The sequence below is a fragment of the Gobio gobio genome (genome assembly GCF_949357685.1).
Source record: "Gobio gobio genome assembly, chromosome: 13".
Taxonomy (NCBI): Eukaryota; Metazoa; Chordata; class Actinopteri; order Cypriniformes; family Gobionidae; genus Gobio; species Gobio gobio.
In genome coordinates, this window is record NC_137106.1 from 22,698,433 (window position 1) to 22,986,790 (window position 288,358).

The 288,358-nt window shown below is 40.9% G+C and overlaps 2 protein-coding genes across 2 annotated transcripts; one reads left to right on the forward strand and one right to left on the reverse strand.

Moving 5' to 3' along the window:
• Positions 1-34,102: 34,102 nt before the first annotated feature.
• crim1 (cysteine rich transmembrane BMP regulator 1 (chordin-like)) lies at positions 34,103-166,438 on the reverse strand. The gene is made up of 17 exons (XM_079832987.1): positions 165,518-166,438; positions 151,170-151,343; positions 93,795-94,037; positions 92,558-92,678; positions 90,598-90,719; positions 72,922-73,104; positions 71,195-71,392; positions 54,871-54,999; positions 53,594-53,750; positions 50,003-50,124; positions 45,601-45,813; positions 45,297-45,512; positions 43,287-43,508; positions 42,993-43,181; positions 41,223-41,339; positions 38,337-38,524; positions 34,103-37,521 (listed from the first exon to the last, which is right to left on the reverse strand). The coding sequence occupies exons 1-17, from the start codon at positions 165,828-165,830 to the stop codon at positions 37,345-37,347; spliced, it is 3,084 nt and encodes a 1,027-aa protein (XP_079689113.1). The 5' UTR covers positions 165,831-166,438; the 3' UTR covers positions 34,103-37,344.
• Positions 166,439-199,985: 33,547 nt separating this feature from the next.
• On the forward strand, positions 199,986-251,180 carry LOC307135809 (proton-coupled folate transporter). The gene is made up of 7 exons (XM_079832488.1): positions 199,986-200,281; positions 204,291-205,038; positions 205,916-206,013; positions 212,620-212,758; positions 214,822-214,905; positions 223,910-224,066; positions 250,906-251,180. The coding sequence occupies exons 1-7, from the start codon at positions 200,165-200,167 to the stop codon at positions 250,955-250,957; spliced, it is 1,395 nt and encodes a 464-aa protein (XP_079688614.1). The 5' UTR covers positions 199,986-200,164; the 3' UTR covers positions 250,958-251,180.
• Positions 251,181-288,358: the final 37,178 nt, after the last annotated feature.

Here is a 288,358-nt window from a genome sequence, read left to right on the forward strand (position 1 = left end):
GCTGTCCGTTCGGACCAGGGCATGGTGGTGCTTTATGTACGGAAGGAAAGATCTTAGAGATAGCGTGACCGCTTTCATCTCTAGACAGTTTATGTAAAGGCTCCTCTCCGAGTCTGACCAGAGACCGGAGACTGGCCTGCCCTCATGAAGGGCTCCCCAACCTAGGTTGGATGCATCTGTCGAGATAACTTTCCACTTCGTAACAGTGCCCAAACTCACACCCGTCTGGTACCAGACGGGATTTTTCCAAGGAGCCAGAGCCAACACACAGCTGTGGTCTACCTTGATTTGCAATCGGCCCGAGAGCCATGCGTGAGCTGGAACGCGGCGATTCAGCCAGTGCTGTAGGGGGCGCATGTGCAACAGACCCAGTCTGAGAACTAGCGCCGCCGAGGCCATGAGACCCAGCATCCTCTGAAAGTGTTTGAGAGGAATGTGTGCACCGGACCTGAGGGAAACCGCTCGGTTCTGAACAGAGAGCGCGCGCTGTGACGTCAGTCGCACGCTCATCTGCAGTGAGTCCAATACTGTTCCCAGAAACGAAACTTTCTGTGTGGGAGACAATAAACTCTTTGCCACGTTGATTCTGAGTCCCAAGCATTCTAAATGGTTGAGAAGCCAAGATCTGTGGTTTAACAACTGTATCTCTGACTGAGCTATTCTGAGCCAGTCGTCGAGATAATTGAGAATTCTCATTCCCCGAAGCCTCAGCGGGGTTAGCGCCGCTTCCATGCACTTTGTGCGGGGAGTCAGAGATAGACCAAAATTGTAGCACCTTGTATTGGTAAACTTTCCCCTCGAAGGCGAATCTCAAGAATGGCCTGTAATGAGGGGCTATTTGTATGTGGAAAAAGGCATCCTTTAGATCCACAGTGAAAACCCAATCACCCGGGCGGATGTGCGCGAGGATTTGTTTCATTCTCAACATTCTGAACGGGCGCTTCATAAGGGCTTTGTTCAGATGTCTGAAATCTAGAATGGCCTGAGACCACCACCCTTCTTTTGGCACAAGGAAGTAGCGACTGTAAAAGCCTGACTCGCTCTGTGAGGGGTGCACGGTTTCCACCGCTCCCTTAATTTAACAGTTTGATATTTCGGTTCGAAGCACGTGACTCATGTCGCTTCTCACCGCTGTCTCTACCACAGTGCGAAAGCACGGTGGTCTGTGAGCGAACTGTAGCGAGTAACCTTGTTATCGAAGCCAAAGGTTAAGGTCACTGAATAACAGGGACCTGTTAGCCCGGATGCATTGTGCTAGTAGCACTTGTGAGAGGCGGCGTGCACTGAATGGTGACGCACGCCTTATTGGGTCGCCTTGGAAGTGGCGCTTACCAAGGGGATTGTGTTTGTGTACAGAAGAGCACGTTGCTCACGGGCTCATAAATAGTAAATAGGGAAATAGTGTTCCCAGCCGCCTGAGTGCAGGGGGCCGGAGAACGCAGAATAGCGGCGAACGCTTTGTGTTGCCGGGGAAATGGTGCATGTGTACAGGCGAGCGCGTTTGTTTGCGGGCTCGTCGATTGTACGGATTAGTCCACGTGCACGTTAGCGGCAGGGCTAATGGATAGCGCGTGCTCTGCAGGCGCGGGTCTACCTAGCCACTAGAAAAGCTCTGATTCATTGTAATAATGTGTGGTGGCGTGCACTGAATAATGGGCGCCACTACATTAGAGTATTCGCGGCGTACGCCAGCGAGCGAATTCACAGAGGTAAACGCATAACAGCGTCAATGTGCAACTGAGCATGTTTGGCCACAGGCTAGTTATTGCAATGTTACATCTCCAGTCACCTGAACTAAGGGAACTGGGAGAATATCAGGTTTATTGAGTGATTTGTGGCACTGAATTAACAGTGCTTATGCAGGAGTGCACACTATGTAGTGGACACATTACCTACAGTGTTGAACCACTCCAGCCGCCTGAATAGGGGAACTGGGAGAAGTGATATTTGAGGGAAAAAAGGCTCAAGCTTGGCAGCCATTTTATGACATCGTTATGCTCTAGACGGAGAGCGCGTGTTATGACGCGCTCTAGTCAGCGAACGCGCGCTGTGCAGAGAGCGCGCGCTGCCATATAAGGCTGTTTACCTTTGGCAGCAAGCGCGCGCTGCAGCGAGAACGGCTGTGACGTAAGCGCGTTCTTGGTATATCCAGCAGCCTGAGTTCGCATGCCTCTCCTCTAGCATTCTCTGCCCGCGGCATATCAGGGCGGCGGGGCGAGAGAGAAGGAAGGGTGAGGAGAGCCCCGTATGCCCGCGGAGCCATTAGCACGGCGGGAATAACATTCTCTGTCCACGGCCATTTAGAGCGGCGGAGGAGAGAGAGGGAGGCGCGTGGAGAGCTCCATATGTCCGCGGCGTCATCAGCGCAGCGAGGATATAACCTTCTCGATCCGTGGCGCGTTTCAGCGCGACGGAATGAGAGGAAGGGAGAGCTCTGTATGTCCGCAGCGGGGATATAACGTTCTCTGTCCACGGCCATTTTAGAGCGGTGGGGATGAGAGAGGAAGGAGTGAAACTCTGTATGCCCGCGGCGTCATCAGTGTGGCGGGGAAAACCTTCTCCGTCTGCAGCGCTTCTCAGCGCGACGGAACGAGAGAAAGGGAGAGCTCCGTATGCCCGCGGCGCCATAGAGCGGCGGGGGGTATCACATTCTCTGTCCGCGGCGCATTAGCGCAACGGAACGAGAGAAGAGGAGCGCTCCGTCTGTCCTCGGCTTTATTTGAAGCGGCGGAGGACCAATGTTCTCTGTTCGCGGCGTAAACACGCGGCGGGCACGAGAGAAGAGAGGTGGAGAGCTAGAAGCTCTTAGAAGTGGCGTTGGCAGCAACGCACACATCATATACACACATATACATAGTATAAAGGATATTTTAACGCCGGATGGCTCAGCTGGAACAGCAGGCGGCTGAAGGCGGAGACCAGGTTGGAATCCGTCGTCCTCAGGGCTGCAGGGAATTCCGCTGGGTGCGTGTCGACGGCGGGCTTCGATTCCGGAGCTCAACGATTGCAAGTCGCTGAAGAAGAATTAATCTGACTAACCTTGCGAGAGTGGGTCTTATATACCATTGGCTATGCAAATTCTGTTGCCCCTTGTGGCGGGAATTTGGAAGGACCTGATTGGTCCGTCCCGCCCCACGGTCTCGCCATAGGTTGCTGCAGTTACAGCGGCACAGCCAATCAGCACGCAGCTGCTTCCTGCTGAGAGTTGTGCAGCTGCACTGCGTGTACATGGTATTTTTGGATAAAAATTTGCTTCAATATCTCGAGGAAAGGAATTCCCCCATAGCGTTTTAGCAAAACGCAATACGAGAGTACTCTCGTAAGGGAACTGTTATGCATTTGTAAGCTTCACTTGCAACAGCCCTTCCGGTTATCAACATGCACCTCGATTATAAAACCGTACAAATCTCTATGGATCTGTACAATGGTAAATGCCATCTGACGTCCTCTGAAATCAATCAAGTCTTCCTTATAGCATGCATAAATGATAAAGATTAACATCATATGTCAGTGTGGCCCCCTACAGTACAGATCATTCTCTTGACCTTTCAGCAAAAAATTTAACAAACACTGACTGTAATGGCAAATGTTCCAAGCACGTTTTAATAAGCTGTAATTGTTGCATACAGTAGGTACATCACACAGATATTTTACAGTGAAGGGAAATGTTAAAATTCTATTGTCGTGCACCCTCAATGAGAGTTCAAAGTGTTATTATTATTGTTATTAAAGTAAATAGGTTTAAAGTAATACGTCTCAAATGTATGTAATGACAAATGTTGCCAGCAAGTTACAATAAGCTTAAATGTTGCAGGTACTTCAGCCAAATATTTTACAGTAAAGCAATAAAGACTAAATAATAATAATGTCTTTCAAATTACATATTAAAATTCATCATTGTTTATTCACCATCATATTATTGTTATAATTATTATTATCGTCAAAGTGTTCTTAATTTAATAGCAAAAAGCTTAATACAAATAAAAATCTTCAAAACATATCCTTCTGTGTTCCTCATAAAAATAACAGCTTATGGGTGAGTAGGCTACATCCCTTGTGAAAATTAACCATGGTTTTTACTACAGTAACCATGGTTTAACTATGTTTTATGTAGTAAACCGATAGTAACTACAAATTAAACCATGGTTTTACCACAGTAACCATGGTTAACTATTGTCACTATTAATTGTCCCTGTTCTGATATTTTACAAATAAATGACAGAATTTTCATTTTATTTAAGAGTGAACTGTTCCTTTAAATGATACTGTACAAGCTGAAGTGCAGTTGAACTGCTTTGTAGTAAGTCATCATCCCTGATGATTCCCTGCTTGAGGACAATCATGTGATATAGTGTGGAAAACACGAGAGCCAAACTGGGAGTGCTGACTTAATATCCCGTCACTGCCTTCACATCCCATCAACTTCATACTCTATCATTACTACTTCATTTTGTTTGAAGTGCCATTCATATGACTGTTCAGAACAAAAATGCAGTTGACACTTCAGAATCAGCATCTTTTACAGCGGAGCAGAACTGAAATTGTTTCGCAGCTCTCTGACGCCACTCAGTGGTCTGACTGCGTAACTACATTTATTATAGACCGCCAGCATCTTCTCTGTAGGTGTTTTGGTGATTTATCACTACGGATAGCAAAAAGGTCCTCGACCAACTACCACAGACATTCTACAGACGAGTGACATAGCAATTCAAATAGGGTGATATGAAACATTTGTCCTTGTTAGACGTTACAGGCTATTTAGGCTACTATAGTAGCTAGCTAGTAACTATAAATAAGGCATAATTACATGTAACGAACTCTAAATCAAACCCTAATCCTACCCTAACCCTATAGTAGTCTAAGTAGGCACTGTAATAAAGTGTAACCAAAACATTAAACTATTATGCTTCATTGAAAAATTTTGACTTACATGGACTTACATGGTTCCCTTTCGAGAGTACTCTCGTATTGCGTAAGTTTGTTTAGCTATACAAGCTGTGTATGTGTTCGCCGCTGCAACACACACACACACACACACACACACACACACACACACACACACACACACACACACACACACACACACTTACCAAAGTTGTTTCAAATGCCTCGTATACCCTGTCAGAGGCCCTCTCTTCGGTGGGGATCGTCATACTTAGGCCGTGACCACGCTGAAACTGCACTCTCTAATGCTGCGTTCACACCAAACGCGAATAGAGCGTCAAAATTATGGCAAGCCAAAGTGTTCATATACGCTTGGACGGCGTCTGATTACACACTGACACGTCAAAAGCGTGCGATTTGACAGCAAAACGCGCGTCCTCGACGCGTGATTTACCATAAAAACGCGCGTTTTTAACGCGCGCTTTGGGGTCACAGAAAACGCGCGTTTCCGACGCGTGTTTTTATATCAAAGCGCGCGTCCTTGACGCGTGATTTGCTATTTAATAAAACACGCGTTTCCGACGCGCGTTTTCCGTTACCCAAAAGCGCACGTTAAAAACGCGTCGAGGACGCGCGTTTTGCCGTCAAATCGCACGCTTTTGACGTGTTCAAACCAAACAGGCAGTGCACACTTGTGTTTGAATCTAAACAGACTAAAGAACGTGCTCTTTCCTTGGTGTTCTCAAAATTGCATACTCACTTTTTAGGGCACACCTCTTATAAAGTAAAGTTACATATTTTTGACCATATTTTTAAGTAATTATACACTATTTACCACGATATGGCCATTATAAGAATTAAATCAGTATCAACAAAATCCACTTACACTGTAATTACAATTGCCTAAATAATGTAGCCTAATGAGATTTTTAGATTTATGTTCTAAATATAATATTTTAAATATAGAAATACGAAATGTTGGGGGAAATGTAATTATTACAGGCCTATGAAACTGTAAAACTGCCAGTATAGTTGGCGGCGTAATGGATTCTAGAATCATTCAACTAATTCGTTGTAACCGACTGTTCAAAAACGGTGAATTATTCGAGAACGAAACATTGAGAGATGCAACCGTTCTGCTTTATTTGAATCTATTTTTGTTGGAAAAATAGGGCAAAAACTGTTAGGGCAAAAACATTGACTATAATGGTAAAGACTTATTGTTTATTGAACTGTTGTATACAATTTATATCGCATTTTGCAATCATGCTGATAGCCTACTCTGGAAAACAGCACTCTTGCTCGTATGATATTGCTTTACTCATATAACGGTCAAGTAAATCTGAGCATGTTCAACAAAATAATAGTCCTCCATAGCACCGCTTCTTAAACTGTACAGGGCAGGTCCTAGATTGGGCTTTCTTCTGTGCAACTTAACGCTTCACAGAAAAACGTATATAATGAATATGAAATATTAATCAGCACCTGTTTTTTTAGATGGGTGGAGTTAAATCTGTGTGGTGAAGCTGCACTAAACAGCGCAGAGCAGGTGTAACAGACCAATGTTCAGTCAATACGCAGCAGTCATAACTTTTCTTTACAATAAGCTCATATTTGGACAAGGATTGGTCATTGCAAATACTGTCATGCAGATCGACAGAGGCTGGGAACCGATGGTGAATTTAAATTTTACTGTAACTATAATCATAGCCGCGAGCGAGATGATTGACAGGACGAGCGGAGGCACAAGCGCAAAACCACTTTTGTTAATAAAAAAACAAAAAAACAAAATCACAAACCACAAACGGAGGGTTCCCCGTTTTAAAGGGGAATTTCCAAATACATGTTATTTATTTGTTATAATTCGGGTAGCCAATAGTTATTTTATGTCATCCGTATTATTCGTTTTTCTTTCTTTCTTTTTTTTTTTTTTTTTTACAAAAGTTTAATATAGCTAGCCTACGCATTTTTTTTTATTGCACTATTTTATTGTTGTTGTATTTTCATTAAAAATAGGCTAATAACGAACAAAAAATAAACATTTGTTTGAAAGTAATTAAACAGGAAATACTCGCAAGACTGAGTGCTATTTTCCAGAGTAGGCTATCAGCACGATTGCAAAATGCAATATTAATGTTATAGAACAGTTCAATAAACAATAAGTTGTCTTTTTTTTTTTTTTTTTTTACAGTTTTGCTCTATTTTTCCAACAAAATTAGATTCAAACAAAGCAGAACGGTTGCATCTCTCAGCAATGTTTCGTTCTCGAATAATTCACCGTTTTTGAACAGTCGGTTACAACGAATTAGTTGAATGATTCTAGAATCCATTACGCCCCCAACTATACTGGCAGTTTTACAGTTTCATAGGCCTGTAATAATTACATTTCCCCCAACATTTCATATTTCTATATTTAAAATATTTAGAACATAAATCTAAAAATTTCATTACATTATTTAGGCAATTGTAATTAGTGTAAGTGGATTTTCCACTTACACTAATTTACCACGATATGGCCATTATAAGGGTCATTCCTGGGATTCGGTAATATTTCAGTCCCCTAGATTTTTGAAAGTGGTGGTTCACCAAAATTAAATGTTAAAAGCTTTTCACAATACTTTGGTATGTCCTTTATAATGAATACAAATAATTGCATTTAAATAATTTTTATCATTAAAAAAAATCTTATTTATGTCTTACAGCAAGCATTTTGTCATGTCCCTGAGGTTCTTCGCTGAATTTGTGCTTGTAAAAATATGCAGTGTCTATAATTTTCAGCAATAATGCAAGCATTTTTTCTTTTTTTTTCTTTTCAAAAGCAAAGAACACAAATTCAAGATATTTGATAAAAAAACAACTTATAAAGTTACGTCCCTCAGTCTGAACTCAACCCCGTCACACCAACCATTCTCCGCCAATAATAATTTAGACTTCACCCATATGTGACATCATTCACAGGAAGTTGCATCATTCAGCTCTCTTTAACAGCTTGGTGCAGAAGAAGGTGAGTGATATCACACTTTTTATTCATTTTTTTTTTAGGTGTTTTATAGTCAGGGAGGGTACTGTCAAGCTTAACAACTCAACATCACATACATTTAAGATGGAAAATTATGACTTTTCTAAATGTTATTTTAATCCATAAAAATCTAAAATATACTTATTTAATTGGCTGCCATGTGGCCCACTCTTCTACACCACATTAAGAGCAGTGGCCATTTTGAGCAAAAAAACTCAACCCCATCACACTCAACCCCGTCACATTTGTCATTGTTTCGGGGTTGTAAACTTTGTGACAGGGTTGAGTTATTCACTTAATTTAATCAATTATTTCAATTTAAAAATGTAATTTCAATAAATATATTATTACCAAAATCATAACTCATATTTTTGTTATAGATAAAATATTTGATGTAATGTTTCCACTTAAACTTCAATGGGCATCCTAGTCAGAAATGGCACCCACATCAACAGCAGACAGGCAAAGGCAGTTTCGTGCACGCAGAGATGCTGACCCAGAAAAAAGCTGGGGCTGGATGCCATAGTGCAGACGTGGCCGAGGCTGCGTCTGTACGCTTTCCCCCCGATCGCTCTCCTGGAGAGGGTCCGTCAACAAGGGGTCAGCCTGCTCTTGGTGGCACCTCGTTGGCCGACTCGAGTTTGTTTTCGGACATCATAGCTCTGCTGGCGGGTCCCCTCTCAGGAGGGATCTTCTATCTCAGGCGGGGGGCCCTGAGGGGCCAGACACCTAGAGGCCGGCCTGTCGGCAGATGTGATTGAGACCTTGCTCAGCTCCAGGGCTCCGTCTGCAAGGAGACTTAAATGGAATGTTTTCTGCGTTTGGTGTAGAGAGCGTGAGGTGGACCCAGTTAACTGCCCAGTGGCTTCAGTGCTGGAGTTCCTCCAAAATCGCTTCTCTGCGGGTCTAACCCCGTCCAAACTCAAGGTGTACGTGGCTGCCATTGGGGCTTTCCACACTCCTGTGAGTGATGGGCCTTTGGGTAGGCACCATCTGGTTGTACGGTTCCTCTGTGGGGCTCGGAGGATGAGGCCTGCGGCTCGTTCTGGCGGTGGTACTTGAAGGTTCGGCTGAGGCCCCCTTTGAGCCACTGGAGTCGGCTGAGGCAAAGAACCTGACCCTTAAGGTGGCCTTTCTCCTGGCTATCACTTCTCTGAGGAGAGTGGGGGACCTCCAGGCCTTGGCGGTGACGCTGACTTGCCTGGGGTTTGCCATCTTGGCAATCTTGCATCCTAAGGCGGGCTACGTGCCCAAAGTGCCATTTAGTGTGGCCAGGTCATTGGTTCTTCAGGCTTTCCATCCTCCACCTCACGTGACAGCGGAAGAAGGGAGACTTCACCTGCTCTGCCTGGTTAGAGCTCTTAAAATATATTTGGAGATGTCTGCGCAGTGGAGGAAATCAGAACAGCTGTTAGTGTGCTTTGGTTCACCCAAGAAAGGGCTGCCTGCTTCGACTCAGACAATCAGTAACTGGATTGTCCAGGCTATAGCCACGGCTTATCAGGTGCGCAATTTGCCTTCACCGATGGCCGTGAGGGCTCATTCCACCAGGAGCATGGCCTCCTCAGTGGTCCTCCTTTCTGGAGTCCCGATGCAGGAGATCTGCGAGGCGGCTGGGTGGGCCACCCCGCACACTTTCATTAGATTTTACAGCTTGCATCTCCCTGCGACGCCCGGCGCTACACTCTAAAAAAAAAAGGCTCGTAATCATAGGGGAACCTTTTTTAGTGCTATATAGCACCAATTTTGGTGCTTCAGTGGTTCTTCAGCGGTTCTTCAGAGGTGCTATATAGCACCTTAGTCAAAGAACCGCTGAAGAACCACTGAAGCACCAAAAATGGTGCTATATAGCACTAAAAAAGGTTCCCCTATGATTACGAGCCAAGAACTATTTTTGGTGCCATATAGAACCTTTTTTTTTTTTAGAGTGTAGGGTGCTCCAGTCCTAGTTGTGCCTGGTCTCCAGTGCGAGTTCCCTCGAAAGGGAACAGCTCGGGTTATGTCTATAACCCTTGTTCCCTGAGTCTCGTCGCCACACCTCGTCACGCCTGGAGCGCATGCTTCATCGCGATAACTGACATTACAATGTGCCAGCCCCCCTTATGTAGCTTCCGGTATGCCGTCACATACTACGTCATGACGCAACACCAATCAGGATTGGAATAGTTTCATTCATACTTCAGATACGCTATTGCTAAGGGAGCGTCCCCAAATTCGTCGTTCCGACGCAGTGCTCATTCCCTTTCTCAGGGAACAAGGGTTATAGTCATAACCCGAGCCGTTTTCTTTGTTTAAATTCTCACTGCAGTTTAGATATAAAGTAAAAACTAAATATGACTGTCTTTATTACATGGTTGCCTAAAATAAAATAGTGTTTTGTTTGAGTCTCAAAGAGGGATTTTCGTAATAAACAAATACAAATTAAAAGTAGGCCAGTGTGTCCTTTCAACCCTGTTACAGTATTTAACCCCATCACAGCATTCTCAACCCTGTCACATTAATATTTTTGGAAAATAAAATAAGGAAGACAATTAAAAATTAAAGCATTTCTTGCTGATTACCACCCGACATGTTAAGGGCTAACACAGTAAAATTGTGGTTTTAGTGAAACATCTAAATTTTTTTCTTACTAAAATAAAGAGACCACAGACAAACAATTTGGATATTTGTAACTTCCATCACATACAAATGTGAAAATGATCATAAATGTTACATTTGAAGTCATTGAATTGGTATGAGGGACACATGAGCAGTAGGTAGATGATGATTTTATAACAAGTTTTGTATAAAATCCTGTTTAAACTAATTCAATTTTGTCCGTTACGGGGTTGAGAATAAAAGGTGTACACATCTGAAAAAAACTCAAAATAATAAAAAGTCTTTAATGCCTGAGATGGGAAAATATGATTTTTTGAAGGTTTGATATGTGCCTAATAATGTGGGGTATTTAGAAATGTAATCATATGTAGTACAAGTTGAAATATTACCGAATCCCAGGAATGACCCATAAGAATTAAATGTAATTCTTATAATGGCCATATCGTGGTAAATAGTGTATAATTACTTAAAAAGATGGTCAACAATATATGTAACTATACTTTATAAGAGGTGTGCCCTAAAAAGTGAGCATGCAATTTTGAGAACACCAAGGAAAGAGCACGTTCTTTAGTCTGTTTAGATACTTCAAACACAAGTTTGCCTGTTTGGTTTACCTGTTTACACGTCAAAAACGTGCGATTTGACAGCAAAACGCGCGTCCTCGACGCATGATTTACCATAAAAACGCGCGTTTTTAACGCGCGCTTTGGGGTCACAGAAAACGCGCGTTTCCGACGCGTGTTTTTATGTCAAAGCGCGCGTCCTTGATGCGTGATTTTCTATTTTAAAAAACACGCGTTTCCGACGCGCGTTTTCCGTTACCCCAAAGCGCACGTTAAAAACGCACGTTTTTATGGTAAATCACGCGTCGAGGACGCCGTTTTGCTGTCAAATCGGAGTAAAAACTTGTGTTTGAAGTATCCAAAAGACAAAATAACGTGCTCTTTCCTTGGTGTTCTCAAATTGCATACTCACTTTTTAGGGCACACCTCTTATAAAGTAAAGTTGCATATTGTTGACCATTTTTTTTAGTAATAATACACATTATTTACCACGATACACATATGGCTATTATAAGAATAAAATCAGTATCAACAAAATCCGTCTTACCATTTATCAAAATCCACTTACACTGTAATTACAATTGCCTAAATAATGTAATGAGATTTTTAGATTTATGTTCTAAATATTTTAAATATAGAAATATGAAATGTTGGGGGAAATGTAATTATTACAGGCCTATGAAACTGTAAAACTGCCAGTATAGTTGGCGGCGTAATGGATTCTAGAATCATTCAACTAATTCGTTGTAACCGATTGTTCAAAAACGGTGAATTATTCTAGAACCGAAACATTGCTGAGAGATGCAACTCTTCTGCTTTGTTTTAATCTATTTTTGTTGGAAAAATAGAGCAAAACTGTAAAAAAAAAAAAGACAACTTATTGTTTATTGAACTGTTGTATAACATTAATATTGCATTTTGCAATCGTGCTGATAGCCTACTCTGGAAAATAGCACTCAGTCTTGCGAGTATTTCCTGTTTAATTACTTCAAACAAATGTTTATTTTTTTGTTCGTTATTAGCCTATTGAAAATACAACAACAATAAAATAGTGCAATAAAAAAAAAATGCGTAGGCTAGCTATATTAAACTTTTGTAAAAAAAAAAAAAAAAGAAAAAAAAGAAAGAAAGAAAAACGAATAATACGGATGACATAAAATAACTATTGGCTACCCGAATTATAACAAATAAATAACATGTATTTGGAAATTCCCCTTTAAAACGGGGAACCCTCCGTTTGTGTTTTGTGATTTTGTTTTTTTGTTTTTTTATTAACAAAAGTGGTTTTGCTTGTGCCTCCGCTCGTCCTGTCAATCATCTCGCTCGCGGCTATGATTATAGTTACAGTAAAATTTAAATTCACCATCGGTTCCCAGCCTCTGTCGATCTGCATGACAGTATTTGCAATGACCAATCCTTGTCCAAATATGAGCTTATTGTAAAGAAAAGTTATGACTGCTGCGTATTGACTGAACATTGGTCTGTTACACCTGCTCTGCGCTGTTTAGTGCAGCTTCACCACACAGATTTAACTCCACCCATCTAAAAAAACAGGTGCTGATTAATATTTCATATTCATTATATACGTTTTTCTGTGAAGCGTTAAGTTGCACAGAAGAAAGCCCAATCTAGGACCTGCCCTGTACAGTTTAAGAAGCGGTGCTATGGAGGACTATTATTTTGTTGAACATGCTCAGATTTACTTGACCGTTATATGAGTAAAGCAATATCATACGAGCAAGAGTGCTGTTTTCCAGAGTAGGCTATCAGCATGATTGCAAAATGCGATATAAATTTTATACAACAGTTCAATAAACAATAAGTCTTTACCATTATAGTCAATGTTTTTGCCCTAACAGTTTTTGCCCTATTTTTCCAACAAAAATAGATTCAAATAAAGCAGAACGGTTGCATCTCTCAATGTTTCGTTCTCGAATAATTCACCGTTTTTGAACAGTCGGTTACAACGAATTAGTTGAATGATTCTAGAATCCATTACGCCGCCAACTATACTGGCAGTTTTACAGTTTCATAGGCCTGTAATAATTACATTTCCCCCAACATTTCGTTTTTCTATATTTAAAATATTATATTTAGAACATAAATCTAAAAATCTCATTAGGCTACATTATTTAGGCAATTGTAATTACAGTGTAAGTGGATTTTGTTGATACTGATTTAATTCTTATAATGGCCATATCTGGTAAATAGTGTATAATTACTTAAAAAGATGGTCAAAAATATGTAACTTTACTTTATAAGAGGTGTGCCCTAAAAAGTGAGTATGCAATTTTGAGAACACCAAGGAAAGAGCACGTTCTTTAGTCTGTTTAGATTCAAACACAAGTGTGCACTGCCTGTTTGGTTTACCTGTTTACACGTCAAAAGCGTGCGATTTGACGGCAAAACGCGCGTCCTCGACGCGTGATTTACCATAAAAACACGCGTTTTTAACGTGCGCTTTTGGGTAACGGAAAACGCGCGTCGGAAACGCGTGTTTTATTAAATAGCAAATCACGCGTCAAGGACGCGCGCTTTGATATAAAAACACGCGTCGGAAACGCGCGTTTTCTTGGCCCCAAAGCGCACGTTAAAAACGCGCGTTTTTATGGTAAATCACGCGTCAAGGACGCGCGCTTTGATATAAAAACACGCGTCGGAAACGCGCGTTTTCTGTGACCCCAAAGCGCGCGTTAAAAACGCGCGATTTTATGGTAAATCACGCGTCGAGGACGCGCGTTTTGCTGTCAAATCGCACGCTTTTGACGTGTCAGTGTGCAATCAGACGCCCGTCCAAGCGTATATGAACACTTTGGCTTGCCATACAAAATCGCGCCTACCGCGTCTAGTTTCACGCGCGAACATTTTGAATGCATTCGCGCGTCCGCAGCGAGTTGGACGCGCGTAGAAATCGAGCGCTGGAAGCGAAATTGACGCGCACTCCAGGAGAAATATGTCTTAAAACACCTCTGCCTCTTTTCATTTTCATAAAAAATATATAATAAGCATTAATAGCCACACAAATGTGGTCCAGGCAACTCCTACATTATCTTCACAGCATGTATATTTAAATATCCTTAAAAAAATAAAGTTATGAAACTTCTCTTTGCCCTCAGTCAAAACGATTTGGCAGACAACAAAGTATAGATTCATGACACCAAAGATCGCCCGTTAGATCTACACAAGATGCACCACTACAGAGACATCAGAGCCAGCGGCAAACGGCAGAAGTACTAGCCGAGGAAGGGCTGCTCTCGCCGGGGTTATGAGCGGTGATTGCCTGGATCTCACAACTCCAAAAACACAAGATTATTTTTTTTAAATATGCGCTCTCTTTATAAAACGTTAGGTTACTTACGTAACCCCGGTTCTCTGAGAACAGAGCGAGGTATCTCACATATGGGAACGCCCCCAGGCGTGATAGACTATGGAAGCACCAATTACACCACGTCTGTCCGAAGGATGGACCAATCACAGCTCATACAAGGAGCCCACCCTCTTCCTATATATATTGCTGTGATCCCCGAAAACGGCATTCTAAACATGCTCTTCCCCCGTTTAATGCGAGTAGGGAAGCTTGGTGAGATACCTCGCTCTGTTCTCAGAGAACCGGGGTTACGTAAGTAACCTAACGTTCTCTTTCAAACATAGCTCGGTATCTCACATATGGGAATGATATAGCCAACTCCCGAAACGCATGCTTTCCGAAGCCGCCGAACAGACCCGGCAAGAACGAAAGATAACCTTTCAATTCTTCAATGAGCCACATTAAGAACTGCATGAGCCATTGAAGGCGCAGTGACATCCAGATGGTAAAATCTGATAAATGTATGAGGGGAAGCCTAGCTTGCCGCTGCACAAATATCTCCTACCGAAATCCCCTTGAACAAAGCCCAAGAAGTAGCCATACCTCTTGTAGAATGAGCCTTTAAGCCCGCTGGGGAATTATAGCCCATAGACGTATAAGCCAATTCAATCGCCTCCACCATCCAGTGGGAAAGGCGCTGTGAGGAGATCGGTTTACCCTTACATTGAGTGGCCCATGAAACGAATAACTGATCATTCTTCCTGAACGATCGTGTCCTGTCAACATAATAGCGTAATGCTCGTACAGGACACAAGGTGTGCAATTTCCGCTCGTTCTCCGAAGAAAAAGGAGGGGGGTAAAAGGCACGTAACTCCAAAGCAGAGCAGTTATAAGCTGAATCGCTGACTTTGGGAACGAAGGCCGGGTTAGGCAGCAGCGTAACCTTGCTGTCATCCGGACTAAAATTCAAACATGTTCGATGAACTGACAAGGCATGCAATTCACCCACTCGTTTAGCTGAGACTAAAGCAAGTAGTAAAATTGTTTTTAGAGATAGGAGCTTAATATCCACACTCTCCAGAGGTTCAAATGGAGCCAGAGTTAAAGCATTCAGAACCATGGACAAATCCCATGACGGGACCAGGCGTTTAGATACTGGTCTCAGACGCTTCACTCCCTTCATAAAACGGCATATTAGAGGGTGCCGTCCCACTGAAGCTCCATCGAAGCCTACATGACAAGCTGAAATAGCTGCCAGGTAAACTTTAATTGTAGAAAACGCTCTCCCATTGTTCATTAAATTTTGTAAAAAACAAAGTACATCACTCACCGTGCACTGAAAAGGAATAACTCCTTTGCGCGTACACCATTCCTCGAACACACGCCATTTAAGGTCGTACAGTGAGCGCGTTGATGGAGCTCTCGCGCTCTGGATAGTGTTTATAACCTCCTGCGGAAGCCCGAGTGCGTTTAAATTTAACCCTTCACGGGCCAGACCCAAAGATTGACTCGTTCTGGGTAAGGGTGAAATATCTGCCCCCCCCCCCCCCGCCTGTGACAGCAGGTCCCGGCGCAGCGGGAGCGGCCAGGGCTCGCCCTGGAGGAGCTGGACAATCTCTGCCAGCCACAGCCTCCCCGACCAACGGGGCGCTATCAAAAGGAGAGATAATCCGTTTTCTCTTACTCTTTCCAGGGTGGGAGAAATCAGACTCAGCGGTGGGAAGGCGTATAGCAACACGTTCGGCCATGGGTGTGCCAGCGCATCCACACCCAAAGGCGCATTTTCGTCCCTGAGAGAGAAATACAGCGGACACTTTGTGTTTGCCTGCGAGGCGAAGAGATCTACGGCGGCCTTGCCGTACATCTCCCAGATCTGATCCATCACCTGCGGGTGAAGCACCCATTCTCCGTACAACGGGTTTCCCCTTGAAAGCAGATCCGCCCCCACATTCAGGACTCCTGGTACGTGCGTGGCGCGCAGCGAGCTTAAGTGCGCCGCGCCCCAGACAATCAATTTGCGCGCTAGATTGTGCAATTGCAACGAACGCGTTCCCCCTTGGCGATTGATATAAGCCACCACCGTCATGTTGTCTGTCCTGACCAGAACATGAAACCCTTCCAAGAATGGGAGAAAATGTTTCAGGGCCAGAAAGACTGCCATCAACTCCAACATATTTATGTGAAGCTTGCGAAGCTGGGGCGTCCAGCGGCCGTTTACCGACCTGCCCTGGAAAACAGCTCCCCAGCCCAACAGGGATGCATCCGTTGTCACTACTTTTCTCAGCAACACGCTCCCCAAGGAAACCCCTGTCTGGAATAAATAGGGATCTCTCCCCTGATGAAGAGCCATAACGCAATCCAAGTGTATTCCCACTCGGCGCGCAAGGTGCTGATGATGACACAAACGCTTCGCTGCCACCCATCGCTGGAAGTCTCTCATTTTTAACAAGCCTAGCGGGACCACGGATAGCGACGAAGCCATCATGCCCAAAAGGCGGAGACAGGTCCTGAACGATACCAGGTTTCCCTTGCGAAACTGGGCAAGGCACTGATAAAACGTCATGATCCTCCTTTCCGAGAGCATGGCGCAATAAGCCACAGAGTCTATTCATAAGCCCAAGTATTCTATCTCCTGGGATGGAATCAGCTGGCTTTTGGCCTCGTTGATTCTGAATCCCAGATTCGATAGATGAGATGTGAGCATCTCTGTGTCCCGCTCCGCGCGCTCCCGCGAGTGAGCGCATATCAGATAATCATCCAGATAAGCCGATATTCTGAGCCCCTTGTGTCTCAACGGTGATAACGCTGTCTCTATGCACCTGCTGAACATTCGGGGGGCAAGACTTAACCCAAATAGAAGGGCAACAAATTCGTACGCTTCGCTCCGAAAGGAAAACCTGAGATATTTCCTGTGCGCAGGATAGATGCTTATATGAAAGTAAGCATCCTTGAGATCTACCGCGGTGAACCAATCGTCCCTGCGGATAGCGCATGAGAGTTGTGACAGTGAGCATCCTGAATTTGTACTTCCTCAAGTGTTTGTTTAGAACACGTAGGTCCATTATCGGGCGCAAACCCCCGTCTTTCTTTGGAATTAGAAAATAACGGGAGTAAAAGCCTTTTTGAGTTTCCCCCTCTGGAACCCGTCTTATAGCTCTTTTCTCTAAGAGGGAGGATATTTCCTCTTCCAACACACGCGCTGAATCCCCATTTGCTACAGATGCTATGACCCCGTTGAACAGGGGTGGTTTTACAGCAAACTGAAGCCTGTAACCTTTGGTTACCGTCGTGAGGACCCACGGGTGCGCAGAACACTGTCTCCAAGCCTCTTGGCAAAGAGCCAACGGGTTCAGCTGAACCGAATCCATAGATGGGGTTAAGGCGCCATCTAGTGGACCGAGAGAAAAACGGCCAGGCTCTGTGAAGCTCAGAGACCGCTTTATTTCTGGGTTCATTGCTGTTATTTCGTTTTTGTTTTTCTGCGCCTTCGGCAGTGAGCCTGGATGCGACAGAGAATTTTTTATTATTTTTAAACCCAGGGGCTGAAGTGCTTTGTGACAATGCACTTGAGAACTTGTGCTTGTACCCAACAGACTACCTACTGGTGGTTGAGTGTTTTGCACTCGACGGAACCTTGTGTGTCGAGGGGAAGCTGAACTGGCCTGACCACAACTTGGAACCATTTTCTCGTCCAAACTCCACATCCTCCGCTTCTTCGCGGGTGGGGGAACAGATATGGCGGACTCGGGAGGGGACATCACAGAGAACCCTAGGTGCTGTCCGTCCCTCCCATGCAGAAATTGCGTCCTAGGTATCCCTCCTCTTTTTGTAGGACGGGATGGCAGACTTTGACTTTGCGGCTGTCGCCGCGAATGACTGCTTTGCCCACGGTTTAGCGTTTGAAGCAGCGGGGGGACGAGCCGCCTGCTCCGTGCTCTGGGGTTTCGCGGGCCTGGATGCATTCAAAAACCTCCTGTTCTGCGCCGGAGGAACAGGACGCGGGGGAACAGGAGGACGCGGTGCTCTCTTGCGTGGCAGGCATATGTCGAACGCCTCACCCTCCTTCTCCTGAAGGTCGCACCGCTGTCTCATCGCTGCAACGGCCGTGCCAAACAGCCCACTAGCATCCATTGGAGCATCGAGAAAATCTAACTTCTCTTTGTCTCCGATGCTCGAGAGATTTAGCCATAGCGATCTCTAGCCTGCGACAGCAAGAGCCATAGTACGGCCGCAGCTTTGCACCGCGCCACGTGAGGTGCGCAAATTGAGATCCGTTATGTTGCAGATCTCCTCCCAGACAGCCGGGTTTGGATTTCCGGCGTCCAGCTGAGTGCCCAGCTCCTCCAACAACTCGGCTTGATAGGCTGTCAACAATGAAGTGACATTAAGTGCCCGCACTGCCAGTCCAGAGGATTTATATATTTTTTGGTACATGGAAACGGTGAAGCGTTCCATTTTTCCCGGGAGGGAGGGACTGGCAGATGAGAGAGTGGTCCGCCTGTTTGGATGCAGGTGGTGGGCCACTGACTGCTCGACCGTGGGGGGGTTAGAAAGCCCTAGCCCTTCCATTTCACTCACATCGAGTGACGAGTAACCCATGACGGGCACCCGGTGAGAAAAGGGCATGTCCCATGATCGCTTCATCTCCGCTACACACGCTGGCAACGCGGGAAGAAGTTGTTTCGCCGGTGGAAGGCGAGCAGGGAGCCTTTTCCCGTCATAGATATCCCGTTTAACTCCTGGATCCCCAGGAGTTACGGGCCAATCGATGCCAAGCTTGGTCGCTGCACGTTTGCAAACTTCCACTCGGTCGCAGTCTACGACCGTTGACGCCATGTCGCCGCTTAGCGCGCTCACTGGCCTCGAGCGCGAAGAGGCCTCTTTCTCCGCTGCGGTCTTGGACACCTTCGACATGGTGAGTAAATGAAGTTTAGCTCGCCTTAACGCGTTAGCTACAATAAGAAAATGACTCAGTAACGAGTAGAAATCCACAACAGATTTAGTCTGCACTGCGTTCGGCAACGTCTACCTTGACGGTACGTTTGGAAACTGAAGCAGGACAGGTGCTAAAGGAAAGTCTTCATGGGGAAGAGAACAAGAATGCCGTTTTCGGGGATCACAGCAATATATATATAGGGAGAGGGTGGGCTCCTTGTATGAGCTGTGATTGGTCCATCCTTCGGACAGACGTGGTGTAATTGGTGCTTCCATAGTCTATCACGCCTGGGGGCGTTCCCATATGTGAGATACCGAGCTATGTTTGAAAGAGAACCACATATTTAAGCTTTAAACAACCATATTCTCACCTGAAAAAGTCTTAAAACTACATTTTGTGACACAATAGTACTATTTTTAATTTATGCAGGGTTTCTCATCACGTCATTTTACCATGTGACAGCAGCAAGCAAGCTCCTGATTGGTTAACGCGGCGCGAATTGACGCCAAAGTTAAATTTTTTGAACTCGGGCGTCAGACGCGAATTCGCTTCAAACGCGTGAATGCTTAACAGCACCATTCGCGTGTAACGCGCGTATCGCGCAAGACGCTCAATTCGCGTCCAATTCACGTCATTCGTGCGAACTGGACGCACGAATGAGGCGGATTCAACGCGCCTTTCCATTGACTTAACATTGAAATCACTCGCGCCAGACGCTCTATTCGCGTTTGGTGTGAACGCAGCATAATGGTGCGTTCACACCGGACGCGATTCGCGCAAGTGATTTACATGCTTAGTCAATGCAGAGACGCAAAATGGCATTCTGCGGCGCGATTCGCGCGAATGAGGCGGCGCGAATGATGCGAATTGAGCGTTTTGAACGCGCAAAGTTGAAAAATCGGAACTTTGGCGGATATTCGCGCCGCGTAAACCAATCAGGAGCTTGCTCTAGTAGTGACAATAATGAGGAGAAAATCTGTATATTAATATCTGGTTCAGACAATATGATTATCACTGTGATAACATTAAATGACATGAAACACAACCCAGTCTCTTTTTGTTAAATGCAAATTTATGCATGATCAATACAAAAGTATAAGTAAAAGGTATATAAGCAACATGAAATAAAGCAAACAATTCAGTCAAACATTCAAAGTCAGTGCTAGTAGGCTAACGTTACAACTGTAACGTACAGTTAAAGCCTAAAAATAAAAAAGTAATGAAACTTCACTTTGCCCTCAGCCTAAACGATTTGTCAGGGAACAAATTATAGATCCATGAGATCAAAGATCGCCCGTTACAATACGAATTATAGCTCGAGACACACCACAGAGACATCAGAGCCAGCAGCAGATGTCAGATGGACTAGCCGAGGAAAGGTTGCCCTCGCCGGCATTCACGAGCGCTGAGCGCCGCTGATTCGCTGGATCTCACAACTCCGAAAACGCCAGATAAAATGTTCAAATAGGCACTCTTTATATAAATAAACCACAGATTTGAGCATTAAACAACTACATTATCGACTGAAAAAGTCTTAAAACTACGTTTTGTCACAAATTAACAGTAGATTTTAACAAAAAAAGACGTGTAAACACAGCCCATGTCAGCCATTTCTCAACGAGACGAGCCGGCTGGCAGAAGCCCCTCCCATGACGCGAATTCGCGTCTGTTGTGCAGTGAATGTCACGTGCAATTCGCGCAAATTTCCACCTTCGCGCGATCAGCGCAAATTATTCGCATCAATCGCGTCCGGTGTGAACGCCACATAAGGGTTGCTGCCCGGAGTTTGACGAAATGACGCTGTCGACCCTGCTGGCTCAACTCAGCTTCAATGAGGACGCCGTTCCCTCCGCTCTCCCTCTTCTCTCGTTCGGGCCACGCAGAAAGAAGCGCCGCGGACAGAGAATGGCAGAGCAGACGAGCGAGCCTACGTCGGAGCTCTCCCCTTGTGTCTTGCTCTCAGAATCCTCTTTGGAATAACACCGCCCAGCGCCATTTCAGCTCGTCTCAAATCCTTGGCTTCTTCAGCGCTCTCGTCACTCGACGGCGCAAAGGGAAAAGGTTATGAGAATCGTGTATGCGCCCCATCCAGCACTCGTTAAAACCCTGCTCACCGGCTCGTGCATTGCGGTCAGGCCACTTATGCATCAAAGTGAACCACGGCTGTATCAAAGCCCTGGTTCCTTGGAAGGCAGCCGACTGGTACCAGTCTGGCGTGAGTATGGGCACAGTCTCAAAATGGAAAGTGATCTTGACAGATGCATCCGACCTAGGTTGGGGTGCCATCCACGAAGGCAGGCCCATCTCCGGCCTTTGGTTAAGCTCAGAGAGGCGGCTGCACATAGACTGTCTAGAGATGAGAGTGGACAATCTGTCACTAAAAGCTTTCCTCCCATACATAAAAGGTCACCACAATCTAGTTCGAACGGACATGTAAGTGGTATCCTATATAAATGGCCAGAGTGGACACATCATGGATAAAAGCCTCCTTTTATGGACTCAGCACAACCTGCCCTCGCTAAGGGGAGCGAATGTGCCAGGCATTCTGAACCAGGGCCCGGATATGCTATCCAGAGACAAAATTCCCCCAGGGGAATGGTCTCTTCACCCACAAACGGTTCAGTTAATTGGAGCCTCTTCGGCAGAGCAGAGGTCGATCTCTTTGCCTTAGAAGACAATGCTCATTGCCCAACATATTTTTCCAAAAGCAAGGATGCGCTGACCCACTGTCCCAGCCGCCCGCTGTACGCATTGCCTCCAGTCGCGATGTTACCTCAGGTCATCAAACGGATCAGGGAGAGAAAGTGTGCAGTGCTTCCTCTTTGGAAGAACCAACTATGGTTCTCCGAGTTGACTCAGTTGTTAGAAATACTCCAATGGCCGATACCGCTGAGGAGAGAGCTCCTCACGCAGGCGAAGGGGACGATCTGGCATCCCCGTCCAGACTTGTGGGCCCTTCATGTATGACCCATCAAAGGATGCCCAGGAACCTCCCAAAAGGGGTGCTGAATACTATTTCTGAAGCTATAGCGCCCTCAACCAGGTAGCTTTACATTCTAAAATGGTCAGGGTTCTCAAACTGATGTACAGAGTGGAACCTGGACCCACACTCATGTGGAGTGGCAGAAGTGCTCCCCTTTCTTCAAGAGCTTTTGGACGTGGGTCACTCCCCTTCCATATGTGGCAGCCATAGCAACGTTTCACGCTCATGTGGCCGGACAGGGAAAGGCAGTGAGAGGCAGTGAAAGATGCCCCATTTGAGCCACTTTGAGCACCTTTCGCTCAAAACTGCTTTCTTGCTTGCAATAGCGTCAGTCAAGCTAGTTGGCGATTTACATGTGCTCTCGGTTAGCGCTTCCTGTCTTGAATTTGGGCCTAACGACTCCAGAGTTGTCCTCAGACCAAGACACAGGTGTGTACCCAAAGTGCTCTCCACTCCGTTCAGAGCACAGATCATTTCGCTATCAGCTCTTCCCTCGTCTGAGGACGAAAGAGATGCAAATTTACTTGGTGTTTTGATCTAAAATTCCATATAAACAAACGTATAACACATTTGCAATAATTATAGGCCCGACTCTATCCGGTCTAGTTTTTATCTACATGATATGACAGGAATATTCATTCCCTACATATACCCTTATATGAGGCTCACCACTTGTTGGCCTCTTTTTGAGACTCATAACTTTTACTCTTCTATGGGCCTCGGGCTCTCGTCCCAGGCCATAGTATGGGGCAAAGTTTTTTAAGCACGCACAGCGTTTTAAAGTGGGTTCCCATAGCGTAAGCTAAACTTACGCAATACAAGAGTACTCTCGAAAGGGAACGTTTTGGTTACTAACGTAACCTCGGTTCCCTGAGAGAAGGGAACGAGTATTGCGTAACCCGCGCTGTTATTGTGCTTAAATCAGGGGATCGCTTCAGTCGATTTAACCTGAATGCTATGGCATAGTATGGGCTTTTATAGCTTAGCCATGCAAATCTATTCAGTAGTTGACGTGCTTTGGGCGCGAAGGGACCCGATTGGTTCGCACGCCTCAGCCGCCTCGCCATAGGTTTGTGCAGTTGCCACAGCACAGCCAATCAGTGCGCTAGTAAGCTATGCTTGGGTCTGCTGTGCAGCTGCACTGCATTTTACATATATAAAATTATAAGGATAATATAAGGATAAAGGAGTTTTCCCATAGTAAGCCAAATTTACGCAATGCTCGTTTAGCGTATGTGTTGTGATTATTGGTCAAATGCCCACCTCAAGCAGCAAAGCTTTCTATCACAATGATAAAATAGGCTATATATTGTATGCCACGCCATGTTTAGGCCTATCGCTAAATAAATTTACCTGGAGCATTGTTACGACCCTGCGTTCCACTTGTTCGCCTGCTGGGGGCGCTATGTTAATGAGAGCGCAGGAGAGTGTACACACCTGTTCCCTATTTTCCACCTAATGAAGGAGAGGATAAAGCCTTGGCCTTCATCATTCTACTTTGCTTCGTCCAGGGGATTGACACCCTCTGGAGAAGTCATTTTTGGAGATACCTTTTGTTTACAACCCATACCCACCTTTTCTCTTCCCCATTGGGATTATGATTTTTCCCCTTTGATTTTGAACCCTAGACTTTGTTATATTAATTTATCTGAATATTGAAGAGTAATAAAAACTTGCAAGTCATTCAGTGTACTTGTATCCTTTATGTACGGTCGAAAACGAGCTGGCCGTAACATAAATTGGGTGTCTCGTCCGCGATCCTATGGGGGTAGGAAACGTTGGTAAGTATGGGTTGTATGTGTGTATGTTTTTGTGAATGATTGCCTTTTATAAATGAGAACTCTGCTTAGTTAGAGTGTTTCCAGCTGGATTGTGAATACAATCTTTCCGACGGAGCACTGTTTGTTGTTTTGTTGTTATTTTGCCTTTCTTGTTTTTGGAGGTTATCCTGGGTGGAGATTCACTCTCTGTAGGGGGTACGCTTCCGGACCTTCAGTCTGACTGATTGTCGCGGAGCTCAGCGTTTAATGCCGCCCCGAGCCCGGTACATCTCTGAAGACCAGGTAGGGTTTAGTTAGTGTTTTTCTGAGTTAGGAGCGGGAGTTCTCATATTGTAAACGGTAAATCCATTCAACAAATAAGTAAAGGTAAATCATTGTGTTCGTGTGTATAGTGCAGTTTAATCTCGCGTTTACACTGTGTTTTGACTTGTGGGAAGTCTTCGGAAGTTTTTGTGAATGAACATGGGTTGCGTAATACGGTGACGTAGTTCATTTTTGAAGCAGTGGCTTATGGGAGTTGTATTTCGGGTAAACAGCGTCTCACGTGTGGTAGTTTCGTTTGTGTTATTGTGCGTATACATATACGAACAAAATGTCTTCGGTGGTCGAAGATTTCTTTGCGTGTCCGTCAGAAGCTTTGCTTGAGAGTTGTACAAAGGAGCAGTTAGTGCAAATCGCCGAACGCTTCAGTGTTGATCTTACTTCTCAAGAAAAGAGGCTGAAGGAAACTATCGTGACTATTTTGAAGCGATCACTTGTTGATAGGGGAGTTATAGAGGTAAGCACTGAGTTAATTACTCCTAGTGAATCGTTTGTGTCTACTCCTGCTGAGGTTTATAGTGAAAGTGAGACAAAATTTCCAGAATTATCTTTGCAAGAGAAGCAATTGTGTTTAGAGGCCGCGAAAGTTCGTGCTGAACGTGACGATCACGCTATGAAAGAGCGAGCGGTAGAAAGAGAATTTGAAGGGAGAAAATTAGATCATCAGTTAGCCATGCGAAAAATGGAGCTTGAGCTTGAGATTGAGAGGGAACGTGATGAGAGAGCATTTCAGATAGAGAAGGATCGAGAGGAGAGAGCATTTCAGATAGAGAAGGATCGAGAGGAGAGAGCGTTTCAGATTAAAAAGTTGGAGTTGGAACTAGAAGCAAAGACAGCGCAAGCGAATGTGCCTACTGTTCCACACCCGCGTGCGAATGCAGGTGAACCTGTGTTTGATGTTCACAGAAATATGAGATTAGTTCCGCCATTTTCTGAAAAGGAAGTGGATAAATATTTCTATCACTTTGAACGTGTTGCTTTATCCATGAAATGGCCGAAAAGCTTTTGGACTTTATTGTTACAGTGTGTGTTCACAGGTAAAGCTCAGGAAGTTTATTCTGCACTCTCACTGGAACAGAGTGGTGAGTATGATGTGGTGAAATCTGCTGTGTTACATGCATATGAACTCGTGCCTGAGGCATATCGACAAAAATTTAGGAGTTTGAGTAAAACAGATGAATGTACTCATGTTGAATTTGCAAGAGGAAAAGAGAACTTATTTGATCGTTGGTGCACTTCAATGAAAGTTACAACTAAAGAGCAGTTAAGAGAATTAGTACTCTTAGAGGAGTTTAAACATTGTGTTCCTCATGCTGTAGCTACGCATCTCACCGAACACAAGGTGAATACACTTTCTGAAGCTGCTATCATGGCTGATGAATTTGTGTTAACCCATCGTGGGTCATTCAGTTCAGTCGGTCTTAAAACCAACGATATGAGTAGGTCTAAGTTTTGCTTTCAGCCTAAGATGAAGTCTCCTGTGATGAGTAGGAATATTAAGGCGACAGTTGCTGAACATGTTAGTAAGCCTGCACTCTCACGAGACCTGGTTTGCTTTTATTGTAAAAAGCCTGGTCATAAAATATCTGACTGTCTAATTCTCAAGAAGAAAGAGAGATTGTCGAAACCTGTTGCTTTAGTTTCTACTTCACCATTTATTGTTGACACTCGTGATGAGAAAGATTGTCATTTATCTAGTGCTGGTGATAAATCTATTGATCAGTGTATAGCTTCCTCCGTTGATTATACACCTTTTATCACTGAGGGAAATGTGTCATTGCCTGGTTCAAACGAAACGGTGCCAGTGCGTCTTCTTCGAGATACGGGAGCCGCACAGTCGTTTCTCCTAGAAGGAATTTTGCCTTTAACTTCTGAAACCGCTACTGGAACTCATGTACTAGTGCGAGGTTTTGAGATGGGGTTTGTTGAAGTGCCTTTGCATCAAATCCATCTTTCCTCTGCCATTGTCTCTGGTGATGTAGTAGTTGGTGTTCGTTCTGCACTTCCAGTCCCTGGGATTACATTTATTCTAGGAAATGATTTAGCTGGTGGGAATGTTTGGGGACGGAGTGGTGTGGCAGCTCCGCCCATAATAGCATCTACACCCAGGAAATTTGATGTTGGCTCTTGTAGAGAATTTCCTGATTTGTTTCCAGCTTGTGCAGTTACTCGATCCATGGCTAAACCCCTGTCTGAACATCAAGTTGAAGTTCCACTGCATGACACTTTCTTTTACAATGTTAATACAGGTAAGCCAGGATCTGATGAGTATATATGTCCTAAGCAAAGAGACCTGAAATCCTGCTCTTCGTTGTCTTTTGATCAGAAAGATTCAACAGTGCTGCAAAATGAATCTGCTGATACGTCTGAGGTTCTGTCCACTCCTGAGAAAACCAATGTTGATCTCCCTGATGTTGATGACTGTTCTCTAACTTCTTTGTTACAGATCTCTCGAGAGGATTTAATTAGAGCTCAACAGAGCGATGACACTCTTGGACCTTTATTTTCTGCAGCTGGGTCTAAGAAGTGTTCTGGTCCTCTGTCCTCTTCGTACTTTCTTGATGATGGTCTGCTTTGTCGGACAGTGGTCCTGCATAAAGATGTTTCTCTGGAACCTAAAACTCAGATTGTGCTTCCTTTTACAGTGAGAGACTCTGTGTTGCATTTGGCTCATCAAGGACTTGCTGGTCATACCGGAGTTCGTAAAACGTATGATCGAGTTTTGCGACAGTTCTATTGGCCTAAGGTAAAACGAGATGTGGCAAAACATATTCGATCTTGTCATACATGCCAGATCACCGGTAAGCCAAATCAAAAAGTACCTGTTGCTCCATTGCAGCCTATTTCTGTCGTCTCCACACCTTTCGAGCATTTGATAGTTGACTGTGTTGGTCCTTTGCCCCGTTCTAAGACTGGTCACCAATACCTTTTAACCGTCATGTGCCAGACTACTCGTTATCCTTCTGCTTATCCGCTAAGGTCCATCACTACTAAATCTGTCTTGAAGGCCCTCACTAATTTCATGTCGACCTTTGGAATTCCCAAAGTTATTCAGTCCGATCAGGGTTCGAACTTCATGTCAAAACAGTTCTCAAAAGCCCTGCGTCAACTTCGAGTAAACCACAATATTTCCAGTGCCTATCATCCGCAGAGTCAAGGAGTTCTTGAGAGGTTTCACCAAACTCTGAAGTCCCTTTTGAGGTCATATTGTGTGGAACTCGATGCGGATTGGGAAGAAGGTCTGCCATGGATGTTATTAGCGATACGTGAGGTAATCCAAGAAAGTCTTGGGTTTAGCCCAAATGAATTAGTGTTCGGACATGTAGTGCGAGGACCTACGGCTGTGTTAGCTGATGAGTGGCGAACGTCTAAACCTTCTGAAAATATTTCAGATTATGTGAGTGGATTCCGGCGTAGATTGTATGAGGCACGAGCTCTCGCTAAAAAGAAGTTGAGTAAATCTCAAATAAAAATGCAACAACATTTTGACAGAAAAGCTAAGCTGAGGGAGTTTCAGGTGGGTGATCAAGTATTGGCTTTGCTGCCTCTACCTGCCAACCCATTTCAGGCTAAATTTTCAGGCCCCTACAGTGTAGCTAAACGTCTTTCCGATAATAACTATCTGTTGAATACTCCTGACCGGAGGAAAAAAGTACAAGTTTGTCACAGTAACCTGTTGAAATTGTATACAGCTCCTGTTCGTTCCGTTACTGTTAATGTGGTAAACTCTTGTGACTCTTTTTCAGAATCGTCTCCTCTCTTTCACAGCACGAGTGGGGATTCTTTAGAGAATGCTGATGAGGATGAGAGTTTCCTTTCTCGAGAAAAGGTCGACGGGCGATTTAAAAACTCTGAGATTCTTCTTAACCTGTCCTCTCATCTTTCTTATTTGACTGAGAAAGAGAGAAGTGATGTCACTGAGTTGGTGATGTCATTTCCCTCTCTTTTCCTTGACGTTCCCGGTCGCACTTCTGTCATCGAACATGATATCGACGTAGGAACCTCATGTCCATTTAAACAGAACGCCTATCGAGTCAATCCTCTTAAAAGAGATTTGCTGAAACAAGAGGTGAACTATCTGCTTGCTCATAATCTGGCTGAATCTAGTTTCAGTTCATGGAGTTCCCCTTGTGTTTTAGTAAATAAACCTGATGGCTCATATCGATTCTGCACAGATTATCGAAAACTTAACTCTGTGACAAAGCCGGACTGTTTCCCTTTACCTCGAATTGATGACTGCGTCGATCATGTTGGCTCTGCCCGATACGTCAGCAAATTCGACCTCTTAAAGGGGTATTGGCAGGTGCCCTTGACTAGTCGCGCGAAGGAATTATCTGCCTTCGTTACGCCTGATGCCTTCCTGCAGTATACGGTGATGCCTTTCGGAGTTCGAAATGCACCCGCGACGTTCCAGCGACTCGTAAACCGTATACTGTATGGAATGTCAGGATGTGAGGCATATCTTGACGACGTCGTGCTGTATAGTTCCTCCTGGTTTGAGCATCTTAACCAGATTAAGGAACTCTTTTCTCGTTTAGAAAAGGCTAATCTCACGGTTAATCTCGCCAAGTCTGAGTTTGCGAAGGCAACCGTTACCTATTTGGGCAAGGTAGTGGGAAATGGTTGTGTAAAGCCCATTGAGACCAAGGTAGAAGCCATTTGTAACTTTCCAGTTCCCACCACTCGTCGTGAATTGCGACGATTCCTCGGCATGGTGGGATATTATCGGAGCTTTTGTGAAAATTTTGCCAGTGTAGTCTCGCCTCTCACCGATTTATTGAGTCCGAAGTTCTCTTTTCAGTGGTCTGAGACATGTCAGCAGGCTTTCGAAAATTGTAAGGCTTTGCTGGCATGTGCCCCTGTTTTAACAGCTCCAAATTTTGAGAAGTCTTTTAGTCTTGCAATTGATGCGAGTGCTTGCGGTGCGGGCGCTGTTCTCTTGCAGGAGGATTTGAACCGGGTTCCACATCCCGTAAGTTACTTTTCAAAGAAATTTAATCGGCATCAACAGGTTTATTCCACTATTGAGAAGGAAGCTCTTGCCCTAGTGTTGGCCGTACAACATTTTGAGGTATATCTAGGGTCAATTGCTGCACCGATTGTCATTTATACGGATCACAATCCTTTGGTCTTCTTAAATCGGATGAGGAATCGAAATCAGCGACTTATGCGATGGAGTCTAATTTTACAACCTTTCCATCTTGAGATTCAACACATCCGGGGAAAAGATAACGTTATCGCTGACACACTTTCTAGAGCGTAACATTTCTGCGTTGCCTGTTCTTTTTTTTCCTTTGCATCTCTAGGGCCCAGAGGTGTTGAAGATTTGAAAAGACGACGTTTCTCTGGATCCCCAGAACTTTTCTTTGTATTTGTTCTTGGAAGTGTTTTAACTGTCTTTTCTTTGTTGTTTAGATTCGTGGTCGAATCTTTTTTGAGGAGGGAGGTGTTACGACCCTGCGTTCCACTTGTTCGCCTGCTGGGGGCGCTATGTTAATGAGAGCGCAGGAGAGTGTACACACCTGTTCCCTATTTTCCACCTAATGAAGGAGAGGATAAAGCCTTGGCCTTCACCATTCTACTTTGCTTCGTCCAGGGGATTGACACCCTCTGGAGAAGTCATTTTTGGAGATACCTTTTGTTTACAACCCATACCCACCTTTTCTCTTCCCCATTGGGATTATGATTTTTCCCCTTTGATTTTGAACCCTAGACTTTGTTATATTAATTTATCTGAATATTGAAGAGTAATAAAAACTTGCAAGTCATTCAGTGTACTTGTATCCTTTATGTACGGTCGAAAACGAGCTGGCCGTAACAAGCATGAACATGTTTGATGCATGTTAATGTTTTATTAAAGGTGTTAAAGGAAAATTCTGTCATCTTTTACTCACCCGCTGTATATTCAAACCCTTTCTTCAGTGAAAAACAACGTTGAGTTTGAGCTGTCAAACTTAAAAAGCACGCAGACATATAATAGAAGCAGTTGTGTGTTATTTTCCAAGTCTTCTGAATCCATGCGATAGTTTTATGAGGTAAACAAACCAGTGGATTGATTCACTATTTTGCACTAATTTTCGTCAATCCGAATGAATCCAATCAGATTTCAGATGTTACATTTTCTGTTTATATGAAACCTAAACTTTTGCATTACTATTCACTTTTTTTTATCAACATAAAGTGATGTCAACATAGGCATAGCCATTTTTAAGTATTATCATTGAATTTTTTTTTTTTAATGAATGTCAAAAAAACTTACATGAACAATGTATAAATAGGCCTAACCTTTTTATGCTAATGTTTTGAAAACATTATTAAATACCAGATAACTTTTAAACACGTTCTATTAACGTTAGACTCCTGGAAAAATGTTTGCTCATAACTTTGAGAGAACCTCGCCAGAATGTTAACAAAAGTATGGAGAAGGTTCCCTGTTAGCTGGGTTGGTTGCATCCGTAGCTTATTCAAGGATCAGATCTGTCTGGAGAATAAATTATTAGACAGTACCAACAAATTCACTGAAAAAAGATTAGACTTTTTGAGAATTGAGTCTTTCACAAATCGCTCATTGCTATTCAGAAAACTTGTTTTTTTCCTCTCCAGCAGTGACTGTATGATTTTGAGATCCATCTTTTCACACTGAGGACAATTGAGGGACTCAAACACAACTATTAAAAAGATTCAAACATTCACTGATGCTCCAGAAGGAAACACAATGCATTAATTATGAAGAACATTGGGCAGTTTAACTGCTCAGGACAACAACCCGGACAAACAAGTGACTCAAGAATAACCATCACAAAAACAGTCGTGGATCATCGAGGTAAAGATACACGGAATTAAGAATCAATGGTTCATAAACGTTTGAACAGGGTCATTTATATATATTCAGCTATTTTCTTTTTTAAGTCTTGTGGACTATACTGTATGTAAACATATTTTATGTAAAATATCTTATTCAGGACAGTACTAAATAAAAACTAACATGCAATATATATAACAAAAGCTGTCTAGTATACAATACAATGCACAGATCATAAAACACAACTGTGCGTCTTCATAAAAACATGACGACTCAATTGTTTAAAAAGTATTTATTGTGCTGCAAAGAAACAAAATAATACAAGAAACTGGAAAAAAAATCTGCTGTGCTACAGGAATTCTGAGTCAACTTTTCATCTACCCTTTTTATAAATCTGCAGTTTCATGACCCATGTTGACAGTATTTTTTATTTTTTTTACATGAACATTAAACACCAGTAGTATACAAACTCTAGAAGGGTTGATATTTCATGTAGAAAGAAAGAATGAGAGGGTGGGGAGGGGACACAGGGACACATTTCTAGAAGCTTCCTGGGCTTCAATTTCTTGGAACAAATAAACTTGCTTAGCATCCTTTTAAAAAATGAAGAATTGTGTACTCTCCAAAGAGCCCACGGGAAAAAAAGAACAAATGGACACTCTATGAACTCTGAAACGCTCTTTGAGAGATCGGCACAAAGCAAACATTTGTGATTTGAGCTGCATCTTCCGCTAAGTTCAGTTTTTCTGCTCAACAATAAATTATTAAGGTCATAGACAATATATTACATCTCTAATTCTTACTCTCTCAAAACCTTTTTTGCATTTTTTTATTCAATTTTTTTTGTAAGTTTTGGCGAGTGACACTCAAGTATTTACAACAATACTTAGAGAATGCACAAAAAAAAAGAAAAAGAAAGACTCCACCCTTTAAGACCCAAATAAATGTGCAGGTCTGCCCGAATCAAATCTAGTCATTGGTGTTCGTCAGTTTTCATCCATGAACTCAAGCACAGTGTGTTCAGAGGCAATGAGGAGGAAATGTTGTTTAGTGTGTGGAAATTGCATTTCAACTTGAAAGTGGGCTATGCACAGATTTCACATTGCTCATTAAATATGGATGCCATCTTGCTGAAAAGCTGTTGAGTTTATTTTTGTAAAGGTGGTTGGGTCCTCCAGAGCAATGCTCTCTCCAGCGATCCATTAATAACTCTTGTTTACCATCTCTCTGATGCTTTTTGATTGGCCGTGACTGAAAGACAGGACTACCAATCAATTGTTTCACTTCCACAAAACAGAAACGTGGTAAAGAATAAACAGGAGTGAAGGTCCAGATCTATTTAGCCTTAAATCATCAAGAGCAAGTGCTTGTTTGTGAGTTAAAACTCTTAAAGTGAATTATATTGTGAACACATGGCTAAATATTTATTACAGGATTGAATGTTAAAGTTCTGAAACAAACGTATCATTGGGAGACATATCTGGGTCATATTTAAGCCCAACATCAAAAAAAAAGAAAAAAAGAAAATAAAACCACAAACTACTTTTTTTTTCTTTCTTTTTTTTGCATTGGGACATTATTTTCATGGCAATTAAAGGGTTTAAAATTAAATTCTGTCCTTAATTACTCACCCTCAGGTCATTCCAAAATTGTAACAATTTCGTTCATCTTTGGAACATAAATGAAGATCTTTTTAATGAAATCTGAGAGCTTTCTGTCCCTCCATTGACAGCTACGCAACTACCACTTTCAAGCCCCAGAAAGGTAAAAGACATCATAAAAGTAATCCTTGTGACCCAATCTAACCTTTACAAAATATGAATCTGCAATACGCGTTCACAAGAGCACCGCGACACGTGCGTGTTGTGTTGACGCTAGAGCAGACATTGTGCAAACGCGCGTCAGAGATGAATATTTTGTAAATAAAGTGGTAAATTATGTTGTTTTTTGTTGCTTAAAACACCCGCGTCTCTTCATAAAATGTAGGTTAAACCACTGGAGTCACATTGTTTACTTTTATGATGTCTTTACTACCTTTCTGTGGCTTGAAAGTGTCAGTTGCGTAGCTGTCAATGGAGGGACAGAAAGCTCTCAGATTTCATCAAAAATATCTTCATTTGTGTGAAGAAGATGAACGAAAGATAAACGAAAGTCTTATGTGTTTGGAACGACATTAGGGGGAGAAATGAATGACGGAATTTGCACATTTTCTATCAGAAAATGTATTTCCTATTCCTGTAATGAGAAAAATTGATGAAATATTATTTATATATTAATAAAGTAAAATATTTCATGCCAGTATTTGCTGCACTGCTTTCTGGTTTAAAAAAAATGCCATAAAAATAATATCACAATGCAAAACAGGCTTCATTTTCTTTATTAAAAAAAACATTTCTCTCTCTCTCTATCTTTGCATTTGATTTAGGGGTGAAATGTGATTTGGAAGTATTTTCGTGAGATTCACGATTATCGCTGCACAGGGTCCCACAAGGGCTTAGAAAAAGTAAAAAAGAAGGGCAACTCGATTCTATTAAAAAGATTAGTTAGAAAACAAACCAAAACAAGAAAGAAACACATAGGTTACTTTTCTGTCTCTATTACAAAAGTGCCAAGTTGTATAGCTCTACAAACAATATCACATAAAGATAAAGATACAACCAAGACAAACCATCACAAATCAACAGCCCCGCCCACTCTCCCTCCCACTGCCCCTCCCCTCGCCCCGCCCCCTCACTTCAACAGCTTATGTCCATCAAACATTCCAGTAGTTCTGACACCTGAAGGGACTCATGACAGGAAACAATGAAACTAGAGCTTCATCGTTCAGCTGTCAGATCACAATGACACTGCTTCACTTACAGAAACAAAGGCTTTGTTCACACCGCAAACAAATTATTTTTTATTTTTTCCAAATTTGATCTATAAAATTGGCTGCCCACACTGTGTGAAAATTAGATTTCTTGTGATTTTATATTTCACACTACAAAAATGATTTTGAGCTGAATAAGCCAAATAATCGGATTTTCAAATCGGACCTGTCAAAGCCAGAGTGACTCTCATGGGCCCCAAAACGTTCAACTGAGCAAAGCTCTACGAGAAAACAGGAGGGGGAAAAACAATCACACAAAAATAAGAATAGAATGAGATGTTTGTCTTTCTTTCTGTATCATCATCATCTGTGCTTATTTTCCACCAAACAAACGCCAAACAAGAAAGGCAGTGGAATGCCTGTCCTCATCAGTTTGCCATTATATAAATCTCTCGTTTTGCTCAATCATAAATACATTCATTAGGAAAATGAACTAAGAACCGTACAGATGAGGAGAAGTCATGTGTGCGTACATGCGCGTTTGTGTGCGCGCACTCATACGTACATGCGCAAACACATATACATACACACATACATATATACTCACGTAATATTTCAGGTCTTTTCATTCTAGCATTAATATGTACATAAATGTTCCTATAATAGCTTTGGATTTATTAAGCCAAATTTGTTCTCAGCTAGAAAACCAGAACACAAAGGTGCTTCAGTAATGTTTCGAAGCTTCCAGAAAAGGAGGCAGTTTCGTGAACAGTACAAATAAAGAAAATGGAAAACATTTATCCAAAAACAGTATACGTTTGTCTCAAAACCCCTACCAAAAATCATTTGATCAGATTCCTTGGACCTCATTCATAAAACACTGGCAATTTTCTTTTCAAATTTTTGTTGTTTCGTGTAAAATCATTCGTAGAACCATAAATTGTCGACAATTTGCAACTTTTTGTGTAAATTCTTCTTAGAACTACCAGTATTGTATTGATCAATCATTTGTAAGATAATTCATACATAGTTTTCAGACAATTTAGTAGCTCTGCCATGAGAATAGAAATACACTGCTTTGTGAATCTTTGAAACAACTTGTGATTCGGAGTGTGTATCAATGTTTGCAAAAAAAAAAATCCTTCATACATTTTTGGTAACTTAGAATTGTGTAAATAGTTTGCAGAAATACTAGTATTTAGCAGTCATTCACATGTCCATTCGTATGTAAACTGCTGACAGTTCAGAATCTTTTGTGAAACCGTTCGTTTGTATATCGAGCGTCGACGATTTACAACTTTTTCGTGTAAAATATTCACAGAACTAGCAGTATTTATGTCACTCTTAGGTAAATTGCCATCCAATTACATTTTTTTGTGTATTCGTCATTTTTCCGCTTACATCTCAAATATAAAATGGTGTAAGAGGGGTTTTGTTGAACAATTTACACAAACATGACTTCATTTTTGAAACGTACTCAAGAATGTTTGGTAATGCTTTAGAATACAGTCTGCAAAGTACTGCGCAAGTAAATGAATGTACAGCGTACCTTTTGGTAATTATAGTGTACTTATAAAGTATGTATGTGTAGGTATAAGGGAACAATATGTAAAGTTTGGGGAATAACAACCAGGAAAATTAACAATTAACTTCGTCCCCTTCTGGCAGTCCACATACACCAGCTGGTTATTGAGACACGTGGTCTATACTGCAGATAGGATCAAGGATCATCAAAAGCGGTTGTTAAGAAAAGTGCTAAGTTGATTTTTTTGTTTATCTAGTGGTCTAAAAGAGATTTAAGTCAAATGAATGAATGAATTAAGTCAAATGCGCCTTTTACCACAGTGCGCCGTTGTACCCTATAAATAATTTGTTAATTTTCCTGGTTGTTACCCCTTTATTCCCCAAACTTTACATACTGTTCCCCAATACCTACACATACATACTTTATAGGTACAGTATAATTACTGAAAGGTACGCTGTGAATTTGTTTAACTTATGCAGTACTATGCAGGCTGTATTCTAAAGCGTTACCGTTAATGATTTTACAGATGATTTACAGAAAAAATCCGCTCTGCTCGCATTTTTAGGAATAAGGCCATTTGATTCTATGTTTTCTTGGTAAATGTTTCTTAAAAGACGTGAACGATCCTCACTACAGGTTTTCATTCCTACAAAATGAGGTTTACAGAATCAAAGCAAAAAAAAAGCGGCACTTGTAAAGCATAGCCTCAAATCCAAAACCACTATCTCTATGTTCTTGCATCTCGTGACACAATCCTCAGATTCGTTTCAGGAAAATATATATTTTCTAGGAGTGTCATTTTGCCCTAAGTTGTGGGAGAAAGAGCAAATGGTGTTTGTATGATTAAATGAGAAAATGCTCATACATGTAGGCAGAATTACAACATAGAGACCCCACACATCCATTAACAGGAAGAACTCATGTCCACAGAGCAGCTTACTCTGTTTTCCTCCTTTTGTCTTTAAAAGAGTAAAAGAGAAAAAAAAACAATGGCCAAACTCACCCACAGCACTGGGGAAATCTTACAGTAGCATTTCCTACAAAAAAAGCATCTGTTGCAACAACAACAGATTTTTTTCTTTTGCCTGATTTTCCCTCTTTTTTTTTTTACCTCTACCCATCTCTTTGCTGTGCTCCATAGAAAGTCCAGCGTCTCCTCTGTCTCTGAGAAGTGGATGTCCCTCCTCGGCCTCTCGCCGCATCTAGACGCATCAGGTACCGCAGACAGAGAAGCTTTGGTTCAGCGATAAGTGTTCACACAAGCACTTGTGTCAAAAAATTATCACTCCTAAAATAATTTCTCTCTTTTCCAACAAAAAAGTAGGAATGCAGGAAAAATATTGTTGAAAACAAACAAACAAAAAACATCCCAGTTGTCCTAATCCCAAAGATGTACATTTGACTTCACGATTACCTTCAACTTGTGCCTGAACATCCACAAAATCTCACGCTCACACAAAAAGATGCTCACCAATCATACCTTTGATTCACAAAAATATTCTGGAAGAGTCCTCTCCAATTTAACACTCACACTACGTAATGGTTCGCTTACATAGGTGTGGCTTCCATTTCCTGGTGAGACTTTTGGGTGTCGACGTGTGATATATTTTTTCGATTTGCCTGGAGTGACTTATGTGACTATTATATTTGTTATTCTGCATCAGGGTCTCTTCTCTGCCCACTTGGTTTGGTGGCTTTGTCCATCTCTACAATTTTATAGTAGGTGTCCATGTGCCGCAAAGGTTTGGCAGCTGAACACGGGCTCAGTCTCTCTCTTTCTCGTTCACTCACTCTCTCTCGCTCTCTCTCCTGTTTCTCACGCGGTCTGGTAGAAGTTGTCAGCTTGCAGGTTGTTGTGTTTCTGCATGCTGTAGTAACCACTGTATCTTGAGTCGGGATCCGCAATGCGGAGCATGCGTTGGGAGCTGTCCACCTGGACCTTCGTCCCCTTCTGGCAGTCCACATACACCAGCTGGTTATTGAGACACGTGGTCTATACAGCAGATATGACAGGACAAAGAACAAAGTGAGTCTTGGACCACAAATACAATTTTCTCATACATATGGAACTTACGGTTGGAATACACTGCATGACTTTTGCCCAGATTTGCAGTCTCATGCATTTGACGCTAGATGACAGATTTGATAGAAAATTGCTTGGTGTATGATGGGCGCAGACTCAAATTTTTATGATTCCATCCAGTTGGAGGATATCAAACATGCCGATTTTAGAACACATTATTTTCCTTTGCCTATAGCAACGAGGCACATGTTTCTGTGTGAGTTTGTTGTTTTCTACTTGAAAGTCTGGTAGTGTGAGATCCTCAGTCACGTAGTGTATGTGATTTATTCAGATTACCAAACACTGAAAATCTGAAAGTCATGTAGTGTATTCCAGCCTCAAGCAACATTTTGGGAATGGAAATAAAGTTGGGAAGAAAAAACAAATACATAAAATAAATATTTTTTTGAATAATGAAATATAATACACACACGCATGCACGCACGACGCACGCACACACACACAAAACTAAAGTATTAAAAAAGTAAAATGACAAAAGCACAAAATTACTAAAACTCATGGTAAAATTTCAATAAATTCTTAAAATTTAAATATAAAAGCTCATTTAAAATATTAAAATATACTATAATAGTACATAAATAATACTAAACTAAGACTAAAAAACTAAGGATATATCTACAATTCTCTCACTCCATAAGGCCTATATAAACCTTCAAACTGTTTAGTACTCTAAGTCAAACTGTGATTGTATCCATGTAGTGAACTGTGATGAATAGCCAATGCACCTTATTGGGTGTGCGGTAGCAAGGCATAGGAATCCACTGCTTCCGCTGGTTGACCAACAGCAGGGTGGCGATAGTGAGCATCATCATTAGGATAGGCAGTGCCACCCAGGCCCAGTGCAGACCAGCATCCTCGCTGCGCATTGGCGTCTTTCCATCTAGGTAGGGCATCTGCAGACTTCCGAAGTCACCTGAAACAACCCACAATGCACCTGTTAGCATATTTGGCACCTGTCAGCAGTGACTCATTAAGCATCGACTCACTAGGGGGATGTAGAACAATTCAGAAATCAATCCATATGAAATGCAAATAATGCCATGTGAAATGCAAATATGGCTTGATTGTAAAAGCTGGTAATGTCAGACATCCATATCAGCAATTAAGGCAAATGCCAGAGTCTCGATAGACAGACTCCCACTCACATCAGCCTTAACTAAAGAAACACGGGAAATCAAGAAGAAATTACAGATTGCTATCGGAGAAAATCAAAAGAAACAAACAGCCAGCTTTGTGAAACTCTTGACAGGGACGTTAGATTGAAATTACTTAAAAAGTCACAGAATTCTTGCAAATTCCATAGCACAAGTACATGAAACCGTTCAAAAGAATGAAATTAGGAGACAACATAGTTAGTTACTCTGTAAACTTAACTCTTTCCCTGCATTTAAAAAAAAAAAAGTGGCCCAGCCAGCACCAGCCTTTTTTATAATTTTCACAAAGAAATTTCATTGCCCCCAGAATATTTTGTGGTATGAACATACAATATATCAAAAGAAAGAACAGAGCCTCTGCCTTTAAAAAAAAAGAACCATTTTATTCTAGATTCATGCATTCTTTTTTATCAACAGTTGAATGTGGGTAAGTTTCATAATTTGAACAAAAAGCTGTTTTTGTCAAAGGCTTTGTCTGGGTCGGATTCAGACCGATAATCAAAACATAGATGGAGTAGATTGAGTTCTATTGCTTGTTTCTGCTTCTTTTTTACCTTTGTTGGAGATTCTGTACTCTTACAGAAGATCCGTAATAGCGCCTACTAACCCTACTGTATAACAGTGAGAACATGGATTGATGAAAAATTCAGTCAATGGCGGGGAAGTGTTGTTTCATAAATGACGGAAAATTCCATCAAAGGTGGGAAAAGAGTTAAACTTAGGTCTGTAACTGAGTATCTTAAGTAAAACAGCTTAACTACTGTATAGCTAAGTAACTTTTTAAACAAGATTCTCTTCAAAACTACAACCAGATTGAACCAGAAATATTGACCATAGAAGAAGACCGTTTACACTAAAGCTAGCAATAGCACCCCTTGAGACAACTCTGAGATACACATTGCATTATGAATTGAAACCCGTGCCATCTATATAACTGGTATGTACCGGACTGAATCTGAACGAAGCTGGTTTGTATCATACCAAGAATACAGACTACGGGCCCTATCTTGCACCCAGCGCAATTGACTTTGTACACCGACGCATGTGTCATTCCTATTTTGCACCCGCGCAAAGCGCGCTTTTCCCTCCACAGAATCACGTCGCTAAACTAGTGAATGAACTTGCGCTCCCTGGGCGGTTCAGCGCAAAAAAGGAGGCGTGTTCCGGCGCAAACAATCCCTGGTGCTATTTTGCTGTTCCATTAAACAATTGCGCCACTGACCAGAAAAAACCTAGTCTAAAGTCAGTGGCGCGTTGCGCGTTGTTCATTATGCTATTTTAAGGGCGCATGCTTGACCATAATGTATAGCGTGCACATTCTGCACAACGCGCATACACTTTGCTCATGTAACCTACACAGATGAAACAGTTATTTTTGCAAATCATAAATTGTTACACTAAAAAAATATTAACACATGAGATGACGGAAATCATTGTGGTGTGCCACGAAGATGTGAAAAAATAGGCATAAATCTAGCTTACAAATGATTCAGGCTAATTGTAATAATTAAGGATAAGACCTGTTTGCCCAATAGTGGCAAGACATATATGTATATAAGGACATCTGACAAATTGGTTTGTCCGTCAAGAACCAGGAAAAAAAATCGACTGAAAAACTGAAAAAACTGAAAGACTGAAAAAAAAAAGACTGTGAAATCACCTTTACCATAATGTACAACATTACAACTTCACTTCTCTGTCTTTCACTGCTCTTACAAGAGCATCAGTCTCCTCGGCTGTGAACCGCTCCTGGCGTGCGCCTGGTAAATACGCCATAATAATAGCAATCCATAATGGAACTTGCGCACCTGCTTTTAAAGGGAATGTTGGATGACGCTCGGATTGGTTTATTCACGTTACGCCCAAACCACACCTATGAATAATGAAGCTACTTCAGACCAACCCATTTTAGATTTGCGCCGGGCGCAAGAGCCATTTATCCCGCCGGGAAAATAGCAACAGCGCCGAGACCCGCCCACAAAGTTACTTGCGCTTCGCGCGTTGACACTTGCGTTTCAGATCGTTAAAATAGGGCCCTACTGCTGTTATTACTGTAACTGTTATTTAGAGTTAAATAATGCTTGTGTAGTTGGGTTAGGTGGCTTTAGTTTTACTGTGAATTTGTTAAGTAAATTGTGTTTTGTATTTATTTATATTTATATATTAAAGTATACTTTAAACTTGTAATAAATTGTTCAATTTAAATAATAAAAAAAATAAATAATTAAAAAGCCATTCTTTAATCTCATCCACCTCGTTCCACCAAAAACAAACAAACGATACCCAACCCTAGTTAAGACTGTCGGATAAATCACGTCATTTTGAACAATTCACAAAAATAATTGGCTCATTTGCTCATGAATCAGACTACACTGGTTGTGCTGTGTGTATTTTTTTGAGTATCGAACAAAGACAAAGATTTGCTGTCTATATCTAATTTTGCACTCTCATACGAACCTCTGAACTGTGGCATTATTTCGTTTTCGCTATGAGTCGGCCAGGCTGGTTGATGTCTTTGCTTGTCTCCTCGTTGGTCTGTCTTCTCGATGGGCACGTTTGTGGGAGCGTAACTCTCTGTAATTAGAACAACAGAGACATGAGCACACAAAGAAAGAAACAAAGAGAGAAGACTGTGTTACAGAGAAACACACACACACACACACACACACACACACGTTTGTTTTTGTGAAATGTGAGGACATTCCATAGGCGTAATGGTTTTTATACCGTACAAACCGTATTTTCTATCCCCTTACACTGCCCCTGCCCCTAAACCTACCCATCACCGGAGACTTTCTGTGAAAAAAAACCTCATTCTGTATGATTTATAAGCATTTTGAAAAGTGAAGACATGGGGAACGTCCTCATATTTCACCCTCTTTTTGTAATACCTATGTCATACCCATGTCATTATACACGTGTGTCCTGATATTTCACAAAAACATGCCCACACACACACACATAATACAAATCTTAACTACATTAAGAGGAGTTGAGAAGTGCCCACTCAGAACAAACAAGAATGGGGTGAGTGTGAAACTGGGGGCCGCGGGCTAATTAAAAGCTCATCTTTAGAGCTGTGTGTCTTTGAGTGGGAAAGCACCAAAGGGTGAGTGATTACCCAGAGTGCACACGACACACTCTCAACCCCCTCACTGATCCAGAGCCAAGTGACACAGCAATAAAGAGGGCCGTGATCAATGACATTATCTCCTAAATGCAAAGAGAGCTAATTTAGCCTCTGTCCAACTTCGACTTAATCAATTCTTTTAAATGATTAATCTCAACGAGTCCGTATTCAGACGAAAGACCCATTCAATTAGAGAGAAGGTTCTAAGTAAACACTGCTTTATGAGAGCCAAAGAGAGGGAGAGAGTCTGTGAGATTAAGAGAGAGCATAAAAAAGAGAGGGAAACGTGTGACAGAACTACAGAGAGCAAAACTGCAGGGTACTTGGATCAGAGATACTGCCATTTATTCTAGTCACTGTGAAGTAGCTTCCATCTAATTTATGCGGGTAAAAACGTGCAAACAATTTGCGAATAAAACAGCATTTAACTCCAGTATTGTAGAATGAAAAAGTGGGGAATAATGTAGGGCGGGGCTTGATTTTATCCATCAGGATTTGATTGAATAGTAAAAAGTGATTTTATTGGTTAAACTTATTTGCCCCGCCCCTGTGGCCTTGAATATGTCATCAGAACAGTCACAGCAGTTGAATCTGATCCGGTAAATGGTTCTTTCAGGCACAAAATTCTTTGCAGCAATTTCCTTCTTTGGAGGTAACCATTGCTAATTCAAGAACACAAAGATTTGAAGCACTTCTTCCCTACTTTAATAGCAATCGGTCTGCTCTTATAACCCACTCAGAATGATAGAACAGAGTGATTCTACCTCAACAGTATACTTGTTCACACTTTCTCATGTGCTGATGATATGATTAATGAAACGATGTTATCTCATCATTTTGTGCCAGGGTGAAAAAACAGTAACATTTGGGTTTTTCGTGATAAAGTTCAGTTTTTGGCAAATCAAGCTTTTTGCAATTATTTAAAATGCATGTGACCTAGAAACAATGTGAATCAACACCACAACAGCTGAAGCAGCAAACTTTGCGAAACACAACATTGATGTCTGTTAACCATGCAGATTCACTTTCCCTCAGTCTGTTCTATCCTGATCATCTGATCTAATCTCTATCTGAACACACAGGGCATAAATCCTGACCTGGACACATGGGGCAGCAGCTGCCCTCCACAGTGACCGGCTGATGGCAGGGTAAGGCGGGACAGCTGACAGTTGAGCAGAGGGTCTGGCCTTGCAGGCAGTAGCAGTGAGTGCAGCTGTCAATGTCCCATCGCTCCTCATCCATGTACGTCTTCCCGTTGAAATGACACACGGCCCTCGGCGTGGCATCTGGTGAAGAGGTGGGAGAAACACTCAGTCATAACCGTGTCATAAACACCAACATATGATCAAAAGGCAGCTAAACTAGGCGGTGTGATCTTCAGCTGTGCATACCTAGACAGTATGGGCAACACTGGCCCTTTCTGAGCACAGGCTGGGCGCAGTTAACCGGTGGACACGACTCTGAGAAGCAGCTGATGGCTCCGTCTAGACACACACAGCTAGAGCAGACGTTAGGCTTCCAGGATTCAGCGGCCAAGAAGATATCACCATCCTCATTCCTGCAGTAGCTGGGCATGCTGTCATTACTGGGCGTTTGAGGGGTGACTGGATCGTCTGAAGAGAGACATATAAATGGATTTATTTATGGTTTTCTATTTAAATATATATTCAAATACAGTTTATTCTGTAACACTTTATAATACTGTTCCGTCATTAATGAATAACTACACAGGAACAAATGAGCAATGCAGTATTAACACTTAACTAACAAGAAACTCCAATTAACCAATTAGTAAGTAATCGTGCTCAGTTGAATGAGGTAGTTCACTATTATTTAATCAATAACTACTATTTTTTTCACTACTAAAAACTACTATATACAGATTCATAATTAACACGAATAATGCATAATATATAATTAATTCTAAAGTGAAGGTCATAGTAACCCACTATTAATGACTCAAGTATTACCAAATCCTTTAGAAGTAATTACTAAATATTTAACATAAGAGTTTATTAACCACTTCAGCTCTGCAGCATATTTAGATTTTTTTAGAGAATAGGGCATATCTGAATTTAAAAGAGTGCCCTACCCACATACATTGGAGTAAATTGATAAAAATTGTCTCATTTTACACAAAACACTCTAAATTTTAACACAGTGGTGGAATATTGCATATATTGTATTGTATTTATTCACAATTTTATGATAAACATATATAACAAGTCATATTTTGATTTATATTTTAATTAATTTGTTATTTGAAAATCTATAATTTTTTATCTGTTTGGTCTATAACCCTTCAGAAAGTTTCTGTGGATTCCACTAGGTGTCAGTAAACAGGGGAATTTTTTTTTTCTTGATATCTCCTTCCAAAAAAAAGTTATTGAGATTAATCTGTGCAAACTATCTAATAACTCCTGCTCATCTCCATTGATTTTCCATAGCCGCTAGGAAATCGAAAAGAAGGCTCCGCCTCGTCAACTTTGTAAAGGGAGATCTCGGGCTCTGATTGGTCTAGAAGCATGATCGACATGTCTATAGAAAGCTGAGATAATCAGCTTTTTTGACGTAAGACGCAATACGTGATGACGTCATCAAAAATCGCGGCTAACAAAGACGATCAAAACTAAGGATAATAAGAGTATTTGTCTGCACCACATGTTTTGATCTGGACATGCATGCATGCTCACAGACATGTGAAAATGGTCTCATTTTGAAGAAAACAACCTAAGGAACGAGCTGATATAGCATTTGATGCTATTAGCTCCACAACACGTTATTGATCCGAACAGGAATTTGACTTTTCTATCTTCGTGATTCTTTTGATAATAACTTTACTGTAAAGTTTTGGATCGGTGAAATAAACTGCACAGCGATATTCTTGAGGTTAAGAGCTTTCATTTGACATATGACTTGTCTATTTTTGGTGAGATTGTGTGATATAAACATTAAATTGAATATTATTCATACGATTTTCTCAAGGGGGGGTCATTGCGAGGGGGGTCAAATTCAGACCGTATTATCTTTTTCTATGTAAGATAAATGCAAAAGTGATTGGGTTATCAAGAAAGCTGAGGTTCTAATCTTTCAAACGATACCATATATGTCTAGTTTTGTGCTGTACAACTTATAGATATTTTCAATGATTATGATGATGCAATTTTGGACCCACGGGTGGGTCGGTGAGGGGGTGCAGAGCTGAAGTTAAAGGTGTCAAATGTGTCATACCTCTAAAAGTCCTCACAATGGTGAATCTTTAAAAAAAACGATGCCCGTAATTCTACTTATACAAGTTCCAAATATCACAGCTACTTTGACTTCTCATGTGACCTTGTTTTTTAGTTAGAGCAGGTCTGACAATCTTTTTTCAAATGTAAAGGTTTTTGTTGACAGCATACCTGGACAGTGAGGGCAGCAGGAATCCTGCGTTCTGATTGGACTGTGGCAGAGCAGGGGTGGGCACACCTCCGTCTCACAGAGCACACGGCCGCTGTGGCAGGTGCACTGAGTGCAGGAGTCAATGTTCCACGTCTCTCCCTCCACAAAGTACTCTCCACCCGGGGCCAAACACACGGATGCCTCACTTAGCTCTGGCTTATGGGAACTGGACTCTTCTGAGAGAGATAATCAATATTTTAAAATGTAAAAAGCATCTTTGAGTATCTACTGAGATTGTAAGTGTGTTTTGCATGGTTGACTTACCTGGGCAGGTGGGGCAACAGTGGCCGGGACGGATGGTGGGGTTATCACAGGGGGGCACCGGGCAAGAAATAAGGGCACACATCTCTCTCCCAGCATGGCAGTAACAGTCCCTGCATCCGTCGTGCCAACTCTGCCCGTTCTCGTGCCTGCGGCCGTCCATAGAAAGGCAGGAACCCAATTTCACTACTGGAGCCACAGACGACGAACTCTGATCTGCACAAGTGAATGAACAATAAACACATCAGCTGACTTTCTGCCTTCATAGAGGTTACAAAAATACTGTTGCAGTACCACGATGGTCAGGTGGTGCTTTGAATGAATCAGTACATACTGAATGAGTCAGCCTTTCATAAAGTGTGTAATATAGCTGTTTGCGAATGTAAATGTCTACAAAGTTTCAAAGATCAAAGTGAGCGATTAATGGAGTTATTGTCTCCCAAAAGAGAGAACCGATTCTGAACTGTAATTTCAGTCTTACTGCGCAAATATATGTAGCAAATTTGCTTCATGCCAGCTGGTCTTCATTGGCTGCCAGTGAACGCGTCTACTTTCTTTGACCCACCCTAAAACACTGTAGTTTAGTTGGTGTTGTCGACATGTGGAGAAAATGTGTGTGATGCGAGAGAAAATTCACTTTGCATGTACTTCCAATGGATGAGGATTCGGGCTCAAATTTGTACGATAAAAAGCCCTTATTACTGTTCGTATCACTGTGTATCAAGTGCAGAGGAAGACATCAGAGCTGAAATTTAGATACGGTAATGGGCGTTTCGTTTCCAACACACACTGTAAGCGGAAGAACAATCACAACAGACTGGGCCATCTGACCAATTAGAGCATAATATACTTTAATGTATATTATGAGAAAATGAAAGGGTTTTTGATCTTTAATGCATGTTAACGTATTGTAGGAGACCTGCAAAACAAAATTAGGAACCTTTAAAATAGCATAATACTCATTTTGGCACTCGTATACCATATGTGCATGGCATTCCGAAGTATGTTTTTCTATTAATTTTCTTTCTGTGTTTTTAAAAGGATTTTAATTAAACATAATTACATTTTATTGACAGTATATTTATTGAATAAAAATAAATAAAATAATTGTATTAATCAAAACAAACAGAATCACTGTGGAGTGAATTATTGACCACTGAGAGCGAGAAACCTTTGAAATTCAATTGACTTTTAACCCAAACACTATTGCTGATGCATTTACAAAGTCAGCCTATTGTATGTCATAATATTTAGCATATTGTTAAATTCATAGTAATTTTTAACTCTTTGATTTTAAGGACATTTTTGTTTACGTTTCTGCGTCATGTAAACAAAACTGTTACTAAGTTGCCACTTGATGCCCCATGTAAAATCTGGCTTGAGAACATCTACTTTGCAGTGAAATAATATCATAATTAAAACGCTTTTGGAGGAGGTTGTATTTAGAGTCAGGTCCTGATGTATTATTTGGCATAGTGAGACGGGAAAGCCAGAGGATTCCCTGAATAATTTTTACATTTATATTCCAGACATTTAACCTCTTCAGTGAAACATTCACTGGCTGCTCCACAAACAGCGTGAAATGACAAAATATGCAAGCGATGCTTCGCACGCCCCAAACCCCACAGCACAAAACATTCTCAAATCTCATTCTATCTGCCAAGAGCGTCACCTCTCACTGCCTCTCTATAACAGCGGCACAGCTCCAGCCAGGCCCCAGTCAATATCACAGAACCATTTCACATTGATTAAAATCCTGTCTGGGTGATATGTGGAGGATGCACGCTTTCAAAAATTCAACGTGAGCGAGATTAAAAAAGGGTATTTTTCCTCACTCTCTCGTCTCATTAAACGGACCGAGCTTGTGAATATTTCACATGCCAGCTTCATTATTGAAGATGAATCAAACGAAAACACAAGAGCCATATGAATAATGAAGGGGTGTGAGTAATGTGGGCCTGGCTTTTGTATATACAACAGGTGGCCCTCAAAATAAATGGAAAATATGGGGAAGGGGGATGAGTCATGCTGGAGACCCTGGTCCCCGTGTATACGAGGCACAGCAGTGCTCTGTGTGCACATGGCTCACACTTAAAAATTACAGGAATAACACCTCAGCAGATCGATTCAGCTGCATGGGGCAAATGCACTGTAGCACTAGATCACCTCTGGCCATGAAAAAAGAACTTACATTTTTAAATATACATGACTGTTACATTTTTTTATTTGCACTTTAAACTTGTTTTTTTTTTTAAATGGAAAAAAGATTCTTATCCATGTTGGTTGTCTAAATCAAGGGCATCAAAGCTTATTTTCCCTAAAATGCCAAGGACAGGACATTTTCAAAAACGAATTTGCCAACCCAGAAAATTCAACTCATTTACATAAAAAATATAGGCAATGTAGTTTGCTCTACTAGATTTAAGCAATAATACAGTGATTTGACCTAGAATGAGGGGTGCTCATGTGTCTGAAAAAATAAAATTGAAATAATAATTGCATGGCCTCGAGTGGCTTATTGTGTATGACAAAAGTCAGTCTGTAATAAATGATTATAATTATTAATGATATTAAACAATTTCGCCAACAAGTAATTCATTAACTACAACTATAATATTTTTTAAATACAGCTGAAAAAATATATAAATATTAGATGAAATACTTAAATAGAAAAATTGCCTTTGCAACTTACCGACATAAAATAACAACAATTATTATAACTGAAGTAAAAATAAATAAAAGCTAAATAGAAATATGAAACCCCCGTAATACTTAAACAAACTAAAATTAAAATAAAACCTGAAAATATAAAAATGAAAGCTACATTAGTAAATACTATAATAGTATATAAATAATAGTAAAATAATACTGGTTCATTTGCTAATTAGTGAGTGAGTGCAAGCAACGTAACAACTTGGTGCATTAAAATATAATTAAAATTATGTGCATTTACAGGAGTGCATTTATCTTAAAATGATTTTTTAATTCACCCAAAAATGAAAATTCTGTCATTAATTACTCACCCTCATGTCGTTGGACACCCGTAAGACCTCCGTTCATATTCGGAACACAAATGAAGATATTTTAGTTGAAAGCTGATGGCTGAGAAAGGCTTCAGACAGGCCTCCATTGGCATTCAGTACATTGACACTTCCAAGATCCATGAAAGGCACTTAAAACGTCGTTACAAAGTCTATCTCACCACAGTGACTCTACAATAAGTTTACGATGCGACGACAATAGTTTTTGTTCGCAAAAAAAAATCAAAATAACACCTTTAACCAACTTGTTCTCGACTTCCGTGTGTGTCTCCACGACGCATGCGCGAGAATATGACGTAGCGCCGGCGTTCGGGAATCCATGAAATACACACTTTAACCCCATTTTGAGAACTACGCAGAGACCTAAAGCACGATCAATGTAGAATCCAACAGCTTAGACACGCGCGTCTTCCTCTGCTCGTAAACAAATCGCTTCTGGGTCATATGTCCGAACGCCGGATCTGCGTCATATTCTCGCGCATGCGTCGTGGAGGCACACACGGAAGTCGAGAACAAGTTGGTTAAAGGTGTTACTTTGATTTTTTTTTGCGCACAAAAACTATTGTCGTCGCATCGTAAAATTATTGTAGAGCCACTGTGGTGAGATAGACTTTGTAACAACGTTTTAAGTGCCTTTCATGGATCTTGGAAGTGTCAATGTACTGAATGCCAATGGAGGCCTGTCTGAAGCCTTTCTCAGCCATCAGCTTTCAACTAAAATATCTTCATTTGTGTTCCGAATATGAACGGAGGTCTTACGGGTGTCCAACGACATGAGGGTGAGTAATTAATGACAGAATTTTCATTTTTGGGTGAACTAACCCTTTAACAAGTTTTAAATGTGGCTCATCCAATCAGATTTAAAGGGATAGTTCACCCAAAAATGAAAATTATCCCATAATTACCCCCCCCCCCTTCAAGCCGTATATCATCCATCCATCATTAAAGTAATCCTTACGGCTCCATGGGGTTAATAAAGGCCTTCTGAAGTGAAGCGATGCATTTTTGTAAAAAAAAGAATTGTTAGAAGATTTATAACTTTATAAACTATAATCGCTTCCATTAACCGAATGCAAGTCTAGATCTGGTGGAAGAGTGACCTTTATTGGAGCCATATGGATTACTTTTATGATGTATGGATGCACTTTTTTGGGCTTCAAAAAGTTACTATTTACTCCCATTATAAAGCTTGGAAGAACCAGGATATTTTTTAATATAACTCCAATTGTGTTTGACTGAAAGAAGAAAGTCATATACACCTGGCTTGAGGGTGAACTATCCCTTTAAGGTTTGGAACTATCATTCATACTGTAACAAATAACACAAAATCAATGCTTTCAAATATAAATTATACATTTGCTTACCTCTACACTGACAAATCAGACAGCCCAACTCATCATGCTGGAAGCCCATTGGACAGGCCTTGTCACATGGCAGCTCAGGGCATTTCTTACAACGGCAGGTGTCACAACCATGTTTGTTTTTACTGATAAGAGAACATGAGAACAAGAAAGCTTAAGAGAAAAAAGTAATAAAATAATACATAAATAGTATAATATACAATAGTGTATAGTATAACAATAATACTTTTGAAAATCAATTTGATAAATGATGTATGTGCAAATGATGTAGAAAGTCTAAGGGGTATTTCACACACAATGTGTTTTTTGCATTCCACTCTCCTACTTTTCCATCGTTTTTCTATGTAAACATGCACCAAATGGACATATAGTATTTGAACGCTGCGCTTGCGTCTTTTGTAGCGTCTCGCACATGACACGGCAATCTGTTAAAAAAATGCTTCTCGAAACCTTGTTTTATTTTCCCATTTCCCTGCTCGCATCTTGCATTTTTCAAAGCAATAAAAGGTTCTGTCTGACTGAGATTACCACATTTTTATTTATGGATTGCTGGATCCACACCACTAGGTGTCAGCATTGGTTCAAAATGGCTGTCATATTGGCCAGCGCAACATACACAAATATGACTGAGCGCACCTTTAAAATAACTCTTCAAGACATATGGACTTCATAAAGAGTCAGCACACACTCTCAACACACTTTGTCATTGGCACATCAAAGCTTGGCATTATACACCAGGTGCCAAAGACACGGTCCAATGTCACCCGTTAACACCGGAACAGAGAGCGAGAAGGAAAGAGAGAGCGAGAGAGAGAGAGAGAGAGAGAGAGAGAGAGAGAGAGAAAAGAGAGTCTTTGTTGACCTTACTTAAAGTCCTGTCAGCAGATGGCACATTAAAGACAACTAACCAAAACAACCAATCAAAATGATTCCAAGGCACCTTCCTTGGAGAACAAATTCTTCCAAGCGTACTGGCCTGAGCCACAACTGCCCATCACACACACACACACACACACACACACACACACATGCTTGTCCCCATCTTTCATCCCCCTATCTGCTCTTATCGGATGAATAATAGGGCTGAGAAGCAGCCATGTGCAGTGCGTATTTGGTTTGGTGATAAGGAGCTATCAGGTATGATGTCAGCAATGGGGAATATCAATATTCTTTGTGCAAGAGGAGGAAGTCTGTGCTAAGCTGCATGCATTATTCAGGCCGTGAGCTTGATCCTCAGCCATAACTTTGAGGGGGCATAAATAGATATCTAAAATTAGAATCTGAGATGCAAGCATTTGCACTTGTGTGCTCATTCATGACTGCAGAATTGAGGGGGAGAAGAGACAAAGATGGGCCAAGGGCCGGACTCTGATAAATAAAGACACCTGAGGGAATGAATCTCAGATAGGAGACTATAGAGGTGCTGCTGCCTTATTCTCTGCACTTGTCATAATGGTCTTAATGATATATATATTTTTTAATGAATATTACACCTAATAATATTACACCTCATTTTTTAGCAATGTTGCCGTCAATGGGCAACCCGGTGAGACACAGGGCCCATGACCGATCTAAAGTATCCAGAAAGAAATGTGTTGCCCATTCTCAATGGGAAAGTGCCCAAGCAACATCGCTCAAAAAAGTTGCCCTGTGTATCTTCACCATAAGGGGGAATGGGATTGGCTCAACATGCAGGCCAAATTCAAACCTGCAATTCCCATATAAGCACCATGTGAGTGCAACATGTCAGGAACATGTGTGCTAACCACTAGATCACAGCTCCAACTAGAGACAGGTTGTGCTCAACATCAACTGTGTTGTGATAAAGAACAGGTAATAAAAATCAATTGCTAGATAGCTCTGCTCACAGTGGAATCTCATTGATCCCAAACCCCACTCCATATTGATGTATATTAAACATTAAATATGTTGTGGAACATTTTGCTTTCAAATCCTTGTTGGTCAAAACTTGTTGCGTTGGACCTGGCCTGGGGTGTATTTCCTGTACAACGGCTTAACTCGCTGCTTAACCACCATAGTATGATGCAGCATTGGAGAAATTAACTAGATAGTCGCAGCTGTTTTCCGAGTAACTCAGTAACTCAAGTGCCATTCGTCGTCATTGGTTCAACAATGCAGAACTGTTGTTAATGACGTCCAGTGTTTTTGCTGTAAATAACGAACATGGTGTTATTGCTATTTTTGCTTTCTGTTTTTTTGCTTTAGTTCCAGAAATTTGATTCTATTGCAGGTTCCCACTTACATCATACTATGGGTTCTGCACATTCTCACATGCACACTTTTTAAACAATGCCACTAATTCTCTTGACAAACTAAAGATGTATGAAATACACACTTTAACCCCATTTTGAGAACTACGCAGAGACCTAAAGCACGATCAATGTAGAATCCAACAGCTTAGACACGCGCGTCTTCCTCTGCCCGTAAACAAATCGCTTCTGGGTCATATGTCCGAACGCCGGATCTGCGTCATATTCTATTTAATATGTATGTAAATAGAATGAAAGATATAGACTACTACATATTAGCTTGGAACTATGGTTTTGTTGAACTATAGTTTGTCGCTATCCATAGAACTTGTGACCATAGATGACCAGCGATGCTTTTGGGAAACATGGTATTATGTGATTGTGTGTATGTTTTTTTTTTTTTTTACAACATCCTCAAACATTATATACTAAAAAAACATTTACCAAAAGATGACAGTCATTGGAGTCATCTAGCGTTTTGAACACGTCATTGAGTGGTGGTGCTCATACGTTTTTTTGGAGTTTAAATGCAGCTCGCAACAGTTCCCAATCCTTTTCCCTGTCTTTCTCTTCACTATCATATGAATAGAAAGCACGGAACAAACAACCCCCTGACAGTCAGACATCCGTCACTGAAAGAAGTCGCACATACTTTCTTGCACTTTTCTCTTCTTTTCTCATCTCCATTCGTCACAAGGTGTCTCTTTAACCTGCCGACTGCACAGCTCCACAAAAGTTTTTACAAATTGGCTCAGCGATCTGCCTGCATAATTGGAGCAGTTTTTTTGCAGACGTGGAACAGCAGTGTTTATTCGCAGTGGTGTCAAGACATGGTGTTGTGTAGATTAGGTGTTCAGCTTCGCTATCGCAGCTCATCCTTTACGAGCCGCAATCAGAGACGCTGATCTGAGCCGGCCCTAATTAGCTGTCAGCTCTAAACTTGCAGTCGGGCACAAACAAGCAAAGCATAGCGTAGGGGATCATTTTGTCATTCACAATTTCTCCAGACCGTTTTAGGAACAGTGTGGGATTCTCTTCAGCTTGTGACAACTAATGACTGCTGCCTTTCCTTGACAGTTTAAAATGAAAGATAACAATGGTCTGGGATTTATTATCTCCACTTCACTAAGGTAATAATATAGTTAATATTATTACCTCAGTGAAGTGTAGATACAGGAAGAAGTATTCGTATACTAGTCCTTAAATCTAAAAATAGAGCTTTATGTTTTTTTCATGAAGTTAGCAGACATTTGACCACTTGTTGTACAACTAACAACTACATTTCTTGTTGTTAACCCTGTGCATCAGATTATTGTTTTCTTACATGTAGCCGAATGGGCATTCCTTGGCACAGGCTACAGCTTTGCACTTCTTGTGACGTGGGCGACACTGGCAAACATCACAGCCGTGAATGTCAGTCTGGAATCCAAAAGGGCATTTTAGAGTGCAACTGGCAATTAGACCACTGCACAACTCTTCTCCTGAAGGTTAGAAGAAAAACACAGCAGAGACCAATTAACTACAGCTTTAGACATTAATTACACTTCAGTATACATGCTTTAAGATTGACACACACATGAGAAAGACAACGTACATTAATAGAAAAAGAAAAATTGAAATGCCCTGTGTGCACTAAACATTAAAATGTTATATAATATAATATTTAAAAAAAATTATATTTTATACTTTGAGAAGCAACCAACTATTATATTATATTAATTATATTATATTATACTATATTATATTATATTATATTATATTATATTATATTATATTATATTATATTATATTATATTATATTATATTATATTATATTATATTATATTATATTATATTATATTATATCTTGACTTAAATACATTTTATTATATTATATTATATCTTGACTTAAATACATTTAATTTCTTAAATAATAATATTTTTTTTTTTAAATCACAACAAAAATGTTTATGAATTTGCAAATTAAAGCCAAAATTATTAGAACACTTGGCATCTGGGAGTTGTCTTATTGGGCCTGGATTTATTTTCCAAGAACATGGGATAACATTAGTGTTGAAGTTCTCAGAGGAAATATATTGACACTATGCCAGAGAGATGTGCTGCTGTAATTGCTGCAAACTGTGCAAAGGTGGACATAACAAATATTAAAGTTAAGAGTGGATAAAAACAGTATGACTCACTTCATCTGATATTTGATGGTCATTAACATTATGAAATCAAATCATGTTTTGGAGGCAAGAAAAGGTCATTATTTCGTTCTATTAATCATTAGTTCTAATAATTTTGTTTATAATTTATGTATATATATAATCTTATAATAGAATATTTGTAATCCAGAACAAGGCTTGTGGTCTTACCCTAAATCAATAAAATCAGCATTATTATCTTTTTCCTCTGACATTTGTCTGACTTAGATTCCCCCAGTCTGTCTTAGCATAAAAACAATCCTTTAATCCATCTGCCCTTCAGTGTATATCCTCATAAACATCTCTGCTAAAGCCAGTCAGTGTCTGGAGAGAAAACTGCTAAAGACCGCCTGACAGCATCTGTATGGGGTGAGGAAGATGAAGCACTTCTCCAGTGACGTCACAGCTCACTTACGTGTCTTGCAGCTGCATGTCCTGCAGCCGCTGGAGTCCAGCCGGAAGCCGTACGGGCAGCTCTTGTCCACCAGCGTGCAGTTGTCTAGTGAGCCGCAGGCAGGGGGCGCCATCGTGATGTAGGTGGGCTCTGGAAAGCAAAAAAATTCCCCCAGAGGATATGAGTCACTCTTGACTAAGCCAGATAGTTAAACAGACAGGGCAAAAATATGGGAATTGTAGGGGCTCAAACGGGACTATGCATATGAGTCATGGGAGTCAAACAATTTTCCACAGACTTTCTTTTAGTTTCAGTTAAAAGGATAGCTCACACATAAACAAAATTACTGCCATCATTTATCATCTTGCCTCATTCTCATGTTGGTTTGTGGAACGTAGAAGAATAGATATTTTTGAAGAATATCATGACAATTTTTTTTAAATATAATAAAACCAGTTATTTTAGTACTATTATAGTATGTTAAATCAACTTTTATTTTTTTATTTTTCATTTTCATTTCAGTAATTTTGTCTTTTTTATACATTTTTTATTATATTAAATTTGTAAATTCATATTTTTAATAATATTAGCTTATATTTCAGATTTATTTCAATTATAAAAAAAATATTTGTATTAGTTTTCGTCAATAAATCATCATTTCTTCTTCCACAACATGTTTTTGTCTTACCCTGATTCACTATGGTAGGCCTATCATATTATATTTTTAGACCTGACGGGATGGTTTTCACATCACTTGACGTGTGTGTCTCGTCAAATCTGTAAATAGAGAAGTTGCTCTGGCTACTTTTATGCGTGCATGGTGTGGGAGTGGAATAGGTTAGTTGTCACAAAGAGCAAAAAAGTTTGACATGGAGCAGCTAAATCTCCAACTTCCGGTGAATTGGCCATTAAAAAAAAAAAAACGCTGAACAGAGGAGAGTCCGCTGGCAAAAAAAGAAAGGAGCTCGTAATAAAACAAGAATCAACATTGGCTTGGCTTTTCGGAGATGGCGAGAACTGTGGGATTTGAAATGTCGTAAAAAGGTTTTTATTACTCGACAGGTGAGTAAGGTATTTTATTGGACAGATAAATTCCCATAGGTAGCTCTCTAACAGAGTTCATTGTAAAGTATTATATACTCATATTCATTCGCACAGTCACACAGGGACGAAGCAAAACCAAAACTACATTCTTACATGCAGTTTTGTTTTTTAACTGCTAGAAGACCAAATGTTACATTGTGTACATTTAATAATAATAACAACAACACCTCAAAAATGTATTTTGTGTGAGCAATCCCTTGTAAAATAAACAACAAATCTTATCTCTGTTTGCTTATAGTGTCATCTCAGTCTAATAAAAATCCCACATGGTTATAATTGATTAGACTGAATCGTTTATCACATTACAGAGCTGTTTAATATAAAAGCTTGAAGTATTTTGATGACACATAAACAATTTTTCCATTTAGGTTATGGCACCTCTGACATTATTCTATTTGATATCAATCCTTCCTATCGAAAGTTTGATCACATTCTGAAAAAGATGGGAAACAATCCAGTCAGATGGACAGATGTAAAGAAAGAGAGATGATAGATAAAGTTGTCAAAGTCTAAAATGGATAAAGGCCTTCATGACTACACATACAGTTGATGGCAGCAGTCCAAAAACGAGCCATCATCAATGGAAATTGACTTTTTCATAGCGCGACGAGAATCTATAATTCGCCACTCCTGTAAAACCTGAATGCTTGTAGTACATGCTGAAATTACTGACTGAATTGATTGGTTTGTGCCTGTCAAATAGATCATCCAATCAGCTTCTCTCTTGGTTCTTTTCTGTTCTTTGTATGCAGTGCTGTTCCGCTTTAGGAAAACAATTTCATGTTGAAGTATACAAGCAAACACGAGTATTTTCGACCAACAAAAAAAGATCCATCTTAAAGGGACAGTTCACACAAAAATGTACTTTACACAAAGATTTTGCAGTGTGTGCTCTCTTTGAAAACTGAAATATATGGAGACAGTTTGGCCGTGTATTATGCTAATTAGTAACTGCAGGCACACGCTTCCTCATAAAGAATAATCGGGAATCATTAGCATTAGAACGAGGATGAGAACGAATGTATAAGCGTGTGCTACTTGTCCGCAATTATTAGTGAAGCAGACCCACTGTGCTTTGTTTATGCTCATTAAGCTGCTCTTTTAAACAGCATGCTGTCTCTGGTGGGCTGACCCTACACCGCACGGCTGGTGGGAGACACTGTGGTGGAGAGAGACAGACTTGTGTCAGGATTTACAAATGAGTCAAGACACGGACATCTTTTGATTTGCTTGAACCACACATGGAGAAGAGACACATGAGCTCACAGTGGGCAAAAGAGAGTGCCGTCATTGCATTAATAATTAGTTTCTCAGTTCAATACCTTCAGTTGTCATGGCCTGAATTTTGGGAGTCAATTCTGTATTAGAGCTCAACAGTGTCCTTTTTATCGTATGGAAAAGGGAAAACGGTAATACTTTATTTCGATGGTCCAATTTCGACATTTCTATTAACTATAAGTAACTATAAGTAACATGTCAACTAACTTTGAATAAAGCATTAATAGATTGTCTGCTTATTCTTCTTCGTTGGCACGTTTACAGATGGTTCAGAATGCAGCAGCCAGACTGTTAACTAGTGTAAAATAAAAACGTGATCATATCACTCCAATCTTAGCTCCTCTTCACTGGCTTCCTGTTTATTTTAGAATTAAATTAAACATTTTGCTGATTGTTTTTTTTTGTTGCTGAAAGCTCTTAACGGACAAGCCCCATCTTACATCTCCGATCTTGTTCATTTTAATTCAGCTCCTAAGTCCCTCAGATCTGCCAATAAAGCTCTCTTATATGTCCCATGGTCACGACTTCAAATGAAAGGTGACAGAGCCTTCGCAGTTGCTGCTCCACGATTATGGAATCAGTTGCCACCTGACATTAAAGGTAGGGTAGGTAAGAATGATCTAAAACACTTTTGTCCAAATTTGTTTAAACTTTCTTTATATGTCAATACATAATTAAAATGTAAGTACTCTGAAAAAGAGAATATAAAAATCGAGTGACTCTAGACTTTTTAATCTGCAATAAACACCGCTCATTATTTTCGTCCGGGATGAAACAAGTGATTGGCTTGGGCGACTGTCACTCTCTCTCGCTACCATGGCTACCACCCCTTTTGCTACAGGATCTGCCCACATGCGCGCACCCCAGTGTTGCCAAGTCGGGCTACTTCAACACTGTTGCCGCGGACTGTTTTTCATGTCCGCGGGTTGAAGCGACCCCAATTATGTGATATTTTGCCCCGGGATTTACGAATTTTAGCAGGCAGCCCTACCAAAAAGACCCCCCAAATGCAATTTTTACTGGAGAAACACGATTGGGCTTGTTTTGGGCTAGTTTTGAGCAGCAATTGGGCGGATTTTGTTGTGAAAACCTGGCAACCCTGGCGCACCCGTTTGATTTGAGGAGTTCAAGAGGCTGTATTTCTGCTGGACAGGTAATCTTTCATTTTGATTATACATTTCTTTGGTTTATGTTTTCATGAAGCATGTATCACTAGCACACGTAGCTGCCTAATATAGCTAACATAACATTACTTAGCATAAAGTTACAATGTTATACACTTAGCGAGCCATTAGTAGAGATGATACATACTCAATATGCTTAGCTCAAGTTGATCGCTGTCGTGTTGAATTTCGCAAAATGTAACTTTTGTAAAAGCTAGTACACCGCATCCAGGAACTTTTTTTAGAACTAAGATAGCTTTGGCTACTACCCTCTGTCTAAACTCTTCTACCATGTTCACCGGGAACTTTACCCGCACGTTTATTTCGGCCCTTGGTTTGTTTTTATATTCTCTACCTATGTTTACTGATGTTTTTATCTTGTATCTGTGTGTGTAGTAGACACTGTGTTGTGTGTGTATTTTAAACTTTACCAGTATTGTTATTCCAGCTTGATAGTGAGTAATAAAAGACATCTTATTTGTTTATATTCATAATGATAAAGTTAAATTTTTTATTACATGTGATTCTGACATGATGTCACTACATGCACTTATTCTCCGCTCGTCTCAGGTAAATAATGCGTCTTTCAGCTGACGGTCGGCGTATCGCGTTCATGTGTTTTGGGGGCGTGGCTTTGGAAAGAGCCCAGAAGGGAGAAGGTGGAGTGAATGGAAATAATGAGCTGTCTTTAAAACAGTCGTGAGAGGTCTACAGACACTCAATTCTTATACTTTCTTTTTCAGAGTACTTAAATTTTAATTATGTATTGATATATAAAGAAAGTTTAAACAAATTTGGAAAAAAAGTTTTTTAACCAAATCTTACCTACCCTAACTTTAAGAGTGCTCCTTCTGTTTCTGTTTTTAAATCTAGACGTTTTAGCCTTTCCTGCTAATTAAATTATGGATTAGTAACTGTGTTCTTGTTTTTCTTATTTTGATTATTCTTTAAAAAAAAAAATTTTTTAATTGTATTTTAAGATTGTTTTGTACAGCACTTTGGTCAGTGTAAGCTGTATTTAAATGTGCTCTATAAATACAATTTACTTACTTACTTATTGTCTGCTTTATTTTAATGGTCCCCCAACAGACATTCTATTGACTAAAAGTAACTTTGCAACTACATGTCAGCTTATTCCAACCCGTTCTCACTCTCAAGGCGTCAAAATCTGAAGCATGGTCAAGTGCCTTCCGCGTCACAATGAAGACGCTAAAGGTAACCATATGTGTCATTTTTCGACGCGCAGGGTGCTCCATTCATTTCAATGAGAAACATTTCCGGGGCCAAACGATTGATTTGTGTGAAGGAAATCCCCAAAAGCGATCAGCGTCTCCATCCGCCAAAGATCATGCACACATCAAATTTCGAAAATTGCCACCCGTTACGTCAGATTTCATAGTGAAATTGCATTGGCTCTCGTATGTCTTGTGACCAATTACGTCATTACGTCAGCTTTGATTGTAAAATGTCACTGGCTCTCGTGTGTCTTGTGACCGATTGCGTCATGCAAAAGAGTCGTGTGTATAATTTGAATGAGATATGAATGAGTGCGTTAACGGAGCGGCGGGATCATCATCTCAGCGATTAAAACATTAAGATCAACTCTCTTCTTTACATAAAGATATCGTAAGACTTCAGAACACTTGGAATGCAACATGAGTTAATAGTTTTATACTGTTTTTGGTCAGTTTTTGCAATAAATACCTGTGACCCTGCGCGTCGATATTGTGACCCCTAGGGGTGACTTTAGAGTCTTCATTGTAACGCGGAAGGCACTTGCCATGCTTCGGATTTTGATGCCTTGGGAGTGAGAATGGGTTGCTTATTCTACCAACCCAAACCCTGACACCTAACCCTAACCTAACAGTCCACTAACAGTCTACTACAGTCTACTAATGCTCTAATGAGAGTTAGTTGACATGTAATTGCAAAGTTACTAATAGTTAGTAGAATGTCTAAAGTGGACCATCAAAATAAAGTGTAACCCAAGAAACTTTTACTTTTGTGTTTCATGGAAAAAAGGAAAATCAGATGGGTTTGAAATCAAATAAGGGTAAACGACAGAATTTTCATTTCATGCTGAACTATCCCTTTAATACATTCAAAACAGCATTTTTGTGGTCATAACAGTATTTCCTGCACTGTTACTTAATCTACAGCGCCAAGGCAAAAGAAGTTAGTATGCTAAGAGTTACCAGAGTTGTGGTCTGAATTGAATGTGAAGGAAAAAAAAAACTGCACTGCAAAATAAAGCCATAACACATCTTTCTACTGCGTATATTCACTAGATAGAACCAAAAAACAAACATTCAGCATGACTAGTCTAATCTGATTTACCAACAAATGACTCGCAGTCTCGCACAAAAAGACTCACAAACAAACAAGACAAATCCTTCATACACTCACTGAATACATTCAGGCATGTTTGAATAAAAATAAACCAACGGTTTGATTTGCGAAACTTAAATCAGTATCATTACTGGCTGACTGTTCATATAATACTGTGTAGTTAAAGATACACAGCTGGAGCCTTTTTGTGTAAAATATTTGATTAAACATTACATTAAATATATACCAATAAATGTACACTATACTGTTCAAAAGTTCATTATTTTAATAGTTATATTCAGCAAGGATACATTAATTTGATCTAAAATGTACTATAATCCACTATAATGAACTTTGCAACTACATGTTAACTTGTCTACTAACCCAAACCCTGATGCCTAACCCTAACCTAACAGCCCACTACAGTCTACTAATATACTACTACTTATAGTTAGTAGAATGCAGTGGCGAGCGGTGGCTTCTTTAACCAGTTGCTAGATGGTGCGTCATGTCAAAAAAGCGCCCGATGCAGATACGTTGGATGGGTTTATTATTAGCAAGAAGCTCGCATTCGCTCTAAACGGAGTGCTAGCTACTCAGTTGCTTACTCTCATGACTCTCATGAGCAACACAGCTAAAAGTATTCCTAATATGTTAGACCTTTTATTGAAAGTAGACATTCACATGTTGAAACATGCCTTCACAAGACCCTGTATGAGCTGTGATTGTGATGTTTTGAGTAGTGGGAGGTGCGAAGCGCTTTCATTTGCAAATTATGCTGTATCTTTTGTCATTCTACCAGGTGCTACTAGTGTTGCAGAAACTATACTTCTCCTTTAAATGGTATGGCGCATCAGCTTAGGACACTCAAAAGTCTCGGATCTAAATCAGAGACGACAATTAAGGAAAACCATGGCAGGTGTCAATTTAAATGTATGCCGGATTTAGTTTAGTTCATTTTGTATCAAATACTTCAAATAGTTTGTGGACAGAGTATGAATTGACAGCGGATTTGTGTATGAAATCCCCCCATATGCCAGCAAACCAATGAGAACGTGGGACAATGAGGATGATACATAACAACAGCTCTGTAACTGGCAGATTTGAAGAAAATTAATTTTGGCAAATATTTACATTTTACATACGTATTACCAGAATTTTATCATGTAAGCTTTATGGTACACCTCAGACAAGGACGACGAATGATTAAAAGTGGCCACTTTTCTCTCCCCAATTTGTCTCAAATGTAAAGACATACACTTATTCAATTAAAACAAGATCTCAACGATAAATAGAAACCTGAGGCGAAAAAAAAAACTGCATTCCTTTTTCCTATTCATTAAATCGCGCCATTTCATTAACACTACAGTAACATTTGAAGCCATGTCGGCATTAGTGCCTCTTTTTGTTTCTTCCGGCCCCACAACAAACAGATCATGCTCATATTCAAAGACTGCTAGACATAAACAAGTGAATTGAAATGAAGGCACATATTTGAACATATTTAATATGAAATAATACCAGTGTAAAATGCTACTGGCTGTGGGTTTTGCTTCAAAACATGATGTGCGATCTTTGGGGGTTGAACCCAACCTGACAGCTTTCATTTGCTTAATTACACATGCTGCGTCTGGTACAATAACTTGCTTCTGACAGGGAGAGGGTGTCACCTTGAGGAAATTAGGTCTTCTAACAAATAATAATTAGGAAATAAAAATGCACTGAGTGCAGGGCAGCTGGCAAATGAGCTAAATTAAGCTGTCCTGGGACCAGGGGGATAGAGTCAGGGCTGTGTCCAACAGGGCCCAGAGGACAGTGGTAGGACTGAGGCGGGACACGGACACACACCAGCAGCGATGGAATGGTTTCAGTGCCAAAAGACACCACTGGAGTGGGTACATCTGTTCACAAAAGCGGACAAACACACCAGTTCTTGTGCACCAGATATAAGCTGTGTGTCATCTGGGTTTTAAATACAGTGGTAACACTTCAGTTTAGGGTCCAATTCTCACTATTAACTTGTTGCTTATTAACATGCAAATTACTAGGATATTGGTTGTTTATTAGTACTTGATAAAGCACATATTAATGCCTACTTCTGTACCTTTTTCTACATACCTTAATTCTACCCAATACCTAAACTTAACAACTACTAACTACACTTTAAAAAATGCTGGGTTAAAAACAACCCAAGTTGGGTTGAAAATGGACTAACCCAGCAATTGGTTTGTTTTAACCCAGCGATTAGGTTGTTTTAAGCAAACATTTAACCCAACTGCTGAGTTAAAACGACCCAATTGCTGGGTTAAAACAACCCATTCACTTGGTTAAAACACACCCAATTGCTTATAGTCCATTTTCAACCCAACTTGGATTGTTTTTAACCCTGCATTTTTTTAGAGTGTATTAACAAGCAGTAATTATGAGTTTATTGAGGCACATTTCATTGTTAATAGTTAGTTAATAGTGAGAATTGGGCCCTAATCTAAGGTGTGACCAATATTACTTAACTGTCACTATGTTTACTGCTAAGAGAATATGGGCTTCACTCCTGTAGCACATTCATACAGTTAGTATTTGAGACGCTACTGTAAATTGCGATTTGAATGCAATTTGAGACTCACACCTGTAAGTAAATGTGGGGTTACACTTCATTTCAATGGTCCACCTTTGGACCCACTTTATATTAGGTGGCCTTAACTACTATGTACTAACATTTTAATTAATAATTTGATACAATGCACTTATTGTGTACATACATGTTTTTACATTGTACTTACATTTAACCTGCATGTAATTACATCTGTAATTCATTTCTGTAGTTACATTTATAATTATAGGCTACTGTTGACACTTCCCTTACACCTAACCCAACTCTTAAACTTACCCATACCACCACACCTGTCCCTAACCCTACACGTATCCCACCTCAATATCAGCAAAGTTTTTTTGCAATACAATTTGAACACAGTAAGTACATTGTACTTATTTTTTGATGTAAGTAAATAGTAGTTAAGGCCACCTAATATAAAGTGGGGCCCTTTATTTTAATGGTCCCCCAACAGAGGTTCTATTGACTAAAAGTAACTTCCAACTACATGTCAATTTAGTCTACTAACCCAAACCCTAATACCTAACCCTAACCTAACAGTGAGTCTACTAATAATCTAATAGTAATACTGAGAGTTAGTTGACATGTAGTTGCAAATTTACATATAGTTACCAGAATATCTAAAGAGGACCATCGAAATAAAGTGTAAACAAATGCGGTTTTCAATCCCCAAAGCTGACAGTGTGAACGTAGCCATATTGCAATGATTTTAATAATGCCCTTTTCATTTTATATTTTCAAAGCCAGTGCCAGTAGAATGAATAATCACTCAAAAATAAATGGAAGTCCCAGTTTTCTGAAAGAAAAAGACAAACTGAAAATGAATTTTCAGCAGCCAGTACTCCAGTATTAAGTGTCACATGATCCTTCAGATATGCAGCATATCTGAAACATTTCTGTATCAAGATACACACACACACACACACACACACACACACACACACACACACACACACACACACACACACACACACACACACACACACACACACACACACACACACACACACACACACACACACACACACACACACACACACACACACACACACACACACACACACACACACACACACACACACACACACACACACACACACACACACACACACACACACACACACACACACACACACACACAGAGAGAGAGAGAAATGTGGAAATAGCTCTGGAATGTGTTCATCACATTCCCAAACAGCTGCATGTAACATGCCACATGCAAATGCGAGGTGCAGCGAGAGCAGAGTTCTCTAGACCTTGCCAACAGGTATGGCTATTTAGGACCTCTATCGAGGGGGATATCAGGCATCATTACAGCTGCCTTTTATTTCCCCATTTCCCATCTTTTAATAGGGCCACATATGGCTCTGCTGAATGCATACGGCCATTTGTCTGCTTTACCCGACAAGAAAAAAAAAAAAATCATCGAATGGAGTAACACTCCTATCTTTATTTTTGATTGCAGTACTGCTATCACAAGGCTGCCAACACTTCGGCTCTGATAGCAGGAGACAACAGGCTTTGTTATGGATGGAACCATCAAGGTAACAAAAAAAGAACTCTGTCATGGGCACAATAAATTTGTTGTTCTGCATTGCATAGGAACCATTGAATATATTCAGTGACTACTGTATCTGTGACAGAATTAATTAATTCAAGTTAAAAATTAGTTGCATCCTATAGACATCATCTGTGACAGAAAACGTCTCATTTTGTAAAAAAACACTGTTAAAAATAATATGATCAATAAATTGACAACATAACTCATCAAAATAAGTTAAGCAATTTTTCAACTTTAAATTTTTTTTAAAGTCAGTTAATGCAATTTCAGTTGCAATGACTTAAACATCCAAGTTGATTGTACTTAAAAATTTAAGGCTTTCTTTTCATTTTTTTTGGCTTAATCTTTGAAAATATGAGCAAAATACATAAATCTTACACATTAACATAAGACTAGTGTCACAAAATCATTTATTAACCTTGCTTATGCCTTATATCTAATACAAAAAGTTATAACCAATCTTTCAACTCCTTCAATAGCTATGTAAACACGATAAACCCTGTAAGTGTAGCATGATAAAGACGAAAGGGATCATTTACATAGACACAAATCCATAGCTATAGCACTGGTATAGACATCCATTTACATTAAACTGCAGTCCCACCATTCAAAGAATGATTTTGAGAACTTGATAGGTCAAATAACTCAAATAACATTTGTACTGAAGAATTTTTACTGTGCTTCAACAAAAGCTGCATATTTCCATAGTGAAAACTTTCCATAAATAGCAAAAAAAAAAAATATATATTTTTATCAAATTGTGTTCTTTAGTTATTGCAAACTGCTTTGAAAACAGCACTGCTGCTGTTGAAAGAGCTTAACTTGTATTGAATCTGGAATATCTATTTAAATCTGATTTTTTTGGGGGTTAAAAATGATCCAAAATCAATTTGAGGAAGTACACAACAAGCCAGTATTCAAAACTATCTCCTTATCTTAGCCCCGTTCACAATGGTTAGCTTGTAATAACGTGTTATAATTAGAGTGATATGGTGGATTTCCGCGGGAAATTCAAGCATGTCTTTGCGTCATTGCGTCACGTCTGTATACATAAAGATAGAGTCCGGCTAGAAGGCTATCGCATGTGAGGAGCAGATCATTTATAGCCTTTTCTCACAGCAGCTGGAGTAATTAAACTTAGCATTTTGATGGCGGATTGTAATCCAGAAAGGCCCAAATGACATAATCAGTGACAGCTGGAGATTTACTTGTGGTCAAAAGCAAAATAATAGACTGTACGGAATCTACAGGTAATGCTAATACACATAATACACATAGTCATGCAATGCTAAGGCTGTTAACATGAACAATTTGAGAACAAAGTATAACAATAATAATAATTTGCATGGTTTGATGTTATATGAGCGATTAGTAGATTTAATCACCGTTGGCAGCACGATTTATTGTAATGTTTTGTTCCCAAAAGTGGCAGACATTACTTACTTGTTCAGATGGCATTTTCCAGTGAAAATTCTTATTTAGGTTATACTCCAAGACGTATAATCTGTGATTCTGAATTACAATATCTACACTGGTGCGGTGACTGACAGCAAGCCACACAAACTCCTCAAAACATTAGATTCATCCGCGCTGAGGAGCCGCCGATGCACAACTCACGTACAGATGATAACTCCGCAAATTAATGCAATTGCAGGTTTCAAACAGAGATGGCGACACAGAGGCAAAACTTACGGATTGCAGCTTTAAAGAGCTTACATTACACCGCAGCCGGGGAGAATAGATGCCCAAATATCAACCCTTTAGAACTACTGCTGCTCCCTACACTGACATTTAGCTGATGCTTTTATCCAGAGCAACAGTATACAATATTTATTACAGTGAAAATAGACCTGGAGCAACATAGGGCCTTGCTCAAGGGCTCAATGCTAACAGTTAATGATTGGCTCCTTGCTGGATTCAAACCTGCAACTTTCTGGATGCCATTCCAGATTCAGGAAACACAACAAAAGTTGAATAAAATGAGATATGATCTCAAACGATATATTCCAAGTCTTCTGAAGCCACATGATAGGTTTCTGTGATAGTAAAGACTGTGACACTAACATATATCACTCTGTTCAGCTTAGTGAACCAGTACACAAGAAGACGAATGGAGGTCATGAAAACAAAGAGCGAAGCAACTTATCAGACATATTCAAAGAACCTACATTACAAACCCGTCTGTGGTGATCAAAATTGGTAAGAATATGTTAAGCAAGCATGGCTTTGTTTACAGTTTGTATGCGCAGTCCTAGCGCTTCTGGTTTCCCTTTTTGAATGAGGAATACAGACTACTGCCACCTGCTGGTATGGAGAGTTATTTTTTTCTCTTACACAGATGCAGAACATACATGCAAGTTGGTCATTGGCTGTAGTCTTTACAGTGTGTTCAACATGAGGCGACACCACAGTCAACCTTTGTTGCCATTAGTTCTTTGATGTTGCTTTGGTGTGTCATGGCCTTTAAAGATTATAAATTAATTTCAGTTATTTAAATGTTGGTCTGTTCGTCACACAAAGGAATTTTATGACTTCAGAAGACTTCAGAAATATGGCGCACAAGATATATGAGACCACTTTTATGGTGCTCTTTTGGTCATTTTTGGAGCTTGACAGCTTAAACTCACTTCCACTGTATGGAAAAGCTAAGAGATCATGGAAAATAACAGTTTTTTTGTGCAGTGCTAGAAAGAGTAAAAATGGCCATGGATGGCTTTTATGTTTTGAGACAATCTGTTAAACTTAATTTTTTTTGTGCTCCATGGAAGAATACCATATCCATTTCAATGACACGAGTGTGAGAGCAAAATACGGAGTGATGAATTCATATGAAGCACTAAGCGGTTAGTCACCTTGCCGTCACAGAGGGAGGATTTCAAAACCGTTTGAATATTTTCACATTCATGTAGTCTATCTGTGCTTAACCTTTCACTGCAGTCCGCAATGATGAGCAGGGACACGTGCTGCCTTTGATCTACCTCTGCACTGCCCGGAGAAAGAGCGAGAGAATTCAAATAAAGAGAGAGCTCTGTATTTGAGATGTGGTTAGAGATGCATCGGCGGTATTGTGTGTATAGAACTTTGTATGGAAAGCCATAGTGCACTACCCCCTCACTTTACCTCAGTACCGAAGTGAGTACTCTCCACGGTCAGGCAGACCCATCTAAACCTCTAATTGCTTCACAGGCCGAAAGGCGTATAAAAGATTAATTGAAAAGGGGTGAATGTGAGCATGCTGCTCTGTGGAGGTCTGCAGACATGCTGCTGTCACACTCTGTCTATCCACTGCTTTCTCCCTCTCACCCTTGACCAGCTCAAACAACCTCAAGCTCTTACGGGCCACTAATCAGACACTTTGCATACCGAATCATATTTATTTATTTTCTAATGATGTGAATGGTGCAAAACGAATGCCACAATGTGCCACAATGTTAGGGTATTGTTCACTATGCAGTTGCTGAGTGAGTAAATAAATAATAATAATGATTATATATATATATATATATATATATATATATATATATATATATATATATATATATATATATATATAATGTATGTGTGATCATGTATTTTGCTTGAATATATTTTATAGAAAATATATATTATTATTATTATTATATTTGAGATTATTCAAAGATTATTCATAACAACTGTAAGATAAACCTGACATTAGAATATTAAAACTAACATAATAAAGTGTCTATTCTGAGCAAATAATTAAATGTTAAACACTTAATGATCGTAGGTTGAGGGTTTAAACATACTAAAGCTAATGGCAACAAATGAAAAAAATGCCCTTTTTGAAATTTTAAAATGGTTTTGAAATAAATGCAAATTGCAAAGTCTTTGGAATTTTTCAAAAGATTTATCACACAGCATGTGAAAAATCGCAACTCAGAATGCTTAGAAACTGCTTCTCAAAAAGCCACACAATTTGAGGCATCACTCATGTCTGCAACACATTTGTTGACATTCATAACCCCAAGTGTGAGCCATAGTATGGCTTGCCTTCACTATTAGCAAGCACCACTATGAGACGAAACACTCTAGGCGTTTTTTTCTCTCTATATACTGAGCCAGAGCAAGAGAAGGATGCTTCATTTGCTCGGATCTTTAATTGGAAGGAGGTTGAAGGTGCAGAGGGTAGATGAGACAGACAGGAATCCTATTACCCCCAGTGTGACTCAATTCCACTGGAACGGCATTGATCATAATCAACACGACAGTTGGTGGAGTCTCGCCCCCACAGCCACCCAAAAAAAAAAAAAAAAAGATGTTGTTTAGTATGGTTTTTCATAACCTCCTCCACACATATTGTCAGTCTGGCATTTAGGATGGCTTGATAAGATTGTTAATCGCTCTGAACAAGCTATCCTTTCCCGGTCCCAAATCTGTAAGTAACGAGGGGAGAAAAGAACATCATGTAGCTTTGTGATTTGAAAATCTAGACGGCAAACAGAGACGTGAGAAAATCTATATTCTCCAGCTTTATTCGAAAGGATGATGTCATCGGTCGACACACAGCCAATCCTGGGAGAAATTCATTATCCAACATACCTGCCACTCATCTATCACTAGCTTGCTTCTTCCCATGTGTAAAATAACCTTTATAAACCCTCTCTACAAGAATGTAGTCCACGCCCAGGCAAACCGACCTGCATTTCTGCATACCGAAGTGTGCGTCCATACCTCGCGGTGCTTAATCAAAGCTTATGATGAGATACAAAACGATGCAAAGCTCTTGCTCGCAACAAACACTGAGCGAAAAAACCCAGCCATCTGCAGAGGGAGTGGAAGTCCCAGGGGTAGCCGCTACAGATTTGTGAGCAGTATGAAAAATACACTGGCAGGCGGGATATGATATTCCACTGCTGGTGAGGGTAGGGAGCAAGGTCTAGTGGAGGGAAATCCACAGGAAGGGTTTTGGTGACAGTAAAGGAGACACAACGCGTATAGACCTGAGGTATGAGACGATCGGATGTTTAGGTTGTGCTGGAAGTGGGTTGCTGGCGGATCCAGGTATGCACCTGCCTGCCCTGCTCTCAGTCTAGTAGATTATTCACACATACAGTATGTGACTGGAATGGAAACTCACATTCAGAGTACTAGAGAACATTGAAAGGAAATGGAGAAAGTGCTCGCATGCACACACACAGACACAGAAGTCCAATTCATTTTAGCGACTCTGTCATTTCAGTGAAGCAGTTCAAAAAAACTACTGTGATTTCCTCATCGTTTTGTAGACAAATAAGTACATATTGAGATGGTCAATATTCAATCTTCAAGTCTCAGTCCTTTACCTGGATTCAACTTAATCAGGTCTGGACTCAGACTCAAATGAGTTATAACAGTGAATTAATGTTCATATTTAGTGTTCTATGATTGTTGCCTGGCTCATTAGAGAGGACTTGATTTGGACTGATAAGGAACATTACAACAATCTAGTGAGGACCTACAGTGCAACACTAGCAAGAAAGACATACAGTATAAATTGCATAGTAAGGCATTTACAGCCACTCAGAACACATTGGCAACTGCCTAGCCATACCTTAGCAACCACTCTAGCATTGAAGAACATACACCATTTGCAAGCATTGGGTTGGTAGTATAGTGAGGACAAGAAAAACGCACATTTTATTTAGAAAATGTAATAGAAAATGTAACACTAGAACACATGGGTCCTGGAGGGCCACTGTCCTGCAGAGTGTAGCTCCAACCAGCTCTAAAACACCTGCCTGGAACACGGGTATTTTCAAAATTGCAGCCTTTTCTATGTGGTTTAGCCATTCATCCACACGCAAACGCAGTATCTGGACACTGAAACCAAACTTTTTTGAAAACTGCCAGGATGAACATTTTTAGAAACTCCGGTTGCAGTGGTGTCATGTGTTGAATCGTCACTCGCAGTGATTTCCTCATCGTTTTGTAGACAAATAAGTACATATTGTAAGTACATTAATAAGTACATATTTTTTCCATCCTCCATTTTTTTTAAACAGAGGGAAAAACTCAGTTTATAAAAATACCCGTGTACATGTAGGCCTAAACTGTAGCTTCGCCATGGCAGTAGTTGACATGAAAGTGAAACTGACCATATAGAGATGGATAACTATAGAAAAGTTTACAGTGGCTATTGTGATAAATGTGATCCATTCTAAAACTGCACCATGATTGTGACACATTTCACAATGACACATAACTAGAAACATTTCTGTTCATGTACTTGCATAGAGTTTCAGGTCCAAGAGCGATACAACACAACTCCAACCCACATCCATAAAGTGCATGTGTTCTTACCCTCACACACGGGGCAGCACTCTCCGGGAACGGTGACAGGATTGAGGCAGCTGTGGCCGCAGGCAGCCGCCACACAGCGGGCGTCTCCACTCACACACTGGCAGAAGGTGCAGTCATCCTCACGCCAATGGTCTCCGTGAGCCAAAATATGCCCATTCACATAGCAGCCGGCTAAATTGAGTACAGGGTAGATGGGATCTATACGGAAGAAGTTAAGAGAACAGAAAGACATTGAATGATATCTGCCACACATCAGTACTGACATCCTGTATAGTGCACCCTTAAGCTGTTTCAGAACATGGCAGATGTAGGACATAGCAGATGGTTCCTGACCACCGTTTGGTTGGTTTGTTGCTGGTTCAAGATGGTCTACAAGCTTGCACCAACTAATAACCAGCTTGGACCAGCAAATTACCAATTTAGATCATCTAATGACTAACTCGAACCATCTAATGACCAGCTTGGACTAATATGGATCAACTAATTACCAGGCTGGACTAGCTAATACCCAGCATAGACTAGCTAATGACCAGATTTCTAATGTGACCGCAGCTTAAGACAGTGGTTCTCAACTAGGGGGGCTCAGCAAACATCCAAGGGGGCCCCAAAATGACTTAAAATAAAGTGAAACAAGCATTAAAATAAGCTAAAACAACAAAAAAAGGTATTTATTTTAGATTCACTCTGCCTAATTGTAAAAGTGTGATTTCTAGACCTAAAAAAGTAACGTAAATTAATAAAAACTCCACGGCCATTTTATTTATGCCAAAATCTAAAATATTTTATTAGACAGAAATTGTGAGTTCTAAATATTTTTTTAAAATCCTTGTACATCATGAACAACTAGAAATGTCATGAAGCCTTTGAATTTTGTTGTGGACAATGGGGACCCTTGAAGTCAAAATGGTTAATGATTAAGTTGTTTATTCAAATTTGTCTCCTTCATTAGCCACGGCTGCCTAGGAGTTCGCATATGGATTCATACAGGCTTATATTTACTGTGAGCCGTCTAACTTCAGTTGGCCGATTTCATTACAATTCATCGCAGTAAAACTCTCAAGAGGAAAGCTACAGGGGACTGGGGAGTTTCGCTTTAATTAACTACATTACAGCAAAATCATTCGCAAACTAATTTCAACATGACCACAATCTGATAAATATAACATGAGCAGAAAATGTTGCAAGGTAATTCCAAGCCGTAATGTATTGGACAACAGAACCTACCCACAAGAGAAGCATAGCAATCGAAATTACATGCTCCCTGGCAGCCTATTACAGGTTGTCTACAAAATAAAACAATGAACAGTTTCCCTGAACTAATTAGCTCTGGATGCTCATTGAATTGGTAGAATACAAGCACACAAAGAATTTATCCCACAAATTTAACGTCCAATCGTCAGAATCTTCCCCATCAAATAATGTAAAAATGCACAATATCTTCAGAGAAGTTAAAAAACTAGTCATGTCATAATTGCTTTAGAATCTAGTTTTGAACCTGGATGACATAGTTCATTAAAATTCATAAAAATCTCCTCAATTATAGGCAGAGCATCAACAGCAAATGCAAAACAGGCCCTTAGGCACAAGGCAAATGCTAAAGACAGCTTGTATCATTTGGAGAAAGGTGCACATATATGCCTGCTTACACTCTTATCAAACAGTATATGAAGAACAGGAATATTTTCTTGTATATGAGGTTTCCTGAGCTAATGCAAGGGCCATCTAACCTTCACAGACCGGACAACACTCTCCGTCAGGGACGTAGTAGCGCTCGCAGTGAAGGACGCCACACTGGGCCGTAAAACACACGGAAACTCCACCCTGACAGCGGCAGAAACGACAGGCGTCCATCCTGAACATGTCCCCATCATGGTACTCTACTCCGTTGAAAGTGCAGGCCGGCTTTGTCTCTGCAAAACACAGTAATCAGGGCGCAGTGCATTAGAGGTTGTCGCGTATATGACTGACAGAACAACAAAACAAACAATGTCTTGATGACAGGGCTAAGAAGAATAGTTAGTTATGGGTTACGCAGGGACCTAAACGTTGTGCATTTGTGACCGAGAGAGCTTTTAGCAGCCATGGCAACCTCTAGATACCAAATTCCCCTTTCAGCTCATGCATTACAATACCTACAATTGTTGGAATGGTCCTTTTTATGCTGCAAAATGAAGTCTCTTTACATATATTTACACTTTGATGACTTAAGTTTATGTCGGATTTGAATATATTTGATAAAATAACTATGGTGGCTGTGAAAGAGTACTCCAATCAAAGAATTATCACTGAACTGCTAAAATTCCTGTTCTTATTCAATATCTTTGTCTTGACTAAAAATTATAATTATTAAATTGTGACTAATATCTCGTAGTTAACACCAGTTGACACTGTGGCAAACAAGGCGGGGGCGAGAGCAGTGGGAATGGAACGAGTTGTTGTTTTATTGTTGTTTATATGTCAGCTGTCCGTGAGGGGCTGCCGCTTTACTTTAGTTTATTTTGTGTTAATTTAATTGTCTATTTTGTGAATCAGTTGCGTTGATCGTTTGCCGGTTCGCACTTCCATCTTCCCTGAACTATGAACATTGTTACAAACACATTCAGTTCCTTTTACAAGAAAGAAAATTAAATAATACCTCTAGAATACAACAGAAATGCAAACACAAAAGTCAATGCAAATCTATAATAAACAGTGTTGGTGTAACGCATTACAAGTAATCAGTGATCAGATTACTTTTTTCAAGTAACTAGTAAAGTACTCCATTACTTTTAAATTTACAAAAAAAAATTCTGAGTACATTTTTTTTTTTAAATAAGCAACACAAGTTACAATTAGTGCAGAGGTGTTGTGTGCACTGTGTGAACATGATGTTATTGTAGTTCTAGACTAAATGTGAACGTTCATTTACTCATTTCACTTGCACAAAAATAGATTCAGTATTCCTCAAAATGAGTAAAAACAGCAAACGCCTTAGTTACGTATGTAACCCTCGTTCCCTGAAGGAGGGAACGGAGACGTTACGTCAATGACTGACGTAATGAGATCCCCTTACGTCAGACATCTATGTAACGTTAAAAGTTTTAGTAAAGAGAAAATGTATAATTTAATTATTATAAATATTGTGTAAATACACTCGCAGCACGCGCGTCATCATTCCCCACAATCGCGCTACATTACCACTATACTTCCGCTAAACAGTATCTATGTTTACCCAGCCACAATTATATCAGTTCTGAGAACTTCAGAAATGTGAAAAGTGTCCATTAAATAGTTGTAAGTATTTTTTTTTTTTAAATAATAACAATATTAGTAATGCAATATTGTAATCCATTACTTTTAAACGAATGAGGCATTTATCTAGCGCTTTACTCTGTACTAATGTATACCCAAAGCACTTTACAATCATATCAAGGGGTCTTCCCTCAACCACCACCAGTGTGCACATCCTGTGCACATTATTAGTAAGGAGAAGTAACTTTCCCCAACACTGTTAATAAATAGTAACCTTAGGTAATAATCTGATATTTTGCTTGTTGAGCTTTGATGATGATTAAATTGTATCATAGAACTACTGGAAATTACATCACTTTTGCTAAACATCCCATGCGAGTTTGATATATAAATAAAGTACCCATAAAGTGTGTTTTTTCCAAGCGGCAACCTCCCGCAGTTTCTCTTATAGCCAATACGAAAGTGACTTAAACTGCAATTCATCGACTGGCCACTAGGGACAGGTTCCAGAAGGGAGCAGAATCTCATTGAGTCCCATGTTAAAATGCCCGACTTTACAGCAGAAAAACACATGTTTACAGCACGGTACAAATTGTGGTTTTGGTCTATACGGCTAATTTTGCCCTTCATGACAACTGTGAGGGGGGTGAATTTTTTTATAACTCATTCGTTTACATTATATAAAGCTTTAAAGTCCTGCATAATTAAGGGTGTGGCCACTTTGAGTGACAGGTGGATAGCCATTTATCTGCTGTCTGTTAGTCATCGCGTCACCTCAGCTCCACTCACGTCCCACCTCTTTGCCCATTTTCTATTATCCGGGAGTGATGCGCGCTGACGCGCTGACAAGATGGCAACGGCCAGCTCGTCCCTACTTTGCGCTTCAAAACGGCTCTTCAGAATCCTATGGGTGACGTCACGGACACTACGTCCATATTTTTTTACAGTCTTAGGGGTTTTTCAAACAAGGTAAAGAAGCGCATTTTTGAATCAGTCTTTCTTGTGAATATATTTTTAGTCTTTAAATTAGATGAACATCTTGTTTTGAACAATATTGGAAAGTGTTATTTGTGTAAGTAATATTTGATTAATTTAATAACTAATCTTAATGTTTTTTTTTTTTCAAACAGTAACATAGTTATTCTTAGGTTATAACACCAAAACATGTTTGATTCAGGAAACGTGTGCCACTTCCTCTCCTTGTGCTTATGTTTAATCATGCCATCCCGTCCTTGAAGACACGTCTGATCACAACATATTTGACGGACATGAGACGTCTAAAGGATCCCTCAGCCTATGACAAACAGAGGCCTTGGAACATTCCATACAAACCTTTCAAAAGAAAGAGTGACCGAATATCAAAGCAATCCATTAACGGCGGAATTCTTAGAAACCACGGAGCCAAAAAAAAGCACCCAAAGCCAAGTGGGAACTGATCTCTGCATGCTTGACTGTTGAAATATCAGCCAAATATGGTGCACAGGGTTTTTAATTTCAGTGAATAATTTTGTCAATCAGTAGAGGCTCAACGAATTACCCAATAATCTGGTGTGCCAACCCTGTGAGGTTGTCACACTAGACAGGCTTTACAGAGGACTGTGCGAATTTGCTCAGTTTTCTAATCAAAGCATTTTTTGTTCTGTCTGCCTGGGTCTATCGCTCTCTTCTGGGTGACTGCTATCACTGCTGAGAGTGGCAACTAATTGGAAGGAACTGCTTAAAAATCAATGTATAAAAAAACTAAAAGAATTTTTTAAAAAAGTAATAAAAGAAATAACCCCCTGCCATTAGACAGCAGTAAAGGAATTGAATGCTAAAAGGAGTCGTACAGTTGGAGTACAGATGTCTGTTAAAGGACAGTTCTCTATGGGTGAACTATGTCAAGTGTCTTGCGTTAACAGGTGTCATCTGTGTTGTATGATCATAATGATACAGTATGCCAGAAGGATAAGCAGAAGATTCAGAGCTGAAATAGTGGATGTTATAGGTTTAAATCTGTATCACACACTTTTCAGAAATACAAGGCACTGGATGTGTGCTATCTGGGCAATTAGCTGAGGAATAGTAGGTTATCAAGAGGTCATTAGCTTTTAGTGTGAAATACAAGATGAGAGATTACAACAGATTTGCAAAGATTTCTTTTTAATCTGTTTATGTAAATGAACCTGTTACAAAAATAATTAACTTGAGTCTTTGCAAATGATGAATCGGTTAAAAAATGTATGTACTAGTTGTTTTTGATGTACCAGTTGTGTTGAGCCCTTTTGTAAGGTGCATATGTTAAAAAAAGATTCAGCAATTATTTTGAATCCTTGTGAGTGGTGAATCGGATCAAAAAATTATGAATGATTCTTTTGGATTTTTCTGAACAGTTAACTGGCTCAAAAAACGATCCAACAATTTTTTATGCAAATGGTGAATTGGTTCCGAAATGATTCACTGAACAGAGATTTGTTTGACTCATCAAGTCTTTTAATTGCTTTCAAATTTAGTGGACATTTATTTGTTCAACTTCAATACTAATTGGGGGTTCTCATTCATTTGTGGCAAATTAATACTTGCTGAATTAAATATTCAAAAAGATTTTGCTTCATTAAACAGCTTTGGTACAGTTAGCTACTTTGTAGTGTAGGCTACTTTCTTAAGGTTACAGCACCGCACTGTAATTTAAAACGATAGTTCACCTCAAAATGACAATTCTGTCAAGAAAGAAAAGCCCAAATAGGTTTGGAACAACATGAGGGTGAGTAATGATGACAAACTTAAAAGAATGAAAGGATTTTTGGGTAAACTACCCCTTTAAGTACTTATAGCTTGTAGATCAGGAAGCTATGCAGTTTAAAAGTAGTCCCCTTTACTATCAATTCCCTAACCAGTTCTCTACACTAACCAATTCTACCCATATCCTGCAAATTCCCTTTCCCTCAACCCATATTATTCTTAACATTATTCATAACTCAATTAAACATCCTATCCTGTCCATTCCCTACCCTATTTTCCCTATCCTACCTATCCCCTACCTAATTACCTATTTACAAACAGTAACATTAACAAAATCTGAAAACTGAAGTTCACATTAATATAATCTATGCGTGCACTAAAGGTAAACAGGATTGGCTTGATCTCCGCAACGAAGGGGCTCACGCTTGAGACTCAACTCAAGCTCTAAATCACCCCTCTGGACCTAATTATGGAAATAAATATGGAGTTGGGGTGGTGAAAAGAGTGAAACTGCCGCATATATATACTTTGCTTTGCATTGTGATTTCAAGGGAATATGAACACGCTCCCACTCATTTTGTGAGAAGTTCCATTTGTAACTCCATTCTGGAATGTAGCATCTTGTGTTTTATGCTACTAACTGTAATAAACATTTATCATTTATCTTAATGACTAATGACCAAATGCTTCTAATGTGCTTCATCCCACTGGCGCAGTGGTGTGACCACAACCAGGTGACGCAGTGGCTGAGGTAAATAATTAGTGGAGGTGTGAGTAATCGCTACGTCAGCATCTTGACCTTCCCAGATGTTCAGTGCAATTGCCTCACCCAAATGGATCTAATTCTAAAAAAAATGACACAAGTGGCCACATCTCAGATTCAGTGTCTTTTAGAGGTGACTAGGACATGATAAGTGCAAAGTATATCCCGTTTCTCTGTTTTGTCTCATTGAATGTCAGTGTTTATGTAAAACCACTACTTTCAACTCCTGCTGCATCTCATTAGTTTTAAAGATAAAACCTGACTCAAGCCCTCTGGATGTAACACAAGATTTGTAGGAGAACAGATAGCATGCTCTCCTGCATTTGTTTTGCTGGCTGTTATGACCTCACCAAAGGAAAAAAAAAAACCTGCAGAGAAATTTCAAAAGGGAGAATGTGGCTTTCCTGACGCATTTCCGTTTTTGAAGGACAAGCCATAAGTGCCGGTTTGTAAACAGCTGGCTGAGGCTCATGGAGAGCTGGTGTCTGCTCTAGGGCTTATCCCTCTCTCACCACAGTAGGACAAGCTGGTTGTTGAACAAATATGCTAAGTTTGTCAGGCTTGAGCTGGTGGCTCCATTTCTCAGCCCACTGGCTGCCTTGATTTGGGACTTTACCCATCACAAAGGATTATACAACTAGAGCAAATTCCTTCATAGTTTTATGGAAAAGTTTTTGATTTGGACTTATTCCGGAATCCTCTGGCATTAGGGATTGGGTGTTGTGTAGGGAGAACAAACTTGAAATGAATTCTGTTTAATATTTGGAAGTTCATCCCAGAGCTGTAATCCTCTAAAGACTCTGTCAGGGAAGAAAATGCTGAATCAAAGTCATGGTCCACTTTTTGAAAGAACTTTAAAGATTCTCGCATGGAATGTCCCTCATTTCTGCATGTTCTTCACTGCCGAACAGCTAAACTGTTAGTTGGAGAGATGTTCAGACAAAGCAGAACGATGCAGGAGTTGTATTAGCCCAAGAAATGCTGGATTACTAAAAAGTTAAGGAGTTTAGTACCATTTCATTCTAAAAAAATATGTTCTATATGGCACCAAAAATGGTTCTTGGCTCGTAATCATAGGGGAACCTTTTTTAGTGCTATATAGCATCAATTTTGGTGCTTCAGTGGTGCTTCAGCAGTTCTTCAGAGGTGCTATATAGCACCTTAGTCAAAGAACCAGTGAAGAACCGCTGAAGAACCACTGAAGCACCACTGAAGCACCAAAATAGCAATGTTGATCGCTGACTGCAGCAGATTTAATTAAATTTGACAGAAAAACCCCGGAAAAAACACCTTTTAAACCGACCATACAATTGCAGCCGTCTCGAGTGACAGTATTTTGGTCATAGAGTGTCAAAGGTGTATCAGTATTTCTCTCTCTGCAATCTGCTTGTTAGATTATAGGAACTACAAAAAAAAACCAACAACGATTTGACCGTTTCTTGTATTCTAGCCTTAGCGCATTTTACACTAGCCTATTTCACTTCTAGCCGTGAAGGAATCTTTGTATGGTGGGAGCACAAAATTACACAGAAACTTCTATTTATTTCCATTTCCAATTGTTCAAAAAGTATAATAAAAATAAAATTTGCATACACAACATTGGCGTAACTTTGTTTTAAAAATCATGTTTGATGTGATAGTTTTATCTACTATAATACATAATGTTGTTAGTCCCGAGATTCTTCATGTTAGTGAATAAATACAATGATCCGCAATTAGTGTTTGTCAGTTCTAATGGTCTGGTGGTAGAATGCAAGAGGTTCTGGGTTCTAAACTGCCCTTGAATCATTTATTTATTCATTTTTTCTCATTAAAACCAAAGATTTTCATCAGTAATATATATCAAGTGCACGAGACACGTTTCTGTGAATTTTGTTTTGTGATTTCAATAGAACAAATAGAAAGTCTCAGCAACGATTAGCGATAGATTGAAACACTCGTTTGTGCACGAGCCACCGCCACTGATAACAGCAGAAATGAGCACTCAGCATGATTTCAAAAACAACTCATTCCAGCGCCTCTTATTTAACTCTGCTAGTCAACTAGATATGTTTAATTTGTATTAGATACATTTGTACCACAAGATATTTCAAAAAGTGGTGGGGACAATATCGACTCTGGCAAAAATATTACACCTATGATACACAAAGACTTGAATACTCTGATGTACATGTTCTAAATTGCTGAGTTAAAAAACATTAAATAATGGAAGTAATACTATAGTAATACCAATTATCAAGTAGTTCTGCTAGATAAATTATGTATAAAAAATATTAAGAAATATATAAAAAAATATTTGATTAATTTTCTGCCAAGTCATGTGGTACAACCAACGTGCACAAATATCCAGGGAAAACACTGTTTTTACGATTGAACCAAATGCTTGCAGAATGTAGTATAAATTTACCATGTTTACTTTTTTTATTCCCTAGATGTTCCACCAGATATCAGTGCAGAACATGCAAATAAAATCTGTGGATTCTTTATGGATCATATTTTAAAAATGTAAAGCATTGTATACAAGAATCATCTAATATAAAATCTTCCGGAGAGCAGATTCTTGCTCTCGTCTTGAAACACCACACCTCAGTGTAAATTAGTTGAAGAGATCGGTAACCATGGAAACACTACCCTGAGACGCCAAAGCCTAGTTTTCTCTGCCTCAAGACCGATTCAACAGGTCCCTTTCCCTCCGAGGCCTTGAGGCCAACAGTTGTTAACTGGCCCCACCTGAATTGTTAAAGTGCATGATGGCACTAGCAGGGTCTGGACGGAATGAGGTAAGTGACAGAAGTCAACTATGTAATCTATATGACTGCCCAACCTTTCACACATCTGTATGGATACAAATTAAGAATGGCTACTATGTGTTCTCATATGACTTTCTGAAAATAGAGATATAGAATCTCTCACACACACACACACACACACACATGTTTGTTTTTGTGAAATGTGAGGACTTTCCATAGGCGTAATGGTTTTTATACCGTACAAACCGTATTTTCTATCCCCTTACACTGCCCCTGCCCCTAAACCTAACCCTCACAGGAGACTGTGCAATTTACTTTCTGTGAAAAAAAACTTGTTCTGTGTGATTTATAAGCATTTTGAAAAGTGAGGACATGGGGAACGTCCTCATATTTCACCCTCTTTTTGTAATACCTGTGTCATACCCATGTCATTATACACATTTGTGTCCTGATATTTCACAAAAACATGCCCACACACACACACAGTCTTTCTTATTACACAAAGGCCATCTGAAACAGGAGCAAAAAGAACCCATTTATATTTAACTCTAAGAGTTTGATAGGATTGTGAAGAGGCAATAAGGCCTAATGAAATTCTCCTTGTGGAAATTAAAACACCTCCATATCTCACAGTTTGCAAACAGAGCTTCGAAGTGCAACCTAAAATAACAACGTCTATTATTGTTCTAAAGCTGCTAACCTTAACGTGGAGAATTTACATAATCTCCCACCTCCAGTCGCAAACTTATACTAGATTCCTCCCGCTTGAGGTCATGGTTAAACACGGACCGGTGTGCCCTAAATGTTACGTAGCAGAAGAATCCCAGCCGGTCTTTCAACGCCAAGCGAGGCGCCACACACTGAGTCTCGTCAGGTCTTTAAAGGAGCCGTAGTGTATACTTGAGCAGCATTTTATATTTCCCCCTGAAGCCCACTTATATTTTTAGTTAAGGTTTCATGCACCAAAAACAGCTATAATTTAGTTTTATATGGCCATTTTCCTCCTCCTTTCTGACCTTTAGAATTAAAAGTGCTTTGGAATTCTACACATAAATTGTTCCTAATACATGATAGATATTGAAATGGGTGTCTTGAGCAATTGTGCCGTCTCTGCAAACATCAAAACAAGGGTCAAGAGGGCAGACTAAGCTTTTTGGCCAGAAAACTAGCCAATCAGAAATGTGTTTTGGGATTGCTGACCAATCTTTGGATGCTGAAATCTTTTGGTATGACATGTCTGTGGAGGGTTTTGGGTAAAGGGTGTGTGGTTGGAAAGCTAACAAAACGGCTGTACTTTTAAACAAGTTGTTTTTGCAACTGTACATTTAAGATTTCTTTATGCAAATTATCTCTGTCTGTTATTAATGGTTAACCACTTTGCATGTGAAATGAGACCTAGTTTGCAATGCGACACATTCAGAGGCCAAATTGCTGAATACTGAGTAAGGGTTAGCATGTGAATTTGTAAATATGCAAATGCTTCTGGCGTCAGCACCATTGATAATTTCAATGATCCACTGCAGCTAATAGTTTCGGTAAAAGATACAAGCAGGAGATTTGCATCATACTTAGAGAGTATGGACCCGTTTGAAATATATGTGCAGAGTAGCTAACTAAAAACAATGATAGTATTACAGTAATTTAGCTGTTTTCAAAATAGTGTAACTTTAGTAATAAGCTACTTTTTCCAAACAAGAAGCAATGTAAGGTTACACATTTTTTTTTGCGCGTGTATAGCCTTGCAACTGAGCGGGCTTAGGTAAAAATCAAACATTTGCAACGTCTGACCCAATCCCATGAGAAAACGCAACTATTTTAAGGTGGTGATTTTGTATGAATTCATACAATATATGATTCATACTGAAACTTAAAATTTTTAGAAAAGCATAAGCTTGAAGGTCTACCCCTAAGCCTAACCGTCAAAGGAAGTAAGAAGTTAGTATTGGATATAGGAAACAGATGAATGAGTTTGTACAAATTAATACGAATTAGCCACTAATATAACATAAAAAAGTTAAGAGTTGTCATGAGACTGTAGTGCTGGAAGGCCTGATTCATTTTAGTGAATGAGTTTGTTTGGATTGTTAAAAACAAACTAGTTTAAAAGGCAATTCACTTATCCATTCAATAGTTTTTTGTTTACTTGTAGAAGCTTGTAGCATAGCTACTTTTCATAGCCTAACTGCAGTTGAACTACTATAAAGTAGCTTGTCGCTTAGCGAACTACCGTTTAAAGAACCCCTTTAAAAACATACTGTCCATATTCTGTTGTGAAAGATCTAAGGTGCGACCAACATCACGTACTGTCTAACTACATTTGATAAGGAACAAAGTTTGCAACAGGCTAAAATTATGTTCTATATAGTATAAATGTATGTAGCATAAATGAGTATGTGTCACATCGTCCGGAGTGACTGCAGTTATGCCCGATGAGTGGTCAAAAAAAGCATTGGTTTTCCGCATAAATGACACACAAAACCCATCTAAAATTAGAAAAGAGCTTTGCGATTGACTGTACAAATAGTTTTGACAAGAAATATGTGGTATATTTTTACAGACTGCTAAAAGCTACAGAAAAGAGAAGCAAATAGATCGCTGAAATTCACAGAAACAACTGGACTCCAGGCAGTGATGGATTTGCAGTTATCATTTTGTGTCAATATTTTGGGTAAAATCATATCCTATATATTGTATTGTTATATATTGTATTGACAACTCATCAATTCAATGTTTACCATTTTATATTCTGCATAACTGGATGTTTTTAAATAAACACTGACAAAAACTATACAAGTTTTAGGGCTGGACGAGTCGATATGACGATATACCATTGATATAAGTGATCACCCGGATTTAGACCTGTATTGTATTTATATAAAGCTTTCACAGGCAAATTTGCTTTACGTATTTCCCTGGCATCAAAATCAGGCACATTTGTCAGGAAACACGATTCCTGGATGCATGTCCATATCTATGGATCACTAGATATTTGGTAAGTTGTAAGGAACACTATCGAGTACAATCTTTAGTTTAAACTGATAGAATTGTTCATTTTACTCTGGTTTTCGCAGTTTTCCCTATCAAATCCAGTCATGCTGCAGGCTCTTTTGCCACTCAGTCCGGCTGAGAGGACGTGTCCTGGCAGGAAAGTGTCAAACAAAAAAATGTTTTACATGCTAGGTAACTAAGTAAGCATATTCTGATGCAAGGCTAGTCTCACACTAAGAAAAGTTAAGAAAACTATCTGAACCTCGAAGGAAAAATAGAATTTAAAGGCTGAGGAGATTGCAGTTATTATCCTCTCAGATGCTTGAGATGTTTTTATTCTGTTTTAGGCAGGAGAACGCCTCTCTAGAAGGACTCAATCCAGCATTTCTTTTTTCTTCCTGTCCTACAGTCCAACAGGAGCTGCCTCCCGGTGTTTTTCAGCCCTCCCTCATGCTGCAGGCTAGCTTGTTTTGGCTGCAGCTGCTGAGAGGCAGACTAAATAATGTGATAACGTGCCGCTCCACAGTTGCGCCTTGTGCTGCCAAGACCCGCCACTGCTCTGGACATGCAAATCACTACAACCGCAAACACCTGCAAATCAAGGCTAAGTTGTCAAGAAACAAAACAAAACAAAAAAAGACAGCGCTTTTGTGTGCATGTTTTCCCATTTTTTATCTGTGGAAGATAGCGACCGCTGTGTTGGAGCAGACATAAATAAGAGGCGAGTATAAAAAGGAGAGAATAGTGCCTACGGGGCCTGTCAATCATCACAGGCTTCATAGCGCACATGTTATGTGAATGGCCCCTCTGTGACTCCTATTCTACCCCTATCTTAAAATCACTTTCCTCTTCCAATGACGCTTTCTCTGAAAAGCGAAAAAGAGACGGCAGTGCTCTTTTATCCTTCTCAATGTTATGTTTACACTAGCAGTTAAACTAAATGTTATGTCACACATACTGGCTGAGCCTATTATAATCTCTCGAAAGAATGAGTAGCTGTTTAAGCATTTTACTTCAGATTGACATGTGTCCTAATCCTTGCTTGTCCTATGAAAGAGTGTGCATTGTTCTTCCGTAGGTCATTTGAGGCAGAACAACATGCTATGTGTACAGAGCTAATCCTAATGTTAACCGCTTAAGCATCGACAGCACAGCCAAGCTTCTCCAGAACACTTTCTCATTGACAAGAAGAGGATTTAAATCAGCGCTCATAACCTTTCTTACATCGCCCTTCTATCCCTAAGTTGAACAGCTAGTGCAAACCGCCAATCAGGCCCTTCTCCATGACAACCGCTCCCTGGGTAAACATTAGCGTAATGATGGGGCTCATAGCAGTGAGGCTGTATGAAAGGGGACTGACAGGTGCGCCAGTTCATGTGTAGAGATGCACAAAGCTAATTATGGGACTAAAAATATCGCTAATGACAAACCAAATCTACCAAGCACAAGCGTGGAGGAGAGGCTCCTGTTTCGCTGCAGTCAAACAACATGTTTGCAAATTCACTTGTTGCTCAACACATTCTAATTTTATGGAGAAAACTGTTGCTGTTGACAATGCGAAAAAAGCTGTACATTTAATGAGTAAACAAACAGTGCCAAACATATATGAATGTCTGTTCATTTAAATATGCAAGTTCTGGAGTAGCACAACAACAACAAAAACCTTATCCTTGAAATTTCTTGGTGTGGTCAAAGTCAGTTCATGCTTTAAAACCTTCGGAAAGGAATTGCGATTAGCTCAGGGTGGGAACATTCTAGATTAGACGCACACATACACCCACTAATCAGACATTCTTCTTATCTACTCTCCGAAAGAGTGACATCACTGTCTGAGAGAGAAATGTGGTGCACAAACACTGTCTGAGAATGCTCACTCCCTTGCCATCCCAAACACAAGTCTTTGGAAGTGTGTGCGGGCACCCTGGAGAGTGAGTGAGAGTGAGTGAGAGACTAGCAGAGAAAGATGGCATTCTGTCTGTCTGACATCTGCTGTTGTTAGAATCATCAAGCCGTGAATTTGTTCAGAAGTGGCATGGATGATCGACTCAAATATTCATCGGAATCTTCAAAACTACTTTTTGTAGATAACGTTTCCTGTATTTGCACTACCCTGCTGGGGAAAGAAAAAACTGATTAAAGGTAGGTTAGAGGATTTCGGAGAAGCTAGCAATAGCAAGCTAGCTTTGAAAGTAGCTCCCACCCTCCATTCAGAGCGCTTTCCAAAGCCATGTCTCCACCAAAATCGTATGTTTGGATACATTTTTTTTTCCTGAGACATGCACAGAAGATTTTCTAATATTTAGATCACTTCTATTATTGATTGCTATCAGGATGTGAAGAGAGTTTCAACTAATTATAAACGTGTTAATGAAAATATTGACTTACACTAGCTTTAAGGTGGTCAAGATGGTTTTAGGAATAATTATAAAGGAAAGACAAAAACTTAAAAGTAGTTTGACGATTTACATTCTATTAAACATTAAAAATGGTGGCTTTAATTATTTGTTATTTTTAATACTTACAGGTACTGTATCTCTACCAGTTCTGGCTTCAATTTCATACTTGGTAAAGAGATTTCATTAAAGAAATATGTTTTAAAAATATTTTGATTATATGTGTATATGTGATACATTTGAGGATTATTTAATTGACAAATTTTACAAATATAATTATAAATGATGTTTAACTTTGATTAATCACAAAAACTGTGCAATTAATTAATAAAAATGTTTAATTAATTAACAGCCCTAAATTAACCCTCTGGTGCTCTTTGTTTAGGGGTTGCATTGGTTGACTTCCCGGTCATAAGTGACCGGGCACATAAAAATTAAACTTCCTCCACCTCAGTAAAACCAATGCAATTTATTTTTCTTCAATAATATTTTTTCTTTTTACTGTTGTATTTTGAGATGATTTGATGGTATTTTTTTATATTTATGCAATAATTATGGTCTATTTTTGCCATTGAAAATGATATATAAAAAATATATATTACAGATTAAAATAGAGACTAGGCCTTCAAAAAATATATATTTTTTTGATGGCAGATTAGCACCATCTTTTGGAATGATTTAAGAAATCATGCAACCATTGGTGTAATCACTAGAAGTCTCTAATGAGAGGCTTGAGAATTCCCTAGTTCTCTTTTGAACACATTTAATGATTTTTTTTTGATGGATTTGAATATATATTAAAAAAATCTCAAAGACTTTTTATTATAAAGTTTTAGATATTTTTTTTGTTAGAAATATTGATTTTTTTCTGTGCATTTGTGTTTTTGCAGATTTCCCATTAATTTCCTATGGAAGAGCACAAGTGGGAGTAATTTTTTTACGACCACGTAGCATGCTCAATTTTTTGTGTGTGTTTACATACCTAATGCTAGAAGTTTCATATCATGCAAGTTTCATATCATTCTGATGAAGCTGTGATTTTTAAAAATTCAAAATGTGGATAGGTTCAGTTTTTCATAGGTGTGTGTGTGTGTGTATAAGTGTGTATAAGTGTGCGTGTGTGAGTGATGTGTCAATATCACACTCTTGATGTTTTAGAGTGTCCCCCCTTTACTGCTGTGTACTTTTTTTCAGCATCGTGGCCGATTTGTAGATTGTACACACAAATATTCGGAGAATTTTTGTGTTTTTGCCGATTTCCCATTCATTTCCTATGGTCGTCATTTATGACTGAAGAAAATGAACGCTACTTTTTTTTTTTTACGACCAATTAGCATGCTCGAATCATGACCCCAATTTTTTTGTGTGTTTACATACCTAATGCTAGAAAAGTCACCAAGTTTCATATCATTCCGATGAAGATATCAAATGGCCGAAGAGCACCAGAGGGTTAAAAAAAACGTGTTATCTTGTTATCTGATGTGCTTTTTCATGTCGGCTTATTATTATGGTTTTTCAATTTACATGTCAGTCATATTGTCTATTTCTGTCTAAAAAGGTGGTTATTTGTCTGAATAAGCTGCAATGTGGTCAAGAGTTTATGCTGACAGTCAAAAGTCTGGCTACACAAGACTAATCTAGATCATCTTGGACCAGCTAATGGCCAGTTTGGAACAGCAGAGTTTCCAGCAGGGTAAAGTCCATGAGGTGCCAATGTGACAAAACCTATAGGGAAAAACTTCAAATAAACACAATATAAGCTGAATTTAATAAGACTCGAATCCTCATTAAGGAATGCCGCATTGAATAAATCTTATCACACATTACAGAGAACACAAGTGAAAGACGCCGGCTCCGTTTTCCAATTAAAGATTCATAGAGACAGTTTCCAGCAGCCCAGCAATATGTAAATCAAACGAAAGGAACAGTTCATAAAATGAGAAGTTTTGAAAAATATACCGGCCACTCGTTATCTTTCAGTATAATGAAAGTAAATGAGAACTTGGGCTGTCATGCTTTAAAATATGACTTTTATATTGGAAGTCTTATAAAGTCATACGATAGCTTTGAGGGAAGAAAAAGGCTAGAAAATATAATTATTCACTAAATAACTCTCTTTGGCACGTTCATCCTTGGTGATCATGAGAACGGTATTCATTTGAAAGATTTGTTCATGAATCAGACTCATTTCCCTGATTCAGTGAACTGTCACTTAATAATCAAGATTATCAGTGAATTACAGTCAAAGACTTCAGAATAAGGGTGTCACAATATACGCTGTATTGACTATAATCGTGATATTTAAAAAATGAAATATCATTATCGTGTTAATTAGGGTGCTAGTCCTGAAACGGGAAATGTTACATTAACCTGTTAACTGCTGGCTCCTTTCTGCGTTTTATTGCATTTACATCCCTCAGGGTTTTTAGTCCAAAAGTGTGCTCATTCGGATAAAATCGTATGGATTATCATATATCTACTTACAATATTTTTAGAGAGCAGTATTATGATGTGATGTGAGCATTATGGAACACTAAACTCTCACATGTAATTTGTGTTTCATTCATACTCGACACCGGAGAGGCACACAAAGCCCACAAGTGAGACTCATGGTAGTAATAAAACTTATGGGGCCCTATTTTAATGATCTGAGCTCATGGTCTGAAGCGCATGGCGCAGGTGCATTTAGGCCGTGTCCGAATCCACTTTTGGTAGTTTAATGACAGAAAAAAAAAACGTTGCCGCGGCAGACGTTTTCGGTCGTTTTCAGTTGCCTCAGAATAGCAACGCGCCAATGCTCCTGAACATCAGCCTCGTTTTCAGACCAGCACGCCCATGGGCAAACAGATGGGCTCGAGTGCATTTGCTACAATGTGGCGCTGGACATGAAAAATATCGCAATGCATCGTTGTTGTGAATTCTTTTGGTCACGATAGTGAAAAAATCTGATATCGTGACAATCCTAATTTGAAATATAGCATGTGATTCTTATGGGAATTGTTTGTGTTCCACAGATGAAACAATGGAAAAGAGATTTCAGCATTGGTTGATGTGACCACTTGTGGTTTTCTCTCACCCGTCTGCAGTGCATTCATCTGTTGTGTCAATTTGTTCATGTCATGACAGTCTTGAGAAGGTCACTCATCTAATGACGTCCGTGTGATCTCTTTTGAATATTAATCAGTTTCTGTCCATCCAAGGGGATGAGTTCATTTTCTCTTTCTGCCGCTCCTTCGCGTTCTCCCCCACCCCTCTCATCTGTGGAATATTAGATCAGCCTTTACACTGTACACAGCCACCGGTGGCCAGATGTTCAATTAGCCTGTATTTCTGTTCAGAGCTTTGATGCTCCCCGCGCTGCTCTTCGGCCTCAGCACTTTGTTCTCAAATCAGCCTGCGGCTAATTTCACCACCCGCTGTGAAGACGACACACAACCTGGCACCTCACACCACACCGCTATTTTGTGCTTGCTTGTTTATATACATTCATGCATGGAAGGAAGGTGACTCCCTAAATGACGAATATGGAAAAGCAAGTCCTTGGGTCACACTATCTTTCCCTTTGTTGCTTCATCTTTCATGTATTGTGTGCCCTAGGCCTGGTTATAGGGTGAAGCAGGAAGGATATAAACAACTAGAGGGAAAGTGGGATTGTTTTCATGGGTCCCTTTATTCAAAGAGCCACTCTTGAGCTTTTGTGTTTGGATGGAGCCTTGATTCTGTTGTCTTCCTCTTGGCGGTTGTCTATCCGCGAATATGGAAAAGGCCCAATGTGCGACATACGGCCTGGTGCACGCTGATGTTTTCAGCTTTGATTTGGTGCTGATTTCCTGTGGCTTCCATCCACCTGTCCCCTGCAGTCTCTTCATCTGAGAGAGTTCTCCACCACCTGCACACAGCTCTGCCCACAGCGACTGTGGGGTTAAGCTCTCGCTTTCTGTCCCAACTCTCAGCGCAGGTTTTATTAGTCAGTGAGCACTGTGTAGTGTGTGTGTTTATGTTTTTGTATGGCTGTGCACAAGCGGTACTAGCCAGTGCTTTCCAAAAGTGGAGAATCGCAGATGTCACTTATGAATGGCAATTTTTTTATCAGTTAAACACGTAACGCGTTTTTTTCTGTCATCATTTGGCTAGCGTTACATTATATGATTATGCTCTTATTCAGGCAAATGCTTTTAAACCATTCAAGCAAGACAAGTCAAAAGAGAACACACTATATGACACAGAGATAATACACAAATAGACGTGCCAGTATCGTTGGGGAAAAATAATAAGCTATGATTTTCTAGGGTTTATTAAAGCCATTAAATATAAAAAAGCCCCCCCCCCCACCCCCCAGCAATTAAAATTAAAAGCACGGAATAGCTTTGAACTAAAGGGGAGTAACACAAGTAGTAAAAGTGTGTATTTCCTGTAGCTGTGTATGTTTTGGGGATAATTTTCTGCTGAGGCCGGTCACTATGGCAGCAGCGACAGGGTTCTGCCCACTGGCTAGACGACCTTCCCAATGCACCAACACATAAACACTAATTAAGACACACAGAAAACAGAACCTACCGTTGACACACTCAAGCACATCGCAGCACCTCCCAGGTGTTCCGTCACCACGGGACACAACCTTAGGTGAAGTCCCTGCTGAGCACTGTGGGAAGGTACAGAGGCCAGGCAAACACTCACATCTGAGTAGAAGAGAGAAAGAGAGAGAGAGAGAGAGAGAGAGAGAGAGAGAGAGAGAGAGAGAGAGATGCTAGTGGGGGGCCTGTCATACCTAATACATAACAACAAAACACTCTCTCCTGACACTCTGATGTTATTAACTTTCAGTGCTGAAATAATCCAATCTTAATACGTTGGGACTTGAGAAAAAGTGGTAAAATAGGGAAAATTTGATGTCTAACCTAGACTGACATGTTTAACAGTCTAACTTGGATTGTGAGTGAGAGAAAGGTGTGCCTAACCTGGACTGTATGGGTATAATAGATGTTACTGTGCAACCAGGACTGTGTATGTCAAGACAGGTCTAACATTGTTGATTGTTCATGCAACATTTCAAAACTGTTGATGATAATATACACAAGAAAGCCAAAGGCTTATTTCCATTGTGGTCCTCTATGTTTACAAAAAGGAAGAACAGATCATTAATGGAGAGAAATTACCATTAAATTCAACATCACAATACATCACCTTTAAATGAATGATAAAAAAAGCCTTTCCTTTCTAAAAACACTTTCAACCTTTATCTGCTTTATAGAACAAGGTAAATCGTTCCAGGCTATAGCACTAGCATATAAAAAAAATAATTAATCCCCATTAAACTCTTACATCTACAAGGATAAATATCAGTGCTAGAAGATCATTAGTAGAATGACTATGCACATTTCTCAGTACATAATGCTCTGCCAGGTACCTTGGGACACTTTTATCTATTATTTTAAACGCCAAAAATTACCCTTCGAAAATGAAACATGTAACATTTCACCTGGATTGTGAGGATTATATTATTATTGTGAGCAAAACACAAGTGTAACGGCTTAATCTAGATTGTGAGAATGAGATCTTTTTTTTTCCTTGTTTCAAGAAATATCTGCGTACACACGAGAGCCTGAAAACGGCTCAAAACGATGTAGTATACATGCAGGCCAGTATGTGGCACTGTAATTCTGCCACAGATATACACTAAAAACGGAGAAGAAGAGTTGTGGCTAGAAGGGGTACGGCAACAGTCGGAGGTGAGGTAAAATCTCACAATAAAGTAACAATAAATAAATTTGCTACTTACCAGATGTGTTTTATTAACGCATACACCTACCCCAACCCTAAACATACCCTTACAATAATGCAAATACAGTAATTAAACAACGCAGTATTGATGTGCGCATGCCCAGTGCCCGTAGTTGTATTCCTTCAAGTCTTCCCCGCGCAGGACGTGGTGTGATGACATCACCGTTTCACAAAATATACGGATTGGCTGTACACATGAAACCGTAAGGGTGTCGTTTTCAGATTTATCCACTTTAGGACCCGGTTTCAAAAAATAGCGGTTTCAGTCTCCCAAAACGCCGGATCCGTGTGGACGAAACGCCAATACGATAAAAAATGTATACGTATACAGTGAAACGCGTCTCCGTGTGGACGGGCCCTAAGTTTTACAGTCTAACTTGGACTGTAAGCATTAGATGTGTAACAACTAATTGGGATTGTGAACAGGTGTGACGGTCTAACTGGGACTGTGAGAGTGAGACAGGTGAAACACATTGCCTGAATTGTGTCAAACAGTCTAACTTGGATTGTAAGCATAAGGCAGGTGTAACGTCTTTTCTGGATTGTGAGCACTAGACAGGTGTAACTTCTAACTTCAATTGTCACTAACCCACATTGTGAACACCAGACAGATGTAACAGTCTAACATGGATTGTGAGTGGGAGATGTAACAAAAACCATACCAAAAAGGCCAAACCTGAATTGAGTATGAGACATGCCTCGACTGTGTGTGTGTGAGATAGGTGTAACATCTTACCTGGTAGGGAGGGTGCAGCAGCCATCTGCTGTCAGTCTGACCTGAGTCTCATAGCTGTCTGCCGGACATTGGACAGGCTTCACTGGTGGACATTCTACAGTGCTGCAGTCTACACTGAACACTGAACACAAAACAAGAGATAAAACATTTATCACTCCTCATCAAAGCTTCTAATGAACACACCTCATCAAACTCTCCTCCAAGCATATGATTTACCTGTTATATCTCACCATAGACTTCATCACATACTGTTTACAGTGCAGTAAACAGTGCAGTGCGGTTATCATCTAATGTAGGTTTAATGATACACACATATATATATATATATATAGGAATAGAAGAGAAAAAACAAACATAAAAAGCATTTGCTGCATCCACCAATGACAGTGTCAGAGGCATGTTATTATAACATTTTTATGGCATCCTAAAAATAATGTGCACTGATGAATTGTGCCCAATAAGACCCCCAAAGACGTGTCCTATCTACTAAACTGCCTCTTGAACAGAAACACATATATTTTAGATATTTTCAACAGCCCATGTCTTTAGCATGTCTCAAATGCTTTGGCAAACTTCCAAATCACGAAATCATTCTCTGTAGTGTATAGTGTTATTTTTTATGTTGTGTATTGAAGCCAATCGGCTATCTATGCTCAAGACTGCCATATTGCAGCAAAATATAGCATGACAGAAGAAGATATATTAAAATTAAGATACTATGACAGCATCTTGAGATAACCTGCAAAGAATTCAAATCTATCACTATCAGGTTTCTGCTGTGGATCCCCAAGACTCCACAACAATCCATCTATTACTCTAGCAGGAACATTTTTTTTTTGATGTTGCAGGAAAAGTTGACACGGCTTGTTTTAAAAAATAAATAAAAAATAGCTTATATATTAGAAAGACCATTATAGAGGGATAGTCTCCCACAAATGAAAATAATTCTGTCATCATATCCTCACCCTCATGCAATTCCAAATATGCATGTTGTTTGTTTTTCTCTTAGAATAATCTTTACACAGTTCCTGCCATACAATGATAGTGATCAGGGATGTCAAAAATGGACATGAGGGATATAATTTTGGTTTGTTTTTGTTTTGGCTAAAATATTCCTTTATACCGTGCTGGTGGAGACAGGTTTGTACTGGTTTGGTTGATGTTCACCAGCAAATCACGGGGTATGAAAATGTGATCAAGAAAAGTCACAACACAACTAAATATTGGATTTCTTTACCTGGTTTGCATTCGTAGAGATCACAGCACTCGCCGGGTTTGCCGGAGCTCTTGGATACCAGGATGTTGAGGTGCCCGGGCTGGCAAACTTTCCTAAGACATCCGGCTGGGCTACACACACAGCGGCTGGGCAGGGGGCAACATTCACCTGGTGGAGCGTAGCCCTCGATTAATATGGAGTCCTCAGGGCAGCGTGGAGAAAACTGCACCTCACACCTCGCCTTAGAGCAGTCTGGTCTTTCCTCTACAGAGAAAAAAAGCACAAGTTTTGTCATTTATGATGTTCAGAATAGTTATTATTTTCCTGTGAATGAAAACGGGAAAGTAAATGAAACAGAGTTACTCAAAAGTAACCTTATTAGATACTGCAACATGGTTTAAATTGAATTGTAAGAGTGATTGTTAGATTCTCACTGATGTAAGTGACTTGTGCAATTCAAATCAAAAACCAAAACCAAACCTATTAAAGATAACATCTGTCTCACCACATATTTTAACTCAAAACTCCATGTGGCGATACATATGTGGAGCATTCCTCGCATTAAGATTCCAAAACGAAAACACAAGGTATTTATCTTCATGTTTTTTTTTTGTGACAGGTACCGTTTCACCATGAGACAGACTAGTTTGTCATTTATATGGGCTGTGACACATTGACATGCTGTTTTTCACAAATACGCAAGGGAATATCATCTAAATAACCACATTGTCATGGGTAGGAAAAAAACTTTAACTTGCAAAAGTTTAATTGCCATATGTATGTAGTTAGAGGTTGGTAAAAATCGTTTAATGTGTTTGAAAAAAGTCTCTTTTGTTTAACAAAGCTGCATTTATTTGATCAAAAATACAGTAAAAACAGTCATATTGTGAACAATTGTGTACAAAATAAAATATCTATTTTCTATTTTAATATTTTTTAGAAAGTAATTTATTCCTGTGATGGCAAAACGGAATTTTCAGCATCGTTACTCCAGTCTTCAGTGTCACATGATCCATCAGGAATTATTTGAATATGCTGATTTGCTTCTCAAGAAACATTTCTTATTAATTTCAATGCTAAAAAACATTTGTGTTGCTTAATATTTTTGGTAGAAAATTTCCTTTATCAATTTACTTTCCTAAATCAATTTACCTGGCAATAGCATGTGTCATAAAAAGTAAATATTCTTCCTAAAAGACATTTTAAATGTTGGGCTGTCTGACATTTCACTACCTTGAGCAGGCAGAACGATAAGCAGCAGCTTCACTCCCTTATTCTGAACCGAATATTGACCATGCATGTCAAAGTCTGGCGTTTTATGAACACACTCAATTTGACCTTCCTTCATTCAAGGCATGATTGCTTTTATTCATTCATTACAAGGGAACAACAAGCTAACAAAGGAGAAAGGCAGAAAAAATTGAAAAGGTGCATGGGAGAGACATAAAAAGGACCACAGAAAAGACAACTCATGCTGATGTGAATGTGAATGAATGGCAAATGTCAGCAGGAGAGAAATGGCTGGCATCCTGTAATGCTCCTGTTGCTTGTTTTCTTTCTGATGATAACACTTGGCAGAGGGGTGTGTAGCAACACTAGAAGCAGCAATGTTAAAACACAGGCAGCAGTATTAATACAGCCACCCCATCTGACTGTGTAAATTGAGTAGACTGATCTGGGTCATATTGTGGCTTTTCAATCAATATACTGTATGCGGTTTTAAACGGATAGTTCTAGTTAGTTGTTCTAATGCTGTATGCCCTTCTTTCTTTTATGGACCACAAAAGGAGAATTAAAAAAAAAAAAATCCTGCTTGTGCTCGTCCATAATTTCAGTGAATAGCGACCAACATCAAGCTTATTAAAAAAAAATCACAGAATGATCCCATGCGACACGTGCCATGTATTCCAAGTGTTGGGGGAATGTGATAGAAAAGTGTACTTTTATTCACTGAGATAAATATCTCTGGACCAGAACTCCGTTTGTCTGATGACAGTCAGAATGACAGTTAACAGATGTGAATGCGATAACTTACAATGAACACAGCGTAAATATTCACCTCAGAGAAGAATGTACATGGGTTGTATTTTGTAATCAGTGTTGGGGGTAACTCATTACAAGTAGTTACGAGTTACGTAATAAGATTACTTTTTCAAGCAACTAGCAAAGAAACATATTACTTTTAAATTTGCAACAAAATATCCGAATTACTTTTTTTTAAAAGTAATGCAAGTTAATTTGTTTTCATATTTATTGACTGACACCTCTCCTGTCCCTATGTTGAGAGACCTGTAAAGCCAAAAGTATACTTTCGTTTTTTTACGCATACGCAGTCTTGCAAAGTATACATTTCCTTTGACTCGTACGTCTACACAGGCGTTCGTTTTGAGCAATCTCTCACCACGAGTTACAGCCCATGCAAATACTGCACAAAAAATTCAATACGCATGTGCAAACGGTTACAAAAATCCAGCGGTGCGCATTCAGTCTGCGCGTACTCTTCTGATGACGAAATTCGTGTCGCGCACTATACGCTGACCCTCAAGTATGCGTAAAAATTTAAGTATACTTTAGCCTGAAACATGATGGTTATTGTTGGCTAAATGTGAGCAGGCATCTCACTTGAATGAAACATTGAAAATATTACGCAAACCTGCAATTATTAACATGTTAGATAATACAAATATACTTGTATTTAATCTCACTTTAATAACCAATATCTTTGCTGCTGACATTCGATGATCCAATTCAAGCATACCAATAAGCAAAAATGACTTTAGATAAACATCACATTTGTGTTTATTTTTTTTATTGCTAAAGGAGGAGTGTTGAATTCTCAGCGCATGGTGCAGGTGCACTTAGAGCGTGTCCAAATCCACTTTTGCTAGTTTAACGACGGAAAAAATGGTCGGCGCACCAGGCGCATGGTCCAAAAGGGTTGTACCCAGTCTCTTAATGAGTACATAGGTGTATTTTGGGCGTAACGTGCATTAAAACAATCTCATCTCCCATTCCCTTTAAAAATGAGTTGCGTTTTCACCATGGTGGATTCGCTATTTAAAAGGCGGAATTTGCAAGCGGAAAGACTAAATGCTTCTCCAGAGAGGAATCCTTTTATTTTTAATATAAAAAAAAATAAGTGTGCTGCTGCGCGTCCCTGTGTGTGTAATAAGCAGAGTGTACGCGGTTGTGCACCCACCTATAGGCTCACTTTACTAATGCGCCCTTTAAATAAAAACACTGCGCTATTGACTTAAGACAATTTGTTTGTTTAACTTTATTGTCTGTTCAGTTTTCCTGGACAGAAATTCATCGTTGACACTGGCAATACTATACATCCAAACTATCTCATAATAAAACACATTTGTCCCCATAAAAAACAAACACATAGGCCAAGTAAATACCAAACCATTACATATAACACATGCATTCTCTCATATGCGCAAAAGCACCTACCCGTATAAATATACCTCAATACCTTAATTAAGAATTTGGTTTAACACAGTCACCGCCAAAGGAACAAACGATCTTTTGTATATATTATTTTTAGCCAGCGGTACGTGCAGCCTGTGCCCCAAAGGGAGGGCCTCAAAGCAGACATGGAGCAGATGAGTTTGGTCAAAATAATGCTGGCCAATGGCACAGTTGATTTCCGTTGCCTCAAAATAGTAATGCGCCAACAATGCATCACATTGCGCCGGGTGTATGATTGGGCCCTTAATCCACTATGTGTTTTTTACAGGCGAAACTCACAAACGTGCACGTCGTGTAGCAGTGCAGAGAAGACCAAAGGCCAAGGTCAAGAATTTTGCTAAATAATACACAAAATTCAACACCCCAGAACACATTCCGTGATTCTATGAGTGAGTCAACCTCAAGAAAAACACCCGTTTTGAAGCTTGAATGTTCAAGTCTGCATAGAATAGAAAAGAAAAAAGAGCAACCTTCACAGCACTCTTCAGAATTTCTCTTATGTTCCATGGAAGAAAGAAAGTCACACATATTTGGAACAAAAGGATACGTAAATAATGATGATTTTAATTTTCAGGTGAACTATCTCTTTAAAAGATGTCAAGAGCCCTTCCCTCAGAAATACAAGTATATAATGATCAAACAATTGTGCTGAACTGATGAATAGCAAGGGGAAAAAATGCACTGCAGGGCAAAACCAAAGACTTTGTTGACTGAGGTTACATACGTAAGCATTACTCTGACACTGATTAATTAACTAGCTAAACTTATTAAAGGCGATGTACTCCAGCCATTAAGCCCACTGTTACCGCTTTGTTTGATCTTGTATGAAAATCATATGTGATGTATGAAATGCATGTCTTACAAAGAGGCTATGGCCTATTATTGCCTTTTGATGTGTTATGATGTGTTAGGAGATGAGAGTCCTCCATAGAGGTACTCTTCTTTTGAGAGAGAGAGAGAGAGAGAGAGAGGGTGTAATTACCTCAAATGATAGACAGAGAGTGAACATAATGCTTGTAAATTCACAATAAGAGCAGTGAAGATAGATACCTCTTTAAAATGGTCCTCATATTTAAGCACTGTGTTTATGTGTCATTATACAAGCGCCCAGGCCTGTTGTTCTCACCAAGGATTTAAAGACAATTATGACGGCCTTATTTTCTGTTTGCTGGCAAATGGCACTTGAATGGGAAATGACTTAATACATGAAGATGTGATGGGTGAAAATGAGACAAGTGTGAATAAGTAACATGGTGAAGTGTCGAATGAAGCCACATAACAGTCAGCAAATGAGACAGAATATCACAACACCCTACAGTGATGGATATGACATTTAGTTAATGTATTAGAACAACGCTTTTATGGAAAGGGACTTACAATACATTCAAAGTATTTTTTTTATTAGTGCAGTATATGTGCTGCCTAGGAATCGAACCCATGACCTCAGCGTGACCTTAACGTTTCTAGTGCAATGCCCTACCAGTTGAGCTACAGAATTTTGTGCTTTCCAAGTGGATATGATTTTATAGGGGATAAAATTGTAAGAGTTCATTTAAAGTTCATATTTTTATATGGGTCTCAAGTTGCCGTTTAAACATTTTCTGAGAAACAACCACAAATGAAAGCTCCTCCATCCCCTTTCATCATTTGTACATCCTCTCTGCTAAAACCATCCTAGCATTCTCAAAATATTCAACAATTCCCAACACATCAACAAATCTATCCTACAGCTTTAGCAATATGTGTTTCCCTCTCTCTCTCTCTCTCTCTCTCTCTCTCTCTCTCTCTCTCTCTCTCTCTCTCTCTCTCTCTCTCTCTCTCTCTCTCTCTCTCTCTCTCTCTCTCTCTCTCTCTCTCTCCCTCTCTCTCCCTCTCCCTCTCCCTCTCCCTCTCCCTCTCTCTCTCTCTCTCAAGAGTGCGCTGCTTTAGATAAACAGCCTTTAATTTGCTCTAATACTCAGAGCACAGCCCAGCCTTGTGGTGTACTATACATACATCTAATCTGGGAATATTTTTCACCCCAAAAGGATTGTGGGGAAAAAAAGGATTGTGCACCAATTGACTTCCCCTTAACGGTGTGCTGAAAACATTTAATAACTCAATATAACTACAAAATACACGGTTATCAAGACTCACATATACTGACTACGGTAAATATGCAAAATTAACTAGTTGTGGGTTGCCTTAAAGGGTTAGTTCACCTAAAAATGAAAATTAGCCAATGATTTATTTACCCTCAAGTCATCCTAGGTGTATATGACATTCTTCTTTCAGACGATGAACGTAATTGGTGTGCAATGTCGTCAGGCGTAGCGTAAGCATTTTAAACTTCGAGAGGCACTACACTTTTTCCGTACGTTGAATACGGAAGGCAATCGGCCAGAAGCTAGATAATTTACTTTATAAAATGTTAAATATGAATATATTTCCTACACAAACACATCGATTCGCTTCAAAAGGCCTTTATTAACCCCCCAGAGCCATGTGGAGCAGTTATATGATGGATAGATGCACTTTTATGGACTCAACAATAAACAACGCAACAATACACGGCCCTTATAATGCTTGGATTAGCCAGGACTTTTTTAATATAACTCAGATTTTATTCATCTGAAAGAAGAATGTCATATATACCTAGGATGGCTTGAGGGTGAGTAAATTTTTGGGTGAACTAACCCTTTAACTAGTATAGTTAGACTGGTTTTGGTTCACTTTTCACTGACCGGATGTGTTTCTTTGTCAGTCAAACATCTGTCTGAATGTGTAGGCTGTAGAGCTGGAAGTTGGAACACCACACACCAATATTATAAAAATATATATATTTAATTATTAAAAATAGTCATTATGTTATATGTAACAATATGTAATAACCAATAAATTATGGAGGACTAAGAATGTCATAAATAAATATTTCATCAAAAGCATCAAAAATAAATAAATAAATAAAAATAATGTTTAATATTGCACTCACAATCCCCCATAATAATAATACAATAAAATAAATAGTTTTAAACTATACAACATTTTTATAAACATTATAAAAAACAGTATGAATATAGATATTCTTTTTGAGGTTTGCTAAATATTACATTAAACAGTAGCCAATATACACTGTCATTGTTTGGATGCTAAAGAGTCTACGACTGAATCATTATTGCAGCGATTTAGCATGTTATATGTTTGGCAACAGTTATTCAGAATTTATTCTTTAACAATCATGTAGGAAGACACATCATGGTCATATTCCAGGATGACAATGTCAATTATTCAATGTCAAAATTCAAGATTCAAGGCTTAAATTGTGATCGAATGGATGGAAGGAAGAATGAAGAATCATTTTTACACATGAATTGGCACCTCTGAGTCCAGAGTCCCTTTAATTCATTGAAAGTCTTTGGGATGTGCTGAAATAGACTTTACAGAATGCTTGGCTCTTGCATTGTCAACACAAGATCTTGACCAAATTTTTATGCACCTCTTAATGGAAATAAATGTCGAGGTGCATCAATTTGGTCAATATATTGTATTGAGATCTAGTGTACAGTATACTCGTGTACAGCAATAACCGATATGGATAAATTAAAAGCCTAAAATTGACAAATAACCAACAGAGTACCAATATATTTTGTAAAGAAATAAAACTGCACATAAAAACACCAAATTTAAGAAAATATATTAGAATAAATCTAGATAAACTAGTCAACCTTACTGACTGCCAGGTTGTTGGACCCTGACTTATTGGCCATCACAACCCATCCATTGGCAGTACTATACTGCTTTCTGGGCCATAGCCATAATGGTTCTTATTACAGTTTTTCTCGATTGCTAAGACACATTTCTTGAAAGCTGCTCTCCTTTTTTCTAAACTGTGAACACAAAACCCAATTTTCAAGCTACATTCACAAAACCTCAGACTCTTCTTGCAAAACCAAACTTTCACCTCAAAACAGTTCAATCTGTGCTCAAAACTGAACTATGTTGTCAAATCGCGCCCCGCGTCAATCAAAATAAAAAACACTACTGAACAGTCACTAAACACTACGTAGAAAAATAGAAAACGCAATGCTCAGGACATGAAGCTGGCGAAATAAATGTTTATTGTTCACTGTAGGCTAAATGCATGTTGCAAAACAAAAAGAAAAAAACCTGTTCATTTAGCACTTGTACAAAAAGACAAAACAGAAATCTTATGCATTTGCCACTTGTGTACAGTAAGCCCATGTGAAAATAAAGTACAAAAATATACATGGAATACTTGGCCTACGAACAGTTAGACCAACCCTCCATTACAATACTACAGTATATGGTACAGTGATGTACTGAAACATATATTTACTTACAGTATACTGTGGTACAGTATATAGTATGTCATACAGTAATTGCTGTCAACATTTACATACTGTACTATAATGTCAAAAAAAGGTAATTACCTGTTCTCTTGGACACAGTGGACACAGTGAATCTACTGATGTTTGGTTGTACCCTTTGTCCAGCCTCCCTCATGCTCATACCATGGACAAGAACATGGTCAATTACAGTAGCTCTAATTTCATCAGGAATTACTGTTCTTTGTCTTCGCTGATCACCTCGACCACCTTGACCTCCTCTCACACGAACTCTTCCTCTCAGATTTCTATCCATTGTAGGGCCTCACAAACCAGTGCTCTCTGAACTGGCTTACTGTATATGTTCCCTCACATCATTAGCCACAAGTGTGATCAATTTTGAGTTGTTGTGTTCAAGTGGTGACATCTGTGCTTTAATTGTGTTTGACTTTTGTCACCTGTGCTCACCATTTTGTAGCACGGGTGCATCACAATGAAAATGTGTTGGCAAGTTGTGTCTAAACAGGTGAAAAGTGCTTATGGTTTTGCCAAAAGAGTGATTGATTCAATCAGTGGGTTCAGGCAACTGAGCATTTGGTTCAGACAATAGGGTTTAGTGTTTTAGCAATTGAGAAAAACTGTAATTGTATCCTGGTGAAAAAAGGCGAGAAAAACACTTCTTCACAGTGTGTCCCCTCCTCCACTATATGACAAGGGGTACTGCTCAGTTCCTTTTTCATGTTTTTTTTTCACGGCCTTTGCTGTGATTTCTCGTTGGACAATGACAGCTGTTCACCACTGATCGCATGGACGTGGTTGCCAGGCATCTGCTGCTGAGACGGAAACAGATTGTTACATATAAATTCAATCTGGGAGCAGCCTCGACCCTTGGGCTTATCATACTTCCACCTCCTGAGATGCGACAGAACACACCTCTCATCTCCGGCCTCTCACCATAACGATGTCCAGAAACACCTGGTACAGTGCGAGCGCACAAAAAGATGGTAATGTCCATTTAGCAGCAGGTAATCTGCAGTTCACATCTATGACTAAAACATCAGGAAATTAATTTTAAACATGAATTATTGTGCGAAAATACGGAGTGCAGGATTTCGACCGATAAAAAGACCCACCGTGCATAATTATTGCCTTTAGAAAAGCTGTTCTTCAATGTACAATTAATCAAATCAGCCGTCATTGATGGAGACGGGACTCTGGCTGAGAGCAGCAGGTTGGCTTGGCACTGTAAAGTCATTTCTTGTTATGCCATAGAATAAGTCCTACGGACCCAGGGAGACAAGGGAGAAAGTGGCAGAGAAAAGAAGTCCATGGAGATTTAGAAAACCCAACAAACTGCAGTTAAACAAGCAGAGAGCTCCTACCAAGTAACTGTCTTCAAAATGGATCAGACGTAGAAGAGCTTCAATGGGTGCAGGAGGTGCCAAACATATATAAAATTATATGTAAAAACAACAAATTTTAAAAATGACCTAGCACTTTAAAAACACTGCTCTGGACACATCACTAGATCCACCTTTAATGACTACATAATTGCTTTTAAAACACCATTTCTGTGCTCATGCAAGAGCATGACGATACTGTTTGACAGCCCTCACACACTGTTAAATGTCATGTTTTTTCTCTGGTTTGGAGAATGAATCTCAATTTGTGATGACTTCAGTCCTGTTGTAAATCTCTATTATTCTCTGCCTACATCACAAATGAGTCAGCTAATCAAAACCCACAAGAACGTTACGTTACAGGATTACATGAAATTAAAAACAAATATTTTAAAATCCATCCGTCATGACATGATAAAAAAATATATAACATGGATGCTGCTGGATTTATAGCGCTCATGATCACTATTTGCAGTTCAATGCTTTGTTAAATTTAGAATTTTATATAATCTAAAATATGCTATATATATATATATAAAATATCCAACATTTAGTACAAACCAAATTATGTAAAAATATGTTATAAGGGACTGTTTGAATCTGTCAGTTCACTCTGTCTTTCAAACAGTGGACGTGCAGTGATGAGTGATATTGATAAAATGTATATTTTATATGCTACCATTCCAAAGTTGACAGTAAAGATGCTTATAATGTTACAGAGGATTTTTTAAATCATTTTTTAAATAATTGAATCATTAAAGTTCTGTTTCCACAGAAATATTAAGCAGCACAACTGTTTTCAACTGTGATAATAATATAAAATGTTTCTGGAGCACAAAATTAGCATATTAGAATAATTTCTGAAGTGACATTCAGATGCTGAAAATTCAGCTTTGCAATCACAGAATTGAAAAAAAAAATATATTAGCAATTTTAGCCTTGCAGAGAATATAAATACACTTATATATATATATATAATGTATGTTATTTATGTAATTTATTTTAGCATGCCTGAAATGCTGTCTTGGTCTTCATGTTCTTCCAGAAATGTATCTATCCATTTTGTAAAGTATTATGAATGTGAGCGCTCAGGAAATTAGCTAAATAAGCATGTAATGAAAATGAATATGAATTTATGCAATACCTGGAGCTTGTACCAAACACACATAGTACATTTCGAAAGGAAAAGTTCCATCTCTGAATCATCGAGCTAAAAACCACAAAAAGCGTTTCAATTTATACCATGTATAAATAAATTAAGAACATCAGTCAAACTCTGATTTACCATCCCACATGTCAGCGATCCATTTAAATGCAAAGCGACAGAGAGAGGTTTGATGAAATGTAAATAAGGAAGGTGAAAGATCAGCCTTCCCAGCCTAAGGCAAACAAGAATGAGGAAAGATTTGAGACGGTTCGTGTTTTTCTTCACTGATGGAAGCTGCTCTGAAAGAACCTAGGCACATCTGTACACAGCGTGCAGTTAAAGCACATTAACACCAGAGTGAGTTTAACTCTGTTCCAGAACCCAGTGAGCTGAATACATAGACATTTTAAGGCACTGGTTCTCGACTATTTCACTCCAATATTCTAAGGCCCTTCTGGAAGTTTTGCTGAGGCCCTCTAGTGGGTCCCGGCATTCTGGTTGAGAACGACTGTTTTAAGCTACGCTGTGTTCGAAATCGCCCCCTATACCCTTAAATGTGGTGTCCGAAACCATAGTGGACATTATCTAGTGCATTCATTCAATCCCATAATGCACCGCAATAATGCGTTGATGTACTCATTAAACAGATGTACACTCTACAGCTAGAGAATGCCCATAATGCTCTGTGAGGGTTGAGCCGAATGTATTCGCGCGTCTCACCCAAGCCTGCCGCACTCGTGTTAAAAACTGAAGCCGATGGGTCTCGATCACCCCCAGGTGTTTGGTCCCAGTATAGCTCATAACCACCACCCCTCTGTGTATTCGAATGGATGCGAGATAAATTAAACAATCAAATTACACTTCATATAATTTTTTCCCAAAGTAGGTTTCTGTCATTTAAGGCAGTTTTTATCACACTGATTCAATTTCAAATAAGTTCGGTTTTAGTTAAAGTAGTTATTTGATGCTATAAAATGGGGGGTGTGAGGTTATGATTGACAGCTGAGATTGACGGCTTCTCTGAGTGAAGTTGTCACTGAGGCACTAACAGACTTTTTTCGGGATTTTCGGGAGGAGATCGAAGTACATTTCCATAACTGTTTATGCCACATTGACATAATTAATTGTTCTGCAAGAGTGTGGGCAGGCTTTTGATATCGCGTCTCTACTTCCTGCTCTCTACTGCGCAGACTCGTCCCAAATTTGTGCAAGATGATAGCACCATATTCGGACCTCTGGCGGCTTCACTTTTCTTCAGCGGAAGAGAATCAAGTCGTGTCGTCCATAAAATGGCACCCACAGCTGAAACATCTATTCATCCATGGTCCAATGTGGGTACAGCATAATATCATACAGGTATGAATTCCTTTTTAATTATTAAATAGTTTATTTAAAGGTCCCATGGCATGGCATTTTTCTATTATTTTATAGTGTTTTCTGAGGTGTACTTATATTATTAGTATGATTTTTACATCATAAAATGTCATAATTTAGAAATAAAAGGCATTTTGTCTATACTGCTGTTTGCCCTGTGGCTGAATGCCCTGCTTCAAGAGGCGTGTCTGCTGTGAGACTTCAGTAAAAACGCCCACTGTTGTGATTGGCTGACATCTTTGCATTTTAAATGAGCGGAGGGGGCGTGGTTTAACGAGGCACGAGCAGGCACGAGTCTGCCAGAGAGACGGATGGACCTGTGTTCACTTCTCATCAGTTCTCTCAGCATGTCTCAGTTCAGGGTGAACTGTTGTAGTTACTAGCATATACTTCAGGTTATTAGTTTATTTCTAGTCGGAGGGACTGTCACTCATGTCAGAAAGTTAGTAACTTTAGTAAATTATTGATCAGCGCTGACTCGAGACGCGAACCGTTCAGAACGATTCAGTCCGATTTGGTGAACTGGTTCGGTTCACTAAAAAGAACCGATTCAAAAGAATGATTCGTTCGCGAACCGGACATCACGGAGACGAAGCGATTGCTAACAAAGTTATTTATAGTAACTACTGAGTTATGAGAGCGCTGTCTGTCAGCGCGAGTTTATTGTGTTTGTATCTGAGAGTTCTGAATAAACACGAGTCCCAGTCACACCGAGTCCTCTTCATCATTATTCTACCAACTTTGTAACACATGCAATGTATCATTACAGCGAGATGAACGAGTTAGTAAGTGTTGAATATAGCATTATTTCTAGATATGTTCCAAACATATGAATAGCGTCGTTGACGCGCATTGAGTAACTTACACAGCGCAAACAAAGACACAACAGCTGTAATCGAATGTAATCCAGTTTATTGTGGGGAAAGCTGGCTAGCCTAGCCCAGATACCCTCACGCTTACCCTCCTTCTGCTTAATCTCACGCCGCGTTTGGTGCCTCCGCTGTGGGCCAGATGCAGTACTGGGGGTCGGGGATGTTGGAGGCCGAGCTTCGGCGTGTGAGAAGTTTATCTCTAAAGATGTGACTGCTGATGTTAAACAGAAAAGACTGTATGCACATTTAAGAACAGATAGACGCGACGAGGACGTACAAAAACACTGACTCTCAAGATAGAAAACACGAAAACACCGTTCTGTCGGGAGAGAGAGAAGCCGCTGCGTGTCCACAAATAATAAATAATTAGCTACACATCAGAAATCACTGATCACAGATCAGAAGGAACTGAAGAAAGACTTCTGTTTTCATTTGTACATCCAAACACTGAGAAACTGCCAGTGTTCACTCGTTCACAAGTAACGTTAATGATCTCTCGAGTGTTTGCATGGGCGTGCCAGATTCTCTGGGCGGGGGAAAGGGAGGAAACCGTGCCTGCTTGGACGTCAAACCAGGAGCCTTCAGGATTGGCTAGTCGGGCCTGTCATTTTCTCAAAGGCAGAGAGAGACAGCCAGAACTCGGTTTTACCCCGATCAACATTTCTATCCACTTGGGGACAATATTCAGGCTAGGGGAACTCATATTAATGTTGAAATACCTCATAAAATGAAAATTTCATGCCATGGGACCTTTAAGGTTTATACATGCTTCCATGACAGAGTTCAAGATCTTTTCATTACTTCTGGAGCTGACAATTTGCAAAGTTCCTATTATTATTAAACAGCAAGCACAAACTGTGCAAAAGCATCAGCCCTTCCGGCGCAATCAGTGTCTGAATTCGCTCCCTCGTTTTCATTCACTCCTTCAAGTGAACTATATTAGTGGATTAATGTAGGGAATAGTGAATGAGGGTATATGGAACGATTTAAAAAACAGCACTAGTTTTGGCCAAATTCCTGGAAAATCCCCCTTTTTGGAACCTTTATTTTTAGGAGTGTAGACACTCAAATGCACTTTCATATTTTCACTCCAGATCCAGACTAAACCAGTGGAGAGACACATGAAGAGAAATGAATCAAAATAAGAGTGCATAGATACGGCCCTCCGATGACTCATTACCAGCGCTGGTTAATTGAGACAGTCAGACAGTGCTCTCTACAGTCCAACAACCAACCACTCCACAATACCCTGCCCCTGGAGAACATCTATGACACACTTCAACCAACCCATTACACACATCTGGCTTTTGGAGAGCCTAATGGTCCACATCTGTAGAGTATGCATGCCCAGCCAGCAGCGAGGGTGATTGAACCAGCGCACACACGCATTATCCCACAGTCCACGTTCGCTGCGAAAATCACTCCATGCTCAGAGGAGCTGTTAGCACATCATCATCATCGAAAACTTTGTCCCTGTGTCTCGTTTCTTTGGCAACCATTTACAAGTGTGTTTGGTGAGCCACCGCACACTGAGGTGAGGAACACCTTAACACATTTTCAAGATGACCACCTAAAACATTAGGTGGGGAAAAAAAGGTTGCTGCATGAGGGAGAGATATTTCTCTTTCCAAAGATCGTAAGAGTCCACTGCGATTCAGTATTCATGAATTTCTTATGACTATTTCTGAGGAACTCGTTTTTTTCTATCATTCTAAATGATTTAAAATGATATTTTGGTGATCACTCATGTGATTTCAAAATAACTTCACCTACCTCTTGCAGCAGTGCCTTCTTCTTTCTGATGATGTTTTTTTACTGGAATAACAACTTGGGGCAACCTGCCACTCACATGAGATCCCAAGATCAATTCCCCATGGACACAGTCAAGTCCAGCCCTAGATTTTTTCTTGTTCGAGAAACTCATATACGTCACAAGAGACTATCACAATTCCGTTTTCAATTTGACATTAAGCATCAAAATTGAAGTATACTTAAAGTCTTTAGCCTTAAAGTCAAGTCAAGTCAAGTCAACTTTATTTATATAGTGATTTTAACAATGCAGATTGTTTCAAAGCAGCTTTACAGTGTTAAACAGGAAAATAATGCAGCATAATTTTATTCAGCCGTCTAGCCATTCTGGAGAAAATGGTTATGTCATCAGTTCATTTCAATTATCATACAGTGACAGTGTGGGCTTTAGATCAGTAATTAGATCAGTAAATTAGTTTATATGGTTAATTTAGTTTAATAATTAGATTTATTTCAATATTTAGTTGAAAAATTTAGACAAATGTAGTGTCCCCAACTGAACACGCCAAGCCAGAGGCAGCAGTGGCAAGGAAACCAAAACCCCATCAGGTGACCTAATGGAGAAAAATAAACCTTGGGAGAAACCAGGCTCAGTCGGGGTGCCAAAGATCGTCGGGGTGCCAAAGAAAGCAGACTCTACATTTAACGTTCAGCTAAGTATAAAAATTTGGTGAGTGAGACAATTGCTATCCAGTTTACCAGACTCATGTGATGGTTTACATGTAAGTTGCAAATGTAAGTTAAATAGTCACCTAACACCCTGGTTCAGTCGTGGCCTAATGGTTAGAGAGGTTTGATTCTCAATGTGTGTTCACTAACTTGGATTCCGAGTATGGGTTACCATATTTAGCCTTCGCATGTTACTTTCACATGTCACATTCACCTTGTTGTCAGCAAGTTTACTTAAAAAATAACCTCAGAATAATGACACATTTCTGGCACTACGCCATCCGAAGAGAATATTTTAGCAACAAACTTGATAGGATGTTTTCATGACAGATGGCATCCTGTCACTTTACACACCTCAAAAGTTTGGCATCTACATTTAGATGTGTCATGAATTTTTGTGTACAGACACTCCTGATGGTTGAAATGGCGCTAACTATATATAACATTTTGGCACCTTACGACTGTAAACAAGATAACTTTATGCTAACAGTTTAACAGTAGCGACGGCAGACATATTATAGCTGACAATTGCAAGTAAACCGATGTGTTCGTGCGCACTACTTTTAAAAGATTGCTTTTGAAAAACAAAACATTCATACGAGAATAATGCTAAATACAGTTGTGTAAGAAATTTTTATATTCAGCAAATTCTCAATTTACCCCGCATTAACAAGTGTGGTGTAAAAAGGCTATAGTTCAGTTCCTCTGGGGCTGGTGGAAAGATGGTTTGGTTGAGCAGACGATGAGAAAACAAGGCAAGAGTGAGAGTGAGAGAGAAAATTGAGGGGAGTTCAGGGACCGGTTTTACAGCCAGATAACGTCTCGGTTACGTATGTAACCCTCGTTCCCTGAAGGAGGGAACGGAGACGTACGTCGGAACTGACCGACGAATTGGGATCTGATCTCAGAGACCAATCTACTTCGAGTGTATTAAAAACGAGCCAATGGAGATTGGCATGCGATCCACGCATTCCACGCACCGCCCCGCAGCGCGGGTATAAATAAGGAAGTGGAATGCTTGATCATTGCTTTTTTCTGCTGAGGAGCCGAACTAGTGACTCGGCCCCCTAGCGGAAGCACAGCACCTGGCGACGGGACGTACGTCTCCGTTCCCTCCTTCAGGGAACGAGGGTTACATACGTAACCGAGACGTTCCCTTTCAGTCGGTCACGTTCGACGTACGTCGGAACTGACCGACGAATTGGGATCCCTACCAAAACGCCAGGGCGCTGGCCCTTCCAGCGTCCTGCTTGAGCGCACTGGACCGTCTTAGATGGTACGGAAGTCAGGGCTCCAAGCAGGGAGGTCAGTCACTGCTGTTTCTGCAAGACCCACTCAGTGTGACTATTGGATAACGCTGGGAAAGCGTGCCCGTCTCGGGAGATGGTACGCTGCGGAGCCACGTCCTTCAGTAGAAGGCTAGGTGGCAGAATACACATAAGGACTAACCTGGCAGGGTAGTGCAACATATGGCAGTCTCTGGGGTGGTTCCAGCCTGGTCCCAGGGGGGAAAGAACACGCCCAGAGACGACAGAGCGGGCTCTGTCAAGGGAAAGACACGGGGCTAGCCGAGTAGGGTAGCTGGTACCGTGGAAGAATACACATATGGGGTAGCCGTGAGGGGACCGCTACATATGGAACCCAGCCTACACACACGTTTCACAAGCATACGGGTGCAGGCCTGGCGTCAGACGGCCGCAACGTCTGGCACCGCAGGGGTGACGGAGGAGCTCGACAGGGTTAGCCGTTTCCGGGGAACACAACTGGAGAAAAATAGACGCACGTATCCGGCCCAAAGGGCGGGAGTGGCGTTGCAAGCCGACACTTAGAACGGGCACTTAGCGCTACTGGCCACTGGGGGCGAGGATGCGGGAAGATACCGGCTCTACACGGAGGCTATAGAATCTAGCGAACGTGTTAGGTGTCGCCCAGCCCGCAGCTCTACATATATCTGTCAGCGAGGCGCCTTGAGCCAGCGCCCAGGAAGAAGCAACACTCCTTGTTGAGTGAGCTCGCAACCCGAACGGGCAAGGCACGTCTTGGGACTGGTAAGCCAAGACGATAGCATCCACTATCCAGTGGGCCAACCTCTGCTTGGAGACAGCCTTTCCCTTCTGCTGGCCTCCGTAACAGACGAAGAGTTGCTCTGAGGTCCGAAAGCTTTGAGTCCGGTCGACGTAAGCGCGGAGAGCGCGGACGGGACATAACAAAGCCTGGGCTGGGTCTGCCTCCTCCGAAGGCAGCGCTTGCAGGTTCACTACCTGGTCCCGGAAGGGAGTGGTAGGAACCTTGGGCACGTATCCAGGCCGGGGTCTCAGGACAACGTGAGAGTTGGCCGGCCCGAATTCTAGGCACGATTCGTTGACCGAAAGTGCATGCAGGTCCCCTACCCTCTTGATGGAGGCCAATGCCGTCAGAAGCACTGTCTTCATTGACAGGATTTTAAGCTCCACAGACTGCAAAGGCTCAAAGGGAGGGCTCTGAAGTGCTCTGAGCACTAGAGCTAAGTCCCAAGAGGGTAACGAGTTTGGACGAGGAGGATTTAGCCTCCTCGCACCTCTGAGGAACCTGACGATTAAGTCGTGCTTTCCTACGGACTTACCTTCGACTGCGTCGTGATACGCCGCTATTGCTGCGACGTACACTTTGAGGGTGGAGGGAGACAGCCTTCGCTCCAGCCCATCTTGCAGGAAAGAAAGCACGACACTAATCGAACACCTTCGGGGGTCTTCCCGGTGGGAAGAGCACCATTCAACGAACAGGTTCCACTTCAAAGCGTAGAGGCGCCTCGTAGAGGGGGCTCTAGCAGAAGAGATGGTGTCTACCACTGCCTGTGGTAGACCACCTAGAACCTCCGCGTCCCGTCCAGGGACCAGACATGGAGTTTCCAGAGGTCTGGACGCGGGTGCCATAGAGTGCCCCGTCCCTGAGAAAGAAGGTCCCTCCTCAGGGGGATCGGCCAAGGAGGGGCTGTCGCGAGGAGAGTTAGTTCTGGGAACCAGGTCCGGTTGGGCCAGTAGGGCGCAACTAACAAGACCTGCTCCTCGTCCTCCCTGACCTTGCACAGGGTCTGTGCAAGAAGGCTCACTGGGGGAAACGCATATTTGCGCAGGTCCCGGGGCCAGCTGTGCGCCAGTGCATCCGTGCCGAGGGTGCCCCCGGACAGGGAATAGTACCACTGGCAATGGGTCGAGTCCGGAGAGGCAAACAGGTCTACCTGTGCGGCTCCGAAGAGGTCCCATATCAGCTGGACCGCCTGGGGATGGAGTCGCCACTCCCCCGGAGGTGTCGACTGGCGAGAGAGCTCGTCGGCTGTCTGGTTCAGCGCACCTGGGATGTGAATGGCACGAAGCGACCTCAGATGCTTCTGACTCCAAAGGAGGAGGTGGCGGGCGAGTTGGAACATGCAACGGGAGCGTAGACCACCCTGACGGTTGATGTACGCAACGGCCGCAATGTTGTCCGTACGGACCAGTACATGCTTGCCACGTAGCGGCCCCTTGAGGCGGCGCAGTGCCAAGTGTACCGCTAACAACTCGAGGCAATTGATATGCCAATGCAATTGAGGTCCCGTCCACAGACCTGAAACTGCATGCCCGTTGTACGTGGCCCCCCAGCCCGTGGAGGAGGCATCCGTGAAGAGCACAGCATGCCTGGACACTTGTTCTAAGGGCACCCCGGCCCGGAGAAACGAAGCGTCGGACCATGGGCTGAAAGTTTGGCGGCAGTAAGGAGTCACTGGGACCCGGTACTGGCCGCTCTGCCACGCCCACCTCGGGACTCGGCCATGGAGCCAGTGTTGAAGCGGTCTCATATGAAGCAATCCGAGCGGCGTTACCGCGGCTGCAGATGCCATATGCCCCAGGAGCCTCTGAAAAAATTTCAGTGGGACCGCCGTCCTGTTCTTGAACGAATTCAAGCAGTTCAACACTGACCGGACCCGCTCTTCCGTGAGGCGCGCAGTCTGGCTGACCGAATCCAGCTCCATACCGAGATAAGAGATCCTCTGTGCGGGACAGAGTTTGCTCTTCTCTCGGTTGACCCGAAGGCCCAACAGGCTGAGGTGACTGAGCACCATGTCCCTGTGTTCGCACAACTGCTCCCGAGACTGGGCGAGTATAAGCCAGTCGTCGAGATAGTTGAGGACGCGAACGCCGCGTTCTCTGAGCGGAACAATGGCTGCCTCTGCGACTTTCGTGAAGACGCGAGGCGACAGGGACAGCCCGAAGGGCAAGACTTTGTACTGATATGCCTTCCCCTCGAACGCAAAACGTAGGAACGGTCTGTGTCGAGGAAGGATAGAGACATGAAAGTACGCGTCCTTCAGGTCGATCGCTGCAAACCAATCTTGGGGACGGATGCATTCGAAAATGCGTTTCTGCGTTAGCATCCGGAACGGGAGCTTGTGCAGGGCCCGATTCAGGATACGCAGGTCCAAGATTGGCCGTAACCCACCCCCTTTCTTGGGTACAATGAAGTAGGGGCTGTAGAACCCCGCCTTCATATCGGCTGGAGGAACCGGCTCGATCGCGTCCTTCGCCAGCAGGACATCGATCTCTGACCGCAAGACCTGGGCATCGCTGCTCCGCACTGAGGTGAAGAGGATGCCCTTGTACTTGGGAGGCCGGCGAGCGAACTGAATCGCGTAGCCGAGTCTGATGGTACGGATGAGCCAGCGAGACGGCCTGGGGAGCTGAAGCCAAGCCCCCAGAGACCGTACAAGCGGGACCAACGGCACCACAGACGTACCCGGGGTGGGGCAGCGAAGTGGAATGGACGGACCCGACTCGGGAGGCCCGGAGGCGGCCCGGAGTGTTGTCCGAATATTCCAGGGCGGGGCAGAGTGTGGGTGAGAAGGCCCGGGGGCGTTCTCGGTGCCCACACTGCTGCCCCCTGGCGAGGGGGAGAGGGGAGGAAAGGAGTGGCAAGGCCCGGGGGCGTCGCGCACTGCCAACCTGGCCCTCTTGGGGCCCAGGGAAAATAGAAACTGCTCTTTTATTGAGAATGTGGGTGCCGCTGGACTCCGGAGAGCCAGCGGCAGAGATGTAACACCAGTCGGGGCCCCCCGGTCCTCCTCCGGGGGGTGGGAGAAAGATGCGGACATCATCTCCCTCAGAGCAGCTCCCGTCTTCCCTGGGCTGCCCGTCTCAGGGCCGCTTCCCCTTGCGCTTGCCGGCTGGTTTAGCGGAGCCCTGAGCGGGTTGGGCGCCTCCCTTACGTCCGGCACCCTGCTTTCCCGGTGGAGGCTGCTGCTTGGGTTTCGCAGGGGCGGAGGCGGACGCAGGGGGACGCCCTCGGCGACGAGCAGGCGGAGGTGCTGCCGACGACGACTGGGTGGAGGCAGCAGCGGGTCGTCGGGGCAGGATGTTTTTGATGGCCTCCGTCTGCTTCTGGGCCACCGAGAACTGCTGGGCGAAGCTCTCGATGGCGTCGCCGAAGAGGCCGGCCTGACAGACAGGGGCGTTGAGAAACCGGACCTTGTCGGAATCACGCATGTCTGCCAGGTTCAGCCACAGGTGGCGTTCCTGGACCACTAGTGTGGACATCGCCCGACCCAGGGAGCGTGCAGTGACTTTCGTCGCCCGGAGAGCGAGGTCAGTCGCCGCACGCAGTTCCTGCATAACACCCTGGTCGGAACTACCCTCGTGCAATTGCTTTAGCGCCTTGGCCTGGTGGACCTGCAGGAGCGCCATAGCATGCAGAGATGATGCGGCTTCCCCGCAGGCGGTGTAAGCCCTGCCCGTGAGACCGGACGAGAACTTACACGCCCGGGAGGGGAGACGCGGGGCACCCCGCCAGTCCGCAGCGGTCTTGGGACACAGTTGCATCGCCACAGACCGCTCGACTGAGGGGATTCCCACGTAGCCCTTAGCCGCACCACCATCGAGAGTAGTGAGGACGGAGGAGTCAGTCGACCGTGAGCGAGCGTTGTAAGGCGCTACCCACGATTTCGTGATCTCCTGATGCACTTCCGGGAAGAAAGGAACCGGGGCGGGGCGCTGAGAACCAGCACGGGCCGTCCCGAGAAACCAATCGTCCAACCGCGAGGGTTCGGGACACGGTGGAGGGTTCCACTCGAGCCCGACACTCGCGGCGGCCCGGGAAAGCATAGCCGTAAGCTCTGGGTCGGACTCGGGCAACGCTGTCACACCCGAAGGGGGCAGCGCAGCCGAATCTTCATCCTCAGAGCCCATTAGCTCGTCCCCCGATGCTGCAATCGACAGCATGTCCTCAGCCGGAGCCCCAAAAGAAACGCCTGGGACCTCCCGGGGGAGGCCAGCGCGCTCTTCTGGAAGCTCCACCGGCGCAGCGGAGGGGGGAGGGGCCCGAGGAGCCGTTTGACCCGTCGGGGAAGCCCTCACAGTAACCCTCAGGTCCCCACCAAGGCCATCAGCCAAAGTAGCAGCCCTCTGCTTTGCAGCGGGAGGACCACTAGATCGGGGGATGCGCAATGGTGCTCCGCCTCTTTCGAGGTAATGGAGTCTGGACCGTAAAACTGCGATGGTCATGTTCCCGCAATGGGAACATGAGTCATTCACGAACGCAGCCTCAGCGTGCTGAACGCCCAAACACGTGAGACAACGAACGTGACCGTCAGCTGGGGACAGATATCGACCGCATCCAGAAACACACGGTTTGAATGACATCTTGAAAAAGACGCAGGGTCAAACCGTGTTGCTCTTTTAGAAAGGAAACTGCTCTTTTAACGTGCTGAAGCACTCAGGGAGATGACCGCGGCACCACACAGTACAAAGGTGCAAGCCTGTGTGTGCACTCAGAAATAGGAAACGCCCAGCGAACCAACAGCTGATCTCCGTCTGAAGCGGCACTCGCTGACGCGCTGTCACACCCGCACTGGAAGCAGATCCTCTCACGAGACTCGTCAAAAACACTCTTCGTAGAAACAGGAAACATTCACTGTTCGGCTCCGAAGTAGAAAGCAATGATCAAGCATTCCACTTCCTTATTTATACCCGCGCTGCGGGGCGGTGCGTGGAATGCGTGGATCGCATGCCAATCTCCATTGGCTCGTTTTTAATACACTCGAAGTAGATTGGTCTCTGAGATCAGATCCCAATTCGTCGGTCAGTTCCGACGTACGTCGAACGTGACCGACTGAAAGGGAACTCGCCTTCGCTGTGTAAGCCACACACCCCAGTGAGCAGTTTACTCTCCATTAAATGGCACAAACACTGACCCAGTGTCTGGTTTTCTTTCACAATACAGGCTTCTTTACCAGACAATAAGCTCAGCATTACAGTTCACTGATGGGGAATCAGTCAGCTAAGTGCCATTGAAAGGATTATTGCAGTTCTCTCGTAAGTACCTGCTGTTTGGGGTAAGTCTCTTCAAATAAGAAAGCCACACAAAAAAAATAATAATAGCAAAATATGGAGGACTGTCTGGTGCAAAAGCAGTTTTCAACATGTAAAAGATTACCCTGAAAGCAGATCCTGTTTCGGCACAGACTGTGCAGAAGAATAAAGCTGTGAGAACACAGGAGGACAGGGAGGGAGTGTCGCCAGGTGTGGCTTTGCGACTTCACATAAGCTCTATTCTGTGACAATCTGGCCACCGCTGAGGAATAACGCCCAGCACAGGGAGTGTCTGAAACAACAGCATGTCTATCTGTCAATGCTTTACTCCCATTAGCCCCATCAGCAGCTTTTTTGTGGAGTGTTAGATTACAAGTCCCTTGGAGAGCCATGTTTCTTTGTTTATCACTGGGTCTTTAGAGCTGACTGCACTACACTGTGTTGTCAAGAGCCCTGCAAACTAGAATAAAGACAGATCTTGACCAAATGAGGTGCTAAATTTGGGACCATTTGGTGTCACCAATGGCCGCTTATCGTTCTACTTGATTTAGTCGTGACACTTGACCAAATTAGTATACCTCTAAGACAAACCTACAGATTTATTCTAGTAGCAGGATCCACTTAGGCCTGAAACGTACTCTACACTTAAAAAATTATCATAATTTTAAGGGTAAAAGGAAAATTTACGTAAATTTCCGCAATTTATGAGACAGCGCTTCCTTTGTTGGAATTTTTTCCGGCTTTCTGTGTTTTCACTATTATACGGTAGGGAGGCGCTATGGCACAACTTCTGAACGAGTACAGAATCTCCGGATCAAAACACAGGCATAAAAGAAGCAGAAACAAGCGATAGCATATAAGCAACCAGATGCATGTAAAATAATGCGATTATCAACATTAAACAGCATATAAATCAAAACTGCCTAATGTAACCGAATGAAATGTCGACCCAGGACAAGCTATAGGACTGTACATTTACATTTATGCATTTGGCAGACGCTTTTATCCAAAGCGACTTACAGTGTTCTTCTTACAGGGACAATCCCCCTGGAGCAACATGGAGTAAAGTGCCTTGCTCAAGGGGGGAGCAAGGCACCACAAGGGGGGATCGAACCAGCAACCTTCTGTGTGTCAATTCCATGGTTTAACCCACTGGACCACCATCTACCATGTACAAGCTTTAGGGGTGTTAATGGACTTGATCTACTCCATCTATGTTTTGATGATCATTCTGAATACAATCTGGATGTAGCCATTGACAAAAACGTGATTTTCACAGCTTTTTGCTCAAAATTTTTTTTTTTATGAAACTTACCCACATTCAAGTGTTGATGAAAAATAATGCATTAAGCTAAAATAAAACAGGTTTGTTTTTAAAAGCAGAGGCTCTGTTCTTTCTTTTGATATATTGCATGTTCAGATATTCATACAACACAATATTCTGGGGGCCATGAAAGTTTTGTGAAAATTATCAAAAATGCTGACTCTGTTTGCTGGCAACTTTTTAAAAAAAACACTGGTGGGGAAAGAGTTAAGGTGCAACAGTAAAAATCTGTCAAATTGTTAACGGTAAGTTCCTTCACTATATACAGTAGTCGGAATAAGCTATTTTTTATAGCATGTTTTTCTTTATGTCCATCTCCTGTCAGGGTGCAGCAGTAATTTGAAGAGAATCTTGCTAAGAAAATTTGTCACCATGAACCATGAACCATGAACCATTAATAGAATGTTTTATGTATATTGCACACAAAATGGCAATAGCTTTTTCAAAACTGTAAGCTTCAATCTGATTTTTACCAAAATTCTTGGAGTCAGGGTCCAAGAAAAGGATATGTTTACAAGTTCACAGGCTGCTACATGGGCACTTCCAAGGAAGAAATGACAACTAGATTTGACAGTTTTTGAGGTTTGTAGCACTGAATTTTTGAACGAGTTTTGTTTGAGGCCTTTAGCAACAAGAAAACCAGATTTCATTGAGAACACCTGTATACTCTTTATTCTACTTTGTCAACAAAAGGTCAACCTTTTGGTCACTTTAAATGCTAGTCAGATGACGTTTGACTGAAACAAAACTCTTCAAAGATTCAATTAAGCTGGCAAAAATGTGGAGATAAATTCTTTCTGCACCCTGACTGTTAGGAATCGCATAAAGGCAACCAATTGGATCCCAGCTTGCCAGATCGAGAAAGTTCTCTCAATTTTTGAGTGGACTGTTGACAATCTGTGGGCTAAGGCTAGGAAGCATTAACTTCAGTGGTTGAGAGTCTCCTTACTACAGCACCAAACAGATCAACAACATAGTTTGAAGAGAAAAAGTGCTGACTGAACAGAGATTTGGCAATCTCCTCCAGTGACAGACTGATAGCCACTGCTGTGAGGAGATACAGCTGATAAGGTGGATTAAAAATGTTCTAAATGTTAACAATTTTATACAGTGGATACGGTCTGAGACCACACTAAAAATCTGGGAGATTTTTTTTCTAACATAAAAGAAGAAACATTATTATAATTATATTTTTAGGTCACTAATCTAGAAATTGGTGTAAAATAAATAAAAGGGAAATTTTGACCATGTGTGAAACTGTAAAAAAAAGAAACAAAATAAAAGGTTGCTATGACTGGTTATGAAGCCAGTCACAGCATATATCAGCTACGAGTGATAGGCAGGGTGGGAATTATCATATATAAAGGAATTTATATATTTGGTTCATGCAAACCAGTGGTTGTGTGGAATTAGTAGAATTAGGATTTAAATTAATCTGTAAACATGAATTCATGTATGAAGTAAAAAAAAAATGTCTACAGTATATATAAAGGATATACAAATAAATATACACTCTAAAAATTGCTGTGTTAAAAATTGGGTTGGGTTGAAAATGGACTGGATTGGGTTATTTATACCCAGCAATTGGGTTGTTTTAAGCAAACATTTAACCCAACCGCTGGGTTAAAACAACCCAATTGCTGGGTTAGTCCATTTTCAACCCAACTTGGGTTATTTTTAACACAACATTTTTTAGAGTGTATAAAAATAAAAATATAGGCAGGGTAAATATAGTGTTTTTAGAGTGTGTTGACCCAGGAACACGTCTAGGTCCGCATAATCAGGACGTGCCTCAAACCACTTCAAGAGGTGGTCTGAGGCGAATCCAGATAAAACTGGAAAAGTGTAAATGCATCTGGTTGTTGAAGCCACATATGCAAAAGCCTCTAAAAGCCACTTCGGTCAAAAATGAGATAACGATACTGAGTGAATGCTCTCCGCATATAGTATACATTCATAAAATACTTTCACTTCAAATCCACTAAATCCCAGCCTCAGCCCATTCAGAAGTACCGGCACTTAGGTAGAAACCTATACATAGAAGCCTGACAAAGATGCTTATTTTAAAGAAAAACGTCAGACGGACTTAGAGCATTTTGAGGCTTTTGCATCTGAAGTCTTCATATGTAAATTTTACTTCCAACATAATAAAAAAAATTATGTATGAGGGCGTGTTACAGGCTATATGTCATATAATAGCCAGATATGACAGCGCTACTGCAATACGCATCGCTGCAGATGAGTAGCTAGGTATCTCTTCAGCAGGCCGACGTGCAAACTGCCGCAAATAAAACTGAAAGTAAGTCGCAGACGCTCAACATACAATCATCTTCATTGAAAGTAGTGAGATTTAATTGATCTTATAATTAGCTGATGATAAATAAAATGCAGTTCATATCTGTTGCTTTTGTTGATGTGAACTTTGCATATATCGCGGGAATTGAAGATCGATTTATATTTGTTTTGTGGAGACACATTTATATGGTCAGGTGTAAATGGAAACATTTTAACAAGTTGCATAGCTATTCTATCAGTAAAAAAGCATGAAGTGACCAGGTGTAAACAGGCCCTAATTTGTTACTGGTGTTCTCAAACCTGTCAATCTCACTATATTTGCTATGGAGCAGAATCTAAACAAAAGAATGGGAAAAGAATACCACTTTCACCTTAAAAGTACTAAAATCAAACGTCATCTTCACCTGAGAACAACCCCAGGTTTTGAATACACTTGACTGCTCTGTAACTAGGCGGCTCTAGGCGGAGATGCATGTGCCTCGCAGGCCTTGTCGTGTGGGCATGTGGCGCACTTTGCATAGCAGGTAACTGCTGAGCAACGCTCCTCTAGCAAACACTATAATCTCCCTGACAGTCGGACCGCTGTTTGACACCATAGCAGTTCAAAAGGAAGAGCGACAGAGCAAGATGTGGACAGACAAAAAAGGGAAAAGACTGAGACACAGCAGGGAGGCAGGAGATACAAAAAAAGCAAGAAAACAGAGGCAGAGGATAGAGCCCGATAGATGTACAGCAGTACAAAGATAGCAAGAAAAAGAGAGGGGAAAAAACAGATGGAGTGAGGTGACAGAAAAGAGAAACCAGACAGACAGGCAGAAAGAGATCTGCAGCTCTCTGGCCCATAGCCAGGCAGGGTGAGGATCAATCTGTCTCTTACTACGCCAGAAGTCGCCATGAATAATGCAGCCTCATTCCCAGGCGTAGTCCTGCCTGTAATCTGCATAGCGGGAATGACTTTACCCCCAGGTTGCTGTTCCGCACAATCACCGCCGGCCTTTGTTTATTTATTTATTTACTTTAGTTCATCAGGGCGCGCAGACCCGTAAGATCACGCTCATTTCCTGACGGCTGAGCTCTCAGTGCCGCACAGACGTGAGACACCCATGAATTACAAGGAGCGCTGAACTCCTCCTTGTGTGTGTGTCTGTGTGTGCATAAAAAGAGAAATGTCCTGGATTTCACTCCAAACTCAAAGGAATACAATATGAAATTATACAACATGAAGCCTATTTTTTTAGGACAATTTAGATTATTTTGCACTTGAATGGTTTAACAGCACTTGAATTAATGATAGTGTGATCATATAATGTAATGCTAGCCGTAGGATGCCAAACTATTGAAGCTTGTTTCCACCACAGAATTAAAAATAAAAAAGGTTATTGCGCCTTTTTATCTCACAATTCAGATTTTTTTTTCTCAGAACTGCATGATATAACCACGTAATTGCGAGTTATAAAGTCAGAATTGCAGGTTATAAACTCTATAAAACTATGGAAGCTTGTTTCTGCCACAGAATAAAAAAAATATTCACAATTCTGACTTTTTTTCTCGCAATTGCAATTCTTACTTTATAACACGCAATAGCGACTTTATATCTTGCAATTCTGAGAAAAAAGTATTTTTTCCCCCATAGAATTGGACTTTATAACTCGCAATTGTTAGTTTATTTCTCACAATTCTAAGAAAAAAGTCAGAATTTTGAGATAAAGTCACAATTATCTTAAAAAAATGTTAATATATATTGGGCGGCAGTGGCTCAGTGGTTCATGTAGGTTGTCTACAAACTGGAAGGTTGGTGGTTTGATCCCCGGTTCCACCTGACCAAGTGTCGAGGTGTCCATGAGCAAGACACCTAACCCCAGCTGCTCCCGACGAGCTAGATGGCGCCTTGCATGGCTGACACTGCTGTCGGTGTGTGAATGAGTGTATGAATGGGTGAATGTGAGGCAAATGTAAAGCGCTTTGGATGGCCGTAGGTCTGTTAAAAGTACTATATAAATGCAGTCAATTTACCATTTATTCCGTGGCGGAAACAAGCTTCCATAAAAACAGATACTGTGTTAACTGTTATATATTTTTAACGCGTTAAACAGAAAAAATTAACGCAAAATTAACGTTAACTGTGACAGCAATAATATATACAATAATATATCACAGTAAAGTAGCTACTAAGAAAGCTTAAGTGCACACCACAAACACACAAACACACGCACGCATGCACGCACGCACGCACGCACGCACGCACGCACGCACGCACGCACGCACGCACGCACGCACGCACGCACGCACGCACGCACGCACGCACGCACGCACGCACACACGCACACACACACACACACACACACACACACACACACACACACACACACACACACACACACACACACACACACATATTTCTCACCCAAACTAACTGTTATTTCATGTACAGTAGCCGTCCTTGAACTATGCTTCCATGCAGAATACAAACAAAGCTATTTACAGTGATAGCACAGCTTAGCATGGCTTAGGAGAAAGTTTGTCATATTTTAAATATTCTTAAAAGATTAAATCTTAAAGGTTGAGAGCTGAGGTGTAGTAAACAGTACACATACTCCACTCATCTGCCTTCTACTCTGTGAAACAACCTAAGGAGTGAGAACAACACCTGGAAAACACGGGTCTGGTCTCAAATTTCTCCATCGTTTCGCGCCAGGTTTGCTGTGTGTCTGTGTGACCTTACTTTATGTGTCAGTAAATGAGTATGTCTGTTTGTGTTTGAGGGGTGGAGATCTTCAGGAGCCAGACGGATTAGTGTGCTTCTATCTTATTAAAAAACCTTCAAAATTGAAATGCACAGCCGCTGGATTTGGCCTGGAATGCAACGGGTGATTTCATCATCGCCTAAAACTACGTTTTAAGCATCCCATTCCTCAGACAAAAAGTGAACCTTTGTTTCATAGTAAAAAACTCCCCCCTTGGCACGCTTTTTGTTATGTTTTTCAGGTTGAGACGACAGATAAGAGTAAAATGCCAGAAGTTCAATAAAAAGGAAAGAACAGACCTTTCGAATACCTTCATCCCCTGTGATACTGAGCTACATGGCTAACACTATTATTTCTTAGAGATGTAAAATGAGATTTCCCAACTGAATTCCTCCAGAGAATAAGTTTTCCCTAACACCCCATACCCCCCCCCCCCCCCCAAAAAAAAAGAGAAACAAGCCTTGATTATTATTTTTTTTGTTATAAGTTGCAGCTAGTCATTGTTTTTTTTATTGTATTCTTTAAACAGCACACTTCATCATTTGCTTTGCCTGTTCTGACTGCATACAGAGTGTCTTAATAAACATCATTGATTTTCTACGGCTTTCTCGCCCGTAAAGTCTACCTATGCATTAATCACAACAGTCGGGTCATGGCACCAGATCTAGAGAAGCTTGGCAGGCAACTATCTAATACAGCAAACACCTGTACACACTGATAGAAATCTCTTGATTACTGATGAACCTCAAGGAGAAACAAATCATGGGATGTAGGTCTTAACCAAAAACTTGAAGCTGAAAACAGCAGTTTTCAGAAAATCCAACTGGCTCTTATTGTAGCTTGCTTTAAATGGCTTGTAGCTGGTTCAAGCTGGAGTGTCCACGATAAATAAAAGGGAACTCTTTTTTTTTAGTTTAAAACAAATGCACTCTGTGTGTTCATGTTGGTTTAAAAAAAAGTTTTAAAAAAAGTTAAGTGAGTGTACACATACCATTTATAGGGAGTTGCACCACACAACATTTGACTTTATGTCCGACCAAAATATCTCATTCAGAAATTAAAAACATGCTTAGAACAGGTGTTTTTAAGTCAGTGTATTAATCAATTGCATTTTTAATGTACTTGTTATGGCTGAATAAATTAATACACAGAACACAAAATGTGCATCATATCGTATATGGTTGAGTGTTCCCATCTGACAATCTGCTTGGTCATTCACCTGGACTACCAGGATAGAACTAAAGTCAACCTAATAGACCATCTTGGTCAAGCAGATCAAGGCTTGCAGACCACAGAAAACCAGTCAAGATTCAAGGGGGAAATCTCAACATCAGAATTATCACATTGGTCCATTATAAACCATATGCAAAGTGAGGGGAATTACAGGGGAGGGGAGGAACGTAGGAATACTTTCATAGACTCTGTCCCTCAGTACTACACTCCACCTACACATGGTGGGAAAGCATTCTGACCATTTAAGTCATTCTAACACCCAAAAGCTCTCTCCACAGACTGCCCTGCTATCGTCCCTAGGTCTGGTGAACCAGTCTTCATCAAAAGTAAGACAGTGAATGAGTCGTCTTTGGTTGAAAGGAGTGCTGGAGTGCGATATGAGCGGTTCAGATGGAATAGCAGATGAAATAGCTCAGCCGAGAGTGTGATTTAAAAAGGTCCTGTTCAGAATGAAATCGGCACCCAGTGTGAGGAAATGACTTGAGAGATTGCACAGTGTTGTGTTAAAAATGAAAAGAGAAGCTTAAGCTTCTTGGCTGCGCTGGCTTCATTTCTATGATCGGGGCGCTCGAGTCGCAGATTTCCCAAATCATTCAACTTGATTATGAATAACTACTTCTTAGTGTCTTTTTTTTTACTGTAACACAAGCATCAATATTACAATTGCTCATCCTCAAAGTTAAAGATTGGAACAAACCGAGAAAGTTAAGTAGGCTATATAAACTTCGCTGAGTAACTCATCTCACACCATTTATGCTACAGACATGAATATCTTAAATTGGCATATTGAGAAAATGTGTGCAGACTTACACTTGATGGATAAAATGTTGAGAAAAAAATCTCATATAGGGGAGAGCGGTGGACAACCCAACGCTTTTTGATTTTCTCAAAAATCACGACTTTTATATATCAAAGGCTGAATGAAAAGTTGAATTCTCAATTCATGACCCCTTTAAAATGTTATCTGATCTAATCAAAAAAATATCCAAGACAAACTTAAATATTTTGTCAATAAAATACAATTATTCACTTTTTCAAATAAAGTAATGGCATTTTTTTGTTTGGCATTTGAGTTTGTCAACAAACATACAGCAAAAACTGGCTAGTGTCTTCTGCTAGTTAGATCAGCATTAAAGAACTATCTTAACAGTTAAATAGCAGATATAAGATTAAAATAATATCTGATTTGCCTTATTATAAATAACTACAAAAACAGAGATAAAAAAAAAAAACGTAAGTAAGAAATTTATTTTTGCTATGGTTAAATATGTTCAGTGATATCTTCCGAAGATTTTTTACATTTTTGAGCAATTTTTTTCTATAAATAATGTTGATATGGCAACTAATAAATACACTAAGTTTCATCATCCTGGCATGTGTGAAAAGTTTTAAACCATGTGTTACAACTAGTCCCACGTTAGGTTGTGCCCCGCTCTCCCCTATATTGAAGGTTGGGACCCAAGCCACATCTAGTGATCAAGTTGTATCACTGCGAGTAAAACAACAACATTTTACAAACTAAACTAATCTTGCATTGTCATAAAGAAGTCACGAGGGTCTGTAGGGGTCCTAACTATGATATAAAATTCTTGTGTTGTCTTAGGGTCATTTACATGACACCGTTTTCAACTTAAAAGATAAAACTTTTTATGCGTTTTGGTCGTTCATTTACATGACAACAGCGTTTTTGGGGCCTGAAAATGCAAGTTTTTGAAAACAATACCGATTTTGTCTCTGTGTAAACTACAAAAATGAGAATTTGTGAAAGCGGTGACACCATGCGCAGATGTCTATAAGCCAGTAGTGTTTCTTTACATCGCAAACTACAGTCCTGGCATAAATAATACAGAATTTTGTCATTTTCAAGGATCCATGTGAACGGGATTGGTTTGACAATGCTGTTGTCTGTATGTATAAAACACAAGGGATTTTTTTTTCCATTTTAGTACATCGTTGACATGTAAACATACCCTACAGTTGCATCAATCAATGAATCAATGAATCATTAAATCAATAAATCAATCAAATTGCACATAAAATACTCATCAGAAAAATGGACAATGGTAATCTCACCCCTAAAACTGAAATGTATTCTTTATAATAATTATACATTTATTCTATTCTAAAAGTGAAAGAGCTTGCATACTTTTAAAATATATTTTTAAAGGGAATCTTTTCTTTTTTTAAGTACTCATGCCTAACTAACTGTTAAATTGACAGAGCATGTGATTATCAAACTAATCAGTCGTTAGCCAACTTCAGATTTTTTATCATCACTCTCACACCCTGCGGATTTTGACAGCCGTCTATGCTTCGAAAACTAATCCACAGTATAAAGCGGTTGATGAAAGGAAGGAAACAAAACAACTCTGTGAGCAGAGAGAAAAATATGTGATGCGAAGTATGATTCATTACCAAAGTGACAAAAGAAACACTGCAAGCTGTAGACATCTCATCTCCACATTATTATAGGCTGATAAGAGGCGCTTTTAATGCAGGAACCAATTATGAGGAGTGACTCGGTCTGATAAGCCATCTGCTCAAACATCTAAACACTCCAACAGTGGTATTACATGATGAATCAAACATGTTCGTAATGCCAGCACAATCTTTTCTGTCCCCTCCACAATAACCTCAAAGTTAACAGCTTTGTCACAATGCGTCAGAACAGAAAGTTGATTCTGACATCTACTCTGTCTTTCATTTCTTCTCTCTTTCACTCTATCCTGACACTCGCTGACCCCTCAATATCTGCGTTTTTTTCAAATTGTCCTTGATGCACGTCATCCCGCTACCTGCTGCAGTGCCACACTTCCTGCATTCCAGCATGTGGGCAGTCATGCAGAACACAGCGCCACTAGGACTCAAAGTCACCAATGATTTCCCAACATGTGTTCTGCTGGGTTATTAATAAACACGGTGGCACGGAGCAAGGAATGGCACTAAAAGGACTTACACGGCCAGGAAACCAACAGGGCTCAAACAGAAGAGCATCTGTGTATGTGTATTGTGCGAGGCTGGATTGCACAACCCATTGCAGAAGGTGATCTTTTCGCCCCCTAAGAGCGGTACGGGAAATAAGCAGGAAATGGGGTTGCTGAAGATTAGGGGACGTGCCCCTGGAATATCACACCATATGGTATAGTGCTTTGCGATCACACAACAACAACAACAACAACAACATGGATCTACTCACCATTCTGGTCTCTGAAAACGAGACTCGCAGCTAGTTAGCCATCTGAGGTTGAGGGTTGTGTTAGGGCCATTAGCACATGCTATTACATTTAAGGTTGGGGTCAGGTCAATATATAAAGAGTGACACACAGCCACTTTCCTCATTTGCCCTTATTCACTGCCTTTATGTTCTCTCTGAGTACAGCTTCCCTTGAGAAACCTACAATAGTATCCACATGACATTGCCAAGAAGAATGAACGCGAATTCTGTGAAAAATTCTGTGATTTTTTTTGTCAGTTTTGATGTCTGATTTTGTTTGCAATTGTGCATTTATTCACTTGAATGCAAGCATCTGTGTTTTTTTCATCACTACATGATGCAATATCACTACAATACTATGCGAATCAAACACATGACCATTGGGTTTGAAAGTATCATGTTCTACCAGTTACAGAAACAAACTTTACTTGAAGCATGCATCAATATCTGAACTTAATTATTTTATTTTTGGCACTTTTTATTTAGAGTTAAGTATAGTTATATGGTATGGTATTAGTATACTATACTACAATATGGCGGTATAAAAGTTATATAGTAAAAGAAGAAAAAAAGAAGAGAAGAAAGGGGGCATGGGAATGAGAAACGATGCTAGTCATATTCAATAGTAGTGTTATTTTTAGTATTATTTCTGTCATGACAACTCTTGGAGTGTTTGGTATGTTGATATGTTAGGTCTTGGCAGAATAGATCTGCTGCTGCTGCTGTAAAGCAAGTACGGGACTTGCTACTGCCAATACATATATACAACACGCTGCTGTGAGCAAGTAAGACATGCTGCTGCTGTACAACATAGCATATATGAATTACCCATAGCAGATCTATACAGGTGGAGCTGGGGAAGGTGGAGGGTTTCTGAAAGTGCGCTGCAACTGCTACAGCAAATGCTGACCAAGTATTTGAAGGATGAGCAGCGAGCTGATTGGCTACTGATACAGCAGGAACCAATAAGCTGTGCCCTATAGAGAATGATGTGATTGCAAGCAGATTGAGTTAAGGACCATGACAGAACTTTGTATTTATATTAGGGCTGTCAAAATTAACGCGTTAATAATAGACGTAAAGGATGCAGCAGCAAACAGAAATGGGGAAAGAAAAGGGCTAACATTAACATTACTATTCTGAAACAAGTGACGTTATAGCCTACATAAGCTACCATTTTTTCTGTTTAACTTTTATTAGACTCCAGGGCGAAATAAAAGAAAAGGGCGTTTTTACACTCAGCGCTTTTTCTGCAGTCCAAGTCTGAGCGTGATAGTTCTCGGTTTTCAGCGCTGGTAAACTTGATTCTATTGAACCCTGGTGCATTTGCGTGCGTCTTACATAATCACAAACATCCACAGAGCATGATAGAAAACAGAACGCGGGTCAATATATTGGATAAAGGGTTCCTTTCTGTTGCATGTTTGCAAAGGGACTCTGAGGAGACTGCATGCGCGATGCGCGAATACACTGCAAGCTTGCTCTCGCTCATATCCGAGGTAAATCATTAACACCATCACCACTTATGTGTTTTATTGAACTATACATTACAATCTGCTAAAACGAATGCGCAGGTTACTTTTCTGAACAAGCGCGCTCCCGAGTCCGTGTTTCTCACACTGTTCACGTGAATCACGGCACAGTTCGAGTGCAACTGAACTCAGAGCACCTCCTCCAGGTCTCGGATGTGGTGCTCTCAGGTCCGCATGACAGCATCACATTACCAATTTTCCATACGAACTGTGCCCCGTTCTTAACTAAACTGCCAGTGTAAAAACACCCTTTATTTATATTCTTAAAATGAGAGAAATCACTGCTTATTCTGAATTTTTAAGCTTAGGCTTAAGAGACATGAACAAGTTCTTTGAAAAACATCTATGACCTTTGATACATGTCTAGTCTTCATGCTCTGAGTATGGTTTCACTAATAATAAACAAACATTTGCATAAAGCATGCAAATTTGTCAATACCCATGTTGATTAGAGTATTAGAAACTTGAAAAATATAAATTTAAGGTACATTTAGAACGGATAAAAATGTGTGATTAAGTTGCGATTAATCGCGAGTTAACTCATGACAATCATGCGATTAATCGCGATTACATATTTTAACCAATTGACAGCCCTAATTTATATACAAGTAGAGTATTTGTTAATATTTTGAATAAGATTTTATTTTTATATTTTCAGTTTTTATTAAGGCTGCCCTCGACTAAAGATTTTCCTAGTGACTGTTAGACATATATACATTTTAAACAAACACATAAATAAATATGCGATAAATAAATATACCGACAGACAACTAGCCTTAACATTGAATGAAAACTCAGTTTTTCAAAGGTCATATACATTAGGCCTATATAAATACAATTAAATAAACTAGGGCTGCCCCCTAATAGTCGACTAAATGTTAGATGATGAGAGGAGGCTTGGTCGGCTAAAATTTTATTAGTTGGTTAGTTGCCACAAAAAAACAAAACAAAAAAAAAACTCCACAGGAATTGGTGAAGTCATGCAGTGACAGATCGGTAACACGGCTGGCCCATGCGGTAATAAGAGTGGAAACATTTCGAGAGGGTAAAGAAAAGGGTAAACCCCCCCCCCCCGGCAATGTGGACAAACTTGTGTTCTTTTCTCATTATATGAGTAGACTAAGATTGGAGGAAAAAGAAAACGTGTCAAGAGTCAGGTAAAGCCTAATGGTCCATATTGTTTTCTTGTTTAATTTTAATAATTATTGTAATTGAGTTGTTATTGTTAACTAAAACTAAAATTAAAACTACAACACTGTTCGAATTGTCTGCACAATGTGCCGACTCGTGTTATAATAATTAACAGCAAACGTAATGGCTAAAATTCCTACAAATTGCTCCTTTCAGGGACAGCAAAACAGACGCTGCATTCCTTCAGAGTAGACGACATAAAAACCACCAAACTGTCAAATGAATAGCTATCCTTAATAAAAAAAATGTCAGTAAATACAGCCTTAACCCCTGCGTTCATCTATTCATCAAATATTTTTTATCCTTGACTTATATGAGAGTGAAACACAGCATGCAGTCGCATGGAAAGAAATCCCTCTCAAATCATTTTTCAGAAACCCAGCACGTGCTCCCTCGCACACACAGACAGACGCAGCGTTGTTACCGCACAAATGCTGCGACTGAAAAAACAAAACAACATACTGAGTGAATTAATCATTTCAATAAGAAGCCAGTGGCTCAGCGGAGAAAGATCAGCTGATTGTCACTGTCTGAGTGCTACAACCCCGGCTTTCTGTTCTCTTTGCCACTTTCCTCTCGCTTTTTGGCAAGACGCTCCTTCGTAATCTTTCTCCCTCAGTGGCTCTCTAATTGAATCTGTTTAATAAAACATTCCTCTAATTGCCACGTCAGATCTGAATCACTGTATGACCAACACAGGCGTAAGCACAGATACCTGCTCTGAATCACCCTGTGTGAACCAATATGGCCTCACATAACTCAGATAACCAGTGAACTTAACCCGTTCAGTGCTGCGTTTCCTCACACATTGGATGATGGATGATAAGCTGAACAGTTTTAAGGTAACAGGCTCTCCATCACTGACAACCTCACGTGACACTATCACCCAATTAGCATGCTATCCATTCTAATTAGAATGTAAGATTAAGATTAGTGTGTCCCAAATCAGAGTACGCTAAAAATAGTAAGCCAAAGGTTCCGGATGTTGTACTAATTCTGTTGGATTGTCAAAGAGTGCAGCTGTTTATGCAAGTGATCTAATATCCCACACAATCAGGATTGTGTTCAGGATTGGAATTTAGCATTTTTAATGATCTAAAAATGCTTTAAAAATCTGAACAAATAATAAGTGAAAAATATCAATTGTATCTGTAATTACTTCCAGTTTCCCGATCCCTCTTTAGATGGACTTCTTTCTTTAGCAGAAAACAAAGATATTTTGAAGAATATTTCAAATGTTTTTGTTCAGTGGGGTCCAAAACAACATTAGACTGGCATCATGGCATCTTTCAAATATTTTTCTTTTGTGTTCCACAGATGAAAGAACAACAGACCTGATAAGACATGAGGGTGAATAAATGACCAAACTATCACTTTAAAGGTATATCTGGACAAACCGTCCATTTAAACATGCTTGCTTGATGCATGAAAACCAATGCAAGTATGACTGAGCTTCTGTTTACCATATTTGATGTGCTATATGTATGTTCATTGATCACTGTTTATATGTAAATAAACCTATATCAAATGTGTTCAATTTATAAAGTAATCATGTCTCTTCAGAAGACTTGGATTAAACCGTTTGATTCGTGTTACTTTTACAATGTCTTGAACTTTGTGAAGCTTGAAAGTTTTGGTTGAATGGACTTTTGATGGAGGAACAGCATATATTTTTAATTAAATCTCAGGTTTCATAAAAAAATATCTTTATTAGGTTTATTACATGAGAGTAAGCTAATTATTTTCATTTTGGGGTGAACAATCCCTTCAAGACTCTCTGTATCACACAATAAAAGTATTTTATTCTCTTAAAAGTTACAAACATGAACTCCACAAGAGACCTTTCAAAAATGTTATATCACTGCTTATGTACGGATTTAAGGGTGGAAAGTCACAAAAAAACAGGCTGGTTTAAAAATAGTTTAACTGTCAAGCAAAAACTAAAGAAATGCCGAGAGAAAATTAGTTGTGAAAGTTACACCCCTGAAGCCACAAACAAATCGTCAACAGCATGGGAAAGAGAGCGCAAGAGAGTAAAAAGTAAAAGTAAAACCAGCATCCATTTATTTCCCCAAAGTCTGCCACATAAACTGGCATAATACTACAGCTGTTAAATCATAGTTCCAAAAGATTCATCTTGTGTCAGTCACACATCCTCTCTCTTTTTTGCATCACAACAATATCTCACGTAAATACACAGCTGTATGACGTTCAGCAGTAGGAGAAAAAGCCGGCCCTGTTATAAACCTCACTAATATAATTTTTTGGTGTTGATTCTCCATCACTACCTGTCACAGAGATATGTCAATTAGAGAGGTGGAGTAATGCTGGGATAATTGTCTCAGAAGTGAGGTAAGAAAGTGCATGTATGTCCTTGAACCGTAATTGACAGGATTAGATGAATTCGATCTTCGTTTAGAACTCTGTTTAGCTGAATCAGGCAGTTTATTAAAAACATCTCACGTTGCGCTGTAAATCATATGTGGCTCCAAAAACACATTCTGACAAACCATTAATCTAACCTGCTTGTGCATGTTATTCACTTCTCTTTACTCTATCACTATTTATAATATCAAAGAAAACTGAACGCACAGCTTCCATTCACCTTGTGTGTACAACTATAAGAATATCATGAATACATGTTACACTGTAAGAATATGAAAGAGCATATGACTGGCTACAGGAAATATTTGATTCGAATGAATGTCTTTCTTCATTAGTGGATTAATTTAACTTTTGTCCCCTGGTTACACATACCATCTCTCACAATGACTAAACTTTTCGGACTACGTGCAGCTCATTTCTTAACATTAAACTACATTTTTATATGTTCTGAAAACATTGTGAGTGAGAGGCGCGCTATAGTGACCGACACAAGAGGCTGCGGTCTTTAGCGTCCTTGTTAGCGCGCTCGCCTCCCATGCTGGAAAATAAAATATGATATATTCAATTCATTTCAATTTAATTTATTTATATATCTTTTTTCACAATACATATCGCTTCAAAGCAGCTTTACAGAAAATGCATGCATCTACCATACAATTTCGAGAGATCTGTTATCCGATAATATATAATAAAAATAAAAAAGCACATAAAATCACAAAACATTAAATGAAAAATAAAATGAAAACTGAAAATATAAAACTAATAACTAAGCCAATCCAAATATTAATAAAACTCTAATAGTAATACTAAAATGACACTGGTCCCTCCATGATTGTAAATCTATTTTTCTTTTTACTTTTCCAAAATCCTTAGTCGGAATGCTTAGGAAAGAAGCCAAGCCCCCAAAATTGAATCATTCAAGCTGTATCACAAACAGTGTGCTAAAGTGTATTACTTACGTTTCAGAATTAGTTCAAATGCATGACACCAAGTATGAGCAATGGTAATAATAATGCCTGTCTTAGCAACCACTGCAAATAACATCGACCCTCCATAAATGATAGCCTTACTACTGACCAAATTGCTACACACTACATACAAGGCTGTTCTACTCTTGACAAGCTCTCTCAATAATTATGGAGAAGATTGAAGCTGCTCCTTAACTGGCTCACACCTGGGCAATGAGCAAATGATGCAATATCAGGCTATTGATTTTGTGGTAATAAAAAAAAAATTGGATCACCAATGGAAGATGTTTGAATACTAAGCAAATCATCTGCTGAGATAAACTCCATTGTCCGTTCAGTAGGTTTCAGTCACTCATTCCTATGGGGCCTCATGGAAGAAGTTGAATTATTATGTAAATGTAGTGATCAAACCTATATTTCTTGTTTATATGTCACACAAACACGCAAAATGTACAGAGAGGAGCCCAGGAGAATTATGCTGTGGAGCAGCATCTCTTCTGCTATGATCTAGCCTATTGAATTTACCATTACAATCTGCTGCGACTCTCAGTTGTCACAAACCTTCCTGTCAAGAGCAAACCGGTCACATGTGACGACAGCACAGCACTATGGGAATTCATTGCGCTTCTGGCTAGGGCTACTCTCTGCTTTAATGTCCTATATTTCTTCAATGCTCTGCTTGTTCAATGAAATCCATTCCCAAATTGAACACTACCTCAAATAAAGACAGACAGACATAAACATAAATAAAACAAGTCCTTCATGAGGAGGCTCCGAGGAGGAGCAGTTTCACACTTTGATTTAAACCAACTTTGACTCAAATTCAGCAAATTGAAGGTAGCACTGGTGTAATATTTACTGGTTTGGAGGAATAGTTTACCCAAAAGAGAAAATTCTGTCATGCAAACATGAAATTATCAGTGTGTTTGGCAGATTGTAGTGCTGTGCTGAAAGGGTGATTACAGAGAGGGCAGGTGGAACGCCGTAATGATCATGTTGAATTAATGATTATTAACAGTCATTATCAGTCTCTCAGCGGAGTCAGCGCTCTGCCTGAAGAAACTGTGCTGATATGTTCCTCTTGAGGTGATGGTTCAGAATGTGATTGCCTACTTAAACCAGCTGGACAGCTCAGCTGTAAAATCCTAATCAGGTCAGAGGAGAAGCACATCTTTCCCACTAGTAGATACAGCAGAACAGAAAAGTTTTACAGTCCACCCCGAGAGGTCCCCCTTGAAATCGCAGTTTGGGGGTGGGGTTTGTGTCCCCTCAGTTGCCTAGATGCTACAGTCAACTCTTTCCCCGCCACTGACAGAATTTTCCATCATTTATGACACAACAGGCTTTTCTCAATGCCAAGTAAATGGTCAATTCGGCGCTACGGCATTTCTGCGCTGTCTCTGAGATGTTAGCGTGTCTCTAATAAGATCGGTCACAAGCATGATCCCTGCACGATCTAATGTGTAGTCGTATTAATTCACTCATGCATTGTGTGCAACACATGTTTCGTCCATTTTCTCTGCTGCTAAAGAAACTCTTAAGCCTCTTAAAAGTCCTCGTCCGTACTCCTAACAATTTTGGACTTTAAGACCTCTTTTAAGGGTTAAGATGCTTTCTGAATTACTTTATTCTTTACTAGGATTTTTTCTTTAATTTTAAGAGGAAGAACCCACCTTTCTAAGAATTTTCTTAAAATTTTGTCACTAGGGGGTACTCTTTGCATTAAGATTTTTCATGAATACGGGCCCAGATACAGAGGGCAAATGTCAGAAGGATTAGCCAAGGTAAGGCTGTTCTCAGCGGGGTACATGAGTGCATCCGGGGATTTGAACTGGCTAAATGTGACCTTTGAATTGGAACAGTACTTGGGCAGCGACTGATGATGTTTCACAAGTCCACAAGAACGTAATTACCTCCTCGCCATTGACGGGATTTACCAGCAATCCATATTTTCATTGTTATATGGTAGGGGGCACTATTACGTATCTTCTGAAAGAGTACAAAATCCCAGGAACCAAATAAGAAGCTGAAACAAGCAATCGAAGCATTAATTATGCACATGTAAGCTAACGGAATGATTAAATATTAAACAGCATTTAAGTCAAAACTGCCTAACGTTACTGAATGAAATGTTGACCCAGGACGAGGTATATAACTGTGCAAGCTTTGGGGGTGTTGATGGATGCGATTTACTCAATCGATGTTTTGATCATTGTTCCGGAAGTAGTCTTTGACAAAAACACTCTTTTTGATTAAAAAAGCTGGCACTGGCTGCCATAAAAAAAAAAAAAGCTTGGATGTAAATTTTTTTTTGTAGAAATTCCTATGAACAAATTGTTGAATGTCAGTTAATGATACCTAATGCAATGCATTACGATAACGAATTGAACATTGCTAAGTCAGGGTTCCTTAAACTCTTTTCAGGCCACTTTTGAGTTTGAGGAACCCTGCTCTAAGTTTTAACCTGTAAAACTTCATACTAAGATTGATTGCCATTATTGTGAAATGAACTCCCACTTTGTTGCTCATCAGACTATGGTGTCACTGATGTCCGATTTACCCCATCCTAAACACAATCTCAAAAAGAAAGAAAGAAACAAAGAAGCAAACCAATATATTGTTCAATTTACAGATGGTTGGTGAGATGGCCAAGTGAGCAGTTCTTGGCCAGAATAGGCTACAGAGTGGACCAGATTTTAGGCCAATACTCAAAAGTCTGGCTCTGTCAGACTAGACCCTTCCAAATTTTAGGACTGGGCTTTCATCCATTGTCTCATCTGAAGCTTACCCCTTCTTGTGACGGTGCTTGTGGAGTTCTGATCTGGAGGTACAGGGTACGATCGGCCACGTGCCCTTTCAACCTGTGCCTCTGTGCATTACAACTTCAGCTGTTAGCCTTGACAAGCCTTGACGTCCCACATTAATCCACCCACTTCCTGTCACATATGTGTTATAAATGAAGGACACTGGTGGCAGAACGTAGGGAAGAATTCATTTTTCCATTTGTGTTCTTTCTGCTGGCAGGGCAGATTGAAGGGTGATGGATGTGTCCATGTGAGGTCTGGGATGGTAAAAAGCAAATGCAAGAGCATGCAGAGTCAGCGTGTACCGCCCCATGTCGTCAAAAACCCGCCAGCCGCACAGCATGCATACATCAACGGGAACCGACATGGCGGAAAGAAGGAGTGAGCTGACAAGCAGATAAGCGTGGCATTGACAGGTCTATCAATCACATGTCTTTATTCATCATGTTAAGGTTTGTTTTTTAAAACAACTGGACATCTGTGCATTCATATTTTTTCCCCTGAAGCTTTTCTCTTCATTTGAGAACTGAATATTACAGAAACATTCACAATTCAACAGTTCATAATACAATTCTGTCAAACTTGATGTACAAAAATGCATCAATCCAGGTTTGATGTCATGCCAAACGTCACTGATTCTCACCATGACAAATTGCAATATATGCATATGCTAATATATTTGAAAAGACAAGATGTTCAGTGAAAAATTACTTTATTTAATCTGTTCCTCACACAAAGGTATACGATTTCAGAGAACTTGGAATATAAGTCATATTAATAAATAAAAATATCTGGACTTCTGGAGCTCGACAACCACTAATTAATGGAAAAGTGCAGCAACAACATTTAAAAAAAAATCAATTTGTGTTCTACCCGTCTCCGGCGTGTTGACTCCGATTGTTCGAATTTTACAATTAAATAATACTTAAATCGATATGTCATCCTCAATAAACCCGTCTCCAGCGTGTTGCCTCCGATCATTCGAATATTGCACTTTAATAATTATTTAATCAACATCATCCTCAATAAACCCGTCTCCAGCATGTTGCTCCGGTCCCTCGAATATTCCGATCTATTATGACCTCTGACCTGTAAAGCTGCCAGAATAATAATAATAATAATAATAATAATAATAATAATAATAATAATAATAATAATAATAATAATAATAATAATAATAATAATAATAATAATAATAATAATAATAATAATACGCTGTTTGTTAATTGGCCAGAGGAGAATTGGCACCCCGACTGAGCCTGGTTTCCCCCAAGGTTTATTTTTCTCCATTAGGTCACCAAATGGGGTTTTGGTTTCCTTGCCACTGTTGCCTCTGGCTTGGCGTGCTCAGTTGGGGACACTAAATTTTTCAACTAAACATCGAAATAAATCTAATTAATAAACTAAATTAACCATATAAACTAAATTACTGATCTAATTATTGATCTAAAGCCCACACTGTCACTGTATGATAATTGAAATGAACTGATGACATCAGCGTTTTCTCCAGAATGGCTATACAGCTGAATAAAATTATGCTGCATTATTTTCCTGTTTAACACTGTAAAGCTGCTTTGAAACAATCTACATTGTTAAAAGCGCTATATAAATAAAGTTGACTTGACTTCAACAGGAGAAAAAAAATAATGACCATAATATTTCTTAAAATCTGGCATATGGAGACCTAATGAGCAAATTCTAAATTCTGAGTAGATAAATCAATAAACAGACACTTCAACTGTCATATTGGTGGTTAAATTCAAAGACATAACATCCAGCTGTTTAACACAGAGCCTTTTGACATTTTCTCTGTGACAAAAGAGATAAAATGAAACAGAATTATATCTGACATTTCAATTCAAAGTATCTGATGTGCTTCTTTTGTGCCTTGATCTGGTGCAAAGGAATGGTAGCCATTTTGCATTTCCCTTGGAGACCAGTGGTTAAGTGGAAGGATAAGAATCACAAAAAAGGCCCCTTACAATTCAGAATAACATCTCTAGGATAAATGAGACTCTTAGAGCGCTCGTATTTCACCTGTTACAAGGAGTATTTGAGATGGATGCCAGTTGGAAAAAAAAAGACTCTCAGCAGTCGATCTCATTAATGTACAAGCTTTGCACAGAGAAATCTGCAGTTAGCTATGTGGCATTTCTAGCATTCGTGCCTGTCTTGCAGTGAATCAATATTGTTGACCTTTACTGATGGCAGTCATATTGAAAGCCGGGCCATCACAAGTATTGAAATATTGAAAGAGACAAGGAGACTATTTTCCCTTAGGGTATATGTACAGTAGTTTGGAACATTACTAGAGCTTTAGGGGGGCAGCAGCTATTTTCCAAATTCTAGAAGGGTCTTAAATTCAATACAGTTGTCAATTACTGGCTGCTTCCATTGTATGGGCTAGGGGTAGGTGATATACCAGTTTGACATGATAAACCAATAGACATTTGCTAAGCGTTCTACATTTTCTCAGTACGAAAAAAATTCAGTACCCGGGGTGGGTGATATAAGATTACATTCTTGTCAGGAAATTTTACTGTGGCCAATAGATTTGATTAAGGGCCCAGCCTTGTGTGATAATAGGATGGAGCTTATTATGGAGTGAAGGTCTCACTTCACTATTCCTAATACCGACACCAATCCTCCCAACAGCAGGGCATTCTCTCATACGCCTACAGTGACATTCCTTCATCAGACTGTTCAGGCTTTCCAGACTCAAGAGTAGCCTCAAGTCCAATACTAATATACTGCGAGGGGTGTGTGTCTGTGTGTAAAGAGGCAATGAGGCAAGAGAGTACAGAGAGTGAGAGATGAATTCAGGCGCTGAGAGAGAGAAGATGATGAAAAGAAGCTCAATTAAAGAAGCTGTGGCATGTTACACATTCCAAACGATAAGTCGTAACATGCTCTCCGGGATAAATCCACAACAAATATTCGGTTACAAAGCCAACATAACCATTAGATTGCTAATGCTGTCTTCTTACAGGAACATCATGAATTTTTACAAAATAATTAGTAAAACTACCTTCTCAAGAGTAGTATTTTAAGGAAGAATGTACATACATGTATACATGCAATACACACACACACACACACACACACACACACACACACACACACACACACACACACACACACACACACACACACACACACACACACACACACACACACACACACACACACACACACACACACACACACACACACACACACACACACACACACACACACACACACACACACACACACACACACACACACACACACACACACACACACACACACATATATATATATATTCTTCTGTGGAACACAAAAGAAGAAATTTTGAAGAATACTTACTGCTCTTTACTATGTTTAACGAAAAGTCTGTAAAAATATCCTCATTTGTGCTTTAAATGTTGTTCCACAATGTATGTGGCAATGAGATCTTTGCTTGTTTTTCTACTGAATGTGTATCTTGTGTAAAAACACCAATGCCGGTAAATTACTGCAAGAATAAACTGAGCTTTCAATTCCTGTCTCTTGCTTTGTCGGAATCAAATGTAGCCTGAAGTGAACCATGTCAAGTTCCTCTCTGCGTCTGAATCAGGGGCCCAAATTTCCTTTCAAACTTCTTGCTTCCTTCATTCTTCTAGAATGAGCTCACTGAGACGAAGATATACATAATGTTTCCTCCTTTTTTTTCTTCTCTGCAATGAAATTTTGTTGCAATGACACAACAACCTCTCTTTCTCAGCCAGACTGCCAGTCAAAACGACACATGACCCACTGGGCCTTTCCGCAATCGGAGAACAATAAGCCCTTGTTTATGCACATTTCATGTTTTCTCCCCTCGCAGTTACTTTGGTTATGAATTATGCGCTCTGAGGGAAAAAAAGGTTAATTTTCTCCTTGTAACCCACACACACACAAACACAGGCTCAGAGTTTTCTGTGTACACTGTAAACAGTCAGCACTGACCTCTCCAGAGCTAAAATGGGTTGGCGGAGGGCACTCTCTAACAACAAAGCTTTTTTTCGATCTAACAGTCACCTTTGCTGAAGACCACAAAAAGGCATCAGTTTTTGAACAGCTGAGAGCGGTAAGCACAAGTGAGCAATAAATATTTAAAATGTAAAAAAAGCACATTAAACAAATGTCCCGAACAAATGAGATCAGCGTCGTAATTCTGAGAGAGCGAGACCTGATATGGTACTTTGAGTCCCGCCGGCCTGTTCAGTAACTAGATTATAAAATATCATTTATTGGTATTATTCATCCTCAATTACTTCACAGCAAGAGTGGAAGCATAGTAAACACAGATTTAAACCCTGTCAGCTTACAATAGTTGGCAACAATTCAACAACTTTAACACATCTTATTAATTCTGACTGTTGTTAATATACAAAAAGCTAGCAAAAATGAAAAATACCATGAAAAATGTGCATATTACAATTTCTATGAAAAGACATCAAACAAGAAAGCACTCAAGTGTTCAATCATAACCCACTGGCAAACAAATAAAACACAACACAAAAACAAAAATGTGAACAAACAAATGAATAATTCCACTAATGTATTTACATTTAAGTGGATGTCTGTAAAATTAGGATTTTTTTTCCTTTAAATCCAGGTGTGCCAAATTCTAATGGAAATCCAAAATATGAATAAAATATCTATAAAGAACATCAAACAAAAAGCATGGATATGTTCAATTATAACCCATTGACAAATAAAACAATCAAAACCAAAAGTCTGGTGTATTTCAATGGATTTGATGATGCAAACATCGAGAGCACATGACTTAGATGAGATCGTTGTGACTTCCGACATTCACAATTTAGCAAAAAGGACGGGGATCTCAACTCACCTGTATTAGTACATGCAATGGCAGGCATTCTATTTAAACAAATTGTAATTCAAATTAATGAATCCTGTTGGAATAGTATTTATGCCAGGATTCGGCACTGTTCATAATGATCGGGAAGCTAAATATTCAAAATCATCAAAAGTTGGCAGCGATGATAAATTATTTACTATATTCTAGTAATCCTTATAAATATAACAGAAGCTGAGGAAAGACTGTAACTAATGTAGAAAATGTTTCAGTACTTCGACAATTTGAAAAAGTACAGCTTCTGTATTTTACCCAAATTGATCATTTGACGAACTGTCAGAATAATTGATAAAGCACTCAAAATGAATTGTTAGTTGAAGCCCTAAGTGTCTCATCTGTTATCCCCATTCAGATTCAAGACATTAAAATGTGTATCATTCCTCTTTCCTACCAATTTGACAATGCAACCTCTTCACCAAAGCAACAATCAGAGTGTCTGTAAAATGGCAGATACAGAAATCATTCTGTTATACTGACATGGTTGCTCTGTCCCACATATACGTTTTCCTCACACCATCTGTTCAAATGCTCAAAACACATAGAGCGAGCAAAAAACACTCAAGGACCATGCTGTGAGTGACTGCGAGAGAGAGAAAAAAAGTTCCTTAAAGGTTCGGTGTTATCTTTACCAATTTAAAGGACAAACGAGTGACACGCTTCGACGGGCCGCAGTGTGATTCATCTTTATCAGCGAACCACACCAAACCCTCAGACCAAGCATCTACTGCCAGACACCACAGGGACACCAGAATGTCAACAATTGACTTACAAACAAAACGCCTCACTTCCCTTTAAAATATCATCACATCTGCCATTTCAAGTTTATAGCCGTTGCATCCCACCTCAGCACTGAGTAATTGTTGGCCTAAGGCTGAAATCACGAGGAAATAAGCTTATCACAAACGCAGCAGTTTTAAAGCTCTTACAGGAAATGAAAGAAATGGACAAAAGTAAATGTATTATCTGTAAAGGAGGCAATGATTTTAGGCAAGTGTCAGTCTAAATGTCAGACTTTTAAAAGAGCAGTTCGAGGTGTTCATAATTTATCCTTTCCTGTCAAGGAAAGTTTAAAATGATTCCCCTTAGATGATGTGTGGCATTAAATTGATGAGATAGGCTACACAAGGCCATAAGTGCATACTTGCCCTATACTTAAAAAACTTTTCACATTATCAGCAATGTATAATAAAAGACAACAAAGTTAAATACAGTTGCAGGAGAAAAGTATGATTTACCTGGATTTCTGCGTAAATATCTGTGGCCCTGTTTACACCTGGTATTAAAGATGCATTTTGGTTGATCGGATCACAAGAGGACGGCTGGTGGAAATGGGGTCTAAAACGTTTTGAGCTTGTCCGCTTTAAACCACTTCCAGAGGTAGCCCGAAAACGCATTTGACCAAATTTTTTTAAACTTTGGCTGGAGACCCAAGTTTGGTTTGAAGATGAAAAACGTACCAAGCTCAATGTTCTCTCACCATTCCTGATTTCTAGCACGCACTCACAGCGTTCGGCGGCGTCTTGCGGCCTACTGCTCTCCATGTGTTTTTCGGTTTTCTCCGGTCGTGTTTATGTAAATTGCATGAGCTTATTTCGTCCATTAGATTGAAAGATCTGCAAAAAGCCCATACATTTACCCGCCCATAGATCCTCCCTTCAATGAAATCAGAACAGAAGTGGTTGAAAGTGGACAAAAGAGACTGATTTAATCGCTAGATGTAAACGGGAATGTGTCCTCCTCGTCTATTTGTATCAAAATGCATCTTAATACCAGATCTAAACAGGGCCTGTAAGTCTTATCTATGACTGTAGTTGAGGCCCATTTTCAAAAAAAGGTAATTTAAACTTTATTTCTTGTAAACTTTTGATTCCACCTAGGTCTCTTGTGGAACCCCTTAAACACAGTGAGGTCATATGTCCACATCAGAATATGGTAGTGATATGGGAGTGGGCTACATAAAGCATTGTACTGGGGGCCATTGTGGGACCCATGGAAACCTGCCATGTTTCGGCACAAGAATATCATAGAGACATGAGGATGGACTCTTTTTACTTGTGGCAGTGTATGTAGATCTAACATGACGCCAGAACAATTTCTTCAGAAAATGGATGTAGAAACCTTCATAAAAATGTATATACTGTAGTTTATTGTAATAATGGTAACACTTCAGTTGAAGGTCCACTTCTCACTATTAGCTAGTTGCTTATTAGCATGCATATTACTAGGACATTGACTGTTTGGGCACATATTAATGCCTTATTCTGTATGACCATATTCTACATCCTTATTCCTACTTTACTAACTATTAATAAGTAGTAATTAGGAGTTTATTGAGGCAAAAGTCGTAGTTAATAGTTAGTTAATAGTAAAAATTGGACCCTAATCTAAAGTGTGACCGTAATAGTTATTAAAATAATATAGTTTGTTAGCCTAACTGTGTAGACCATTTAAGGTGTGGTCAGATTATCAAAATATTGACCATGACCGACTTGAACCTGATGTGTAATCTGCATGGGGAAATCGTTTACAAGAAATTCCTGACCACTTGGTATTGAATTGACTTGGTTTTGTCCACAAAAATATATTGTAAGTGACCACACCTTTAGTTACCAAGCAATGTAGAAATGGGTGCATTAATAGAATAAGCATACATGAGGTTTGCATTTTTCTGCATTTACAATGACAGTGTTGATCATCCAAACAGAAATTAAAGTTAGAGATCTGTTTTACAAATGTGGCTTTTTCTACAGTTAGTTCTAAATTAAACAGCTTTAACTCCCAGTGTTCTCAACACATTATATTAAGTATTCATTTAAAATTAATTTGACAGGCTTTCATTCCGAACGAAGTGCCATTTTTGTTCAACTCTAGCTGTGCACACTTTCCCATGAAATCCATCATTGGGAAGTAGCAGCACTCTCAATCAGCTGAGATGAACCAGGCTGGTGGACCCGTGTCAACATCCGACCTGTCCTACATGTGTCAAGAGGCTTGAAATCTTCCACACCAGCAGAGCTGTCAATACAATGAACGTAGGGAGCAGAGTAATAACCGCTGGGGACTGACTGTGTAAATGATAATAGATTAATTATTGGAATAAGGCCACTGTGCTAATGGTCATTTCAGATAATGTAATTCGATTGTCATTGGTCCAACCACAAAGGGCACACTGGCCCTTTTTGTGTAGTGTTGGATCATAAAGGAATGTAGTTCACTGGGCTTCACCACAGCTCTGGCTGGGTCACAGCACTGCTGGGGGTGGCCTCCATGTTCCAACTACACAAAGATAACAATAACACACAGATAACACACAGATATTTCACTTTCTTAGCTCAGGAGGTCTCTGCAGCGTATTGAAATCTAAAGAATAAAAACAGAAAAAGTAAGAGTATACAGCTATAAAATTAATGTGGAAAGCATAATTCAAAACATTTGGTTTTGGGAGAATCTGATGATCTAGTTTGAGACAATGGGCCTTGTCACACACCCGGTGCAATGCAAGTTTTTTTTTGCTAGTTTCAGCCCGACACAGTTATCATTTTCATGTCCAATAGCAAACGCCCATGGTCTGAAAACGAGGTGTGTTCAGGTGCATTGTTGGCGCATTGTTATTTTTGAGCCAACTGAAAACGACTGCGACATTGACCAACAAAAACCTTGTCTAATGTCAATAGTGCAGTATTTTTGTGTTATTTAAAGGCCGCATTATAATATGGGCCTATTGGCGGATGCACAACGCACGCGCGTACACTCTGCTTTATTACACAAACAGTGTTTTATTACACACAAAAAATATTTTTAGTTTTTAATTAAATTCAAGGTCAATTATTTATATACATTTAGTTTTATTTTTTATTATATTTTTTAAATATCATGTGTTATTAATTCATAAATATAAAAATTGTGGGGAGTCACACCATATTTTACAAGCTGTCATAAAAAGGTATTTAATTTTTTCGTTTTTTATAAATTCTTCAATACTTTAAGACACTGGTGATGCTGCGGGGGGAACAAGATAAATTAAGCAAATGATAAGTCAGTATATGGTGACAGTGCTGCAAAATACCTCGCAATCAATTAATCAATTGTAAGTCGAAGTGTAAATCCTTCAAAGCTCCTCAAACTGCTCCCGGGGGACAAGATGTCACGGTCACCTAGGCCAGCTAACATGCCACTAAACTCCCAAACAAGATTTATTTACAAGGTAAATGAAAAAGATTTGATTTTAAAGGCGATAAGCTCTAAAGGAAGTCTAGTGACAGGTCTCTACCAGAAAACTGCACATGGCAAAGGTGATGGAATCAATGATATTAACACCTCTAATTTTCCGCCTCAGGGGAAGGAAGGGAAACTACTCATGTCGTGTAGTAGAGCTGACCCTGTAGATGTGACAGGGCCGCATCCAATTAACACCTGTTTGCGATGTGGTGGTGCTCTGGTTCTCACAACGTCTAGCGTGTCCAGACGCCTGGATAGATTGATGTGAGCGAGTTTCGAAAGCCGCATCGGCTCTAAATCTAGGCCCCTGTGAAGAGGAAGAACACATTCGTGCTGAACAGACAGTTGTCCTCAAATATTTACCACTGCCAAAGTCAGGGGAGGATAAAATAACACGTCGCAAGAATGCTGTGGATATTTTTGCACCCTTTGAAAAACCACAGAGATTAATTACCGTCTGCCATCCCAAATAATTAATTAACGCATACAGAAAAAAAACATGATATTTTATATATATACAGTATGTAAATTTTAAGTTTAAAGAATTAAGCTGTGTATTAATTAGCGTGCTGACAGCTTGCTGTGCTTTTAGACAGCTGGCATGAGCAAATCCCTCCCACAAAAGTTTGTTTCAATTAAAAATTTAATTCTACCCTCATACACATTCAGACAGACATGTTTCGGCACAGTCTGCACTTTTAAAATGTCGTGCCAAGATTAAAACAGTGTTTTTCAAACTAAAAAAAAGCATGAGAAACCCATGCTTTCGGTTTCATTCCGCTGTGTTCCGTCCGGCTGCTTTTGAAGATTGCGTCTGACAGAATTGATGGCAGGTGAACCTGAAACCAGCCAAATTATATATGTTGTTTTTATTTGAATGCACTTTTTATTTGGCCATATATCTTCAGTAGCAAAAATAGCATTAGAGTAAGTTTGATTTATCTTCTTGAAACTTTGATTCAAAACTGTACTTGCATCATTAAATATTCACAGAAGTCCTTGCACTGCATTATTTTATATAAAACAAGTAAATATTGTTTGTTTTGATTATTTCTTTGAATATCATTCTTCCTTATGAAAAGGCTTTAATCATTTTTTTACTTGACTTAAGTAAATACATCCATATTTTGACATATTTTGAATATTGTCCAAAACAGAAAAAAAAAAAAAAATGTTTTGCCATATTATCCAACCCTACTCATCCATAACTGAATTTTTTTTTTTTTTCAACTAGTAGCAGTTTCTTCATGGTGCGCACACCCTCACACATGGAGTTCTGCCCATGTTCCACATCAAACAGCTGAATGCCTTTGCGTTTGCCTCTACGGGACAACAGGGAAAGTCAAAGTACAGTACTTTCAGGCATTCCGTTCTTGGGTTCGGCCGACCCCCCACGCTCTCTTTGAAAACAGGACATTGTTAAAACAGAAACATGTTGCTTTTGGCATAAGAGGCTGCTCTCTCCCTGCATACAACGGGGCCTGCAATTAGCATGGCCGGCTCCCCAGAACAAATATTCTCCACTGTAATCCTGCCAGGGCAGCAGAGACACAGCTCGACTGCAAGAATGCTTGGCATTTCCTTTAATGTGCTTTGGCTGAGCTGGGTCAGAGAAATCCAACAGTAAAAGCAGAACAGAGTCCCACACAACAAAACTTCCTGTTCACACTCACTTTCTCTCTTGAACATGAATGCTTTTTCCATAAAAAGAAAACATAGCAGACTCCCATCTGCAAAAAGATAGGCCTATTTCCATCCCCTAATTCTTTTTACCTGCTACGGTTACAGGTTTTCTTTTATACACACACACACACACACACACACACACACACACACACACACACACACACACACACACACACACACACACACACACACACACACACACACACACACACACACACACACACACACACACACACACACACACACACACACACACACACACACACACACACACACACACACACACACACACACACACACACACACACACACACACACACACACAATCACAAAATAAGCTTTCTATTTCCATATCTGGCAACATTTCAAGTTATATCTTTTCAAGCGACAGTTTCTAAAAGTAGTGCATTCATCCACTTACCATATTACTGCAACCTCTAGGTCAGAGGTCTAAACTGGATTAGTGGAAGACTACCATTCACCTCCATGTTAATTTCAAACACAGGCTCTCTCTAAAAGAGCTCCAAAACAGTCCCTTACTGCTGTTTAGCCAATCAATTTCAGGTTGACGGTAAAATTGCCTTTCACTTTACAAGTGAACATTTGTTTTCAATTTCAATTTATTTAAAAATGTAAATTTACACAAACATATTAATAAGCAAAGTTTCCGTCAAGTTTCTTGAGCACCAAACCACTGAAGAATAATGGCTGCTGAAAAATGGCTTTGCCATTACAATAATAAATTACATTTTAAAACATTAAAATTGAAAAAAAGTTATTTTAAATTGTAATAATATTTAACAATATTACTGTTTTTTTTTTTTATCAAATTCTGCCGTGGTAAAATTTAAATTATTCGAAATTACAAATACACATGATTGGCATACTGTCTGCGATTTGATGTCTCTTCAAAGTCATTTCACAGCGTCCATCTTAACAAAGGCCATACAAGTTCAGCGGCCATCCTCAGTAGTTGAATGGGGAAAATCGCTATTTGTCATGCATTTCAATGACATTTTAAATCAGCAAACAAATCTGACAGTATCATACGATTTCATTTTTGGGCCATTGTACAGTAAATAAAAACATAGACGATACCTCTACCTACTGTCAGTTTAACAGATTTGACCAAAATTCTCCCTAAATATGTGCAAAAATATGCCAAGGGCCACAGATTCTGTGTGAGCCTACCCTGGTTGGCCAACAATTGAATTCCTCAATATGTCATAGTGTAAGTATCCAAGCAAATGGACTGGAGAAGCTAATTAAATCTGAAAAGCTTGTCAATGTCTCTGTGCAACAACCTGTCCCTATATATTTGGACAGTATCTGAAAAATCTGTCTTTTAAGGTCATTCTTCTAGTCTCACATAGAGAGATTATTCTGGCTAAGAACCACCCGCTTAGAAAAGAGCATCGGACTGACACGTAAAGGAACTATCATGACTCGTTTCCTTTTTACATGCCGTTTAAGAGGCATACTAGGGCTGATGCGAAGACTAACATCTTTCCATCAGGTCTGGTGACGAGAGAAAATCTACTTAGACATCAAAGGTCAACATTTTATTACGGTTTTATTGAGGATTGATTTCCCGAGTAGCAACGGTAGCAGAGACTATAGATGTCGTTAGGGAACCGTGAAGAGGGCACTGCGACGGCATTATCAATCTTCACTGTCCTTTCAGACAAACCCCACTCCTCGCAGTTTGGCTAAAGAAATCCAAGAGGTCATCGAACCTTTCAAAATGAGTCCCATTCTGATAATATCAATAGCACTTATCTATTCAACGTTCGCCCTTGTGCCTGCCAGCGTCCCGTAAATACAAAACACTCCCTTGTGAGGAAGGACATTTTACCATCGGGCTGAATAGGGTGAATAACCTCAAAGGACAAGCCCATATTTCTGGTGATTCTGATTTGGTTGCATAGTTGGTTAAATATACTTCTGTCTCTTTCCTTCACAAACAGCGCAAAGAGAGCAGCAGAAGTGGAAGTATGAGAGAATCTGATCATATTATAGTGACGGCGCCACTTCTGTGTGACAGAAGCAATTGTTTAATGTGAAATCAATAAAATCTCACAATGTCTGCTGACTCTACACACAAAAGATGGCCAGGTTGATCAATCACGACAGTAATGTTTTTCTTATGCAAATGATAACTGCTGAGCGCATACCATTACAACACTGCAAAACATGTGCTTTGGCCCACGCACCTCACGGCACTGAACGCAAACAGATGTATGAGGAGATTGGAAGAAAAACAACTTTACGCAACAGTCAGAAAATGCATTACGTTCTCAAGCAACAAAATGCGTATCATGTACGCCAGATAGGTGGGTAGTGTCTATAAACGGTTTATAAAAAACTTGTTGCTTTGGGCTAGCACGAGCAAAACAAACTGTATTAGTAGTGACAAATCTTCAGATTTTAAGTAAACTAAAATGTAATACCATAAAATAAACAGTTTTGTTTTTCATATTTTCTGAAAGAAATATGAGTGGTGCTTGCCTGTGCAAAACTTTGAGCACTTCTGAAACAGACTCATTGGGAAAAATGTGCCTCTGCCTACATACAAAGCCAATACAAACACACATGCTAGCGGCGGTAAATCGATGGTCCACTTTAGACATTCTACTAACTATAAGGATCTTTGCAACTACATGTCAACTAACTCTCATTAGAGTATTAGTAGACTGTCTGCTTAATATCTGCTAACTCTTTATTTTGATGGTCCCTAAAAGACAATCTGCTGACTATAACTATGCAACTACAGTACGTCAACCTATTCTAATACCCGAACCCTGACACCTAACCCTAACCGTCAACTAGTAGTTGTAGTTGTAGTTGTAGTTATAGTTAGTAGAATGTCTAAAGTGGACCATCGAAAAAAAGTGTAACCTAACCTTTGACACATTATGATTACAGGGCAGATTATTGATTAATAAAGACTTATTTTGCATGGTTCCTTGAAAAACTTGCCTGGTACAGGATTTCATGATGGTTTCCCAGAATGAACAGCTGAAAGGTGCCCAAAACCAATTTAAAACCAGCCAACATACCAGCTTAACCAAGCTAGGAGAACAGCTAAGACCAGCAAATCAGCTTAGTTTTTTTTTTGTTTGGTTGTTTTATGTTTTTGTACAGATATTGCTTAGTGTAATATTTAGTTTTGCCTGTTTTATTAGCCTGTCACCTCTAATAAAACACTGTTAAAGGACAAAGGCATCAAAATGATAGACTGACAGACACTGAAAAACAGCAACAACACGAGCTTCTTATCAAGAGGATTAAGTATCTATTAGACACAACATCTCTAGCAAATTGTCAACTCTACAAATAGACAAGCAAAACAACATCGCAGACTAGACACAACATCACAATAAACAAGTGACAACTGCAACAACTCTAAAGCACTAGTCAAAACAACATGACAAGTACCTATTAGTAAACTAAAACAGGGGGTAAACCTTCAAAAATAGCCACAGCCTGCTTCAGGGATGACGAAACGCACACCTGCCGTAATAAAACAACAAGGCCCTGCACCCGTTGCTAGGACCGTTGTGATAACAAGCATGTATTTTTATGTTTAATTGCCAGTGTGCCACCATCTCAGCCTGAATGCACAGGCACGCTCAGAGAATGCGAGCAAGTATCCATCAGGGAGTGCATTTTTCAACGCAACATTTGCATTCTGATAGCTCTAAAAGGAGCCTTATCAGCCTCAAGTAAATCAGCTTGTTTGTTTGTTTAATCACAGGCTTCTGAAAAAAGCAAAATGCCACTAAGAAAATGTGTGCTTCCCCACCCTTTACAAAAGAAAGGGAATTACAACAAACAACTATGTAAAAAAAAAAAAAAAGGCTCCAGGGATGCCAGACACATTGTTATGCAATGGCTTAGTGAAGGCAAAATATGTGTTGCTGTCTGAAAAAAAGTTTTGTGAAACAAGTATTTGTTTAGGGTTAAGTATTCTTATTTAGGGTGAAGTTTAAAATAGAACAAAAAATAGCTTTGCAAAGGACCTACTTTACTTTTTGTAGAAAATAAAACAAACAAAACAAAACAAAATAAAATAAAATTGTTCTTATGTTTTTATTAATGTGTTCATTTAAATTAGTTCAGATGTTAAATCATCCCTTCATTGACACTGAAAATTAGTGCTCAGATTTATTATTTTTGGATTTTCTCAAAACAGATAAGGAAGCCCGTTCAAAACAGCAAACCTAATTACAGATAATTAAAAAGAATGCATGGAAGAACAATGCATCAAATTCTCAGTATCTTTAATAACATGAATGTTTCATGAAATATACCCCACAACAATTGTACATAGACTTATTATAAAGCCCTTTTCGCAAAATCAAGCAATTGAGAGTTCAAACACATAAAGATGAAACTCATCCATGATGCATTAAATAGCATGATGACATTATGACTACTGCAGAAAGACATGCGCATGCAGGTACAAGTCTGTTTCACACTGGAAGTAGACAGAGAGAACAGATAATGAGAATGGAGAAATATGAGGTACCTTCAATCTTCTGCTGGGCCGTCTGACAGGCTTCCTGGCTATCGAACTCAAATGGGTTGTTGCATATTCGTACACTGTCACATTCACACTTCCCATCAATGATGTTACAGCCTGTAACCAGGTTTTCATTGCATGGCTCAAAGCCCAAGAGCTGGTCGTCATCCCAGTTTTCATCTGAACGAAAATGAAAGAGACACATATCAATGAGTATGCCACAGCAACAGAAATTCATAATAATATGTTACCAGATCAAACAGAGTATTTTAAAATTCAGAATCGGGCCCAATATAGTTTCGCAGTATCATCAAGATCGCGGGTTCCCCAAAGCTGAAGTAATGAGGCTACTGAATGCTAGAAAAGAGCACATGGCCAATTACATGTGCATTTGAGGTCTAAGGGGTATCGTAGAACTCAGGAATAGGAGAGAAACGTAGACTTGATAAAGGATTATGCAGTTTCTACGTTCCTAGCCTCTCTCGACTTATACAATAGATAAATGGTGGCAGAGAGTAGCGCATTTTCAAAATAAGAATGACCCTGGCCCTGAAGATGCTTCTATCTGCCAGCAACATTATTAAGTCTTATTTGCAGTGCAAACACACATTGCTGATACAAGCGCTGGTATTTCAGCAAACTGCATGCTCACCTTATCAGTGCGCACGCATGTTTGTGTGCTTAGTACGGATGGATACACACTCGAGATGGGCACATACCAGGGCTGGCTGATATATGGAATATTTATTTTCAATTAAATTATTTAACATTTTATTTAATAAAAACTTCAATATTATTATAAAAAAAAAAAAAATTATATATATATATTTTTTTTTTTCTTTCTTTTTTTTTAAAGCCCACCTCTCTATGGTATTCTATTTCCTAGAAAACACACACAAAAAAACAGCTTAAACCAGTCTAAGATGGTTTGGGCTGGTCTTATCTGGTTTTAAAACCTGCTGGGTTTCCAGACTGAACAGCTGAAAAGTGGCCAAAATCCCAATAAAACTACCCAATAAACCAGATTTACCAGCAAAATTATTTATTCGTTTATTTCAGTATTGCACAGTGTAGGCGTATGAGACATTTGTGCCTGTTTTAACAGCCTGACACCACTAATATCATATTAATGTAGAGAATTAAAATAACACACTGCCCGGTCAAAAAAAAAAATAAAAAGAAAGAAAAGGTGCTGTTTGGATTTAAATAGGCAAATGGTTAAGAGTCTATGATTGGATCATTATTGCAGTGATTATTATGTTTCTTGCATGTTATATGTTTGGCAACAGTTCTGCTGACCCTAACTGATGGAGTATGTAGCTTTTCATTTCTTAAACAACCATGTAGGAAGACACATGGCCATATTCCAGAATGACAATGTCAAGATTCATCAGGCTCAAATTGTGAATGGTTGGAAGAGAGCATAAAGAATCATTTTCACACAAGAATTGGCACCTCCAGACCTTAAATTCATTGAAAGTCTTTGGGATGTGCTGAAGTAGACTTTACCAGAGTGCTGGACTCCTGGATCGATCAAAATCGATGCACCTCTTGATGGAAATAAATGTTGTGATGTTATCAGTTAGGGCTAGAAGAACGGTTGCCAAACATATAACATGCTAGAAACATAATGATCACTGCAATAATTATTCAATCATTGACTCTTAAAGGGTTATTTCACCCAAAAATGAAAATTAGCCCATGATCTACTCACCCTCAAATCATCCTAGGTGTATATGACATTCTTCTTTCAGGCGCATAAAATCGGAGTTATATTTAAAAAGTCCTGGCTAATCCAAGCATTATAATGGCAGTGAATTGTTGGGTCATTTTTGAAGTCCATAAAAGTGCATCTATCCATCATCTAACTGCTTCACACGGCACTGGGGGGTTAATAAAGGCCCTCTGAAGCGAAGTGGCGCGTTTGTGTAAGAAAAATATCCATATTTAAAACTTTAGAGACTAAAATAACTAGCTTCCAAAATTGTATTCGTCTGAAAGAAGAATGTAATATATACCTATGATGACTTGAGGGTGTAAGTCATGGGCTAATTTTCATTTTTGGGTGAACTAACCTAACCCTTTAAGCAAACAGCCTGGGCAGTGTATATTATTACAAAATTATTTTAATATATGTCATTTGGCCATTCATTTTCCATGCCAGACCTTAGTAACATAAATGACAGTTGAGTTGAGTTGAGTTTTGATGAAACACTGATTTATTTGCATATACATCAACCAGCCCCAGTGCATACTAAGTACCAGCGCATGCATGTAGATGCGTCTGCATGCATGTAATTTGTATTTTTCGGTCTCAGAGGAATGCAACCAGCTTGCCAATAAATAACGGGCCTTGCGCTTCAATGAGCAATTCGGCTGTTGAGTCAGAAACATTTCTGCAGAAACCTGCCTCATACTGCAGAGAAACCTACAATTAGATTTAGCAGAAATTAGACTACTAAATGACTCTGTTTTGTATCCATAACTTCTCAACCCCTGGGTGGGTCACTTTAAATACTTGGAGGATAAACAAGTCATGGAAAAAACATTCCTTTCACCCGCCCTGTGTCTGTTCACTGTAGGGTCAGTCACAGCTGCACTTGCGGCCCAGTGTTTCGGTCATCTGGATATGATGGGTGTGTTTGCAGCTGTACGGCTGCAACACCCATACCGTGGGCAGCAAGAACACAAGGTCCCTATCCATAGGGGACTGTGAGTATGTGTGAGCTTGTGCTCTTCTAACAATCAAGGACTGGAAGCTGATGTTCCAAAGCCCCTGCGCTTGTTGTTTTCACCAAAGCCACAGGGGTGAAGTCCCCAAATAGCTGCTGTCAACAGCTGATTCTTCAGTAACTAAGCATGGCTCTCCAGACCAGCTTCGGGTCGTTTAGCTGGGCGTGGAGGGTTGAGTCCCCTGCCAAACAAGGGTTGTCAGTAGCCTGGCATAGGGTTCACATGATAAACACATCGCGGTGGTCCAAACCACACAGCGGGATTCAGCTTGGCATGTTCACAGACAGCATTGCCTTGAAGACCTCCTGGGAAGACCCTACTTACGAGTTCAGAAATCATAATTACGACGTGATGTGCATTCAAGTCATTTCAGTCAGATTAAAATAGATGAAATTTCACATTTCATTCTCTCTATTTCAATTCCTGACAAAGACAGGATGTGTTAAGTTCTAATGCAACAAATGAAGACAAAATATGCATAATATGTGTAACTGATGTGTTAACTTCTGTATATATTTTATCATTCTTGTGCTCCATGCACAATGAATGATAAAAAAATGGCAAACCAAGTCAGCCCATAATCCAGCTACGAGTCGTATTTACTGGCAAGCTTTAGCTTTATTCAATAAAAAAATGCATTCTAGAGATGTCAATCAATTAAAAATGTTAATCAAATTAATTAGATGATATGCTTATTAATAAGATACATTTACTAAGAAAAGCCCAGAAATGAACATAATTCAAAGACATTATTGTGTCTGACGAGCATATCATTAAACAGACATGACAAAAAACAGTTTGTTGTATTTACATACTGAATGTAAGCATATCACTGGTGTTTTCAGTTAAAAGCAGGTTCATTTTTTCCCACTCATGACAAAATGCTTTATATTAATAAATTAAATTAATGTGCTAAGTTGATAAGCCTAGTACAATGTAATTGGTATACATTCACAATTACAACTTCTATCATGACCAATTTGCCTGTATCATGATGAGTATTTAATTGATACGCCTCCAAACCCCAAAAAGACAATCAGGGCTCAATAAAATATAATTTCCCACTGGAAATTACAACATTGTGGAGGATTCCATATGCGTTCATTTTGAAAATACGATCATTTACGAATACACTTGACAGCAGGATTACTGAAGTGCTGTCACAAGTCTAAAATGGAACCATCTTAGTTTTTACATTCACAACACTCTAAAAAAAAAAGGTTCTATATGGCACCAAAAATGTTTTTTCGTCGTAATCATAGAGGAACCACTTTTGGTGCTATATAGCACCATATCTTAACATGTTCTGTATATGGTAGCGGTGCTATATAGCACCTTAGTTAGCGGTGCTACATAGCACCTTAGTCAAAGAACCGGTGAAGAACCTCTGAAGAACCGCTGAAGAACCACTGAAGCACCAAAATTGGTGCTATATAGCACTTAAAAAGGTTCCCCTATGATTATGAGCCAAGAACCATTTTTGGAGCCATATAGAACCTTTTTTTTAGAGTGTATAACCAGTAAAAAAGTAACAAAAGTTTTGTTCTGTATTGTGACGTACATCTGAGTGTTTTATCGAAAAAGAAAAAACATGGTGCGGGGACTGTTGATTGGATGGAGGCAGATCTGAATGTGAGATTTGGGTTTATTGTCCATTTTGATTGACAATTTTGAGCTTTTTTGTGTTGAAAAATTTGGAATGAGATCAATATTATTCTTATTATTATTATAAGAAAATATTATTCTTAAATGTTTTCACATTCTCTGTCACATATTAGGAGATGTGAGTTATCGCAAATACCAATTTAATAACAATCAAAAAAGTGCGACTGCTCTTTCTATTATATTCTCTCAGGAATTCCATTCGACTCAATATTTGTATTAAAGCCTTGTACTATGCGAAACACCATCCTCTCATGTTACCTTATAAAGATTGTATGGTAGATGAAGAGGCAACTAAAACAATCTCACAAAAGGCTTGAATAATCAAACTGAAGGAATAAATTGAACCCACATTCAACACAGCGGTTCTTCATAAACAAGCACAGTGAAAAAAAGTGTTGTTTTGTTGATATCAAGGCATGATATCAAAACGCTGCACGTCCTCTGCTAGCAGATACATGGCCTTCCTGCTGTATTCTGCAGTGGCACCTGGTTGTTATCAAGGCAGGAGTCTTTCCTGAAGCAAGAGATGCTTGCTAATTTGCAACCAAACCAATTAATTACTCTGTCTGGAAAAGACAGCATTTTCAACACCTAGTCATTAACCGCTACTCTGCAACAAATGAAAGACAGTGAAGATAGGAAGACAAATGCTCGTTATAAATCAGAAAGGCTATTAATACCCTAAATCTGGAAATAAATTCAACAATTACATCATAACTGAGCAAATACTTAATGCATATTCTTGCTGTTAGTGTGGACGAATCATCAGTGCAATTAATGTCAATGAAATGTATTATTGGTAACACTTTACTACAAGGTCTCATTAGATAATATATTAACTAACATGAACTAACAATGAGCAATACATTTATTACTCATTTATTAATGTATTTACTAATCGTTGTTAATGTTAGTTAATACAAATACAGCTGCTCATTGTTTGTTCATGTTAGTTCACAGAGCTTTAACTAACGTTAACAAATAAAACTTTGTTATGTATTATTAAATATTGAAATTAACATTAACTAAGATTAATAAATGCTATAGGAGTATTGTTCATTCTGAGTTCTTGTTAACTAAAGTAGTTAACTAATGTTAACTAATGAAACCTTTATTGTAAAGGGTTACCATATTATTATTTAAATAAGGGTTATTTAAATTATTATCAGAATTTTAAATTAATGTAGAATTAATAAAAGTAATATTTAGGTAACCCAGGCTATCTAATGGATAATGTTAACCGGCAATAACTAAATAGCCAACACAACCTCTCTTTTACATTTTGGCGAATTGGTGACTAATACGCATGAATTCAGTCTCATTTATACATTTATGTACAATCTGCTTACTGCTGGTTGGGTTTAAGCGTGCGGTTATGGGGTTAAAAAAACCCATAAGAATTCATAAAAAACCACCATCTTGTAAAATAGTTGTTTTTTTTACAAAATCAGGTTCCAATCATTTCCCGCCCTTTTTTTCCCCTTATTGAATATACCATTTCACTCTGAATTGTCACATCATTGAAGTAAATGGGCTGCAAAGCCAATTTAAAATTGACTTTAGGGGAAGAAGTCTTTTTTGCATCAGCGTCTATGGTCTGCATCGTCTGTTCATTGTTCAAATGCAGAGCCCCTTTTGACACCAACTTTCAAGCTTCTGAATTATAACCACGAAAAGTCCCGCCGGCCCCTACGCAGAACCCCCTAAGGACACTTAGTACTCTGAGGAGCAAAAGAGAGACTTCAGGGAAGTGCGTGACAGGGAGGCTGCTGAGAGGGGGTACACATTTCCGCTTGTCTACACTGACTACACCAGACAACCGGTTCCCTCTCAACAAATTTCAGCCTGCCTGTGCTGTCCCTTTTTGTGAAAAAGAAGAAAAACATAGACACGGACATGCACTTTGGCTGGCAGCAATACTCTGCTTTAAAGAAATAGTTTGCTCAATAATTCTGTCACCATCTACTCACCCTCACCATGTTACTCCAAACCTGTATTACTGATCTCGTCTTTTTTTTCTATGCAATTACAAAGAATGGAGTTTCAAAAGAGTCACATGATCCAGGTCTCGACTGACTCATTGTTCCATCAATTAATAGCTCACTTGAGGGGAAGAACGTCAATAAATAATGACTTCAATTTCTTCAAATAACATCAGTTTTTCAGAAGACTTGGAATATAGCACACATCTCCTATACATTACCGTGCTTTTGCATTCTTTTTTTATCTTGAAAGCTCCAATAATTTTTTACAGAGTGTCTATTTTCACCAAGTGCAAATAGCCCGCCTTGTTGGGAGATGCTGTTTACACTAACTCTGCCCACCATTGTCTGATTAATCCAGACACAATTACAAAAGAAACCTGGCTAATAACAGGATAAGTGGCGCAAGAGAGTAAGGCGAGTAATGTTAGCTTTTGACGAGACCGACCCGAGTTTAAACCCACATTCGTCTCCCTTTTCCCCTTGCATATCATCTTGGAGAACAAAAATTAAGAAAATGTTAAAAAAGTTGAAATAAAGTGACAAACGGGTATTTAATAACAGGAATAAAGTGTTTATCAGGTAGGGTTAAGGGTAGGTGTAGGGGTGGGCTTTAGGGACTAGGACAAGTAATGTCCCAATAAGGCATCATCCATTTACGATTTTAATAAATATAATCATTTTCACTGAACATGTTGCAATTATTGCATACTGTTTTATAATGTACTACAATACACTGTGGAGCAAATTAGGGCTGCACGATTCATCGAAATTAAACCGAAATCACGATTTGGCTTTGCGAGTTTAAGTCACTTATGATGTGCATTGGAAAAGCAAAACACGCCAAACATTACATGTTTTTACTCCAAATTCACTTCACAACATCAGTCAAGTGTTTGAAATAACTTCCATTTGGGATCTGAAGTGGATTCTTATCACAGAATGAGGCAAACAGTATATTATTTTGTAGTATTATATACTTTAATTAATGCTATGTAGATTAGCATTGCATTATAAATATACTGTATTCTTATGTAAATACCCGAGATGGCTTGAAGAAGACAGATAAACCATATATTGTCGCAATCGTGTGTTTGTTATCTTCATGTTTAATAAGTCAAAGCGTATCTTCTTTTTATTCAGCTACAGCGATAGCTGGATGCCTTTGTCCATAGGGATTTCCTGGAAGTTTTATTACTTCTGTGAGGCATATTTGGACTTTCAGTAAATTAAAAAGAAAAAATTACTTCAGGGAAGTGTGTGACAGGGAGACAGATTCTGAATGCACCTGCTAGTTAGGAAAAATTAAACTAGACATCAAAATGGAACTGCTCTTATATCGCTGTAACTTGGAGAACCTTCTTAGTTTACTTCTATCACAAGCTGCATTATGTTTCCCAATCACCGCATAACCTTTATTTAGATGGGTCACTTAGCGTTTTTGGCAAAGGAATGCCTTAGACAAAAAGAACTGACAGTGATTAAGGCCAATGTGGAGCTGCTTTGTTAGCAGACAGAGTCCAGGGTTTGTGTGGATGACGTTAATAAGGGCAGGCGTGCTTCATTCTCCAGGTGTTCTCTGCAAACAGATTGTGTATAATCACGTTCCATTCTTCCCGGTCTGAATCCATTTAAATAATAAAGACCACTGCTTTTCTCCTAGTCAGGAAGATTATGATTTGAGCCTGGTGCTGTATGAACAGTAATGTGGTGCAGTCAGTTGTGTATATGAACTGTCAAGCTCAGGGCTCCAATTCCAGATGGGTGGACAAGGTGAAGCTTCAGTAAATATACTGCCGCATAAATGGTCAGTGCGAGTATGTCAAAAATTTCAACCATGCATGTTGTTAAGGAGAAGCATGTCAGCTACACAAAAAACTACAGCACAACATGAGAGCAGCAAGTACGATGTTTGTATATAAAAAAAATGAGTGAATATGTGTATATGTTGTTTTAACACATTGAGGCACTAATTTACATTTAGTTATGCAGAAATTTGACTAACAAAATTCAACACGCATTACATAGCGTGTGAAAGACAAAAAAAAAAATGTGTTAAAAATAAATGATTTTGCTCTTATGGTTTAAAATAATTTACTGTGCATTTCAAAGTCTGTTGTAATTTTTGCACAACTGCGCACAGCAACTCACAAAGTCATTCTTAAGACCCATTAACACCAAGGACGGTCCACACCACAACTATAACAATAACGGCACAGAGAAATTATATCGTTGGAATCATTTTCAGAAAGATTTTTTTCCAATCAAAATCTATCTTGATCAAAATCTCAAGCATTTAAAACAGCAGATGACAAAACGCATTGATGTGGATGCTAATATACTTTACTAATTAAAGGCCCCGATATATTTCTAGCAAAATAGAAGAACAAACTGATGTGATGTCATTTCCAACACAATCAGGCCAAAACGAACTTTGTTTGGAGTTCGTTTTGGGAGTTCGAAACAACCATTGTTTGTACAACATTGTTTGAAGTTGTACAACCATTGGTCCGTGGCAATTACTTAAAATAGGTGGGTGTGTGCGGAGGCTTCGCCTTCTTTCACATGGAAATCTTTTCAGCATTATTTCACCTGTTCAGTCTGTCGAGGTCAGACATCCGTGAGTAAAAACATGAACACACGGGAGAGCTGCTTTATAGTAAAAAATGAAGTTGTACTTCTGATGAAACGAGACACTGACACTGTTTTTTTTTTCATGTTTAATATGGTAAAGCTGCTTGATTTTAAGGAATCTATTGTATAAAGTGCTATACGTGACTTTACTAGAGTGCCGAATTGCAGAGCTCGTTCAAACATATCCACGTGGCTATGATCAGATGCTTTTCTTATGCTTTATGAAAAAAAATGCTTGCTGTTTTCTCAATTTTGTTGTGCATTTATTTTGTTATTAAGAGGAAAGCGTGCCGCACATATTTACATATTCATATCAACTTTGCTCTCATCAGTGTGGGCGGCATCAGATGTTCGCTAACAGTATATCGCTGCTCACGTATTTCAAACTTAAATTTACCCCTAAGCGAAGAATGAAAAATAACTTTGTTGTGAGTATATCGGGCCTTTCTTCTGCTGAACACAAAATACAGCATTTTTAAGAACAACTGGTGAAAGGTGGGACAACATGTCACTCAAATGAGATCACAGCAAAAGCAAACCACATCGATCCAATCAATTCCCAATGGACAAAATCAAGTCTCACCCTACATTTTTCTCTTGTTTGAAAAGTTGGTTCATTTGGATTTACATCACAAAGGGGAAAAAAGACTATCGCGACTTCCGTTTCATGTCGACTTAAGGAATATTATTTCCATTTTTAGTGCTAGAGGATGACATATAATCGTGATCATATATCCAATATCAGCGTGTATACCAATAAATAAATAAAAATAAAAACGTATCATCTAATCATCATTCTCAGAAGACTGAAGTTCAATTGATATGTTCATTTCTGGCTCCGTACTAGGTCTTCCACTGCCTGACTTCATAAAAATAGACTAATCTTTGATTTACAAGGCACATTTTTCTGACACTGATAAAATCTTCTATAATCATCAGGTGACATGAATGTCAACAAATAAAGCCGTTCTAAAAGAAAGACGAGAAGCAAAAATAATCAAAGTGCTTCATAGATTTGAAACATTTGCAGGTGTATTTTCGAATGTCTCTTGAAAAATGGTATGATATTGAGTGTAACCATTCACTTGCAGATGTAAAATACTAGGACTGCACCTGAACCCTTCAAAATTGATGTGAAAATGCAGTGACCAGTATGAGCTGTGTGTAAAGGTCTTTTCTTTTTGAGATAAAGCCTAAAGTAACTCTAAAGTCACAGGGCTGCCAAGTACAGCCGGCTCCACACAGGGACCCCTGACTGCTTTCTCTGAATAGAGAAGCGGCACATCATACATCACTTCCCAGGGAAAGCTCACCTGGAGGGTCCTGACACTAAACCCCCTGGGTGTTCCATGTGATGTGCTTGGTAAGCCCATCTCCAGAGAAGCCCGCGGGGCATTTCAGGACCATCATCTCGAATATATGTGTTCACAAACAGCCTGTCAAAGTAATCTCATGCTTTGGAATGCACAGGAATTTATGGACTTCGACGTGAACCTTACGGTCAATTCGAACAGAAAATTGCTTCTGTTGTTTTCTCCTCCACCCCGTGCATTGTGATGCTCCATTTAAAGGAACAGTTTGCCTAAAAATGAAAAATTATGTCATTGTTTACCTTTATGTCATACCAAACCGGAATATAGTTATTTTTCCATTAGACAAAAGTTTGAACGAGTGTGTTCAGCTTCAGAAAAAAAGTAATATGAGCTATTTTGCTTTTGTGTCCTTTTTGAGGCTTGACAGCACTTGTTTTTTTATTTGATTTGATTTAAAACACAACCAGGAGTTTATTTTCATGTTCCACTGGAGACTGTGTCTTGAATGACAATAGAGTGAATAAATAATTTGCATTTTTTGGGTAAACCTTTCCTTGAAAGTCCAGTACAAATCTGTGATATCCCATAACACACATGACTTTGAGATATTAGTTATTCATGACGACTCATGGCAGGCACGGTCTATGGCAGTTGTATTTTCTAATTCACTGTTAAGACCCTCTGAGGTCTCATTTTCTTAGGAGGTGAGGGTGGAGGTTAGCAGAACGTGGCCTATAGTGGCATTCGCTGCGCTCTCTCATCTGACTCATTTATCTGACAGCCGTAGCTGTGGCACTCAGTGCCGCAGTGTTTTCTTGGCTAAATAACAGCAGATGTCACCTCGGCAGTTACATGTCAAATGGTCGAGACGCCTTCAATTTTCATTGCCAGCCATGCTGAAACCTGACCCGTGACATTGCAATGCATGTCCTCTGACCAAGTCAGTATTCCAACTTGGACTACAGGCCTAACAAGCGACAGGACTCTACAGAGGAAAAAGTATACCAATACAGATTGTGAGAACTCTGTCTAATAATCAGTCTTGATAATTGCAGTGCCAGTGATTTTCTTCTTATGAAAACACATTCTGCTAATTGCTTCATTAGCGTACATGGTCTGCAAGATTCAGTAAAGATTCATGGCTTTGATTCTTTCTTCAACAGCAAAAACATGAAATAAAAGGATACTCTACCCAAACATAAAAATTCTCTCATCAATGAATCACCCTCATGCTGTCCCAGATGCATATGACTTTCGTTCTTCTGTGGCACACAAACAGAGATTTTTATAATCAATCTCTGTGAGTCCTCGTAATGCAAGTAGATGGGAACCCTTACAGTTTATGCTTGAATAACTATGCAAAACAAACACAATAGTAACCCCAGTTGATGTAACCCCAATGTCTTTTGAAGAAAAACAACACAAACATTTTGTGAAACTTGCTCGGGAAGGATGGTCACTTCTCGTGCAAGTTTATCAACGTCACGCTTCACAAAATGCTCGCGCTACATCAGGCATGAAATCATGAACCCGTATTATGAGGCTTATGAGGTTTAAAATGTTAGTATTTTTCTCACACACACCTATCGTTTTGCTTCAGAAGACATTGATTCATCAACTTTGAGGGATTATATGGACTCAGAGAGATTAATTATTTTTCTAAAAATCTCAGTTTGTGTTCATCTGAAGTGAAAAAAGTCATATAGCCTACATATCGCATGAGAGTGCGCAAATGATTATTAGGTCTCCATGATTCAAATTTTCATTTTTGGGAGGGGTATAGACTTGGTCGGTGTCGTGTCATAGCTTGGGGTGTGGCGTGGGGGCGGAGTCGGCGTGGGGGAAAACAGTCCATTCCCCCACACTGGAAAGGCATGGCGTTAACCCAGTATAGCCTATTTAGAATCACTTCTGCCGCTTGACAGAGCAAGACACATAGAAAAACTGAGCCGAATTGGGTCAGATTGTCCGTACAGTATCTGTGACTGGAAAAACTAACCCAACGCAATGGCCAGAGGTGTCATTTTCTTGTCAAAATGCATGCTGCTCCCACAAATATTACTTGCCTACTTCATAAATCACCCATGCAGTCTTTTAGTCTTTTCCAACACAGGTTTAGACAAAGTTTAGATAACCATCGGTTTTCAATGTATTGTACATTAATAACCTCACACACTATGTGAAAGCTTGCGTGAAAACTGCTTTAATGATAAGTTGACTGCTTTTTGACGCAGTTCGAGTCCTATATTGACTATATTGGCGTTTTTGTTATTTTGTTATTGGATATGATGTTTTTGTGGGCGTTCCCAATAATGCCGACCAAGTCTATCCCTTTAAGTCTTTAAAAAAATGGTGGTAGGCCGATAAATCGTCAGATATTTGACATTGACAGCATTGTGAATGAATTTCTGTTTTCAAAAATGTTGCATTTTTAGGAACTTTAGTACATTTAATAAGTGTGCATTTTATTTAATAAATTATGTAAACAGTGGTTACGTTCTCATTTAAATTTTTATGAGGTCAATTAAATTAATTGGACAAATACAGTTTAAAATGGGATGTTCATCTGTAAAATATCAGTCAACAACATAGCATATATCTTAAAAACGAACCATTTGATTTTTTTTTTTTTTTTTTTTTTTTTTGAGTTAACGCGTTTTCCATTTCATTTATCTTGTAGAACCTAACAGCACGTGCAAGTTTCTGTGACTGTTCAAAGCTCATTATTAAGTAATCATATGCACTGACGCTAAACAACACGCTTCCAGTGCCGAATATCTTAACACTTGAGTGGGGCTCATAACACAGGATTTAAAAACACTTCGAAACTACAGCCTATGAAATATAGCCTACTAAACCAGGATTAAAAAGAATGAAAATCTCTAGAGAAGACCCTGAGCTAGTACATGCTTGAAGGCACAATTAACTGAATGAGGTGAGAAAAATGCATCTCGAGAAGCAACCTCATGACTGAAAGTATAAGCGCACGTCCCTCGACGGTCCGATGTCAAATATACTGGCTGAGGCGCAAGTTAAGTTGCATAGCAGACATTCCTATGAAAAACCAACAAGCCTCGGCGGAAAGAGCGAGGCTGGCACCATGTCCAAAAACAGCACGGAATCCGTTAGCCATACCCCAAAGAAACGGAAAACCGACATGCTGCAAACACATTAACCAGCTAGCCTCTTTCACTCTACTGCAAACGACAGAACTATGAAGGCAGGGGGAAATGTGTTATTGTGTAGGCTAGCTACTAGACAGGACCGACGCTAACATTCTGATTCATGCTGTTAACTATCCTCTCTCCATAATGGCTTTACAATCACATCACGATATCTAATGAGCCCTGATAATGGTTCATTTCTATTCTAATTAGCTGTAATAATGAATAATGTTCAGGAGTTTGCTTTTCTTTTTTCTCTCGAAACTAATAGACTACACTTCGTTTCCTTTCCATATACAGATACTGTGGCAAGCCTTCTTAACATCCATTCTTTAAATCTGTTACTTGTAGTTTAATCTTGCTAGTAAGAATTGTAGAGGGATATTTGTTAGCATGTATAGGCTACTTGTAACTAATGGGATAGATAGATAGATAGCCTACTAGCCTACTACTACTACTACTACTACTAGCCTACTACTAACAAACAAACATTAGTCCCACTGGGAATAGAAGTGAATATTATCTGAACCACCGATCCTCAGAATTTAGAGATAAATCCTTGCAATTTTAGCAGTAACAATGGAACCGTTACTATTGGGATGTAACCAACTATTAGTATGAAATAATAACGAGGTCTACAAATTAACAGTGGCATACAATGATAGGCCTATTAGTTAGTTTCATTAGAGTGTTAAAAGAGCTTGCCAGAAAACATCCGCTTTGGTTTAGTTTCACCAATAAATACAGACGGAGGCAGAAGTGATGTGATTTATTTAATTCCGTTCACCATCATAATAGGCTCGATTAAAGCAATTAACATAGATGGCAACTTTTCAGAGAGTGAATGAAATGTGTATACAGACCTTCACAAACTCCAACCTCGTATTGCGTAATGGAGCCGCGTTTTAACGGGGGTCTGATCACGCACCGGAGTCCGCGGTCGCAGGTCCCGTACAGACCGTAAACGCCGCCGCAGCTCTCGTTCTTCTGCTTGGCACAAACCGAGCAGCAGTCGCAGATCCCCAACACCACCGAACCCGTGCAGTGCTTTGGCTCCTCGCATTTGGATTTATCACAGGGCAAACAAATGAGCGCCCGACTGTTTTTCGTGATCAGCACCACAAGTTGGAGAATCAGCATGCATTTCATAAGAAGATACATCCTGGAGGAGGCCATGAAGGAAAAGTGAAAAAATATATATATATCCAACCAACCCAACCCCTGTCCCCCAAACTACACGATGAGGAACAGATCCTCCAGCCAAACCAACAAATAACAGAAGAAAACGGCGACTCTGGACGAGCGCGAGAAATGTTCCGTTCAGAAAGACGCGTTTTCTTGTCGAACAGAAAAATACGGCGTTCCTGACGTTAAACTTTTGTTGACGAAAGCCACCAAAAAGGCATCCCCCTTCAGATGAACGACACCAGAAGAACTATCCCACGCTGTACAACCAGTGCATGGCTTATGCGTCACGATTTCTGCACTGTTCCGTCCAGTTTGTGTTTGCGGAGGAAACTTTCCTCACGCGCCTCTTCCTTGGAGTCTTTCGTACAGACTACACGCCTGTCCTGCGCCTATAAAGCCAAAGCGCGATGCTTATCAGTAGTTCCCTGTCGAAGGAAACGCGGTCCTGTAGTTTTATTTTTGTTGCCAGCAGAGATTCATTCAGCTGTGTGAATAAATGTTTCCAGCTATCGCGTCCGTCTCATGTCTACCGCTTGCGCTCGCTGCTGAGCATTCAGCTCAGTCCCTCACCGTGACCTCATAACGGAACCACTCCCATCTCGCATTACTTTGCTCCATTGGAGAGTTCTTTCGTTCCAGATATGAGACACAGGAAATGCTGGTAACACGACACGCTCAAGCTCAGGAGTCTGTGATATAGTTCCCGCTGGTGAAGGTGCATGTGTGGAATGTGGGGCCCGCATTACTTTGAAAGAATCTCGAGTTTGTGTGGCTGCACACCTTTAGTACGATTTTGTAGAAGGAATTGTTATGTCTTGTTTTGGCTATATATCGTTTCCTAACATCCAAACAATGTTTTCTTTATATAGTAGCCAGAGTATTTAGTCTCGACACACGATATCAGAGAGACAGCATGTTAACATAGCCTAAACGTAGGCTATAGGTTTTGTCAGACAATGTATTTTTTTAATGTTTAGGTTTCAAAAATCTTTATGGTCTTATTGTGAGTGAGTCTTGGACAAACCCATTGCAACAATTTCTCTTACATTGTACATTGTGACCCGAGGGAACTCGCTGATCATTGACTTTGAATAATGGACAGCTGAATGTAGAAAACAGCACGTTTATACCGGAAACAAGCATTTATGTTTGTCGTTTTCATACATTTATAGTACGTAAACATATAAAGTCAATGTGAAAACAAAACAGCCATATGCTCCTGGTCACATTGTGAATGATTCATTAGTGCACATTATTCCTATAAAAAGAAAACAATCTTTGCTTTCATAATCTTTTCAGCAAAATATAACAACTTGCTCTTCCTCGGAAACCTAGTTCATCTTACCAAATACTTTTATTTTTCAACTCCTCACCCCCAACCACCTGTGAGACCCTTTCACAATTCAGTCAAGCCCCTTTTTTTTTCCTGTTCAGCATCAGTTATCAGATTTGAAATTAATCAAACCTTAATAAATAAATTATGAATAAATAATTTACAAAATAAATTGAACCTTAAAGAATGCCAGAGGTGAAATGGCTTCCAGAAAGAGAAAAAAATTAGGTAGGTGACTTGATTTCATCCATGGAGATTTCACATGATGTTTTATTAACAAAGTTTGGGAGGAGCATAGCATATATATATTTCTATATATATATATATATATATATATATATATAGTTAATTTTATATATATATATATATATAGTTAATTTTATATATATATATATATATATATATATATATATATATATATATATATATATATATATATATATATATATATATATATATATATTTAGGCCTATATATACAGCAGACTTGCCTTTGTTCCACGACCACGTTTCCAGCACCTCTTCACCACCCCATCTCCTTACTTCTACAAATTCCTATCCCAACCTGGGATTGGGGAGTTCTCTGGGTTCGGGCCAATTTCCGAGCTCGGGGCCCTCCCCTACGACAGCACACCAAATACGCATTAACTTTACTCTATTTATTTATATGTAAGTGTGAACTCGTGAATGGATCATTGTAATTTTCTGATTGCTGTGATCTTATGTGACTGGAGGGGATGGATTATCGCCCAGACCTTGCGTCGATGCAGACGAAATCAGAGATGTTTTTTGTTTTGTTTTTTTTATGAGGGGAAATGGCTGTTAATGTTTTTGCACATTATTATTTTTAATGATGTACACAGATATACCATTTATAATAAACACGGAAATATTCTATAAAAAGATAAGCATGGTTAATTTTGATTTCATGGTGACTAAATGACAATTGCGCAACTGAGCAGTCATTTGCAACATGCTTTATCTTACATTCAATGCTCCCTACTGAAGCTTTTTTCTACAGATATCAGTGCTATCAAATGTCATAATCCTGTAGATGATGAGTGATAGATGTGGTAAGAGCCAAGAACAGGGCCTCTCTTCTTGCCTTGAGAAACCATTTGCACAGCAATCGCTGAAGAAATCAGATATCTTTGAATTATATTTGCTGTTCTTTCATCTCCACTCTTTTTACTGCAATGGCTTTGGGCTCTAGCCAATTAGCAATAGCCTTTATACAAGCTATGAATATCATTGCCACGCACAAGATCAGAGGCTGGAGTTGGCATATACTGTAGATATAGGTTTAGGTTGTTTGCTGCTAAATAGATATGATAGCAGACACATTGCTGTTAATTCTGTTCTCTATGCAGGACATGTCGATCCCAAGAGGGACTCAAGCATAAGACATGGAAGCCTTTTTGATGCTGGGTGCTGTTTCTATCGATTAATAAACCACAGTCTTGGCTACCATCAAATTCTATTTATTTTCTTTCCTTCCTATTTTCACATCAAATTTGATCTCGTCTGAAGGATTTAAAATGACGATTTTTTTGTCTATACTCAATGGTGTCAGATATTTCAGAGCTTTGATGCTATTTCCCAAAGGCAGTAAAACTGGTATACGTTCTTGGAGCCAATTGACATACTGTAGGACTGTGAAACCAGTCCACTTAAACCGAACAAATAGATTTTTTTATAGAGCTTCAAAATGATTCATTTTTATAGATACCTATGGTATTGTTATCACTAAAGGTTGTATTATGTTATGTCAAACACATTCAGGCTCCTTAGAGAGGATGTTGACGATTTTATTTTATTTTATTATTTGGTGTCTTGGCAAATCTCAGCACAGTTTAAGACATATTTCTGAGAAGCCGTGAGATTAAATAAAAAGAGAGAATTTCGACAAAAATCCCATTTTTTCTCTAAATTGAATCTAATTTCTATCTAGAAAACATACTGTTACTTTGAACTATTAGTCGATTATTTTTGTACTGGATTTGTCAGTGTTGGACTTTCTTTGGGAAATGACACTGACATTGTGAGGAGGAGATAACTGGCACAATGCTTTGGGTTGTTTTCTTTTGGATGTGTCTAATTGTTTAATGATGTTAGGTGCTGGCTAATTGAACACCCACTGTTCCAGTACCACTGTTTGTTGTTTTAGTTCCTGGGGAAACAACCACCGGTGTTCCTGCACCCCATTGAATTAGCCCTGATGAGCTAGGTCTTATCAGCCATCTCCTTTCAGTCAGAATATGACCCTCAGAAGTCCTTTCTCCAAATCGACAACATTATGTATGCCAAGGACGGTGAGGAATGCTTCCCAGCGAAAGGTCCCTCGTGCACTCAGCATAATCTTGGTCATCAGCCCCCACGTTTCGTGTTCAAATGAGGGTAGAATCTTTCAAACGTCTTGGGGAAACAGCTTGTATTTAGTCAAACCACCTCAATCCCATTTAACAGGCTTTCAACAGCCGTAGCCATCAACAGCTCAAATATGTAGGTGGCATTCCCGCTGAGGAATAAGATTAGATTTTACATTAAAACGACCAGGGCTCTGTCTTTCATAACTCAAGACTCAACTCACTTTCCCGCTATGATTTTGCAAAGTACCGACATGTTTACCTGTCTAGGCTGTCACGTCAAAACCGAACTCTGAACGACCAGAGAGCGTCTACCCGCGGCGATACAGACGTCTGTCAATGTCTAACGCAATTAACGCCACCTCCCTGAAAAACATCACTAGCTCATTGGCTCAGTCCTCTTTCAATAATCATTATGTTTTTTCTCTTTTGCCTCTCAGCCTCATTGTGGTTTCCAGGTACGGAATGACAGCTGGCTATTGTACACCAGACAATGTCCTAGACAGCGTTTTTTTTTCGTAACTCGGAGGACAGTCTGTGGTTGTATTGTGTTGTATGTAAATTATAATCTCTGGCATCTCTTTTGTTGGAGCTGCTGTATTTAACGCAGATGATTTGATATAGTCTCCCAGCGGCGGCACTTGTGAGCCTGTATCAAATTCATGGAGGTCAGTGGGGGAAGAGAGATTGAGTGTTGGATAAAGCAGTGAAGCATCTGATGTTTTATGGAGATTTGCAGCCGTGTGTGTGTAATCGGTGGCTGATCCTACTATTACCATCAGGTCCGTTTCCAAATATTTAGCCGCCTTGTTCATTCTCCCACAGCTGCCTTCCATATCATTTGCGCAAAAGTGTGTTTGGCATGCACAAACAGTGTTTGTGTTGATTAGATGCATACTACATTAATAGTTGTTATTCTCGTTGTCCCTCCCCTGGCCTTTCTGCACAGCAAGTGTTTACTTTGGCATTTACTTCTTCACTTTTTCTCCTCGTGCACCACAACAATGGCTGAGATTAATGGCATATCTTAAATTAAATAACAAAAGCCAAATGCAATCTGCTCAGGATAGGGCAAAAAAGAAAAACAACTTACAAGAAAACAAATAATTAATGTCGCACAAGGAGTGACGGCTCAAATTCATGAAGCAATTTTATTCCCTGGCCGCTGAGACACGCAGAAGCTGTAAACGCTGGGCCAGAGAGCAGCATGAGGGTGCAGAGGAGCGCTGATGACAGCCAGTAGACTCATTGTGACTGGAGCGTTGGCTCTGCAGCCGCTGGGCTAACTGCTCCATTAATCATCCACACAGGCCTGCACATCACCCCCCAAATGCACAGCAGCAAAAAGCCAAGCATTTATCCCAAAGTGCTCAAACAAGGGAAGAAGTATTGGACCCTGCTTACTGCAGTCTTTGTTTGTTCTTCAATGAAATATATCTGCTTCATTGGAAAAACATGTAATGTCTATTATTCAATGTGAACTCTACATGATTGTGTGGACAATGAGTAATCTGTAGATAGATCTGTCTGTTTGTCTGTCTGTGTGTCTGTTAGTCTGTCTGTCTGTGGGTAGGTCTGTCTGTCTGTCTGCTGTCGGTCAGTCTGTCTGTCTGTCTGCTGTTGATTGGTCGGTCGGTAGGTTGATCTGTCTATCTGCTGTTGTTGGTCGGTCAGTTGGTCTGTCTGTCTGTCTATCTATCTAACTATCTATCCAATGCTATTCCACGGCCAATTCGTACGTATTTTACGAGGTGGCTAATTCGTACGAATTTGTACGAGCTCACTCGTACAAATTTGTACGTTTTGTCTAAACCCCAGTGACGGGTAGGTTTAGGGGTGGGGTTTGAGGTAGGTCATTCGTACGAATTCTTACGAATTTGCGAACTCGTCAAATACTTACGATTTAGCAAAAAACTTACAAATTCGTACAAGTGAGGTCTTACAAATTCATACGAATTAGCCACCTCGTAAAATATGTACGAATTGCCGTGAAATCGGGTTGATCTATCTATTTGTCTGCCAGTCTGTCTGTCGGTCGGTCGATCTGTCTGTCTGTCTGTCTGTCTGTCTGTAGATCGGTCGATCTATCTCTCTGTCTGCTGTCGGACGGTGTGTCTGTCTTTCTGTCGGTCGGTCGATCTGTCTGTCTGTCGGTCGATCTGTCTGTCTGTCTGTAGATCGGTCGATCTTGTCTGTCTGTCTGTACATCGGTCGATCTATCTCTCTGTCTGCTGTCGGACGGTGGGTCTGTCTTTCTGTCTTTCTGTCTGTCTGTCTGTCGGTTGGTCTGTCTGTTTGCTGTCGGCCTGTCTTTTTGTTGTTGGTCCTTTGGTCTGTCTATCTGTCTTCTGTCTGTCTGTTAGTCTGTCCGTTCATCTGTCGGTCAGTCGGTCTGTCTGTCTGCTGTTGATTGGTCGGTCGGTAGGTTGATCTGTCTATCTGCTGTTGTTGGTCGGTCAGTTGGTCTGTCTGTCTGTCTATCTATCTAACTATCTATCCAATGATATTCCACGGCCAATTCGTACGTATTTTACAAAGTGGCTAATTCGTACGAATTTGCACGAGCTCACTCGTTCAAATTTGTACGTTTTGTCTAAACCCCAGTGACGGGTAGGTTTAGGGGCGGGGTTTGAGGTAGGTCATTCGTACGAATACTTACGAATTTGCGAACTCGTCAAATACTTACGATTTAGCAAAAAACTTACAAATTCGTACAAGTGAGGTCTTACAAATTCATACGAATTAGCCACCTCGTAAAATATGTACGAATTGCCGTGAAATCGGGTTGATCTATCTATTTGTCTGCCAGTCTGTCTGTCGGTCGGTCGATCTGTCTGTCTGTCTGTCTGTCTGTCGTCGATCTGTCTGTCTGTCTGTCTGTCTGTCTGTCTGTCTGTAGATCGGTCGATCTATCTCTCTGTCTGCTGTCGGACGGTGTGTCTGTCTTTCTGTCGGTCGGTCGATCTGTCTGTCTGTCGGTCGATCTGTCTGTCTGTCTGTAGATCGGTCGATCTTGTCTGTCTGTCTGTACATCGGTCGATCTATCTCTCTGTCTGCTGTCGGACGGTGGGTCTGTCTTTCTGTCTGTCTGTCTGTCGGTTGGTCTGTCTGTTTGCTGTCGGCCTGTCTTTTTGTTGTTGGTCCTTTGGTCTGTCTATCTGTCTTCTGTTTGTCTGTTAGTCTGTCCGTTCATCTGTCTGTCTGTCTGTCTGTCTGTCTGTCTGTCTGTCAATCTGTCTGCTGTCGATATAATGCAGTCTATATAATGCAAGTGAATGGGATCCTCAAACCACACAAAATGAATACGACATTAACCCATACGACTCCAGTGGATGAAAAGATATGATACTGAAATTTGTAAACTATAAACCATTAATTCTGGGCAACTGTCATACGCATGTTATGAAACAAGACGTAAGCATGAAATTTATTTAAAATAGAAGTATTCTCTCTCTCTCTCTCTCTCTCTCTCTCTCTCTCTCTCTCTCTCTCTCTCTCTCTCTCTCTCTCTCTCTCTCTCTCTCTATCTCTCTCTCTCTCTCCCTCACACACACACACACACACACACACACACACACACACACGCGTAATTGTTTTTTGAAACGTCAACTTTGAGGGTCCCATACACTTGTATTATATGGACTTACAGAGATGTATTATTGTTTTAAAAATCTTAATTTTTAATAAGACATCTGAAGAAAGAAAGTCAAATACATCTGGGATTGCATGAGTGTGAGTGAGTGAGATAATCTCTTTAACATCTAAACTAGAGACAATCCAAATATGGAAGATATTATATGTAAACTTGTGCCCCCATATTACTAATCTAGACTCACTTTCACAAGTATGAACCATGAGGCAGTACACTAAGAATAACCTCTGCAGAAACGGTCTCTCATCTTGAAAGCATCTACACTGAATAAATGTTTTGTGATGACAGAACAATTACTTCATAATTGAATTTAAGGCTCATTGTCCGCTAGGCACAGAAAGCTTGGGCTAATGGCTTTCATTCAGCTGACAGGCAGCATTCATCTGCACTCATCAGAGCATTCCAAACATCTCAACCATTCCGCAACGGTCCAATGTTTATACACTGGAATGCAAGTAATATGGGCCTGATAATTATCAGCATAACTTCGGGTCTGATGATTTTAGACTGTACAGTTGAACTTATTGTTCTCTGTTAACAGACCATAATAGGATACAAATGCATATGTATGAAAGAAAATAAAAATGTATTATAGAACTTCCCAGACTCAAATAATACAGGAACAAGCAACATATGTATTTCAAGGTCACTTAAAAAACATGGCCATCTCCTCTACTATATTTAAAATGTGCTACTCTTTTTAAACACCAGCCAGTTACAAACACTCTGACACACTGTAACACAGCAAGGGTTAACCTTAACTGTACTTTTCCCCTTGTCTCTCATTCTTTCTCCCCCTCGTCTTTTTGTGAGCACATGATAAAAGAATGCATGGAATGCCAGTGAGCGCGGCGCCAGCAGTGTTTCCAGTAGCACTGGCCGATGAGAACTGGCAGGGTGGAGGTGGGGTCGAGCCTGGAGACTGGGCTTTCTTTACTGTGTTTGGGGAAATTACTGCTTTTTTCCATATAAAGTAGTGCATTCCACAGCCTGACTGGCAAACTAAAACCTCCTCTCCCTTCATAAAGGGACAGAATTAGAGCATAAGGAAAGAGACAAAATAACCTAAGCGGGGAAACACATTCCTGACTTGAGGACATACACACACGGCACTTGAAAGTATACAGTTACAGGAAAACACTTTGAATCAGACTCATAAAAGAATGTGGCTGTATGACATCACAGTACATACAGAGGTCACAATATGAAACAAATCATGAAGTGTATGAATATATACACTCACCTAAAGGATTATTAGGAACACCATACTAATACTCTGTTTGACACCATGGGATGCGCATCTTGCAGTTGATGGAGATTTGTGGGATGCACATCCAGGGCACAAAGCTCCCGTTCCACCACATCCCAAAGATGCTCTATTGGGTTGAGATCTGGTGACTGTGGGGGCCATTTTAGTACAGTGAACTCATTGTCATGTTCAAGAAACCAAATTGAAATGATTCGAGCTTTGTGACATGGTGCATTATCCTGCTGGAAGTAGCCATCAGAGGATGGGTACATGGTGGTCATAAAGGGATGGACATGGTCAGAAACAATGCTCAGGTAGGCCGTGGCATTTAAACGCTGCCCAATTGGCACTAAGGGGCCTAAAGTGTGCCAAGAAAACATCCCCCACACCATTACACCACCACCACCAGCCTGCACAGTGGTAACAAGGCATGATCGATCCATGTTCTCATTCTGTTTACGCCAAATTCTGACTCTACCCTCTGAATGTCTCAACAGAAATCAAGACTCATCAAACCAGGCAACATTTTTCCAGTCTTCAACTGTCCAATTTTGGTGAGCTCGTGCAAATTGTAGCCTCTTTTTCCTATTTGTAGTGGAGATGAGTGGTACCCGGTGGGGTCTTCTGCTGTTGTAGCCCATCCGCCTCAAGGTTGTGCGTGTTGTGGCTTCTCAAATGCTTTGCTGCATACCTCGGTTGTAACGAGTGGTTATTTCAGTCAAAGTTGCTCTTCTATCAGCTTGAATCAGTCGGCCCATTCTCCTCTGACCTCTAGCATCAACAAGGCATTTTCGCCCCCACAGGACTGCCACATACTGGATGTTTTTCCCTTTTCACACCATTCTTTTTAAACCCTAGAAATTGTTGTGCATGAAAATCCCAGTAACTGAGTAGATTGTGAAAAACTCAGACCGGCCCGTCTGCCACCAACAACCATGCCACGCTCAAAATTGCTTAAATCAATTGCTTTCCCATTCTGATATTCAGTTTGGAGTTCAGGAGATTGTCTTGACCAGGACCACACCCCTAAATGCATTGAAGCAACTGCCATGTGATTGGTTGATTAGATAATCGCATTAATGAGAAATTGAACAGGTGTTCCTACACTGTAAAAAAAAAATTGGGGGAAAAATTTTGAAAATTGATCATTACATATTGGCCCAATCAATGACTTCCAAATAATTATCCCCATGCAAAAAGATGCATTGTACTAATTATAGCTTAAGGTCTTCACTCAAAATGAAAATTGTATATTCACCGAACATATTTAATTGTGCTCAGTCAATCTATTAAGTCGAAGTGAAAAATCCATGTTGGCTGAACAAGTCCTACGTCCGAAAAACGGTATACGCATGTGCAAAATGTGCTTGAAGAAAACCGTTTGTGAGGAGATTTCAAATGCGGAGCGCGGGAGCGCGAGCGGAGCCGAACCAGCAGGTGCTGAAGACCGAAACAGACATTCCCAAGAGAATAGAGAGATATTCATCTCACAAAGATTTTGGAGTATTTAGCACTGAAATTATTCTCCAGAGTTTTGCTTTATGACCCGGTATGAAGTTTAAAAGACATTTTGTAGAATCACGAGTTCATGCATTCATTGGTTTCATGCATGTGTTCTCGTTTACCTCGTTTACTCTAATGGTAGCCAATAGTTTTATTTTCCTCATGTCTTATATGTCTAAAACAATAGGTAATAAATAAATTAAGTCATTTGTGTGATATGTGTGCCATGCGACCCGGTGCCGTTAGATTGCGTTTGGCGTCGGCCTCTTTCAGGGCTTGAGTTATTGCAAACACGTCAAGCTCGTGATTTTCTTATTCATCCATTCGTTCGTCTCATCCTCATTATGTAATGAAGTAACTTCTGTTCTGTCATTTGCCAGATGTGATTCAGGGGAACTTTGTAATTAATGTTAGTTTTTATTTTTATTTGCAGGTTTTTAACCTATGCAGTGCCGCGTTTTCTTCACCACATTAAGACATCCTGTTATGCAGAAGACTTATTGAATGTATTCAGAGTTTTTCCTTATTGAAAATAAGGTATTTTCACCAAATATCCTGTGTTGGAATTTACTTGTTAATAAAGTAATGTGATAAAATGTCAACCCTGTTGTCTGTGTTCTGTATTTTGCTTAACATATTTAGGCTATGTTTTTGTCATTTTTGTCTTTTGGGCAGTGAGAAATAAACAATTGTGACTACAATTTAAAACATTTAATTGGACCAATCTCTTTCACTGTAAAACATTTCTCCAATTAAAAATGTTCTAGTGACCGTGAATTTCTGTGAATTAAATTTTAACAATTCACAGAAATTCAATTTGGCCATCTGAAAAATTTAGATGTGATCGGTCACTAGAAAATTTTAAATTGGAGAGGCCTGACATTTTTTACAGTGTTGGTAAATTACATTTTTCCATTGGCTCAACATATTATTTCTAATTGAGCCCATGTTAACAGACTGTTGCCACAATGGATAAAATTCAATTCACAGAAATTCAATTTGGCCAATTGAAATATTTAGATGTGATCGCTCACTAGAAAATTTTTAATTGGAGAGGCCTTCATTTTTTTTACAGTGTAATAATCCTTTAGGTGAGTGTATATATACACATACATATATAAAGCTTGGAAGGGCCAGGATATTTTTTTATATAACTCTGATTATGAAAGTCATATACACCTAGGATGGCTTGAGGGAGAGTAAAATATGGGGTAGCACTTTATAATAACTGCATACTATGAATCATTAGTTAAGCATTAGTAAATTGTTAATTCATCATTTATAAAGCATTATTAGACATTAATAAGCAGTTTATAAATACAGCTATAAATGCTTTATTCTTGATTTATAGGCAAATCTATGTGTTTAATAATTTTATTTTCATACTTTAGTAATGCTCAATTTATCATTTCTAAATAAAGTATTACCTTATTTAAAAAAACAGTTATTAGGAGTTGTCAGTGGTTCATCAGATCATTTAGAAAGTGTAAGTAAATGATTAATAAACTATTTAAATGTACATTTATACAGCTTAATGTTTAATAGTTATTCAGTGTGTTAATAAATGCTTTATTAACATACTGTAAAAAACATTTAGTAGTTGTCAGTTCTAAAGTGAGGGCTATTTATGCCTCGTAAAGCTTTTGCTAAGGAGATTTAAAGGCTGTTATCTTCTAAACAGAAGAAGGAAACAAACACAACACAGAGTGATACAGAACATATACATATTTTTTTCAAGATGCAAAAAATAAAACTTAATCTGGTAACTTGATGTAAAATGAAAAATAAACCTCTTCATAGAAAATAAAAATTCCTGTATACCTCCAGAAAACATAACTGTGCAGTAAAATGAAACTAAGCCTCTGCAATCTGATATAAAAATAAATATATTAAGAACAGCAGTGCAGAGGAAAACTGAGCCTTTAAATCTCCTTATTATTTATGAGGCATATAGCCCTCAATTTAGATGAGCTCACAAAAATAGTTAACTAACAACTACTAAATGTTTTATATCTATCCGAATTAATCACGGATTACACTAGGAATACTGTATTAACACACTGAGTAACTATTACTGTATGTCTAAATAATAAGCTGCATAAATATAATTTAAATAGTACTTACACTTTCTAAATGATCTTATGAACCACTGACAGCTCCTAAATAACTGGTTTGTAAATAATGTAATACTAGAAATGATAAACTGATCATTAATAAAGTATGAAAATAAAATTATTAGACACATTATAGATATGCTTTTAAATCAAGAATAAAGCAATTAGCTGTAGATATACACTGTTTATTATTGTCTGTTAATGCTTTATAAATGATGAATTAATTTACTAATGCTTAACTAATGATTCAAAGTTACCTGACATTTTCATTTTTGGGTGAACTGTCCATTTAATGAAAAAGTTTAAGACATTGCTTGACATAAACTAAGATTAATAGCTGGCCTAAGAGGAAATTAATCAGCACCCAGGATGTCTTATAATGTGAGCTATTTATCTTGACTTCACTGAAAGAAACAGAATTGCAATCCATCTATTAGTTAGAGATATATTAAAACCAAAGAGAAAGATGCTGCAGGGTGAAAATGAGCCTGAGATCAAATGGAGGAACATATACAAAGGTGCCCATTTCAGGAGGACAGCCATTATCCTATGTGAAATTCAACGTGATAATTCCAAAGTTCCCCTCTGATAATGCATGGCACTCAGTCTGGACCATAGATGGCAGTTTATTCAGATTCTTTAAAAGAAGATTAAATTGAATTTCACGTCCTGTGCAGATAAAACTCAAATCGCATTTTGTCATTATTTGATCTTTTCAAATTCATGTGGTTTTCTTGCAAAAGGTAATTTTACACTGTTGCCTCTATGGTCGTATGGTTCAATCTAGAGCAGCATTACAGTCTTTTTTAAAAGTAAATTATATACTTCCCACAGCTGCTTTAGCTCACAGGCTTGCATAGAAAACAGCTCTTTTTTAATAAGCTCAGCACCTGAATATATACTGAATATGCTGATACCTGGATGCAATATGTCTATCAAATGTATTTAAAAATAAAAATATATAGATATTTTTTTTCTTTACATTTTTTAGGAGACTACAATGGCAGAAAAACAAAAAAAGCTTGTAGCTTGCAATTTAAAAAAAAATATATATAACATCTTTGTCAAAGACCTTCAGCAAACACTGAAAGAAATTCCCAATGAACATCTTTAACTTGAAACATTGTTTTATTTATGTTTCCACCAAACAATATATTATACTTACACTAACTCGTCAAACCAGGCAGAAAACAATCATTTCCACTTTCAGGCCTCTTCAAATTGTACTTTTTAGTTTTAATGTATAATAAAACTCTGTACTTTTTTTAAATCAGATAAAAATGATGTTGAGCTACTGCTCATTTTTTTCATTTCTCTAGTCCTGCTCAGAACCTCTCTGCACAGCAACAAAGCCTAAACGAGAGTGAAAAAGAGATACAGGCACAGCACTCAGCACTTCTTTCTTTATTACAGTGGAGTGCTGCTCCACCTTTACTCAAAGCATGAGGTCTGATTCTTTCTGAAACAACGCTGAGAGCCAGAGGAATCAAAAACAGTGCTCATTCCATTGGAGTTTTTGAGATGCCATTAGAGAAGTCACTCGGGTTCATTCCTCTCTTGACACTTAATGAACAACAGTAGCCAGACACAAACCCATAATCTGTTAATGTGTTGGGCCCTCATAGCAAGCTTCACTGGGCAGCTATGCCGTAATGACGCTTTTGCCCTCTCTTTTCCGTGTGCACGGAGACGTGAAGCTTCATAACATCAAAACAATATGGACATAGATGATGTTTGTTTCTGGCCTGGTACAGTCAAAGAGAAGAACATTTCTTCTCATCATGTCTCATTCACCCATCCCTCTAAAATACATTCAAATGTGCTTTCAGTAAAACATTGGTTTTACTTTTTCCGCTTCACAGAGACTGCAAAAAGTATGATAAATATAGTATAACACCCATTATGAAAATAGAACTATAATAAAAGCTATTTGTACTTCAAACATTTTTGTTTCTATGTTACTCCCTAATGCACTTATTCTCGCTATTTCTCAGGTCTTTTAACGCAGTCCATAACTTCATAAACATGCTGAATTGTTGTGGCTATAACATCCACAGTGCATTTTGGTTCAGATTGTATACTGATTTAATATGCATCCTTTGCTATTTATAGAGACATGTTGCTTGTCACATTTTAGAACAGACAGAATTCCCTGTTTAGTGGATGGCGTATTGTCAAAGTGATATAATTAGATGTGTTCTTTTTAACAAACCGCCAGAGGCAGTTCTGTACCCCTCCATTTCTTGTCCCTGTTCAGCCCATGCATCTTTCTAAACAGGGTTTAGATTTAAACCTTATTTGTCTTTCTCAGAATTTTCTGTTGCTGTTTAAAAGCCAGATTTGCTTGAGTCTTTATTCAACATATTTGGGCTCCGTCTACTACTATCAAAGCTTGTGAAGTTGCTGGTCTTGAACACTATACAACCTAGTGTATCATAATATTATAATATCATAATATTATATATTATAAAAAACTTGTTGCACACAATCTACTACATTCCTCTTGTCCATTGATTGATGGTTTGTACTTTTTTAGTAAATAAAAAACTTAAATTCTAAAAGTTTAAGTGTGAGACAATATAATTCTAAAAATATCCACTTCAGGTTGTGGTACATGTGTCTGTGTTTTCTTGTGAAATATTTAATGATCTTTATTAAGTAAACAATACATGTTATTTTTAGGAATATTTCTAGATAAACATTTACTGAACTGAAGCAAATTATGTTTACTTGATTATCCATACATTTATGTATTTACAATGTATTCATACACCAGACATATTTTGAATAAAATATTAAATTAAATAAAGGTTGAATAAAAGACTAAATTAAAGCACTTGAGTGTCCTCTGAAAATTTGGACTAAATTAGGACTTTTTGAAGTGTCAAGGTGGTAGTTGTGTAGCTGTCAATGGAGTGACAGAAAGCTCTCAGATTTCATCAAAAAGTTCCGAAGATGAACAAAAGTTTTACGGGTTTGGAATGGCATGAGGGTGAGTAATTAATGACAGAATTAAACATTTTGGGTGAACTATCCCTTTAAGTGTCTGTAACTACTGTGCACATTTTACTTAACATTTTAATTAATTATTGATACAATTTACTGATTGTGTACATACCTGCATGCAATCACAGCTGTAATTCATTTCTCTAACTATATCCAGTGCTTAAAGCGGAAAAAAAGTGCCGGTACTCCTGGGGGAACGGCAACATGTGGGAGGTGCCGGTATGCAAGAAAAAGTGAGGGTACTCTACTGATTAAAATATAGAAGTGCTGGTACTGCTTACCGGTTCGTAACGGCCCACTTCAAGCACTGATTACATACATAATTACCCTGTTGACCCTACACTTACCCCCACCGTTAAACCTCCATACCACCAAACCTATCCCTAACCTTAAAGGTGCGGTATGTAGGACTGACCGCTAGTGGTCGAAATAGGTACTGCAGTCTAAATTCAAAATATTGGAGATCATTGTTTCCCCCGCCACCTCCTCCTCAGACTCGATGCTCACACGGGTTGCTAGCTTGAGGACACGCAACAGGAGCAAACACAATTTACTTAAAAAACTTACTTAAAGGATAACTCAGGTGAAAAATGAACCTAGGGGTAATTAACACATGGTTACCGAGTAGGTCGTTCTCTGGGATGTGTTTTCATGAAAATCGAATGTAAAGAGTTTTATCTCTAAAATTAGATTAGCTTAACGCTAGTATATGGGGCATAGAATAAGTAAAATTAAATCTCTAGTTAATACCACTAACAAGGCTCAAAATAGCCTCACACTAACACGGTAGAATAATGAGGGTCCCTACATGCAAAACGAAGCATTGAGAACTTTGTAAGTGTACAAACAGTTTTTTAGTGTACAGACAGTACATTAAGCGTATACAGACAGGAGCCATCTTTGAAAACGACAAGTCGAGCCATGGTTGAATAATCCACCATCGCTTTAGTGTGTATCCTTTGGAATCCTTACACTAATAGTCTCTGTTGCTTTCAGTTTTTAAAAAAAATATTTTTATTTATTTATTTTCTCTGTTGCATTCAGTGCTTTCTTCCGGAAACAACGGACCATATGAGATTCCAAGTCACAGTGCATCACTTAGCACAGCGTTCGTGGCTCGACTTGTCGAGACTGTTTTCCAAGTGACGCATCCCAGAGAACGATCTACTCGGTAACCAAGTGTTAATTACCCCTGGGTTCATTTTTCACCGGAGTTGTCCTTTAAAGGGGGGTGAAATGCTGTTTCATGTATACTGAGTTCCCATTCAGTCGGTCACTCTCGACGCCACGTCGGAGTACCGACGAATAGGAATCTCGCTCGCGAGAGCCAATCTACTTCGAGTGTAACTAAACGAGCCAATGCACATTGGCATGCAATGATTGCACCAGGTGCTCATGCCACGCCGTGCGGGTATAAATGAGACACAGGTGATTGCATCAAATCAACCTTTTGCTTCGGAGCCGGGTGGTAGATGGTAACGCCAGATATCACTCACTACTTCGCAGTCCTGACTGAAGACGGAAGCCGCCTTTCGGAAGCGATCTCTTCAGTCGGTGTTGGTGTGACGGCACAGCAGCGGTCGCGTGGTTTTCGGATCATCTCTCTGTGTTGTTTGTTTAGAGCAATCACAAAGGCTGTTCTCACAGCTGGTTCGGTGCGCTAGGTGGAGAGCGCTGAAAAGCCGTTCTTACGGCTGGTAAGAGAGCGCCTTCGTGTGAGAGAGCGCGCACGTCAGGCTGCACCCACCCCCTGACTGTGTCGCCGCGACCCCGCCCCCTGCGTGCTTCAGCACCAAGGAGAGCGTCCTTCTGAAAGAGCAAACACAGATAGAGCTTGCGTCTTTTTCAAGATGACATTCTATCTGTGTGTTTCTGGATGCGGTGGTTACCTGTCACCAAGGGATGATCACCAGCGCTGTATCTCGTGTTTGGGCGTCCAGCACGCTGAGGCAGCGTTGGTGGATGACTCATGTTCTCACTGCGGGAACATGACCATCTCGGAGTTGCGGTCTAGACTCCATCTCGCAAGGGGTGGAGTCCCCGTGCCTCTGCCTCGATCTAACCCTCCACAGAGGGTTACTTCAGGTAGTAGCATGGGTGATTTGAGGGTTACGGTGAGCGCGCTTCCCCCAGGGAACCAACCCCCGGGGAACCCTCATCCCTCACGCACTCCGCAGCCAGTAGAGCTGCCGTTGGAACGTGGTGGGCCGACCTCGAGATGTGCACCATCCGTATCCCTCGGGGCTCCCCCTGATGATCAGATGTCCATCGCTGCATCGGAGGGAGGGTCAGACTTCTCTGGAGATGACGTGTCGGCGCAGGGGGCTCCTTCGGGAAGATCCGCTGTGCCCGATACGGATCCAGAGATGACGGCCATGCTTTCCCGGGCCGCCGAGAAGATCGGGCTCGTGTGGAACCCTCCACCGTGTCCCGAACCTTCAAGGTTGGATCATTGGATTCTCGGGGTGGCCCGTGCTGGTTCTCAGCGCCCCACCCCGGTTCCTTTCTTCCCGGAGGTGCACGAGGAGCTCACTAGGTCATGGACGGCACCTTTTACTGCCCGAAACCGGCCCAGTGGATCCTCCTCCCTCACCACCCTCGATGGCGGACCTGCAAAGGGTTACACGCAGGTTCCTCCCGTGGAACGGGCCGTTGCTATGCAACTGTGCCCTAACTCCACATCCAGGGGGAACCCGTGTCTCCCTTCCCGAGCCTGTAGGTACTCGTCCGATCTGATCGGAAAGGCCTACCAGGCTTGTGGAGAGGCAGGCTCCGCCTTACACGCTATGGCGTTGTTGCAGGTTCATCAGGCCCAGGCACTGAAGAACCTGCACGAGGGTGGTCACGATCCCGCAGTTCTCCAAGAACTGAGAACCGCAACGGACCTCACGCTTCGTGCGACAAAGGTTACGGCGCGGGCCGTGGGTCGTGCGATGTCCACTATGGTGGTCCAGGAACGCCATCTCTGGCTGTGTCTGGCAGACATGAGGGAGACCGACAAGATCAGGTTCCTTAACTCCCCCGTCTCCCAGACCGGCCTCTTCGGCGACGCGGTCCAGAACTTCGCCCAGCAGTTCTCGGCCGCACAGAAGCAGACTGAGGCCATCAGTCACATCCTGCCACGGCGGTCAGCTGCTGTCTCCACCCCGCCGCCGGCAGCACCTCAGTCTGCTCGTCGCCGAGGGCGGCTGCCTGCGTCTGCCTCCGCTCCCGCGTCGCAGCAGCAGCCTCCACCCAAGCGACGTCGTGGAGCCGGGCGCAAGCAGGCCGCCCAGCCCGTCCAGGCTCCTGCCAAGAGAGGTGGCAAAGGCAGGGGCAAGGGCAAGCTGCCCTGAGACGGGCGACCTGGAGATGGGGAGGACTGATCTTCTGGAGACGGTGACCGCACCGCTCCATCCCCCGGAGGAGGGCCGGGAGGAGAATCTTGTGTTCCGTTTTGTTTCTGTTCCCAAATTTTCAATAAAAAATTTGGGAACCCACATTTTCAATAAAAGAGCAGTTTCCTCCATCTCTGGGTCCTCAGGGGGCTTGGAGAGTTGTGGCCGGTCAAACGCCGGACCACACTCATCCTCCCCCTTCGCCAGCGGGCAGCAGTGGACGACCTCCTCACGTTCCTCCTGCCCACCTGTGGAATCAGGTAAGTGTTGCACAGCACACTCTCACCTCGCTGCGGGCCGCCTCCACGAGACAGCCGCCCCAGCCCGGTACCTGCATTCCACCTCGCTGCCCCACGGTGGGTACGCCGGTGGTCCCTATGGTCCCGCTTGCACGGTCTCTGCGAGCCTGGCTAGAGCTCCCCAGTCCGTCTCGCTGGCTCACTCGGACCATCAGGCTCGGCTATGCGATTCAGTTCGCCCGGCGCCCCCCCAGGTTCAAGGGCGTCCGCTTCACCTCGGTGAATGCTGCAGATGCCCATGTCCTGCGTGCGGAAATCGCTGTCCTACTGGCGAAGGACACGATAGAGCCGGTCCCTCCAGGCGATATGAAGACCGGCTTCTACGGCCCGTACTTCATTGTACCCAAGAAAACCGGTGGGTTATGGCCAATCTTGGACCTGCGAGTCCTGAATCGGAGCCTCCACAAGCTACCGTTCAAGATGCTCACGCAGAAACGCATTTTCGAATGCATCCGTCCCCAAGATTGGTTTGCAGCGATCGACCTGAAGGACGCGTACTTTCATGTCTCGTTTCTTCCTCGACACAGGCCGTTTCTGCGCTTTGCATTCGAGGGTCGAGCATATCAGTACAGAGTCCTGCCCTTCGGGCTGTCCCTGTCCCCCCGTGTCTTCACGAAAGTCACGGAGGGGCCCCTTGTGCCCATGAGAGAACAGGGCGTTCGCATCCTCAACTATCTCGACGACTGGCTCATTCTAGCACAGTCCAAGGATCAGTTGTGCGAACACAGGGACCTGGTGCTCAGACACCTCAGCCAGTTGGGTCTTCGGGTCAACTGGGAAAAGAGCAAACTCGCCCCCGTGCAGAGGATCTCTTTTCTCGGTATGGAGTTGGATTCGGTCGAACAGACAGCGCGCCTCACAGAGGAGCGTGTCCAGTCGATGCTGAGCTGCCTGAACACGTTTCAAGGCAGGATGGCGGTTCTTCTGAAACAGAAACAGTTTCAGAGGCTCCTGGGGCATATGGCGGCCGCTGCGGCAGTAACACCGCTCGGCCTGCTTCATATGAGACCGCTTCAGCATTGGCTACACGGCCGAGTCCCGAGATGGGCGTGGCAACGCGGCACTCACCGGGTGAGCATCACACCGGCCTGCCGCCAGTCCTTCAGTCCATGGTCAGACCCCTCGTTCCTTCGTGCCGGAGTGCCCCTGGAACAGGTGTTCAGGCACGCTGTGGTTTTCACGGATGCCTCTGCCATGGGCTGGGGAGCCACGTACAACGGGCATGCAGTGTCAGGGGTTTGGACGGGCCCGCACCTGCATTGGCATATCAATTGCCTCGAGTTGCTAGCAGTGCATCCTGCTCTGAGCCGCCTCAAACCGCGGTTACGGGGCAAAGATGTACTGGTCCGCACGGACAACACTGCGACCGTTGCGTATATCAACCGACAAGGTGGTCTGCGCTCCCGTCGCATGTCACAACTCGCCCGCCATCTCCTCCTCTGGAGTCAGAAGTGTCTGAGGTCGCTTCGGGCCATTCATGTCCCTGGTGTGCACAACCGTGTGGCCGACGAGCTTTCACGAGCTGCGCTCCCAGGCGAGTGGCGACTCCACCCCCAGGTGGTTCAGCTGATTTGGAGACAGTTCGAGGTGGCACAGGTCGACCTGTTTGCCTCCCCAGAAACGTCCCACTGCCAGTGGTTCTATTCGCTGACCGAGGGTACACTCGGCACGGATGCCCTGGTGCACAGCTGGCCCCAGGGGCTGCGCAAATATGCGTTTCCCCCAGTGAGCCTACTTGCACAGATTCTGTGCAAGGTCAGGGAGGACGAGGAGCAGGTCCTGCTGGTGGCGCTGTACTGGCCCAACCGGACCTGGTTTCCAGAACTTATGCTCCTCGCGACAGCCCCTCCTTGGCCGATTCCTCTGAGGAAGGACCTTCTGACTCAGAGACGGGGCACCCTTTGGCACCCGCGTCCAGACCTGTGGAAGCTTCATGTCTGGCCCCTGGACGGGACGCGGAGGTTCTAGGAGACTTACCCCAAGAGGTAGTTAACACCATCACTTCGGCACGAGCACCGTCTACAAGACAGGCTTACGCCTTGAAGTGGAACCTGTTCGTCGAGTGGCGTTCTTCTCGCCGAGAAGACCCCCGAAGATGTTCGATCGTGTGCTTTCCTTCCTGCAACAGGGGTTGGAGCGTAGGCTGTCGCCCTCCACCCTCAAGGTTTATGTTGCTGCAATATCCGCCTATCACGACCATGTAGAAGGTAAGACGCTTGGGAAGCACGACCTGGTCGTCAGGTTCCTTAGGGGGGCGAGACTAATACCCTCTTGGGATCTTGCTCTGGTGCTCCGAGCACTTCAGAATGCCCCATTTGAGCCTTTGCAGTCAGCATAGCTAAAGATTCTGTCAATGAAGACTTTGCTGTTGGCTGCATTGGCCTCCATCAAGAGGGTAGGGGACCTGCAGGCATTTTCGGTCGATGAATCGTGCCTAGAGTTCGGGCCGGGTGATACCCACGTGGTGTTGAGACCCCGGCCTGGCTATGTGCCCAAGGTTCCTACCACTCCCTTCAGGGACCAGGTGGTGAACCTGCAAGCGCTGCCCCCGGAGGAGGCAGACCCAGCCCTAGCTTTGCTCTGTCCCGTCCGCGCTCTGGGTTTACGTGGACAGAACTCAAAGCTTCAGAACCTCAGATCAGCTCTTTGTCTGTCACGGAGGCCAGCAGAAGGGAAAGGCTGTCTCCAAGCAGAGGATGGCCCACTGGATAGTGGATGCCATCAACTTGGCTTACCAAGCACAAGGTGTGCCCTGTCCGCTCAGGGTGCGAGCACACTCTACTAGAAGTGTTGCATCCTCCTGGGCGCTGGCACGTGGCGCCTCGCTGTCAGACATCTGTAGAGCTGCGGGTTGGGCGACACCCAACACGTTCGCTAGATTCTATAGCCTACGTGTAGAGCCGGTCTCCTCCTGTGTTCTCACCTCAAACGGGTAGAAGCACTGAGAGGCCCCGGCTCTTGTCGGCTTGCTGCGCTACGGCGCTTATATTCTCCAGAAGCAAACTCTGTGAGTCCTCCACTGCCCTCGGTGCCGGACGTGGCGGAACTTCTGGCATCAGGCCCCTTGCCGCTGAATCCTTGAGAACCGGTATTGGGCTTGGGCCATATGAGTGACCCTGCGGGGATCCCATATTTTCTTCCACGGTCGCTCCTACGGGAAGCCTGTGTCTTTCCCTTGGGAGAGCCTTCCCTGCAGTGGGACTGAGCCCCTTTCTCCTTGCGGGCTATGGCTCAGCATTGTACTCCACATAACTCCTTCGGGGTACGATGTGGGCTCCGCAGCGTTCCTTTCTCTAGGGCACGCTTTCCCAGTGTTATCCTATAATCACTGAGCGGGTCATGCGGAACAGCAGTGATGGACTTCCCGGTGTGAGCCCCGTCTCATCAGGTAAGAGAGCTCAGGTGGCTCACACAGGGCACTGGATGGGGGCAGAAGCCATGGCGCTTTCGTAGGGATTCCTATTCGTCGGTACTCCACGGTACTCCGTCCCGTCGCCATGTCCTCTGTACCCTGCTGGGGTGCCTGTCTACCTACCCGGCTCCTCAGCAAAAGGCTGATTTGATGCAATCACCTGTGTCTCATTTATACCCGCACGGCGTGGCATGAGCACCTGGTGCAATCATTGCATGCCAATGTGCATTGGCTCGTTTAGTTACACTCGAAGTAGATTGGCTCTCGCGAGCGAGATTCCTATTCGTCGGTACTCCGACGTGGCGTCTCCGTTCCCTCCTTCAGGGAACGAGGGTTACATACGTAACCGAGACGTTCTTTACACTGTTAACGACTAAGATTCCAATGCTAAACATGGACAAAGTAAAAAAAAAAAAAGTTGGACGTTTTAAGGAGTATTTCTGTGCCAAAAATACTCCTTCCGGTTTCTCACAAGTTTCTGAAAGTTTTTTTCGTGTATGGGTCTATCTGATGTCAGCAAGGGCGGAATGTCCTTGTACGGGCCGTACGGGCTCTTCTCCCAGAAGAACGCGCTTTGCTCGGCTTTAGGGAAGCGGCTGCGCTGCAGTCACAGGACTTCACGAAATCAACAATGTCACCAAAGAAGTGTGTTTTTGGTTGTCAGGGCAAGACAACCCTGCACAGCTTCCCAAAGAACCCAGTTTTTTGTTTGTTTTTGTTTGTTCCCTGCATTTCGGCGACGATCGTTTTATAAACAAGGCCCGGTTCAACTCCGGATTTGTAGCTCGTCTAATGCTGAAAGATGGAGTGCTCCCAGCGATTAAGGTTCACGGTTAAAACTGCTTCAAATGTCTTTGATTTGTTAGCTATCGGCGTGTAAGTGCACCTCAAGTAAACAACATGACGTGCAAAACCATTACGCTTGCTACTGCTAACTTTAAGTCCTCATAAACCAAGAGTAAACACACACAAATGTTGTAAAACTCGAGCTTGACAAGCCGCACACACAAATGTTGTAAAACTCGCGCGTGACAAGCCGCTAAGCAAATATATACAGTTACAGTAACTGTTACATACCACATACGTCCTGCTGTAGTAGTTGCTGCTGCTGCTCCTGTTCAATTTCAGCCTCCGGATCAGATTCTGGATGTGTGGTTGAATCTGATTGATAGTCATGGTTTATTTAGGATAAGGTTTTCTTTTCCATGTTTAAGGATGTCACAGCTTTCAGACGCTCTCAATGTAATAGCTGCGCACGCTCGTGGCTGTTTAGCTCCGCCCACACGAAACGCCTCCAGCCACTCGTTTTTTTTCCGGAACGACTCTGTACAGCGTATCTTTCTTTTATAAATATGATCAAACTAAAGACTTTTCGGAGATATGAAGGATGCAGTACTACTCTATAGGTACTCAAGATTTACACGAGATTGACTGAAACTGAGTGTTTCACCCCCCCATCCCCCCTCCCCCTTTAAAAAAGCTTAAAACTTACATACAGCACCTTTAACCATATCCCACCTCAATGGCAGCAAAAGTTTTATATTGTAACTAACCATTTGTATTGTTGTATTGTAACTTTTTATTTATTTATTTATTTTATATAAGTAGTTAAAGACACCTAATATAATGTGTGACTTAATTTGATTACAACTAAGAATTCAGTCATCATCTACCCACCCTCAAAGACTCCTTTTTATTCTGTAGCTCATAAAATAGGTGCATGACACTGGTGCTTCCTATGTTCTCTGTGTGTAAAGCAAGAGGACGTCACGCTGCTGACTGTGGCTCCCAGAAGAACAGGTCATCCGACCTTCATGTGTGCGCAGCAGGGTTCGTGATGGCTCGCCGCATGCCGCAAAAAGGTCCCTTGGCACACAAACGAATTAATGTTTAAGAGCAACCTTGGACTGTGTGTCCATATAATAATTTTCTCTTGCCTTTATATTAGTTCATTCACAGTGTAAATCATACACATGCAGTCCATACAATTCACAGGATATAATTTAAGCCTCAATTTTCAGTGCAATTTTTTGTACATTTTCTCTCTCTCCCATGCAGGTAGGTCTCTAATGTGTTTTGATATCTTTTTAGTATGATGTCATGAGACTCATAGGTGTGTGTGTTGAGCGGGATTCGGACCCTCTCAGGACGTGATGCACATGTAATAAGAGCTGCTACGGCGAGCTGTTCGCTGCGTGTCTGACCTTGCAGTGCATTTGGGCTGAGCTCATGCATAAATGCAGCCTCTTACAGTACTTTTGGACATCATTATCAAACGATGCACCTACTAGACAGATATTATTTGTTGGATGTTACACATCAACACTGTCGGTGTGGCTCCGAATAAACTAGAGCACATTAAGCAGATCTGTTTCATATAATTTGTTGTTTTCATCATAGCACTCATTTGCAGTATTATTCTTCATTTGAACAACATTAAGTTCAATCAAATGCATCCAAATGTTACTGAGAATGTACGCCTCATAAAAACACATCCCATAATTCCTTCACACTACTGCGCTGTGCTTGTCTGCCACCAGATTTATCTTTATTTGAACTGAACACAATGTGTGCATGCACTGCTATGGTCTTTAGGTATTTCAAGACTGTGAAAATGTCTTGCGTGTCAAGAAAGTGATATAAATTGAGAATGTGTTTGCAGTGAAAACAATTGCTGTTAGCAGGAAATCTACCAAAAATTCATCTGTGGAAATAATTACAGTTGGTGGAAGCTAATGGCAGTAATAAAAATGTTAAAAGCCTTTGAAGATGAAGCCAAAGCATAAGACATCCATTTGGTGGTATTAAGGCACATTTCTACTTAGTTTAACACTAAGCACTTGGAAATGAGGGTAATAAAAACAAGACTAAGCGCAAAGTCTTCTTGATTCAAAATGCATCTACTGAAGCTCATCATCCATTCACAGCTAAACAGTTTATTTGTTTGAAAAAGAACTGCTTTAGAGGTTATATAAACTCATGTAACTTTAATTAAAATGTTGAGAGAGAGAGAGAGAGAGAGAGAGAGAGAGAGAGATGATATATAGATAGATATATAGATAGATAGATAGATAGATAGATAGATAGATAGATAGATAGATAGATAGATAGATAGATAGATAGATAGATAGATAGATAGATAGATAGATAGATAGATAGATAGATAGATAGATAGATAGATAGATAGATAGATAGATAGATAGATAGATAGATAGATAGATAGATAGATAGATAGATAGATAGATAGATAGATAGATAGATAGATCAGAAAACTCTTTTTTAATCTTTTTACAGCAGAATGATGTAGTTATGTCATCAACCAGCAGGGGCTTAATGCTAAATCAAGCCAGGTCATAATATGGTTTTGAGAGAATTTGACAACAACAACAACAACAAAAAATACATACATAGCTACAGAAATCTTTGACTTTGTTCACAGACTTATGTCTTGGCAAATCCGAGCGCAGTAAGAAACAATTCTGAGATTTCTTTCAAAATAATGTTTGATTACAGTGGTTTTCAGGGCAATCAAAGTCTCTGTTTAGGAAAAACAATTCCAAAGGAGATCTCATTCGTGATTTTACCTTCCTACGGGAATGAAAATCCAAACTGGCACCTGCGTCTCAAACAATGGGATTTATTTAGTGTTACATTTCAGATCTAATCAACAGTTTAAGCTCCATCAGATACTCAGCTCACAGGAGATTCATCACGGTATAACCAAAAACACACTAACAGATGAGTACATGTACATACATGAATTTATGATTTATCACCCTCAGCGTGAATGCAGTTTGGTGAGAGACCAGGAACTGTTTTATGTAGAGGTGAGGCAGAATCCCAAGAGATAGATCAGAGGGAATTATGATGAGAAAGACCTGGTACAATGCTTACTGCATCAGCATTCCTCCTCACCACCCTGTCTGAATTAACACAGCAAAAAATAAATAATATATGGAAGCATTTGAGCAGAAAAGACCAGATCAGAGACCTTGACCGATGATATAATTGGCATATAATATAATGCAATTACCACATTTAAAGCTGAAGCGGTTTTTAATTTGAAACCACATATAAATTGAAAGCAATACAGTTGGAGTCAAGATCAGGTTTTGTGGCAGATGGGAAATAGAAAACCATGCGAAACGTGCTGTAGCGTGACAGAAAAATCTGCTCTGCCGAGAACACCATTTTCTCAGTGAAAAGAAAAGCGTAATAAATTCTTAACAAATGGAGTGAACTAAGACCAGGAGATGACATGATTCACTGCCCATCCGAAAAGCATAAAACAAGTGAGAGAGGTTTTAAAACAAAAATAATTTTCTCTCATAAAGGCTGCATATACGTCACTGCTTCAAGTGGTCTGTTTACAGAAAGGGTATTCCTATTTCTTTCATTTTGTGTGTGACTCTGATGCACTTAAACCTTTATCTTTAGGACTGGATGCTTGGGAGTGTGTGCCAGGTTCATCTTTGCGACATTTTCATCAGAAGAGCAGCACTGATGTGACCTACTGCTATAGCACTATTACAAACTTTGTGCTAAATACGTTGGCTGTTCAGTGAAGGTCAGACCATTAATCTCACCCTTCAGGAGAGCTACAGTGTACTGCGTTTCGCACGTGAGCACACGGTCCCAATGTATAGTGTGGTCGAGGTCTAGGGGAAAAAAACTGTTTCCCTTTACAGAGCTTTTATGCTTACAATTTTATGAGGTAATTTGCAACAATTACAGTTTTCACCAAGTAGAATATGCATGCATTATTCATGGCTGTCTCGTCAGGTCCTTGCCATTCTATGTAACAGTGTAGAAATAATTTGAAAAAAAGTGGAGGTGATTATCTTCCTTTTTTAAACTAATAAGGTGCCTTGTGTCTGCCTCAGAATAAAAGGAAATAATAATAATATAAAAGGTGACGTGACTTTATTTCTCATATTCACATCTCACAACTGCAACTTTTTTTCTTGTAGTTGCAATTTCATGTCTAACAACTGCAAATTAATCTCACAATTGCTATCGGTGACTTTATTTCTCACGGTCGCACATTTATATCCAACAATGTGACTTCATATCTTAAAAATTTTTTTCCTCAGAATTCTGACTTATAATTACAACTTTATACTTACCGTTTGGTATTTCTCACAATGTGACTTCATATCTCAATTGCAAAGTTATTTCTCACAATTTTGACACATAAATGCAACTTCACACTTTATTACTTGTAATTGCCATTTGTCGCAATTATGTATTTTTTTTTAAATCTCACAATTATTTTTATTTCTCACAATTTAGACTTTAAATCTGATAATTGTGATTTCATTTCTTATAATTGCAAATATATATAATTCATACTTTAATTCTTGTAATTGTGATTTTATTTCTCACTATTGTGCATTTAAATTTCACAACTGTGACATTTCACACAATTTTGAATCATATTAACAACTTTATACTTTATTTCCTGTAATTGTGGCTTTATTTCTCAAGATTGTGCATTTATATTTCATAATGTGACTTCATATCTCACAACTGCAGTTATTTCTCATTATTCATAATTGCAACTTCACACTTTATTTCTTGTAATTGTGACTATTTATCGCAATTACGCATTTTAATCTCAGTTGTTATTTATCACAATTTTGATCTGATTATTGTGATGTAATTTCTTTTAATTGAACACAACTGTGACATTATTGCTCACAATTTTGACTCAATTGCAGCTTCATAGCCTACTTTATTTCATGTAATTGTGACTTTATTTCTCAAGATTGTGCATTTATATTTCGTAATGTGACTTCATATCTCACAATTTTGACTTAATATCTGATAATTGTGATTTAATTTCTCTTAATTTCAAATTGCAATTATTTCTTGTAACTTCGACTTTATTTCTTACGATTATGTGTTTAAATCACAATATGACTTTATACCTTACAATTGTGACATTATTTCTCATAATTTAGGCTCATAATAGCATACACATGGGGATTATAAAGACATGACATCATACCAAAACATGACAAAGACAAGCACATGGCTATACAAAAACACCACATGTGCTACACAGGACATGACAGACATGTGACAATTTCTCACAATTGTGTATTTATATCTCACAATATGTGACTTCATACCTTACATTTGTGACTTAATTTCTCAAGATTGTGCATTTATCTGTGACTTCATATCTTACAATTGTGACATTATTTCACGCAATTTTGACTCATAATTGCAACTTCATACTTTATTTCCTTGTAATTGCAACTTTTTCTCAAGATGGTTTTATATCTCGCAATTTGACTTCATATTTCACAATTTCAACATCATACTTATAATAGCAACTTTAATTCTCACTATACGTCTGACAAACGCTGATTCAGATACGGCTGATTAATAATACATGGGACATGTGGAACAAAGGAAATGTACATACAGTGGCAAGAAAAAGTATGTGAACCACTTGCAGAATCTGGGAAAAGGGGAACAATTTTAACTAAATAAGAGAGATCATACAAAATGCATGTAATTTTTTAAAAATTAAAATCACCCTGATCAAAAGTTTATGAACCTTTGATTCTCAATAATGTGTGTTTTTCCCTGGATATTTAAACAAAATAAAAAATATTTGGACATCTTCATCCTGTTCAAAAGTTGAACAGGATGAATATGTCCAAATATTTTTTATGCAACAGAAGAATTTGTTTTTGTTATTTGTTAAAATTATTCCCATTTTCACAGATTCAGCAAGTGGTTCACATACTTTTTCTTGCCACTATACCTGAGTGCATATGTAAACATGTGCATATGCACAGTTTATGTACACAACATGACACAGCACACTCACATTCGGCAAGTATTGAGTTTTTCATGCTGAACGATGTTTAACGATAAACATTATTAAACATTTGAGCGGGGATAGAAGCAATATTGAAGAACTATGAGAGTGCCTTATGATAGACCCGTCCATTGCGCAGACACAAATAAGACTCCTCAGCCAGCGCGCCTGTGTAAATATTTGAACTCTACCCAGCAGATATCAGGGCCTCAGAGAAAGACACTAGTTCAGGTGAAAAAGGATTCATTCCCATATTGCATGCCTGCTACCTCTGATCTCTCCCGCAGCTCATGTATTCACGCTCTGTATACGGGTACAATAAGTACATAAACAGAATGAAATCATCTGGGATGCTGAGCAAAATGTCTGTTATTGAATCACAGAGGTGACTACTGAAAATAAAGGGTCATATCTGAGGGGTAAATTTGTTTTTACCAAATTACATTTATAATTAGTCTATTGGTGTGTGTGTGTGTGTGTGTGTATGTGTTAAGACTGTTATAAATGTTTTGTTTTAATTAAGATGCGATCTCTCTACACTGCAAAACACTGATAAATAAAATAATAAATTTTAGTGCATTTATGTGCTTTAACAATCAGCCAATGGAACAAAAAATGCTTTTATATACAAGATAGGGGCTCTTGGGTTAATTGATTTTGTTTTAAAGAATGTTTACGTAATTGGAAAAAAAGGAAAGATGATCATTACGGCTTATCTGATATATTAGTGGTTGACACTTATTTAAAAAGTATGACTAATGGGCGATATAATTCAGATATATACTGTAAATAATACAGCTAGGTGAATAACATGTTATTGGACACTACAATACAAGGCAGAGCTAACACTTCTGTTAATTTGTCACTTGTTGCATAACATGATACTGTACTTTAAAGGTCCCATGGCATGGCATTTTTCTATTATTTTATAGTGTTTCCTGAGGTGTACTTATATTGTTAGTATGATTTTTACATCATAAAATGTCATAATTTAGAAATAAAAGGCATTTTGTCTATACTGCTGTTTGCCCTGTGGCTGACTGCCCTGTTTCAAGAGGCGTGTCTGCTGTGAGACTTCAGTAAAAACGCCCACTGTTGTGATTGGCTGACATCTTTGCATTTGAAATGAGCGGAGGGGGCGTGGTTTAACGAGGTCTACGACGCACGAGCTGCTGCCAGAGAGACGGATGGACCTGAGTTCACTTCTCATCAGTTCTCTCAGCATGTCTCAGTTCAGGGTGAACTGTTACTAGAATATTTCAGGTTATTAGTTTATTTCTAGTCGGAGGGGCTGTCACTCATGTCTGAAAGTTAGTAACTTTAGTAAATTATGGATCAGCGCTGACTCGAGACGCGAACCGTTTAGAACGATTCAGTCCGATTTGGTGAACTGATTCGGTTCACTAAAAAGAACCGATTCAAAAGAATGATTCGTTCGCGAACCGACATCACGGAGACGGAGCGATTGCTAACAAAGTTATTTATAGTAACTACTGAGTTATGAGAGCGCTGTCTGTCAGCGCAAGTTTATTGTGTTTGTATCTGAGAGTTCTGAATAAACACGAGTCCCAGTCACGCAGAGTCCGTCTTCATCATTATTACCAACTTTGTAACACATGCAATGTACCATTACAGCGAGATGAACGAGTTAGTAAGTTTGATTAAAGCATTATTTCTAGATATGTTCCAATCATATGAAAAGCGTCAGTGACGCGCATTGAGTAACTTACACAGCGCAAACCAGGGACGTCACTAGGATTGGAAGACTGGGGGGGCTTAGCCCCCAGGGTATTTGTAACTTTGCAAAATCTTTGCACTCCCATCTAGAGCTACACTTACGTCAACAACCAGTCAAGAAACCAAGATGTTAACAAGTAAAACGTGACAGACATATCCTCTTCTTCCATTTCTACTCTTTTAAAGAAAAGTGACTGTAATATTAGCTTTTAGACACATCAAAGCTGCATGGGGGAATTTACTTAGGCCAGACTTTGCTCCTGATGCGTTACTATAAGCAATGACTTAAATGCTATCTGTCTGCTCATGTAAATGTATGAAAAAGTAATAGCATACTATAATTAATTCCTCTCTATATAAGATAAGTTGTCCACAGAATGCTATTTAATTACACAGAACCGCATGTATTCAACCCATTTTTGAGCTAAAATACAAATATACAGCTAAACCTAAATTGAGCTAAACCTATACAAATACCACAGCTGTACAATTTTCACACCCTATACCAAATTTACTCTGTACAATAGCCTAATGACATAACATTATTTAATATTTGAATCACAGCTTATATTGTGTTTTGACATCGACAACCCAAGTGCATTTTACCTCAAACTTGCGACTAGTTAACTTTCTAAAGTAGGTCGACATCTCGGGTCGACATTAACACACTGACAAAATTATATTCTGAATTAAAAATATTTTATACCACTTTTTAATGTGTGATTGTGTAAAGGTGTTCACGAGATACCAACCTCAACGTCGAACACTCGTTCTCAAGAAGACAGCGGTGTGTGTGTGTGTGTGTGTGTGGGGCGCGCGTGAGGGCAGCGAAAGGAATTGCAGCTGAACTATTTGCTCTATGAAAGACATTGATAAAGACGAAAACTAAGGACATTTAATCTATCATTTTATTTAAGTTAGTTTTGCCAAACACATTACAGATTTGGTTAGTTATCGTTTTTTTTTTTTGTAATGCCTTTTTATTTTACAGTTAATTGCAGTAGCGCTCCGGTCTGCAACGCTCTGAAAGCTGCCACAGTTCACACCAATATGCAACGAGACGCGGTGCATCATCTTCATAGCACAACACTCTTTGTACTTCTGTCCAACTTCCGACTTTTCGGCTATTTTTTGTAGCTGGATATATATAATTTGTTGCATCTAAATATGAATGAGGATACGGTTATTGATAAATCTAATTGTTATTGTTGTTCTTATTATCATTTAGGGGGGCTTAGGAACATTTTGGGGTAGCTTCAGCCCCCCTAAAATAGGCCTAACGACGTCCCTGGCGCAAACAAAGACACAACAGCAGTAATCGAATGTAATCCAGTTTATTGTGGGGAAAGCTGGCTAGCCTAGCCGGATACCCTCACGCTTACCCCCCTTCTGCTTAATCTCACGCTGCGTTTGGTGCCTCCGCTGTGGGCCAGATGCAGTACTGGGGGTCGGGGATGTTGAAGGCCGAGCTTCGGCGTGCGTGAGGTTTATCTCTAAAGATGTGGCTCTGCCGATGTTAAGCAGAAACTCCCGACTGTATGCACATTTAAGAACAGATAGACGCGACGAGGACGTGCAAAAACACTGACTCACAAGATAGAAAACACTAAAACACCGTTCTGTCGGGAGAGAGAGAAGCCGCAGTGTGTGCACGAATAATAAATAATTAGCTACACATAAGAAATCACTGATCACAGATCAGAAGGAACTGAAAAAAGACTTCTGTTTTCATTTGTACATCCAAACACTGAGAAACTGCCAGCATTCACTCGTTCACAACCCATGATCTCACGAGCGTTTGCATGGGCGTGCCAGATTCTCTGGGTGGAGGAAAGGGCGGTAAACGTTTCTGCTTGGACGTCAAACCAGGAGACTTCAGGATTGGCTCGTCTGGCCTGTCATTTTCTCAAAGGCAGAGAAAGAGAGCCAGAACTCGGTTTTACACCGATCAACATTTCTATCCACTTGGGGACAATATTCAGGCTAGGGGAACTCATATTAATGTTGAAATACCTCATAAAATGAAAATTTCATGCCATGGGACCTTTAAGGAATGTGTTTCTTGCTGACTATTGTTGTTTAGATGTTGCATTACATGATAAACTGTAAAGAATGGGCTTTTTGTCAGTTCTGTGTAGATTTTGTAAACTTTCCCTACATGGCAGAAGGGGAGGGGCTTGTTGTATTAAACCTGGAAACACATTAAGTTTGTTTGAAACTTCACTTCCTTTAAATAGAAACCAGCAAAAGTTTGTTAAAAATACTGGTTTCTTGGCAGCATGGATAACGCAAACCAGTGATAACTCTGTGTATAGATGCGCAAACATGTGGTCCTGTTCGGTTTCACAACTTAACTTGTCTAAAATGTAACCAAGCTCTTTGCTGTTGCAATGTACATACACTGTGGATTCTGAAAAGGCTTTTTTTTTTTTTTGGAAAGACATATATAGCTTGAAGAAAGCTTGCAGAAGAATACAGTTTTTGTGAGAATCACCCTTCAATCTGATGGTCTACTTTGCTGGGTACAAATGATGACAAAATTGGCATATTAAATAAGATAAATGATGTATGCTTAATTTCATGATTAGTGTATGATTAAAAATTGTACATCCCTAGTACAAACTAAAATGTGTACAAGTACATATAAAACCATCCAAACACGATTTTAAAAATAAATAAAATCAAAATGTTTATTTTTAGGCCCATTGTGTGAATCCCGAAGCTGTAAACAGTGATTGGACGAGGAGAAAAATTGGGCTAGATTTCATTCCTTTGGAGCAGGTTTTGAGACAGCTTTGGTCAGGAAATTATTCTGGGACCTGGCAACCCTGGCTTAGAGAGGAAGTTCTTTGAATATTATCTTGGACAAAAACAGTCAAAAAGGTTGAGAACCACTGGACTAAATGTTTTAATGTTATTGATTCATACTATACTATTCTCTTTTCATACTCTTTTCATATTCTACACTCTAAAATAATACAAAGAAACATTTGACATGTTGTAACTGAAGTACTGAAAATGATATTTGCTGCTATAACGGGAAATGGTAGCACCATTCACTTTGCAAGTTTACCATTCTGAAAACGCATACTGCAGAAAGAAGAACAGGATTCTCTCAACTCTTTGTTTTTGCTGGGGAAGTGTGAATCTGTGGGGGATGTGTTCATAGGGCATATAAAGGCCAACCACTTTTACAACCTCAAAGTAGAACAATTCCTGATAAGAGAATGCCGAGAGAGACAATTTCCTCCTGTTCCAGCTGACATGCATGTGACTAGCCTTACAGTGTGTTTTAACAAGAAAACACTTCCCTTGTCCATTATTCCCTTTGGACAGTATGAACGATTAACATGGGTTTACTCTACCAAACACGGCTTTAATATTAAGAGACATTTCCTTCTTCCTTCCGCGTCCCTATATCTGTCACTGCAAAGCTGAATATGTCGGCATGGAAAGAGAAGCTAAGGAGAGTTGTTACAGTGGAGCCAGTGATTTTTTTCTACATGACTAGCACTTTCATTGTAACACCTGCATATCAACAGATGATTATCATAAAGGTAAGAGAGCTGCTACTTTTGTGATTTAAAGCAAGCAAAGTAAAGGGAGAGAGTGAAAGGGAGAGGCATTAATCAAGCTGGTCCGACGAGTCAGTGTTTTGTTCTTTGAACTGAAAAACAGGTCAGCAGGGTCCAGTTCTAGTACACAAAACGGAAATGCCCGAAGCAGTACCACAGAGTGCTTGGAGAATAGCAGTGGAGCTCGAGATGTACTCAAAACCCAAAACTACAACAGGCATTAATCAAACCGAACCGGCCATGACAGTCCCAGAGCAAAACAACAGGCACTGCGATCACTCATGCACCAGATTAAACAATCGCTGACAGTCATTAGTCTGTATTCTGTTGCTGAACTTAAACATTGGCTATGCTTGAGAAACTTCAGTATCTTGATCTTAACCTTGTGTAATGTGGGAAACTGACATGACATTTAACTTTTTGGTAAGTTGATATGTCCAGCTATGTGACACACAGCAATCTTTTTTAAACAGATTTTGCTATTTGAGAGACTACTACAGGGAATTTAAAAAAATATCTTCAAATGTATTTGTTATGCATAAGAAATGACAGAAGAAAGATGATTAAAACATATACAGACATTCTGCATTTAATTAAAAAATATATTTTAAAGGTGCATGTATTACCTGGCCAAAAATTCAAGGTAACACACACACGCACACACGCAGGCACGCAGGCACGCACGCACGCGCACACACACACACACACACACACACACACACACACACACACACACACACACACACACACACACACACACACACACACACACACACACACACACACACACACACACACACACACACACACACACACACACTTTTTTCATGTTTTATGGGGACTTTCCATAGGCGTAATGGTTTTTATACCGTACAAACCGTATTTTCTATCCCCCTACACTGCCCCTGCCCCTAAACCTATCCATCACAGGAGACATTCTGCATTTTTATATTTTCAAAAAACATCACTTAGTCTGATTTATAAGATGTTTTCCTCATGGGGACCAAAAAATGTCCCCACAAGGACGAGGATTTCGGATATTGCCATCTTTGTGGGGACATTTTGTCCCCATAACGTAGGGATTTGCAGTCCACACACACACACACACACACACACACACACACACACACACACACACACACACACACACAATATTGGCCCTATATATATATATATATATATATATATATATATATATATATATATATATATATATATATATATACTGTATATAACACTGTATTGCCAAAAGTATAGGACACCCCTCCAAATCATTGAATTCCGGTGTAACAATCACTTCCATGGCCACAGTTGTATACAATCAAGCACCTGGGCATGCAGACTGCTTCTACAAACATTTGTGAAAGAATGGGTCGCTCTCAGGAGCTCAGTGAATTCAAGCGCGGTACCGTGATAGGTTAAGTCCATTCGTGAAATTTCCTCACTTCTAAATATTCCATGGTCAACAGCAACTCAGCCACGAAGTGGTAGGCCACGTAAAATGACAGAGCGGGGTTAGCACATGCTGAGGCGCACAGTGCACAGACACACACACTTTCTGCAGAGTCAATAGCTACAGACTTTGTGTGGCCTTCAGATTAGCTCAAGAACAGTGTGTAGTGAGCTTCATGGAATGGGTTTCCATGGCTGAGCAGCTCCATCCAAGCCTTACATCACCAAGTCCAATGCAAAGCGTCGGATGCAGAGGAGACTGGACTCTAGAGCAGTGGAGACGTGTTCTCTGGAGTGATCAATCACGCTTCTCTGTCTGATAATCCGATGGACGAGTCTGGGTTTGGCGGTTGCCAGGAGAACGGTACTTGCCTGACTGCATTGTGCCAAGTGTAAAGTTTGGTGGAAGGGGTATTATGGTGTGGGGTTGTTTTTCAGGGGTTGGGCTTGGCCCCTTAGTTCCAGTGAAAAGAACTCTTAATGCTTCAGCATAGCAAGACATTTTGGACAATTTCATCCTCCCGACTTTGTGGGAACAGTTTGGGGATGGCCCCTTCCTGTTCTAACATGACTGCGCACCAGTGCACAAAGCAAGGTCCATAAAGACATGGATGAGCGAGCTGGTGTGGAGGAACTTGACTGGCCTGCATAGAGTCCTGACCTCCAACCGATAGTCCTGACCTTGGTCTCCTCGTCCAACATCAGTATATATATATATATATATATATACTGATGTTGGACGAGGAGACCAAGGTCAGGACTATCGGTTGGAGGTCAGGACTCTATGTATATATATATATATATATATATATATGTATGTATATATATATATATATATGTATATGTATATATATATATATATATATATATATATATATATATATATATATATATATATGCAGTCCATTATATATTATAATTCGCGTTGATTGGGACACTTTTTCCAAGTCATCTCAATGCCAAAAAGTGTCCCAATCACCCTGAATTCACCCTACATATTATAATATTATTAATAACTTATATCCAATAATAAATGAATAGTCATCAAAGAATAAACGTAAGGAGAAAATGCAGGAAAAATAATATGTGAACTGTGATGACATTTCTATGAATATAAATAATGCAGTGAATATATGCATTTGCTTAAGGGTGACGCTTTCCAAAACATGCAGCTGTTTTTAGTTCCTGCTCTTGTCACTTTGCTTTTTTTTTCTGAGCAAGTGTCCTTCCTTTCCTCTCTCCTTTATATTCTCTTACCCTTCCAATGAACTCTGCAGCTCCACACATAACAGCTCTCAGAAAAATGTGGATGAATATATCATATGAATGAGCACAACTTCACGCAGTGAAAACTGTTCAAAGATTAAAGAGGGTCCAATCATTTATTGCAAAGTGCTCATCTACGCCACTCTTAATGGCCTCGATTCTTGCCATTTTCTCCTTGATATCATCATATTTGTGAGGTTGCGGTTCGTGAGATTCCCCGAGGCTTGTTCTTACAATAACTGTGGGCGTCCCCCGACGCGATGAGTTACTGCCCGGGTTGTGCATCATTCCCATAATGCCTTAGAGCATCATTACTGACAATGAATAAAAACTCAGGGAAGTAGGAAATCCTTAAAGCTGACCTAAGAAGCTATACCCGACTTTCAATTCTTTCAACTAAAAAAAAAAAGCCTGTTATAGCTCTTGAGGTGGCTAAAAAATAGGCTAACTTCCGTCAACATAACCAACGTGATGACAACCTAATCTTCAGTGTACACTCTAAAAAAAAAAAGATAGAAAAGAAAAAAAGGACATTGACGGTGAGATGGCTGAGACGAACGCGCACCATCAGACAGAAAGAGCAAGACTGATATTTACTGAACGCAGAACGAACGAACCTCGCAAAAGACTTTTAAAAATGCCGGTTTAAATAAAATGCTGCTTGAGTTCAACCAATCAGCATGTTCAGCGCCCAAGTCCCACCCCCGAAAGTTCCCGAACTTTGAAAAAGTACTACCCAGGGAGCAGGGCCGTTTGGAGGGGGAAATATTTACCCAGAACTTCATTTAGACCCTGGTTCCTGTGGTCGAAACACATCGAGTACCACCCCAAAGTTCCGTTCCTGGGGAAAGTTCCTGCGGTGGAAACACGGCTTTAGTCAAAGAACCGCTGAAGAACCGCTGAAGAACCACTGAAGCACCAAAATTGGTATATAGCACTTAAAAAGGTTCCCCTATGATTATGAGCCAAGAACCATTTTTGGTGCCATATAGAACCTTTTTTTAGAGTATATTCAAGTTCAAATAGATACGGTTCACGATCTGCACCAAAGTAAATATCTTATAAATCGTCTCTCACAAATGTGTCCATGGTTACAAGGCACTGTGCAAGTAGGTTGTCACGTTGGTTATGTTGACGTACAACTTTTTTAGGAAAAAGCTCAGGGATATTTAGATTTTGTTGTTGTGTTTAATAGACAATGCCGTGGTGCTTTAAATATTAATAGTTTTAACATATTTTGAATGATTTTGAATTACTTTTGTCTTTTGTACAGGTGTGTCAAGAATTGCTCAAGAATGATACTATCTGCAGTAAACCTGAGCACCACAAAGGGGATGAGAAGATTCAGACTACAGCCTCCTACATCCTGCTTCTGTTCAATGCCACCCTCAGCCTGGTCTCCATCCCCCCCGCTGTAATGCTGGGCTCCTGGTCTGACCGCGCTGGCCGTCGGTCGGTAATGGCGCTCCCTTCACTGTTGTCCCTGCTGAGTGGGGGATTACTCTTGACTGTAGCCCTGTTGGATAACATCAGCGTTTACTGGACCCTGATGGCTGCCGCCCTAACAGGCCTGACAGGTGGCCATGTCTCCATTTTCCTCAGCTCCTTCAGCTACCTGGCCGACTTGACCATGGGCTCCAGCTCCAGTCGCACTTTACGTATGGCAGTGGCCGAGTCCATGATCTTCGTTGGAGGAACAGTGGGCTTCTTGCTGGGTGGATTTTTGGAGCAAGAATGTGGGCTCGAAGCAGCGTTCGGGGCCTACATTGGCTGCCACGTCCTGGCATTACTTTATATTGTGCTTTGGCTGAGAGACCCTTCAACAGGAAAAAATACATGTATATCTGCCTATAAAGAGGATACAGATGAGCAATGTTCTCCGGGAGACCATTCTCGGCTGTTCATCCTAAAGTACGCCAAGATGTCTTTCAAAGCAGTGTTCAAGAGGAGGTCAGGGCAGGAGAGACTGAAATTGCTCTTTCTCATTCTCTGCACCTTCATAAATAACCTGGTGGCTGTTGGTCAGTGCAAACTCGCACATACACAAACACACAAACATATTTATATAGCATATGTATTCACAGCAGTCACAGCAGTATGCAGGTTAATCTCAAGAAACCTGTCAACGATATGTCAAAATCACATTGAACCCCAAAATCAAAAGAAACAAACACATATAAATATATATATATTTTCCCATGAAAATTAACCACATTGTAAAGGTTTCTGTAGTTTAAAATACTTACAAGTAAGTACACAGACACAGACACACAGACACATTGTTTCTTGATTTCATACAGTACATTCACCAATACAGACCTTTCAGAACCTTTAAACAAGGTTTGAAATGAAATATGAGATGAAATAATACAGCATAAACATTCATTTTATTAAAACGTCAAAAAAGTTAGTTTTTCTTTTTTTAAGTTGGCAACATGTGTTCCAACTTTGAGATGGGTGTAATGGATTATCAGTGCAACTAATATCTGCCTCGTGGTTGAGTCGGCTGTTTATGATGATAATACTGCTGAGCCACTGCAGGGAGGTTTTAAAACACTCAATCTGAGTTCTGTCACTCCTGAGGCGAGAGGAGTGAGTGAGTGAGAGCGAGAGAGAGAGAGAGAGAGAGAGAGAGACATGGTGATTTCTGTAGATGACTCTACCAAGTTCCATGAATTCTTAAAATGAGTTATTAGTGGCCTTACATAATAGTATCTTTAATATTGTCTCATTTAATTTTAATTTGTATAGGTTCATAATTAATGATCAATCATCTCATTTGAAATACACACTGTATTGCTTTTAAAAACATTGATTTTTGAAAGTCATGCCAATAAAGATTTGGAGAGAGGGTGGACATAAATAATAATGTGCTTTTATGTGCATTTGTCTCTGCAGGGGAACAGTCGATCTTGCTGTTGTATTTGATGTACGAGCCCAGAGAGTTCACAAATGCCATGTTTGGGGTATTTAACTCTGTGAGGATGCTCTTGTTGGTAAGTGCTCTTGCTTAATGCAGTAATGCTTTCTCTGATGACTCATGTCTCTCAGCTAACTCAGAGTGGAGCTCATTGGATGCCCTTGAAATGCCACTAAATCTTTCGATTTCAGGCTCAAACAGCAATGGCCCTGCAGAACGGCCATTGACTGGACACAGCTGTGTATCTTTCCTTTCTCATTTGATTCTCTTCTCTGCTAGCACACCCAGCTGAGCACTATGCCCTTGCACACACACACCCCTTTGATAACCAAACGTGCACCTTTCTTTAATATTATTTATGGGATTTAGTTAGAAAGGAAACAATGGGGTGAAGATAAGGGAATGACATAACCCACAACAGACAACAAGACAAATATCAGCATCAGTCCATTCCGTGACACGGCAGTTCCACTCCATACGAGCTTCAGTAATATGGGACAACGGTCTTTATGACTGCGACTATAAAGATCCATCTGCCATTTGACATCATAAAGTCTTAAAGTGGAAATGAATTTCTGATATATAACAAACACGATTAATATAACCATTTAAAATAAATAAAAGATGTTTTGTTATAGCTTTTAGAGCATCTTGCAATACCACAGCGTGTCACGTTAGGTGTTGGTTTGCTCCAAGTGTGCCACACGAGTCCTGAAAAGAGAAGCCAAAGCATTTTGATCGCCCCAGGTGGCTGGAGGCAGTATGAAGGCAATTTTAAAACACTGCTTTATTAAGCTTCGAAGCTTTATGAATCTCCTGTTTCAAATCAATTGGTTCAGAGCGTGTATCAAAAAGGTATCAAACTGCCAAAGTCATGTGATTTCAGTAAACAAGGTTTTGTTACGTCATCACTGTTTTGAAACACTTCGAAATGTCAATAGTTCCCCGCAAGGGGTGCGATGATCCCTGTGAACCCATGAACCATGAGCAGTCACTGAGAACCATTGAATAAGTGTCTGTGGGTTCTACCTGATCTCTGATTGGTTTTATACATTTGTAGACATTTTAATTAGACATTAGCATAATTAAAAGGAATAATAGTAGTTAATAGTGTCTAACAAAACAAGCCCTGACAATTGATAAAAGAACATGTAGACACTTAATATTTCCTTTTATTAGATGATTAGTTAATTGCATTTTAAATATTTTACTTTCAATAAAACATTTGAAATAGATTTGTAAAAGGTGTTTTTATGCAAGTTTGATGCCTGTTCTGATCAGCAGGGGTCGCCGTGGAGACGGGTGTCAAATTGTTTCGAAGCTTCGACACAATACGGTTCAATGGCTTCAACTGTTTCAGTGTTTCACAAAGCCTCTGTCTGCCCATCACTAATGCAGTATAGGTCATAAACCCCGCCCCCTTTATGAAATGAAATGAGACATAGACAATCTAAACAATCAAATTACAATTCAAATACATTTTTTCCAAAGATGGTTTCTGTCATTTTAAGCAGTTTTTTTGTTAGTTCCTAAAGTTTTTGTTCTTTAAATAAGTTTAGTTTTAGTTAGTTACTTATTTGATGCTATACAAATGGGGTGTGACATTATGATTGACAGCTTCTCTAAGCGAAGTAGTCACTGAGGTACCAACGGACATTTTTCAGGAATTTCGAGAGGAGATTTGAGCTTTAACGTTAATTTCTACATTTCCATAACTAAAAAAAGTTAAAAGTTGTTGATTAGGCGGGAGTGTAGGCAGGACCTTGATATCGCTGCTCCACTTCGCACTCACTGCTCTCCTTTATAATTGTATAATCATAATCTCACATTGTGACTATATTTCTTTTTTTAATCTTTATCTCGCAGCTACTTTATCATTTGCTTTGATGCAGAAACATGCTGTCCCCACCCATCTTAAAAGGATCCAGTAGCCAAATGTTACCCTTGATGTGGCCCAATTCACCTACTTATACTACCCCATAGTGTGTAGCAGAAGAGTAGACAAGCTTTGGGACATACTACTCCGTCATCTTTAATGGACAGTGCTTAGTTATGTGCATCCTGTCACCGTAAACTGCCCTGTCAATCATCTTGTCACAGTTAAAATCCTCCACATTCAATCTAATTTCATTTCCTACCATTTCGGAGAGAAATGTTGTAGCACGTTGATCTGCCAGTCGTCTTTCATGTAGAGACTCTCCTGGCCAAACGTATCATTAAAAAGTTTACATGCTGCTGCAGATGAAATGTGTGGATAACATTGAATAAATATCTTTTCGTCAGGTTAGATACTGATAATGAATCACTCAAACCACTTCATCTAAACCTCTCTACGTAACCGCCGGGCTCGCACATCCTCCATGTCTGTAGTTTTTACGACTTTTTACTTGTGTTTGTAGTTCTAATTGTGGGATCTGTCTAATTGTATATGTGTGACCAGATATAGTAGACCAGGGGTCTCCAAACTCGGTCATGGAGGGCCGCGTTCCAATTAAACACACCTGAACCAGCGAATCAGTGTCTAACTAGGGCCTTGTAAGACACTGATTAGCTGGTTCGGGTGTGTTTATTTGGGGTTGGAGTTAAACTGCAGGACAGCGGCCCTCCAGGACCGAGTTTGGAGATCCCTGTAGTAGACCATCCGGGCATCTTTGGAATACTAATTTCAGCATACTATGATTTTTTTGGGATGTACTAAATCTATTTTCGAATACTATTTAGGACGGATAGTATGCAAATTGGGATGCACCACAATTGTTGAACTTTCTATTCATTAAAGAATCCTGAATATATGGAAGATTGTGTCACGGTCGCAGCACAAAGGAAAGTTGACAGGATCTAGATGCAGTAGCTACCTTTATTAAACTAAAACACTCAAATCTTGACAAAACACTGAAGCAACTCAGGAACAAAACCAATATGGTACAGACAAGAACAGCGAATTAAAAGAAATGCCAGGCTTAAATACAAGAGCAAACCAATCAAACATAAGTGAAACACCTGTGACAACTTAATCAAACCATTAGAAACCTAGACAACCAATAAGGAACGGGAGCATGGGAAATTGTATCTACGTAACTAGAACTAGAAACTGAACTAATTAACAAACTGAAAAACTAACATGAAAACATTAACAGAACAGAGAAAGATATCAAAAAACAAACTCAAAAACGTGACAGCTTGTTTCCGCCATTGAATAAAAAAACATTAAAAAGGTAATTTTTATCCTCACAACTTTTTTCTCAGAATTGTGTGATAAAAACTCACAATTCTTGAGTTGTGTGTGTTACGGGGAAAAAAAAGTAGTGAATTGTGAGATATAAACTCGCAATTGCGAGAAATAAAGTCAGATTTGTGCGTTTTTATCCCACATTTCTAACTTCAATACTCGCAATTGTGAGATAAAATTCACAATTATCTTTTTTTTTTTTTTATTCCGTGGCAGAAACAAGCTTCCATATGAACAAAATATATAATGCTTTCTATAAAAATATTAAGCAGCACAACTATTTTCTACATTGATAACACGAAATGATTCTTCAGCACCAAATCAGCATATTAGAATGATTTCTGAAGACTGGAGTAATGGCTGCTGAAAATTCAACTTTGCATTCACTGGAATAAATTCAATTAAAAAATATATTCAAATAGAAAACACATATTTTAAATGGTATTAATACTTCACAGTATTGCTGTTTTGTGTGTTTTTTTTTTAATCAAATTAATGTAGTCTTGCTGAGCATAAGAGACATCTTTCAAAAGCATTAAAAAGTCTTAGACCCCAACATTTTGAACTGTAGTGTAGGCTACATTTCTCACAGACGCGGTGAAATGAAGTATATTGAACAAACAACAAGACAATACTGTAGTATGTTCTGATTTTTGGGAACAAAGTAAGACTATGTGAATTATGAGTTTTACTATTGATTAGCCTTTCCAAAAAAAAACAAAAAAAACATTGTGCTTTTCCTTCACTGTGGCATTGGCTGTATAGTTCTGCAGTTTGAGACTGTCTGTACTGCAGTAGTGATGGGAAAAAGGTTGAAGGCTGCTTTGTTTTTGTCGCCTGTCATGGGGAACTCTTCTTCTGAGCTGGTCGATGCTGTGTCTCAGAGTGACACTTAAACAAAGCCTGCCAGTTAAGGAGCACCCTTCCTGATTGGAGAGGTGATGGCTCTCCATTTATACCAGGATGCACCACTGGGGTTCCAATCGCTTTGCTGCCTTTTGTGTGGAAGCTGAAGGCATCGATCCTGATAGAACCTATTATACACTCTGTCTGTAGAGGATGTCAGATAGTGAGCCGCCATCCAATACGGAAAGCAAAAAGTTTTAATTAACCGCAATTAAAAGAGTCAATTGAGGAAAAAAAGCAGAGAAAGGACAGACAAAGAAACCTCTTTTTTAATACAAAGGCATCACAGAGCTGATCTTGTGCTTCTAAAGATCTGAGGCATCAAAATCTTGGCAGGTCTGGCTGCGGTGAGCACATGGCTGCACGCTCACAGTTTTTAAAAATGGCTGCAGGGCTGGAATTGACTTGTAATTAGTGTGGTGTGGAGTTGGTGAGGAATTATTAAACACTCCAGGCTCTAATGAGTTGATGAAAGTAAAAACACGGAGCGTTGACCTTTTCTGTGGAATGTTTATGCATTCCCATTATGTTTTCTGCTGTGAATCAGAGGCGGTGGCAAAGTCTGTTGACACCGGGCCCTCGCCGGGCAGGCGGGGTAATTAAATCAGAACTGTTTGCATGAGCAGGCAGGGCAAATGAGTCACGCTGCGTCTCGCGCGCACATCTCACGCGTGTTCGCACGCAAATGTGGATGCAGGTGAGTTCGCTTTCAAGTGCTTTCAGGCGTTCTGAGTGAAACAGCCTGACTGTTTTTGACACTGTTTCATCAGACACAAACCCTGAAGGTTAATTAATGCACGGGTTATGTTTAGACGCATCTGAGAGAATCTAAATATTTATGTGGGCTTTGTTTTTATACAAGCTGAACCCCAGAAATGTCTAGTGCTTATGTATTCTAGCGCCGTGCTTCTGTATTTCAGATATTATGCAGCTGTTATATTACATTATTCAACATCAGCATCGTTTGAACCATTTTGAATTATACATAGATCATAGTACCACCTAAATGGTTGGTGATACAAATTCCATTGATTTGCACTGTAGGAGGGACCTGAGACAAATTTCTCTAGACCACCTAGCGAATATTGAGAATACTCTATAGCAACCACCTAGAAATGTGCTACAAATAACTCATAACACTTTAGCAATGTATAGCAACATTATGGCAAATACAAATATTACCCTAACTTCGAAACAGCGAGTTTCGCACTACTCATATGTTAATGGAACAATTATCGCTTTAAAAATCAGAACCCACAAATGGTCTATTGCTTATGCTGTATACCTGGACATTTTTCTGAGGGGATGGTCCACCGGTGTAAAATTTTATGCGAAAAATCATAACATTCTATGGGCCAGATTTACTAACAGCTTGTAAACCCTCTTTTGGCATTAAAAAAAACTACTGTCAGTATTTACTGAAGACATGCAGTGAGAAATTAGAGCTGAAAAGCTGTGGATAGGGTTATTTTTGCGGCTGACATTATTGCATATGCATTTGTAGCAGTTTCGTGTTCAGACGCAAAATTTAAGGGAGGAGAGTATTTAAATGAATCATGCAAGGTACTAAGGTTTGCGCTAGTCAATTTACTGCTATTTGCTCCATTATTTATCGGCCAAAAAAAGCACATCTTAAACCAGATGCTAATTTGTGCTGCTCTTGGTAGATTGCGTTGGCCATTATGGAAATGATCCGGCTGTGACTTTGTTCTTTCATTTGTTGTCAGTAGAACACGCGCAGAACTTTCCACTCCCATCTGCGTTTTTTGTTAATTGTTAATTTTCCCTTTTCCCAGTAAATCTGACCGATGACTCTAGTTGCATCTTACAGCTGTCGAACATAGTCTGTCTGTGTCGTCTTAGTTTCACTTTCACAGACTTTTAGTTTGCATTAATCAGATCCTGTTTTCCTATGTTCAGTTTTCCCACTACTCCTTTGTTGTCATGGTCACTAATATGATTTGCCATCATGTTCAGCAGTGTCACCACCATTATCGTCTATATATAAGTTCCAGTGTTTTCAGTTTTCTTTGTCCGGTCTCATTAACGTTACGTGGTGTTTGTCCGCCTGCCTTCTGTTAGATAAACCTGTTATTAAAGATTTGTGTGTACCTGAATCCTCATCTTTGTGTGTATTCCTGCTGCGTATTGTGACAACAGCTGAATTAGCCAATAGCATTTTTGGATGGATGGATGAATGAAAGTCCAACCTTAGTTATAAGAGCCAATTACATTTTTATAAAGAAGTGAAAATCCTGCATTGATATGCCATGGAATTTACAGTCGAAATTCAAAATCCATATATTCAGGAATTTTGCTTGAGTGCTAAATATTTGCATATATATAAGATTATAAGATGTGCACTCTGGATTACGTTTTTGGTTTATGCTGTTAAGGTTTTGATGTATGTAACATATTTTAGATATTTTTCAACAATGTTTTAGCATTATTTAAAACAAATAAAATAATTATAGATTTTAAAGTGAAATGAATTTGGGCTTCAACCAAATGATGCCAGATCTAACCTGCTGTGATGCTCTCTGGCAGGGCTTTGGTCTGCTGGGTCTATTTCCTGTGCTGATGAGGTGTATTAAGGAGATGACTTTAGCAAAACTCAGTGCTGTGTTCAGAATCGCCTCTTACGTCCTACTCGCCCTCTCAAACAACACATGGATGGTCTTCCTTGGTAAGCTCCCATCACTCATATGACTCATTTAAATGATGTATTGTGCATGAACAACGATCCATAAAATCATTATGTCAAGTTAATTTTGCAGTAGGGTCAATGACGTGACGCTCATTTATTTTGTCCAGGCCAGTTCATTAATTCAAAAAGACATTAAAAATGCAATTCATACATACAATGACCTGAACACACATCTTCAATGCACAGCTTTCCTGTATCTCAAACAATAGAGCAATGGCCCTAGCAACGCCAAGGTCATGGGTTCGATTCCCAGGGAAAGCAAGAACTGACAAAAAAAAAAAGAAAAAAATGTGTACCTTGAATGCAATGTAAGTCGCTTTGGATAAAAGTGTCTGCCAAATGCATAAATGTAAATGTAAATGTCAATGATAAGCATGTTGTTGGTTTTTAAATTAAAATTAATTCAGATATTTTCATATACATATATATTTCAAATAAATGCGTTTTTTTTTAACTTTCTATTTATTATAAATTCCTAAAAAATAAAGTATCACGCTTTCCAGAAAAATATTAAGCAACTGCGTTCAACTTTGATAATAATAAGAAATGTTTCTTGAGCAGCAAATAACCTTAGAATGATTTCTGAAGGATCATGTGACACTGAAGACTGATGCTGAAAATTCAACTTTGCCATCACAGGAATAATTTATAGTTTAAACTATATTAAAATAGACAACATTTGTTTTCACAATATTACTGTTTTTACTTTGTTTATGATCAACTTAAAGCAGCCTCTGTGAGCATAAGAGACTTCTTTCAAAAAAAAAGAAAAATCTACTGACCCCAAAGTTTTTAACAGTAGTGTACATAATAATAAAAACTTTGACCACCAAATCAAACTATTTTAAAATATGTATATTTAATATATATATTTTTGTCATTGATTTGGTAATGATGTTATGGCACTGATACTGTATGTGATTTATCATGATATATGATATAATTTTTACACTGTATTTATTCTCAGAAATTTCAAGATGGTTATAAACAGAACAACTGACCCTATTTCAAATCTGTCAGCGCGCATCAAAGTACATCTCTCTTCCCTAAAACAATGTCGATTTCTTTTGTCAGTATGCGACATGCACAAAGCAAACATTTTCCACTCAAGGCCTGACAGTCTTCACTTGAGCTGACTGTTTTAACAAGACAGTCAAATGGGTATATGCTCTGAGAAAAAAAGGGAAAAAAAAGTCTACCTGACCAGACTTTTTATGGTTCACATCCTCACTGTTGTCTGAACTCCATGCCTTGTTCCAGGGTGGCTACACCTCCTAAGAAGAGTTTTCAGAGTGGTAAGTAATGATAACATTGTGGTAGATGGCCACTCTCAGGGAGAGACAGCCGGATAGGCGTTAATATTGTTAATTAAATAAATGGTTGTGGAAATTGTTATTCTAATCGATGTGGTGGACAAAAGCCTTTAAAGGGAGATGAGTGGCGGCTCTGATGAATAATCAGCGCCAGGGAGGGTGGAATTTGCATGCTGGTCTTTTCTGTTGGCTGTGATAATGAGGGGCACAGCGGCTGCACACGGGAGTCATAACCTCTATTCTGCTAGTACAGTGCATGTGTGGTGTGTGCAGAATCTGCACACACACAGACGTGTGCACAGATACACCCCACCATGTACGCATCAATGCAAATGCAGAAAATCTTTTGTTCTCTTGAGGATCTGCTTTTCTTGATCATGCATGATCAGGCTGCCGAGACGAGAGAGTGACTTTACATTCTGAGCTATTAGGAAAAGCCCATGCTCTGTAATCACAATTACCTCTCAGAATTCCATGCATATAGATTAAGCTCATGAATTATTGAATATTCCATTTAGATTCACTTACACTTCAGAACTGGTTAGCATTCCTCTAGTCTCACCATATTAGTTAATTGTGGCTTTATGTGTAACTTTAGATAATGTTTCATTGTGTAAGCTATGTTTTATATGCAGGTCTATGTATTTACGATTATTAGCCTATGTATTGTTTACTATTAATCTTAACAGTTTTCTAAAGTGCATGGTATTTGTCCTGTGGTTTTTGCAGTGGCTGTAATCGGTGCTCCAGCTGGTATCAGCCAAGCAGTGATTCGTTCTTTGTCTTCTGCCATCGTGGGACCTGATGAACAAGGTACTGTGTTACAAATTCACGTTTAAACAGAAGTACCATGCTAAGATAGAGAGAAAGCTAAAAGAGGTCAAAAAGAAAAAGAGAGACAATACAAACTAGTATTTAAAGTGGCAGTACTGTCATGTTTTAGTTTGTTTTTTGACATGGTAGGGTGGTAAATGAAATACCATGGTAAAACAAATGAAAAAAATGAGTGTATGGTGTTTGTAGTTTGTAGACCACAACAACCACACAGTATGTAACCGTATGTTTAACTATGATATTTGCAATAAAACTACAAATGATAGGTAATAAATGATAATGAATCTGCCCAAAAAACATGATTATTACAGTTTTACTATATTAACAAAATGGAAAATACCATTGTAATATATTACTTTTATATTTTGCTATGGTATCATGATCAATAGGTTACAATGGTAACACTACATGTTTTTGGACACACTGAAAAAAATTATTATGGCCCGATTAAATTAAGCATAATTAGTTTGTGCTCGTTTAAGTAATTTAAATTTAGGTTTTTTTTATTTTAATTTTAAAAAATGAATTGGTTTTATGGGAATTGCATGTGTTTTTGTTTAAATTGAGATAAAATAAATTGATTGCGACCACTTACGATAAAATGTTTTATTAAATTCAACGAATCATTTTTTTCAGTGCATGGTAGTGTGGTAAAATTATTATTATTATTATTATTATTATTATTATTATTATTATTATTATTATTATTATTATTATTTTGTACAAATACCATGGTAAACTCATGATTTTTGGATGGTCCTTATATACACTTTATCATTGCTTTTCTACAGTAACTCTATTTTAACTATTATATTGGCAGTCAACATTTTCTAATAAAAATTACAATAAATCTGCCCAAAAACATGGTTACTACATTTTTACTATAGAAACATATTTTATGTTTTATGTACCATAGTAAAATATGGAAAAAGCAAAAAAACAAAAAAAAAAAAAAACAATGCTATGGTATTTTTTTTTTGGGGGACCATATACCATAATAAACCATAGCAAACAATATGTTCCCTTTCAGTCGGTCACTACGACGTACGTCGGTAATAACCGACGAATTGGGATCACTTCAGAGAGCCCCTATCAGCTTCGAGAACTTAAGAACAGGCCAATGAACAATTGGCGTGCGAGATTTGCATCTCGCGCTCCGCCCCGCGCCGCGGGTATAAACAGGAAGCGAGAGCATCGCACTGACGTCATTCACTTCGGAGCCTAACCGGCGTTTGAAGTCTACAGACTGCTTCCTGATTATTCAGCGAAGAACTTCTACAAGAATACAGAGAAGAGGAATCGTGTGTGTTGGTGTGACAGCGCTTTCCAGCGGGACCGCGAACTCAAAGCTGCAAGTGAAACAACTGCTGTTATCACAGCAAACCTGTTGGTTTCGGTGGGCGTTTCCCAAATTGAGTGCAAACACAGGCTGCACTATTCCCTGTGTGTTGCCGCGGTTTCCCTGGGTGCTTCAGCACTCTCTTAAAAGAGCGTTTCCTCACAAAAAGAGCAACACGGGTGTGACACTGCGTCTTTTTCAAGATGTCATTCCACCCGTGCGTTTCTGGATGCGGTCGTTCCCTCTCGCCCGCTGACGGCCACACTCACTGCATCACGTGCCTGGGCTTACAGCACGCTGAGGCAGCGTTTGTGAATAGCTCGTGTTCTCACTGCGGGAACATGACTATTGCGGTGCTTAGGTCGAGACTCACCTACCTCCGGGAAGGCGGAGTCCCCCTCCCCATACCTCGATCTAGAGCTATCCCTAACCAGGATAGACCTACTTCGACGGATGGCCGGGGTGATCTGAGGATTACGTTCAGGACAAACCCGCCTAGTGTCCCTACGCAGGTCCCTGATCCCTCTCAAGCACCGCTGCCGGTGGCGCCACCGGAAGAGATCGCTGGTCCCGCCCACGGGCGCCCAGTCATCTCTTTCGGAGCGCCCGCGGACGAGCAGATGTTGATCGCAGCATCGGAGGGGGAGTTCCAGTCCTCAGAGGATGAGGATTCAGCTGTACTGCCTCCCTCTGGGAGAGTGGCAACGGCTGAGTCGGACCCTGAGTTGACGGCTATGCTTTCCCGGGCCGCCGAAAAGGTCGGGCTTGTGTGGAACCCTCCACCACGTCCCGAACCTTCTAGGTTGGATGATTGGTTCCTGGGGGGGGGGTCGCGCTGGTTCTCAGCGTCCCAGGAGCTTTCCAGGTCGTGGACGACACCCTTCAGTGCCAGAAACAGACCTGGAGGCTCCTCCCTCCTCACTACCCTTGACGGTGGACAGGCCAAGGGTTACGAGAGGATCCCGCCAGTCGAACGCGCCGTCGCGATGCAGCTGCGTCCGGCGACCGCCTCCGAGTGGCGTGGTGATCCTCGTCTCCTGTCCAAAGCCTGTAGGTTTTCGTCCAGTCTAACTGCGAAGGCCTACAGGTCCTGCGGACAGGCCGCGTCTGCCTTGCATGCCATGGCGTTGCTTCAGGTGCACCAAGCCCAAGCACTCATGGACATGCACGAGGGTAGGTCTGACCCAGAGCTCCTCCGGGAGCTCCGGGCGGCGACGGACCTCGCCCTCCGGGCGACGAAAGTTACCGCCCGTTCCGTGGGTCAGGCGATGTCCACCTTAGTGGTCCAGGAACGGCATCTCTGGCTCAACCTGGCCGACATGAGGGAGACTGACAAGAACCGGTTCCTGGACTCCCCCATATCGTCGGCCGGGTTGTTCGGCGACGCGGTCGAGAATTTCGCCCAGCAATTCTCGGCCGCCCAGAAGCAGACGGAGGCCATCAAACACATCCTGCACCGGCGGCCCGCTGCTGCCTCCACCCAGCCGCCGGCTGCAGCACCTCCGCCTGCCCGTCGCCGAGGACGTCCTCCTGCGGCCGCCCCCGCTCCCGCCCCAGCCCAGCAGCAGCCTTCCACCGGCCGTGGGCGTGGAGCCGGTCGCGGGAAGAACGTCCAGCCCGCTCAGGCCGCTGCCAAGCCAGGTGGCAAGCGCCGTCGGAAGAGACCCTGAGACGGGCCGCCCAGAGATGGAGGAAACTGCTCTTCAGGAGATGGCTGCAGCACCACTCCTTCCCCCGGTGGAGGGCCGGGGGAACCCCATTTTTCTTTCTGTTCCGCCACTGGCCCCAGTGCCAGTGGCACCCAAATTCTCAATAAAAGAGCAGTTTCTAACATCTCTGGGTGCCAAGAGAGCGCGTCTGGCGGTATGCGACGCTACCATGCCTCGTACCCCTCAGACACCTCTCTCCTCGCCAACAGGGGGCGTCGGTTGTGCGGACGCACACAATGTGCCTCCCCACGCTCGCCCGTCCCCTCAGCGGATGCAGGTCGTGTGTCAGACCCAGACCCCTGCACGGACCACTCCCATGTCGTCCTGGGGCCCCTGCGTTCCGCTGCGCTGCCCCGCTCCGGGTACGTCCGTGGTGCCGATGATCCCGCTTGCTCGGTCTCTGGGGGCCTGGCTAGCGCTCCCCAGCCCGTCTCGCTGGATCATCCGCACCATCAGACTCGGCTATGCGATTCAGTTCGCCCGGCGTCCCCCGAAGTTCAGGGGTGTCCACTTCACTTCTATACCGAAGGAGGGCGCCCCCGTGCTTCAGGCGGAGATCGCTGTCCTATTGGCGAAGGACGCGATAGAGCCGGTCCCTCCAGCCGATATGAAGTCTGGGTTCTACAGCCCGTACTTCATTGTACCCAAGAAAGGTGGCGGGTTACGACCGATCCTGGACCTGCGTTACTTGAACCGTTCCCTCCACAGGATGCCGTTCCGAATGTTAACCCAGAAACGCATCTTCAGATGCATCCGTCCCCAGGATTGGTTTGCAGCGATCGACCTGAAGGACGCGTACTTTCATGTCTCGATTCTCACTCGACACAGACCGTTTCTACGCTTTGCTTTCGACGGACGGGCATACCAGTACAAAGTCCTACCCTTCGGGTTGTCCCTGTCGCCCCGTGTCTTCACGAAAGTCGCGGAGACGGCCATTGCTCCCATGAGAGAGCGTGGTGTTCGCATCCTCAACTATCTCGACGACTGGCTGATTCTTGCCCAGTCGTGGGAGCAGTTGTGCGAACACAGGGACATGGTGCTCCGGCACCTCAGCCAGTTGGGTCTTCGGGTCAACTGGGAGAAGAGCAAACTCTGTCCCGTACAGAGGATCTCTTTTCTCGGGATGGAGATCGACTCGGTCGCCATGACTGCGCGCCTCACAGAGGAGCGCGTCCAGTCGGTGCTGAGCTGCTTGAGTACGCTCAAACGCAGTACAGCGGTTCCACTGAAACATTTTCAGAGGCTCCTGGGGCATATGGCAGCAGCAGTCGCAGTAACGCCGCTAGGGCTGCTCCATATGAGACCGCTTCAGCACTGGCTACACGACCGAGTCCCGAGATGGGCGTGGCACAGCGGGTCCCTCTGTGTCCAAGTGACGCCGAGATGCCGCCAAACCCTCACCCCGTGGTCGGACCCTTCGTTTCTACGGGCAGGAGTGCCTCTAGAACAAGTGTCCAGGCATCATGTTGTCTCCACGGATGCCTCACCCACGGGTTGGGGTGCCACGTACAACGGGCTTGCAGTATCGGGTCTGTGGACGGGGCCCCAACTGCAATGGCATATCAATTGCCTAGAGTTGCTGGCAGTTCGTCTTGCTCTCAGCCGCTTCAAAGGGTCGCTCAAAGACAAGCACGTTCTGGTCCGGACGGACAGCACGACGGCCGTTGCGTACATCAACAAACAAGGTGGTCTACGCTCCCGCCGTTTGTCCCAACTCGCCCGCCATCTCCTCCTGTGGAGTCAGAAGCATCTGAGGTCCCTTCGTGCTATCCACATTCCGGGCCTGCTCAACCGTGCGGCCGACGAGCTGTCCAGTTGCCAGTGCTTCCCGGAGAGTGGCGACTCCACCCCCAGGTGGTCCAGCTGATTTGGAGTCGCTTTGGGGCCGCACAGATCGATCTGTTTGCCGCCCACGACACGACCCACTGCCAGTTGTTCTATTCCCTGTCCGAGGGGACCCTCGGCACGGATGCACTGGCACACAGCTGGCCCCGGGCTCTGCGCAAATATGCGTTTCGCGCTGGACGTGGTAGTAACTGTGGCGTTTTCCATAGGGATCCCAATTCGTCGGTTATTACCGACGTACGTCGTAGTGACCGACTGAAAGGGAATGTCTCGGTTACGTATGGTAACATCGCACTGACGTTTTTCACTGAGGAGCCTAACCAGAGACCGGCCAGGCAGTGATGGAAGGAACTGTGGCGACGGGACCTACGTCTCCGTTCCCTCCTTCAGGGAACGAGGGTTACCATACGTAACCGAGACGTTTTTTGGATATGAATACAGCACTTTTTTTTTCAAAAGTCCTTTTGGAAAAGAACCAGTGGTAATTGTAGTAAGATCACATATTAACCATTGTTTTGCTACAGTATAGTTTAACTATGGTATCTGTAGTAAAACTATGGTGATAAAAATGCTAAGTTATTTTAATAAATATGAACTATTAAAACTATTATACCACAGCAAAATCATGGTTTCTGGATAGATACCATGGTAATGAATTGTTTTGAATCTTAGACGAAACACCAAGAATATAGTTATCATTCAGTACCATGGTATTATCATCTGATACTATCACTGTGTTTTTGTGAGGGCATGATCCATTGCGTAATGTGTACACGACATCATTGCTTTCTTCTCTGTTTGATCTACAAGCCCACAAATGAGCTGAAATACCCTCAGGAAAGTGTTTTGACCTTCACTGTGACAAATAGATTTGAGTCATGCTTTTCTTCTAAATCTTTACTTTCTTTGACATTTGTTTCTGGCTGATAACGTAGCTAAAAGCCCAAGATTTAATCTCCATTGTCCTTTCACAAACCCTTAATGAGAGGCATCGCAGTATGCATAATTAACTGGGAAACTGAATGCCGGCTTTTTCAAAAAATCATAGAATTATCTAACTCGGCTAAGTGGACAACAATGCAAGAGGAACAGTGCAACAACAAACAACATCTTGAATAGACTTTCATATTCATATCCACCCCGGCTGGTTTCCACTCACGTAGTGTGCAGCTGAAAGCCAAACCAAAAGGAAATATCCATTTAGTTTGTAGACACAAACATCTTTCTTCCCATTACTTTTATTTATGTTCCTGTCGATGCAAAAGTGATACAACTGTGAAAGGACATAGTGATGACAGGCCATGGCCATCCATAAATGCATTGTTTTCACTTTGCAAGTTGCCTCTTTCCACTTTGACAGGCATTTCCTCTGCTTGTGTCTTAGATTGCATGTCACTGAATCTATTGCAGTTACCAGTCATTCAGCGGCACTCACACGGCTTCTAGCTCACGCAAAGATCAATAAGTATCGCATATTCCAAGCACTTATGGGCTGCCCCGATGCTCCGCGACTCATTCTGCTCCAGTTAGTCAGAGCAGTTACAAAGTTCAGTGTAGCTCAGGGAGATATTTTATCAAAGTGGATCAAACCATTATTCATGCCAACAATCTACTGCACAGACCTCAGTTTCCGCGGCCATTACTCTTTCATTCAGATAAAATCATGGGTTAGGAATTTCAGATGCATCCACGGCATGTTAATGCATCAGTAGGCCTGGTTTTATCCACAACGGTTGAGATATCAGTTAGTAACTGCGGCTGACTAATACAAAAAAAATTGATAATAATAAACTTTTTCAATGTAGAGGTAATTATTGGGCTCCCCTAATATTAAAATAATATTGGTAACACTTTAGAATAATAGTCCATCATTAATGATAATAAATGAGTACATTAACACTTCAGCAACTACTATTAATTCATATGGAAACAAGCTTTACTAACCAGTGAGTAATATCAAAGATTGTTCCTTATTAGGTAATCAATAATTACTGAATGAGATTTGCCTCCTTAATAACTATTCACTATTAACTATTAATTACTAATCACATTTTTTTTTAAACTCAGATCACTACTAATAGTTGTTGAAGAGTGACTGGTAACACTTGAGTTATTAGTGATGAATTTTATGGCCAATTGACAATTGCTCGCATCTTAGAAATGTTATTGTTGTGATCAGTAATTGATTAGTAATTCTTTATAATTTGTAATAGTTCTTAATGATGCCAATCTCATTCAGTAATTATTGATTACATAATAACTTTCTCAGTCCTAAATTTGATATTGCTTACTGATTAGTTATTTTACATTATTATATGCATTAAAGGGGCTATATGCAACTTTTCCCCCAAAATAAACGTAACAATAGCCTTTTTATTTTACCATTTATGACTCAAACATCTCCTGATGAGCATACTGACACCTTGTCACAGTGGGTGCACCTATAAGCCTGTATCCTATTTTTCCTATTTTCTGGCGGGTCGTCTTTTCCCGCGGTGTCTGCGGATGTGACGTCACCACCGCTGCGAGAGCGAGCAGAAAATGAGAGCAGTTCTGTTTTTTGGCCACAGGTGTCAGTCGCGAGTTTAAATTTCAGAAAAACGCATATAGCCCCTTTAAACATCCAACAAACCATTTCACACCTCATGCATTAAGGCTATTTATTATTTTCTATTTCCCAAGGACCCCATGTTGATAAAATGTACAACTTGAATGCACTATACTGTAAGTTGCAGCCTGGTCTCATTGCGAAAATGTACCTCTGGCCTGGTCTCATTGCGAAAATGTACCTCTGGCAACGTTTTTGCAAACCACCAAAATACGTACCAATATGTACATATCACTGCAGTTTCAAAGTGATATGTCCACTGGGTGCCGCCAAAAGCTTCGTTTTTTTCCCGGAACAGATGAGCGTCAATCTGACGTTTTGTGACATTGTTTTTTTAACGTACACCTACACTAAACCCTAAACCTAACCGATAGTGTTAACAAAAGCAAATGTGACAAAAATACAATAGTAACCATGTCTTGTTAGCTTCTGTGAACTCATCTTTGAGCTCTTTTATCATGACTTGTCTTTCACGGGATTCGTACCTGAGCTTTCATTATTACAAGTACAAATCTGTACCGGCTGAGCTACTGAGCAAACTTATTATATAAAAAAAGCCGAGCATATGGAGCAGATTAAGTGACGCAAACTCCAAAATTTATTCATTTACATGGAAAAAAAAAAAACGATAAAAAGTGCTTGCTGTTTTACTGCCTCTAGTGTTCATTTCACTTTGAAACTGCAGAGATATGTACATATTGGTACGTATTTTGGTGGTTTGCAAAAACGTTGCCAGAGGTACATTTTCACAATGAGACCAGGTTGGTAAGTTGATTTGAATAAAAGCTTCTGTCAAATGTATCAATACTAAACATTACAAAACAAGTGTTTGGTCTGAATTTTAGTATAAATAATATGTGTCCCTTAAACTAAATTCATAAGTACAAATGGCTATACACACATTCTCACATTTTTCTATGCTGGACAAAAGTTGGAAAAACAACAACAAAAAAACATATTGAAGTTTAATGCATTCCTGTTTTTTTATGGAATAGTGCAGTATTTGTTATAAATGATTTATTCGTGCACATCTATTATTATTTAAAAAAATCATGTGTCCTTGTAATCTTTAATTAGAATAACTTCCCCTCCCTCTTACAGCGATATCAAGAAAAGTAATCACAACTTCCATTTCATGCTGACTTTAAAATGGACATGTTTATCTAAGTTTTTTTTGTTTTGTGATTTCCCATTTGTGTTTCTAAAATGATTGATTTTCTCCTTATATTAGTATTTTGATGAGCTGATATTTGAATAAGTTAGAGGGGCTGAAATATTACTGAAGTGCAAGAATTGCCTGTAAGATGTTTTACGCTTCTTATTTTTAATTTATTTTATTGAAAAATATTCCAAGAAATCTGTGTTAATAATGTAAAATTCAACATGAATTCACTAAAATGTATTTCCCTCCAGTCTGGTTCAACTGAATTTCTCTACATGTATGTTTCATGTCTTCATTGACCTGAATTTGGATGTCCTCAGGTGCCATGTTCTCCTTCTCTGCCTCAGTGGAAGCGACCTGCATCCTTATTGCTGCTACGATCTTTAACGGGCTGTACCCCCTGACCCTGACCACTTTGCCTGGGATGCCCTTCATCATCATGGCGGTCTTCGTTCTCATTGTACTCATTCTCTTGCAGTAAGCTCATCATTCTTTTATATGTATAGTGTATAGTATAGTTAATGTATAGTATATGTATAGAATATAGTGACTCCAAAATGTAATATATTTGGATTATTTAGTTTATACATAATTTATGATTTTTAAAAAAGTCACAATGGCGTCACAATTTGATCATTTATTTGATCAAAAATATATTAAAACAGTAATATTGTGACGTTTTCTACTTTAATATATTGTTAAATAGAATGTATTCCTTTTATGGCAAAACTGAATTTTCAGCAGCCATTACAACAGTTTTCAGTGTCACATGATCCTTCAGAAATCATTCTAATTGTACACTGATGAGCCAAAACATTATGACCAGCCACAGGTGAAGCAAATATCGTTAATCATCTCCTTATAGAGCCACATATTAAGGTCTGGGTAAATTAGATGGTAAGCAGACAATCAGTTCTCATAATCAACATGTTGGATGCAGGAAAAATGGGCAGGAATAAAAACCTTTGACAAGGGCCAAATTGTTATGTTAAGGCACCTGGGTCAGAGTCTCTATGAAATGGCATGTGGGTTGCTTCCGGTCAGCAGTGGTTAGAATTTACCAACAGTGGCCCGAGGAGGTGCAAACCACAAACTGGCAACAGGTAGGGTGGTGAGGAAATTTTCCTACCAGTTCCTACCAGTAATACCGGTATCACCGACGGGGGCTTTTAAATCACTAATTCTAAACCGAAAGTAAAAATGCGCACAGCCGCTCTGGCATTCATAACGGTGCAGAGCAAAGCAAGTGTTTTCAAGGAATTCCTATGGAAGTTAAGCTTCCATAGGCATGAACTGAAAACGCGCAAGTGGACACGCACCATGAATGATAGTGTGGCCTTAAATGCGTGCACCTGTGCGGCCGTGAATGAATGACTGTGCGGCCGAGTGCAATTTTCTTTCGTTATAGAATTAGCGGCAATTCGGGGGCGGGTTGCTTGAATTGTGGGTTCATTATCCTATTATTCTTAATGAAAAACACAACAAAAAATCAGTATAATGACAAATTCACTTAAATAGGTGCTTTTACATTTAGCGTTAAAACCAAATCTTCGCTGTCATCTTGTCATTCATCTACTCACTCTCGTGATGAATGAAATCTGACTCCTGGTGCTATTTATGCTGCGACTCTCGCTCGGCTCACGCTTCATTAAGCAGACACGTTCAGTTTATAATTGTAGAGTCTTTTTTCTAACTGAACTAAATTATTTTGTTACCATCAAAACGATGGTGGGGCCAGTGCTGCGGTGAACACCGGTAACACAGGCAACACCGACTATCACAGCAAGCCTCGCAACAGGGTGTTGGGCGCCCAATGCATGAGGGCAACAAAGGCGATCTCGTCTGGTCCGAGTCAAAAGACATAAGGTCTACACGCTAAATTTTAATGATGGTTATGGGAGGAATGTGTCACAACACATGGGGCTGCAAAGCCACAGAGCGGTCAGAGTGCCTATGATGACCCCTATCCACTGTTGAATGTGCCTATAGGCACGCAAGCATTGGAACTGGACCTTGCAGCAGTGGAAGAAGGTCACCTGATCCGATGAAACCATGTTTTCTTTTACATCGTGTGGATGGCGGACCCACTTTATATTAGGTGGCCTTAACTACTATGTACTAACATTTTAATTAATAATTTGATACAATGCACTTATTGTGAACATACATGTTTTTACATTGTACTTACATTTAAAAAAATACCTGCATGTAATTACATCTGTAATTAATTTCTGTAGTTACATTTGTAATTACACAGTTGACACTTCCCTTACACCTAACCCAACCCTTAAACTTACCCATCCCACCACACCTGTCCCTAACCCTACCCATATCCCACCTCAATATCAGCAAAGGTGTTTTGCAATACAATTTGAACACAGTAAGTACATTGTACTTATTTTTTGATGTAAGTACATAGTAGTTAAGGCCACCTAATATAAAGTGGGGCCTGGATGGCCATGTACATGTGCACTGTTTACCTGGGGAAGTGATGGCACTAGGATTCACTGTGGGACGATGACAAGCCGATGAAGGGAGTGTGATGCACTGAGCAATGTTCTGCTGGGAAACCCTGGGTCCAACCATTCATAAATCTAACACGTGTCGCTTACCAAAACATTGTTGCAGAGCAGGTACACCCCTTCATGACAATGGTGGTCCCTGATGACAATGGCCTCTTTCAGAAGCATAATTCATCCTGCCACACTGTACACATTGTTCAGGAATAGTTGGAGGAACATGATGAAGAGTTCAAGGTGTTACCCTGGCCTCCAAATTCCCCAGATCTCATCTGTGGGATGTGCTGGACCAACAAGTTTGATCCATAGCGGCTCCACCTCGCAACCTACAGGACTTGAAGGATCTGCTGCTAACGTATTGGTGCCAGGTAGAGTCCATGCCTAGGCGGGCAAGCGATGTTTTGAACTTTTTTTGCCTCCAAAACATGATTTCATTTCATAATGTTCATGAAACATGCAGATGGTTGCTCTGACCATCAAATATCAGATGAAGTGAGTTGGACTGTTTTTATCCATTTTTAACTTTAATATTTGGTATGTTCACCTTTTGCAGCAATTACAGCTGCACATCTCTCTGGCATAGTGTCAATATATTTCCTCTGAGAACTTCAACACTAATGGTATCCCATGCCTGCTGCAACTGAAGCCAAAGGCTTTCCTTTGAATGTACAATAGAGCTAGTTTATTTTCCAACTCGCCCCAAATGCTCGATAGGGGGGCTGAGGTCCGGACTTTGAGGGGGCCACTCCATCATTTTCAATGTTCCAGCAGATTCCTTCCATCGCAGGTAGTTCCGGCAATAGTTAGAAGAATGTTCCGGGTCATTGTCCTCTTGGAAAATAAATCCAGGCACAATAAGACAAATCCCAGATGCCAAGTGTGCTAATAATTTTGGCCACCACTGTATACTGTATATAGGGGAGTGCGGGGTTAGTTGTAACACACATGGTTTAAAACTTTCCACACATGCCAGGATGACAAATCTTAGTGTTTTTACTAGTTGCCATATCAACATTATTTAGAGAAAAAATTGCGCCAAAATTATAAAATTATAAAATCTTTGGAAGATATCACTGAACATTTGTTTAACCATAGAAAAAGTAAATTTCTTACTTAAGTTTATTTTTCATCTCTGTTTTTTGTGTTTATTTAAAATAAGACAAATCAGATATTATTTTAATCGTATATCTGTTATTTAACTGTTAAGATAGTTCTTTAATGCTGATCTAACCAGCAGAAGACAAAAGCCGCAGTTGTGCAGGTGGGGTGCGTTGTAACACTGCATTACAATGAGCCCCTATTAAAACTACGCTATTATATTCTACACTTTTATTAATTCTTTTGAGAAACCATGAGAAAAAGGGTGAATAATGACTGAGAGTCAATATTCCGAAATTATTAATTATTATTATTATGTTTTTAACTCTGCTGTATAGCTGTATTTTTAGCAATGTGTTTGTTGTCAAATTAAAAATATATATATTTTTAATGATTAAAAAATGCCATTCTTTTATTTTAAAAAGTTAATAATTGTATTTTATTGACAAAATATTTTAGTTTGTCTTTGATATTTTTTGTATTATATCAGTTAACATTTTAACATGTAACAGGTAACATTCAATGTGCCCCTCACATGTTACAATGTACCCCACCTATGGGGCATGTTGTCACATTTCACTTTCATTTTTTCGGGGTAAATCAAGAAAAAAGTATACACTGTACTAATGAAACAAAAACACATAACTGTACTAGACGTGTGAAATTAATGTCGGAAAAAATAAATACTCTGAACCCCAAGTGGATTTACACAAAATGAGAAAGTCAAAAAGCGTTAGGTTGTGCCCCGTTCTCCCGTACTGTTCATTGGTGTATACTCACCAGCCATTTTATTAGGTACACCTGTCCAACTGCTCGTTAACATATATATATAATCAGCAAATCATATGATCGAGGTAAAACTGAGCATCAGAATGGGGAAGCTCAAATAATCTCAAGCTGGTTTCTTGAACATGACAATGAGTTCACTATACTCAAATGGCCTCAAATGGTCACCAGAACTCAAACCAATAGAGCATCTTTGGGATGTGGTGGAACGGGAAATTCGAATCATGGGTGTGCAGCCGACAAATCTGCAGCAACTGTGTGATGCTCTCATGTCAATATGGACCAAAATCTCAGAGGAATGTTTCCAGCACCTTGTTGGATCTATGCCATAATAATTAAGGTAGTTCTGAAGGCAAAAAGGTTTCAACCCAGTAATAGCAAGGTGTACCTAATAAAGTGGGTGTTGAGTGTATATATGAAGAGTTCAGATGCAAAAGCCTCTAAAAGCCACTTCGGTCAAAAATTAGATAACGTTACTGAGTGAATCCCATATAGTATACGTATACTTTCACTTCAAACCCACTAAATCCCAGCCTCAGCCATTCAGAAGTACTGGTACTTAGGTAGAAACCTATACATAGAAGCCTGACAAAAATGCTTATTTTAAAGAAAAACGTCAGACGGACTTAGAGGCTTTTGCATCTGAAGTCTTCATATGTTTGTTCTACAACATAAATAAACATAAAAACGTAAGTTGCTATGGTTGCTTAAGTACACCTCATTCATCAAAGCAGGCATTAGTGGTGGCGCTTTTCAAATATTCATATTACCCATCTATTCAATATTTGAAAGGAATAAATTAGGACTACAAACTGAACAGCTTTGTTTGAATTATTTGTATATCTTTTCACAATACTTATTGTTCAAAAAAGCAGCTTTACAAAGAATAGTGCCTTAAACCCCTAGTGAGTAAGCCAACTCCACATTGGCAAGAGAAATCTCTCGATGATATTTAAATTTATGAAGAAAAACCCATGGGAGGAACCAGGGCACAGATGGGGAAGCCCTCCTTCTCAGGCTGGGACATATTTAAAAACAAACATTCATGCGTACATACAGATACATGCATACATAAATGTTAATTTGAAAAGATGTCATCCAGATACATAATATTAATTATAAATATATTATTTACAATATTGGCTAACTTGTTTTTCAGTTAAATGTCATGATCAGTGTTCTCCTATTTTTTGCTTCCACAATTCACAATAGCGCCTCAGAAAAACAGTGTGATTGTTGGCATGGCAACTCTTCTGGTCAAATGGGATCACAATTATGGTCTAATTTTTATCTTAATTGCTTGCGTCTGAGATAATTGTATTACATATATATTTTTAAAATAACAAATGGAGCCATAGTTCAATTGGAAAAATTGAAAACTATATTGATTATATATATATATATATATATATATATATATATATATATATATATATATATATATATATATATATATATATATATATATATATATATATATATATATATATATATATATATATATATATATATATATATATATATATATATATATATATATTTCCCAGTGGTTCTTAAAGGGATAGTCCAAAATTAAACTCCTTGTCATTACAAACCTGTAGGCATAACATTTTGTTCCCCTTCGAGGGAACTCGAACTGCGTCATCGTGACGACACTTTGGGGAACGCCCCTCGCGTAAAGCGTCTGAAGAAACTGTAAAATCAGTCCAATCCAATTGGTGTTGCGTGATGACGTCGTATGTGACGGCATACCCGGAAGATACAAAGAGACGTCTGAACGAAACAGAGATAGCTTTTTTGCTCTTCAGCGTGAGCGCTCTGTTTGTTCAGTCTGAAGGTGTTGTTGCAACGTGAAAGCAAGTGTAATATATATACTATGGCGAGCGAGCGTTTCAGGCTGTGTGTGCACCCGTGTCCGCGCTACATTACGGGCACGGACACACATCAGCTTTGTGTGCAGTGTCTCGGCGTGCAGCACGCCCAAGCCGCTCTTGAGGGGGCGGCTTGCGGTGATTGTGAACTGCTGCCGCTGAGGGTGCTGCGCTCGCGGCTGGCCGTCTTTGAGGAGACCGGTCAGCCTCGTGAGCCCCGCGGTTCTGGGCCTGCGTCTGTTGAGGCAGCGCGGCGCCGTAGATCGTGGGGCTCACAGCGAGATCTGTCAAGAAGATATGGGACTGCTGAGGCATCCTCCCTATCCTCCTCTGACGATTCTGATATCCTCCCGCCCCGTGTGGAAGCCCGCGATGCGGCTTCTTCCCACGGGGCGGAGGATCCGGTTCTCAGGCTGTCTGATTCTGAGGAATCAGACAATTTGAGGATCGAGGTGGATGATGTGGGGCTTTCGCCACCCCACACACCCGCTATTGAGGAGCTGGTGGAGGTTTTAACCCGCGCTGTGGCCAAACTGAGTTTGGATTGGCCACAAGAAATAGTGGACATCCAGCCACCATCTAAGCTGGATGAACGCTTTTTCAGGCGTCGGGTTCAACCTCCACGGCGGGGTCTTCCTTTTTTCCCCGATCTGCATAACGAGTTGTGTAGATCGTGGGAAAAACCCTTCTCAGCCCGTGTAGCTAATCCCCCAGTACTTGATTTTGCTAATGTGCTGGGGACGGCTGAGTTGGGGTATGCAGCGTTGCCTCAGGTGGAAGAGGCGCTTGCGGGCCACCTCTCACCCGGGGCCGCTGCATCATTGAAGGCTCCGTCGCTGCCCACTAAACCTTGCCGCGACACGTCCAAGTTAGTCGGCAGGGCTTTTAGTGCGGCAGGTCGAGCTGCTGGTTGTCTGCACACCATGGCGGTCCTGCAGGCATACCAAGCCGACCTCCTCAAAGAGCTGGATGAGGGCGAGGGACCATCTCCGGATGACTTCACCGAGCTCAGGAAGGCAACGGATTTGTCTCTCCGCATTACCAAAGAGACGGCTCGCGCTGTGGGCCGCTCTATGGCTGGAATGGTATGCGTTGAGAGGCATCTCTGGCTGACGCTGTCGGGAATCAAAGAGAGCGAGAAACATTTTCTCCTTGATGCTCCGATCTCGCCTTCTGGCCTCTTCGGCGGGGCAGTGGATACTGTCGTCGAGAGGTTTCAGGAGGTGAGGAAGCAGTCAGCCGCCTTCCAGAAGTTCTTCCCTCGCCGCTCGGGCTCTGCAGTTAGAGCAGGCCCGGGTGGGCAGCCCGGACCCTCATCCAGCTCATTGCACCGCGATGTGCAGAGGCAGAGTGTCGCCTCCCGCGCCCCTCCCGAGGGAGCTTGGCAAAGGAGGCGGCGCTCTCGCAGGAAGCCTTCTCAGCCTAAGAGCGACCTGAGGGACGTCATCCAGGCTAAGAAGGCTCCCAAGCGGTCCTAGCTTCGGCAGGACCGCTGAGAGTCGTCCCCCACAGGGTGGAGCGATCGAGGTCGTTTCCACTCTGGGACTCTCGGGGAATCGTTGCTGCGCTCCCGACGTCCAAGACGTTTCGGGCCGCATCGGTTCCCCGCGCGCGCGCACTGAACCAGTCGCCTCCATTAGGACTTGCGACAGTTCAGCAGCCGCGTGCGCCTCACGGACCTCTTCCCCGACGACACCCTGCCGGTCAGCCGCTTCAGGGCGTTGGGGTAGGGACTCGAATAACACCCGAGGCTGGCCTTGAGAGGCTAGTTCCCTTAGTAGATTATCTCGGCGCATGGTCATGCCTTCCGGGTATATCTGCGTGGGCCCTGCGTACTGTGGAACGGGGTTACAGACTGCAGTTCGGTTTCCCTCCCCCGAAATTCAACGGGGTGGTTTGAACTGTGGTCGGTCCCGAGCAGGTGCGGGTGATGGAGCAAGAAGTACGCTCTCTGCTGGTCAAGGAGGCTATAGAATATATTCCTCCACCAGGCAGGGAGTCCGGGTTCTACAGCCGGTACTTCATAGTTCCCAAGAAGGATGGGGGGTTGCGTCCAATTCTAGATCTCAGGCACCTGAACCGGTCTCTGAGGAGATACAGGTTCAGGATGCTCACAATTCCAGCCATCGTGACTCAGATCCAGTTCGAGGACTGGTTCGTCACGATAGATCTGAAGGACGCATACTTCCATATCTCCATCCTTCCAGCTCACAGGAAGTTCCTGCGGTTCGCTTTCGGGGGCGAAGCGTACCAGTATCGGGTTCTTCCGTTCGGCCTAGCTCTCTCCCCTCGCACCTTCACAAAGTGTATGGATGCAGCACTGGCTCCGTTGAGACTCCAGGGCATCCGTATACTCAATTATATCGACGACTGGCTGATTTTGGCTCAGTCGTACGATATGGCGGTTCGACATCGAGATGTCGTTCTAGCCCACATAAGGTGCTTGGGTCTCAGACTCAACACGAAGAAGAGCGTGTTGACGCCCTCCCAGAGGACTACGTTCCTGGGGGTTGTATGGGATTCGACGCTGATGCGGGCACAACTGTCCCCCGCACGCGTGGAGTCCATACTGGCGATGGTCTCGAGAGTGAAACTGGGCCGCAGCCTCACTGTGAAGCAGTTTCAGAGACTGCTGGGTCTCATGGCAGCAGCAGCCAACGTGATTCCGTTCGGTCTGCTCTACATGAGACCCCTCCAGTGGTGGCTGAGAACCAAGGGGTTTTCCCCCAGGGGGAATCCTTTCCGCATGATCAGGGTAACGCGCAGATGCCTTCGTTCCCTCGTCATGTGGAAGAAACCTTGGTTCCTGTCCCAGGGGCCGGTGTTGGGAGCGTCGTGTTGCCGGAAGTCCGTTTCAACAGACGCTTCCCTCACTGGTTGGGGCGCGGTCATGGAAGGCCGCTTTTCCAGGGGTCTGTGGGGGACCCGGCATTCTTCCTGGCATATCAATTGCCTGGAAATGCTGGCGGTCTACAAGGCTCTGAGGAGCTTTCTCCCGGACCTTTGCGGCCACCATGTCCTGATACGATCCAACAACATGTCGGCAGTATCGTATCTGAACCACCAGGGGGGCCTGAGGTCGCGCCCTCTTTGCAGACTGGCGCATCAGGTCCTTCTGTGGTCCCAGGGGAAGTTGTCATCCCTCAGGGCGATGTACATTCCCGGGGACCAAAATCAGGGAGCAGACATCCTGTCAAGGCAGGGGCTGAGGCCCGGGGAATGGCGGCTCCACCCCGAGGTGGTGGAGGCTATGTGCGAGCGGCTGGGCCCGGTGGAAGTGGATCTATTTGCGTCTCGAGAGACGTCCCACTGCCCGCTGTGGTTCTCCCTCACTCATCCGGCCCCTCTGGGGCTGGATGCCATGGCACAGACGTGGCCGAGGCGGCGTCTGTACGCTTTTCCCCCGATTGCTCTGCTCCCGGGAGTTCTGGAACGTGTCCGCCGGGAGGGCGTCAGCCTTCTCTTAGTAGCACCCCGGTGGCCCACTCGGGTATGGTTCTCCGACATCATCGACCTGCTGGACGGTCCCCCATGGCAGGTCCCTCTGAGGAGGGATCTGCTGTCTCAGGCCGGGGGTACGATTTTCTACCCACGGCCAGAGGTATGGGATCTCTGGGTCTGGCCCCTGAGGGGGCTCAGTTCCTAGCAGAGGGCCTGTCGGCAGGTGTTGTGGAGACCCTACTCAGTTCCAGAGCTCCATCCACCAGGAGGTTGTACAGCCTAAAGTGGAATGTATTTTCCACTTGGTGTAGAGAGCGGGGGGTGAACCCAGTTAACTGCCCAGTGGCTTCAGTGCTGGAGTTCCTTCAAGACCGCTTCTCCGCCGGTCTTTCCCCGTCCACACTTAAGGTGTATGTGGCTGCCATTGGGGCTTTCCACGCACCTTTAGGTGATGCGACGTTGGGAAGGCACCATCTGGTTGTACGTTTCCTCCGTGGGGCTCGGAGGATGAGGCCTGCGGCTCATTCCAGGGTCCCAACCTGGGACCTGGCAGTGGTGCTCGAGGGGTTGGCTGAGGCCCCCTTTGAGCCGCTGGAGTCGGCTGAGGCGAGAATACTGACCTTCAAGGTGGCTTTTCTCCTTGCCATCACTTCTTTGAGGAGAGTGGGGGACCTCCAGGCCTTGGCGGTCACGCCGACTTGCCTGGAGTTTGCCCCTGGCATGGTTAAAGCCATCTTGCATCCCAGCCAGGGCTACGTGCCCAAGGTGCCATCTAACAGGGCAAGGTCAGTGGTTCTCCAGGCATTCCATCCTCCACCTCACGTGACGGCGGAAGAGAGCAGACTTCACCTCCTCTGCCCCGTGCGGGCATTGAGGATTTATCTGGAGAAGTCTGCTCAGTGGAGAAAGTCAGACCAGCTGTTGGTGTGTTTTGGTTCACCCAAGAAAGGGCTGCCTGCGTCAAAGCAGACGATTAGTAACTGGATTGTCCAGGCTATAGCCATGGCTTATCGGGTGCGCAACCTGCCTTCACCCTTAGCCGTGAGGGCCCATTCTACCAGGAGCATGGCCTCCTCGGTAGCCCTCCTTTCTGGGGCCTCTATGCTAGACATCTGCGAGGCAGCTGGGTGGGCCACTCCTCACACCTTCATTCGTTTTTATAGTCTGCATCTCCCTGAGACACCTGGTGCGAGAGTGCTCGCCCCCTAGTTGTGCCTGGTTCCAGCTTCACACTGGGGTGGGTATGATTGGTGCGGGATAGTTGGTACTCGTTCCCCAAAGTGTCGTCACGATGACGCAGTTCGAGTTCCCTCGAAGGGGAACGTCTCGGGTTATGACTATAACCCTTGTTCCCCGAGAAGGGGAACGAGACACTGCGTCTCGTGTCCACCCAATCATCAGAGCGCTCGCTTCATCGCAAAGAACGCTATCTCTGTTTCGTTCAGACGTCTCTTTGTATCTTCCGGGTATGCCGTCACATACGACGTCATCACGCAACACCAATCGGATTGGGCTGATTTTACAGTTTCTTCAGACGCTTTACGCGAGGGGCGTTCCCCAAAGTGTCGTCACGATGACGCAGTGTCTCGTTCCCCTTCTCGGGGAACAAGGGTTATAGTCATAACCCGAGACGTTTTATGTTCTACAGAACATAAAACAAAATATTCTTAAAAATGTTGGTAATGTTGGTTTTGGTCTTTTACTGACTAAAAATGCAATGGAAGTCAAAGGGAACTGAAACCAACATTCTTCAAAATATGTAATACCAAAATATGTTCTTTGTAAATGATGACAGAATTTTCTTTTTTTTTTGTTGGGTGGACTAACTTTTTTCGCTTTGAGATCCAGATTTTACATTAGAAATAAATGGCCAAATCAACATGGTATCAAAATTATTTATCCTACATAAGAATTTACAGTTAAAAATATGACAAGTTTTTTTTTTTTTACTAATGCAATCTTTTAATGCAAAGTTCTTTTTAATATGCTACTTGTACAAACAACATATGTAGGCTTAATATGTGTCTTACTTTGAAGTGTGTCTGCAACTCCACTGGTTTGATTTTCATTCAGGGGTGAATTCAGGTTGAATGGGACACTTTTCCCCAGTCATCCCAATGGCAAAAATTGTCCCAATCAACCTGAATTCACCATTGAAGAGTTGAAGAAGATGAGTATGACATATTGTGTGCTAATAACATAGCATTAAGTACTTGCATTTGTCATGTGGAGAAATACAAAGGATGGCAAATTAGATATTGATCCATCTCTTCAGCATTTACAATGAGAGAGGGATGAGCTTAATATACTTCCACTTCTACTACCATGATGTGACCACTACAGGTCTAAAATGTAGAATTAGAGTTTGAGGTCTAGATTTAAATAATTGCTTAATGTTTTCAAAAGCAAAACAATCTGGAGTTAGGGTTAGGTATATATGAATATAAGCATCTTCAAAATGCATGCATTAACAAAAGTAGGTTTTAATGGACATATCAACTATAAATAACTCCTTATAAAGGATTATGTAAAGTTATATACAAATAATAATTTAAATGTTAAATACCGCTAAACACACAAAAAATGTTTTTCATACAATTAAAATCAGTGGTATCCAATGTAATTTAGACTTTACTTGACAAAATATCTTCTATAACGTTTCAAAGAAGAAATGCACACAGAATGACAGGTCTGGGGTGAGTAAGATGTTAATTCTTAAGCAAGGATAAGCAAGGATGTATTAAATTGATCAAAAGTGACAGTAAAGACGTTTACATTGTTACAAAATATTTATATTTTGGTAGCACTTTATTTCATATTCCTTCCCCCCATGTACATACTATGTACTTATTATAGTAATTGCAATAACTGGGTAATAACTAGGTACTAACTCTCAGAGGTGTCAAGTAACGAAGTACAAATACTTCGTTACCTTACTTAAGTAGAAATTTTGAGTATCTATACTTTACTGGAGTAATTATTTTTCAGCCTACTTTTTACTTCTACTCCTTACATTTTCAAGCAATTATCTGTACTTTCTACTCCTTAAATTTTAAAAATAGCCTCGTTACTCCTATTCCATTTCGGCATGTTTTCATTCCAGCTTGTCATTAAAAACAACTATCCAGATAAATCGCGCCATCCGGACAGAGTGAATTTGATTGTGGTTGGATGAGAAGGATAAACTCAAACCATTCCGACACCCTATTGGGTTGTAGGCGATCAATCACGCCTGCGCCTGCACAAATCACACACACCATGTTGCCAGATAGGGCGGGTTCTCGCCGACGAGCACGCGCTTTCAGCCAATCAGCGATCAGCAGGCAGACGAGCTCCTCATTCATGACTTTAGCCGGGTTTTTAGCGCGATAACTTTAGCTGTATATTCCAGTGATCGCTATGCCAGTGGCATAAATATACAGTAAGTTGTATCTACAGTAAAGAGTGGGAGAGTGACTCAACTCTCAAACGTGAATTACACCTGTGACTCGAAGACTCTTTATAAAAATAACCGTGACTCCTGTCCATCATCATATACACACTTAGGACATCTGCAACCCCGACAGATGCTGAAAGATGTTAAAATCAACGATTAATCCGTTTTGACTGTGCTAAGTGCATGTGCCTTGTACTTCACGAAAGACATACTGTAGTTTTGTCAAAGCAAAGTGTAACACAAATGTAAGCGCATTGTTGTTATTTATTTGTTGACGGATTATTGTACAGTATCAATGAATTATGCATTTTGGCAGTGGTGTGTGCATTAACGTGTGAAATGCCTGTTTATTACATTGCTTTTCCCAATCTCTATATTGGGCACCTTTTGCACGTAAATTGGCTTTTTACTGTTGACATTGAAAATTATGTATGTGTTTTTCTGAGGTATAGCCGTTTTGACAGTTTCTACCTGGACATATAGTCATATTTGATCCGTTTTACTCGGATTTTTTTTTTTTTATCATCAATGTTATGTTTTAAGGAGATAAAATGGTAACTTACTTATCAACATTGATTGGTATGGCAATAAAATAATATCATTATTATATATGGGCAGTTAAAGTTTTGGGCTTTTTTCTTGGAGTGACTAGTTGCCTATAAGTATTGTAAAGGTGCAAAAAGTCAAAATTTGTATCAATAACCAGGCATGTTATCAATAACCATTTTTTAAAAATATAAATGTACATTTGGTGAGGTTTTTGGGCTGGAAATCGTCTACAAAATCTGACCACACTAATCACACATTCAAAAAATGGTTATTGATAACATGCCTCTGATTTTTGACTTTTTGCACCTTTACAATATTTATAGGCAACTAGTCATCAAATCTTCCGCTCCATGAAACACGTTAATGCTCAGTAGTACACATATGGTTCTTTAATGTATTTGCATTGTCATAAAATGCGTTCATTTTCAATGGGAATATATGCGGCTGAAACGCGTAGCCACGTGCATCTAAAAATGTTCAACATTAACTTTTTAATATAACATTATAGTCATTATGGCCTTTAGAAAAATGTTTTTTTGAGGAGGTGGGGTATGCACTGTGGCGCGGCCTAATCTTTTGTCCTTAAAGGGATAATTCACCCAACAATGAAAATTCTGTCATCTTTTACTCACCCTCAAGTTGTTCCAAACCTGTATGAGTTTCTTTGTTCTGAAGATATTTTGAAGAATGTTTGTAACCAAGCAGATAGAGCAACCATTGACTGCCATAGTAGGGGAAAATACTATGGCAGTCAATGGTTGCATATAATCTGCTTGGTTACAAACATTCTTCAATCTGAACAAAGAAACTCATACAGGTTTGGAACAATTTGAGGGTCAGTAAGTAAGTAAGTAAGTAAGTAAAATTTTATTTATATAGCACTTTTAACGCTACAATGCACAAAGTGCTTTACACAGCAATAACAATAAAAACAATCATTTAAACACATAATGAAGAGCTATACATAATGAAACAAAATATAATATAAGGTATCAAACCCAAACTACACAAGGACATCATTGAATACTAAAAGCACGTCTATACAAATAAGTTTTCAGACGACATTTAAAAACAGACACACATTCAGATGTTCTAATATCCATTGGCAAACTATTCCATAATTTTGGAGCTCTCACGGCAAATGCTCTATCTCCTTTTGTTTTAAATCTAGTTCTTGGAACATCCAGCAGCTTCTTAACAGACGACCTCAGACATCTCCCTGCTTCATAAGGTCTCAGGAGCTCAGTTAAATATATAGGTGCCAGACCATTTAATGCTTTGTATGTCAACAATAAAATCTTAAACTCAACCCTTGAATAAACAGGTAACCAATGTAAAGACGCTAAAACAGGTGTAATATGTTGAGATCTCTTTGTTCGTGTCAGTAATCTGGCTGCAGCATTTTGCACCAATTGTAAACGAGATAAAGTGCGATTGTTCAAAGACGAAAACAAAACATTACAATAATCAAGGCGGGAGGATATAAAAGCATGAATAAGCTTCTCTGTATCATTAAAATGTAAAAACTGCCTCACCTTGGAAATGTTTCTTAACTGATAAAAACAGGACTGAATCAGCTTCTTAACATGAATTTCAAAATTTAGATTAGAATCAAAATAAACACCCAAATTTCTAACTACCTGCTTAATATTTGGAAAAACCCCATTTAGAGCAAGCTCAATCTTATTTTTCCTTAAGCCCTGACCAATTATCACAACTTCAGTTTTATCTGTATTTAACTGCAGAAAATGTAAGGCCATCCAATTTCTTATGTCAGTTAAGCAAGCTTGGAGGACATCCAAACTATTTAGATCCTTAGAACTCAATGAAAAGTATAACTGTAGGTCATCTGCATAACAATGAAAATTTATATTATGTTTCCTGATTACTGCACCTAATGGCAGCATGTAAATTGAGAATAAGATTGGTCCTAAAAGTGAACCCTGCGGAACTCCACATATAAGTTCAGAGCGTTGGGAAACTTCCTCTCCTACTGACACTACAAATGTCCTGTTTGACAAATAAGATACAAACCAATCCAATGCCCTCCCCGAAACCCCGACCCATGTTTTTAATGTTCTAATTAAAATGGAATGATCCACTGTATCAAAAGCTGCTGTCAAATCTAATAGAACTAAAACTGAACATTCACCAGCATCCTCTGCCATCAATAAATCATTAGTAACTCGTAAAACAGTAAGTAGTAAAAGATGACAGAATTTTCATTTTTGGGCGAATTATCCCTTTAATAGCATTTTTTCCCCTTACATTACTTTTACTTTTATACTTTAAGTAGTTTTGAAACCAGTACTTTTACACTTTTACTTGAGTAATAAGCTTGAGTTGATACTTCAACTTCTACAGAAGTCTTTTTAAACCCCAGTATCTATACTTCTACTTGAGTAATGAATGTGAATACTTTTGACACCTCTGCTAACTCTGAACCTACCCCTAAACCTAACCTCAACCCATTAAGTGTACTTAAGTGCACATACTCTAAAATAAAGCGCAGCCTCTATTTCTTTCTTTTTGAACTTTCTATTCATCAGAGAATCTTTTGTTTCCACAAAAGTATAAAGCAGCACAACCATTTTCAACATTGATAATGCACCAAACAAGCATATTAGACTGAATTCTGAAGGATCATGTGACACTGAGGACTGGAGTAATAATGCTGAAAATTCAGCAATGCCATCACAGGAAATAATGTTTCTTAAAATATATTAAAATATAACACAGTTATTTTAAATTGTAATAATAATTCACAATATTACTGTTTTTACTGTATTTTTGATCAAATAAATGATGACCAATTTTCATCTTCCTTCTTTTAAACATTTGAAAAATACAATAAATAACATATTCATCCAGTATCCAGTTTACGGATTGAATCTGTGCAGTCTGCATTTTCTCTAGTATCTATATCTGATTGATCAAAATAGATAACCTGCTATGAACACTCACAGTAATATCCCTTTCAAGGGGTTCTTTGAAAAGCTTTGATCTAACAGAGCACTTGTCAGGTTGGCAATAAACAGCTCTACCTCCTCCATTATCCGCCTTCAAATTGTTTCTGACGTGCATTTGATGTTCTTCCTTGGACTATATAATTAAGTGATTGTCTTTGGTAATGAAGGCATTAAGTAATGTACACCTGCAATAAAGCCTGTGTGTGGTGGGTAGTGAAGTGTAGCGTAGTTATCACACCCAAGCTGTAATTACACCACTAATGGGCTGTTCCCGGAGGCAGTGCCCGCTCAGGGTCGCACAGTCTCCTCTGAGTCCCAAGCAGCCCGCTATTAAACCTGTGCAATTCAGAGGAAGACATACGGTCCTTAATCCATACTTAATCCATTATCCTGCGAGGAAATGATATGTGTCCAATCAGAAATTGCAGGCCATCTTGTGGAAACTCAACGCGTGGCTTTTTTATTTGTGTTGAGTGAATTTAAGCACCCATAAATGCAACATAGGCTCTTTGGAAAAACATGCCTCTATCTAAATTTTTGCAAAACTCCAAAGACATACTTGTACTTATCGTAATCATTACTACATAAATCATTACTATTTGTCACATGAAATGCATTTGAATGCATGCAATCACACTTATTTGTATATGTTTCTTGTCATGTCATATTCAGATACCATTTGTATGAATCATGTAAATAATTGCATATTTTCAATTAAAAACGGTGAAATTTCATAGCATCATTGGATATTACCGTCGGTCGGTGAGCATTTCTATTGTAAAACAGTAGTCAAATATTAGCTACTTACACACTTTTTCATTGCTAAAACTAAAGCGCTGCGTTGAAATTGGCACTAACAGTAAGCCCTGCCTTCTTTGATTTGGCCATTTCTAATTATTAGGGGGGACTTTTCCCCCCTCAATATCTATGGTTACTGCCCTGCGTAGAGTTGAACTTCCCTGCACTACTGTACATAATTCCACTCTTATCGACATGAACAAGCTTTTCTGAGAAAACAAATGTGAAATGCACTAGTTATTTATTATCGTCATCAGTGCCAAGAGCATGACCGCAGTTCCATCTCATGTGATTTTTAGCGGCATCTAGCAGTGAGGTTGTGAATTGCACCCCCCCGCCCCCCGCCTCCCCCCTTTCGGAGCACAAGCTACAGGGGCCGACACAGGACAAAGTTGTCGTCTTCGGAGAGAGCAGAGAGTGACTAGCGGTCTGTAGAGAAGTTACTGTAGAAACATGACGCCGCAAAATGACGATTTCACTGTAAGGGGACACGCAGTTTATGGAGAATGAAATGGCTTATTCTAAGGTAATAAAAACATAACGGTACATTATGTAAGGTCTTTATACTCCACTAAAAACATTGTTATGTATATTATATTGCATTTCTGTCAATAGATCCTCGTAAATACTACACATTGAACCTTTAAGTGACATTTTTATTTCCTGTGTGTTTGTCTTGGGATGTCAGTCAAACTGAGGAGGAAACCAGAGTGTCAAACAGAGTGTACGATACCTGACTCAATAGAATATTGATGAGTCTGAGGAGAAATAAAAGTGAATAAAAAGAAAAAGTAATGACAGAGTCTGGGTGGGTGAGTAAGTGCAGTCTGCCTCTGTGGAGCCACTGACTCAAATCAGAGTTTACACAGGGACTCTGGAGACTGCAGACTTAAGACTGGTCTTAATCCATCCATCAAAGCCTCTCTCTCATTACGCTCCACAATTACCGGGACTACGAAGGGCTAGTCTGTTGAAATCTAACTTCAAACAGTTTTTTTTGTATTTAAGCGCTTAGGCCCTCTTTCTTTCTCCTTCATCTCTGGCCTCATATTCAGGATTTCGAATGTGATTACATCTGCTCAAACACCGTAACTAGAGCTCTACTGTTTAGAGAGAGTGTTTACACCAGTGGCACATGACTCAACACAGATGCAAAACATGGTTGGATTTTATAAATGATCACAATCGCACAATGGCCCTGTCCCCCAGGTCCACATTTGGGTGACGTAGTACCGCATAGTCCTTCCCCAAATGACACACCATAGTCTTAAATGGTCTAATGTGTTATTTAAGGGACCTGGAGATCCAAAATGGACATTCATTTTCGGGGTTGGGGGTGTTTGTAGGGGAGAGTGGGACACAACCTAACACTTTTAAAGTATTTATTTTTTCCCACATAATTTTCACACGTCTAGTACAATTATGTGGTTTTGTTTCATTAATGCAGTGTATACTTTTTTTTCTTGATTTACCCCGAAAGAATGGGGGTACATAGGTGGGGTACATTGTAACATGTGGGGCACTTTGTAACATGGGGCCATATGACAGCCCCATGTCCATCAAGTTTTGGGTTACCCATATTCTTCAAGATATCTTTCTTTCGTGCATGTGTGTTCAGCAGAAGAAAGAATTCATACAGGTTTAGAATAACTTTAGGGTGAGTAAACGATAACAGGATTTTTATTTTTGGGTGACCCCTTTAAGATGGTTCTGTTACTCTTGGATTTATCCTGTTCTCCTGCGTGCTTGTTACTTTGTTTGAATTGTTAAATAAAGTGTCTGCTGCGATTAGATTCTGCCTTATTACTGCAACCAACCGTGACAGCCTGATACAGGAGAACCTTTTTAAAGAGTTAGTTCACAACAAAATTTCAATTCTGTAATGTACTTAACACCCATGTCCTGCCATAAGACTTTCATTCATCTGAAACACAATATACATAAATATAACTTATACAATCTTAGCAGTTCATCTAATGCCCGGTACACACTGTACGATTTTGGACTGTCCCAGGTGAAAGATGACCATTCGTGGAGATTTCTGTGGTTGTGGCATCAGTGAGAGGTTCAAAGATGGCCGCTTAATCCTCTTTTTTTCAAAACACATTAAAACCACAATTGCCACTAACTCAAGCTGATGGTGTTTTATTCTTCTATACTAACTTGCATTGTAGCCTACTATTCATTAAGCGTCATCATCGTCTATACACATCGTACCCAAGTTTATTAGATCCATGCCGTACAGTGTGATTTGTTATGATTTTATAGGATTGCCGAAATCGCTGGCATTTGTCTTCTGAAGAGACTCAGTTGCTTTATATGATGAACAGACTGGGGGAAACAAAGAAATAGTTTTCTTTGATAATCGACAGCATGTAACAAAAGCTGTTGATGCAGCTGCACTCTAAAAAAAAAAGGTTCTATATGGCACCAAAAATGGTTCTTGGCTCGTAATCATAGGGGAACCTTTTTAAGTGCTATATAGCACCAATTTTGGTGCTTCGGTGGTTCTTCAGCGGTTCTTCAGTGGTTCTGCACCGGTTCTTTGACTAAGGTGCTATATAGCACCGCTACCATATACAGAACATGTTAAGATATGGTGCTATATAGCACCAAAAGTGGTTCCTCTATGATTACGACGAAGAACCATTTTTGGTGCCATATAGAACCTTTTTTTTTAGAGTGTGTATGTACATAGCATTATTTCCAAACGTGTCAGAGCGGGACGATTGTAACTGTGGCACAATAATGTGCCAAGATGTTTAAGAAGGTTTTCAGTTGTCCATAATGTAGAAGCGTGAGGCAAAACTCATTAAGAATTCAGAACTTGCTAAAGATGTTTTGCTGCTTATCCAAGCAAAACTGGCAGAAAGACTTTTCTCACATTTGCATTTTAGAGAGGTGCAACAAAGATGGTTTTTCATACTCCATTCACTCAAACATGCATATGTATACTGTATGTGTAAACTGATTAAGTTCAATTTTGAAAATATGTATCTTATGCTCACCAAGGCTGTACTTATTTGATCAGAAATACAGTAAAAATATTTTATAATATTGTGAAGTATTATTTAGAATTTAAACTTTTTATTTGAATTTATTTTTGAGTTATGATGCTTTATTAACAAAGTTCGGGAGGAGCACGTTCAGATAATTAACACGAGTGGAGAGCACTCAGGAATCACTGATAAGAGGTGTATATATATCCAGCAGTCTCACCTCAATTCGTTGACAGTTTAACAGCATCCCTCCACCAACCCTTCTCCACACTTCTAGTCCTAACCATTTACATACAGGGGGGAGTGAGTACTCTAGGTTCAGGCCCTCCCCCGGACCAAATGCCATATACGCATTAAACTGTACTCCCTCTAATTGTATGTAAGTGTGAACTCGTGAAGTGTACATTGTCTGCATTGTATTTGTTGAGCCCCATCTTTCTTTCATGATATATACATTGTACATTGATTGGAAATGGCATGATAATATTTTCAGGTAGACGTGACTGACATTTCAAACCATACATGGAGTTTTGCTAAACCTCCTGTGATCATTTAAACTGGATTTATTCTCTCTTTCAATGAAAACAAATCCACAAGTTGGACCTTTACTGCAGAGCTTGAAGCTAAAATGTGCATGACAGTTGGTCAATACATTCCTCTTGTTTTAATTGTTTATTTATTTATCGGTTCTACTGAAGAGATGTGTATTGGCATTAGCCTAGAGGGTAGTACAGTGTTGAGACCCTTGGAGTAAATTGTGTGCCTGGTTACCATGGCGCCACCATGAAAATGAGTGTTGCTTTGCTCTCTGAATCTATAATGACAGCAATTTTCAGCCTGGCGATTATAAAAGAGATATGTGTGTGCTGTGGCCAAAATATACATTGCTTTGACATCTGCACCTCAGGTGCCCATTTTTCATGTCTCAAAAGTCAATTCATATTGCAGAACGTTGTTAAGATTAATGTTTGATGACTCTTTGACTTTATTGGACAGACACGGGATGAGTATGCGCAATTCTTATGTAGAGAGGAGGGCTTTTGCATAGCTGCCTTTAAATATGCACGACCCCTGAGACTTTGTTTGTTGTTCTATTTTCATCATGAATAATTATGCTTTTTTCTCAGCCAAAACAACAGCGTGTATGTTTTGCAGGTGTAGGTTATGGCCCAGTGCCTCAAATGAACCTGAAAATCATATAATGTGAACAACACTGGGTACATTTTAAAACTTGCATTTAGTAGCATTACAAATGTGCAGAAATTAAATAAAATGAAATCATTTTAATCTAATCATTAATTTAAATATAACTGGGTTAAACCAACCCAAATGCTGGGTTAAAACAACCCAATTGCTGGGTTAGTCCATTTTCAACCCAACTTCGGTTATTTTTAACCCAGCATTTTTTTGAGTGTAACTCGATTAAATCGATTAAAGATTAATGCTAAAAAACAAAATAACTAAACAAAAATAATTCTGTAATTAATCGCACCTAAAAGTTTTTAAATAGATTTTATATATATATATATATATATATATATATATATATATATATATATATATATATATATATATATATATATATATATATATATATATATATATATATATATATATATATAAGTAATAATTTCACATTAAATAAGAACATTTATGTAGAAACAACATAAATACAGTAGCCTATATTTAAAATATTTGTTTAATGACATCTTTTTATGAAAGAATGCCATTATCACAGATACCAATTACTGCTACTGATTTCTCTATGAATTTTTGTCTTCTTTTTTTTTTTTTTTTTTTAATTTTAGCCATTATAGCCATTCAGCATTACTAATAACATAATTTAAAGCTATCAATTTTAACATTTATTAGGATTTTAAAAATATAACAAATTTTAATTTAAGTTAACTTAAAACAATATTCATATAAACCCATTATAATGAATGCCATATTTACCCTTGCCCTTTAAAGCTACACTATGTAACTTTTCCGTCCACTAGAGGTCGCCTGTTAAAAACAAAGGCGTAGTTTGATGACGGCACGTTTGAGCGCAGAATCTCGGGACATGTGGTCTTCACCTCACAGCCGGTGGAAAACAGTCAGGATAGGACTCGGGCAGAAATCATGTTCATGGATGCGATTATTAACATTACTGTAGTCTGAAGTAGAGCAGGAGCGAGTGTTGTGGAGCTGAGCAAGGCCGCAGGAGCGATTGAAGAGCGGGACTGTTATTATGGCATAGTCGCTGGCGGGACTTTTATTATGACACGGTTGCCGGCGCTACTTCCTCTTTTCCAGTCATGAGTCTGAGGTAACCCAACTCTGTTTATCGTATTAAATATATCTGAGTGTGTTGAAAAGGAAGTTATGACGTTCGCTCGGCGGCTGCTATGACACTTGTTCACACTGCAGTGAGAGTAAAGTGTTTCACTGAATAAAACCGGAGACCGAGGGTGACGCAGATATGACGCAATCGACAGGCGACTCCCTCACACGCATAGCTCACACGTCCCGGTTCCTTGGTTAAAATAGCAATTTTCTCACGATTAACAAATAGTTTAAAACATTTGGGATATTCTAAGTACTCAACTGAACAAAATATATAACACTGGCCTAGTGGTTTCTGGATATTTTACTGCAAAGATCCTACATAGTTCACCTTTAATATATCATGGCTCTTTGTTTTTCTATTGGCCCAGCCGGACCAGTTCATATTTTTACTTGCCCAGTCAAAATGCACATAAAGTTATTGTTTTCTCTTTTTCTTTTGTTCTTTGATTATCCTTAATGACAGACAGCAGCAGGTTTATTAGGCTGCTGTCACTTTAAGACCTGCCGCTGCCGCACATGGCGTGGATCTGACACCCGTTCCATTTTCTCACAACTCTTTATGTTCATTTAATCTAAATGTTCTGTCTTTGACTGTATCAATGACCACATAACGCGTTTTTCCATTCCACTGTGGTGTTATTTTTCCATTCCTTTTTTTGTGTGTAAATGGACATGTTTGATGTTGCGCTTGCGTCTTGCATCTTTTACAGCGTTTTGAATCCGTCCAGACAAACACACCCCTGCCTGCTGCCTTCATTGCTCCGCCCCCAAATTCACAAAGATGCAATGCAAAAGTGGATGTCTTTTTATCATAGCTGAGGTAAAGCAAAATGATGCTAAATAATGCTTAAGCGAAGAGGACGAACAAATAAGGAAGAACAAAAATGAGTATAGAGTACACAAGAGTATACAAGCAAGAGTTGGTTGTCAGTCGCCAGCATCACACCAGCTCAAGACAAACAATGACACTCAAAACTGTCCAGTTACTATAGCAAACATTACAACAACAGCATATCTTGGTTCTGTGAAACGGTAAAACCAATGTTACTCACGTATGGAGCAGAAACAACACAACCTCGGCCTTCCAGCTTAGGTCTCTCCAGCGCTGCAGCTTTTCTAATACAGAAGCTCTTTTTTGATCATAACCCTTCTTCTTCCAGTGATATTCCTCTGACCTTTACCCTCAGCTATCTCTCTTTCTTCAAATCTCACTCTTGCTCACTCTGTGGTGCTTGGTTAAATGTTTCTCAGAAATCGCTTACTGCACCTTTAAACATCATCAAAGGAACAGTTTCCCTCACTATTTCTCAATACGACTGTAATTTTGAATGTGCTGTCTGACAAAAACGAGTGTCCTATTAAGCCTCAATGTGGCTCAGACAGCAAGGTTCAACAAAACTTTGGGACAATGGCAATGACCACTGTTTAGTGCCTGTACTCTCACATTAAGCATGAAAATAAAGGCCTATCTCACTGTCTGCCAAAAGCCAAATGCATTCAGACCGAGCCGTGTGACACACCTGCACTCTGCCTGACAACAACAATTAGCTGTCCACACTGCAGCGCACTCGATCCCTCGCAGAATCAGCAGTTTAATTAGTGTCATTCAAGCACTGTATTGTTCAAGTCTCTTTTCGAAATTGCATGTGGAGGAAATGGCTTCTGCAAATGTATTATTGACCCATCCAAGAATTAAACACTATTATGCTCATTCTCATATGCTCATGCCCGGAAAAGAAAGCAAAGTACACTTTCGAATATTTTTTATGAATATTTATCAGGATATAGAGATGGACTTAGATTAATGTGTCTGAAAAATGGGAGAAATTGTTTCTCTGATTGCATATTTGCAAGTTGCGAGCAAAAGACTAATTCACCCAGCTGTTGCCGTCAAAAGTATATTAGTCAAATTTATGGATAGCCCTTATTTACTAGCTTGAAATCCTGGCATTCTCTCCATTAGTATCTCCTTTTGTGGAAAGCAACCTGGTTCCTCATGGATGTCGCAACTCTTTACTTTTACAGATTACTACTTCAAACAAGACACACATACAAATATATAGTGTAACTAGATATTTATATTGTGTAAAGGAAACAAAACAATGGTGTTGTAGGCATTGTTATGCAGTTGCTAATGTGTTCTAAGTGTTTTTGAATTATTGAAATATTACCATTACCGCATTACCGCTTGGGGTGTGCGCTTTTATAAACCTTATTGTAAAGTGTGACCTATTTCAACGTTATTTTATATTACTGGGCCCTTTACTAACCTTATTTAACCAGAAAAGAACATTTAGGGGTATTGCTGGATCTTGAAAATTGAATAGCAGTGTTGTTCATTGCTAGTTCATGTTAACTAATGATTTAACTAATGCCATAATCCAGCTATTAATATAATATTAAGATATACATGATGTATTTAGGCCTATATATTATGCTTTCATTATTAGTAGTAGCCTAGTATTTTTATACTACTACAATTTTTTTTTATACTACTACTCATTTTTGTAGTAGTATTTTTATACCCCAATACAAAAGCATATACATATTCAGTTTTGTTCATCAAAAGCATACTTCATTTGTTTACGCATACATGAGCGTTTGCACACAGTGCACATGTCATGCAAAGTATATACTTCTCGTACGCGTACACAGGCGTTTGATGCATGCGCAGTTTTGAGCAATCTCTCACCATGAGTTACAACCCATGTAAATACCGCAAACAAAATTAAATGCGCCTATGAAAACTGTTAGAAAAATCCGGCCATGTGTGTTCAGTCCACGCGTAGGCCTGCTCTTCTGATTCACGTCATGGGTCACACGCCCTGTGCACTGATCCTTGGGTATGTGTAAAAAGTGAAGTATACATTGGTGTTTACATTACAAATTCAAATATCTAATTAAACATTAAAATCAATTAAATTTAAATAAATGCTAATAATTTCTTAAGCTCAAGTAATGCAAGTAGACGTGCAGGAATTAAAGTGCAATACCAGTGGAAAACATACAGCACATCACAGTTGCATCTATGCATGTGGCCAACACTTTTATCCAAAGCCTCTTATGAATGCAATCGAACTACATTATACAGAGGAAATGAAACCTGTGACCTCTCTTCCCATTGAGCTACAAGTAAAGACTTTTGCCACTATAGTGAAAGCCACAGAGGCAGGAAGGTTTAAGTTTGCCCTTGACAATGCATAAGCCTTCTTGTGAATTATGAATGGTCTATTTAAGACACCTGGTGGCCTGGTGCCATTCTTAAGCCAACACTGAATTACACATACAAGAAGTTATTATTATGGGCCAACCAAGCACTGGCGGTGCGAAGGCACTTATTGTATCCATTAATGTTTTTCTTCTGCTTCCATTCTTGAAAACCTACCTTTTTTCAAGCTTCACATATACCGTTGGTCCAATTTTCACCAAAATTGGCTAAGATCATCAACTTATTAAAATCTTTTTGACTGACCAAACCATTCTCGAATAATGCATTAGCAAATTTGATGGTACGGTGCCAAGCTGATTCTAAGGATGTATCATGCAAGCCTTTGGCATATTGACACCAAACTTTGTATGTGTCATTGTCACCTCACACTGACCACACCAAATCAATTTGGTAACAGCGCCGCCTAATGTTCAAAAGTGATAAGCAATTAAATCATATTAATAGTGATTGTATTCATGATTTTTCGCCTAAAATAATCTAAAAATGTCTTCAAATACCCATTGTTGCAGTTGATCTGATGCTCCCAGCCCTGCTTGCATAACTCATTGTGCCTTTTTTGTGCTTTTTCTGCTTTGCAGCTATATATATTTTTTTTTTCTTTTTTTTTTTACTATGATGCATTTCTTCTCAAATTGTTTCATTGTATTTAACATGCTATTGGTTTTCCTGGCCTAAAAAAGATTGTAAATCTCGAATTATTCTATATTATCACCAAATATTGATTTAATCTTGGTTTTCTTTCAAGGTTTTGTATTTCTTTTTGGAACTGATTGAGTGTCGGCCTCACTGATCTTATACACCTCAGGTTTTTTTTAGGTGAATAAGAAAAGTAAAAAAAGTCAACTTTGTTCACGCAAATATTGAGGAGTGTAAGCTCAGATCAGTGAGTTTCCAAAATAATTAATTGAATTTGTTCTAAATAAAATTTAATACAAACAAACAAGTTTATAAAAAGACTAAAACCACTATTTGGTGATAAAATAGCATAGTGAGAGATTTATAAGCAGATTTTTTTGTAGGTCGGTCCAGGAACCCCACAAATGTAACAGATAGGGGGAAATAGTATAAAAATTATCTAAATTAAAATCAGTAGATTTTAGTCCAATGTGAAAACTGCAATTTGCATTTAGCATTTTGGGGGGAAAGAAAATCCTCTCACATAACATAAGGGTTAAATCACTGGGAGGATGGTTTTAAAAAAGAACAGATGGTATATTGCCATGGGATGTTGATTTCTTCTGTTTTGTTGCAACTCCTCTTATTGTGACATGTCTCTTTGTTGGATTTTAGGTGGATTAGCGAGATGCCTGCCACTCACCCTCGCCTTGTGATTTCAGACTGAATCTCCTCCTTCTGGGGTTTTCTTCCAGCACAAAGTGGATTCATGATTGGATATTGCACTCTTTTGCACTGATCTTCTCTAAAAGTCCAACTAAATGCTCCTGCATCCAGGGAAAAAAAATGTGGTGCCTATTCCACTACAAGAAAATGTGTAATGTCACTTTAAATTGATTAATTTGTTATATGTAAGTACTGTATAATAAATATCAAACTACAGAATGATATCATACCTCCTGAGTTCTTTATGGAGCTGAAATGCAGTGAAGTCTGACTGAGCATTAATAACCTCTTAATAAAATTAGAATGGTGAAAGGTCAAATCCAGAATTGGAAAAAGTAAATGAGAATCGCTGCCTGATAAGCTGTTCACCACAATTGGACTGACACAGGGTAGAATCCTGAAATCGTTTGACAATTAAATATATTTCAAGCCATCGTGGAAAGTTGAGATAGTTTAAAAGCATTCCCTCCATTAACTGGGCCACAGACGTCTCTTTGTAGTTCTTCATCTCAGAACACAGAGTGGCAGAAATCCATATGGGCTCTGTAGGCAACCGCAAAACTTCAATCAAAGGTGGTCTGTTGGGGAAGGAACTAAATATGGAGAGAAAGATTAAATGGGAAGTTTGTTTATGGACTTTTGAAAAAGGAATATTTCTTTTTCCAAACTTTTCATAAGCGTGCCATGAATGAACACAGATGCTGTTCAAGGTACATAAGCGTTATTGGTGGCCTACATGGACAAGCCTTTACAAATCAATATGGAACGGTGTCCACAACTCATTTCATTTCTGAAATCTGACATATTTCCAAGTGAAACAGGATATTTATGTTGGGGGGGGGGGGGGGGGGGGGGGTTTAAGTGGGAAGTGATTGGATATTGTGAAAAGTGGCCTTTATATCACCACATTGACACTGGTGTTTGTGGTGTTTTTTCATTCTTTCTTTCAGACAGGATGCATTAAATTAAATGTATCAAAAGTAAAAGTAAAACATTTATACTGTTACAAAAGATTACAAAAGACACACACACATGTTTCAAATAAATGTTGTTCTGTTTATCAAAGAATCCTGAGGGGGAAAAACATATACCATGATTCACACACACACACACACAGACACACACACACACACACACACAGACACACACACACACACGCACGCACGCACGCACGCACGCACACACACACACACACACACACACACACACACACACACACACACACACACACAAAAACAACAACTAAGAAGTTTTCAACAACTGTTTTCAACATTGATAATGATAATAAATGTTTCTTAAACACCAAATCAGCATTTTATAATGATTTCTGAAGGATAATGTGACACTGAAGACTGGGGTATAAGGCTAAAAACTCAGCTTCGCCATCACAGTTATAAATTATATTATACAATATATTAAAATAGAAAACAGTTATTTTAAATTGTAAACCTGTTTTACAATATTACTGTTTTATCTGTATTTTTGATCAAATAAATGCATCCTTGGTGAGTGTAAGAGTTATCTTTCAAAAATCAAAAAACCTTATCCGACCCCATATTTTCGAACAGTGATGCTATTTAGGATCACCTAGGAAAGTAAACAGGGCCAATTTTGGTGTTATGTTGACTTTAAATCATGCTAATACATTTATCGATCACAGATACACTGATGAATCATGGTATGGACTGTGATACACTTTGTAACTCTAATTTGCTCATTAAGCTAGAGATAATAAATATGTTGAGGAACACAATACCATATATTTAAATGTCACCCCTTGCTGCAGCTCATCCAAATCAAATCTGCAGCATTACGAAGTAAAACAGTATCTTGAGGCTGTTTGATATTGACTGGCTGATTGTGATGGGAATGAGAATAAGAGTGCTCCCTCAACAGCCTTTGGAAGTTTGGACATATGCAAACACATCCAAGCAGACATTAACATACACGCACAAACATGAGCGGTGAGGGCCAGCGTCTCCCAAAACTACCATCTCTGATAAGGCTGAAGAGAATCTCATTACAAGCAACACACACACACACACACACACACCGCAAACGGTTCCCATCAGTTGTAATTATCATTGGTATACCCAGCGCAAGCACTGGCAAGTTCAATCCAATCACAGCACTGCAGCGTGACTGAAATTGAATTGTATCGTATTTAAATGATCAGACTGATTCTAACCGCATCAAGACAGTTTTTGCAAAACTGGTAAATGTAGAGTCTGGTGAAGTAATCCTCACAAAGCTGTTTAGTGTGTGCTGGAATTGTGCTTCAGTTTTGTTCCTCCAGAATAGTGGAGGCAGCACCATGTACACATCATAAAGCCAGGGCAGCTCTGTGTTTGTGTTTCAGGAGACTGCACTGCCCTTGAGCCCCAGGTACAGATGATGCTGACACCCACTATAATGAGAAATAGAAGATGCCATTAATTGCCTGGCATACATCGTGAAGCGGTCGAAAAAGCCTCTCAGAGCAATATCCATGCAGAAGTATAGAAGAGAATCATTATTTTTCAATAGTCTTCTCTAATTGCAGCTCTGATCAATACAATTCCACACGGCCGGATGGACCTGCGGAGGATTTTCCATGGCTTTATTGCATCACTGCCTGGATTAGTGCTGACCACAGGGGGTTTCTGTGCCAATATTGTTTGACAAAACTTATCATTTGAATTGTATTGAGTGTTGTATTGAGGCTAGTCTAGATGAGAAGAGAGATTTGATTCTATCATTCTGCAATTCTGAAGATTTATGTTCAAGATACTGTTTAAATGGGTCTTCAAGTCACAGTCTTGGCTTGCAGGCTCAAACGAATCTGCATACTTTTCACATTTCCTGTGCTGATTGTAGGGGGGGGGGGATGCAAAATGGATTTAAATATGGTTGTATGTTAAACTATTTTTTATTATTAGGCATAAAATAATGAGTCAAAATACATAATAAAGAAATTTGTGGATGGCAGACTTTCCAATTCTGTTCAAATCTGCAGAGATTGTGTGTGGGTCTTTATACAAGTGTAAACTGATCATGTCATTGTACAAATATTGTATATTAATGTTGTCAAGATACCAAAATTATGACTTTGATAGGAGAACCGTCTAAAATACCTCGATACCGATACTGAATCGATATAATGGCAAAAAAAACTAAAAGAGTATAAGTAATTGAATATGACAGAACTTAAAATTCTTTGTTTTATAAATTCATTTTGACCATCTTGACCAGCATGTTTCTCCTCTGCTTTTTGACCATTCCCACCCCTTTATTTAAATAATAATAATTTTATGCCACAGTGTGAACGGCCTGACAGAGATTATTGCAACAACCCCTTTATAAATCATGTTATCAATCACAATTGCTAACCTTTCACAGTTCTGAACAGGTTGGGATAGGAGTGGGAGATATGACCAAAATGTTATTTTTATATATATATATATATATATATATATATATATATATATATATATATATATATATATATATATATATATATATATATATATATATATATATATATATATATATATATATATATATATATATATATATATATATATATATATATATATATATATATATATATATGTTGGAGCCAGGCTGGTCTAATTATTTCAGCAACTGCTGATCTGCTGGGATTTTCATGCACAACCGTCTCTAAGGTTTACAGAAAATTGTCAGAAAAATATACTTATTAGGCCCACTTTATATTAGGTGGCCTTAACTACTATGTACTAACATTTTAATTAATCATTTGATACAATGCTCTTGTTGTGTACATACATTTTTTTACATTGTACTTACATTTTAAAAAAATACCTGCATGTAATTACATCTGTAATTAATTTCTGTAGTTACATTTGTAATTACACTGTTGACACTTCCCTCACACCTAACCCTACCCTTAAACTTACCCACACCACCACACCTGTCCCTAACTCTAACCGTATCCCACCTCAATATCAGCAAAGGTGTTTTGCAATACAATTTGAACACAGTAAGTACATTGTTCTTATTTTTTGATGTAAGTACATAGCACTTAAGGCCACCTAATATAAAGTGGGGCCGCATTTTCTTGCATATGCATAGGTTTTACGAAAGTTACCTTTATTAGACCGACAGCACAGCTGATTCGGGGGTTTCCTAGCAACAACAAAAAAAACGCAGCGCACTGCTCTTTTCTAAATTAAAAAACGTCAACCAAAAAAGGCAGTGCGGTGCGCCTCGCGTTTTCGAACCTGAAAAACGCATTCTGTGTGATCGGGGCTTTACTTTACTCCTTACATCAAAAAGTAATCTGACTACGTAATACATGTTATTTGTGATGCATTACTTTACTCCTTATATCAAAAAGTAATCTGATTACATAACACGTTACTTGTGATGCTTTACTTTACTCCTTACATCAAAAAGTAATCCGATTACGTAAAACGTTACTTGTGATGCTTTACTTTACTCCTTATATCAAAAACTAATCTGATTACGTAATGCATGTTATTTGTGATGGATTACTTGTATCATCAAAAAGTAATCTGATTACGTAACACGTTACTTGTGATGCTTTACTTTACTCCTTATATCAAAAAGTAATCTGATTACATAACACGTTACTTGTGATGCGTTACTTTACTCCTTATATCAAAAAGTAATCTGATTACGTAACACGTTACTTGTGATGCTTTACTTTACTCCTTATATCAAAAAGTAATCTGATTACATAATACATGTAATTTGTGATGCATTACTTGTATCATCAAAAAGTAATCTGATTACGTAAAACGTTACTTGTGATGCGTTACTTTACTCCTTATATCAAAAAGTAATCTGATTACGTAACACGTTACTTGTGATGCTTTACTTTACTCCTTATATCAAAAAGTAATCGGATTACGTTATGCATGTTATTTGTGATGTATTACTTGTATCATCAAAAAGTAATCTGATTACATAACACGTTACTTGTGATGCTTTACTTTACTCCTTATATCAAAAAGTAATCTGATTACGTAATGCATGTTATTTGTGATGTATTACTTGTATCATCAAAAAGTAATCTGATTACGTAACACGTTACTTGTGATGCTTTACTTTACTCCTTATATCAAAAAGTAATCGGATTATGTAATGCATGTTAATTGTGATGTATTACTTGTATCATCAAAAAGTAATCTGATTACATAACATGTTACTTGTGATGCTTTACTTCACTCCTTATATCAAAAAGTAATCTGATTACGTAAAGCATGTTATTTGTGATGTATTACTTGTATCATCAAAAAGTAATCTGATTATGTAACACGTTACTTGTGATGCTTTACTTTACTCCTTATCAAAAAGTAATCTGATTACGTAACACATGTTACTTGTGATGTATTACTTGTATCATCAAAAAGTAATCTGATTACGAAATGCATGTTATTTGTGATGCATTACTTGTATCATCAGAAAGTAATCTGATTACGTAATACATGTTACTTGTGATGTGGTACCCCTAACACTGCTCATTTCAGATTAGATTGAAAACCCCTGATCCCTAAGTTTTCTCAGAGGAGAGCTATATGGGAGAAATGTGTCCATCTTTAACATAATCAGAATTATCAGCTAATAAGGGTAAATCGACATACTCTGGTACACTGGAGGGAACATCTGAGTTGAGTTTCCACAGTTGACAGGTGGTAGAAATCTCTGAATCACATCCTCATGTTCTGATATCAAAGATATGCAAAGTTCAACTTGTATGAAGTTCAATTGCATTGCAATTGCATTATTTTCTGTATACATTTTATAGTTTTTACATGATTTTAAATAATTTTATTGATTGGTTTGTTAAATACGCACAATATTGCTGTGTTATTATTGTATTATGTTTCATAGTTATCTCTTCAGTTTAAACCATAAACGCATGCTGTCCACTCTAGTGGGCATCTGAAAAAATTTGTAAAAAAACAATTACTTAAAAAATTACTTTTTAAATCTTGTTTTTCATGCCCTAAGAGCAATAAAAAAACACATAGGAAAAAAATCCTGACCAAGATTATCATAATAAATTAATGAAAGGGTTAATTCAGAATATTGCAATGTTCTTGTACGCATGTTTAAGTTGTTAACCAATCAGAGCTCTAAACTTCTCGTATGATAAGTGCCCTGACCTGAAGACATCTATACACGCCAAAATTTAGCTATAGTCATAGCGCCCCCAGCTGGTAGCAGGAAGTGTGGCAAATATAAATTACTGACGCAGTCCTCCTATTTTTATATACTTAAATGCATATTGCCCACCACGCTCTGTTTTCTTAAAGCCACCGGGTGGCGATGGCATGGGTGTGAGGGCCCTTGCATCGCTGCTTGCAGCTTTCATTTGTATTTTGGTGTTTATTAATTCTGAATGGACCATATAGTAGTTATATATGCAGTCCTTTTTCATCTCTTGTTTGCTATGGCAGGTTGACTTGTGCTTATTTGTACTTATTGCACTGTAACTGAGCAGAGTTAGTACTTTTAAGTTGTAAAGAATGTCTGTAATGTATGATTGCAAAAAAAGAACACTGAAAGTTTAAATCTATCTTGAATTTCTTTTGTTTAAAAAAATACATGTTCACAAATATTTTTGCAGTATTGATTCAGAGAGGAGGGGGCCTTGGAGTAAAAAAGGTTGGAAACCACTGCACTATGGGAAGAAGGCAAGCCAGGCTTCAGTTCAGTGTGATGCACTGATATTTTACCTTCACTCTGCAGTGTGATGAGTTGGGAAATGTTCTGCTGGGAAACCTTGGGTCTTGCCATCCACGTGGATATTACTTTGAACCGTACCACCTACCTAAGCATTGTTGCAGACCATGTACACCCTTTCATGGAAACTGTATTCCGTGGTGACGGTGCCATTATCTCTTTCAGTAGGATAATGGCCCTGCCACAAAGCAAAGAATGGTTCAAGAATGGTTTGAGGAGCACAACAATGAGTTTGAGATATTGACTTGGCTTCCAAATTCCCCAGATCTCAATCCAATCGAGCATCTGTGGGATGTGCTGAACAAACAAGTCTGATCCATGGAGGCCCCACCTCACAGCTTAGAGGACTTAAAGGATCTGCTGCTAATACCTTGGTGCCAGATACCACAGGACAACTTCAGGGGTCTAGTGGAGTCCATGACTGGACGGCTCAGGACAGATGGTAAGAAATCCAGTGCAATGTTATTAACACATACTGTATTCTCCTCTCCAAGGGAGCCATTACAGTTAATACTGTACAACACACTGTCTCCCCAATGCCAAACACATAAAAAGAGTAACTCTGGCCCCTTGGCCCTGAATTAAATCAGATACTTGTGTGAGGCATTTACCATCATAACTCTGAATCTGAAGTGGGAGAGAAAGAGACAGAGAAATCTAAGAGAGAAATGGAAAATTTAGCTTGCCACCTTGACACCCGCAAACTCAAGACAATCACATCTGACATGCAATTCATCACTTGTCATAGGCGTGTTTTGTTAACATGTTTCAGATGGACTTGCAGCACTAAAGACACATGGCATGTAATTTTAAAGCACTTCACATGCATCTGTTTGTGGCAGAAACACAAACAGAGAGGTTCCTCTTAAATACTTCAGTGGATGCACTAGTAATAAGTATACTTAAGCATTTGGGTTATGAAACAACAAAAAATATGAACAAATATTGAATTACGTGTGCATCTTATTACATCTCATTTCAGTGATAAACACATCAATTGTGTTGTGAAAGCCTTTATGATTAGCAGAGCATACTAAAAGGTTTTGCTGATCCAAGTTATTTTATTTGCCTGAGTCGGTCCGTGTTTCAGATGACTGCAAACACAATCAGTCAAGGAATTGCTTTCAAGCACGGCTGAAGGAAACAACAGTGCAAATGGTGCTTTGCTTCAAATCAGTCAACTTCAGATAAAGGTAGGTTTGTAAATGGCAGATTTCATGATGTTTATATCTAAAATTAATTTTAATAGCTATAGGTAATTGTAGTTGATGAGTGGAAAATTATAATATTCCTAGAACTAATTTGCATTAAAAACTAACGTGACCACATTTGTTTCAAAAGAGCACATTCCCATGGCAATTTACAATTTATTGACTTTTTTTGTTTAGCTTAGGTAAGAAACAGAGATGCAAGCAGGCTGTTTAAACTGGACGAATCAAAGCAAACGTTCTTTCACTTTTCCATTTGTCCTGTTATCAGCAGACTCAAGTGCGTGGAGAATGTCAGAAACTGAGCATGCATCTGTATACTGTATCCAGTGTAGACAGTGTCAGTGATTATAATGGGTTGTATTAGCTTTCATCGTGACTTGACACTCACATCCATTCTAGGCAAATTAAGCAACTTGAATGCCAGTGGTGCGATGATTCGTCAATGTCTTGCTCTGTGTAACAGGGTTAAAAAGAACATTTAGTTTAGTATTGTTGTGTAAATACTGCGGTCCAAGTCAAGTCAAGTCTCAAGTCTTTGAGGTCCAAGTCAAGTTTCAAGTCTCTAAGGTCAAAGTCAAGTCAAGTCAAGTCTCTAGGGTCTAAGTCAAGTCTCTAGGGTCTAAGTCAAGTCTCAAGTCAAGTCTTTGTTCTATTTTTAGCTATATATTTTTTCAGCTAGTTGTTATAATTAACAGTGTATTGAACTATCAAAACAGATTACTTTTACTTTAAAATTGCATAATAAAGCACACACATTTCTTTCTAACTTTGTACAAAATTATACCATTTAGAACCACCACAAGGGGTGGTGCTGTGTATTTTGAGCTATTTGAGTTGCTGTAGTTTGTTGTAGAGCTCAAGCAATGCTGGATAATGTTGTCTTCCAGTTAGCGCTGGCGGTAACAAAACCTATGTATAGACAAAGATTACAGTAAACGACACAAAGAACAACATTTCCATCTGCTTGTCTCGTTTGTGGAAATGAGTCGGACAGGGTCATCAATTGCGTATGAAAGTGTTTGTGCAATCCAGATGCAAATTAACTTGTTAAATCTGGATTACATGCATATATTAGCAAATAGCCTACTTTGGGGAAATCCACGAAAAGGACATGGAAATGTGTTATTTTTGAAAATGGACCGCAAGCAAGCCACTGCTGCTGTGCAACACCGCAGCTTCCCTTCTGATTAATTGATTGCTTTTCAAATTAAAATGACAAAGTTTTGTACGGTTAGGCTTGACTATATTGTTATTATTTGTTGCTCATTTATTTAACAGCAGTTTTCTGACGGGTGATGTGATGAATTTGCATGCCTTCATTAAATAGAATGAGACAGTCTTGTGCGCGTGGCTATGCCATAAATGTTTCCACCCCTGCAGTCACGATGCGAAAATACTATCACAATTTTTTTTTTTTATAAATTATAAAAATCTTTATATTAATTGACTTTCTATTGGTACAGGTAATGACAACCAGCTGTGGTCTCCCAGTGATTCATTTACAACAAAGAAAAAGAAAACATTATACCTTCAAGATAAATGCCTTAGAATGAGTTGAAACGTCTCGGTTACGGATGTAACCCTCGTTCCCTGAGGAGGGAACGGAGACGTAACATACGTAGCTCCGCCTCACTGCGTGAGTATATAAGGAAGTACGAGGCAATATCGCATTATGTTACCTGCTTGAGGAGCCAAGACTGAACTCCTGCGTTCCAGGCAACACAGCTGATGTGGCAAGGGGACGTTACGTCTCCGTTCCCTCCTCAGGGAACGAGGGTTACATCCGTAACCGAGACGTTCCCTTTCGTTCAGTCACTACGACGTAACGTTAGTGACTAACGAATGGGGGTCCCAATATAATCCCGCCACTCAGCCGTCTTCCAGCGCCCTGCGTAAGTGTGAGTTCCCTGTCGTAAGACTAGTACGGACGAAGGACTCCCACTTAACACAGGAATACCAAGGTACACTGGGAAGCATATCCCAGTGAGGGAATGCCAAGATGCCTACCCGTGGGGAGGACTTAAGAGACACATATGACCCGGAGAGGGTTGCATATGGAAGATCTCTAGGGTACCAGCCGAAGGTGGATTTTTAACCCTAGGGGTGGCGGGGACACGCCAAGGGAAGAAACCCGCTCACTGCGGAGACTTACGGTGAAATACACATGTGGGGGTCGCCAGAGGGAACCATGCACATGGGGCACCTGGCCGGACATGAGGGTCTGGGCTCGAGAGGGCAGACTAAACTGATGTCGGCGTCGACAGTGCTGGAGGAGCTCAGGGCTCTCGGGGAGCTCACCTGAGGAAAATATCGCACGTATCCAGTCCGTGGAGTGGAGTGGCGAGCAAGCGAAGACACCTGAGCCTGGCCCATCACCGGCCCCTCGGGGGGGCGAGTACATAGTCGGACACTGGCTCCACTCGGAGATTGTAGAATCTGGCGAATGTGTTGGGTGTCGCCCAGCCTGCAGCTCTGCAGATGTCTGCTAGCGAGGCGCCATGCGCTAGAGCCCAAGAGGAAGCCACACTCCGGGTGGAGTGTGCCCTCACACCAAGGGGACATGGTCGGCCTTGCTGCTGGTAAGCCAAAGCAATGGTGTCCACTATCCAGTGAGACAGCCTTTGCTTTGAGAGAGCACTTCCCTTCCGCTCTCCACCATAACAGACAAAGAGCTGGTCTGAGGTCCTGAAACACTGCGTCATGTCTACGTAGGCGCGGAGAGCGCGTACTGGACAGAGCAATGCCAAGGCTGGGTCTGCCTCCTCCAAAGGCAGCGCTTGCAGGTTCACCACCTGGTCCTTGAACGGAGTGGTGGGAACCTTGGGCACATATCCAGGCCGGGGTCTCAGGATCACGTGAGAGTTAGCCGGCCCGAACTCCAGGCACGCTTCGTCAACCGAAAATGCCTGCAGGTCCCCGACCCTCTTGACTGAGGCCAATGCGGTCAGCAGAGCCGTCTTCATAGACAGAAACTTAATATCGACCGACCGCAAAGGCTCAAAGGGAGGTCTCTGCAGAGCAGTTAGTACTACTGCGAGGTCCCAAGAGGGTACGAGAGGAGAGCGAGGAGGATTCAGTCTCCTAGCTCCCCTCAGGAACCTGATGACCAGGTCGTGCTGACTTACCTTTTTGTTCTCCAAGAGATCGTGGTGGGCAGATATTGCGGCCACATATACCTTGAGGGTGGAGGGAGACAGCCTTCGCTCCAACCCCTCTTGGAGAAACTCAAGCACGGACCCGATCGGACATTTCCAGGGGTCTTCTTGGCGGGAAGAGCACCAGGTGACGAAGAGGTTCCACTTCAACGCATAGGCATGCCGAGTGGACTCTGCCCTAGCGGAAGTGATGGTGGCGACCACCGTAGGTGGTAGGCCACTCAAACCTGCCGGGTCCCGTCTAGGAGCCACACGTGGAGGTTCCAAAGGTCGGGACGCGGGTGCCAATGGGTGCCCCGTCTCTGAGTGAGGAGGTCCGGTCTCAGAGGAATAGGCCAGGGAGGGGCTGTCGCAAGGAGAATGAGTTCGGGGAACCAGGTCCGGCCGTGCCAGTACGGGGCGACCAAAAGGACCTGCTCCTTGTCCTCCCTGATCTTGCACAGAAGCTGTGCGAGTAGGCTCACTGGGGGAAACGCATATTTGCGTAGGCCCCGCGGCCAGCTGTGCGCCAGTGCATCCGTGCCGAGCGTGCCCTCGGTCAGGGAATAATACAGGCTGCAGTGGGAAGAGTCGTGGGAGGCAAACAGGTCTACCTGTGCGTCGCCGAACTGTTCCCAAATCAGCTGAACCGTCCGGGGATGGAGTCTCCATTCTCCCGGGAGAGGCTGAAACCGCGAGAGCTCGTCGGCTGCGTGGTTCAGGACTCCCGGAATATGGACAGCACGAAGGGACCTCAGGCGCTTCTGACTCCATAAGACGAGATGGCGGGCGAGTTGAGACATGCAGCGGGAGCGTAGACCGCCCTGGTGGTTGATGTACGCTACTACGGCCGTGTTGTCTGTCCGGACAAGCACATGTTGACCCTTCAGCAACGCTCGGAAGCGGTGCAGGGCGAACCGTACTGCCAGCAACTCGAGGCAATTGACATGCAGGAGGCGCTGGGGTCCTGTCCAGGAGCCCGCGGCTGCTTGTCCATTGCACATGGCACCCCAGCCCGTGGCAGAGGCATCCGTCGATACGACAACATGCCTGGAAACTCGTTCTAAGGGCACACCGGCCCGTAGAAAGCTGAGGTTCGACCACGGGGTGAGTGTCTGTAAGCAGGCCCGAGTCACTTGGATCCGGAGCGTGCCAGACTGCCATGCCCATCTCGGGACTCGATCGCGAAGCCAGTGCTGAAGCGGTCTCATATGAAGCAATCCGAGCGGCGTTACCACGGCTGCAGATGCCATATGCCCCAGGAGCCTCTGAAAAAGTTTCAGTGGAACCGCATTCTTGCTCTCGATTTGTCGGAGGCAAGTCAGCAGAGACTGCGCGCGCTCGCTCGAAAGCTGCGCGTACATGGCGACCGAGTCGATCTCCATACCGAGAAAAGAGATCCTCTGCACTGGCAGAGTTTGCTCTTCTCCCAGTTGACCCGAAGGCCCAGACGGGTTAAGTGGTGGAGAACCAGATCTCTGTGTCCGCAAACCTGCTCTCGAGAGTGGCCTAGTATGAGCCAGTCGTCGAGGTAGTTCAGGATGCGGACCCCGTGCTGCCAAAGGGGCGCAAGGGCTGCCTCGGCGATCTTCGTGAAGACGCGAGGGGACAGAGATAACCCGAATGGGAGAACTGCGTACTGGTATGCCCGCCCCTCGAAAGCAAACCGTAGGAACGGTCTGTGTCGAGGAAGGATGGAGACATGGAAGTAGGCGTCCTTCAGGTCGATCGCTGCAAACCAATCGTCCGGACGAACGCATTCGAAAAGGCGTTTCGCAGTCAACATCTTGAACGGAAGCCGGTGAAGGGATCGGTTCAAGATGCGAAGGTCCAGGATTGGCCGTAACCCACCGGTTTTCTTGGGTACAATGAAGTAGGGGCTGTAGAACCCCGACCTCATTTCGGCTGGAGGGACAGGCTCGATCGCACCCTTCGCCAGTAGAGTGGCAATCTCCGCACGCATGACGGGGGCATGGGCCCCGGTCACGGTATAGCGGACTCCCCTGTAACGGGGAGGAGCCTGCGCGAACTGAATCGCGTAGCCGAGCCTGACGGTCCGGGCAACCCAGCGGGACAGCCCCGGAAGCTGAAGCCAGGCTTCCAGAGACTGCACCAACGGGGTCATACGGACAGTAGGCGTACCCCGGGTGGGGCAGCGAGGCAGCGTTACCGGCGCGGACAGGGGAGGCTGTTGGGCGTCCCCGGGTCGGAGCACGGTTAACGGCTGCGCCCTGACAGAGGAGACCAGGGAAGGACTCGCGTTCCACGGGGGTCTGCTCTGCCAGGGGGCTGGCGACAGAGAGGGACGAGAGTGGCGTGACCCGAGGGTGGCGCGCACTGCCGTCACCGATCTCTGGGGGCTCAGGGATGGGTTTGTCAGTTCTTTCTTTAACCACATTAGGGTGCTGCTGACCCGGGGGCCAGCAGCTGAACAAAAGATTCTCCCCCGGCCCTCCACCGGGGGAAGGAGCGGCCCTGCCGCCGTCTCCTGGAAAGAACTGCCCATCCCTGAGCCGTCCGCATCAGGAGCGCCGCTTAGCCTGGCGTTTCTTCGCGGGCTGCGGGGCTGGAGCGGACTGGGACGCCTTCCTGCGGCTGCCTCTGCGCGGCCCGGGTGGAGGCTGCTGCTTGGGTGGCGCAGAGGCGGAGGAAGCCGCGGGAGGACGTCCTCGGCGGCGAGCAGGCTGAGGCACCTGCGCGGGCGGTGGGGTGGAGGCAGCAGCTGACCGCCGGGGCAGGATGTATTTTATTGCCTCAGTCTGCTTCTGAGCGGCCGAGAACTGTTGGGCGAAGCTCTCGACCGCTCCGCCGAATAGCCCATCCTGTGATATGGGGGCGTCGAGGAAACGTGTTCGCTCGGCGTCGCGCATATCAGACAGGGTGAGCCATAAGTGTCTCTCCTGGACCACATTTGTGGACATCACCTGACCCAGGGAGCGCGCGGTCACCTTCGTCGCCCGGAGAGCGAGGTCGGTGGCGGCACGCAACTCATTGCTGAGCCCTGGATCAGCCCCTCTCTCGTGCATATCGCACAGCAACTTGGCTTGGTAAGCCTGAAGAGTTGCCATGGTATGCAAAGAAGCGGCGGCCTGCCCCGCAGCTCTATAGGACTTCGCCACCAGAGATGACGAAAACCTACAGGCCTTGGAGGGGTGCTTTGGGTCACCACGCCAGGACGAAGCGCTCTGTGGACACAGTTGCATCGCAACAGAACGTTCGACTGGGGGGACCCCAGTGTACCCATGAGCCGCGGCTCCATCGAGAGAGGTGAAGGCGGAAGAGGCCGCCAAACGTTCACGGGAAGACAACGGGGCCTTCCAGGAACGCGCGACCTCTTCATGCACCTCGGGGAAGAAAGGTATTGGAGGAGCGGCCGGACGGGTGTCCGAACGCGCCGCCCCCAAAAACCAATCATCCAACCGCGAACGCTCGGGCTGAGGCGGAGGGTTCCACTCCAGTCCAAGCGCTGCGGCGGCCCGAGAGAGCATGGCTGTCAACTCTGGGTCCGACTCGGGCAATGCTGGGACACCCGAAGGTGGCAGCACAGCTGAATCCTCATCCTCAGATGACTCCAGCCCACCTTGTGATGCGGCGATAGACATCACCTCCTCCTCCGCCGCGCCAAACGCCACAGTCGGGACAGCAGGAGCCGGCCCCGATGTAGACGCCTGAGCGCGGGCCGGGTCAAGTGCCTGAGAGGGGGGTGTGGGCCGAGGAACTAGCGTCGGAGCTTTATTCCACACCGTCACCCTCAGATCACCCTGGTCACCAGCCAAAGTGCCGCCTCCAGAGGAGACCGCAGATTGGGGGGGGACGGAGGGGACTCTCGTTCCGGCATCAGCACGGAATTCACGGAGTCTCGATCGTAGCACTGAGATGGCCAGGTTCCCGCAGAGAGAACATGAGTCATCCACGAGCACTGCCTGAGCGTGCTGAAAGCCCAAACACGTCACACAGCGCTCGTGCCCGTCGAAAGAGAAAAGCGATCTACCGCACCCAGAAGTGCACGGACGAAACATCCTGAAAAGGACGCGTCACGTGCAAGCTCTTTTGTGAGAGGAAACTTCACAGTCGATGCCGAAGCGCCCAGGGAAACACACACCAGCTGGATGCAGACCACTGCACAGATCAGCAGGCAGGAAGTATGCGATCACTGGAACGCGCCGTCACACCAACACCGACTGGAAAGCTGCTCGTCTCGAAGAAGCTGACAGAGTCTCAGAAGGCTGTAGGAGTGAAGAGGTAGGTACTCTTGGCTCCGAAAGCAGAAACATAATGCGATATTGCCTCGTACTTCCTTATATACTCACGCAGTGAGGCGGAGCTACGTATGCAAATTCCGCATGCCCCATGGCATTGGCACGCCATTGGGCGTTTTCTCAAAACTCGAAGTTGATAGGCTTCTAAGCGAAACCCCCATTCGTTAGTCACTAACGTTACGTCGTAGTGACTGAACGAAAGGGAACAATATTTTAAAATTTTCTCTGATATCTACATAGAGGGTATGTGGCTTATTTAAGGGCAGAGATTGGCCAAATATGGTTTTACAGGTCCATTTACAACCCTAGAAATAGTCCCTAGTATGAAATTTGTTTTTGACTTATTTGGAAGGGTCATGAATAGTAATGTGGAGTTCTGCTCTGATTGGCTGTTTCACTGCCCGGCTCATTTCAGTAGCTCACAGTGACAGCAAAGACATCTCTACTGTCCGAGAGATTAGACAGTAGAGTACTGAAGTGGATAAAACCATTACTTACTGTTTGCGGGATTATAGTTGGAATTGCCCCCTTCTTCAATATCAGATGCTGAGCGAAGCCTGCTTGATATTGTCCCATGTTAGAAAAACTGTCCATGGTGAAATAGGCCGAGGAAATGAACAACTTTAATTAACAACTTAAATTGTTGCGGTATCCGGTTATGGATAAACATCAACCATTCCTGTTGACAGTTTTGTTCTGTGGGAAGGGTATGAAAAGTCCTCACATCCCCTGCACAGCCTGGAACATAACATTTATTTCCATGATCTGACATTTTCACTATCCTCGCTTGATGCTTGTTTCTTCACATTACCTGCAGAACTTCCGATGATTCGGCTGTGCAGTTCCGCCTGGTTTTGAACATGGGCTGGCATATGCACATTTTGGGGACGTACATATGAATGATCCCCATGTACTGAACTCTTTTTATTCAACTATGCCAAGGTTAATTCATTTTTTCAATCTAGGGCACCTTTAAATACTTTGACAGAGCTTGATGACATGGATGCCAGGATATACAGCCTTAGGACACAGCCTTCCGATTGAGAAGCACCCTATAAATCCCAAAAAACACATTGACATAATCACATTGACACCAGTTTGTTAAAAATGGCTAAAAATGTGCATTATTGGTTAATGACGGGGCTTTACAGCACCTTTTACTTACAGCAAGTTTGCAGCTGTTTCAATACCAAGCACAGAAACACTTTCAATCTCATTTGTGAGAGCAGGATGCCATCTTGCATATTCATTCAGAGCAGATGCTCTCTAATTGAATCACATTAGACTTCCTAATGCAACCTTAAATTGTGAATGACGTTTAGATCAGATACTATCATATAAACACTCACTTATTCAGATCTGGATTTTTTTAAAGTTAGAAGCAGTTCTGTCGTCGATCGTGTAAAGGACACGGCTGACCTCCTCTCCCCCCACCACCTCTCATTCAATCTTTCAGACAGTCATCGCCTCCAGGTGTGTAAAAACTAGAGATGTCCTACATGACTCATTCACCCTTGCCATTCACACTACAGCAAGTGCCTACTCAGGGTAATTCTGTGTCAATTCAACCAAATTTCAGAATCTTCCCGGGTCAAATTTTTTATTTTGTTAATATTTTTTCTATACAAAGACAAACATAAATAGTGATGAAAGCCAAAATATTAAATGTCACAGATGTATATTTGTTTTTTGGCCACTGAAAATGTGTACAATTTACATATTTACTCATGGAACCATATCTCCATATCTCTGGGATTGAACTATCAAGGAAAATGAAAATACCAAAAGGAAAGTTTAAGAACTAAAATCTAAAAGGATATTAAGATATCTTTAATACTTCTTGAGTTACAGGCATGTTCTAAAAAAATCATTCTGAATATAAAAGAATAGCCCACACCACAACTACAGTATAATCATAACGGGACAGAGAAACAATGTAATTGGAATCACTTTCAGAACAATTTTTTCCAACTGATGAAAACAATAACAGTTGATAAAAACAATGACAAATGCCATTCAGAATCAACAAGACCTTAAACAGCTTGAGCATTTAAAGTGGCAAATGGCATGACAGCAGCATGCACACTGCGCTTAGAATAAACAGGTATAAACAGAATAAACTGGCGTTGACACTATTGTTAGCTATAGTTATCTTTATAGTTATATTTATTGGTATGAATGGGCCTTAAGAGTAATCTAAAAAAAAAATATTCTGTGTGATAAAAAAACACAATTTCATGTGATTGACACCCCCATAGCTGAGCTAGTTATTAAGTAAATTATTAATGTCACTCGTAGGTATGGCTGGTTTGATCATTAGACGCAGAGGGAGTTTTAGCACATATCAGCCTACGAGAACATCAAGATGTCACTGGCACAACAGGTACATCACCTCACGGTGAAAATGTCACGTCGTGCATTTGATGGTTATGTGTGACGTGTCGACACACTACGGCATGCAAATTACATTCAAAGCCGACTGAAGCCTTTATGTTGATCAAATAGAATACTAAACATCTGATTGATGAACTGGACTACAGTGTATAAGACTGCTGAACAAGTCATCTGGATTACCAACAAGATCTCATTAGTTTGAAATACGGCCTAAACCGTACCTCATAGTAGGACTATTCAAATGTATCTTATATGAACAACTTTAAAAAACAGAAATGTTTACAAAATATTGAATTCATTGGTGTGATTTTATTGTAGTAATAAATTATATTCAATATAAAATGGCACTTCTTTAACTCTTTATTAACACACATACCTTGTTTGACCTTGCTACAATGTTTGCTTGACAGTGGTTTCATTATGACTTCTAACGATCGGTTGGAGTCATTGTGTCACAGCAACACACACACACACACACACACACACACACACACACACACACACACACACACACACACACACACACACACACACACACACACACACACACACACACACACACACACACACACACACACACACACACACACGTTGGGTTTTCATGTTTTATGGGGACATTCCATAGGCGGAATGGTTTTTATACCGTACATACCGTATATTCTATCCCCCTACACTACCCCTACCCCTAAACCTACCCATCACAGGAGACATTCTGCATTTTTACATTTTCAAAAAACATCACTTAGTCTGATTTATAAGATGTTTTCCTCATGGGGACCAGCAAATGTCCCCACAAGGACGAGGATTTCGGATATTGCCATCTTTGTGGGGACATTTTGTCCCCATAACGTAGGGATTACCAGTCCACACACACACACACACACACACACACACACACACACACACACACACACACACACACACACACACACACACACACACACACACACACACACACACACACACACACACACACACACACACACACACACACACACACACACACACACACACACACACACACACACACATGTTTGGTTTTCATCTTTTATGGGGACTTTCCATAGGCGTAATGGTTTTTATACCGTACATACCGTATATTATATCCCCCTACACTGCCCCTGCCCCTAAACCTAACCCTCACAGGAGACATTCTGCAATTTTACATTTTCAAAAAACATCACTTAGTCTGATTTATAAGATGTTTTCCTCATGGGGACCTAAAAATGTCCCCACAAGGATGAGGATTTCGGATATTGCTATCTTTGTGGGGACATTTTGTCCCCATAACGTGATGATTACCAGTCCACACACACACACACACACACACACACACACACACTACTGATAAATGAGAGAGTCTCACTATGGGATTGTGGTGAACTCACTCACCAGCAGTGCAATTTCTTTTCCAACCCTATAGGATTCTTCAGAGGATTCCTAATGATTTGTATATAAAGTTCTTGTCCTGGAGTACTTTCAAACTGTAGCTCATGGCTCATGACCACCTACCTAATATCAAAGACTATAGATATAGAAAGACGGTTTACTCTTACTACTTATGAATGGGAGAAACCAATGCCGCCTTCTATGTAAAAGTCCCAATCGGTGATTGGTTAAGTCATTGCGTCACTGCAGCTGCCGTTAGCTATAGTTCCCATGGAAACTCGCTCTTAGGACTGCACATGCTCATTAGCTGGTCTCGCCTAAAAAACAAAAGAAGCTATTTGAGCATAAGAAACAACATTTATGGAACAGTTCATGTCAGATTTTGTTGGTGCAAGTGCGCTAGTAAGTACCCATGGCTATGACATAAATAAAAAATTCTGTTAAACTAATTGTGGATAAGTACTTTCTATTAAAAATCGTACTTTCTATTAATGCAATACACAGTCCACAAGTGGTTTACATCAGTGTTTCTCAACTCAACCCTGATTCAACTCATCAGCTTCTTTTTGTGTTGAATAGGAAGACATCTAAGGCCCTGTCCACACGAACACGGGTATTTTCAAAACCGCAGCTTTTCTACGTGGTTTGGCTGAACGTCCACACGCAAACGCAGTATCCGGTTACTGAAACCGGACTTTTTTGAAAATTCCAGCCAGGGTGAAGATTTTTAGAATCTCCGGTTACAGCGTTGTTGTGTAGATGGTGAAATCGGAGATTTTGGCTTGTTAAGTCAAAGTGAGCGCCGTTCTCTCCTTTGTTTGACCTCAGATTGTGCGCCGTTATCTCCTTTGTTTACATGAGTGGAGTCTATGCAATGGCAGATGTAGCTTTTAATAACTCTGCTAACAGCGCTTATCAGATGTATACAGATACATGCGCAGTTATCTCATTGTATTGCAGAACAGAGACGCCAGAATGCAATAAAGGCAAGTGTGTGAAGCTATTACAGCTATTACTTTGTCCCTGCCCCTGTGTATAGTTACCTGTCACTGAGTTCAAAGTAAAGGAACTTGTAGAAGGGTTTCACTGAGCCCGTGGCATCCCTCAGTGCATCGGTGCCATGGATGGGACCCATGTGGAAATCAGGAAGCCAATCATACACTCTAAAAAAAAAGGCTCGTAATCATAGGGGAACCTTTTTTAGTGCTATATAGCACCAATTTTGGTGCTTCAGTGGTTCTTCAGCGGTTCTTCAGAGGTGCTATATAGCACCTTAGTCAAAGAACCGGTGAAGAACCTCTGAAGAACCGCTGAAGAACCACTGAAGCACCAAAATTGGTGCTATATAGCACTAAAAAAGGTTCCCCTATGATTACGAGCCAAGAACCATTTTTGGTGCAATATAGAACCTTTTTTTTTTTAGAGTGTAGCGTGGTTTTGCATTTTCATGTGGACAGAGATTTTTTTTAAACCGTGCTTGTGTGGACGCGATTGTTTTTTAAAATGGAGGAGGAAAAACTCTGGTTATAAAAACACCCGTGTACTAGACCTAAAACCACTCTGGGAGGTGGTTCCCAAGGACTGGAGCTCCAACTGGTTTACAGTAAGCATAGTTTAGCATAATGTGATTAATTTACAACAGTTCCGACATGCACTGTAAGCGGTAGACCAATCACAACAGACTGGGCCATCTGACCAATTAGAGCAGAGTAGGCTCTCAGAAAAGGGAGAGGAGTTTAGAGAGACTTGATCCTTTATCAAACCATTTCAAACACTGTGAGAAAAGACATGATACTGCAATGTATATCATGAGATGCATGTAAACCTTTTGTAGGAAACCTCCAAAACACAATACTGAAGTCCTATTTAAGGACACTCCAATTTGTTTCGAACATTGCATTTACACTTGGCCATATGAATGTCTGCAAAATGGATGTATATCTGAGCCACTTTTCACACTCTGTATGCAAACAAATTTCACGTCTTTGAAGATGCTAATCTGACATTTTTAATTATTCACCTCATAATATGGCAATTAGCGTTTGAATTTTGCAGTTGCTCTACTGTGAATGAATCACCCTATAGCATTATGAATGTGAAACTGGTCACGAAATTCACTGAGGTGCCAATGACATTTAGAAAAATCTCCACCACAGTGAACATTCTAAGATATCAGATAAATCTAAATAGCTATATGCTAATCTTATGCTCTGACACTGAGAGCAAGACTGAATGAACAAAGTTTTGAAAAGTGTTATACAAAGGCCATGATTTGTGTACAGCTATGTGGCTGCTGACCTTTGCAGTGCATTCAAACTCCCTCACAGCCTCAGACCAAACATTAGATTGTAGTGAAACTAGAAATGGAGGCGTAGCCAATGAGGCGAGATTTCCTCGTTTCTCAACTTAGCTCATCAGGCCTGGAAACCTAATGCGATCACCTCACACTTCTATACAACTTCCATTTCGAGGCTGCGTTTTCACATTAGCGCCACATGGACAGCTAGCTTGCACAGACCAGTGCTCTATGCCAATCCAAGCATTCTCTCCATATCAGCGCTGAAGAATTAAGTTACACAGAGCATCTTATAAAGGTTTTATGGATTTCACAAGGATATCGGGATCCATTTTGTTTATACATCATGTGTCTTGGTGCATGAAATTGCTTTTTTCCCCTATGTTTCCTGTTACAATAAAACATTGAGGTATGCACTCCGCAAGAATATTTTAGCAGGAGGAAATGCCAAGACTCTTGATTATGACTGCAGCTATGAGTGACAAAGAGTTCACCTCAGGCCACTGACACCATACATGAGCAGATATGTATTGCAATTTGTTTTGTATTATATTGGGGATATCAAACATACCTATTCCACTTAAACTGCTTCAAGCATTTCCCTTCTTTCAGTTTAATCATACAAAAAGTATGTGCAATTATTCCCTTAAAGTGCGATTTCTACCCGATTTAACCAATACAAAATTGTTGGTATATAGTAAAGGGGATGTCTAAATGTTATTTCATGGATTCTGACTTATATACACTGTTGCTAAACATGGCCAAAGTTTCAAAAAATGAATTGGACATACAATTTCAGGATTCGTATAAGTCTTGGAAAGGTTTTTTTTTTTTTAAGCCCTGTATTACGTTTTTTTTTTTTTTAAGCCCTGTACTTCTTTCGGATTCGATGCTTTAAAAACAGGGGTGTGGCATCATGATTGACAGCTGAGATTGACAGCTTCTCTGAGTGAAGTTGTCACTGAGGCACCAACTGACTATTTGGGGGGTTTTCGGGAAGAGATTGGAGCTTCAACTTCAATTTCTAAATTTCCACAACTGTTAATTTCACACCAACATAATGAGTTGTTCTGCAAACGGGAATGTGGGCTGGGTTTTGATATCGCGGCTCTACTTCCTGCTCTCTACTGCGCAGACTCGGGTCCAGGGCCTGAAATTAACACCCGACCACGCGCCAAATGCGGGTGAATTTTGCAATTGGCGGGTGACACTGTCAATCTACCTGCCACATTGGCAGGTAGCCAATGAGAATTGAGTGATTCAGTGGGCAGCTTGAGAGGATGCGACTGCTGTTTCGGAACGTTCATGCGATCGTGAAGAAGATGAGGCCCTTCTCTGACTACGTTTGGATGTGCGAGTATTAAACTGTTGGTGAGATGGGATGAGATAACGCAACGCTGGCGTAGGCTACAGTACAATGACAGTTGCACAGATGTGTGTGCGTCGTGTGCGTGTGCATGTTGGGAGTTGGGACGCGGTGAGAAAATGTCCGGTACGCGGTAACAATAATATTAATTTAGTTCTGTTTAACCGTTCCTGAACGGGACTAATTCAGCCATCAACACAGCCGCATGTGATGTGTTCACATATGAGCTGCGGTAGGGCTATATCTGTGGACGGGATTAGCAGCTGTCAGTATGACTGTCTGTGACACGGGACATCAATGAATAAAAAGATTTTTAAAAATTTATATTGTAAGAGTTACTATTACTTATATTGATTTTGTTAATAACTTGACAGCACTTAAATGTGCAAGTGAAAGAGAATTTTACTAGACAGATTAAAACATCAATAACAAAAAACTAGGGAATCAACAAAATGCAAGAATGATTCTGCATTAATTTAGCATAAGTGGCGATCTATAGTGGATAATAATATTTAGCCTAATAAACTGACGGTAACAATGTTGCCTATAGCCTATATTTAATATGATTATGGAAAAAAATGCCCTTTATAAAAGATAAAAATATCAAAGATATGCAGATTTAAATATGTCAACGCTGATTGAACACTGTTGAGAATATTTCTTCAGAATAAATTATATTTACAACACAATTATAGCCGGACAAGCACGTGAACAGGCTTAATGTCGAGGTGGAAAAAAAAGTGGCTGGTGGTCAAAAAAGTTAATTTCAGGCCCTGCTCGGGTCACACGTTTATTACTGCGCAGACTCAGGTCCCAAATTCGCCATATTCTGACATTTGCAGCTTTTTTTCAGTGGAAGATAGTGTATGCCATATTTGTTAACAGTCTATGCTACAACGTGCTTCGTTCGGGTTACGGAAGCTGTCGGCAGCGCTGTCATTTTGTTTTTAAAACACAAAATCAAAAATGTCACCAAAGAAGTGTGTTTTTTGGTTGTGAGGGAAAGATAACCTTGTTCAGCTTCCCAAATAACCGCGCGTTAACAGAACAGTGGATTCAGTTCCCTTTCGTTCAGTCACTACGACGTACGTTAGTGACTAACGAATGGGGGTTTCGCTTAGAAGCCAATCATCTTCTTCGTATTCAACAGCGCCCAATGGCAGTGCCAATGCCATGGGCATGCGGAATTTGCATGCGTAACTCCGCCCCACCTCGTGGGTATATCAGGAAGTACGCTGGCAACATCGCATTATGTTTCTGCTTTGGAGCCAAGAGGATCTCTTCACTCCTACAAGCCTGATCTGAGTCTTCGACAGCTTTTCGAGACGAGCAGCTTTCCAGAGGCGTTGGTGTTACGGCGCGTTCCAGTGATCATCATACTGCCTGCCTGCTGATCTGCGCAGTGGTCCGCTAGACAGCTGGTGTGTGGTCCCTGGGCGCTTCGGCGTTCTCTGCGAGGCTTTCCTCTCATAAAAGAGCTTACACGTGACGCGTCCTTTTCAGGATGTCTCGTCCGTGTACTTCTGGGTGTGGTCGGTTGCTTTCCTCCTCTGATGGGCACGGACACTGTCTGGTATGTTTGGGCTTTCAGCATGCTCAGACAGCGTTCGTGGATGAGTCATGTTCTCACAGCGGGAACATGACCATCGCAGTGTTGCGGTCAAGACTCCATGACCTTCGTACTGAGTCCCAGAGGCCCAGTACTTCGGCTGGTGGTCAGGGTGACTTGACGGTTACGGTGTGGAACAAAGCCCCGACGCTCATGCCTCGGGCCACACCCCCGTCTTGCACATTGCAACCCGCGAGCGTTCAGATGCAGATCGCGGGGCCGGCTCCGGCCCCCCCGCGCATCTCGTTTGGCGCTCCGGAGGAGGATGCGATGTCGATCACCGCATCACAAGGTGGGCTCGAGTCCTCTGGAGATGATGACTCGGCTGTGCTGCCGCCCTCGGGCGTGCCAGCATTGCCCGAGTCAGATCCAGAGCTGACAGCCATGTTGTCTTGGGCAGCCGCGAGCTTAGGGATCGAGTGGAACCCTCCACCCTGTCCCGAACGCTCAAGGCTCGACGATTGGTTTTTGGGGGCTCGCGCTGACACCCGTCAGTCCTTGCCCTCAATACCTTTCTTTCCCGAGCTGCATGAGGAACTCACGCGGTCCTGGAAGTCCCCGTTGTCTTCCCGCGACCGTTCGGTGGCTTCCTCCGCCTTCTCCGTCCTCGATAGGGCGGCAGCTAAAGGGCACACTGGGATCCCTCCAGTTGAACGTTCTGTTGCGATGCAACTGTGTCCTCAGAGCGCTTCAACCTGGCGTGGTGATCCTAAGCACCCCTCCAAAGCCTGTCGGTTCACATCAACCTTGGTGTCGAAATCGCACAGAGCCGCGGGGCAGGCTGCCGCTTCGCTGCATGCCATGGCGATCCTCCAGGTCTACCAGGCCAGGATCCTCAAGGACATGCACGAGGGTGGAGTTGATCCGGGACTCTTAAATGAGCTGCGTGCCGCCACCGACCTCGCTCTCCGGGCGACGAAGGTGACCGCACGCTCCCTGGGTCAAGTGATGTCCACAAATGTGGTCCAGGAGCGTCACCTATGGCTGAACCTGGCCGATATGCGGGACACCGAGCGGACCCGGTTCCTCGATGCCCCCATATCCCAGGCCGGCCTCTTCGGCGGGGCGGTTGAGGACTTCGCCCAACAGTTCTCAATCGCCCAGAAGCAGACTGAGGCTATCAAACATGTACTGCCCCGGCGGCCAGCTGCTGCCTCCACCCAGCCGCCGGCACAGTCGCCTCAGTCTGCTCCACGCCGAGGACGCCCTCCTAAGGCTCCCGCCCCTCCCACCCGGTCCAAGCAGCAGCCTTCACCCGGGCCGGGTCGCGGAGGAAGCCGTAGGAAGGCGTCCAAGTCCCCTCAGGCCGCCCCGCGCCCCGCTAAACGCCAGGCCAAGCGGCGCTCCTGAGACGGACGGCTCAGGGATGGGAAATTCTTTCGAGGAGATGGTAGCAGGACCACTCCTTCCCCCGGTGGAGGGCCGGGGGAGAATCCTTTGTTCAGCTGCTGGCCCCCGGGTCAGCAGCACCCTATGTTGGTCAAAGAAAGAATTAACACTCCCATCCCTGAGCCCACAGAGTCCGGTGATGACGGTGCGCGCCACCCACGGGTCCCGCCACTCGCATCCCACTCTGTCGCCAGCCTCCTGGCAGAGCAGACCCCAGTGGAACGTGCATCCTTCCCTGGTCTCCTCTGTCAGGACGCAGCTGTCAACCGTGCCCCCGCACCGGGACGCCCCACAGCCTCCCATGTCCGGGCCGGTGACGCTGCATCGCTGCAAGCCCACACCAGGTACGTCTGTACACCGTATGACCCCGCTGGTGCAGTTTCTGGATGTCTGGCTTCAGCTTCCAGGGCTGTCCCGCTGGGTCGAGCGGACCGTCAGGCGCGGCTACGCGATTCAGTTCGCGCAGGTTCCTCCCTGCTTCCGGGGAGTCCGTTCCACCATGATCGGGGCCAACGCCCCCGTCATGCGAGCGGAGATTGCCACCCTACTGGCGAAGGGTGCGATCGAACCTGTCCCTCCAGCCGAGATGAATTGCGGGTTTTAGAGCCCATACTTCATTGTACCCAAAAAGACCGGTGGGCTACGGCCAATCCTGGACCTGCGCGTCTTGAACCGTTACCTTCACCGGTTTCCGTTCAAGATGTTGACAGCGAAACGCCTTTTCGAATGCGTTCGTCCACACGATTGGTTTGCAGCGATCAACCTGAAGGACGCCTACTTCCATGTCTCCATTTTGCCTCGACACAGACCGTTCCTTCGGTTTGCTTTCGAGGGGCGGGCATATCAGTACGCAGTTCTACCATTCGGGCTATCTCTGTCCCCTCGCGTCTTTACGAAGATTAGGGGCATGCCGAAGGGGCCCTTGCGCCCCTTCGGCAGCACGGGGTTCGCATCCTGAACTACCTCGACGACTGGCTCATACTGGGTCACTCTCGAGAGCAGGTTTGCGGACACAGAGATTTGGTGCTCCATCACCTAGCCCGTCTGGGCCTTCGGGTCAACTGGGAGAAGAGCAAACTTTGCCCCGCGCAGAGGATCTCTTTTCTCGGTATGGATATCGACTCGGTCGCCATGTGCGCGCAGCTTTCGAGCGAGCGCGCGCAGTCTCTGCTGACTTCCCTTCGACAACTCGAGGGCAAGAGTGCGGTTCCACTGAAACACTTTCAGAGGCTCCTGGGGCATGTGGCATCTGCAGCTGCGGTAACGCCGCTCGGATTGCTTCATATGAGACCGCTTTAGCACTGGCTACGCGATCGAGTCCCGAGATGGGCATGGCGGTCTGGCACGCTCTGGGTACAAGTGACTCGGGCCTGCTTACAGACACTCACCCCGTGGTCGAACCTCAGTTTTCTACGGACCGGAGTGTCCTTAGAACGAGCTTCCAGGCATGTTGTTGTGACAACAGATGCATCATCCACGGGCTGGGGTGCCATGTGCAATGGACAAGCAGCCGCGGGCTCCTGGACAGGACCCCAGCGCCGTCTGCATGTCAATTGCCTCGAGTTCCTGGCAGTACGGTTCGCCCTGCACCGCTTCCGAGCGTTGCTGAGGGGTCAACATGTGCTAGTCAGGACAGACAACACGGCCGTAGTAGCGTACATCAACCACCAGGGCGGTCTACGCTCCCACCGTATGTCTCAACTCGCCCGCCATCTCGTTTTGTGGAGTCAGAAGCGCCTGAGGTCCCTTCGTGCTGTCCACATCCCTGGAGACCTGAACTGTGCAGCCGACGAGCTCTCACGGTTTCAGCCTCTCCCCGGAGAGTGGAGACTCCACCCCCAGACGATCCAGCTGATATGGGAACGGTTCGGCGACGCACAGGTAGATCTGTTTGCCTCCCAGGACTCTTCCCATTGCTCCCTGTATTATTCCCTGACCGAGGGCACCCTCGGCACGAATGCACTGGCGCACAGCTGGCCGTCAGGGCTACGCAAGTATGCGTTTCCCCCAGTGAGCCTTCTTGCACGGGTACTGTGCAAGATCAGGGAGGACAAGGAGCAGGTCGTCTTGGTCGCCCCGCTTTGGCACGGCCAGACCTGGTTCCCAGAACTCTTACTCCTTGCGACAGCCCCTCCCTGGCCTATTCCTCTGAGACCGGACCTCCTTACTCAGAGACGGGGCACCTTTTGGCACCCGCGTCCAGCGTTTTGGAAGCTCCACTTGTGGCTTCTGGACGGGACAAGGTAGGTTTGAGTAGCCTTCCACCTGCGGTGGTCGCTACCATCACTTCCGCTAGAGCTGAGTCTACACGACGTCTCTACGCGTTGAAGTGGAACCTCTTCGTCACATGGTGCTCTTCCCGCCAAGAAGACCCCTGGAAATGCCCGATCGGGTCCGTGCTATCGTTTCTCCAGGAGGGGGTGGAGCGAAGGCTGTCTCCCTCCACCCTTAAAGTGTCGTGGCCGCAATATCTGCCTACCACGATCTCCTGGGAGACAAAAAGGTAAGTCAGCACGACCTGATCATCAGGTTCCTGAGGGGGGCGAGGAGACTGAATCCTCCTCGCTCTCCTCTCGTTCCCTCTTGGGACCTCTCAGTAGTCTTAAGTGCTCTGCAGAGGCCTCCCTTTGAGCCTTTGCGGTCGGCCGAGATTAAGTTCTTGTCTATGAAGACTGCTGACCGCATTGGCCTCGCTTAAGAGGGTCGGGGACCTGCAAGCATTTTCGGTTGACGAAGCGTGCCTTGAGTTCGGGCCGGCTAACTCTCACGTGATCCTGAGACCCCGGCCCGGATATGTGCCCAAGGTTCCTACCACTCCGTTCCGAGATCAGGTGGTGAACCTGCAAGCGCTGCCTTTGGAGGAGGCAGACCCAGCCTTGGCATTGCTCTGTCCAGTACGCGCTCTCCGCGCCTACGTAGACATGACGCAGTGTTTCAGGACCTCAGACCAGCTCTTTGTCTGTTATGGTGGAGAGCGGAAGGGAAGCGCTCTCTCAAAGCAGAGGTTGTCTCACTGGATAGTGGACACCATTGTTTTGGCATACCAGCAACAAGGCCGACCATGTCCCCTTGGTGTGAGGGCACACTCCACCCGGAGTGTGGCCTCCTCTTGGGCTCTAGCGCATGGCGCCTCGCTAACAGACATCTGCAGAGCTGCAGGCTGGGCGACACCCAACACATTCGCCAGATTCTACAATCTCCGAGTGGAGCCAGTGTCCGACTATGTACTCGCCCCTACGGGTGGCCGGTAATGGGCCAGGCTCAGGTGTCTTCGCTTGCTCGCCATTCCACTCCAAGGACTGGATACGTGCGATATTTTCCTCAGGTGAGCTCCCCGAGAGCCCTGAGCTCCTCCAGCACTGCTTACGCCGACATCAGTTCAGTCTGCCCTTTCGAGCCCAGACCCTCATGTCCGGCCAGGTGCTCCGTGTGCATGGTTCCCCTCCGGCGACCCCCACACGAGTATTCCCACCGTAAGCCTCCTCAGTGAGCAGGTGTCTTTCCCTTGGCAAGTCCCTGCCACCCCTAGGGTTAAAAATCCACCTTCGGCTGGTACCCTAGAGATCTTCCATATGCAACCCTCAGCGGGTCATATGTGTATTCTCTAAGTCCTCCCTACGGTAGGCATCTTGGCATTCCCTCACTGGGATATGCTTCCCAGTGTACCTTGGTAATCCTGTGTTAAGTGGGAGTCCTACGGCCTTAAGTGGCGGGTCTCACACTTACGCAGGGCACTGGATGACAGCCGAGTGGCGTTGTTGAATAGGATCCCCCATTCGTTAGTCACTAACGTACGTCGTAGTGACTGAACGAAAGGGAACGTCTCGGTTACGTATGTAACCCTCGTTCCCTGAGGAGGGAACGGAGACGTACGTTTCCTTGCCACGTCAGCTGTGCTGCCTGGAACGCGGAGTTCAGTCTTGGCTCCTGCAGCAGTAACATAATGCGATGTTGCCAGCGTACTTCCTTATATACCCACGAGGTGGGGCGGAGTTACGCATGCAAATTCCGCATGCCCATGGCATTGGCACTGCCATTGGGCGCTGTTGAATACGAAGAAGATGATTGGCTTCTAAGCGAAACCCCCATTCGTTAGTCACTAACGTACGTCTCCGTTCCCTCCTCAGGGAACGAGGGTTACATACGTAACCGAGACGTTTGTTTTTCCGGAGCAGCAACAGAGTTGAGCAAGTGTGTTTGTTTACCCGGCATTTCGGTGACGAATGTTTTATAAATACTGGATTTTCAGATCAGTTGAAATTGAGAGATGAAGCGGTACCAGTGATAAAAGATCCCAGTCATGAGTCGAAACCACATGCGGTAAGTGAAACTGCATCAAATGTCTGTATTTTGTTGGAAATCAGCGCGTAAGTGCATATAATGCAAACAACACGAACATAGAGTGAATCAAAAGTTATCCAGAGATAAAAGGTGTGTTCAACATTGGCTGTGGCTGTATGTAACCGATCGGCAAGAGTTGCAGGCTGGGAGGAGCTGAAAAAGGAGACGTGAAGTCAGGCACTTTCTGACACTCACATGTTGTTTGCACACTTTATCACAGCTGAAGTAAAATAAAATGCAGTATTTGTCAAATACACAGATGTTTCAGAGACACATTCAATCTATGCTTTAAACTGCATAATACAGTGTCTGTTTGTACATGAATAAAGTTCAGCTTAAGTCTATGCTATCAATGAAGTGGGGTCTACGTTTTTTATCAGTTGTATTTTGATAAACATGACACAGTAATTGCGTCTAAATGAAGAGCTTTTACTGTTATAAAAACCAGATTTTTGAGCATTAGTGGAACTGAAGGATTAAGAATAAACACGAAACACACGTGATCGCTGTCATGTATTGAATCCGGCCAATCGTGGAACAGCTGTGTCGTCATCAGAGCTTGTGCAGCTGTTCTCGAATCGCTCTCGTGGTACTTTGATGGCATGAGTCACAGTCACGTGGCGTCAGTGCAGTCTCAAGTCAGTCAAATTTCTAACCGGCATGCACTGCTTTAAGTCAGCTGCCGATCGGTCTGTGCAGCGCTATATAAAGTCGTACAAGCCTAATGCAATGATGTATTGCGTGTGTGTGCCAAGCAAACCGCACACATCCAGAAAAGTGAAGCCAAAGTGTCTCGATTTTTTTCCCCCAAAGATGGTTTCTGTCATTTTAAGTAGTTTTTATCATGCTGATGTAAGTTCAAGTGTTAATTTTTTTTTTTATAATTTGGGTTTTAGTTAGTTATTTGATGCTATAAAAATGGGGATGTGATGTTATGATTGACAGCTATGATTGACAGCTTCTCTGAGTGAAGTTGTCTCTGAGGCACCAACTGACTTTTTTTCGGGAGGAGATTGGAGCTTTAGCTTCAATTTCTACATTTCCATAACTGTTGTTCTGCAGAAAACTGTACTAACAGATACTGCGGGAGTGTGAGCGGGGTTTTGATATCTAGGTTTTACTTCCTGCTTTCTAACTGCGCAGACTCAGGTCCCGAGGTCACTACTGCGCAGACGCAGGTCCCAAATCAGCGCAAGATGTTAGCGCCATATTCATACATTAGCGGCTTCACTTTTGTACAACGGTAGATAGACTGACTATTTGCAGTGGAAATTTAACTTTTGCAAAATATGGCAATAAAAAGTTGACTATTTTGTCTATGGCATTTTTGACTTAAAAGGATAGTTCACCCAAAAATGAAAATTCTGTCATAATTTACTCACCCTCAAGTTGTTCCAAACCTGTATGAGGTGGTTAATGGTTGCTCTAACAAAGCAGATAGAGCAACCATTGACTATAGTATTTTTTCCCCTACTATGGTAGTCAATGGTTGCTCTATCTGCTTTGTTACAAACATTCTTCACTCTATCTTATTTTGTGTTCAGCAGAGCAAAGAAACTCATACAGGTTTGGAACAACTTGATGGTGAGTAAATGATGACAATTTTCATTTTTGGGTGAACTATCCCTTTAAGTGGTCCTGACTGAAATAAAGTGAATTGTCATTGGTGCTCATTCAAACATGCAGGCAGAAAAAACATACAATATGCTCTAAATGCAATTCCAAGTCAAAGTTATAGTTAGCTACTACACATCCAGTTTAATTGCACAGATATAGGTAACTCTATCGCCCCTTGAGTACTGGGATTTCATACCACCACAACATCTGGGGTCTCTTCAGCAAAAAATCAAAAAAGATCATTTGGAAGGCCCAGACTGTGCAGGTGAAAGGCAATCAAACATGAGGGCAGAGAGATTAATGAAAGTGCATTTGTGGCTTTGTCACATTTAAACAATAGCAGAAAGGCAACAGTGTTGCTGCCACCTGGTGATGCATTGTTTGACATTAAGGCTAATTACACTATATGTATACGTTTGTAAACATTGCTTTATCCCCCTTTTCAATGTTCCTGCATAACCACAGCATCATTTTCTCAAACAGACAGACACAAATTGAAATCCAAAGCTCATTTTAGCTCTTGTGGCCCATTATGTTGCATAGCGCATGTTTATTCATGATACCTGGAGAAGCTGCCTAGTGTTGTACCAGCGGAGCTTGCAAAACAGTGCACTCATCTTTGAATTATTTAAAACAGTGCTTCAATGAAGAAAACATACAGCTCCAATTTATGTTCCACATCCACCTCACCACACATCAGGGAATATCTGCCTTCTGAGACCCCCACAAGCTCTGTGGTACTTTTATTTGATTTAGATCAAATAAGATCCCCTGTTCTGATCGTAGACGTTTGAAAAGAAAGTGAAAAAGAAAAGTTCAAATGAAATAAAAAACAATAGTGTTCTTTACTTGGACAATGCTTTTTTAATAATTGAATGTAATTATTTTAATGTATCATTTTGTTTACTAATTTATTTACTAATGTATATTCATTTAATCGTGTAATTTGATATAAAACAATTATGTAATTTATTATTGAATATTTATTTATTATTAAATAAATATTCAATAAAAATTTATTTTATTTTATATTAAATAAAATGCATTGATAAAATGAGTATACAAATATTCTAAAATATAAACAATTTAATATGTAATAATTTAATATTAATAATAGAATATTACTTTATTTTATTAGATAAACATTACATATTTATACATTTATTTGGCATTTAAAATGTTTATTCATTTATTTAAAAATAAATATAATGTATTAATATAATAAATACACAAATATTATAAAATATAAAAAGTAAAAATGTGTTATAAAATATAAACAATGTTATTTTTAATAATGTAATATATTTCATTTAAATGTTTAAATAATTACATAATTAACCTATTAACTCTTGACATTTTGCATATTACAATATTTTATTGATATAAAAAATATAAAACGTTTAATTATATTTTCAAATGTAAAAAATATTATTAACAATAATATTTATTTTATTAAAAAGATGGTTTGAATAAATAATTGTTCATTATTAAACACCAGTCCAAAGACAGACTGAAGTTCATTATTGTTCAAAACTGTCGAATTATGGCAGACATCTTTGAAATATAATTTCTCCTGTAGGAGCTTTATTTGCGAATGACATCTAGTAATTTGCGTCTGCTTGATTTATTTATGCTTTAGAAGAATTAAAGCCCAGGAGATTAATTGGACTACTTTGAAGTCTTGGCGTGTTCCCTTCCATATTCACTTATTTTTACTTCTAAATGCTCATAAATGACGTAAATCAATTGAAGACGCACACGCATGCCAGGAATATCTGCTTAAATGCGTGCATCCACATGTATCGTGTAAACGATATCAAAGAGAACACGTTCCCTGGGAAATGCTAGAAATGTTTGCCTGGTACTAATTTCCATGGGACAGGATGAGTTACAGAAAGACAATATACAGAGGTAGGCGGGCAGAACACATCTTCAGAGGAGGCAGGATTAAAGTGATGTAGATGAACATCAAAACGTGCTGAGGGACTGTTTTGTGTGGAAACATGAAAAAGAACTTCCTGATGGTGAGGCCTCTTAGCCTATTATGGCATCTCTCTCATAGAATTTTAATGAGCTCTCCTCCAGCAGCGGTAGTTTTTGTCTTAGCACTCTTAGGGATGACTTTAATGTGCTCCTGAGAAAGGAGACAGCCTCTCTGCTTGAGTTTAACAAACTTGGCTTTACAGAGTCGTCACGTCCATATGCTGTACCATCATGAGCCTCTTTTCTAAGGTTACAGCGCCTTCCTCACGGTCAAAAACTCTCAGCTGCATATCCAAGTGATATCCGCAAGAAGTCGACCGGTAGTGGATTTTACCAAAACCGATAGCAAGGTTGGACCGCACTTGCCGATAACCGATTAATCGACCGATAGTTTTTAAAATGGATACTGGATAAAAATACATAAATAACACTAAGTAAAACAGTGCTGAACTTTATTACAAGAAAAAAAAAGAGGAAGAAAAAACAGTACTAAACCATGAAAATGTGCTAAATTACATATGTAAATATAAATAATGAGAAGTATAACAGAAAAAATTCTACAAATAATTTAATCTAAAATAATATTATAAATAAATGTTTCTTTAGCTATAACATAGAAACATGTATGTAAATGTAACAGACTGCAAGTCCCATTTCTTAACAAGTATGTATTAGCTTATTTAGCTGGCTTACATTAACTAAATGTATGCAATATACATTTTACAGCATGTATTAATATTTGAGCAATACATTTGCACCTTGATCATTCATGTTAGTTCATAGTGCATTAACTAAGGTTAACAGATAAAACTAACAATGAATACCTCTACAGCATTTATTAACCTTACTATGTTACAAATGGAATATTATTGTAAAGTGTTATCATTACATATAAATCCAAACAGTCTGCTTTTTTAGAACACTTGACGATTATCTAATCAAAATAACAAAATATGTATTGAAATCGAATGCATTTCTGATTTGTTCATATTTCTGTCGGCTGCGTGACGATGCAGTTTGCTTTCTCACATCACTAGTTATTACATTGTTGCTTGAGGTACTGCTAATGTTAGCATCCTCTCAGTCTCGATGACAAAGCACATACAACTGCGGTTCTTTCCCTGCTACTGCAGCATCTAGTCAACAAATGATTTACTTTATAATGATTTGGCAACATGTACCGAAGTATTCTGTATTCATACCGTTTCGCTGTCTGTGTTTTAAATGTGCATCTGATGTGTCAGCGCTCTCTGTCCACCGCAGGCGCGGCCTCACGTGTTAATATAAACAACACGAGGCATCAGTGATAGTTGTTATTTCTCCTCTAGAGGCTGCTCTCGTGCTACATAATGACAGCCCCCTTCTCAGCCACTCCAGCATCAGACGCAACCCGGAAAAACTATCAGTATGGATTTTTGCCAATAACCGATTGTTTCGCCAATCAGCTATCGGTGCCGATGAATCGGTCAACCTCTAATATCCGCTAATATTTTGCATCAGTGGCCTACAACTCCAAGATTTTACGTTGGACATCTTGGCACCCCAGCACAGTGCCAAAAATGTTTATTGTATAAAAATAAACAAAAATGTCCTAAGAATCAAACTGTGCATAAACTGCATGGTTCAAACAATAGCCCAAAATTAAAACTTAGGAAATGTGACTTTTTTAGATTGTCTTTATGCTCTTAACGACTAATAATTCACAGGCCAATCAATCAATCAATCAATCAATAAATAAATATGAACTGGTTTATTGTTGATGCATTTAGAAATGTCTACAGTATATTAACAAAAAAATAAAAGTTGGTTATTCATTGTTAGTTATTTTCACATGTATGTGAGGGACACAAAAGCCCCTCAATCTGCAAAACAACACTTGAGAAGTTTTCACTTTACAATAAGGTCTCAATTGTTATTAAAGGGGGGTATCACACACAGTTTCTGTCAATCTAATTTCAATCTTGAGTACCTATAGAGTAGTATTGCATCCTTCATATCACCGAAAAGTCTTTAGTTTTATCATATTTATAAAAGACAGATACGCTGTACAGAGTTTTTCCGAATAAAACCGAGCGGCTGGAGGCGTATCGTGTGGGCGGAGCTAAAGAGTCAGGAACGTGCAGCTATTCCGTTGAGAGCGTCTGAAAGCTGTGCAAAACTTTGTTTTTAGAACACCATGTCATACAACATTTGTGTGTGTTTACTCATGGTTTATGAGGACATGATTTGGTTTATGGACTATTGTATGTGACTTAGCAGTAGCAAGCGGAATGGTTTTGCACGTCATACTAGTGCGTGTTTACATAGAAAAACAATGGAATAGTTGTGCATTTGAATGAAGAAGCACGCTTTGTGTGAACTAGGTTTAATATGAAATAATTCATTTAGTTCAACATATTTTCCCACTCTTTGTGTATTGTTGTTTTGAATGGTTTTACAATAAACAAACAGACACCTATAATGGTCAGCTAAACACACACACATATTGCATGCTCCATTGATAAATTAACTATGCGTTCATGTTGTTTACTTGATGTGCACTTATTCGCAGATAGCCAACAACACACAGACATTTGAAGCAGTTTTACTCACCGCCTGCGGTTCCAACGCATGACCGTGAACCTTTATCGTTGGGAATGCTCCATCTTTCAGCATTAGACGATCTACAAATCAAGAGTTGAACTAGGCCTTGTTTATAAAACAATCATCGCCGAAATGCAGGGAACAAACAAAAACACTTGCAACTCCATCCACTGTCCTCTTAACGCTGGGTTATTTGGGAAGCTGAACAGGGTTGTCTTGCTCTGACAACCAAAAACACACTTCTTTGGTGACATTGTTGGTTTTATGAAGTCATGTGACCTGTGCAGCGCAGCTGACGAATTCCCTAAAGCCGAGCAGAGCGTGACGAGCAGACGTGCATTTGCTCTCTCGCTCTGGTCGACGCATGCGTGCCCGCCCTTCTGGTATCTGTTATTTAAGAGTTGAGTTAATGCTGATCTAACCAGCAGAAGAAACAAGCCATGGTTTAAATCCTAGTTGTGCAGGTGGGGTGCGTTGTAACACTGTGTTACAATGAGCCCCTATTAAAATTACGCTATTATATTCTATACTTTTATGAATTCTTTTGAGAAACCATGAGAAAAGGGTGAATAAAGACTGAGAGTCAATGTTCAGAAATGATTCATTATTATTATGTTTTTAACTATGCTAGCTGTATTTAGCGATGTGTTTGTTGTCAAACACAAAAATCTGTATATTTTTAATGATAAAAAATGCATTATTTTATTTTAAAAAGTTAATAATTGTATTTTATTGACAAAATATTTTAGTTTGTCTTGGATATTTTTTGATTATATCAAATAACATTTTAAGCTGTCATTTTGTCAAGTTACAATGTGCCCCTCACATGTTACAATGTACCCCACCTATGGGGCATGTCACATTTCACTTCCATTCTTTTGGGGTAAATCAAGAAAAAAGTATACACTGTATTAATGAAATAAAACCACATAATTGTACTAGACGTGTGAAATGAATGTACGGAAAAAATAAATACCCCAAGTGGATTTACACATAATGAGACCGTCAAAAAGCGTTAGGTTGTGCCCCGCTCTCCCCTAATGTTAACAAATAATATAATAATATATTTGTAAATGTTGAAGTTAACATTAATGTTGTA

Excerpts from the sequence above, each read along its gene's own strand:
- LOC307135809 (XM_079832488.1), top strand. The coding sequence starts at position 200,165 with ATGTCGGCATGGAAAGAGAAGCTAAGGAGAGTTGTTACAGTGGAGCCA. Across the intron at positions 200,282-204,290 it reads AACAGATGATTATCATAAAG|GTGTGTCAAGAATTGCTCAA; the intron begins GTAAGAGAGCTG and ends TCTTTTGTACAG. Across the intron at positions 214,906-223,909 it reads CGTGGGACCTGATGAACAAG|GTGCCATGTTCTCCTTCTCT; the intron begins GTACTGTGTTAC and ends GGATGTCCTCAG.
- crim1 (XM_079832987.1), bottom strand. The coding sequence starts at position 165,830 with ATGGCCTCCTCCAGGATGTATCTTCTTATGAAATGCATGCTGATTCTC. Across the intron at positions 92,679-93,794 it reads TCTCTACGAATGCAAACCAG|TGTTCAGTGTAGACTGCAGC; the intron begins GTAAAGAAATCC and ends TTTTGTGTTCAG. Across the intron at positions 55,000-71,194 it reads GTGCTGCCCCGTGTGTGAGG|AGCCCACCTACATCACGATG; the intron begins GTAAGAACACAT and ends TTTGCTTTCCAG.